We start from the raw sequence: 288,358 nt of genomic DNA, 5'->3' as shown, positions 1-288,358 counted from the left end.
CTGTGGACTCTTGCTGTAGCAGTCTGTTACAGCACGTCACAGTCTGTAACACGCTGTGGACTCTCCCTGTCTCAGTCTGTTACGACACAGTCTGTAACACCCTGTGAACTCTCCCTGTCTCAGTCTGTTACGACACAGTCTGTAACACCCTGTGGACTCTCCCAGTTTCAGTCTGTCACAACACAGTCTATAACACCCTGTGGACTCTCCCTGTCTCAGTCAGTTACAAGACAGTCTGTAACACCATGTGGACTCTCCCTGTCTCAGTCTGTTACGACATAGTCTATAACACACTGTGGACTCTCCCTGTCTCAGTCTACACCCTGTGGACTCTCCCTGTCTCAGTCTGTTACAACATAGTCTATAACACGCTGTGGACTCTCCCTGTCTCAGTCTGATACAACACAGTCTGTAACACCCTGTGGACTCTCCCTGTCTGAGTCTGTTACGACGTAGTCTATAACACTCTGTGGACCCTCCCTGTCTCCGTCTGTTACGTCATAGTCTGTAACACGCAGTGGACTCTCCCTGTCTCAGTCTGTTACGACACAGTCTATAACACACTGTGGACTCTCCCTGTCTCAGTCTTTTACGACACAGTCTATAACACCCTGTGGACTCTCCCTGTCTCAGTCTGTTACAACACAGTCTATAACACCCTGTGGACTCTCCCTGTCTCAGTCTGTTACGACACGGCACAGTCTATAACACCCTGTGGACTCTCCCAGTTTCAGTCTGTTAGGACACAGTCTATAACACCATGTGGACTCTCCCTGTCTCAGTCTGTTACAACACAGTCTGTAACACCCTGTGGACTCTCCCTGTCTCAGTCTGTTACAAGACAGTCTGTAACACCATGTGGACTCTCCCTGTCTCAGTCTGTTACGACATAGTCTATAACACGCTGTGGACTCTCCCTGTCTCAGTCTGTTAAGTCACAGTCTGCAACACGCAGTGGACTCTCTCTGTCTGAGTCTGTTACGACATAGTCTATAACACGCTGTGGACTCTCCCTGTCTCAGTCTGTTACGACATAGTCTATAACACGCTGTGGACTCTCCCTGTCTCAGTCTGTTAAGTCACATTCTGTAACACGCAGTGGACTCTCCCTATCTCAGTCTGCTACGACACAGTCTATAACACGCTGTGGACCATCCCTGTCTCAGTCTGTAACGACACAGTCTATAACACGCTGTGGACTCTCCCTGTCTCAGTCTGTTACGTCACAGTCTATAACACGCAGTGGACTCTCCCTGTCTCAGTCTGTTACGTCACAGTCTATAACTCTCTGTGGACCTTCCCTGTCTCCGTCTGTTACGTCATAGTCTGTAACACCCTGTGGACTCTCCCTGTCTCAGTCTGTTCACGACACAGTCTATAACACACTGTGGACTCTCCCTGTCTCAGTCTGTTCACGACACAGTCTATAACACGCTGTGGACTCTCCCTGTCTCAGTCTGATACAACACAGTCTGTAACACCCTGTGGACTCTCCCTGTCTGAGTCTGTTACGACGTAGTCTATAACACTCTGTGGACCCTCCCTGTCTCCGTCTGTTACGTCATAGTCTGTAACACGCTGTGGACTCTCCCTGTCTCAGTCTGTTACAAGACAGTCTGTAACACCATGTGGACTCTCCCTGTCTGAGTCTGTTACAACACAGTCTGTTACACGCTGTGGACTCTCCCTGTCTCAGTCTGTTACAAGACAGTCTGTAACACCATGTGGACTCTTCCTGTCTGAGTCTGTTACAACACAGTATGTTACATGCTGTGGTCTCTCCCTGTCTCAGTCTGTTACAAGACAGTCTGTAACACCATGTGGACTCTCCCTGTCTCAGTCTGTTACGACATAGTCTATAACACGCTGTGGACTCTCCCTGTCTCAGTCTGTTAAGTCACAGTCTGCAACACGTAGTGGACTCTCTCTTTCTCAGTCTGTTACGACACAGTCTATAACACGCTGTGGACTCTCCCTGTCTAAGTCTACACCCTGTGGACTCTCCCTGTCTCAGTCTGTTACGACACAGTCTATAACATACTGTGGACTCTCCCTGTCTCAGTCTTTTACGACACAGTCTATAACACCCTGTGGACTCTCCCTGTCTCAGTCTGTTACAACACAGTCTATAACACCCTGTGGACTCTCCCTGTCTCAGTCTGTTACGACACGGCACAGTCTATAACACCCTGTGGACTCTCCCAGTTTCAGTCTGTTAGGACACAGTCTATAACACACTGTGGACTCTCCCTGTCTCAGTCTGTTACAAGACAGTCTGTAACACCATGTGGACTCTCCCTGTCTGAGTCTGTTACAACACAGTATGTTACATGCTGTGGTCTCTCCCTGTCTCAGTCTGTTACAAGACAGTCTGTAACACCATGTGGACTCTCCCTGTCTCAGTCTGTTACGACATAGTCTATAACACTCTGTGGACTCTCCCTGTCTCAGTCTGTTAAGTCACAGTCTGTAACACGCAGTGGACTCTCTCTGTCTGAGTCTGTTACGACATAGTCTATAACACGCTGTGGACTCTCCCTGTCTCAGTCTGTTACGACATAGTCTATAACACGCTGTGGACTCTCCAAGTCTCAGTCTACACCCTGTGGACTCTCCCTGTCTCAGTCTGTTACAACACAGTCTATAACATATTGTGGACTCTCCGTGTCTCAGTCTGTTACAACACAGTCTATAACATACTGTGGACTCTCCCTGTCTCAGTCTGTTACGACACGGCACAGTCTATAACACCCTGTGGACTCTCCCAGTTTCAGTCTGTTAGGACACAGTCTATAACACGCTGTGGACTCTCCCTGTCTCAGTCTGTTACAAGACAGTCTGTAACACCATGTGGACTCTCCCTGTCTGAGTCTGTTACAACACAGTATGTTACATGCTGTGGTCTCTCCCTGTCTCAGTCTGTTACAAGACAGTCTGTAACACCATGTGGACTCTCCCTGTCTCAGTCTGTTACGACATAGTCTATAACACGCTGTGGACTCTCCCTGTCTCAGTCTGTTAAGTCACAGTCTGCAACACGCAGTGGACTCTCTCTGTCTGAGTCTGTTACGACATAGTCTATAACACGCTGTGGACTCTCCCTGTCTCAGTCTGTTACGACATAGTCTATAACACGCTGTGGACTCTCCCTGTCTCAGTCTGTTACGACATAGTCTATAACACGCTGTGGACTCTCCCTGTCTCAGTCTGTTAAGTCACATTCTGTAACACGCAGTGGACTCTCCCTATCTCAGTCTGCTACGACACAGTCTATAACACGCTGTGGACCATCCCTGTCTCAGTCTGTAACGACACAGTCTATAACACGCAGTGGACTCTCCCTGTCTCAGTCTGTTACGTCACAGTCTATAACTCTCTGTGGACCTTCCCTGTCTCCGTCTGTTACGTCATAGTCTGTAACACCCTGTGGACTCTCCCTGTCTCAGTCTGTTCACGACACAGTCTATAACACACTGTGGACTCTCCCTGTCTGAGTCTGTTACAACACAGTCTGTAACACGCTGTAGACTCTCCCTGTCTCAGTCTGTTCACGACACAGTCTATAACACGCTGTGGACTCTCCCTGTCTCAGTCTGATACAACACAGTCTGTAACACCCTGTGGACTCTCCCTGTCTGAGTCTGTTACGACGTAGTCTATAATACTCTGTGGACCCTCCCTGTCTCCGTCTGTTACGTCATAGTCTGTAACACGCTGTGGACTCTCCCTGTCTCAGTCTGTTACAAGACAGTCTGTAACACCATGTGGACTCTCCCTGTCTGAGTCTGTTACAACACAGTCTGTTACACGCTGTGGACTCTCCCTGTCTCAGTCTGTTACAAGACAGTCTGTAACACCATGTGGATTCTTCCTGTCTGAGTCTGTTACAACACAGTATGTTACATGCTGTGGTCTCTCCCTGTCTCAGTCTGTTACAAGACAGTCTGTAACACCATGTGGACTCTCCCTGTCTCAGTCTGTTACGACATAGTCTATAACACGCTGTGGACTCTCCCTGTCTCAGTCTGTTAAGTCACAGTCTGCAACACGTAGTGGACTCTCTCTTTCTCAGTCTGTTACGACACAGTCTATAACACGCTGTGGACTCTCCCTGTCTCAGTCTACAACCTGTGGACTCTCCCTGTCTCCGTCTGTTACGACACAGTCTATAACATACTGTGGACTCTCCCTGTCTCAGTCTTTTACGACACAGTCTATAACACCCTGTGGACTCTCCCTGTCTCAGTCTGTTACAACACAGTCTATAACACCCTGTGGACTCTCCCTGTCTCAGTCTGTTATGACACGGCACAGTCTATAACACCCTGCGGACTCTCCCTGTCTCAGTCTGTTACAACACAGTCTATAACACCCTGTGGACTCTCCCTGTTACAGCACGTCACAGTCTGTAACACGCAGTGGACTCTCCCTTTCTCAGTCTGTTACGACATAGTCTGTAACACGCTGTGGACTCTCCCTGTCTCAGTCTGTTACAGCACGTCACAGTCTGTAACACGCTGTGGACTCTCCCTGTCTCAGTCTGTTACAGCACGTCACAGTCTGTAACACGCTGTAGACTCTCCCTGTCTCAGTCTGTAACAACACAGTCTATAACACCCTGTGGACTCTCCCTGTCTCAGTCTGTTACAGCACGTCACAGTCTGTAACACGCTGTGGACTCTCCCTGTCTCAGTCTGTTACCAAATAGTCTGTAACACCGTATGGACACTCCCTGTCTCAGTCTGTTACAGCACGTCACAGTCTGTAACACGCTGTGGACTCTCCCTGTCTCAGTCTGTTACGACACAGTCTGTAACACACTGTGAACTCTCCCTGTCTCAGTCTGTTACGACACAGTCTGTAACACCCTGTGGACTCTCCCAGTTTCAGTCTGTCACAACACAGTCTATAACACCCTGTGGACTCTCCCTGTCTCAGGACAGTGGACCCTGTAACACCCTGTGGACTCTCCCTGTCTGAGTCTGTTACGACGTAGTCTATAACACTCTGTGGACCCTCCCTGTCTCCGTCTGTTACGTCATAGTCTGTAACACGCAGTGGACTCTCCCTGTCTCAGTCTGTTACGACACAGTCTATAACACACTGTGGACTCTCCCTGTCTCAGTCTTTTACGACACAGTCTATAACACCCTGTGGACTCTCCCTGTCTCAGTCTGTTACAACACAGTCTATAACACCCTGTGGACTCTCCCTGTCTCAGTCTGTTACGACACGGCACAGTCTATAACACCCTGTGGACTCTCCCAGTTTCAGTCTGTTAGGACACAGTCTATAACACCATGTGGACTCTCCCTGTCTCAGTCTGTTACAACACAGTCTGTAACACCATGTGGACTCTCCCTGTCTCAGTCTGTTACGACATAGTCTATAACACGCTGTGGACTCTCCCTGTCTGAGTCTGTTACGACATAGTCTATAACACGCTGTGGACTCTCCCTGTCTCAGTCTGTTACGACATAGTCTATAACACGCTGTGGACTCTCCCTGTCTCAGTCTGTTAAGTCACATTCTGTAACACGCAGTGGACTCTCCCTATCTCAGTCTGCTACGACACAGTCTATAACACCATGTGGACTCTCCCTGTCTCAGTCTGTTACAACACAGTCTGTAACACCATGTGGACTCTCCCTGTCTCAGTCTGTTACGACATAGTCTATAACACGCTGTGGACTCTCTCTGTCTGAGTCTGTTACGACATAGTCTATAACACGCTGTGGACTCTCCCTGTCTCAGTCTGTTACGACATAGTCTATAACACGCTGTGGACTCTCCCTGTCTCAGTCTGTTAAGTCACATTCTGTAACACGCAGTGGACTCTCCCTATCTCAGTCTGCTACGACACAGTCTATAACACGCTGTGGACCATCCCTGTCTCAGTCTGTAACAACACAGTCTATAACACGCTGTGGACTCTCCCTGTCTCAGTCTGTTACGTCACAGTCTATAACACGCAGTGGACTCTCCCTGTCTCAGTCTGTTACGTCACAGTCTATAACTCTCTGTTGACCTTCCCTGTCTCCGTATGTTACGTCATAGTCTGTAACACCCTGTGGACTCTCCCTGTCTCAGTCTGTTCACGACACAGTCTATAACACACTGTGGACTCTCCCTGTCTCAGTCTGTTCACGACACAGTCTATAACACACTGTGGACTCTCCCTGTCTCAGTCTGATACAACACAGTCTGTAACACCCTGTGGACTCTCCCTGTCTGAGTCTGTTACAACGTAGTCTATAACACTCTGTGGACCCTCCCTGTCTCCGTCTGTTACGTCATAGTCTGTAACACGCTGTGGACTCTCCCTGTCTCAGTCTGTTACAAGACAGTCTGTAACACCATGTGGACTCTCCCTGTCTGAGTCTGTTACAACACAGTCTGTTACACGCTGTGGACTCTCCCTGTCTCAGTCTGTTACAAGACAGTCTGTAACACCATGTGGACTCTTCCTGTCTGAGTCTGTTACAACACAGTATGTTACATGCTGTGGTCTCTCCCTGTCTCAGTCTGTTACAAGACAGTCTGTAACACCATGTGGACTCTCCCTGTCTCAGTCTGTTACGACATAGTCTATAACACGCTGTGGACTCTCCCTGTCTCAGTCTGTTAAGTCACAGTCTGCAACACGTAGTGGACTCTCTCTTTCTCAGTCTGTTACGACACAGTCTATAACACGCTGTGGACTCTCCCTGTCTCAGTCTACACCCTGTGGACTCTCCCTGTCTCAGTCTGTTACGACACAGTCTATAACATACTGTGGACTCTCCCTGTCTCAGTCTTTTACGACACAGTCTATAACACCCTGTGGACTCTCCCTGTCTCAGTCTGTTACAACACAGTCTATAACACCCTGTGGACTCTCCCTGTCTCAGTCTGTTACGACACGGCACAGTCTATAACACCCTGTGGACTCTCCCAGTTTCAGTCTGTTAGGACACAGTCTATAACACACTGTGGACTCTCCCTGTCTCAGTCTGTTACAAGACAGTCTGTAACACCATGTGGACTCTCCCTGTCTGAGTCTGTTACAACACAGTATGTTACATGCTGTGGTCTCTCCCTGTCTCAGTCTGTTACAAGACAGTCTGTAACACCATGTGGACTCTCCCTGTCTCAGTCTGTTACGACATAGTCTATAACACTCTGTGGACTCTCCCTGTCTCAGTCTGTTAAGTCACAGTCTGTAACACGCAGTGGACTCTCTCTGTCTGAGTCTGTTACGACATAGTCTATAACACGCTGTGGACTCTCCCTGTCTCAGTCTGTTACGACATAGTCTATAACACGCTGTGGACTCTCCCTGTCTCAGTCTACACCCTGTGGACTCTCCCTGTCTCAGTCTGTTACGACACAGTCTATAACATATTGTGGACTCTCCCTGTCTCAGTCTTTTACGACACAGTCTATAACACCCTGTGGACTCTCCCTGTCTCAGTCTGTTACAACACAGTCTATAACATACTGTGGACTCTCCCTGTCTCAGTCTGTTACGACACGGCACAGTCTATAACACCCTGTGGACTCTCCCAGTTTCAGTCTGTTAGGACACAGTCTATAACACGCTGTGGACTCTCCCTGTCTCAGTCTGTTACAAGACCGTCTGTAACACCATGTGGACTCTCCCTGTCTGAGTCTGTTACAACACAGTATGTTACATGCTGTGGTCTCTCCCTGTCTCAGTCTGTTACAAGACAGTCTGTAACACCATGTGGACTCTCCCTGTCTCAGTCTGTTACGACATAGTCTATAACACGCTGTGGACTCTCCCTGTCTCAGTCTGTTAAGTCACAGTCTGCAACACGTAGTGGACTCTCTCTTTCTCAGTCTGTTACGACACAGTCTATAACACGCTGTGGACTCTCCCTGTCTCAGTCTACACCCTGTGGACTCTCCCTGTCTCAGTCTGTTACGACACAGTCTATAACATACTGTGGACTCTCCCTGTCTCAGTCTTTTACGACACAGTCTATAACACCCTGTGGACTCTCCCTGTCTCAGTCTGTTACAACACAGTCTATAACACCCTGTGGACTCTCCCTGTCTCAGTCTGTTACGACACGGCACAGTCTATAACACCCTGTGGACTCTCCCAGTTTCAGTCTGTTAGGACACAGTCTATAACACACTGTGGACTCTCCCTGTCTCAGTCTGTTACAAGACAGTCTGTAACACCATGTGGACTCTCCCTGTCTGAGTCTGTTACAACACAGTATGTTACATGCTGTGGTCTCTCCCTGTCTCAGTCTGTTACAAGACAGTCTGTAACACCATGTGGACTCTCCCTGTCTCAGTCTGTTACGACATAGTCTATAACACTCTGTGGACTCTCCCTGTCTCAGTCTGTTAAGTCACAGTCTGCAACACGTAGTGGACTCTCTCTTTCTCAGTCTGTTACGACACAGTCTATAACACGCTGTGGACTCTCCCTGTCTCAGTCTACAACCTGTGGACTCTCCCTGTCTCCGTCTGTTACGACACAGTCTATAACATACTGTGGACTCTCCCTGTCTCAGTCTTTTACGACACAGTCTATAACACCCTGTGGACTCTCCCTGTCTCAGTCTGTTACAACACAGTCTATAACACCCTGTGGACTCTCCCTGTCTCAGTCTGTTACGACACGGCACAGTCTATAACACCCTGCGGACTCTCCCTGTCTCAGTCTGTTACAACACAGTCTATAACACCCTGTGGACTCTCCCTGTTACAGCACGTCACAGTCTGTAACACGCAGTGGACTCTCCCTTTCTCAGTCTGTTACGACATAGTCTGTAACACGCTGTGGACTCTCCCTGTCTCAGTCTGTTACAGCACGTCACAGTCTGTAACACGCTGTGGACTCTCCCTGTCTCAGTCTGTTACAGCACGTCACAGTCTGTAACACGCTGTAGACTCTCCCTGTCTCAGTCTGTAACAACACAGTCTATAACACCCTGTGGACTCTCCCTGTCTCAGTCTGTTACAGCACGTCACAGTCTGTAACACGCTGTGGACTCTCCCTGTCTCAGTCTGTTACCAAATAGTCTGTAACACCGTATGGACACTCCCTGTCTCAGTCTGTTACAGCACGTCACAGTCTGTAACACGCTGTGGACTCTCCCTGTCTCAGTCTGTTACGACACAGTCTGTAACACACTGTGGACTCTTGCTGTAGCAGTCTGTTACAGCACGTCACAGTCTGTAACACGCTGTGGACTCTCCCTGTCTCAGTCTGTTACGACACAGTCTGTAACACCCTGTGAACTCTCCCTGTCTCAGTCTGTTACGACACAGTCTGTAACACCCTGTGGACTCTCCCAGTTTCAGTCTGTCACAACACAGTCTATAACACCCTGTGGACTCTCCCTGTCTCAGTCAGTTACAAGACAGTCTGTAACACCATGTGGACTCTCCCTGTCTCAGTCTGTTACGACATAGTCTATAACACACTGTGGACTCTCCCTGTCTCAGTCTACACCCTGTGGACTCTCCCTGTCTCAGTCTGTTACAACATAGTCTATAACACGCTGTGGACTCTCCCTGTCTCAGTCTGATACAACACAGTCTGTAACACCCTGTGGACTCTCCCTGTCTGAGTCTGTTACGACGTAGTCTATAACACTCTGTGGACCCTCCCTGTCTCCGTCTGTTACGTCATAGTCTGTAACACGCAGTGGACTCTCCCTGTCTCAGTCTGTTACGACACAGTCTATAACACACTGTGGACTCTCCCTGTCTCAGTCTTTTACGACACAGTCTATAACACCCTGTGGACTCTCCCTGTCTCAGTCTGTTACAACACAGTCTATAACACCCTGTGGACTCTCCCTGTCTCAGTCTGTTACGACACGGCACAGTCTATAACACCCTGTGGACTCTCCCAGTTTCAGTCTGTTAGGACACAGTCTATAACACCATGTGGACTCTCCCTGTCTCAGTCTGTTACAACACAGTCTGTAACACCATGTGGACTCTCCCTGTCTCAGTCTGTTACGACATAGTCTATAACACGCTGTGGACTCTCCCTGTCTGAGTCTGTTACGACATAGTCTATAACACGCTGTGGACTCTCCCTGTCTCAGTCTGTTACGACATAGTCTATAACACGCTGTGGACTCTCCCTGTCTCAGTCTGTTAAGTCACATTCTGTAACACGCAGTGGACTCTCCCTATCTCAGTCTGCTACGACACAGTCTATAACACCATGTGGACTCTCCCTGTCTCAGTCTGTTACAACACAGTCTGTAACACCATGTGGACTCTCCCTGTCTCAGTCTGTTACGACATAGTCTATAACACGCTGTGGACTCTCTCTGTCTGAGTCTGTTACGACATAGTCTATAACACGCTGTGGACTCTCCCTGTCTCAGTCTGTTACGACATAGTCTATAACACGCTGTGGACTCTCCCTGTCTCAGTCTGTTAAGTCACATTCTGTAACACGCAGTGGACTCTCCCTATCTCAGTCTGCTACGACACAGTCTATAACACGCTGTGGACCATCCCTGTCTCAGTCTGTAACAACACAGTCTATAACACGCTGTGGACTCTCCCTGTCTCAGTCTGTTACGTCACAGTCTATAACACGCAGTGGACTCTCCCTGTCTCAGTCTGTTACGTCACAGTCTATAACTCTCTGTTGACCTTCCCTGTCTCCGTCTGTTACGTCATAGTCTGTAACACCCTGTGGACTCTCCCTGTCTCAGTCTGTTCACGACACAGTCTATAACACACTGTGGACTCTCCCTGTCTCAGTCTGTTCACGACACAGTCTATAACACGCTGTGGACTCTCCCTGTCTCAGTCTGATACAACACAGTCTGTAACACCCTGTGGACTCTCCCTGTCTGAGTCTGTTACAACGTAGTCTATAACACTCTGTGGACCCTCCCTGTCTCCGTCTGTTACGTCATAGTCTGTAACACGCTGTGGACTCTCCCTGTCTCAGTCTGTTACAAGACAGTCTGTAACACCATGTGGACTCTCCCTGTCTGAGTCTGTTACAACACAGTCTGTTACACGCTGTGGACTCTCCCTGTCTCAGTCTGTTACAAGACAGTCTGTAACACCATGTGGACTCTTCCTGTCTGAGTCTGTTACAACACAGTATGTTACATGCTGTGGTCTCTCCCTGTCTCAGTCTGTTACAAGACAGTCTGTAACACCATGTGGACTCTCCCTGTCTCAGTCTGTTACGACATAGTCTATAACACGCTGTGGACTCTCCCTGTCTCAGTCTGTTAAGTCACAGTCTGCAACACGTAGTGGACTCTCTCTTTCTCAGTCTGTTACGACACAGTCTATAACACGCTGTGGACTCTCCCTGTCTCAGTCTACACCCTGTGGACTCTCCCTGTCTCAGTCTGTTACGACACAGTCTATAACATACTGTGGACTCTCCCTGTCTCAGTCTTTTACGACACAGTCTATAACACCCTGTGGACTCTCCCTGTCTCAGTCTGTTACAACACAGTCTATAACACCCTGTGGACTCTCCCTGTCTCAGTCTGTTACGACACGGCACAGTCTATAACACCCTGTGGACTCTCCCAGTTTCAGTCTGTTAGGACACAGTCTATAACACACTGTGGACTCTCCCTGTCTCAGTCTGTTACAAGACAGTCTGTAACACCATGTGGACTCTCCCTGTCTGAGTCTGTTACAACACAGTATGTTACATGCTGTGGTCTCTCCCTGTCTCAGTCTGTTACAAGACAGTCTGTAACACCATGTGGACTCTCCCTGTCTCAGTCTGTTACGACATAGTCTATAACACTCTGTGGACTCTCCCTGTCTCAGTCTGTTAAGTCACAGTCTGTAACACGCAGTGGACTCTCTCTGTCTGAGTCTGTTACGACATAGTCTATAACACGCTGTGGACTCTCCCTGTCTCAGTCTGTTACGACATAGTCTATAACACGCTGTGGACTCTCCCTGTCTCAGTCTACACCCTGTGGACTCTCCCTGTCTCAGTCTGTTACGACACAGTCTATAACATATTGTGGACTCTCCCTGTCTCAGTCTTTTACGACACAGTCTATAACACCCTGTGGACTCTCCCTGTCTCAGTCTGTTACAACACAGTCTATAACATACTGTGGACTCTCCCTGTCTCAGTCTGTTACGACACGGCACAGTCTATAACACCCTGTGGACTCTCCCAGTTTCAGTCTGTTAGGACACAGTCTATAACACGCTGTGGACTCTCCCTGTCTCAGTCTGTTACAAGACCGTCTGTAACACCATGTGGACTCTCCCTGTCTGAGTCTGTTACAACACAGTATGTTACATGCTGTGGTCTCTCCCTGTCTCAGTCTGTTACAAGACAGTCTGTAACACCATGTGGACTCTCCCTGTCTCAGTCTGTTACGACATAGTCTATAACACGCTGTGGACTCTCCCTGTCTCAGTCTGTTAAGTCACATTCTGTAACACGCAGTGGACTCTCCCTATCTCAGTCTGCTACGACACAGTCTATAACACGCTGTGGACCATCCCTGTCTCAGTCTGTAACGACACAGTCTATAACACGCTGTGGACTCTCCCTGTCTCAGTCTGTTACGTCACAGTCTATAACACGCAGTGGACTCTCCCTGTCTCAGTCTGTTACGTCACAGTCTATAACTCTCTGTGGACCTTCCCTGTCTCCGTCTGTTACGTCATAGTCTGTAACACCCTGTGGACTCTCCCTGTCTCAGTCTGTTCACGACACAGTCTATAACACACTGTGGACTCTCCCTGTCTGAGTCTGTTACAACACAGTCTGTAACACGCTGTAGTCTCTCCCTGTCTCAGTCTGTTCACGACACAGTCTATAACACACTGTGGACTCTCCCTGTCTGAGTCTGTTACATAACACTCTGTAACACGCTGTAGACTCTCCCTGTCTCAGTCTGTTACAACACAGTCTATAACACCATGTGGACTCTCCCTGTCTGAGTCTGTTACAACACAGTATGTTAGACGCTGTAGACTCTCCCTGTCTCAGTCTGTTACGACACAGTCTATAACACGCTGTGGACTCTCCCTGTCTCAGTCTACACCCTGTGGACTCTCCCTGTCTCAGTCTGTTACGACACAGTCTATAACATACTGTGGACTCTCCCTGTCTCAGTCTTTTACGACACAGTCTATAACACCCTGTGGACTCTCCCTGTCTCAGTCTGTTACAACACAGTCTATAACACCCTGTGGACTCTCCCTGTCTCAGTCTGTTACGACACGGCACAGTCTATAACACCCTGTGGACTCTCCCAGTTTCAGTCTGTTAGGACACAGTCTATAACACACTGTGGACTCTCCCTGTCTCAGTCTGTTACAAGACAGTCTGTAACACCATGTGGACTCTCCCTGTCTGAGTCTGTTACAACACAGTATGTTACATGCTGTGGTCTCTCCCTGTCTCAGTCTGTTACAAGACAGTCTGTAACACCATGTGGACTCTCCCTGTCTCAGTCTGTTACGACATAGTCTATAACACTCTGTGGACTCTCCCTGTCTCAGTCTGTTAAGTCACAGTCTGTAACACGCAGTGGACTCTCTCTGTCTGAGTCTGTTACGACATAGTCTATAACACGCTGTGGACTCTCCCTGTCTCAGTCTGTTACGACATAGTCTATAACACGCTGTGGACTCTCCCTGTCTCAGTCTACACCCTGTGGACTCTCCCTGTCTCAGTCTGTTACGACACAGTCTATAACATACTGTGGACTCTCCCTGTCTCAGTCTTTTACGACACAGTCTATAACACCCTGTGGACTCTCCCTGTCTCAGTCTGTTACAACACAGTCTATAACATACTGTGGACTCTCCCTGTCTCAGTCTGTTACGACACGGCACAGTCTATAACACCCTGTGGACTCTCCCAGTTTCAGTCTGTTAGGACACAGTCTATAACACGCTGTGGACTCTCCCTGTCTCAGTCTGTTACAAGACAGTCTGTAACACCATGTGGACTCTCCCTGTCTGAGTCTGTTACAACACAGTATGTTACATGCTGTGGTCTCTCCCTGTCTCAGTCTGTTACAAGACAGTCTGTAACACCATGTGGACTCTCCCTGTCTCAGTCTGTTACGACATAGTCTATAACACACTGTGGACTCTCCCTGTCTCAGTCTGTTAAGTCACAGTCTGCAACACGCAGTGGACTCTCTCTGTCTGAGTCTGTTACGACATAGTCTATAACACGCTGTGGACTCTCCCTGTCTCAGTCTACACCCTGTGGACTCTCCCTGTCTCAGTCTGTTACGACACAGTCTATAACACCCTGTGGACTCTCCCTGTCTCAGTCTGTTACAACACAGTCTATAACACCCTGTGGACTCTCCCTGTCTCAGTCTGTTACGACACGGCACAGTCTATAACACCCTATGGACTCTCCCAGTTTCAGTCTGTTAGGACACAGTCTATAACACGCTGTGGACTCTCCCTGTCTCAGTCTGTTACAAGACAGTCTGTAACACCATGTGGACTCTCCCTGTCTGAGTCTGTTACAACACAGTATGTTACATGCTGTGGTCTCTCCCTGTCTCAGTCTGTTACAAGACAGTCTGTAACACCATGTGGACTCTCCCTGTCTCAGTCTGTTACGACATAGTCTATAACACGCTGTGGACTCTCCCTGTCTCAGTCTGTTAAGTCACATTCTGTAACACGCAGTGGACTCTCCCTATCTCAGTCTGCTATGACACAGTCTATAACACGCTGTGGACCATCCCTGTCTCAGTCTGTAACGACACAGTCTATAACACGCTGTGGACTCTCCCTGTCTCAGTCTGTTACGTCACAGTCTATAACACGCAGTGGACTCTCCCTGTCTCAGTCTGTTACGTCACAGTCTATAACTCTCTGTGGACCTTCCCTGTCTCCGTCTGTTACGTCATAGTCTGTAACACCCTGTGGACTCTCCCTGTCTCAGTCTGTTCACGACACAGTCTATAACACACTGTGGACTCTCCCTGTCTGAGTCTGTTACAACACAGTCTGTAACACGCTGTAGTCTCTCCCTGTCTCAGTCTGTTCACTACACAGTCTATAACACACTGTGGACTCTCCCTGTCTGAGTCTGTTACATAACACTCTGTTACACGCTGTAGACTCTCCCTGTCTCAGTCTGTTACAACACAGTCTATAACACCATGTGGACTCTCCCTGTCTGAGTCTGTTACAACACAGTATGTTACACGCTGTAGACTCTCCCTGTCTCAGTCTGTTACAACACAGTCTATAACACGCAGTGGACTCTCCCTGTCTCAGTCTGTTACGACACAGTCTATAACACTCTGTGGACTCTCCCAGTTTCAGTCTGTTACAACACAGTCTATAACACCCTGTGGACTATCCCAGTTTCAGTCTGTTACAACACAGTCTATAACACCCTGTGGACTCTCCCAGTTTCAGTCTGTTACAACACAGTCTATAACACGCTGTGGACTCTCCCTGTCTCAGTCTGTTACAACACAGTCTGTAACACCCTGTGGACTCTCCCTGTCTCAGTCTGTTACAAGACAGTCTGTAACACCATGTGGACTCTCCCTGTCTGAGTCTGTTACAACACAGTATGTTACATGCTGTGGTCTCTCCCTGTCTCAGTCTACACCCTGTGGACTCTCCCTGTCTCAGTCTGTTACAACATAGTCTATAACACGCTGTGGACTCTCCCTGTCTCAGTCTGATACAACACAGTCTGTAACACCCTGTGGACTCTCCCTGTCTGAGTCTGTTACGACGTAGTCTATAACACTCTGTGGACCCTCCCTGTCTCCGTCTGTTACGTCATAGTCTGTAACACGCTGTGGACTCTCCCTGTCTCAGTCTTTTACGACACAGTCTATAACACCCTGTGGACTCTCCCTGTCTCAGTCTGTTACAACACAGTCTATAACACCCTGTGGACTCTCCCTGTCTCAGTCTGTTACGACACGGCACAGTCTATAACACCCTGTGGACTCTCCCAGTTTCAGTCTGTTAGGACACAGTCTATAACACGCTGTGGACTCTCCCTGTCTCAGTCTGTTACAACACAGTCTGTAACACCCTGTGGACTCTCCCTGTCTCAGTCTGTTACAAGACAGTCTGTAACACCATGTGGACTCTCCCTGTCTGAGTCTGTTACAACACAGTACGTTACATGCTGTGGTCTCTCCCTGTCTCAGTCTGTTACAAGACAGTCTGTAACACCATGTGGACTCTCCCTGTCTCAGTCTGTTACGACATAGTCTATAACACGCTGTGGACTCTCCCTGTCTCAGTCTGTTAAGTCACAGTCTGCAACACGCAGTGGACTCTCTCTGTCTGAGTCTGTTACGACATAGTCTATAACACGCTGTGGACTCTCCCTGTCTCAGTCTGTTACGACATAGTCTATAACACGCTGTGGACTCTCCCTGTCTCAGTCTGTTAAGTCACATTCTGTAACACGCAGTGGACTCTCCCTATCTCAGTCTGCTACGACACAGTCTATAACACGCTGTGGACCATCACTGTCTCAGTCTGTAACGACACAGTCTATAACACGCTGTGGACTCTCCCTGTCTCAGTCTGTTACGTCACAGTCTATAACACGCAGTGGACTCTCCCTGTCTCAGTCTGTTACGTCACAGTCTATAACTCTCTGTGGACCTTCCCTGTCTCCGTCTGTTACGTCATAGTCTGTAACACCCTGTGGACTCTCCCTGTCTCAGTCTGTTCACGACACAGTCTATAACACACTGTGGACTCTCCCTGTCTGAGTCTGTTACAACAGTCTGTAACACGCTGTAGACTCTCCCTGTCTCAGTCTGTTCACGACACAGTCTATAACACACTGTGGACTCTCCCTGTCTGAGTCTGTTACATAACACTCTGTAACACGCTGTAGACTCTCCCTGTCTCAGTCTGTTACAACACAGTCTATAACACCATGTGGACTCTCCCTGTCTGAGTCTGTTACAACACAGTATGTTACACGCTGTAGACTCTCCCTGTCTCAGTCTGTTACAACACAGTCTATAACACGCAGTGGACTCTCCCTGTCTCAGTCTGTTACGACACAGTCTATAACACTCTGTGGACTCTCCCAGTTTCAGTCTGTTACAACACAGTCTATAACACCCTGTGGACTCTCCCAGTTTCAGTCTGTTACAACACAGTCTATAACACCCTGTGGACTCTCCCAGTTTCAGTCTGTTACAACACAGTCTATAACACGCTGTGGACTCTCCCTGTCTCAGTCTGTTACAACACAGTCTGTAACACCCTGTGGACTCTCCCTGTCTCAGTCTGTTACAAGACAGTCTGTAACACCATGTGGACTCTCCCTGTCTGAGTCTGTTACAACACAGTATGTTACATGCTGTGGTCTCTCCCTGTCTCAGTCTACACCCTGTGGACTCTCCCTGTCTCAGTCTGTTACAACATAGTCTATAACACGCTGTGGACTCTCCCTGTCTCAGTCTGATACAACACAGTCTGTAACACCCTGTGGACTCTCCCTGTCTGAGTCTGTTACGACGTAGTCTATAACACTCTGTGGACCCTCCCTGTCTCCGTCTGTTACGTCATAGTCTGTAACACGCTGTGGACTCTCCCTGTCTCAGTCTGTTACGACACAGTCTATAACACACTGTGGACTCTCCCTGTCTCAGTCTTTTACGACACAGTCTATAACACCCTGTGGACTCTCCCTGTCTCAGTCTGTTACAACACAGTCTATAACACCCTGTGGACTCTCCCTGTCTCAGTCTGTTACGACACGGCACAGTCTATAACACCCTGTGGACTCTCCCAGTTTCAGTCTGTTAGGACACAGTCTATAACACGCTGTGGACTCTCCCTGTCTCAGTCTGTTACAACACAGTCTGTAACACCCTGTGGACTCTCCCTGTCTGAGTCTGTTACAAGACAGTCTGTAACACCATGTGGACTCTCCCTGTCTGAGTGTGTTACAACACAGTATGTTACATGCTGTGGTCTCTCCCTGTCTCAGTCTGTTACAAGACAGTCTGTAACACCATGTGGACTCTCCCTGTCTCAGTCTGTTACGACATAGTCTATAACACGCTGTGGACTCTCCCTGTCTCAGTCTGTTAAGTCACAGTCTGCAACACGCAGTGGACTCTCTCTGTCTGAGTCTGTTACGACATAGTCTATAACACGCTGTGGACTCTCCCTGTCTCAGTCTGTTACGACATAGTCTATAACACGCTGTGGACTCTCCCTGTCTCAGTCTGTTAAGTCACATTCTGTAACACGCAGTGGACTCTCCCTATCTCAGTCTGCTACGACACAGTCTATAACACGCTGTGGACCATCCCTGTCTCAGTCTGTAACGACACAGTCTATAACACGCTGTGGACTCTCCCTGTCTCAGTCTGTTAAGTCACATTCTGTAACACGCAGTGGACTCTCCCTATCTCAGTCTGCTACGACACAGTCTATAACACGCTGTGGACCATCCCTGTCTCAGTCTGTAACGACACAGTCTATAACACGCTGTGGACTCTCCCTGTCTCAGTCTGATACAACACAGTCTGTAACACCATGTGGACTCTCCCTGTCTGAGTATGTTACAACACAGTCTGTTACACGCTGTGGACTCTCCCTGTCTCAGTCTGTTACAAGACAGTCTGTAACACCATGTGGACTCTTCCTGTCTCAGTCTGTTACAAGACAGTCTGTAACACCATGTGGACTCTCCCTGTCTCAGTCTGTTACGACATAGTCTATAATACGCTGTGGACTCTCCCTGTCTCAGTCTGTTAAGTCACAGTCTGCCAGACGTAGTGGACTCTCTCTTTCTCAGTCTGTTACGACACAGTCTATAACACGCTGTGGACTCTCCCTGTCTCAGTCTACACCCTGTGGACTCTCCCTGTCTCAGTCTGTTACGACACAGTCTATAACACACTGTGGACTCTCCCTGTCTCAGTCTTTTACGACACAGTCTATAACACCCTGTGGACTCTCCCTGTCTCAGTCTGTTACAACACAGTCTATAACACCCTGTGGACTCTCCCTGTCTCAGTCTGTTACGACACGGCACAGTCTATAACACCCTGTGGACTCTCCCTGTCTCAGTCTGTTAGGACACAGTCTATAACACGCTGTGGACTCTCCCTGTCTCAGTCTGTTACAAGACAGTCTGTAACACCATGTGGACTCTCCCTGTCTGAGTCTGTTACAACACAGTATGTTACATGCTGTGGTCTCTCCCTGTCTCAGTCTGTTACAAGACAGTCTGTAACACCATGTGGACTCTCCCTGTCTCAGTCTGTTACGACATAGTCTATAACACGCTGTGGACTCTCCCTGTCTCAGTCTGTTAAATCACAGTCTGCAACACGCAGTGGACTCTCTCTGTCTGAGTCTGTTACGACATAGTCTATAACACGCTGTGGACTCTCCCTGTCTCAGTCTGTTACGACATAGTCTATAACACGCTGTGGACTCTCCCTGTCTCAGTCTGTTACGTCACAGTCTATAACACGCAGTGGACTCTCCCTGTCTCAGTCTGTTACGTCACAGTCTATAACTCTCTGTGGACCTTCCCTGTCTCCGTCTGTTACGTCATAGTCTGTAACACCCTGTGGACTCTCCCTGTCTCAGTCTGTTCACGACACAGTCTATAACACACTGTGGACTCTCCCTGTCTGAGTCTGTTACAACACAGTCTGTAACACGCTGTAGACTCTCCCTGTCTCAGTCTGTTCACGACACAGTCTATAACACGCTGTGGACTCTCCCTGTCTCAGTCTGATACAACACAGTCTGTAACACCCTGTGGACTCTCCCTGTCTGAGTCTGTTACGACGTAGTCTATAACACTCTGTGGACCCTCCCTGTCTCCGTCTGTTACGTCATAGTCTGTAACACGCTGTGGACTCTCCCTGTCTCAGTCTGTTACAAGACAGTCTGTAACACCATGTGGACTCTCCCTGTCTGAGTATGTTACAACACAGTCTGTTACACGCTGTGGACTCTCCCTGTCTCAGTCTGTTACAAGACAGTCTGTAACACCATGTGGACTCTTCCTGTCTGAGTCTGTTTCAAGACAGTATGTTACATGCTGTGGTCTCTCCCTGTCTCAGTCTGTTACAAGACAGTCTGTAACACCATGTGGACTCTCCCTGTCTCAGTCTGTTACGACATAGTCTATAATACGCTGTGGACTCTCCCTGTCTCAGTCTGTTAAGTCACAGTCTGCCAGACGTAGTGGACTCTCTCTTTCTCAGTCTGTTACGACACAGTCTATAACACGCTGTGGACTCTCCCTGTCTCAGTCTACACCCTGTGGACTCTCCCTGTCTCAGTCTGTTACGACACAGTCTATAACACACTGTGGACTCTCCCTGTCTCAGTCTTTTACGACACAGTCTATAACACCCTGTGGACTCTCCCTGTCTCAGTCTGTTACAACACAGTCTATAACACGCTGTGGACTCTCCCTGTCTCAGTCTGTTACAAGACAGTCTGTAACACCATGTGGACTCTCCCTGTCTGAGTCTGTTACAACACAGTATGTTACATGCTGTGGTCTCTCCCTGTCTCAGTCTGTTACAAGACAGTCTGTAACACCATGTGGACTCTCCCTGTCTCAGTCTGTTACGACATAGTCTATAACACGCTGTGGACTCTCCCTGTCTCAGTCTGTTAAGTCACAGTCTGCAACACGCAGTGGACTCTCTCTGTCTGAGTCTGTTACGACATAGTCTATAACACGCTGTGGACTCTCCCTGTCTCAGTCTGTTAAGTCACATTCTGTAACACGCAGTGGACTCTCCCTATCTCAGTCTGCTACGACACAGTCTATAACACGCTGTGGACCATCCCTGTCTCAGTCTGTAACGACACAGTCTATAACACGCTGTGGACTCTCCCTGTCTCAGTCTGTTACGTCACAGTCTATAACACGCAGTGGACTCTCCCTGTCTCAGTCTGTTACGTCACAGTCTATAACTCGCTGTGGACCTTCCCTGTCTCCGTCTGTTACGTCATAGTCTGTAACACTCTGTGGACTCTCCCTGTCTCAGTCTGTTCACGACACAGTCTATAACACACTGTGGACTCTCCCTGTCTGAGTCTGTTACAACACAGTCTGTAACACGCTGTAGACTCTCCCTGTCTCAGTCTGTTCACGACACAGTCTATAACACACTGTGGACTCTCCCTGTCTGAGTCTGTTACAACACAGTCTGTAACACGCTGTAGACTCTCCCTGTCTCAGTCTGTTACAACACAGTCTATAACACCATGTGGACTCTCCCTGTCTGAGTCTGTTACAACACAGTATGTTACACGCTGTAGACTCTCCGTGTCTCAGTCTGTTACAACACAGTCTATAACACGCAGTGGACTCTCCCTGTCTCAGTCTGTTACGACACAGTCTATAACACTCTGTGGACTCTCCCAGTTTCAGTCTGTTACAACACAGTCTATAACACCCTGTGGACTCTCCCAGTTTCAGTCTGTTACAACACAGTCTATAACACCCTGTGGACTCTCCCAGTTTCAGTCTGTTACAACACAGTCTATAACACGCTGTGGACTCTCCCTGTCTCAGTCTGTTACAACATAGTCTGTAACACCCTGTGGACTCTCCCTGTCTCAGTCTGTTACAAGACAGTCTGTAACACCATGTGGACTCTCCCTGTCTGAGTCTGTTACAACACAGTATGTTACATGCTGTGGTCTCTCCCTGTCTCAGTCTACACCCTGTGGACTCTCCCTGTCTCAGTCTGTTACAACATAGTATATAACACGCTGTGGACTCTCCCTGTCTCAGTCTGATACAACACAGTCTGTAACACCCTGTGGACTCTCCCTGTCTGAGTCTGTTACGACGTAGTCTATAAAACTCTGTGGACCCTCCCTGTCTCCGTCTGTTACGTCATAGTCTGTAACACGCTGTGGACTCTCCCTGTCTCAGTCTGTTACGACACAGTCTATAACACACTGTTGACTCTCCATGTCTCAGTCTTTTACGACACAGTCTATAACACCCTGTGGACTCTCCCTGTCTCAGTCTGTTACAACACAGTCTATAACACCCTGTGGACTCTCCCTGTCTCAGTCTGTTACGACAAGGCACAGTCTATAACACCCTGTGGACTCTCCCAGTTTCAGTCTGTTAGGACACAGTCTATAACACGCTGTGGACTCTCCCTGTCTCAGTCTGTTACAACACAGTCTGTAACACCCTGTGGACTCTCCCTGTCTCAGTCTGTTACAAGACAGTCTGTAACACCATGTGGACTCTCCCTGTCTGAGTCTGTTACAACACAGTATGTTACATGCTGTGGTCTCTCCCTGTCTCAGTCTGTTACAAGACAGTCTGTAACACCATGTGGACTCTCCCTGTCTCAGTCTGTTACGACATAGTCTATAACACGCTGTGGACTCTCCCTGTCTCAGTCTGTTAAGTCACAGTCTGCAACACGCAGTGGACTCTCTCTGTCTGAGTCTGTTACGACATAGTCTATAACACGCTGTGGACTCTCCCTGTCTCAGTCTGTTACGACATAGTCTATAACACGCTGTGGACTCTCCCTGTCTCAGTCTGTTAAGTCACATTCTGTAACACGCAGTGGACTCTCCCTATCTCAGTCTGCTACGACACAGTCTATAACACACTGTGGACCATCCCTGTCTCAATCTGTAACGACACAGTCTATAACACGCTGTGGACTCTCCCTGTCTCAGTCTGTTACGTCACAGTCTATAACACCCTGTGGACTCTCCCAGTTTCAGTCTGTTACAACACAGTCTATAACACGCTGTGGACTCTCCCTGTCTCAGTCTGTTACAACATAGTCTGTAACACCCTGTGGACTCTCCCTGTCTCAGTCTGTTACAAGACAGTCTGTAACACCATGTGGACTCTCCCTGTCTGAGTCTGTTACAACACAGTATGTTACATGCTGTGGTCTCTCCCTGTCTCAGTCTACACCCTGTGGACTCTCCCTGTCTCAGTCTGTTACAACATAGTATATAACACGCTGTGGACTCTCCCTGTCTCAGTCTGATACAACACAGTCTGTAACACCCTGTGGACTCTCCCTGTCTGAGTCTGTTACGACGTAGTCTATAAAACTCTGTGGACCCTCCCTGTCTCCGTCTGTTACGTCATAGTCTGTAACACGCTGTGGACTCTCCCTGTCTCAGTCTGTTACGACACAGTCTATAACACACTGTTGACTCTCCATGTCTCAGTCTTTTACGACACAGTCTATAACACCCTGTGGACTCTCCCTGTCTCAGTCTGTTACAACACAGTCTATAACACCCTGTGGACTCTCCCTGTCTCAGTCTGTTACGACAAGGCACAGTCTATAACACCCTGTGGACTCTCCCAGTTTCAGTCTGTTAGGACACAGTCTATAACACGCTGTGGACTCTCCCTGTCTCAGTCTGTTACAACACAGTCTGTAACACCCTGTGGACTCTCCCTGTCTCAGTCTGTTACAAGACAGTCTGTAACACCATGTGGACTCTCCCTGTCTGAGTCTGTTACAACACAGTATGTTACATGCTGTGGTCTCTCCCTGTCTCAGTCTGTTACAAGACAGTCTGTAACACCATGTGGACTCTCCCTGTCTCAGTCTGTTACGACATAGTCTATAACACGCTGTGGACTCTCCCTGTCTCAGTCTGTTAAGTCACAGTCTGCAACACGCAGTGGACTCTCTCTGTCTGAGTCTGTTACGACATAGTCTATAACACGCTGTGGACTCTCCCTGTCTCAGTCTGTTACGACATAGTCTATAACACGCTGTGGACTCTCCCTGTCTCAGTCTGTTAAGTCACATTCTGTAACACGCAGTGGACTCTCCCTATCTCAGTCTGCTACGACACAGTCTATAACACACTGTGGACCATCCCTGTCTCAATCTGTAACGACACAGTCTATAACACGCTGTGGACTCTCCCTGTCTCAGTCTGTTACGTCACAGTCTATAACACGCAGTGGACTCTCCCTGTCTCAGTCTGTTACGTCACAGTCTATAACTCTCTGTGGACCTTCCCTGTCTCCGTCTGTTACGTCATAGTCTGTAACACCCTGTGGACTCTCCCTGTCTCAGTCTGTTCACGACACAGTCTATAACACACTGTGGACTCTCCCTGTCTGAGTCTGTTACAACACAGTATGTTACACGCTGTAGACTCTCCCTGTCTCAGTCTGTTACAACACAGTCTATAACACTCTGTGGACTCTCCCAGTTTCAGTCTGTTACAACACAGTCTATAACACCCTGTGGACTCTCCCAGTTTCAGTCTGTTACAACACAGTCTATAACACCCTGTGGACTCTCCCAGTTTCACTGTTACAACACAGTCTATAACACGCTGTGGACTCTCCCTGTCTCAGTCTGTTACAACACAGTCTGTAACACCCTGTGAACTCTCCCTGTCTGAGTCTGTTACGACATAGTCTATAACACGCTGTGGACTCTCCCTATCTCAGTCTGTTAAGTCACATTCTGTAACACGCAGTGGACTCTCCCTATCTCAGTCTGCTACGACAGAGTCTATAACACGCTGTGGACCATCCCTGTCTCAGTCTGTTACGACACAGTCTATAACACGCTGTGGACTCTCCCTGTCTCAGTCTGTTACGTCACAGTCTATAACACGCAGTGGACTCTCCCTGTCTCAGTCTGTTACGTCACAGTCTATAACTCTCTGTGGACCTTCCCTGTCTCCGTCTGTTACTTCATAGTCTGTAACACGCTGTGGACTCTCCCTGTCTCAGTCTGTTCACGACACAGTCTATAACACACTGTGGACTCTCCCTGTCTGAGTCTGTTACAACACAGTCTGTAACACGCTGTAGACTCTCCCTGTCTCAGTCTGTTCACGACACAGTCTATAACACACTGTGGACTCTCCCTGTCTGAGTCTGTTACAACACAGTCTGTAACACGCTGTAGACTCTCCCTGTCTCAGTCTGTTACAACACATTCTATAACACGCAGTGGACTCTCCCTGTCTCAGTCTGTTACGACACAGTCTATAACACCCTGTAGACTCTCCCAGTTTCAGTCTGTTACAACACAGTCTATAACACCCTGTGGACTCTCCCAGTTTCAGTCTGTTACAACACAGTCTATAACACCCTGTGGACTCTCCCAGTTTCAGTCTATTACAACACAGTCTATAACACCCTGTGGATTCTCCCAGTTTCAGTCTGTTACAACACAGTCTATAACACCCTGTGGACTCTCCCAGTTTCAGTCTGTTACGACACAGTCTATAACACCCTGTGGACTCTCCCAGTTTCAGTCTGTTACAACACAGTACTGTAACACCCTGTGGACTCTCCCAGTTTCAGTCTGTTACATTACAGTACTGTAACACCCTGTTGGATGCCTTCTCTCCCCAGAGCCAAGTGCCAGGATTGATCTAGCTGTAAAATGGAACAGCACTTCTTTATGAGACTCTGTTGTTTTAGTGTTGGCTGAGGTTGGGGACTATAGTAAATCAGCTGCTTTGAGATGCTACTGTGTTTGCAAAGCAGTACTACTGGCACCTGTCACACCCTATTTCCCATATAATGACCCCCCACCTCCTACTAGATTGTCATACTTGCACTGACTTTGCTGAAAACCACTTTACTGAGAAAAAGATGTGGTTGTCTCACCCAGCTATCTTAAGATGAATGTGCTAAATGTAAGTCACACTTAAAATAAGAGCATTTGCTAAATGACTGTAATGTAATGTAATTTTTTTATATATATGTTTGACCAGGCACATAGGGTATTATACTTAAGAAATAAGGCACGATGTGGTGTGGTATATGGCCAGTATACCACGGCTAAAGGCTGTTCTTAGGCAAGACACAACGCGGAGTGCCTGGATACAGCCCTTACCCGTGGTATATTGCCGACAACCATAAATCCCCGAGGTGCCTTTTTGCTATTATAAACTGGTTACCGACGTAATTAGAGCAGTAAAAATAAATGTTTTGTCATATTATATTATTATGGTATATGGTCTGATATACCACAGCTGTCAGCCAATCAGCATTCAGGGCTCAAACCACCCAGTTTATAATACAGATCATGTCACATCTGTGGAACATCAACCAGAAAATGTAGTGATTGGATATTTTCTCACACAGTGATCAATGTGATAATCAATAGATTTGCTTCCATTCAGCCACAAGACCATTAGTGAGGTCAGTCCAGATGGTGTCCATATAACCATTTACATCCCCATGCATCACCGTACAGCCAGCCCTGCTGACAGAATATTTCCCCCCAACTTCCACCACAGCAAATTGATTCTACACATCACAGATTATGCCAACATTGTACAGGGACACAGGGTGGAAGTGTAATGGAGTGAATCAGGAGGAAATTATATACTTCTCTCTCTCTTTCTGTAATTAAGCAACATAAATCTGATTAGTGGATGTTATTTTAGTATCAGAAGAGTTTAGAGAGAGTGAGAAGGAGAGAGAGAGAGAGAGAGAGAGAGAGAGAAAGAGAGAGAGAGAGAGAGAGAGAGAGAGAGAGAGAAAGAGAGAGACTGGCATGTTTATTGCAGCCATGATGCTGCTGGCTGACTGAGTATTCTGAACACAGGGGTCAGACTTTAAGATGCTGCTGGCCCTGACTGAGTACTATTAACACAGGGGTCAGACTTTAAGATGCTGCTGGCCCTGACTGCATAATCTGAACACAGGGAACAGCCTTTAAGATGCTACTGGCCCTGACTGCATAATCTGAACACAGGGAACAGCCTTTAAGATGCTACTGGCCCTGACTGCATAATCTGAACACAGGGGTCAGACTTTAAGATGCTACTGGCCCTGACTGCATAATCTGAACACAGGGAACAGCCTTTAAGATGCTATTGGCCCTGACTGCATAATCTGAACACAGGGGTCAGACTTTAAGATGCTACTGGCCCTGACTGCATAATCTGAACACAGGGAACAGCCTTTAAAATGCTGCTGGCCCTGACTACATAATCTGAACACAGGGAACAGCCTTTAAGATGCTGCTGGCCCTGACTGCATAATCTGAACACAGGGAACAGCCTTTAAGATGCTGCTGGCCCTGACTGCATAATCTGAACACAGGGAACAGCCTTTAAGATGCTACTGGCCCTGACTGCATAATCTGAACACAGGGAACAGCCTTTAAGATGCTACTGGCCCTGACTGCATAATCTGAACACAGGGAACAGCCTTTAAGATGCTACTGGCCCTGACTGCATAATCTGAACACAGGGGACAGCCTTCAAGATGCTACTGGCCCTGACTGCATAATCTGAACACAGGGGTGAGCCTTTAAAATGCTACTGGCCCTGACTGCATAATCTGAACACAGGGAACAGCCTTTAAGATGCTACTGGCCCTGACTGCATAATCTGAACACAGGGAACAGCCTTTAAGATGCTGCTGGCCCTGACTGCATAATCTGAACACAGGGGTCAGACTTTAAGATGCTACTGGCCCTGACTGCATAATCTGAACACAGGGAACAGCCTTTAAGATGCTGCTGGCCCTGACTGCATAATCTGAACACAGGGAACAGCCTTTAAGATGCTACTGGCCCTGACTGCATAATCTGAACACAGGGAACAGCCTTTAAGATGCTACTGGCCCTGACTGCATAATCTGAACACAGGGAACAGCCTTTAAGATGCTACTGGCCCTGACTGCATAATCTGAACACAAGGAACAGCCTTTAAGATGCTACTGGCCCTGACTGCATAATCTGAACACAGGGAACAGCCTTTAAGATGCAGAGATACAGTATTTTGCCCTTTGCCCCTGTAACACGTGAATATTCATGGACATTGCCGTTTAGTCAGTGAGTATAATAAACAAAAACAAAGTTAAATCCAAAACATCTCGTCCCATACATCATTCTATTCCATTAAGATCATTTTTTGCACTGTTTTTTTCGATGAACATTTTCTGGATATGAGAACAGTCAACTGAGAAGTAAACTCACATGGCAGCGCCATTGTTACATGTGTCAGCGCCACGGTTACATGTGTCAGCACCATGGTTACACGTGTCAGGGCCATGCATCATAACTGTGTGGCCTTCCTTTGATTCGAGACTGTCATGGTGGCCGCATAGTGGTTGATCGACAGTACATTACAATAATGACTCTTGGATGGATTCGGGTTGTGCTTGTCAGTCCTCACAAGATACTTAGACCCATCAGAGGTCCAATCTGTCATTGGAAATTCAGGATTAAGGGACATAAATTCAAATCCTCTAATACACAACACAATTTGTGTATTAACTAGTACTTGACAGTGTGCAATAACTCTTGGGTTTGAACATGTTACCTTGGTGCAGAGACACACCATGCATTGTAAAGGCGGAACAAATAACTTTACAGTAACCTTCTGGCAGCTAGTGGCAAGTAATTTACCGTGAATTTACAGTACGGTACTGTATTCTGTGTTGTGGATTACAGTACCATCAGAAATATAGAAACTATTTCACCACCCACAAATTTTTTCCATAATGCACCACAATTTACAGTATGCTGCAATATAACACATGCAATATTTGACTTGATAATACATTCTGTGTAAATTACTGTGTAAATTACAGACGTCCGTTACAGTGTGGGAAGACAATCATGGCATGGACACTAGCCTGCAACATTGGAAGTTAGTTGTCAAAATATCTGGTTAGGACCTAAGGGATGCATTTTACAGTAGCTTGTACATGAGCTCTTACTCATCAGTTTCTGGCAAAATCACAGAGCTTAGCCAGTAGTATAACACAGTCCGTTGTTAGTTACATAACCGTACTTTAATACTAGTTTTACATGGCTCCTTACAAATGCTGTTTCCCTTATCTCAAACTACAAGCCCCATGTTATTTTAAGCCTGGGTGTTAATTGAATCCATAAAAGTATTACTCTTTGAAATGTAGAATACATTCCGCCTCGCTTTTCCCCCCAAGCCAAATTATTAACGAGATTGAGTTTTTCTTTTCAGAACTATAATGAATGAGCTGTGCAGAGTAGCTCATACTACTGTACACCTGTCATCTATGAAAATATATTTATGGTGTATCTACTGTATGTGTCAGTCTGTCCGTCCGCCCGCCCGTGTGTCTTGTCCTTGTCCCTTGTCTGTCTGTCTTGTCCATCTGTTAGTCTTTCATTTCCAAAACGTGTTATCAACTTCAGCTGGTGGAATGCATTATCATGATTAACATTGCATAGCTTTCTGCTGCTGAGGATTTCTACTCATAGAGGACACTGTTCCTGTCCTCTGCTGAACTCTGTGTCGTAATCATAATGGTTTGCATATCAATGTTATAGTTAATCATTGTGTCACTCACTCATCTGATAATGAACACTTTGAAGTTGGTTGTGAACAAGTTCCAAATGAATTTGCTCACAACATTCTGCTGTGGTCTTATTAGCATGCCGTGTTGTTTATTGCCAAGGAAATGTGTCCAATAAAAAAAGAAGTCTGCATCTGGCATGAAAACACTGTAAAAATCCCTTTCAGATTCAAATACAGTGTGTTTAGTTCTAATAACTGGCTGATGGTATGTGAATGCAGTTGATTGGCATTTTAGTCATTCAGCAGATGCTCTGATCCGGAGCGACTTAGAGTGAGCTACACGGAACTCAGTTGAGTTTGACGAGGAACAGCCGCATATGTTTCCCACAGTTTTCATGCTTTATGTGATCCTGTAAGTGTAATCTTAAATGTTTACTCATTTACAGAAAATCAGTTCTTACAATATTGCAGAATATGAAACAAAAAAAATATGTACATTATTATTGCACAATCTGAGGTAGCCTCAAAGACCGTTTCAAAATATGTTTTTATGTTTGTTTCTACTGAACGTGGAATAACTAATTCCCATGTCTTTACACTCGATCAATCTCACCTATAGAACCCAGTGTGTTTGATTTATCAGCCTAATCTTCTGGATGACTGTAGCCAATGCTTTTTACAGTTTCAACAGCGTTTATTTATCTATAAATGCAGACATAAATCAAGTGTGAGTGATGCTGTTAAGTTGATGTATGGCTGCTGATATTCAATAGATCTCCTCTGCTTTTATTCAAATTGATATTATAATCACCGGAGAGTAGTTAAGCAGAGAGTTAAGCTGTGTGTTTGTAGAAGCATGCCAGTGAGGCAGAACAGTTGTTCTCCCAAAGGACGGTGAAGCTCAGTGAAGTAAGTCCAATCAGCCGGTCCTCTTGTCTTAGTTTCCACAATGGATATTTGAACGCCTGGTTGTAGAGTGCTCAGCTATCGAGTGCATTCTGCTTTTCAAGGTATAATCAGAAATATTATGTCATAATATACAGTGGGTCAACATCCTCCTACAAAAATCCACAATTACAAAATATAAATCTACTAAGACTATCACATTATACCTTAAAGGAGGACAGAAATTAGGAAGAGTCAATAGTGGCAGTCTTGGCAGATTTAATTTATCTTGCTTTTAGTAAACAGGAAGTTGCCCTGGTATGTATGATGATGTCACATTTCTGTGTCTACCTTTAAGAATCAACCCCTTCTTGTGGTCAAAAACCATTGGTAAGCCGTTCAGAGTTGCTTCAATACCACTGGCCCTATCCCTACTTCCTTACTTTCTTTCCAAACTCTGTCCTTAAAAATCCAGGATTTTATGTGGAGGATTGATGTATTAAAAACATCACAACAGTGAACAACACTATCCTAAAACACACAATGTATCCATAAACTCCTCCAAGGACAATCTCAAATCCATCATACCATACTAAATGTCAGTGAAAATGATTGGGTTATTTTTGCAGTGCATGCAGCATCTCTGTAGTGGAGAGACGGCAGTTTGGGGAGAGAGCGGCTCCACTGATGCCAGGCGGCAGATGCTGTGTTGAGGTCAGATACATCCCATTAACCTGGCCGTCCCACCTAACTACAGTGCTTATTTACGCTGTCTGTCTGCCAGCCAGGGCTCTGTGTTTGGGAAACAAACCTATTGTCATGTTCAGCACTGTGGACAGGCAGGCCCATGTATTATTCAGAGCCTCTCTCTGTCTCTCTAGCGCCATCTTGTACTCTCTTTGATCCTCTTTCTCTCTCTTTTCCCTCTCTCACTATCTATTTCTCTCTCTCCATCTCTTCCTATCTATTTGTCTCTCTCTCCCCCAGGGAAGTGTTCCACTGAATAGGAATGAACCCTAATACACCTCCTGGGCTGCCAGGTAGTGAGACCAACTCCAACATACAGGGGATGTGTCCCAATTGACAAGGATGTTGCCTTTTGAGGCAGAATTTCTAGGCTGGATGTCAGAATTAGCATATCCCTATCACAAAGTACCTTAAAATGCTGCCTTCTAAGGTGCCTTCATTAAGGATATTTTGAAGGCAGCATCCCATGTATCCTTCGCCAGGGAGGCTAACCCAGAACACCTTGCTCCACAGCAAAAAAAACAACAATCAGAATTAATGGTGGATAGAAGTCCCTGCTTGGTAGCCAGCAGACACCCGACCCGCTTGCTTACAGCTGCACTAGGGTCAGACAGTATTCCTGTGTAAATAAAACCGAGTGAAGCCAGCGCGAGACATGGCTCAATCTGTGGTTGAGAAATGTGTTGTATTCTGTGTGTGTTGTATTGTCCCATTGTCCCAACTGTTACACCACGAAGATTGAAAGACTGCTAGTTTTTCCGGAGAACTGTCCTTTTCGTCCTCATGCTTAGGTAGCAGAAGCCACAGCAGCCATTTTGGTGTCAGCCAGTCAGCTCCTTCGTTGTTAAACACAACGTGCCATTCTATAATGGCTGCTGCTGCTACTGCTAGCTAGCATGAGGACAAAAATGGCAGCTTACTTAAAAACTAGCAGCCGTTCAAACATCTAGATAGCTAGCTTAATGCAGTGTATGTTTACTTAATGTTAGCAAACTTTTTTTGGTCACTTACCCTTCCCATATTGTGTTGCACAATTGGGTTTGGTGTTAGTAATAAAAATGAGAGACTAAGTTATTCTAGTCTTACTGTAAACAACTGACCAAGCCAAAAACAAAACGAATGCACATTAATAAACGTAGTTGTGGCTACTGCGACATGAACCATCTGCTTATTCCAGGTTGAAGGACATCCCACCCTGACACCCTGCAGATGTAAAGAACTTGTTGGGAACCTCCCAGTCACCAGGACAATCACCATATACCAAGATTTTATGAAGGAGTGTGCAACATCACAATGTAATATAGAAATAGATTCACCTATGTTATTGTTTATCGTGCAGATTTGTCGGGACATTGCAATTAATGAAGCTCATTCTAAAACACACACTTGATTTTCTGTCCCAGGGGATTGCACTGTGCCCAAGTCTTCAATTTATACCACAATTAGTTGAATGAGGTGTTAGTAAAGGACTGGGGGAAAAAACTGTAAACTCATGTCCTCTGTAAAAAGAAAACTGAGACTGTCATGACAACATTTTCCCTCGTACTGAACAAGTTTATGAATGGTGGAGCATAATCTCCTTGAGTTGCCCCTCACTTTTGGAATGTGTTATTTTGTACAATGGACTGTGTTTTAAGGACTCATGCACAGATACAGGAAAACCAACACAAATGTTAAGATTGATTTAAATGATAAGTGTTGATGTCTCCACGTGTTTCGGGTTTTGTGGCTTTGGGCCTCTGGTGATGCAGTTCATCTGTCTAATCCCCTGAGAAAAAGGCATCGATAATATTACAATGTTGTATTCATTGAATTGAATATATATTCCTGTTTGATATACATTTCTATAATTATATTGGACATGTTATCCTTTATCACATGCCAGTATTTGTTTTGTATCCAATGTATTTATCTTAGCTACATTAGGATGAAGTAGCCAATGCCTTCTAATCTAGTCAGATTGCATCATATCACCTTTGAATACCATGTTACCCTGACAATATGTGTAATTTAATAATATGCACGGGTGTGATAGTTGTTTGAATTAATCGCAATGTAGTCTTACTCATTAGATAAAACATTAGCAGCTCAATTGCAATACTAGCTTCACAGTGAAACATCACTATTCTGGCTATTAATCATTCTTAAACAGTAGCTTATTTACCTATCTCAAAGAAAAATGGTGTCCTGTATCAGGCATACAAGTTGACCAGTTCACAACGATGGAGCAGCAGACCAAACAATATGCAAGAGGGAGACCCTATACAGTAGGATAGTTATTCTGGTCTGTGTCAACTTAATTCATTAACAGGTACAGAGGAGATGGATTCTGTTACTTGATTACTTGTTATTCGTGTCAGATATTTCCATTTCAGGAAAGTTATTCACTGAATTGCTAGCACTAGTTGCTCACGCTGCTACAGTGGCTACAATGTAAACAAACGTCTCGCGTTCAGTGGAATCTGAATGAGTTGTCATGTGCAGTGGTGTAGAGTACTTCAGTAAAAATACTTTAAAGTACTACTTAAGTAGTTTTGGGGTGTTTCTGTACTTTACTATATATATTTTTGACAGCTTTACTTTTACTTCACTACATTCCTAAAGAAAATAATGTACAGTACTTTTTACTCCATACATTTTCCCTGACCCCCATTTTGAATGCATAGTAGGATAGGAAAATGGTCCAATTCCCGCTCTTATCAAGAGAACATCAATGGCCATCCCTACTGCCTCTGATCTGGTGGAATCACTAAACATATGCTTAATTTGTACAGTAAATAATGTTTGCGTGTTGTAGTGTGCCCCTGGTTATTCATAATAAATAAAAACAAGAAAATTGTGCCATCTGATTTTATTAATATAAGCAATTTGAAATTATTTGTACTTTAACTTTAACTTTAACTGATACTTAAGTATGTTTTTGCAATACATTTACTTTTGATACTTAAGTGTATTTGAAACCAAATACTTTTAGACTTTTACTCAAGTAGTATTTTACAGGGTGACTTTCACTTTTACTTGAGTCCTTTTCTATTAAGGTATCTTTACTTTTACTCAACTATGACAATTGGGTACTTTTTCCACCATGGGTGGATGCAGTTACCTACTGCTGCCTACTAATTGTTAGGTGCCTTTGGAGGCAGGTAGGCAGCAGGCGAGAGAGTCAGGTGCAGGACAGCAGATACGAGTAAAAAAAAACGTGCTTTACTCAAAAAAGACAAATATACAATGTAACACCTTGAGCACACACAGACGGACCGAAAATTACAACAAACAATCACTCACAAAAACCATGTGGAGACAGAGGGTTAAATAACGAACGAGTGATTGTGGGATTGACAACAGGTGTGTGAAACAAAGACAAAACAAATGGAAAATGAAAAGTGGATCGGCAGTAGCTAGAAAGCCGGTGACATCGACTGCCAAATGCCGCCCGAACAAGGAGAGGGACCGACTTTGGCGGAAGTTGTGACACTCTGGATGGGGACACATCCAGGTTGTCCCTGTCAATACACTGTCTGTCTTTTTCAAATCAAATGAAAATCTAATCAAATTGTATTGGTCACATACACATTGTTAGCAGATGTTAATGCGAGGGTAGCAAAACGCTTGTGCTTCTAGTTCCAACAGTGTCACGCACGTTGTTGTAAGAATCGGACAAAAATGCATCGTGGTTTGGGTTCATCATCTTTATTACGTGAACCGGCATAAAACAATAAAGAACAAAACGAACGTGCAGCTATACAGTGCTCAAGGCAACTATACACAAACAAGATCCCACAACCAACAGGTGGGAAAACGCTAGTATGATCCCCAATCAGAGACAACGATAGACAGCTGCCTCTGATTGGGAACCATACCAGGCCAACCTAGAAATAAAGAAACTAGAATGCCCACCCTTGTCACACCCCGACCTAACCCAAAATAGAGAATACAGAATCTCTAAAGTCAGGGCGTGACAAACAGTGCAACAATATCTAAGAATTCCACAACAATGACCTATTACGCACAAATCTAAGTAAAGGGATGGAATAAGAATATGTATACATGAATACAGTATACGAATGAGAAATGACTGAGCGGCAAAGGCAAGATGCAATCGATGGTATAAAATACAGTATATACACATGGGATGAGTAATGCAAGATATGTAAACATTATTATTAAAGTGGCATTAATAAAGTGACTGGTGATCCATTTGTTAGAGTGGCCAATGATTTCAAGTCTGTATGTAGCATTTATCACTCCCCAATCGTTTTCCTGGGCCTGTCAAAGACCACCACCACACAAATCCCACCACCACCCAAACCCACAACCATGCTTATTTTGCATTTGAATCTTGCAACATTATCAGAAGTCCGTGGTAAAAAACTGCTGTGGTAGACAATACTTCTTCTTCTTCTTTTTCTTCTTCTTCTCTCCTAACTCCTCCAAGAGATGGTTCGATGCTTCCTACAAGAGCAAGGGTACCTCGAAATGTGAGCCGAAATCAATAAGCGTTTTTCGCACTGCATTCATCTTGATGTATGCATTTGCCTCATAGGCAATAGAAAAATCACTGGCTCTCCGTTCAACCTCCATAGTGATGCTTCTGTGAAAGGGAGAGTGTGTTAATGCTAATCTGGTATTTTTTATAAGCTCTGGCATTTCTGCCCTGTTCAACATCTTAATTGGCCCGGCCTAGCTAATGCGTCCTCATTATCTAGAGCCTGGGTTTGCTGCAATGTTATGCTGCTGTGGCAGTAGTAACACTGTTGATATTTAAACTAGGTAGCTAGCTACACACACTCGACCGCTGACCGCATCTCAAGCCATGTATGTTTGGATACCTGGAGTGCACAGTCTCCGTAACAGGGCAGACTGGGAAAAAGGCACAACCTGGTGCATGCAAGCTCTGTACAGGGCAGACCAACGGACAGGGTAGGGATGGGGGGCGTTGCGACGACTTCAGGGCAGTGGGTTAAAATGAGGATTACACCACCACCCAAAAGGGAGAGTGGAAGGGCAAAGGAGCAGGTGCAATGCCTGCCCCTCGTCATTCTCTTTCTCTCTGCCTGTATGTCTGTGTTTCTGCTTTCATTCTCTCTCTCTCTCTGTCTGTATGTCTGTGTTTCTGCTTTCATTCTCTCTCTCTGTCTGTATGTCTGTGTTTCTGCTTTCATTCTCTCTCTCTGTCTGTATGTCTTTTTTTCTGCTTTCATTCTCACTCTCTCTCTGTCTGTATGTCTGTGTTTCTGCTTTCATTCTCTTTCTCTCTGCCTGTATGTCTGTGTTTCTGCTTTCATTCTCTCTCTCTGCCTGTATGTCTGTGTTTCTGCTTTCATTCTCTCTCTCTGTCTGTATGTCTGTGTTTCTGCTTTCATTCTCTCTCTCTGTCTGTATGTCTGTGTTTCTGCTTTCATTCTCTCTCTCTGTCTGTATGTCTGTGTTTCTGCTTTCATTCTCTCTCTCTGTCTGTATGTCTGTCTTTCTGCTTTCATTCTCTCTCTCTCGCATGCACTAATGCATGCACACACAGACACACACATTATGTAGAGTGCGATTGGAGATGCTTTAGGAATCTACCCAGTTGCTGCATGCTTTAACCTTACTCTCTAGTTCCAATATATACAGTGCCTTGCGAAAGTATTCGGCCCCCTTGAACTTTGCGACCTTTTGCCACATTTCAGGCTTCAAACATAAAGATATAAAACTGTATTTTTTTGTGAAGAATCAACAACAACACAATCATGAAGTGGAACGACATTTATTGGATATTTCAAACTTTTTTAACAAATCAAAAACTGAAAAATTGGGCGTGCAAAATTATTCAGCCCCTTTACTTCCAGTGCAGCAAACTCTCTCCAGAAGTTCAGTGAGGATCTCTGAATGATCCAACGTTGACCTAAATGACTAATGATGATAAATACAATCCACCTGTGTGTAATCAAGTCTCCGTATAAATGCACCTGCACTGTGATAGTCTCAGAGGTCCGTTAAAAGCGCAGAGAGCATCATGAAGAACAAGGAACACACCAGGCAAGTTTAAAGCCGGATTTGGATACAAAAAGATTTCCCAAGCTTTAAACATCCCAAGGAGCACTGTGCAAACGATAATATTGAAATGGAAGGAGTATCAGACCACTGCAAATCTACCAAAACCTGGCCGTCCCTCTAAACTTTCAGCTCATACAAGGAGAAGACTGATCAGAGATGCAGCCAAGAGGCCCATGATCACTCTGGATGAACTGCAGAGATCTACAGCTGAGGTGGGAGACTCTGTCCATAGGACAACAATCAGTCGTATATTGCACAAATCTGGCCTTTATGGAAGAGTGGCAAGAAGAAAGCCATTTCTTAAAGATATCCATAAAAAGTGTCGTTTAAAGTTTGCCACAAGCCACCCGGGAGACACACCAAACATGTGGAAGAAGGTGCTCTTGTCAGATGAAAAGCAAAATTGAACTTTTTGGCAACAATGCAAAACGTTATGTTTGGCGTAAAAGCAACACAGCTCATCACCCTGAACACACCATCCCCACTGTCAAATATGGTGGTGGCAGCATCATGGTTTGGGCCTGCTTTTCTTCAGCAGGGACAGGGAAGATGGTTAAAATTGATGGGAAGATGGATGGAGCCAAATACAGGACCATTCTGGAAGAAAACCTGATGGAGTCTGCAAAAGACCTGAGACTGGGACGGAGATTTGTCTTCCAATAAGACAATGATCCAAAACATAAAGCAAAATCTACAATGGAATGGTTCAAAAATAAACATATCCAGGTGTTAGAATGGCCAAGTCAAAGTCCAGACCTGAATCCAATCGAGAATCTGTGGAAAGAACTGAAAACTGCTGTTCACAAATGCTCTCCATCCAACCTCACTGAGCTCGAGCTGTTTTGCAAGGAGGAATGGGAAAAAAGTTCAGTCTCTCGATGTGCAAAACTGATAGAGACATACCCCAAGCGACTTACAGCTGTAATCGCAGCAAAACGTGGCGCTACAAAGTATTAACTTAAGGGGGCTGAATAATTTTGCACGCCCAATTTTTCAGTTTTTGATTTGTTAAAAAAGTTTGAAATATCCAATAAATGTCGTTCCACGGCATGATTGTGTCCCACTTGTTGTTGATTCTTCACAAAAAAATACAGTTTTATATCTTTATGTTTGAAGCCTGAAATGTGGCAAAAGGTCACAAAGTTCAAGGGGGCCGAATACTTTTGCAAGGCATTGTATATGGCACTTGTATGTGTGTTGCTGCCTGGTTCTATGCTGTGGTTGTTTTCAGGTTGGTTGACCCCCTGTGTCTCTCCACAGGGGCCCAGGCGTGTTGTGGTAATTGCTTTGCTGCAACTGTGATATCTGGTTTCAGGAAGCGCATCATTGCCAGGAGTTTGATTGGAAACAGACACGCCATTGTTTCAATCCCGAGAAGAACAACACCTTTAATGTATCTGCCTTGATGCTTTTGCTTCCAATGAAATTAGAAAATGAATGTGGTATTGACAAAGCACACATGGAAGCAAAATTAATTTTTAAAAAAACAAGCAAGCAGGCCTGGTGTTAATTTCTCCTCCTGGGTTTGTGTCTTCTGAAAAATTGTCGGCAGATTATATTTTAAAGAGAAGTGTCAGGACAAAGCTGGCTCTCTGAGGTTCCCTGACAACCTGGGAAATTGAACAGAGACAGGAACATGATTGGATGCATCAGTGCTGAGACAGATAAAGAAGGTAAAAAACGGTCACTGATGATAATAGTACAGAAGGGTTTTGTCATATATACAAAGGATAGAAAACATGTACAAGGGAACCATCTGACCATACCGAGCTTTATTGCAATTGACAATTAGAAAACCCACATTCATTCCAGAGAGACATTAATCCTAACCTTTATGATACACTATTTCTCAACGTCACTTGGAAGATCTTCTCTGTGCTACCGAGTTTGTAGCTCAAGCTGGCTAATGTTAGCCACACATCATGCTCTACACAGACTTTGGGTGGGAACCCATTAGCACTGCAGGCTCTGGAAACTTTTTTACATTTCACCTTCATTTAACTAGCCAAGTCAGATATGGAAAAATTATTATTTACAATGACGGCCTACCCCGGCCAAACCTGGACGACACTGGGCCAATTGTGCGTCGCCCTATGGGACTCCCAATCACGACCGAATGTGATACAGTCTTCTTCTAACTGTGGAACGGTAGTACCTCATCTGTTCTCCTTTTTGTTTTGTCAACTTTTCAGCACGTTCTCTGTGAAGTAGGTTATGTTGGTTTACTTTAATGAAGCTGTACGCTAGGTGTTGATAGCAACATTCAGTGCTAATGAAACGTTAGCAAGTTAGTTGACTAGCAACCTTGCAAGTTGATTTGTAACAATCAATTAATGAAGAATTTGCTTGTACTGTAAGTTGTGCCATACTTCAGTTTTCAATCAGCTCCTCTCTGGTCTAAGTTACCCAAGGACAACACATCTGTCTCTTTTTTACACTGGAGACTGTGCCTGGTCACACAGACACACATGATCGATGCCCCCGACGCTCCACGCAATAAAGAGTGAACATGTTTAATGACGCGATACCCCGTCCTCACAAAGACATTTTCTACTCCTTTTATTTTTTGATCCCTACTTCTCTGAGACCTCAGAAGCACCCTACTGTCTCTCTGCCAATCACTTCTGTGACTCAGCTGTCAACAACGTGTGTGACATCCGCTCTGAGCATTTGAGAGGCCGGCATCTGCCTAAAGGCTTATCCAAGCTGTTCAACTGTGCAGGGCTGCTTACTGCTTGGCTGGCCCTCTCAAAACACTATTTTTCTTCAAATGTTTTTAACCTTCCCCCTCTCCTACTCTTCTCCCGGTGGTCCCCATTATCTGCTTAGTCTTCACTGCTGTTAATTGCTATTTTGGAAAGAAATTATTGAAATAATTTCTAATTATGTCAACTGCTATGATGATTTAACCTTAATGTCAAAGATACTACAGTGCCACTCTAAATGAACAATGGCTCAGCACTGCTGACTGCTGGCTGGGAGGGAGGGAGGGAGGGAGGGAGAGAGGGAGGGAGGGAGGGAGGGAGGGAGGGAGGGAGGGAGGGAGGGAGGGAGGGAGGGAGGGAGGGAGGGAGGGAGGGAAGGGAGGGAGGGAGGGAGGGAGAAATTAAATGCATCGAGACTGACTCCCAAGTAATCTCAAATGATCTTAAAGCTGAAAAACAGTCATAATCTTTATTAATACTGTAATAACCTCAATGTGTGTGTCTTTTGAGATTGTTTGAAGATGTGCAGAAATGTCATTGTTTTGCATAAGGATTCACTGCTGTTAATTGCTATTTTGGAAAATAAATGATTGAAACATTTTCAAATTATGTCAACTGCAATCAAATGGATGATTTAACCCTAATGTAACCCTAATGTCAAAGATACTCCAGTGCCGTTCTAAATGAACAATGGCTCAGCACTGCTGATTGCTGGCTAACGGAGGGAGGGAGGGAGGGAGGGAGGGAGGGAGGGAGGGAGGGAGGGAGGGAGGGAGGGAGGGAGGGAGGGAGGGGCTGGCTCCCAAGTAATCTCAAATAATCTTAAAGGGAGAAAAACAGTCATAATCTTTATTAATACTACAATAACCTCAATGTGTATGTCTTTTGAGATTGTATGAAGATATGCAGAAAGTTCATTGTTTTGTTCTTGTGTGTCACGACACCTGCCAACCACAATAGATTGCAGAAGTCAGTGAACCTATATATAAAATCAGGCTTTTAAACAGTATTCTGTCACACCCTGATCTGTTTTCTCCTGTCTTTGTGATTGTCTCCATCCCCCTCCAGGTGTCGCCCATCTTCCCCATTATCCCCTGTGTATTTATACCTGTGTTCTCTGTTTGTCTGTTACCAGTTCGTCTTATTTGTCAAGCCAACCAGTGTTTTTGTGTCAGCTCCTACTTTCGCCCAGTCTCTCTTTTCTCATCCTCCTAGTTTTTGACACTTGCCTGTCCTGACCCTGTACCACCCGCCTGACCACTCTACCTGCCCCTGACCCTGAGCCTGCCTGCCGTCCGTTACCTTTGCCCCACCTCTGGATTACCAACCTCTGCCTGTACCCACCCGCCTCTGCCTGACCTGACACTGAGACTGCCTGCCGTCCTGTATCTTTGCCCATGTTGCTGTAATAAACATTGTTACTTCGACACGGTCTGCATCTGGGTCTTACCTTGATATCTGATATATTCAGATACTTTCTAACATCCTGCGTCAACAGACAAATACTTCAAGAATGCTCTGGAAAGTGGAAACACCTCAAAAACTACCAATGGAGATGACTTTATGCGTGACATTACTCTCTCTGCACATTTCAAATCTTGTCTGCAATAACAATGTCTGGCAATAACTGGAAGACTTGATGTGGTGATTCAGAAGCTGTTGAATGATAATGCCCTCAGTGGGTAGTCTATGTCTGGATTGATATTTGATACTCCTTTTTGATTTATTGCGCTAATAGGATATGAGAAAATAAGATGTTGCCAGCAATATCATGTCTTTGTTCCTGGTCTTTTTTGCCATATGGCAATATTCATTCATTGCGTTTGGCTTTCAATTTCTTTAACTTCCTTTATGGGAATGTTTATTTTTGAATGCATTAGAGATGCTCGTAATGTTCTTAACAGAATATACAAAGTCAATTGCTCCAAGACCTAAAATAGCTTATTTCTCCGATCGTCAGAATGTCAATGTTGATTTGAACTCTTGCCAGCTCGTCCTCTCATAAGCATGGATGGAGGGCGAAGCACCTGTATTTTGCAGACATAAGTACTATTGATTAAGCACTAACCTTTAAAGCAGGGATGCCTATTTCTTACCAAATGTCTTCATCTCAAGTTTAGAGGCCATTTTGAGACAGTCCCAGTGCATTTCTCCTCAACATTTTAACTATTTGTCAGTCTGGTACATTTACGTGTCATTCTCATGAATGCAACTGTCAATCTGTTTGGTGTGTTTTGAATTATAATGGGTGTACAAAACATTAAGAACACCTTCCTAATATTGAGTTGCAGCCCCTTTTGTCCTCAGAACAGCCTCAATTATTCGGCTGTTATTACCTCTACAAGGTGTTGAAAGCGTTCCACTGGGATGCTGGACCATGTTGACTCCAATGCTTCCCACAGTTGTGTCAAGTTGACTGGATGTCCTTTGGGTGGTGGACCATTCTTGATACGCACGGGAAACTGTTAAGTGAGAAAAACCCAGTGGTGTTGCAGTTCTTGACACACTCAAACCGGTGTGCCTGGCACCTACTACCATATCCTGTTCAAAGCGCTTAAATATTTTGTCTTGCCCATTCACCCTCTGGATGGCACACAAACACAATACATGTCTCAATTGTCTCAAGGATTTTCCCTGTTTCCTCCCCTTCATCTACACTGCTTGACGTGGATTTAACAAGTGACATCAATAAGGGATCAAAGCTTTCACCTGGATTCACCTGGTCAGTCTATACCATGGAAAGCGCAGGTGTTCCTAATATACTGTGTATATCTCTGTTGTGTGTCTTGCATGTTTATGTTGCATTGCCATTGTTCTCCTATAGTATACTGTGCCTATGTCATGAATGGCCTAATCTTCACCAGGGGAAGAAATCATGGAGAAAATGGTGCCTGTCTTCTCAGTATCCTTCCTGCCTCTCTGCAGCTCAGTGCTCTAGCTTTCTCACATGCAGGTTGTCCAGACTAATATCCACAGAAGCAGCAAGCCTTTCATCCCATTGTGAAGCCAGCAGAGTGGTAAATGTCACAGCTTCGCCGTGGCTCAAATGAGATATTGAAATATTAAACTGTCTGAAAAACATTAAAAGTCCCCCCAGTACGAGAGAGTAATGTTTAATGCTGTGGATCTGGGCTGAAATGGCTCGGGCTTTGCATGTTTTAATATTTTCCAATTATGCATAATGCATTCTATCTGCTAATTATGAGGGGTCATAAGGAATACACACCACTGAGAAGGCTAGGAGACATGGACAGGGCTGTGGTGTGTGTGTGCATGCCTACGTGTGTGTGATGGAAGGGTGGATTGGTATGCAACACAGTGTGGCGGCCATTCAAACAGACCTCTGGAGAGTAATGAGGCAAACTGGAAATCTGCTCTAACAAGGAAATGTCCTGTTACACTGTTGAATAACAAATATGGGCTCTTTTAATATTGTCCACTTACAGCAAAGCCAGACATCGAAATGAACAAACAAAAGTATTTGGTTTGTGCATAGTTCTTTGACAGGGGAATCACAATGTTATTGCCCAGAATGAGTCTTCTGAATGAGTATTATCATGAAAGTATTATCATTTAGTGCTGGCACCTGGCTGCCAATGCTAAAATATGGAGCGCAAAGGTAGCCATCAGCTCATTTTCAGGGATAAGATAGGCCCAAGTGGATTGAGCCAAACAACAATTTTCAGAAGCCAAGTGCTATCTCTTCACATTACCCACTGCAATGAGGTTCGGATAGTTTTTTTTTTCTTTCTTCCAAAGGCAGCTTCTCTATCTTTCGCTGAAAACAACACCTGCAGCGAAAGTGCTTAAAAATAATGTCAATCTCACTCCAAAGCCTTGACTTAAACCTGAGGGGTGAGAGAGCTCTCTCTTTTCCAATTTTAAAACATTCCACCGCCGTTGTTAGAGTTCGACCTTGGGAAGTGAACAGTTGGAACCAAAACAAGTCACAGAGTAAACACAAACTGCTCAGTGGTGTTGTGTCGTCTGGACTGACATGATAGTTTAGCAAACAGTCCTGCTGACAGCTGGGAATGCGGATGTTTCTCAATCAATCTTTGTCATAAATGTACTGTAAAAAAAAACGTGGATATTGATGATTTTCCTTGTGTTAGGTGCTTAAGAAGTGCAGACCTACAGAGTATTTACTGTATACAGTACAGGTAGCAGAAGTCACAGGTCCACTTGAAGTCTACCAAATGTGTAATACAGTATATTGGTTATATACAGTCATTCAACATTATATTCAAAATGGGTGTTTTTCAGTGATAGCTATGGTACTTCTGTGTTGAGGTAGTTTCTCTCTTGCACTATATATACACACTGAATAAAAATATAAACGCATGTTGGTCCCATGTTTTATGAGCTGAAATAAAAGTTCCCAGAAATGTTCCAGATGCACAAAAAGCTTATGTCTCTCAAATTTTGTGCACATATTTGTTTACATCCCTGTTAGTGAGCATTTCTCCTTTGCCTCGATAATTGTCCACCTGACAGGTGTAGCATATCAAAAGCTGATTAAACAAAATGGTAATTACACAGGTGCACCTTGTGCTGGGGGACAATAAAAGGCCACTCTAAAATGTGCAGTTTTGTCACACAATGCCACAGATGTCTCAAGTTTGGCAATTGGCATGCTGACTGCAGGAATGTCTACCAGAGCTGTTGCCAGAGAATTGAATGTTCATTGCTCTACCATAAGCCCCCTCCAATGTCATTTTAGAAAATGTGCCGGTACATCCAACCGGCATCGTGTGGGCGAGAGGTTTGCTGATGTCAACGTTGTGAACAGAGTGCCCCATGGTGGTGGTGGGGTTATAGTATGGGCAGGCGTAAGCTACGGACCACCAACATAATTGTATCTTATCAATGGCAATTTGAATGCAAAGAGATACCGTTAAGAGATCCTGAGGCCCATTATCGTGTCACATACCTGCCCCCATCACCTCATGTTTCAGCATGATAATGCACGGTCCCATGTCGCAAGAATCTGTACACAATTCCTGGAAGCAGAAAATTTCTCAGTTCTTCCATGGCCTGCATACTCACCAGACAAGTCACCCATTGAGCATGTTTTGGATACTCTGGATCAACGTGTACAGCAGCACCAATATCCAGCAACTTCGCACAGCCATTGAAGAGTGACGCAACTTTCCACAGGCCACAATCAACAGCCGGATCAACTCTATGCGAAGGAGAAGTGTCACGCTGCATGAGGCAAATGGTGTTCACACCAGAAACTGACTGGTTTTCTGATCCACGCCTCTACCTTTTGTTTAAAGTGTCTGTGACCAACAGATGCATATCTGTATTCCCAGTCATGTGAACTCCATACATTAGGGCCTAATGAATTGATTTATATTAACTGATTTCCTCTAAGTAAAAATCTTTGAAATTGTTGCAAGTTGCGTTTATATTTTTGTTCAGTGTATATATTTTTCTGTCTCTCTCCATACGTTATAATGTTCTATATAACTATAAACTTTAAAGGCCCAGTGCAGTCAAAAACGAGATTTTCCTGTGTTTTATATATATTTCCAAACTATGAGGTTGGAATAATACTGTGAGATTGTGAAAACGATGATAATTGTAACGTGCACGCTGGGAGTCGGGAATCAAGTACAAAAAGTATAAATCAATGAACATGGAAAAAAACAAGAAGCACTGTAGCATACGGACATGAAACAGGAACAGAAACAATAACGCCTGAAGAAAGAACCAAGGGGAGTGACAGATAAAGGGAAGGTAATCAGGATGGTGATGGAGTCCAGGTGAGTGTCATGAGGCGCAGATGGGCGTAACGATGGTGACAGGTGTGCGTAATAATAAGACAACTGGCGACATTGAGTGCCGGAGATGGGTAGCGTGACTGAACGTGACAGTAATGCCTTTTTAGTGTAAGAGCTGTTTGAAAAGACCGCCTGATATGTGAGCCTGTTTTGGTGGGATGGACTTTTGACCTGCCTGGTAACATGACCAACATTGTATTAGTTAATAGACCAATATTAAAGACAGTTCCAAAGGTAGTTTTCACCCTTCCGATTCAGACCGCTCACAGACAGTCCGAGCAAAACTGCTTTTTGTTAAGAAGCTATTTTTGTTTCTTTTTTACCACTTTAATTGAAAACAATCACAGTCAGACATAATTGTTACCCAGAAATGATTTGATATTGACATAAAAACAGCTGCATTGGACCTTTACATATCTTCACACTGCCAGGCTAGTAGAGAGAGGGGAGAAAGAGAGAGAGAGACGTGTGATAAGGAGTTTGTCAGCTATTCCCTATGCTCAGCCATCCTATGCCTTTTTATGAGGGCTACTGACACCTTCTCTGAGTGCTGGTATCTATCATTTGCCTTTACCCACACTCCCTGTAATAATACTGTATGGCAGTCGTGCCGACGCTGCTGTCTATATTTAGTCCAGTCAATGTCAGGTAAGGACAAGGGAGAGGAGAGGCTGCAATATCCACTGTGTAAGCATATATGTGAAAACAGATACTGAACTACGGCCAAGGCCTTTCATGTAGCCCTTGAGCGCTCTCCACTCTCTATGTTCACAATTAGACAGAGTATTAAACAGCTGACTGTCAAACGTGGTTCCTGCTCATATGAGGGCACTTAGTGTGGTTCACACAGGTATGAGTTTAAGTTTTAAATGAACTTTCCAGTGTTTCCAGATTTCTATGAAATATGACCTGTAATTAATTACAATATGAGTGTAATAGTTTTCCTTCCAATTTAAAAACAAAATGAAGTCTGATGTTAAAAAGCAACTTTTCTGTGTTGGAATCGTGTGGGCGTACCCAAACAACAGAATGCTGTGGGCGTATACCAGTCATTAAAAATATTCATGTGAGTAGACCGCTGATTGGCCAGCTCATCATCCTCGGGAGGATGACATCGTCCTCTATATGGAAATAGCAAGGATTTTTGAAACAGTATGTTTGAGATACAAGTTTGAGGTTGTTTTTTTTTAAGTGTCTTTCTTCAGGTTATGTTTTAGCCATAAATACCAGTATAGCATGAGTCAACAACATTAACTTTTAAGAACTTTTAAGAAGTGAGATTTTACTTTAACACTGGCCGTTTCAAAATTGGAGTCAATTATGTGGAATGGAGTCTCAAGCCGATTGTCCAACCACTCGTAGTAAAGTAGACAGCTGTCTCTCCTGGAGAACGATCCTCTAGAGCAGTCCCCATAGAAACCTGTTGTGGTCGATACGCTCTCTGATAGAGAGAGCATGATACCTCTCTCTCGTCCCTCTCTCTCTCTCACCTCTCTCTTTCCCGCCCTCTCTCTCTCCCTCCCCCTCTCTCTGATCTCTCTCCTTTGGTAGCTTACATGCAATTATCTGAACACGGTTTTACAGTATAGTGAGTTTTCTAAACACTACTTACTATTGCTCTGATGCATCAAATTGCTCTTATTCATCCCTGAATATGACTATTTAAGATTTGCAAACACCAATTTCATAGGCAAACCATTGTCTCACCCTTTCATTGGAATGGGAGCTAAATTATGCCATACTATTTGAGGAAAAACAATGACTGTATTTTTCCAACTCTTTCCTTTCTGCCGTCCGTGGTCTTTGTGTAGATTCCTGGCAGACATAACAGGTGGATGACAAGTGGAGCAATTTCAGGTCAGTGGATTCAATTACACTCTTCAGAAAATGATACCTTCTCCACCACGTCGGTGCTGTTTCTTAAGTGATACATTCATAGAGTAACACTGAGTCTATTTTCAGAGGTAGAGTGCTCCCGAGGGTCGGCTTGTGTAAATACTTTATGGAGCCTGACGGCCTGTTGTTGTGGTGTGTTTTATGCTAGTGTGTGATTGGACCAGAGTCGCCAACAAAGACTTACTGTATCGCTGAACTGGGATCAACTTCATTCAGTATTAGGTGAGAACAATATACTGGTATTGACACTGTGAATGAGTAGTGTTGCAACGGTTTCTATAATCACATTCCTTAAATGTAAATATTGTAGATCCATACACTGACAACAACAACATTTCCTTTTGTTAGACTCTAGATTTCTGGTGTGGACACCAAGAAAGCTCCAACTAGTTCTATTACACCAAACTGGATGCTTCAGCTGAGAGCATGAAGATACAGAGTCACACAGTCTTTTAACTACAATACTTTACATTTGGTGACATCACAGTAGGATGACCCAGGCTGGGCTAGGTGGCGGTCTGGCCCTGTCTTCCTTTCTTGAGATACGATTCAGCTACCTGCATCTCGTTATCCTCACTCCACTCCCCAGCTATGACGTTGAAAGCCATCTCCTTGCTTCCTACAGAAACTAAACAGATGGACAGTAACTCAACCTCGACCTTATCATAACCAGAACAAGTGGATTCTATTCATTTCTGCAAAACATGTTCTAACACCTGACAAAAGGCTCATATACAACCCTTATGGAATCATTCTTACACTCAGAGACAGGCCCCTTCGATACCTTCAATATGCCTAATTACAATAGACATAGATTATTCAGCCTAACCCATAACAGGATCATTATTACTGATACGCTAATTATACCAGAAAAGGTGCTCAGGTCATAATGGTCTCCAACACTTCAAAAACGAAACCGCACAACAAAGAAGAAGACTGGCATAATAGATCAATCAATCAATCCGTCTGTCTGTGCTGCAATATGGTATGTTGAACAGAAATTGACTTATGAGTGGTGTCCAAAAGCAGAGTGATTGATATTCGTGTTGTGGTGATGTGATGGCAGGCAGGCCCATTCATCAGACATCACACAGAGATAGAGATGATGAGTCTGGTTGAGAGGGTTTGTGATTCCAGGAGGGGATATAACATGGTGAGCACTGTGATATTTAGCTCTGTTCAGGCTACACCTCTAAGCTCAAGGTTGTACCTGTTCTACATAATATGTCAAATCAAATCACCTTATTTGTCACATGCTTCGTAAACAACAGATGTAGACTAACAGTGAAATGCATGCTTACGTGTCCTTTCCCAACAATGCAGAGTTAAAGATCTAAACATATATAAATACTCAGTGAATAAAGAATGAACAATAAAGAGTAAATTAACATGCCTATACAGGGGTATTAGTACCGAGTTGATTTGCAGGGGTAAGAGGTAATTGAGGTAGCTATGTACGTATAAGTAGGGATGAAGTAACAAGGCAACAGGATCGATAATAGATAGTAGCAGCAGTTAATGTGGTGAGTGTGAAAGTGTGGCGTCAGTTTGAATGTGTGCGCGCGTGTTATATTTGTCTGGGCGTATGAAGTGTGTGTATGTGAGTGTTGGGGTGTCAGTGTAAGTATGTGAGAGTATGTGGGTAGAGTCCAGTATGTGTGCATACACTCAGTGCAGGAGAGTTAGTGCAAAAAAGTATATGTGTGTGTTGGAGTGTGTATGTGTGTGCTGGGGTGCCAGTGTAAGTATGTGTGAGTGTGTGTGTAGAGTCCAGTATGTATGCAAAAAAGGGTCAATGCAGATAGTCCTGATCGCCATTTGATTTGCTATTAAGCAGTCTTGTGGCTTGAGGATAGAAGCTTTTCAGGGTCCTGTTGGTTCCAGACTTGGTGCATTGGTACTGTGGCAGAGAAAACTGTCTACTGGAAGCTGGAATATATGACACATTTTGAGGCCTTCCTCTGACATTCTGACATCCTGGTGCCGTTCACCAATCAAAATGACATGGAAATCAGGCGCTCCAAGAAAAACATAACTAACACTTTCATTCCGTTTTGCCTTTTCATTATATTGTTATTTCCCCCCAATTGGCAGTCTTATTTCATCACTGCAACTCCCATACGTATTCGTGAGAGGTGAAGGTCAAGAGCTGTGCATCCTCCGAAACATCCTCCGAAACCACACTCCCCACTTAACCCAGAAGCCAGGCAACGTGTCGGAAGAAACACCTTACACCTGGCAACCGTGTATTGCGCCTGTCCCGCCACAGGAGTCATCGGTGCACAATGGGACAAGGACATCCCTGCCGGCCAAACATAACCCCTAACCAAGACAACGCTGGACCAATTGTGTACCGCCCCATGGGTCTCCCGGCCACGGCCGGCTGCGACAGAGCCTGGACTCGAACTCAGAATCTCTAGTGGCACAGCGATGCTGTGACTCAAACCACTGCACCACTTGGGAAACCCTATTTGTTACTAGTATTCAACGATCGTAAATGGAAAACCATCTCAGTATCTTCCAACCCTTTCAGTTAGCAATGTATTATATAGAGGTTCAGTACCAAACCTCTCCACTCAGACACTTTTTAATGACTTATTCTATTAGAGCCTCAATTGTTAATTAATACTCACATCCTTTCTAGCGGACAGACAGCAGCAGTGTAGTAGAAGGTGGAGACAACTGTCTTGTTAGCAATGCAGTACTCTGACTGTTGACATTCTGATGAACCTATATAAAATACATGATAAATAGGGAATCTTTGGTCTGACTTTGGTAAATTGTTGTTGTGTGGTTCCACATCTTAGGTAAAGCAGTATCTTGATTTAAAAATGAGAAAGTAGTTGAGGTCTGAAGGTTGTTTTACTGATGACATAGACATTCTACCATTGAGGGTTAGAGAGAAACTCTTTCAGAACGTCAAACCTTCAACTGCTGAATGTCTGAAGGTCAGTTACATTTCAGCTTACAACTCTGATGAAATAAACTCAATTTGACTCACCTTTTCCCCGTTCAATTACCCAGATTACCCAGACTGTGTTTTCTGAAATATTCTGAATGGAAAGAAAATGTACAGTAATTGCCCCTGATTGGGATTGTTGGCATCTTTGAAACCTCTTCGCCATCTTCCTTTCCATCCAATCCTCCGTTAATGACTATTCCTCTTTTCTCTCCTGATTGACTTCCTATGGTATTTCCATCCCCCATTCTTAGGCACAGTCTGTCATTAAGCAAATTACTTCCTGGCCCAGTGGCCCTTATCATCTAATACGTTCACACACTAGGTTAATGACAGTGTCATACTGTACAGCAGGGATGGGAGTGAGAGGCGACCCCACCGAGCATGACGCTCTGGTACGTACATACAACCTTTGACCTCTGCCCTCTAGAGAGGTCAGTCCATGTGGTGTGGTGCCTGGCTGAGGCTGGCTGGATCCCATGGGATGGGTGATAGTATTGAGGAAAACAGAAGGCACCAGATGCTCCAGTGTTGCCCAGAAACATCATCATTAATCAGGCTGGGAGGGAGGTACTGTAGAGGTACTAGATAAACACTTCTTGGGTGAACAACCTTACAGTTTATTATGTAGGTGTAGCAATAAGGGCAGCAGATGTACAGCAAATTACCTTGTACAGTAGTTGGGTATGGTGTGTCTGAGAGATGGCTGTAATACATGTCGTGCTACTGGTGTTCTTCAGTTGCTTTATTGTTATGTAGATTTAGCAGTAAAGTCAGCAGATGCAAACTAATTAGCTTGTACATCAATCTATTAGTACTGTGTTTGCTCTGTAGATACATTAAAATTACTTGTTCTGTACATTCCAGTCGGTTGCTGTATAGCAGAGAATGGATTCTCAGTTACTAAGGAAGTAGCACCAATCTCTCAGCAGTAAGTTGAAGGCCTACAGTTACAGAATGACAGTAGCTACTATGCTAATGCTACTATAAAACTTTAAGCCACTTGTGCTGCTGCAGCTGCTGCTGGCACGGGGCAGAGCAGACAGCTGATTGATGTAATGCAGTGGCTCAACACTCAATCACAATACTCAGCGTCCTTACAGAGGGAGATCAAGGGGGGAAATTAATTACATTTCACATTTGATTTCATTTTTATTTGTACAACTTTCCCCCTTTGTAGATTAAAACTGAGTCATTCAACATACAGTTGACGTAAATCCTCACTGAGGTTAAATACCCACTTCTCTACCCCCTTCTAGTCCCCTTCACTCCCCTCTTCTCTGTAGTTTTGTTTGCAGCTTGTTTTTCTCGGTCAAACAGTACCAATGAGTGACTGAGGACTTTTCACTTCTTGTTTTCTTTAGACTGATCCAAATATCCCAAATCGGAAATCTTTGACTGTAGGTTAATTGCTGTGTTGGAAGGCGTCGACCTCCATCTGCCGAGCCTTGAATGAATCCTTTCTGTGTCTCCTGCAAGCCGAACATTAGAAGAACAAAAATAAATAGCTTGAATCCTCCGGGTTGGCAGTGCCAACAGACACAGTCTCTGGCTCAGCGCCTGGTTTCAGGAGAATACTCTTTCATTTGCTGGAGGCTTTGCTCCATCGACAAGATGATATAGGTAGATGATGTGTGGTGGGGATTTTGTTACATTGCATGAAACATTTTCTCTTTTAATTTGAAAGCAGGGTGTTTATTTTTATACATCAACATTGATTACAAGTGAACAGATTTATCAAGGCTGTGATAGGCTTTAGCCCCTCTATGAATGTGACGTAATGTTTTGATTTGGGTTTTTAGCTTTTGTTATCAATTATCAAGGAGCATAGTAGCTATACAGTGGCGGTTGGTGACGTTTAAGATGAGGTACAATTAATTTTTTTATGAACATGGCCTTATTTATTTTATAACATATTGGATGACTGTCATTCATATTCCATTCATCCAGTTCAATGTAATATCGATAGGTTTAGAGTACTACATGATACTAGAATTTTCCCTATACCCATCATGAGGTTGCTACAACCTAGCCTAAAGTTTACAGCATAGATGCACAGGTCGAGAGAGAAATTTGAATAATCAATTTTCATTCTGGCTATCTACTCTGATTTCAGAGGACTCTCGTCTGTGTGCCAGAGCCCAGAATACCACGCAATACCCGTTGAATATGACCAGTGTCAGTAAATGTTGGCAAAAAAACATAATTAAATTAAATTGTTGCCAGCAGTACAGTTACAGTCACTAACACTCTAAATAACATGAAGTAGTCTGGAAGTAGCTAGACAACTTTAGCCAGTTAGCTTCGGTGCTTGACTGCCGTTGTGAGGTCAGAACGCTCGGATCAATCCTACTAAATGCTTTGAGAACGATGCCCTGAATTTACAAATGGACAATCTGACAACACTCTGAATTTTAGAACGCCCAAAGTGCACTCTGGCACTCCAGATTGAATTTACGAACCTACCCAAGGTGACAGAGTGATACATTCAATACAGCCTTGCACACTCTTGTATGTATCTAGCTGATCTATGGTGTAATCATTAGTCCAACAGCTGCAAACAAGTTTCTATTGGACAAATTCTGGTATGTTATCCCTGTTTTGTTCTGTTTGCTTCCATTTAAGAAATGTTTTTCAACAGAATCGGCGGAATGAATACACCCCTGATAACATGCAACCACAGGTCACTTTCATAGCAGCCACATACAAATAGCTCGTTGTATATATAATTTCTTCTCGAAACTATCTACGCGCTCTCCTCCTCTTACCTTTTTCCTTAGCTTGTGGACTTCAGTGCACAACACATCAGCTGTTTGTGCCCAGGCAAAAAAAACTTTACAAGCCAAACCTTCATATTATGAGTGCAAACAGCTACACACAGTCTACATTGTTGTCACATCATAGTCAATCACCATTGCTACTAGAACTAAAGCATTAGTAAACCTGCTACAATCATGCAGTACAGTGTCCAGTCAGCAGCATATACACCGGTGGGCCACGGTGGCAATAAATTAATAAAACCAAAAGCTTACCTTGACTTGGAAGAGTTCCAGTGTTGGATAGCCATAGACAGCTAACTAACAGCATCCCTCTCTGTTTGAGCCAGGTGTTTGAGTAGGCTAAACTAGTTAGCTGCATTTGATGCTAGCTAAGTAAGTGCAGGTGAAAACAAATATACTACGAAATATAGCTATCTCTCTCTCGCTCTCTCTCCCTCTCCCTTTTGCTTCTCCTTAATTTTGGAAGAAATTAATTTGTTAACCTATTAAGGATCTGCCCCATTTTTTCAATTTTTGCCTAAAAATGACATACCCAAATCGAACTGCCTGTAACTCAGGCCCTGAAGCAAGGATATGCATATTCTTGGTACCATTTGAAAGGAAACACTTTTATTTTTGTGGAAAAGTGAAAGGAATGTAAGACAATATAACAAAATAGATCTGGTAAAAGATAATACAAAGAAATAAACAACCGTTCTTTTGTATTTTTTTTTGTACCATCTTTGAAATGCAAGAGAAAAGCTATAATGTATTATTCCAGCCCAGCTGAAAATTAGATTGTGGCCACTAGATGGCAGCAGTGTATGTGCAAAGTTTTCCACTGTGATCCAATGAACCATTGCATTTATGTTTAAAATGTTGTATCAAGACTGCCCAAATGTGCCTAATTTGTTTATTAATAACTTTCATGTTCAAAACTGTGCACTATCCTCAAACAATAGCATGGTATTATTTTACTGTAATAGCTACTGGTAATTGGACAGTGCAGTTAGATTAACAAGAATTTAAGCTTTCTGACAAAATCAGATATGTCTACAGTGGCAAGAAAAAGTATGTGAACCCTTTGGAATTTCCTGGATTTCTGCATAAATTGGTTATAAAATGTGATCTGCTCTTCATCTAAGTCGCAAAAATAGATAAACACACTGTTCTTAAACTAATAACACACAAATTATTGTATTTTTCTTGTCTATATTGAATGCATCATTTAAACATTCACAGTGTAGGTTGGAAAAAGTATGTGAACCACTAGCCTAATGACTTCTCCAAAAGCTAATTGGAGTCAGGAGTCAGCTAACCTCGAGTCCAATCAATGAGACGAGATAGGAGATGCTGGGTAGAGCTGCCCTGCTCTATAAAAAGCATTCACAAAATGTGAGTTTGCTATTCACAAGAAGCATTGCCTGATTTGAACCATGCCTTGAAGAAATTAGGGTCTCAAAATGGTTACAAAAGTATCTCTAAATCCTTGATGTTGATCAGTCCACGGTAAGGCAAATTGTCTATAAATGGAGAAAGTTCAGCACTGTTGCTACTCTCCCTAGGAGGGGCTGTCTTATGAAGATGACTGCAAGAACACAGCGCAGAATGCACAATGAGGTTAAGAAGAATCCTAGTGTCAGCTCATAGACTTACAAAAATCTCTGGGACATGCTAACATCTCTGTTGACGAGTCTACGATACGAAAAACACAAAACAAGAATGGTGTTCATGGGAGGACGCCACGGAAGAAGCCACTGCTGTCCAAAAAAAACATTGCTGCACGTCTGAGATTCGCAAAAGAGCACCTGGATGTTCCACAGTGCTACTGGAAAAATATTCTGTGGACAGAATATTTTAAAATAAAGTTAAGTTGTTTGGAAGGAACATACAACACTATGTGTGGAGAAAAAAGGCACAGCACACCAACATCAAAACCTCATCCCCACTGTAAAGTATGGTGGAGGGAGCATCGTGGTTTGGGGCTGCTTTGCTGTCGCAGGGCCTGGACAGCTTGCAATCATCGACGGAAAACTGAATTCCCAAGTTTATCAATACATTTTTCAGGAGAATTTAAGGCTATCTGTAAGGCTAAACTACTCACCACATGCACTGCTGTGCTAGCTAATTGTAGCTTATGCTTTCAATACTAGATTCATTCTCTGATGCTTTGTTCGGGTGGACAACATGTCAGTTAATGCTGCAAGAGCTCTGATAGGTTGGTGGACGTCCTCTGGAAGTTGTCATAATTGCAGTGTAAGTCTATAGAAGGGGGTGAGAACCACGAGCCTCCTAAGTTTTGTGTTGAAGTCAATGTACCCAGAGTAGGACAGAGGCTAGCTGTCCTCTATCTACACCACGGTGCTACCCTACAGAGTGCTGCTGAGGCTACTGTAGACCTTCATTGCAAAACAGTGTGTTTTAATCAATTATTTGGTGACGTGAATCTATTTAGTATAATTTTATCTATAAAGGATAACTTTTTGAAATGTTTCACTATTTTATTTTTGAGAAATTCACTGAGGAGGATGGTCCTGTCCTCCCTTTCCTCCTCTGAGGAGCTTCCACTGTAGCTATAATCATTGCAATGAATTCCTATAAATCCATACAGACATTTCAGGGGACACTGCTGATCACAATAATATGTTGAAGTAGATAGAAATAGATTGGTACAAGAGCAAACCAAGTCAAAACGGAAAATACACTCTAAACAATTTTTATATTCCTGTCTTGGTATTTATTGTTGTGGCTCATGCCCATGGCTATTTGCTAGTCATGCAGTTGTAAAAAATCTCAAGGGGAATAAGACAAAAAACATGTTTGACGTTTCCTATGTGAAGATTAGCTTTTATATGATCTCTTTTATATGAACACGCTACTCAGTGGCTCCACACATCAGATGTTATCCTACAGCACAGTATAAGCTCTGCCTCAGGTATGCAAACAACATTACCACAAAGCACTGAGTGAGCGGAAAACACTCCTATCTCTCTCTCTCTCTCTCTCTCTCTCTCTCTCTCTCTCTCTCTCTCTCTCTCTCTCTCTCTCTCTCTCTCTCTCTCTCTCTCTCTCTCTCTCTCTCTCTCTCTCTCTCTCTCTCTCTCTCTCTCTCTCTCTCTCTCTCTCTCTCTCTCTCTCTCTCTCTCTCTCTCTCTCTCTCTCTCTCTCTCTCTCTCTCTCTCTCTCTCTCTCTCTCTCTCTCTCTCTCTCTCTCTAAAGGGAATGATGGAGATAAGTAGCCAGGATATATGAGACAACGTGAGTTAGGAGCACCAGTGTTATGAGTAAGCCTATGGTATTAGCTACTTCCAAAACCTATTCAAATCAAAATCAAGTCAAATTGGATTGTCATAGGCCGAATAGAACAGGTGAAATGCTTACTTACAAGCACTTAACCAACAATGCAGTTTTAAAAAATTAAAATACGAATTAAAAGTAACAAATAATTAAAGAGCAGCAGTAAAATAACAATAGCGAGGCTATTAGTTGAGGTAATTGAGGTAACATGTACATGTAGGTAGAGTTATTAAAGTGACTATGAATAGATAATAACAGAGAGTTGCAGCAGCGTAAAAGGGGGGAGCAATGCAAATAGTCTGGGTAGCCATCTGATTAGACATTCAGGAGTCTTATGGCTTGAGGGTAGAAGCTGTTTAGAAGCATCGTGGACCTAGACTTGGCACTCAAGTATCGCTTACCATGCGGTAGCAGAGAGAACAGTCTATGCTAGGGTGGCTGGAGTCTTTGACAATTTTTAGGGCCTTCCTCTGACACCGCCTGGTACAGAGGACCTGGATGGCAGGAAGCTTGGCCCCAGTGATGTACTGGGCCGTACTCACTACCCTCTGTATGCCTTGCAGTCAGAGGCCGAACAGTTGCCATACCAGGCAGTGATGCAACCAGTAAGGATGTTCTTGATGGTGCAGCTGTAGAACCTTTTGAGGATCTGAGGACCCATGACAAATCTCAGTCTCCTGAGGGGATATAGGTTTTGTCGTGTCCTCTTCACGATTGTCTTGGTGTGCTTGGACCATTCTAGTTTGTTGGTGATGTGTTCACCAAGGAACTTGAAGCTCTCAACCTGCTCCAAGTGGAGCCCCATCAATGAGAGGAGTCGACAATCATCTCCTTTGTCCTGATCACATTGAGGGAGAGGTTGTTGTCCTGGCACCACACGGCCAGGTCTCTGATCTCCTCCCTATAGGCTGTCTCGTCATTGTTGGTGATCAAGCCTACCACTGTTGGGTCATCTGCAAACTTAATGATGGTGTTGGAGTCGTGCCTGGCTGTGCAGTCATGAGTGAATAGGGAGTACAGGAGGGGACTGAGCATGCACCCCTGAGGGGCCCCTGTGTTGATGATCAGCGTGGCGGATGTGTTGTTACCTACCCTTACCACCTGGGGGCAGCCCATCAGGAAGTCCAGGATCCTGTTGTAGAGGGAGGTGTTTAGTCCCAGGGTCCTTAGCTTAGTGATGAGCTTTGAGGGCACTATGGTGTTGAATGCTGAGCTGCAGTCAATGAATAGCATTTTCACATAGTTGTTCCTTTTGTCCAGGTGGGAAAGGGCAGTGTGGAGTGCATTAGAGATTGCATCATCTGTGGATCTGTTGAGGAGGTATGCAAATTGGAGTGGTTCTAGGGTTTCTGGGATAATCGTGTTGATGTGAGCCATGATCAGCCTTTCAAAGCATTTCATGGCTGCAGACGTGATTACACAGTCATCCGGAACAGCTGGTGGATATAATTATGGTCAAATTTGCCAAATGGAGGGCGAGGGAGATCTTTGTACGTGTCTCTGTTTGGAGTAAAGGTGATCTAGAGTTTTTTTCCCTCTGGTTGCACATTTAACATGCTGGTAGAAATTTGTTCAAACGGATTTATGTTTCCCTGCATTAAAGACCCCGGCCACTTGGAGCACCGCCTCAGGATGAGCGTTTTCCTGTTTGCTTATGGCAGTATACAGCTCATTGAGTGCGGTCTTAGTGCCAGCATCAGACTGTGGTGGTATGTAGACAACTACGAAAAATACAAATGAAAACTTTCTAGGTAGATAGTGTGGTCTACAGCGTATCATGAGATACTCTGCCTTAGACTAGCAAAACATTGAGACTTCCTTAGATATCGTGCACCAGCTGTTGTTTACAAATATACATAGGCCGCCACCCCTTCTCTTAGCAGATGCTGCTGTTCTATCCTGCTGATACAGTGTATAACCCGCCAGCTGTATGTTATTAATGTCTTCGTTCAGCCACGAATCGGTGAAACATAAGATATTATAGTTTTTAATGTCCCGTTGGTAGTTGAATCTTGCTCGTAGGTCACCGATTTTATTTTCCAATGATTGCACGTTGGCCAATTAAACTGATGTCAGTGGGTGTTTACTCGCCCGCCTACAAATTCTCAGAAGGCAGCCCTACCTACGCCCCCTTTTTCTCCATCTTCTCTATATGCAAATGACGGGGATTTGAGCCTGTTACCGGAAAAGCAGTATATCCACGCCGGCCTCGTTAAAGGAAAAAGCTTCTTCCAGTTGGTGGTGAATAATCACTGTTCTGAAGTCCAGAAGTTATTTTTGGTCTTAAGAGACCGTAGCAGCAACATTATGTACAAAATACGTAAAAAAAATTAGTTACAAACAACGCAAAAAAAAATAAAAAAATAACACAGTTGGTTCGCAGCATGTAAAACGTCAGCCATCCTCTCCGGTGCCATTCTACCATTCTATTCTGTCAGTTCCTAATCTTTAGTTTAGTATTGTCTATATGAAGATGGTGTTAATTTAGCCCTCTATACATGATGCACAGTTGCATCGCAAACTCGTTTTGAACACTAGTGTGTTCATATTATTTTTTATAAATGTATGGTCAAAGGTTGGGAGGTTTTGTGATTCCAAGAGGAGATATAACATGGTGAGCACTGTGGCATTTAGCCCTGTCCAGGCTTTACCTCTGAACTCAAGGTTGTACCCATTGTACATAATATGTCATTTGCCAGGTGCCATTCACCTATCAGGGCTGTGTGAAAATCACGACAGGAGCTCCAAGAAAAGCGTGACCTAATACCTTTTCATTATAGTGTTACGAGTATTTAACGATCGTGAAGGGAAAGTCATCTCAGTATCCTTCCAACCCTTTCAGTTAGCGATGTATTATTTAGAGGTTCAGTACCAAACCTCTCCATTCAGACCCCTTTCATTACTTATTCGATTAGAGCCTCATCTGTTCATTGACTTGATGGAGTTTAATAGAAAGATTCCAAGGACAGCAGGCTTGGTGAATCAGGGCCGGACTCGAGAAGTGGAAGGCCCAAGGGCAGTGATTATGTCACAAGTTCTTTCCTCTCATCATCCCTCAACCCCTTTTTCTTTCCTTTGCTTTTTTCACCAGAGGAGTTGGGTTGGTCTTAACAACATCAGTGCTTATTTGTCTCACAACTTCAAACATCTCACCCCCCCCCCCCCCCCCCCCCCAGTGAATGCAGGGACAGAGCAATTAAACCCATAAACAAAAGTGAAACCAGAAATCCAGAGGGGAAGCATGGGGAATCTAGACGGTCCATTCTGTTATTCCACTGGGTTCAGACCAAGGTCAAGTGTTAAACACCACAATGTCTCCTCTGTGCTCTCTCTGACACTGGGATGCTAACAATGTACAACCGGTGTGATGGGGGTATACTGTACTCACAAGCACACACACATGCACACATACACACACTGCTTGCTTGTGTTTGTTGTGTTGTAACTTCCATTGTCCTCCAGAGAGTGTCTGAAAACCTTCCAAAAGCCTATTCAACTCATGCATCGATGTAGCAACAGCATGCCTTCCTCTCCAACACACATGCAGAAAACATGTTCCAGTACTGTAGGCCTACATGCGCCAAGTCTTCCTTAATGATTTATTAATGTATTCCCATGAAGGCATGTTTCTTCACTGTTGTGCTCTGACCTATTTAGCGATGCTCACTATGGGTAATAAACGATGTCAGTCTTATATAATTTACTAGTCTCCAAAGGACAATTGTCACCTGTTGTAGCACACCATGGAGTCTGTTTACTAATGCATAATTTATGCTGTGCAATTAAACGGAATCAAGCACACTATCATAGCTATAATAGCCCAAATGAAAGCATGTTCCGAATGCCTTTGATATTTGGGTTTCACACTGTCAAGGGGGAAAATAATTTGGACTTGCTGATAAAGCATGTTCACATATAATGTGTGACCATAAACACTCACAAAATCATACTGGTCCCTCCTCCATAATAAACAGGTATCCAGTTTCTAGCCAAACAGAAGGGGACATCATCTCAGGCTTCTTCTACGGTAAGCTCAGAAGACAGTTTTGCCTTCATGTTCTATAAGATGTTTCAGATTCAAAGTGATCAGTTATTCATTGATATGAAATCAGAAACACAAGCATTTGTTTCTGTCTGACTGCAAGTCTCATTTAGGCAGCCTCAGCATGCATCCACAATTATGGGCTGCTATTTAGATGGTTCCTTCTATTAAGGAATGTTGTCCAGGTCCTGAGGCAGCAAAGCACCACGAAACCATCACACTATCACCATGCTTTACCGCTGGTATGAGGTTCTTACTGTGGAATGCAGTGTTTGGATTTCGCCAGACATAAAGGGACCCATCTCGTTCAAAAAGCTGACTCAAGTTTACCAAAACACACCTGGAAGCACCTGGATGATCATCAAGACTCTTGGAAGAATGTTCTATGGAGAGATGAGTCAAAAGAATAACATTTTGGATGACATGGGTCCCATTATGCCTGGCGAAAATTTACACTGCATTCCACAGTAAGAACCAAAGGTGCTTTGGGTATGCTTTGCTGCCCCAGGACATGGATGACTTGCCTTAATAGAATGAACCATGAAATCGGCTCTGTATCAGAGAATTCTACAGGAGAATGTCAGGGCATCTGTCTGTGAGCTGAAGCTGAAGTGTAGCTGGGTCATGGAGCAAGACAATGATCCAAAACACACAAGTCTACATGAAAATGCCTAAAAAGCAACACATTTGAAGATTTGGAATGGCCTAGTCAAAGTCCAGACCTAATCTCAATTGAGATGTGACAGGCCTTGAAACGAGCAGTTCATGCTTGAAACCCCACAAAGGTATCAGAGTTAAAGCAGTTCTGCATACAAGAGTGGGCCAAAATTCCTCCACAGCGACGCGAGAGACTGATCAACAACTACAGGAAGCATTTGGTTGCAGTCATTGCAGCTAAAGGTGGCACAAGCCGTTATTGAGTGCATGTGGGAAATTACTTTCCACACATAGTAATTGTGTGTTGCATAACTTTGTAAATTAAATAAATAAATATTCTTTTTTTTTGTTATTTGTAAACTCAGGTTCCCTTTAGCAAATATTATGTTTTGGTTGAAGATCTGATAACATTTACTATAAAGAAATTGGCCAAAATAGGGAAAATCAGGAAGGGAACAAATACTTTTTCACTGCATTGTACTAGGTAGTTATATACGGAGGAGTGGCTAATATGGAGGAACATTCAGAACGTCTGAATGTTTGCTCAAAGCCCTGGACTAGAGCTAGCTAACAAGCTTGTGTGCAGCGGCACCAGAATTCAATACAAGTTGTTGTGACATGACTTATATTAATCTGATGACTGTTATGTATCGAATCAACTAACTATGTTATTTTTACTCACCTAAATTAATCATGTAACATTTAACTCATTAGGATTTTGGGGAACCTCGGAAGAAGTTATTTAATGAGCTACCATCTCCCGAATTAAACTCTAGATGATATATAAAATATCTATCGATAACAGTCATTTATTAATCATCACCTCATATCAGCCTCATAATTCTGAACGTCGCATACTCTTTGCATCTGCACAAACCCCAGCCTTACTTATAATACCGTACCACACAAATAAATTTTGTTATTTATTTACTAACTAAATGATAACACAGGATACACACACACACGGTATAGGTTATTGATTAGAAACTTAATATGATGAAAACAGGTCCCTAGTGGACTAACAACAACATGACTGCTTGTTTATCAAAAGAGGGAAGAGGGCAGAAAGGGAGAATGAAAGAAAGAAAGAGAGACGACACTTATACACTTGTAACTATGCTCACAGTAATCCTAATACTTTGCCCCGAACCACCGCTCGTTTGGGTAATAAATAATGAATGTATTTACTTAAATGACTTCCTTCATCGTGTATCTCTGTTGGACAAAGGCCTTCGTGAAAAAGGTCAGTTGGGCCTTCTCCCGAGCTCTCAAGGGTAAGGCTGTGATTGTTCACAAGAGGTCACAATGTCCTTCTTCTTAGTTGTCCGTGGTTTCACTTCCACTCGTTCTGGAAGAGTCGTCCTCTGAAGACAGCTAATCAGCCGTATCAATGATCCCCAGTGGGGTGATGAGAACAGTGTAGTCGACGATGATTTGAAGAGAGTAACATGATTGTGCTACTTAAATTCACTTTCTTAGATACAGTACTTCGAACAGCTCCTCAGCCGTAACATCGGTTGTAATTGAGGCTACTTTGTCGTCTTCACCTCATGTTGATTTTCAGGGTTGTATCCAATGGAGACCTAAGCTGCAGCTTGAGTCCTTCTGGTCTGGTATGTTAATTCTCAAATCATTCTTTATACACTCTAATAAAAAGGGGGTTTCTGTCATGCTGACATGCTCTCTGAGCTCCCTCGGGCAGGTGTACTTACTGGGCAAAGTATCATCAAAACTATGAATCTTGTTAGAAAACTAAAATCAAATTCCTATCTTAACGAAAATATTATCTTCATCCTTGATATTTCCTACACAACGTAAAGGATATAAATCTGACATACACAGTGTAAAAACTCTTCAAGTTACAATATTTTCGTTATATAATTTTTATGCCATTTGTAATGACATCACAAAATAGACATTAATTTCCCATATTCCATCTCTCATCATTCCCAACATCTGGATAATAGACATATTGTCCCAGTGTTCACATTTGGACGTTAGAGTTTTTGGGCGGTAAAATGTCTCTGTAACAAAGAGATTCCAATAACCACTACTGACGACCAAAAAGAGTCCTACGCTACATACAATTTATGACCGGGTGTGTGGTGTCATAAAACACCCACATCAATCCCTTATCCCCTCTGCAGGAGAGAGGGGTCTGGTGGAAGGCAGATCCAATGTAAACCTGATCTTTGGATCCTCACAGGAGAGTCATGACAATGTCTTACCTAAATCTAATGTGAAACGTGATAACTAACCGTATCCTTAACTAGCCTAGAACAATCTGGCAGGCAGACAATGGAAGGAGAAGTTTCTGAGTGACAGAGTGAGTGATTTGCATAAGCACTTTGATGGCAAAAAAATGCTTGGAAGTTAAAAAAAAACTTTATTAACCGATTCTCAGGAATTTAAAATAACGGTTCTGTTCTGGAACACTAGAGATCACTTTTGTTCTTGGTTCTGTTTCCGTCCCTCAAAATGTTTAGTTATTTTCCAGTTTTCAGTTCTGTTCCCTGAACTGGCTCCAACCCCTGGTGCTGAGGTAAGGTGACAATGGATGAATTGATTGACAGAGAAAGAGTGTTCTGTCTGTGCTCCAATCGATGGCAGGAGGAGGCTTTGCAGAAGACAATTACCCTCCATTATAACAGCTTTAAAGATGTCCCTAGCACCCAGAGAATGTGTATGTAAAACAGGTTGTCCTAATCCATCTATTGATTCTGCAAGTCTATAAGTGCATCTAATCATGTTTATACAGTGGGGAGAACAAGTATTTGATACACTGCCGATTTTGCAGGTTTTCCTACTTACAAAGCATGTAGAGGTCTGTAGTTGTTATCATAGGTACACTTCAACTGTGAGAGACGGAATCTAAAACAAAAATCCTGAAAATCACATTGTATGATTTTTAAGTAATTAATTAGCATTTTATTGCATGACATAAGTACTTGATCACCTACCAACCAGTAAGAATTCCGACTCTCACAGACCTGTTAGTTTTTCTTTAAGAAGCCCTCCTGTTCTCCACTCATTACCTGTATTAACTGCACCTGTTTGAACATTACCTGTGTAAAAGACACCTGTCCACACAATCTATCAAACAGACTCCAACCTCTCAACAATGGCCAAGACCAGAGAGCTGTGTAAGGACATCAGGGATATCAGGGACATCAGGGATAAGGCTGGGATGGGCTACAGGACAATAGGCAAGCAGCTTGGTGAGAAGGCAACAACTGTTGGCGCAATTATTAGAAAATGGAAGAAGTTCAAGATGACGGTCAATCACCCTCGGTCTGGGGCTCCCATGCAAGATCTCACTTCGTGGGGCATCAATGCTCATGAGGAAGGTGAGGGATCAGCCCAGAACTACATGGCAGGACCTGGTCAATGACCTGAAGAGAGCTGGGACCACAGTCTCAAAGAAAACCATTAGTAACATACTACGCCGTCATGAATTAAAATCCTGCAGCGCAAGCAAGGTCCCCCTGCTCAAGCCAGCGCATGTCCAGGCCCATCTGAAGTTTGCCAATGACCATCTGGATGATCCAGAGGAGGAATGGGAGAAGGTCATGTGGTCTGATGAGACAAAAATAGAGCTTTTTGGTCTAAACTCCACTCGCCGTGTTTGGAGGAAGAAGTAGGATGAGTACAACCCCAAGAACACCATCCCAACCGTGAAGCATGGAGGTGGAATCATCCTTGTTTGGGGATGCTTTTCTGCAAAGGGGACAGGACGACTGCACCGTATTGAGGGGAGGATGGATGGGGCCATGTATCGCAAGATCTTGGCCGACCTCCTTCCCTCAGTAAGAGCATTGAAGATGTGTCGTGGCTGGGTCTTCCAGCATGACAACGACCCGAAACACACAGCCAGGGCAACTAAGGAGCGGCTCCATAAGAAGCATCTCAAGGTCCTGGAGTGGCCTAGCCAGTCTCCAGACCTGACCCCAATAGAAAATCTTTGGAGGGAGCTGAAAGTCCGTATTGCCCAGCGACAGCCCCGAAATCTGAAGGATCTGGAGAAGGCCTGTATGGAGGAGTGGGCCAAAATCCCTGCTGCAGTGTGTGCAAACCTGGTCAAGAACTACAGGTAACGTATGATCTCTGTAATTGCAAACAAAGGTTTCTGTACCAAATATTAAGTTCTGCTTTTCTGATGTATCAAATACGTATGTCATGCAATAAAATGCTAATGAATTAGTTCAAAATCATACAATGTGATTTTCTGGATTTTTGTTTTAGATTCCGTCTCTCACAGTTGAAGTGTACCTATGATAAAAATTACAGACCTCTACAAGCTTTGTAAGTAGGAAAACCTGCAAAATCGGCAGTGTTTCAAATACTTGTTCTCCCAATGTATATTATATTGTGTTGGTCTTTGGCTTCACAAAATGTACCCTCGAAAATGTTTTCCTGAAAATGTTTTGTGATGTTGTGGATAGGGATATCATATAACCTGGAACTATATGGCACAGATAAGCGGAGTTAATAGTCTAATAAATAGAATAGCTGGAGCACACCCAGAGAAAATTATTTTGTGTGGAGGTGCTGACTAATGGCGAATGAACTGTAAGCTATAAAAGTTAATAAAGAGAGTCGCACACTATATATTTACACCCAGTAATTTATTGGGTAAAACACCAACATTTCGGCATCACTGTGCCTTCTTCAGGGTGCCTTCTTCCCTGTTCAAGGTTGGTGTTTTATCCAATAAATTACTGTGAGTTTATATATAGAGAGCGTGCGACTCTTTTTATTTATTTTTTTATAGCTTATAGATAAGCGAAGTGTAGCCAGAGGTGTTGCCCAGTCTCCCCACTGTAGCCCCTCGGATGTGTGTGTGAGAGGTGCAGGGTGCAAACAGGTGGGTGAATGAATGACAGCTGTCTGAGGAGAGAAGTATCTAACAGAAAATGCCCAGATTTGCAGCAGAGGAGCTGATGAGTAAACACTTGGCGACTAGAATAACAGCCAGTGATAGGGCCAGGGAGTTTCCAGCTGAACTGTACGAGGATGGAGCAGTACTTTCCTAAGTCTGTCAGCATTCAATCGACGACATACTGTGTCATACTGCGGTGGAGCACCTGAGGTCACTCCGACACAAAATAGGAGGGCTAGTGGACCAGGTAAACATTCTGATGCTTTAGCTAGCTACAGATATATTACAGTTTTTTTCGATTGCTAAACGACAGTGGGCACAACTGGAGTCACATGTGCAAAACTCTAACTACAGTCTGCACTACCAACAGTCACCTGAGCTAAACAGTTCACATCACCTGCAAAACTCATTCCAAGCAACACAACTCTTAAAACATGGCTCAAAACACGCTCAGTGCAGCCAAACACTAAGCACAACCCTCACTGAGATAACACACACTGTCACTCAGAACACACTGAGAGTAAAAACACTAGCATCAAACACCAATACAGAAAATACAAACTTTTCATCTTTACAGTTTGAACAATTTCAGTGACTTCATACAAAGTAATATTTTCTTCAAAGAAAAGAGTGACATTCTTTCACATGATTTATTAAAATTTTTAGAACATAACAATTCTTTAAGGTAAATGAAAATTAGCAGTTTGCTTCAATAGTCTGTAGTAATTTACGGAATTACAGTAATGAGAAAAAAAAGGTAGATATTCTATAATTGCAATACAAAATAGATTCCTGTAATGTTTTCATTTACTGTAAGGATGTAACTCTCACCTGTTTGCATGATGTAAAATTTGCATTACAGATGCCACTGTGGATCATTGGGTTGCACCCTCAACCCTGCCTCTCTCAATGAGAGACCATGGTTCACGACATGGTCTATAAGTGTAGCCCTTATTTCATCTGAAATAACAGCTCTTTGTCTTCTTTGTCTTCCTCCACGCATCTGCCCTCTCCCTGCCACCCTTCTCCCTCCACGAACCCATCTTCCTTGTTCCATTTCCAAAATGAGTCTTTCTGAGCTCTACCTATATATACTGTAATATGTGTGTGTGTTCACTAACAAGTCTAAAACAAGACACCTGCTTAGCCTTTCAGCTGAAATTGCAATCAGCAGTGTTTGAAAGGCACAAGGCTGAAATCTATTCCGTTTTGAATGTGTGGTTCACAGTTTTGACAGCAGTGTGTTAGCATTTGATCAAAGTGCTGTAAATCCACAGTGTTGTGCAGGTTGTGGTTAAAGTCATGGGATAAGTGTGTAGAGTTTTGAAAACTGTGTTCAAGCAATGAAAAACGAACTAGAGTTTGGTCCACATGAACTGCTGCTGTGCAGACTGTAGTTCGAGTTTTGCACATGTGACTCCAGTTGTGTCCACTGTCGTTTAGCAATCGAAAAAAACTGTAACTAGCTTGAAGGTTTGTTCTAGTTAGCTAATATCTGTTCATGACAATTACATTTTTGTCTGTATCTATCTAGAGGCAAGTGAACTAGCTATCTAATGTTAGCCTGGCAGGCTTCCCATGTTTTCACTCCAGCTCCTTCAAGTCATTTAGGCTAGCTAGCTAACTTAGTTGAGGTAATGTTAGCCAAAGTGACGCGGTAGAGCTACCACAACAAGTGACAAGTCAGGAATTTCAAAAGCAGCAACTATCATTGTTTGAAAATGTATTTGTGTGTGAGACATACTGTCAGGTTAATGGGCTGTGTGTGTGTGTGTGTGTGTGTGTGTGTGTGTGTGTGTGTGTGTGTGTGTGTGTGTGTGTGTGTGTGTGTGTGTGTGTGTGTGTGTGTGTGTGTGTGTGTGTGTGTGTGTGTGTGACGTGCCGTTATGTCCCTTTGGGTTTAGGGTGGTGTCAATACTGTGAAGTCTGAGTATTAAGAGTTGTTAACAATGATGTGTGTGTCGCTTCAGGAGAGAGTGTGCTTATCTTCAAAGCTTGACATCCACTATAGGCCTGCTATTGAACTCCACCTGAGACATCTGAATTTACCAAATGTAACCTTTGTTCTTTATTTTTTTAAATGTTTCAGTCCAAACAAGAACACAGACCCTGGCCTCCTGTCTGGCAAAGACCCCCTCCACAGCTGAGAGAAATGAGTTCATCTTGGACTTCACAAGAATACTAATCAAAGTAGATATACCTCTTGAGAAGGGGCTCAAATTCTTCACATTTCTTAAGAAACATTGCAAGCAGGGAGCGTTTGTCCCAGCACCATCCCATCTGCGTACAGAGTACCTGCCAGAGCTCTATCCACAATATGAGCAGGACATCAAAGATGATGTAGAGGGAAAGGACATTTATGTCATCCTTGATGAGATCAATACCTTTGGAAGATGTGCACTCGCTATCCTACTCCAGCCAGTGGGTGAACGACCTGTTGTAGCAGACTGGGCTTTCACGGATAAAGTCCTCTTTACCACCGTGTCCCAAGCTGTCATTTCCTGCCTCAACAACACTGGGGTTGACTTAAACAATGTGTGGGCTTTTGTAAGCGACTCAGCTAGCTACATGAAAAAGGCTTTCACCCGCATCTTGAAGGGCCTCTTCCCCAACTACGGACACATCACCTGCTTTGCCCATCTCCTGAGCCTGGTGCTGGAGGTTTTTCCAGAGGTGTTTGAGGACGGGAACAGGCTGTGTGCTCTGGTGAATAAGGTGTTCTGTCAGGCGCCCCAGCGTCGTCTGGAGCTGTGATCATTCATGCTGGAAATTGGCCATTCTCCTGTGATGCCTGGGCATGCTGTGCAGACCAGGTGGGGCTCCTGGATACGTGCTGTGGAGTACCTGGCAGAGTACATGGATGTGCTCACCGACTTCACTACGACCTTACCAGAAACGGCAAAGTGTGTCCAGGACCTTTGTGAGCTGCTGAGGGAACACAAGGCCCAGCTGAAGGCCCAGACAGTGCTCATTGTGGAGCATAGTGTGGAGATAGTGGCTAACCTGACAAAGCTGGAGGAGACTTCTGTGCCAACAGCCCACAACATCGCCAGCAAGCTGGAGGACCTGCAAATGCAGTCTGAGTATAGCAGAACAGCTGGGGCTGAGGACTGGCTCCCTCATACAACAGAGCTGCTGGGGCAGCTTCCAGAGTTGTTCCAGTCTCCCATGGCATCATGCTCAATCAAGCTGCAGACTGTGCTGGAGAAACACACCTGCCTTCAACTGTTCACGTCACTAACTGTTCTAGATTCAGCCCAGTTGGTAGGCGCAAGAAAGGACATTAAGGACTGTGTCCATGCCATCCCTGCTCTGAGCCAGGTGTCTGCAGAGGAGTGGCACAGATACGTGGGCATCAACAAGGCAGACGCTATGGAACTGAGTGCCGTGAGCTGGTGGGACGCTAGGCAGGACAGGATGCCAGTCTTAGCTCACATTGTGGTGATACATCTGTTCCTCCCAACTACCTCTGTGGATGTTGAGAGACTTTTCTCACGTTATCAGATGCTACTTAGTCAGCATAGAAAGAGCCTCACAGAGAACATTTTTTAAATGCAAAGTATAATAGCATTAAGCACTAAAAAGTCAGTCACACACACACCCACACCCACCAACTCTACCACTCGTTCAGTGTTTTGGTTTGAAGTCATTTCACAATAGTTCATTAATAGTTATATGGGGAATGGAATGAAGAGACGGAATTGTCAATCCAATCTATTTGGTGTATATGTATTTATAGATAGATTCATCAATGTATTATTTGTATTCGTATGCCTTTGCACTTTGTTGATGACGCTCAACCTTTTTATCTGTCATGTTTTTCAATAAGGAAACACTTACGATAACAGGATCATATAAAGGTTGAGTCTGTGTAGAGGTTATATTTGACTGAGATTTAGTAGAACAATAACCATAGGTTCATTGTCATCTAATACACAGAATTAAGCATTTATTTACATAAAACCATGTTCCGAATGTTATTAAATAATGTTACTACACTAGAGGCAAAAAAAAAGGCTTTCCGCAGATTTTCAGCAGAAATCGCCGCAGAAAATATAAAAAATGATTCCAGATTCCATTTGGGTCATTGGTTCAAGCCCTGCTCCTGCTTTCTAACATATAAGAGGAATGAGCTTGGTTGTGAAAGAGTTTGAGTCTGTGGGTTCATTAGTCAAATAAGCATCCATCTCATTTTTACTCTCCAAATGTGTCTGTTCCGTTTGGTTAACATTCAGTTCAACCCTTGCGAACAGTAAAGATCCTCTCTGGTGATTCTCCCATAAGTAGCAATTTCAAGGCTTTTGTATTTTCGTCATGAGGCTGAAATAATTAAAAAGCATTTAAGTGTGAACAATTTTAATAGCTGATAGTCTAAGATGGGCCTGGAATATAATACTTTGCTGTGAACCAAGGTTGAGGCGAAACCATTATCACAAGAAGAAAAATCCCGACATTTGCATTGATGTTACAGCGTGGTATCTTTACCTCTGTGGAAATGCATCCACAGTGGCCAACCGCACGCCGTTCTACTAGAATGGCTGGTTCCTTTGACTGATCACTTCTATTACTTGGCCAATTACAGGACCATTCAAATGAATGGCATAGGAATGGGGTATTATCGTTCATCAATTAGAGCCTACTGCTACTCTGTGGGTAACACTGAAAGTAACCATTCATCATCTCCTCGGAGAGAGACGTGCCGTTATGTCCCTTTGGGTTTACTGTGGTGTCAATACTGTGAAGTCTGAGTATTAAGAGTTGTTAACAATGATAATTGTACTGCATTGGCAATGGAAGTGACGATTGACGCTGTGCTTTTGTGCTGCAGGGTTACAGGTTATTCAGGCCTATGATGAGGGAATATATATGCTGTATGGATAAAGAGGTGTAACAAGATCCTACAACATCAGTGAATAGCACCATATCTGTTCATCTTTTTAGCTATCTGTCGATCTCTCTGTTCCCCCATCTATTTCTTCATCCTTTTGTCAGTCTGTCTGTGTATCCGTCTACCCCTCAATCTATCAGACTTGCTTATGGTTAGTACTCCCTGTTACACACTGTGGGTGTGGACATTATCTCTCTTTCTTTCTCGCCCCCTCTTTCTCTCTGAATCTACCAACTGTGTCTCCTCTCTCTCTCTCTCTCTCTCTCTCTCTCTCTCTCTCTCTCTCTCTCTCTCTCTCTCTCTCTCTCTCTCTCTCTCTCTCTCTCTCTCTCTCTCTCTCTCTCTCTCTCTCTCTCTCTCTCTCACACACTTTCTCCCCTCTGTCCCCCCTCTCTCTCTCTCTCTCTCTCTCTCTCTCTCTATCTCTCTCTCTCTCTCTCTCTCTCTCTCTCTCTCTCTCTCTCTCTCTCTCTCTCTCTCTCTCTCTCACACACTTTCTCCCCTCTGTCCCCCCTCTCTCTCTCTCTCTCTCCCCCCTCTCTCTCTCTCTCTCTCTCTCTCTCACACACACACTTTCTCCCCTCTCTCCCCCCTCTCTCCCCCCTCTCTCTCTCCCTCCATCTCTCTGATCTCAGACAGTCTGATGTTCTTTGGGGGATTTCTGGGTTCCTAATGAGATCCTGGGTCCAAATGAGGTGATGACTCAACCAAACAAAACAAAACCTCACATCCATGCTGTGACTCAGACCTGACTGTTCTGTCTCTGCTGCTCTCTTCTTTTCCAGGCCAGCATCAGTGGTGTGTGTGTGTGTGTGTGTGTGTGTGTGTGTGTGTGTGTGTGTGTGTGTGTGTGACAACCTGACTAACATCAGTGATATGAAGCTTGGATGTAGCCAGCCACACATATCTCCTCTGAGACTACCTCTGTACTAACACACAGCACAACTCAACCGAAGGCTATGACTCAGTTTGTATAACAATAGTAATCAGACATGGACATAAAAAGGCCCCCGGGCAGAATAAGGTTTAGTTCAGCATCTAGAGGTTCCTCAAACACAAGCGTCACTGGATGGTCCACAGACATTTGTCTGTTTATTTGTTAAGGACATAAGAAGAAGTAGACTGTTGACGGTCTTTGTTCCAGACCAAACAAGGTGCCTGAAATATAGAACTAACTGGTTTGAGAAAATTATGAAGATAGTCACTGGAAGATAGTGGAAGTTCAACACAAGATGGTTTTGTTAGGGACATGAGAAAATACACTGACTGTCAGATCCAGAGCATTACACCATGGCATCAACATGCTATGTGTCATCCACAGCATCTAGCATTAAGCATTATTTATTTAAACATTTTACAGTCCCATTGGGCAGTTAACATGTTTAATAATACATATGACACACACATACACACACATTGTGAAATCTCCTTATGATCCCTTAGGTTAAATGAAATGCCTGGTTGCTAGGGGTTACATGTATACATCAAACATTCCATCACACTCACTGTCTCTCCATCTCTCTCTCTCTGTGTCTCTCTGTGTCTCTCTCTGTCTCTGTCTCTCACTGTCTCTCCATCTCTCTCTCTCTGTGTCTCTCTCTGTCTATCCATCTCTGTGTCTCTCTATGTCTCTGTCTCTCTCTGTCTCTCCATCTCTGTCTCTGTCTCTGTCTCGCTCTGTCTCTCCATCTCTCTCTCTGTGTCTCTCTCTGTCTCTGTCTCTCTCTGTCTCTCCATCTCTGTCTCTGTCTCTCTCTGTCTCTCCATCTCTGTCTCTGTCTCTCTCTGTCTCTCCATCTCTCTCTCTCTGTCTCTGTATCTGTCTCTCTCTGTCTCTCCATCTCTGTCTCTCTCTGTCTCTCCATCTCCCTCTCTCTGTCTCTGTCTCTGTCTCTCTCTGTCTCTCCATCTCTCTCTCTGTCTCTGTCTCTCTCTCTGGGGATTACAAAAATCCATGTGCTGTATCCCTACTGAATAGAAGTGGAATTTCAAATGTTCCGTGGCATACATTGGAAGTCTACTTAAACCGTGGTGTAAGGGCATTGCAACAAAGGACAATGTCAAATGTAAAGTGCTGCTTGTCAAAGGGTTATGTTATGACATGGTAAAGATGAAGGAGGAAGGGAAAACCAAGATTTCAGGGGATATCTGAATGGTTGCATGCAGAGAGCGAATCAATGCACAGAAAAGCAGATGTAGTATTCTTTAAAGTATGGTACTGTATACTATAGCTGCGTCCTAAATACTCTCAAAAGCAGGATAGGTTGAGAATTGATTGTTTCTCTCAACCGTTTTAGACTTCTTAGGCCTCTGCTGACTTTCAAAGCAGCTCACTTTAGCTCAGAGAGGGAGAGAGAGAGAGAGAGAGGTGTGTATGTGTGTGTGTGTGTGTGGTGTACTGTACTGTATGCAGTATCCTGGGACAGATTACTTGTGCTCCTACTCGAGTGCCTCTGGCCTCTTAGAATTTGCCTTCGATTGTTTGGCATAGAGGTCTTATAAAAACAATGGGTAAATGTGGCCAAAAGAATCAAAAGACACACACACACACGCACACGCCGCACGCACACACTACTGTATGTTCTGACTGCCCATCATGATGTCCATTTCACCTCTAGCTTTCCACAGTGAGTACCTTCTACCTCTAAAAGCCCTCCTTTGATATTAGGCATCAAATGAGCTTTCACCTTGTCTTTTTCTTCTTTCCTTTCTTTCTTTCCTTTCCTCTACTTGCCAATTGGAACACCCCTAACATCAAAGCAACCCAAAACTAGCTAATATAAAAAGAGAAAAAATACACTCCAAAATTCTCTGAAAGCCCCTATACTCACTAAACACTGTGTTTTGCTTCTAATCTCCTCCCAAGCACTGTGGGTAATATGCTTAATCTAGCTGGCCTTGCTGGGGTCTGATAGGCTGAGGGAGACAGTGCTGGCAGGCATATTGTGTTCCAAGGCTATGGTTTGGGTTCTGTCGTTCTGGGGCTTTAGACGGGATGCTGGTTAATATGCATGGACTGACTAGTTAGAGCCCTGTTAGTGTAACAAGGTGGTCTTGAGACTGCAGTACTGTAGTCTACGTTTCAGGCTAAGACAGCACACTAGTGGACTACAGAAGGCTATGTTCAAGGCTATGACAGGCAGTGTAGCAAGGGTAAGCTATAAGCCTGGCTCAGTCTCCATGCTTCAAGGTATTATGTAAGGCTGTTTAGATACAGTGGGTTTAGCAGGTGCACTGTATGCACATTCTGATGCAGTCTCAGTCTGAAAATTCAATTTCCGCTCACAGATCTCAAGTTAGTGAAGTCAGCTCATGGTGAACACTAAGTCCTATCCTCAAAGGAACCTGCCAAGGCCCGTAGGCAGTACACATAAAGTTTGGCACACTGACACCTCTGTCAGAGTAATCTGCACCCCCCCCCCCCCCCATATCTCCTCTTCCCTCCACCCTCTCCTCACTCCCTCCCTAATCAACCATATATTACAGCTGTGGCCAGACAGGACTCTCCAGGAACAGACTGCACAGCCCTGAGGTATGACACACACTCTCTCAGCACAACATTGTTTCTATCTTCATTTCCCTCCTCTCTCCATCTTTCTCTCTCTGTCGTCCCCTCCCTCTCTCCCCCACTTGACCTGAGACTTGTATCAACATGTACAGCGCTGTCTTGTTTATATGAAATGAAATAAAGAACAAGATTGATTTAATAAATATAGTTTATTGGTGCACTCTTGAAGGAAAGTGGAAGTTGAATTAAATGTGTCCCTTTGTTATCAAAGACGCACAAGTTAAAAGCAAAACATTTTAACAACAAATAAACCACTTTCAATTTCACTTTCAAAAAGGCTGAATACATTTGGTAAACACAACGTTTGCATGGCGGGAATACTAAAACAACGCCAGCGTAATTTATCTACAGAAAGTGCACACAGCTGCACCCTACCTTGAAGAGAGAAGAAGGGCCTTGAAATTGTCTAGAGAAGCTACAGTTACATTACCATTAGGATTCCATGGCCCTACGAGGTACTGTGTCTACATAGCAGGGGGAAAATACACATGTATTTCTGAATCCATATCTTATTCCAGCTCTGCATGGGGGGTTTACAGCGGCAAATCAATCAATTATTCAGTCACTGAAATACTCCATTCTTTCACAATTAGCTTGCGGATAGAGAGAGAGAGAGAGAGAGAGAGAGAGAGAGAGAGAGAGAGAGAGAGAGAGAGAGAGAGAGAGAGAGAGAGAGAGAGAGAGAGAGAGAGAGAGAGAGAGAGAGAGAGAGAGAGAGAGAGAGAGAGAGAGAGAGAGAAACTATATCTACAATACATACTTCATGTTAGTAAATCACTAGGTGAACCAGAACCACTGTACGGAGAGCCATTTCTTCTGTAAATGTTGTGGTTTGAGGCAAATTCTTAAGCTTAATACATCGTCCAAAACTACTTTATCAGTTACCAACAATTTATATTTAGTTAGAGTGTTGCATACTGTTTGGGTTTTATTGAGCCGCTGATGGAGATTAGAGAAACACTGATGTTTGCCCAGAGTGAGTGTCTCTCTGCGTGTCTGTATGACTACACCAATTAGGTCAGGATGCTGGTGACCGTACTGATGTCGGATCTTAATTTGATCCCTCTTCTGTTGCTTTGTAATTTACATTTTACATAAATTCACTGAAATTCACTGAAAACCCACACTAACACACAGTTATATTAACAGTATTGCACTTTTCATGTAGCCTGCTTTTGTCCAGCTAATAGCCGAACCACCTATCAAGCATCATTATGGACTAAACGTTCAAATCCTGTTATCGAGGGTGCAGCGAAATGCTTATGTTGCTAGCTCCTAACAATGCAGTAAAATGTCAAACAGGTACACAAAATCCCAATAAAAACAACAGAAAAACCCCCCAGAAAAAAACTACAAGAAATCAAGAAATGTCAGAACGAATCCAAAGAACAAACAAAATATCACAGTAACAGTATTCCAAATACAGTCAATAAGTATCTACACCAGATGAATTTACACAAGATCAACTAAGAATGATGTGTACAGCAGTAGATATATGAGTGAGCTATGTCAAGAATCAAGTATGTGCATAAATATGTGGTGTGTATAAACAGTGTAACTAATATACAGGGTACAAAACCCCATAGCAAAATGTATAGAATTGCAGGAAATTAGCTTCCCGACCTGAGTCCAGAATATAAATAATACGTATATAGGTACAGTTGAAGTCAGAAGTCTACATAGACTTAGGTTGGAGTCATTAAAACTCATTTTTCAACCACTCCATACATTTCTTGTTAACAAACTATAGTTTTGGCAAGTCGGTTAGGACATCTACTTTGTGCATGACACAAAGTAGACACAGATTAATTAACTTATAATTCACTTATAATTCACTGTATCACAATTCCAGTGGGTCAGAAGTGTACATACAGTAAGTTGACTGTACCTTTAAACAGCTTGGAAAATTCCAGAAAATGATGTTATGGCTTTAGAAGCTTCTGATAGGCTAATTGACATCATTTGAATCAATTGTAGGTGTACCTGTGGATGTATTTCAAGGCCTACCTTCAAACTCAGTCCCTCTTTGCTTGACATCATGGAAAAATCTAAAGAAATCAGCCAAGACCTCAGAAAAATAATTGTAGACCTCCAGAAGTCTGGTTCATCCTTGGGAGCAATTTCCAAATGCCTGAAGGTACCACGTTCATCTGTATAAACAATAGTATGCAAGTATAAACACCATGGGACCACGGGTAGGAGATGCATTCTGTCTCCTAGAGATGAATGTACTTCGGTACATTCATAAAAAAGCCAGGCTACGGTTTGCAAGTGTATGTAAACTACCGACTTCACCTGTAGATAATCCTTTAACAACACCAAAATGGGCACACAAAAACATAATGATGTTGGAGATGCTAGAGGAAACAGGTACAAAAGTATCTATATCCACAGTAAAACAAGTCCTATATCGACATAAACTGAAAGGCCACTCAGCAAGGAAGAAGCCACTGTTCTAAAGCTGCCATAAAAAAGCCAGACTATGGTTTGCAACTGCACATGGGGACAAAGATCGTACTTTTTGGAGAAATGTCCTCTGGTCTGATGAAACAAAAATACAACTGTTTGGTCATAATGACCATCGTTATGTTTGGAGGAAAAAGGGGGAGGCTTGCAAGCTGAAGATCACCATCCCAACAGTGAAGCATGGGGGTAGCAGCGTCATGTTGTGGGGGTGCATTGCGGCAGGAGGGACTGGTGCACTTCACAAAATAGATGGCATTTTGAGGGAGGAAAAGTATGTGGATATATTGAAGCAACATCTCAAGACATCAGTCAGGAAGTTAAACCTTGGTCGCAAATGGGTATTCCAAATGGACAATGACCCCAAGCATAATTCCAAAGTTGTGGCAAAATGGCTTGAGGACAACAAAGTCAAGGTACTGGAGTGACCATCACAAAGCCCTGACCTTAATCCTATAGAAAATTTGTGGGCAGAACTGAAAAGGCGTGTGTGAGTCAAGGTATTGGACTCAGTTACACCAGCTCTGTCAGGAGGAACGGGCCAAAATTCACCCAATTTATTGTGGGAAGCTTGTGGAAGGCCACCCGAAACATTTGACCCAAGTTAAACAATTTAAAGGCAATGCTACCAAATACTAATTGCGTGTAGGTAAACTTCTGACCCACTGGGAATGTGATGAAAGAAATCATTCTCTCTACTATTATTCTGACATTTCACATTCTTAAAATATAGTGGTAATCCTAACTGACCAAAGACTGGAATTTTTACTAGGATTAAATGTCAGGAATTGTGAAAAACTTATTTTAAAAGTATTTGGCTAAGTTGTATGTACATTTCCGACTTCACCTGTGTGTGAATGGTGTGTATAGACAGTATGGACAGTATATCAATAGAAAATGTGTGTATAGCAGTAGTTATATAAGAGGAGCCATGACTAAAATACAGTATATACATATGAAATGGGTAAAAATGTATGTAAACATTATTAAAGTGACCTGTGTTCAATGACTCTATGTACATAGGGCAGCAGTCTCTAAGGTGCAGAGTAGAGTACCGGGTGGTAGCCGGCTAGTGACAGTGTCTGAGATTCAGGGCAGGGTACTGGGAGGAGGCCGGCTAGTTGGATGGGCTGGAGATAGAAGCTGTTCATCAGTCTCTCAGTCCCAGCTTTCATGCACCACTACTCTCTCCGCCTTCTAGATGGTAGTGGGGTGAACAGGCAGTGGCTCGGGTGACTGGGGTCCTTGATGTTGTACGTCAATACAGGTCAAATTAAGATCCTACATCTGTACACACACATAAACACAGTCCACACACAAATCAAAATGCACACACACAGGCAGGCAGGCAGGCACAGCTTTGTGTGTGAGAGAGTGTTTGCGTGTGTGTCCAGTCACCATCATTCTGACCTAATTGGTGTAGTCATATTCCTAACAAAGTGACATGGTGCTTTGAATGCCCCCCCCCCCCCCCCCCCCTGTGGCTCTGTGCAATGAGTCTGACAGAGGAGCATCAGCCTGGTCAGTGTAGTTCTGTGCTGAGCAGCAGAGGACACTTTGGAAGAGACATTAATAGACGCAGGCCTAACAGCTCTCAGTGTGACTATATGGTCCTGTCTGCATGTTCATCTCTGAAATGTAGAATATGAAAATACACAAACGTTTTTGGAGATGCTTTTTACGGTCAACTCACAAACATATACATATCTATGCATATCCTATGCATGCAGAAATGCACACACACACACACATAAACACACACACTTCAAGTTCAGCTCCACCTTGATGCCAGGCAGGTAAAGCATATGCAGAGAAGGCTAGAGTCATCAATCCTCAACCGACCCCCCAGAGAAAGACGCTAAGCTCCCCAGGTGAGCACGAGTCCGTGTGTGTGTGTGTGTGTGTGTGTGTGTGTGTGTGTGTGTGTGTGTGTGTGTGTGTGTGTGTGTGTGTGTGTGTGTGTGTGTGCGTAAAATATCCTGGAGAGCCTCGGCCTACAGTCAAGGGCCAAGCTGGCTCAGCACTTGTGAAAGTCTGTAAACTCCTACAAACTAAGTTCATAGACATCTCATGGGACTATTATCCCTGATATATAATCAACTCTGTGGAAGAAAAGTGGCCAACTCTGCTCCTGGTTGTTTGTTGTGTGAGGATTATTTTGTTTTAGCTCAGCACTGAATAAATGAATAGGGGTTTAACTAGAAGACCATATGCTGATTAGTGGAATCAGGTGTGTTATACCTCGACTGAAACAAAAGCCTGCTGCCTACACCTTCAACCCTTTTGTCAAGCCCTGTTCAAGAACTATTCGAATATCGTAATATGAAATCAGAATAGATATTGACAAATAGAACATAGTATATTTAAGTAGTAAGGCCCGAGGGGGAGTGGTATATGGCCAATATACCATGGCTAAGGGCTGTTCTTATGCACAACGCAACGTTGAGTGCCTGGATACAGCCCTTAGCCATGGTATATTGGCCATATACCACAAACCCCTAAGGTGCCTTATTGCTATTATAAACTGGTTACCATCGTAAATGTTTTGTGGTTTATGGTCTGTCAGCCAATCAGCATTCAAGGCTTGAACCACCCAGTTTATAATATACTATGTAGCCTACTATATACTATGTAGACACATACTGTTTACTATGTTCTATTTGTCGAAAACTAATATTAGTTTCCAGACAAGGCTGTGCTTCCATAGACACATGTTCAGCCAGACAGCCCATGGCTCACCTGGGTGATTTTATGGGTCTAGCAGCAGACTAGCAGATGTCCCTCTGGCTATCATCAAAGAGCTATATGCAAACTCACTGTTACATTCCTGCAAAAACACTTTGGTCATCCAAATGAATGACATACACCTTGAATAAACATCTCCAGGCTTGAATTGAACTCAATGAAAATGTCTGTGAAGGGTTTTGGTTGAACGAAGATACACTGTCATACCAGATGCTTTAGGTAAAGTAAAACATGGATTTTCACCTGATTTTCACTTTCACCTAAAATTAGCTTCACTTAACTGACTACTTTGTAATGTCTTTGTAACATGTCTTACCATGAAAGCATGAAGTGAAAATGAAATGAAACGTTGTATAAAATAAAGATAAGATAAATTCAATGATGAATCTACCAAAAAGAACGTGTTGATGTACATGTACTTGCCAAGACTATGTACACTCACTGTGTTGCGATGATATTGCCTATTAAGCAATAGGCCTTTAAGGTATAGTATGGGTGTGGTTGGAGGCCTGTCCAACCCACAGGTAACATCTTGAATTAGACTTCAGGCCTAAAGTTTGAGGAGGGCCTAGCATTATTTGCGAAAAAATAGGGATTTCAGTGCTCTTTTCTCAAGATTCCACACTGCTTTAGTGGACAAACCAAACATTTAATAGTTTATAGGCATCACCTTCTATAGATTGGTATATTTTGAGGAATGTTCCAGGAACCAGATAAGAGTGATCTTGCCGTGTGTCCAATGATAAGTCTTAAAGGTGCTCCAGAGTGGCACAGCTGTCTAAGGCACAGCACCTCGGGCATCACTACAGACCCTGGTTCGATCCCGGCTGTATCACAACCGGCCGTGATCGGGAGTCCCATGGGGTGGCGCACAATTGGCCCAACATCGTTAGGGTAGGGTTTGGCCGGGCTTGGCAGTCATTGTAAAATACGAATTTGTTCTTAACTGACTTGCCTAGTTAAATAAAGGTTTTTGGTTCCAGGTAGAGCTCTTTTGGATTCCAGGTAGAACCCTCTGTGGAAAGGGTGTTACATGGAACCCAAAAGGGATCTACCTGGAAACAAAAGGAGTCTTCAAAGGGTTCTCCTATGGGGACAGCCCAAAAAACAATTTGGGTACTAGATAGCACATTTTTTTCTAAGAGTGTATGAGACATTTGTCTGGGAATGCTTTGTTGATCGATCTCTCCTCATCTCTCTCACCTACTCTCCTCTCTGTGGGTGTGTTTAAGGCACTGTGGTCATAGTTAATGTACATTGGTATAGCCTCAAACTGAGAGTCAGACACCAAGTAATAATCACTGATGCTTTGGGGAGATGAAAGGATTGGATCTGAAATTGAACTGCTCTGGAGGCCGCACAGCAGTGTGTGTGTGTGTGTGTGTGTGTGTGTGTGTGATGTAGTGTGTAGTGTACAGTATATTCAGTGTGTGTGTTTTTATTATGTGTCTTCTTTGTGCCTCAGCAGCCCAGGTTGGAGGCAGTGATTGTGAACAGCAAGGCCAAGCTGGGAGAGGAGAGGAGAAGCAGCTGACATATTATGTGCTTGCTCATCCTCCAGGGGACGAGCAATCCAGGGCCGTGAATTAGGAGGTAAACAGGTTGTGTGTCTATGGGTAAACATTTTAATTAGGAACCTCTTGACACCCCTCTGCAAATCATGTTGCTTATTCCCCTGTGAGTTGGGACTGCTGTGTGTGTGTGCGCTCGTGTGTGTGTGCATGTGTGGCTGTGTGTCTGTGTGTGTGCACGTGTGTGTGTGAGCTAGCAAGCAAGCACTGAACCTGTCCATCAGTATTCCCTGGTTGGAAACGACACCAATTCATTCTAGACAGGCACCACTAGGGAGTACTATGGCCACCGCTGGCTCCCACAAAGGGTCCTAATTGGAGCTGCCAATAGGAGGCCAGAGTGTGGCATTTAATCACCCCCTACCTAAAACTGTAAAAGTCTACAATAGGAATCCAGAATATTCTGCATAACAATGAAGAAAACATCCTCTAACTTTGTTAACACAACAATAACTCATCACATCACACTCATCACATCTGAGTTACAAGGCATGATAGTTAAATAAAATAATAGATCCTGCACGTCAGTCTAATCTCACGTATAACTCATAACTCAAAAGCTCCAACGCACACCTTTATTGTAGCATCGATCCACGACTTGACTGAGAACAGTTTGGATTGTAACCTTGTCTTGTTACAACATAAAGGTATGAGTTGTTAGAGCATTTAAGTGTACAGGCCATGCAGTATGTTACTCCACTGTACTTAAACAATTCCACATTAACTTGTTTTTGCATTACTCTCTGACAAAATCATTCAATGCACGACATAATAAATATAACCACCATTCAATAAGTAGGTTGAATACAATCCTTTGAACATTATACATACAGTATGTCCTTTCTCAAATTCCTTCCTTTTGAAATCATAATGACACACTGTGACCTTCTGCAGTAACCCTACTACCGCGGTCAGATCGCTATTGCTAAGATAGTGTGATAACAATCAGGTACCCCTGGATGATCACAGGATGAAGCGTTCTCATTTCAATAAAGGCCCTTCACTTGATACGTGCAAGGGGCAGAGAGCACCTTAGAGTCTGGCTCAGCGCAGGGGTGAAAGTTCAATTTACTTAAACTCCAAAGCACCGCAGCGCTTATCATTCCACCTGCATTGACAAACGATGTATTTCTGTCATTTGAATCTCGTGTAAGGCCTGACTCCCCCTCTACACAATCTCTAGGTTGATAAATACTGTAGCCCAGCCATACTAAGCCACTCAAAAGCCACTGCAGTACTTTATTCCCCTGATGTACTGCTACAGCCATTGTCTCAATTCCGGCAAAACAAGCTGAGTCGTTCAGAGATCAGAGTCACCTCCCAGCAGTTAGTTAATGTGTTCTATTAGGAAAATAAAAGCTTATCTTTTCACTGACGCAGCACTGTGGGTAGCTTCCCTGTGGCTGCTTTCATGAGCAGGGTTGGTTGTGAAATGATTGATTAAAACACCCGTATTATCTGAGCACAATATAAAACATAGATTTCTTTTGAAGGAAAGGCGGCCTAGAATGGATTGTTCTTTGAAATCGATTGTTTGTCAGTTCCAGTTTGTTGATTATTTTAATCTATTGGCCTGCTTTCGTCAACTGAGACGTATGGCTGTGGCAACATTTACATTAGGATTTGCCTGATCTATACCGTGTGAAATCTTTGACAGGGAGGAGGCACACTTCTCCCCCTACACACTCCAACAATGCAGGTTTTCAGTAGAGACACTACAGTACCGTCTGCCCTGCAGTCCTCTGCTGCCTATGCTTCTGTTAATTTCACTAATCACCTTGGCCATCTTCTCCACAGCCATCATCAATCAACTCTAGCTTCTCCTCTCTCCTCCACTGCTCCTGCTGCTACATATGTGTGCAAGCGTGCACGTGCGTGTGTGCGCACATGAGTGTGTGTCATTCAGGCAGGGACCACAAGGCTACAGTGAGGTGCATAACAAGCTGCATTGACGAGCTATTGTCGGTAATGGTATGGAACGGGACGTGGATGACTATACATTGTAGGTTAAATGGACCATTCACCTCAACTACTAAATACAAATTGAAATGTGTGCTGTGCATATATGTATATTTTATGTCTGAAAATGCTAGATTTGTCCTTCCTATAGCTTCCCAATGAACCACATCATGGCCCTAGAATTATCAATTGCAGGTCAATGGGGTCACTTCAATTTTTTATTTTAGTTTTTATTTCACCTTTATTTAGACTAGTTGAGAACAAGTTCTCATTTACAGCTGCGACCTGGCCAAGATAAAGCATAGCAGTGTGAACAGACAACAACACAGAGTTACACGTGGAGTAAACAATTAACAAGTCAATAACACAGTAGAAGAAAAAAAAAAGAGTCTATATACATTGTGTGCAAAAGGCATGAGGAGGTAGGCGAATAATTAAAATTTTGCAGATTAACACTGGAGTGATAAATGATCAGACGGTCATGTGCAGGTAGAGAAACTGGTGTGCAAAAGAGCAGAAAAGTAAATAAATAAAAACAGTATGGGGATGAGGTAGGTAAATTTATTGATGGACTATGTACAGCTGCAACGATCGGTTAGCTGCTCAGATAGCAATGTTTAAAGTTGGTGAGGGAGATAAAAGTCTCCAACTTCAGCGATTTTTGCAATTCGTTCCAGTCACAGGCAGCAGAGAACTGGAAGGAAAGGCGGCCAAATGAGGTGTTGGCTTTAGGGATGATCAGTGAGATACACCTGCTGGAGCGCGTGCTACGGGTGGGTGTTGCCATCGTGACCAGTGAACTGAGATAAGGCGGAGCTTTACCTAGCATGAACTTGTAGATGACCTGGAGCCAGTGGGTCTGACGGTGAATATGTAGCGAGGGCCAGCCGACTAGAGCATACAGGTCGCAGTGGTGGGTGGTATAAGGTGCTTTAGTAACAAAACGGATGGCACTGTGATAAACTGCATCCAGTTTGCTGAGTAGAGTATTGGAAGCTATTTTGTAGATGACATCGCCAAAGTCGAGGATCGGTAGGATAGTCAGTTTTACTAGGGTAAGTTTGGCGGCGTGAGTGAAGGAGGCTTTGTTGTATAAGAGAAAGCCGACTCTAGATTTGATTTTAGATTGGAGATGTTTGATATGAGTCTGGAAGGAGAGTTTACAGTCTAACCAGACACCTAGGTACTTATAGACGTCCACATATTCTAGGTCGGAACCATCCAGGGTGGTGATGCTAGTCGGGCGTACGGGTGCAGGCAGCGAACGGTTGAAAAGCATGCATTTGGTTTTACTAGCGTTTAAGAGCAATTGGAGGCCACGGAAGGAGTGTTGTATGGCATTGAAGCTCATTTGGAGGTTAGATAGCACAGTGTCCAAGGAAGGGCCAGAAGTATACAGAATGGTGTCGTCTGCGTAGAGGTGGATCAGGGAATCGCCCGCAGCAAGAGCAACATCATTGATATATACAGAGAAAAGAGTCGGCCCGAGAATTGAAACCTGTGGCACCCCCATAGAGACTGCCAGAGGACCGGACAACATGTCCTCTGATTTGACACACTGAACTCTGTCTGCAAAGTAGTTGGTGAACTAGGTAAGGCAGTCATTAGAAAAACCGAGGCTACTGAGTCTGCCGATAAGAATATGGTGATTGACAGAGTCGAAAGCCTTGGCCAGGTCGATGAAGACGGCTGCACAGTACTGTCTTTTATCGATGGCGGTTATGATATCGTTTAGTACCTTGAGCGTGGTTGAGGTGCACCTGTGACCGACTTGGAAACCAGATTGCACAGCAGAGAAGGTACGGTGGGATTCGAGATGGTCAGTGATCTGTTTGTTGACTTGGCTTTCGAAGACCTTAGATAGGCAGGGCAGGATTGATATAGGTCTGTAACAGTTTGGGTCCAGGGTGTCTCCCCCTTTGTAGAGGGGGATGACTGCGGCAGCTTTCCAATCCTTGGGGATCTCAGACGATATGAGAGAGAGGTTGAACAGGCTGGTAATAGGGGTTGCGACAATGGCGGCGGATAGTTTCAGAAATAGAGGGTCCAGATTGTCAAGCCCAGCTGATTTGTACGGGTCCAGGTTTCTTAATCAAACCATTCCCAAAATATACATCCTCAATGTATCCTAACCTGAATCACTATTAAACATCTTTGAGATGAATTCAATTAATCTGTTTCTTTCTTAAAGTGAATTGACATTTGAAGAAGAGTGTCTGCTGGAAGGGAGGGAGAAGCATTACAAAGGAAAAGGGATAGAAGCATTACAAAGGAAAATGGATAGAAGCATCACAAAGGAAAAGGGATAGAAGCATTACAAAGGAAAAGGGATAGAAGCATCACAAAGGAAAAGGGATAGAAGCATCACAAAGGAAAAGGGATAGAAGCATTACAAAGGAAAAGGGATATAAGCATTACAAAGGAAAAGGGATAGAAGCATCACAAAGGAAAAGGGATAGAAGCATTACAAAGGAAAAGGGATATAAGCATTACAAAGGAAAAGGGATAGAAGCATTAAAGGAAAGGGATAGAATGATTGGAAAAAGAGCAGGAATATGGAAGAGAGATAATGCTTATTGCAGTCTGAAGGATGTGTATTTAAAAGTTATTGATATTTTGGCAGAACGACAAGGCCCTTCTCTCCCGCTGAATTATTTAGTTGCCATATTGCATGCTTTGGATTGAGCTTGGTCCCATATGTTTCCTTGCCCTTGCATGTTTAATTAAAGGGATATTTCACCCAAATTACATATTAGTTTCCTTACCCTGTAAGTAGTCTACAGGCAAGGTATGACAGCAAGCCATGATTTGGTTTACCTGGCCACTGTTTAAAATGGTAACATTTTAGCACTTGTCGTACAAATCCAATGCAAGTGACGAACCAGGTTTCTATCCAACCTTTTTATGAAAGTAAATGTTGGATAAAACATGTAATGACAGGCCTGATGGAAACAGAACATTTTTCTGTAATCTTTCCAAATGTCAACAGAAGGTGTCGGTAAAATTAATCAGAGAAATGTCGGTGGAACCGCTTATATGCACAAATATTGATATAATAACCATCATATGGAAGTAAACTTGGAGTCATGCGATGACTCGTTTTGTGGTCCTCCCACTACGACTCAGGAAACCATGCAGTTTATTAGGCTACATATGAAATAAGTTATGAACTTCATAGGGTGGTGAATGAGAAAGGTTATGAGCTTGATTCTCCTTTATATCGAGGGTCTTATTCTGGTGACATGATCATTGATGCTTGGTTGCCGTTGACAAAATAATCTTCCTCTTTTGTCCACGCACAGCTTTTTATCTGCAAGAAGTCAAATTGATGGAAATGCATCCCTGGTGAGAAATTGCACATGTTTTTATGCAGATTTTAGAATATACACATGAGAATCTGTCACCAATTGGATGAAAACCTTGCTAATGGTATCTATGTTACCATTTTCACGCTTCATGTCCAAATAATTCAAAGGTATCTAAAAACGTATGGTATAACTCAATGAAGTAACTTATAGATTTGTTCTTTCAATGCGTCTTTTGTTCATGAATTATTTGAAATAACACAAATCAAAATAACTTGACAATTTAAAACAAAAGAAGAAGTAGGATTTGGTCTGAAGCCAAATAAGGAAATCCACATCAGCACCACAATGCATAAATCACCCATGCTCTACCAAGGTTTTCAGGAGCACAGCTTTGACCTACTACAGTAGCTATGTTGGTCTATTGTACTTCCATTAATGTATAGGCAGGTTGCTTAGGATTCAGACCTTCTGAAACAGCCTAATTCATCCTCTTAGAGGTCTACCCACAATGTGATTTGTACCAGATACAAGGTAATGTATTGCATTCTTCTTACCCCACACTAAGACATTACCCCATTCCACTACCTTCTCAAGCTTTGTTTGATTATTATTTGAAAGTAAACTTTGCTTTCATACTTACAACACCATCAGGCTTCATTGAGTGAGCTGTTTTGTCTTACCTGTGTAATAGTGATATAAGTTCAGAACCACTTATTTTTCAAACATGGTCCCGTTTTATCAATTGCTGTGCTGAACAATGGACAATTCATTACCGCTGTCAAATGACTATGTAGCTTAAAGTTGAGTGTTTGTTTCTGTTTGCAATAAAGATGCTACAATACACATTTACAATAGGCCTATATCTACAAAGAAAAATACATAGAGCATAATGCTTTCCTTAGTTTTTCTTCATACCGATGTCTACTTCTCACTTAAAACATTTTAGTTTTTACACCACAGAGCTAATGTAGTAATTAGTATTTATTTAATATTAACAGCTGATTTTTCAGAGAGAAGCGAAACCCCATTTTAAGCCAATATGGAGTAAACTGGAAACATTTTCCCTTATATCTTTTAACATTACAGACGATCAAGAAAGCTCCTGGAAAATATATACATTTAAAAAAATACACATTAATGACCTATTTACATGAAAATGTACTTTAAAGATTACTGAAGAAAGGCCTAGTACTAAATTATCTGTAAACAATAATAAGGTAATACAAAATATAAAATGTTCAATCAAAGGTACGTTCATCAGATATAGTAAATTTTGTACATTACATTCAGGGATGGCCACAATTGCTCTTGAAAACCTACAGGGTTATGCAGGCTTTCTTTTTCAAGCCCAGTTCTACCACACCTGATTCTACTATTCAATGTCTTAATTAGCAGCCGAGGACTTGATGAACAGCTGAGTAGTTGAATCAGGTGTGGTAGCACTGGGCTTGGACAAAAAAAGCCAGCATAACCCTGTGGCTTGTCAATAGCAATATTGGTAACTCCTGAAACAAACACTGTGACAAACAGCAAACTGCTGAGAAACCCCTGTAAAATAGAAAGTCATTAGAACTGACATGTTGTTCACCCAATCAAAGGATCAGAGAATTAATCTAGTACTGAGAGCATAAGCTACAGCTAGCTGGCACTGCAGTGCATACGATGTGGTGAGTAGTTCACTCAAAGAGACAGAAAGACAGTTGAACAGTTAACTTTCACTTACTCAGCTAGCTAGTTTACCCTACTCAAACACCCAGCTTAAACCAAGAGTGATACTATCTTAGCTAGCTCGCAATGTCTATCCAACACTGGAACTCTTCCAAGGTACTCTTTTGGTATTATACATTTATTGCCACCGGGGCCAGCTTGTGTAACTGCTTGCTGCTGACTGTACTGCATGATTGTAGTGGGCTTACTAACACATTAGTTCTAGTAGCCACACTACATGGCCAAAAGTATGTGGACAAATCCCCTTCAAAATTTGTGGATTCTGCTATTTCAGCCACACCCGTTGCTGACAGGTGTATACAAATCAAGCACACCGCCATACAATCTCCATAGACAAACATTGGCTGTTGAATGGCACGTACTGAAGAGCTCTGTGACTTTCAACCTGGCTCCATCATAGGATTCCACCTTTCCAACAAGTCAGTTCATTACATTTCTGCCCTCCTAGCGCTGCCCCAGTCAACTGTAAGTGCTGTTATTGTGAAGTGGAAACATATAAGAGCAACAACAGCTCAGCCTTGAAGTGGTAGGCCACATAAGCTCACAGAACGGGACCACCAAGTTCTAAGGCGCGTAGTGAGTTAAAATCTGTCCTCGGTTGCAACACTTACTACGTGGTAAAGAGACCAGACGAGGAATCAGTGGTTAAGGATAAACATAATACTTTACTGAGAAACCATAGCCGCAGGATCACAGAACACTTTAAAAAAAAAAAAACCCTGCTAAGGCCCAAAAACCTGACTTTACACGGTAAACAATCCAAGCTTCTGCAAAGGACAACAGAAAACACACCTCTTTTCACAGGGAAATCATGATGAGTAAATTGGACACACCTGAGTGTCGTTAATGTCTCTAGGATGGTCTCTACCGCCCTCTGGTGACAGCTGGAACCATGACACTACTGAGTTACAAGCTGCCTCTGGAAGCAATGTCAGCACAAGAACTGTTCATCGGGAGCTTCATGAAATGGGTTTCCATGGCCGAGCACAATGCCACGTGTTGGCTGCAGTGGTGTAAAGCTCACTGCCATTGGACTCCGGAGCAGTGGAAACGCGTTCTCTGTAGTGAGGAAAAGCGCTTCACATTCTGGCTGTCCGAAGGACAAATCTGGTTTTGGCGGATGACAGAAGAACGCTGCCCCAATGCATAGTACCAACTGTTAAGTTTAGTGGAGGAGAAATAATGGTCTGGAGCTGTTTTTCATGGTTGGGACTAGGCCCCTTAGTTCTAGTGAAGGGAAATCTTAACGCTATAGCATACAATTACATTCTAGACGATTCTATACTTCCAACTTTGTAGTAACAGTTTGGGGAAGGCCCTTTCCTGTTTCAGCATGACAATGCATGCATACTGTGCACAAAGTGGTGTGGAAGAACTTGACTGGCCTGCACAGAGCTCTGACCTCAACCCCACCAAACACCTTTGGGATGAATTGGAACACCAACTGCGAGCCAGGCTTAAACGCCCAACATCAGTGCACAACCTCACTAATGCTCTTGTGGCTGAATGGAAGCAAATCCCCACAGCAATGTTCCAACATCTAGTGGAAAGCTTCAAAGCGGGGACCAACTCCATATTAATGACCATGATTTTGGAATGAGATGTTCGACTAGTAGGTGTCCACATACCTTTGGCCATGCATTGTATGCTGACTATTACCTTAATAAGTGACAACGATGTAGGGTTTGTGTAGCAGTTAGTGATTGTGATATAAAGGTTTGGCCTGGAATGGCATTTTCGCCTGTTCACAGACAGCACTGAAGTCCACAAGCGAAGGGAATAGGTGAGATGAGGTGAGTGTGTCGCTGCGAGAAGGAATTATACAACAGTCAAAGGGATCATGCTGTTTGTACATGGCTGCTATGAAAATGAACTGTGTTTGATCTGTGGTGTATTCATTCTGACGATTCTGTTGAAAAATGTTTCTTAAACATAAGCAAACAGAATGAAACCCTGGGCAAACATACCTGAATTTGTCCAATAGAAAATCTTGGTTGCAACTGTTGGACTAAATATCACAGCCTAGCTCAGCTAAATGTAGGCAAGAGTGTACAAGGCGGTATTGATTGTGTCAATGTCTGTCACCTTGATTATGCAAATTTCTCTTGACCTATACACCTATAAACTTTCATTCATAGGCTAGGTTGTAGCAGCCTCATGATGGGTATAGGGAACATTGGAGTATCACGTAGTAGCCTAAACCTATCGATGTTACATTGAGCTGGGTTAATGGAATTTGAAAGACATTTATCCAATATGCTGTAATAGAATAAAGACCATGCTCATAAAAGCAAATATCGTCCTTCCTCATATTAAACGGCACCGATTGCCACTGGTGTACATGTGCATTTGTGTGTGCATACATGCCTACATGTGTCTGTGTGCTTGTGTGTTAAGTGGCCAAGTCCGAATACCTGAAAAATACATAGTTAAACTGCATACAACGTACTCATCATTGCATACTATTTAGCATGTACCATTTACTAAAAATTATGCCGCAACGCAGTAGGTCGCTCCTGACTGGCTGGCCAGACGGAAGCCACTCCTCAATAAAAGGCACATGACAGCCGGCTTGGAGTTTGCCAAAAGGCACCTAAAGTTTCTCAGACCATGATGAAACCAAGATTGAACTATTTGGCCTGAATGCCAAGAGTAATGTCTGAAGGAAACCTGGCACCATCCCTACGGTGAAGCATGGTGGTGGCAGCATCATGCTGTGGGGATGTTTTTCAGCGGCAGGGAGACTTGTCAGGATCGAGAGAAAGATGAACGGAGCAAAGTACAGAAAGGTCCTTGATGAAAACCTGCTTCAGAGTGCTCAGGACCTAAGACCGGGCTGAAGGTTCACCTTCCAACAGGACACCGACCCTAAGCCCACAGTCAAGACAATGCAAGGGTGGCTTCAGGACAAGACTCTGAATGTCCTTTAGGTGCGCAGCCAGAGCCCGGACTTGAATCCGATCAAACATCTCTGGAGAGACCTGAAAATATCTGTGCAGCCGTTTTTGCTTTGTCATTATGGGGTATTGTGTGTAGATTGATTAGGGGGGGAAAAAACAATTTAATCCATTGTCGAATAAGGCTGTAACGTAACAAAATGTAGAGTCAAGTCAAGGGGTCTGAGTTCTTTCTGAAGGCACTGTATATATACATTGAATCCAATAGTCTAGTACACACACCAAAACTTTTCAAATGTTCAAATAAAAAGGCTAATGCACAGAAAAACGTGTACAGTCAGGTGCAGCGCAAATTCAGAACAGTAATGTAAAAAACGAAAGCACTGATCATTAAGTCCAAAAATGGAATAATAAAATAGGTAGCGTCGCCTTCAAAACGAAAACAATCCACACTTTCAAATCAAAAGGCCTGATTAACATGACATCAACAACACAGCCACATCCTGAGTCCCTGGTGCCAACACATTCACAAATCAACACATGGTTTAGCTTTTAGTTTAAAAGCTCAGACGAAGGCCAAGAGAACAATAAATACTTTTCACTGAGAAAACAGAAATGTTTTCAAAGATGTGGCCTACGATGCAATACTCATGATCATTTTAAGGAGAACAAAACTACTTAGCCTACATTTGAACACCAGTGCAGGAGCTTCGCTATTCGGCATCTTCCTAATCAAGGAACCTAGATGTGTTTGGCTACTTGCAGAGAACTAGGGCCTATCACTCGCAGCCCACCTCTGCCAATGCATTGTGGAACATTGTGCATCGAATTCTACTCGATGAAGAGTCAAAATGAGTATAACATCCTGCCATTTAAACCATACTAGAATTTATAAAATGCACATACTGTAAAACATTACATTTTTGTGTATTGAGAAAGCGTCGTACGCGAATGCGTTGTTTCCCACTATTCGTTGATTTCAGTAGTATATCTCCATATCTAATTGATCAGCTGTTGTCAAAGCCAAAATTATTATGACATCCGAGCATTTAAAGTATACTACAATTTATAAATGTCACATAATATTTAACTTTTTCTCATACTCAAATGGCCTACTATTAAGGATGCAAGTGTGGGTATTCGGACACAGCTAGCCAGTGTTTAAGTGTGTGAGCAGATCTCAGAGGCCTGGTTCTGTCCCCAAACACAGAGGTCGTGAGTAAAAGGTCATCTGAAAAACACCCGATCAGCACAACACACACAAGCTCAGCAGTCCACCTGGCATTTCTGCTGAAATGGACTCCTTCTCCTCAGTGCTGTGGAGTTCATAGAGGAGTGGAGGACGGGGAGGGTGGGGGTAAATCAAATATGGTTTCTGTTGATAAGAGCGTCAGCAAAACATACAGGCCCAGTTATATCTACACTCATTCTCAACTAAGCTCCAAAAATTTGAATGGTCTAAAATGTTTTTGTTGTTTTTAATCCTCTTTTTTTTTAAACACTGACATATGTTTGAACAGTGCGAGTGTGTAAACAAACTGAACCATGTGTTAGGCTAAACTCTGGCTGTGCTCCTGTCACTGCTGTCTCGTTCCAACAACTCCCTGTGGTTTCAGGGGGGAGGAAGTGACTGTTCCCCCTTAAACCTCCCCAGACCCCCTACCCCCCGTCGGGGATGTGGCGGCATACCGGGTGACACTCTGAGGCCTCCATGGTGCTCCCCTACAGAGTTGCTAATGAGGTCAAATGAGAAATTACACAGTTGATTTAGCAGGGCCACAGGGCTGGGACTACAGGGTTGGCCTGGTACTGTACCCTACCGTACTGTAGGAGTCTGGGTGAGTATACCAGAACAGATTGGAGAAGGGTACAACATTAGCCAGGAGCCAGGACAACAAAGAACCAGGCCACTGTTTTTGAGAGAGGGCCAAAACAGAGAGAGAAATGAGACAATGGGTGGTGGGTGGGGGTTTGGGGGTGATGGGTTTAAAATGTTTAGTAAAATCCTAAATATGTCAAAGACAAATAGGTGAGTTCAAAAGGTAAAATGCAGGATCAAATTAAAAACTATGCAGATGTGGCATTTCCTTGTGAGTATTATGTACAAGTCATGCCCATGTCATGTAGTGGGGAGGTTTAAATGTTCGGTGTGTCTGCTCTGTATAAATGCCAGTGATACAGCAGGTATGCCAGCACTTTGTAGCTAGAGGAGGTTTAACAGCACAAAGGACAGTAGTGCTGCAGCACTGGTTCACAGACAGTACAGAGGCCCCTCAGGTACTACATAATAACCTGAATGGCCAAGGCCATTTTGACACACAAAGGGAACGCTGCATTCCAATCGATGAGACAGAGAAGGATCCTGTCACACCCTGACCATGTTTTGCTTTGTATGTTTCTATGTTTTGGTTGGTCAGGGTGTGAGCTGAGTGGGCATTCTATGTTACATGTCTAGTTTGTCTAGTTCTATGTTTGGCCTGATATGGTTCTCAATCAGAGGCAGGTGTTCGTCATTGTCTCTGATTGGGAACCATATTTAGGTAGCCTGTTTGGTGTTGGGTTTTGTGGGTGATTGTTCCTGTCCTTAGTGTCCTTGTTCTGTCGCTGTGTTACTTTGCACCAGTACTAGGCTGTTTCGGTTTTCGTGTTACGTTTATTTGTTTTTGTATTTGATCGTGTTTACTTTGTCCTATTAAACATGGATCGCAATAGCCACGCTGCATTTTGGTCTGACTCTCTTTCACATAAAGACAACCGTGACAGAATCACCCACCACAACAGGACCAAGCGGCGTGGTAACGGGCAACAGCAACAGCGGCGCAAAGAGGAATGGACTTGGGACGATGTATTGGACGGCAAGGGTTGCTACACATGGGAGGAGATCCTGGCGGGAAAGGATCGCCTTCCATGGGAACAGGTGGAGGCAGCTAGGAGAGCAGAGGCAGCTGGAGAGAGGAGCCGGCGATATGAGGGAACACGGCTGGCAAGGAAGCCCGAGAGTCAGACCCAAAAATGTATTGGGGGTGGCACACAGGAAGTGTGGCGAAGCCAGGTAGGAGACCTGCGCCAACTTCCTGTGCTTACCGGGGGGCGAGAGAGACCGGGCAGGCACCGTGTTATGCGGTGGAGCGCACGGTGTCCCCAGGCCGGTGCGGTACATTCCAGCTCCGCGTATCGGCCGGGCTAGAGTGGGCATCGAGCCAAGTGCCATGAAGCCGGCTCTACGCATCTGGTCTCCAGTGCGTCTCCTTGGGCCGGCTTACATGGCACCAGCCTTGCGCACGGTGTCCCCGGTTCGCCTGCATAGCCCAGTGCGGGCTATTCCACCTCGCCGCACTGGCAGGGCGACCGGGACCATTCAACCGGGTAAGGTTGGGCAGGCTCGGTGCTCAAGAGCTCCAGTGCGCCTGCACGGCCCGGTCTATCCGTCACCACCCCCATGCACCAGCCCTCCGGTGGCAGCTCCCCGCACCAGGCTGTCTCTCCGGCCTATCCTTACAGGGGCTCCCTCCTCTCCAGCGCTGCCAGAGCCTTCCTCTCCAGCGCCGCCCGAGCCGCCCGTCTGCCCAGCGCCGCCTGAGCCGCCCGTCTGCCCAGCGCCGCCCGAGCCGCCCGTCTGCCCAGCGCCGCCCGAGCCGCCCGTCTGCCCAGCGCCGCCCGAGCCGCCCGTCTGCCCAGCGCCGCCCGAGCCGCCCGTCTGCCCAGCGCCGCCCGAGCCGCCCGTCTGCCCAGCGCCGCCCGAGCCGCCCGTCTGCCCAGCGCCGCCCGAGCCGCCCGTCTGCCCAGCGCCGCCCGAGTCGCCCGTCTGCAAGGAGCCGCAAGCGCCGCCCGTCTGCAAGGAGCCGCCAGTGCCGCCAGTCGGCCAGGGGCCGCCAGTGCCGCCAGTCGGCCAGGGGCCGCCAGTCAGCCAGGGGCCGCCAGTGCCGCCAGTCAGCCAGGCGCCGCCAGTGCCGCCAGTCAGCCAGGGGCCGCCAGTCAGCCAGGGGCCGCCAGTCAGCCAGGGGCCGCCAGTCAGCCAGGGGCCGCCAGTGCCCCTCTGCCCAGAGCTGCCGCCCCTCTGCCCAGAGCTGCCGCCCCTCTGCCCAGAGCTGCCGCCCCTCTGCCCCGAGCTGCCGCCCCTCTGCCCCGAGCTGCCGCCCCTCTGCCCCGAGCTGCCGCCCCTCTGTCCCGAGCTGCCCCTCTGTCCATTGAGAAGGGTCGCCGTGGTTAGGAGGCCACGGAAGCAGACAATAAAGCGGACTAAGACTATGGTGAAGTGGGGGTCACGTCCAGCACCAGAGCCGCCACCGCGGACAGATGCCCACCCAGACCCTCCCCAATAGGTTCAGGTTTTGCGGCCGGAGTCCGCACCTTGGGGGGGGGGGGGTACTGTCACACCCTGACCATGTTTTGCTTTGTATGTTTCTATGTTTTGGTTGGTCAGGGTGTGAGCTGAGTGGGCATTCTATGTTACATATCTAGTTTGTCTAGTTCTATGTTTGGCCTGATATGGTTCTCAATCAGAGGCAGGTGTTCGTCATTGTCTCTGATTGGGAACCATATTTAGGTAGCCTGTTTGGTGTTGGGTTTTGTGGGTGATTGTTCCTGTCCTTAGTGTCCTTGTTCTGTCGCTGTGTTACTTTGCACCAGTATTAGGCTCTTTCGGTTTTCGTGTTACGTTTATTTGTTTTTGTATTTGATCGTGTTTACTTTGTCCTATTAAACATGGATCGCAATAGCCCCGCCGCATTTTGGTCTGACTCTCTTTCACATAAAGAAAACCGTGACAGATCCTGAATGGAAAGCTATTCCATTGTGACATCACATCCATTAAACTGTTCTGTTTACCATGAATGAAAGTCCCAATGGCATTAGTGCGTGTCACAATGGATGCCACATCTGTTCCATTGTGATGCCAATGTAGCAATGTTTTATTTTTATTTCACCTTCATTTAACCAGGTAGGCTAGTTGAGAACAAGTTCTCATTTGCAACTGCGACCTGGCCAAGATAAAGCGTAGCAATTCGACACGTACAACAACACAGAGTTACACATGGAATAAACAAAACATACAGTCAATAATACAGTAGAACAAAATAAAACAAAGTCTATATACAGTGAGTGCCAATGATGTAAGTTAAGGAAATAAATAGGCCATGGTGGCGAAGTAGTTACAATATAGCAATTAAACAATGGAATGGTAGATCGGCAGAAGATGAATGTGCAGGTAGAGATACTGGGGTGCAAAGGAGCAAAATAAATAAATAACAGTATGGGGATGAGGTAGGTAGATAGATGGGCTGTTTACAGAGGCTAAGTACAGGTGCAGTGATCAGTAAACTGCTCTGACAGCTGGTGCTTAAAGCTAGTGAGGGAGATGTGAGTCTCTAGCTTCAGAGATTTTTGCAATTCGTTCCAGTCATGGGCAACAGAGAACTGGAAGGAAAGACGACCAAAGGAGGAATTGGCTTTGGGGGTGACCAGTGAGATATACCTGCTGGAGCGCGTGCTACGAGTGGGTGCTGCTATGGTGACCAGTGAGCTGAGATAAGGCAGGGCTTTACCTAGCAGAGACTTGTAGATAACCTGTAGCCAGTGGGTTTGGCGACGAGTATGAAGCGAGGGCCAACCAACGAGAGTGTACAAGTCGCAATGGTGGGTAGTGTATGGGGCTTTGGTGACAAAACGGATGGCACTGTGATAAACTGCATCCAGTTTGTTGAGTGTTGGAGGCTATTTTATAGATGACATCACCGAAGTCGAGGATCGGTAGGATGGTCAGTTTTACGAGGGTATGTTTGGCAGCATGAGTGAAGGATGCTTTGTTGCGAAATAGGAAGCCGATTCTAGATTGAATTTTGAATTGGAGATGCTTAATGTGAGTCTGGAAGGAGAGTTTACAGTCTAACCAGACACCCAGGTATTTGTAGTTGTCCACGTATTCTAAGTCAGAGCCGTCCAGAGTAGAGATGTTGGACAGGCGGGCAGGTGCAGGTAGCGATCGGTTGAAGAGCATGCATTTAGTTTTACTTGTATTTAAGAGCAATTGGAGGCCACGGAAGGAGAGTTGTATGGCATTGAAGCTTGCCTGGAGGGTTGTTAACACAGTGTCCAAAGAAGGGCCAGAAGTATACAGAATGGTGTCGTCTGCGTAGAGGTGGATCAGAGACTCACCAGCAGCAAGAGCGACCTCATTGATGTATACAGAGAAGAGAGTCGGTCCAAGAATTGAACCCTGTGGCACCCCCATAGAGACTGCCAGAGGTCCGGACAGCAGACCCTCCGATTTGACACACTGAACTCTATCAGAGAAGTAGTTGGTGAACCAGGCGAGGCAATCATTTGAGAAACCAAGGCTGTCGAGTCTGCCGATAAGGATGTGGTGATTGACAGAGTCAAAAGCCTTGGCCAGATCAATGAATACGGCTGCACAGTAATGTTTCTTATCGATGGCGGTTAAGATATCATTTAGGACCTTGAGTGTGGCTGAGGTGCACCCATGACCAGCTCTGAAACCAGATTGCATAGCAGAGAAGGTATGGTGAGATTCGAAATGGTCGGTAATCTGTTTGTTGACTTGGCTTTCGAAGACCTTAGAAAAGCATGGTAGGATAGATATAGGTCTGTAGCAGTTTGGGTCAAGAGTGTCCCCCCCCTTTGAAGAGGGGGATGACCGCAGCTGCTTTCCAATCTTTGGGAATCTCAGATGACACGAAAGAGAGGTTGAACAGGCTAGTAATAGGGGTGGCAACAATTTCGGCAGATAATTTTAGAAAGAAAGGGTCCAGATTGTCTAGCCCGGCTGATTTGTAGGGGTCCAGATTTTGCAGCTCTTTCAGAACATCAGCTGAACGGATTTGGGAGAAGGAGAAATGGGGAAGGCTAGCAGACCGGGCAGGCAAGCTAGCAGTTAGCAGACCTGGTTAGCAAGCAAGCAGTTAGCAAGGGCTAGCAGTTAGCAGACCGAGCAGGCAAGCTAGCAGTTAGCAGACCAGGGCCCGGCAGTTTAGCAGTTAGCAGACCGGGTTAGCAAGCAAGTAGATAGCAGGGGCTAGAAAGTTAGCCTTTGGGGGGGGTTGCGATGGGGGTAAGTCTGTTTTTGCCTCTTTGTGTGGTGACGTCGATAGACCAGTCGTGGAATTAGTAGGGTTCCAAGTAGCTCTAGGTAGCCGATATTGTAGCCCAGGAGTATGCTTCGTTGGTAGCACAGGAGCCCTGGCCAGGCTAGCTTCAAGCTAAATTGGTGCTTGCTCTGGGATGGAAACGCTAGCCAGGAGTAGTCATCTGGGATTGCGGTTAGCTAGTTGGGAAGATCCAGATGAAAATGTTCAGTTTGCGGTAGGAATCCGGGGATAAAAATAACAGGTCCGTTATGCTCTGGTTAGAGTCACGTTGTTCGAACTGGCGAGAGCTTTCCGAGCTGAAGGTTAGCTGATGACCGCTGGCAATGGTTTGCTGACTGATATCTGGTAGTTAGCTGGCTAGCTTCAGTTGAGGGATTCCAGATCCGAAGTAAATATAAATACTTTAGGAAAAAAAAGCAGATCCACGTCACATTGGGTGAGGCGGTTTGCAGGAGAGTATTTAGATGATGAGGTTTAGCAAAATATTTTAAAGGATATGCGATGAAAAATATGTAAAACGATATATACAAGGGATACGACAGGACATGGACGTCTGACTGCTACGCCATCTTGGATGGCGCCATCTCCACTGTAGCATCACAGATGGGATTCCATAGCCATTCCAATGTGATGTCACAACCATTCCATCGTGATCTCACAACCATTCCATCGTGATCTCACAACCATTCCATCGTGATGTCACAACCATACCATTGCGATGTCACAACCATTCCACTGTGATGCAACTTCCATTCACTCATGATTCCATTGTAATATCGCAACATTTCCACCACAAAACTAATTTCCCTTAGCTTCTCAGAAACATATTCAGAATAACATAGCTTTACAAATAATTGAGTAGGCTACAGGTAAACCATTACAGACCAGCATCTGAGAAATTGTACTCTGTGTTGGCCCCAGGTGTGAGAGGAGGATAAAGCCAGTCCGTCATGGAGCCCCAGACACCGCCTAATGTAGCATAAAGTGCAGCTCCAATATTTGCTCATGGTCAGAGTGTCTCCATTCTCCTGGTCGTACGGCTCCTGTTTAATGAAGTAGCAGTGTGTTAAATGATAAACAGACGGGTCTGTATTAGAGCAGACAGACTGCTCCGAGCATCACTAATAAGGTTAATATGAGTCCCACTGGGCACCAGGCATTAGCCTCTGTGTTTATCTGCATTAGCTGCGTCCCCTGTTAGCCAGTTAGCACATCGAGAAGGATAACTGTGGCCTTTCAGTGCTATGATGACGGAGTACGGACGATGAATGCTGATTTGTTCACTGTGTTTATTCATTATGTTTAAGAGGAAGCATTCAAGTGCAAATTTACATGTGGACTTGGGGAGATAAGTGTTTTTTCAGTGACATTGTTATTACTAAGGTGTTGTTATACATTTATTACACAAACTTACAAACGATCCAACACAAGGTCAATATCCCTTATCCATGTGACCCATCCCCATCTCTAAATATCCAAATGCACTTCAAAGGATACGACCAATATCAATGTATCAATTTATTAACAATCTCATAATGGCATACCACAGCACCAGTCACCTTGTATTGATCTATTTATGTCTGTATGCACTGTCTGTATGTATTTATGTATGTATTTTATGTGTTTTTTTATCTGTAATAAATGCATTTTTGTCAAATGCACAGGGTCGTAGAAATTGCAGGATACAGTGAAATTCTTAAGCTCCAAGCTCCAACAGTGCAGGTCCACCCAATTGATAAACTCCCTTAATTAAAACAACGGAAGTCTTCAAGAAGAGCTCTAGAATTAATTATTTTCTTTGGAGATGTTCTCTCTCCTTCTCTCCCTCTCTCTCCCCCTCTCTCTCTGCTGCCTGTCTTTCTGCTATTCACTCTCACACAGTCCGTTTATACATGCTGGAGCGGTGCTAAGCTATAGCCTGCTGCTGTTCAATTCTCCACTCCAGCTAGTGTTGCATACAGTGAGGCCAGATAAGCCCTCATTTGAATAATTCCCATGTTGCCATTCTGTATCTCTGAGATTAACAATCAGGAAATGTGGCTGAGTGACTGAGTGAGTGTGTGAGTGTGTTGTTTAGGTTACAAAGTTGTTTGACTTTATGTTGCTAATGCTAATCGATCAACAGCTAGCTTTGGGGCACTATGTTATGTTGTTTAGATGCTATTGACTGTCATCGCCTCAGACTATAGAAGATCTTTAATAGGCTTTCGACTGTGCACAGAAATTGACATTTGGGTTCTTTTCAACCGTGTCTTTGTGGGTTGTCAGAGTGGGGATTTGCTAGAGGCAGAGAGTACACTATGTTACTACAGTATGTATGATGCCAGTTTATTCAGATTCAGGCCTGTAGCGAGACTAAGTTTTGCTGCACTACTATGCTATATGCTGTGCTCTGTGGTTCCAAATCAACCCTCTAGTGACTTGTATTAATCTGCCGCAGAGAAGCCTATAGAACCCTGCCATTAATGTCAGTGTTTTCATGTTTTATCTTTTAAAACCATGGCTCAAAGGAACCGCGTGTAAACAAACAGGTTAACTATTTTGTTCAAAGTATTTACCATCATTTAAATGGATTATGTCCTCAGGTCTACAGGATGTCTGGGTGCTTTTCTCAAAGTGTTACATTATACTATAGTGTAAAGACATAGTTATTTATTTGAGGCATTTATTAGAAAGGATGGGAAAAGAGGATGGATGACCTGAGCTTTCAGAGTCAATAGTGTTTTCTGTGTCATCTGCAACAGTAACACTATCACACAGTGATCTGTTTCACCTGTCCTTGTTATTGTCTCCACCCCCTCCAGGTGTCACTTGTTTTCCCCAGTGTATTTATACCTGTGTTTCCTGTCTCTCTGTGCCAGGTCGTCTTGTATCTTCCAAGTCAACCAGCGGTTTTCCCTTACTCCTGCCGTTGCTATTCGCTTTTTTCTAGTCCTCCCGGTTTTGACCCTTGCATGTTCTGGACTCTGTACCCGCCTGCCTGACCATTCTGCCTGCCTTAACCGAGCCTTTCTGCTACTCTGTACCTCCTGAACTCTGTTCTGGTTTTGACCTTTTGCCTGTCCACGACCATTCTCTTGCCTACTTCTTTTGGATTATTAAACATTTTAAGACTCCAACCATCTGCCTCCTGTGTCGGCATCTGGGTCTCGCCTTGTGCCATGATAAACACCAACAGATAGTGAGAGAGAGAAAGAGGGAGAGAAAGTGAGGGAGGGAGAAAGACAATGAGGGAAAGGTGGAACAGTATGTATGGCAGGTCCCCACATGTTTTGAGCCCCACATATTGAGTAAGGATGCTCCAAAACGCAGGTGTTTCAACCTAGCTCAGTGTTTCAGCCTAGCTCAGTGTGTTCTGTCACTCATGGGGACACTACGTCACCGCCTACTTGGAACTCTGGAAGAATTAGCTACGACTGGGAAAATACGTTTTGAACTTTCATTCAACTCGGAATTGTACATTTGGAACTCGGACCACTTTATAGAGCTACGAGCTGAAGATCACTGACGTCATCATGATTCTGTCTTTTTTTTCTCAATTACGGCCTAGGAACAGTGGGTTAACTGCCTGTTCAGGGGCAGAACGACAGATTTGTACCTTGTCAGCTCCGGTTACTAGTCCAGCGCTCTAACCACTAGGCTACCCTGCCGCCCCAATGACGGCCTGTTCCTAGGCCGTCATTGACAATAAGAATTTGTTCTTAACTGACTTGCCTAGTTAAATAACGGTAAAATAAAAAAATAAACACCAGCTACCGAGAGCGTTATCACACATTTATTCAGAACAGCTTGGCTCTTGTGCATGCTTCAGTGTTGCTTGCCTCAAAGTGAGCATAAAAGGCATTTAGCTCGTCTGGTAGGCTCGCGTCACTGGGCAGCTCGCGTCTGGGTTTCCCTCTGTAGTCCGTAATAGTTTTCAAACCCTGCCACATCCGAGGAGCGTCAGAGCCGGTGTAGTACGATTCAATCTTAAATCCTGTATTGATGCTTTGCTTGTTTGATGGTTTGTCGGAGGTCATAGAGGGATTTATTAGAAGCGTCTGAATTAGTGTCCCACTCTTTGAAAGCGGCAGCTCTATCCTTTCGCTTGATGCGGATGTTGCCTGTAATCCATGGCTTCTGGTTGGGATATGCACGGTTACTATGGGTCATCGATGCATTTATTTATGAAGCCAATGACTGAGGTGGTATACTCTGCCATTAGATGAATCCCGGAACATATTCCAATCTGTGCTAGTAAAACAGTCCTGTTGCGTAGCATCCGCGTCATCTAACCACTTCCATATTGAGCGAGTCACTGGTACTTCCTGCTTTAGTTTTGGCTTGTAAGCAGCAACCAGGCGGATAGAATAATGGTCAGATTTGCCAAATGGAGGGCGGGGGAGAGCTTTGTATGCATCTCTGTGTGTGGAGTAAAGGTGGTCTAGAGTCTTTTTTCCTCTGGTTGCACATGTGACATGCTAGTAAAAATTTGGTAAAACGGATTTAAGTTTGCCTGCATGAAAGTCGCCGGCCACTAGGGGCGCTGCTTATGGATGAGCATTTTCTTGTTTGCTTATGGCCTTATAGAGTTGGATGAGTGTAATATTAGACATCCTGCACCAGTTGTTATTGACAAATAGACACACCTTAACAGACGTAGATTCTCTGTTCTACCGGTGCATGCAAAATCTCCTCAGATCTATATTATCCGTGTCATTGTTCAGCCACGACTCGTTGAAACATAAGATATTACAGTGTTTAATGTCCCGTTGGCAGGATAATCTTGATCGTAGGTCATCAATTTTATTTTCCAATGTTTGCACATTGGCCAATAGAATGGATGTCAGTGGGGGTTTACTCACTTGCCTACGAATTCTCAGAAGGCAGCCCTACCTCCACCCCATTTTTTTCCGTCTTTTCTTCACGCAAATTATGGGGATTTGGGCCTGTTCCCAGGAAAGCAGTATATCCTTCTCGTCGGACTCGTTAAAGGAAGAAAATTCTTCCAGTTCATGGTGAGTAATCGCTGTTCTGATGTCCAGAAGTTATTTTCCGTCAAAAAAGATGGAAGCAGCAACATTACGTACAAAATAAGTTACAAACATCGCAAAAAAGATTTTAAAAATTGCCCAGTTGGTTAGGAGCCTGTAAAACGTCAGCCATCTTCTTTGGCGCCATCTTTCGTTTTTCACTGTTATAGTGCAATTAATGTATAGTTTAGTGTTGTGTTGTGTAATGATTTTGCTGGCATGCATCCCACAATAATATATTTTTTTGCCCCACCAAGATTTACATGCTAAAATCGCCATTGATGTACGGTATGTAAATATACAGTAGCTTACTCTACATACCAGTGATCAGGACTAGCCGTGATCTCAACATTACAGAAAACCCCTCTCTCTCTCTGCACCACCACCAGCCGTTTCATACAGTGTAACTCATGCTAATCCAATCCGCCCAGCAGAATGCTAACGAAGGCATTAGCATGCACACAGGGGGGCTACGTCTGGGTCTGATGGTTGAACGGAGATGTGGAGCTGGCCTCTTCCCTGCAATGTGATGAAAATCTGAAGATGGATATTGTCCGCCGGTTGCCAAGATTATTTTGCAAGAGAGCTGGCTGAGTGGCTGGCTAATGTCCCCTAACCGACCCGACAGACGGACAGACAGACGCTCTCTGACCAGCAATGTGACAATGACTAAACACTTCCTGGATCACATGAAGACTTGACGGAGGTGATTTGCTGAACCATGTATGTTTGATGAGTCATCTTGCCTCATCGGAAGAATTGTGTTAGCTCCCCGAGGTAATGCCTAGTCTATAGCTCAGCGGGTCTTATCGCATACAGAGGACCCAAGTTCAGGAAACTACAATTGCACAGTGCAAAAAATCACTCTCTCCCTCCCTCGAAGAGCGGAGTAATGAAGATCCAAAATGCTAAATTAAAGCACACCTCTCTTTATTGTACTCTCAGAGCACATTTAAACAGCAGGCTTTCTCATACCCCTTCAGTTAATTTGTAGTTCAATCATCTCTAATTAGAAATAAACCCATTAGCACTCCCTCAGTGCATCCACACTTCCCTGAGCTGTGACTAAATTAATGGAGCTAGCTTACTCTCCTCTGTAACAGCTGATTCAAGATCAGGTGTCCTTACAATTCTGACTGTGAATGACTATCACCTCAACAACAAAACAGTCCCTAGTTCAGTTTGTTGTGTAATGACTGAGGGGGAAGAGGTTGAACTTGTGATGCTGTGGTTACAGGGAAAGTACACTGTGCCATATAAGTTCAGACCACTTGGCAGTGGACATAGGCCTAATACAGGGATGTAGTGATGTAACCTATCAGCACAACATGTGTCAAACTGATTTCTGCGCTATTCCTACACTTTGGACTTCAAACTAAATCTCAGCTTTGTTAAAAATACTCTCAAGAAAAACGATTATATTTATCCTAGTGATTCAGGAATAACATTAATAAAAAAATAATGACTCACCATGTCATTGAATTTAGGTTAAAAGTTACATTGATGACTGTTTGCAAATCCAAATACTCCGATTTTTTGGGTTGAAATTACATGGAAACAACATTGATTCAGTTTTTTCCCAGTGGCATATTATACATAATGAATGTGTAGAGGAATGCTATAGACTTTGCAGCACAGCAAAACTAATCAGTGTATCCTTAATCCTGAGGTTGTGAGTTCAAATCCCAGGTGGGATCATATTGAAAAGTTAGTACTAAGTGATCATGTGACATGTAATCATAATGTCATTGATTAAAGATTTTTACACAATTTTAGTTGAACAGCATACCACTTACTTTAAAAACCCCATATAATTTAATTCCCTTACAAAATAATGTGTGAAATGTGCAGTTTCACATTGTCAAATAAATGTTTTCAAATCTTGAGCTGAAATGTTTGAAACCATTCCAGTTAAATGTTTGGACACACCTACTCATTCAAGGGTTTTCCTTTATTCATACTATTTTCTACATTGTAGAATAATAGTGAAGACATCAAAACTATGAAATAATACATATGGAATCATGTAGTAACCAAAAAAGCGTTAAACAAATCTAAAATATATTTGATATTTTTCAAAGTAGCCACCGTTTACCTTGACAGCTTTTCACACTCTTGGCATTCTCTCAACAAGCTTCATTAGGTAGCCACCTGGAATGCATTTCAATGAACAGGTGTACCTTGTTAAAAGTTCATTTGTAGAATTTCTTTCCTTCTTAATGCGTTTGAGCCAATCAGTTGTGTTGTGACAAAGTAGGAGTGGTATACAGAAGTCAGCCCTATTTGGAAAAAAACAAGTCCATATTATGGTAGGAACAGAGGAACTCTCTGACAGATAGCTCTGTCAGATAGACCATCGGGTTCTTGGTCACCTCCCTGACCAAGGCCCTTCTCCCCCGATTGCTCAGTTTGGCCGGGCGGCCAACTATAGCAAGAGTCTTGGTGGTTACAGAAACTGTCCGGTGCTGAAAATGATTCCAGAATACAGGCTAAAGAGCTCGCTGTAGCTCTTAAATGATTTATGGCTATTCAAAGTTTTTTCATTGCCTTTTAATACACAATACAGTTTTCCCATCAAGAGAAGAAATGTTCTGTACCCTATTATGTATTTAAGAGTTTGTATTATGTTTGCCATGTGTTATGAACTCTAAGTGCTTTCTCGTGGTATTTTGTGTGCAATGTTTGATTATGTATATTCTGCATTTCAGTTTGTGTAAACTGTGAGCAAGAATAAATAAAGTCAAAGTTGCTCGTTCCCTCATTTGCTGTAGAAAATATCTATGCGACTTAAAAATGATATGATGACAATGGTTTTTGTAATTGCTCACCACATCATTGTAGCTTGATTGGTTTCAAGTAGGCCTACATATATTCAATAATTAAATAATAAACAATCCAAATAATTAAACATTACGTAGCAAGTTAAGCGACGTTGCCATAGACCTAATATGTTGACCTTTAGGTTATTGGTGTCATGACCGTCTGAATGAATGGACCAAGGCACAGCATACTTAGAGTTCCACATGTTTAATAAATATGAAACTCACCAAAAACAATACAGAAGAACGTTCTGGGCTGCTCACAGGCAGCTACACAAAAACAAGATCCCACAAAAACCTTGTGGGAAAAAGGCTGCCTAAATATGATCCCCAATCAGAGACAACAATAGACAGCTGCCTCTGATTGGGAACCATACCAGGCCAACATAGAAATGAAAAAACTAGACTACCAACCTAGTCACACCCTGACCTAACCAAAATAGAGAATAAAAAGGATCTCTAAGGTCAGGGTGTGACAATTGGTTAGGCTACAGTAAAATGCATGAGCTTTTAGATAATAGTAGCCTATAGCCTTTTGGCCTTGTAGCTACGAATATTGAAGCAGCTTAGATGGCTTAATACTAGGTGGGTCTATCAATTGTACATACATGAAAGTGATGTATCATCAACAAAAAATGTATCCTTGATTTGCTTGTTTATGACATTGCAAACCTTTTAGGCTATTTATATTCAACCATGACATCTTCAACGGTCACAGAGAGACAGATAAACACTCATTCTATGTTCAGAGTAGATTTTACATTTACATTTTAGTAATTTAGCAGACGCTCTTATCCAGAGCGACTTACAGTTAGCTAGGTGGGCCAGCCACATGTCTAAGTTAAAGTAAGTACATTTTTCCTCATAAATTAGCTATACTACACAGCCAAAAGCATGGGTCTGCTCGTCGAACATTTCATTCTAAAATCATGGGCATTAATTTGGAGTTGGTCCCCCCTTTTCTGCTACAACAGCCTCCACTCTTCTGGGAAGGCTTTCCACTAGATGTTGGAACATTGCTGCGGGGACTTGATGTTGGGCGATTAGGCCTGGCTCGTAGTCGGCATTCCAATTCATCCCAAAGGCATTCGATGGAGTTGAGGTCAGGGCTCTGTTCAGGCAAGTCAAGTTCTTCCACAACAATCTGGACAAACCATTTCTGTATGGACCTCGCTTTGTGCACGGTATGTGTGCATTGTCATGCTGAAACAGGAAAGGGCCTTCCCCAAACTGTTGCCACAAAGTTGGAAGCACACAATTGTCTAGAATGTCATTGTATGCTGTAGCGTTAAGATTTCTCTTCATAGAACTAAGTGGCATAGCCCAAACCATGAAAAACAGACCCAGACCATTATTCCTCCTCCGCTGAACTTTACAGTCAGCACTATGCATTGGGGCAGGTAGAGTTCTCCTGGCCTCCGCCAGTCCCAGATTCATCCGTCGGACTGCCCGATGGTGAAGCATGATTCATCCCTCCAGAGAACATTTTTCCAAAGTTCTAGTGTCCAATGGCCATGTAGTGTATCTGTCTGTGAGTGTGTAATTTTCTTTGTGTAAAGTGACGCTGGAGGGAAAACGTGACCTAACGACGCACTTAGCTGTTCTACGGGTGATGTTAGACTACGAGTGATTTCAAGTGCAACATAAATAAAGACTGTTTTTCTTACAAAGGTTCTAACAATTAACTTAGCCTTGAAAAGCCACTGAACACGCAGATTGGCATGTGTTTTTCTGTTGCTCATTATACAAATTGGATTTCAGTCTTGGAGGTATGTTCCCAGGCCGATTCTGCATTTGGTTAATTATTGTCCCCCATGAGGCACTGTAGACGCAGAAGCCAAATCAAAATAAAATAAAATAAAATTGTATTGGTCACATTCACATGGTTAGCAGATGTTATTGTGAGTGTAGCGAAATGCTTATCCTTATAGATCCGACAGGGCAGCAGTATCTAACAGGTAATATCTATCAAATTCCACAACAAAAATGAATACACACAATCTAGTAAAGGAATGGGATGAGAATAAATAAGTATAAAATATATGGATGAGCAGTGACAGAGCAGCTAAGATGCAATAGATAGTAAAGAATAAATTGTGAAGGATACAGTATACAGTATATACATATGAGATGAGTAATGCGTGATATGTAAACATTCTTAAAGTGGCATTATTAAAGTGACTAGTGTTCCATTTATTAAAGTGGCCAATGATATCAAGTCTGTAGGTAGGCAGCCACCTCTGTGCTAGTGATGGCTGTTTAACAGTCTGATGGCCTTGATATAGAAGCTTTTTCAGTCTCTCTGTCCCAGCTTTGATGCACCTGTACTGACCTCGCCTTCTGGATGGAAGTGGGGTGAACAGGTAGTGGCTCGGGTGGTTGTTGTCCATGATGATATTTTTTGCCTTCCTGTGACATCGTGTGTTGTAGGTGTCCTGGAGGGCAGGTAGTTTGCCCCCGGTGATGCATTGTGGAGACCACATCACCCTCTGGAGAGCCCTGCGGTTGTGGGCAGTGCAGTTGCCGTACCAGGCGGTGATACAGCCCGACATGATTCTCTCAATTGTGCACCTGTAAAAGTTAGTGAGGGTTTTCGGTGACAAGCCCAATTTTTTCAGCCTCCTGAGGTTGAAGAGGTGCTGTTGCGCCTTCTTCACCACACTGTCTATGTGCGTGGACCATTTCAGTTTGTCGGTGATATGTACCCCGAGAAACGTAAAACTTTTCACCTACTCCACTGCTGTCCCGTTGATGTGGATAGGGGGGTGCTCCCTTTGCTGTTTCCTGAAGTCCACGATCATCTCTTTTGTTTTGCTGACATTGAGTGAGAGGTTATTTTCCTGACACTACACTCCTACATCTCCTCCCTCTCGTCGTTGTTGGTAATCAAGTCTACCACTATAGTGTCGTCTGCAAACTTGATGATTGAGTTGGAGGTGTGCATGGCCACAGTCGTGGGTGAACAGCGAGTACAGGAGAGGGCTGAGAACGCACCCTTGTGGGGCCCCAGGGTTGAGGATCATCAGAGTGGAGATGTTGTTTCCTACCTTCACCACCTGGGGGCGGCCTGTCAGGAAGTCCAGGACCCAGTTGCAAAGGACGGGGACGAGACACAGGGTCTCAAGCTGAATGATGCGTTTGAAGGGTACTATGGTGTTGAATGCTGAGCTGTAGTCAATGAGCAGCATTCTTACATAGGTATTCCTCTTGTCCAGATGGGATAGGGCAGTGTGCAGTGTGATGGCGATTGCATCATCTGTGGACCTATTGGGGTGGTAAGCAAATTGGAGTGGTTATAGGCGGGCAGCCACGGAGAAGGGGAGCCCACAGTTTTTGGTAGGTGGCTGTGTCGGTGGCACTGTATTGTCCTCAAAGTGCGCAAAGAAGTTGTTTAATTTTTCTGGGACCAAGACACCGATGTCCGCGACGGGGCTGGTTTTCTTTTTGTAATCCGTGATTGTCTGTAGACCCTGCCACATACATCTCATGTTTGAGCCGTTGAATTGCGACTCGACTTTGTCTCTATACTGACACTTGCTTGTTTGATTGCCTTACAGAGGGAATAACTACACTGTTTGTATTCAGTCATGTTTCCAGTCGCCTTGACATGATTAAATGTGGTGGTACATGCTTTCAGTTTTGCACGAATGCTGCCATCAATCCACGGTTTCTGGTTAGGGAAGGTTTTAATAGTCACAGTGGGTACAACATCTCCTATACACTACCTTATAAACTTGCTCACAGAGTCAGCGTATACGTAAATGTTATTGTCTGAGGCTACCCGGAACATATCCCAGTCCACGTGATCAAAGCAATCTTGAAGCGTGGAATCCGATTGGTCAGACCAGTATTGGATAGACCTAAGCACGGGCACATCCTGTTTTAGTTTCTGCCTATAGGAGAAGAGCAACAAGATGGAGTCATGGTCAGATTTGACAAAAGGAGGGTGGGGGAGGGCCTTGTATGTATTGCAGAAGTTAGAGTAGCAATGGTCAATTGTGTTACTCGCTCGTGTATTGCAATCGATATGCTGATAGAATTTAGGTAGCCTTGTTCTCATTTTAGCTTTGTTAAAATCCCCAGCTACAATAAATGCAGCCTCAGTATGTATGGTTTCCAGTTTGCATAAAGTCCAGTGAAGTTCCTTGATGGCCGTCTTGGTATCTGCTTGCGGGGGGATATACACTGGGGTTCTCTTGGGAGATAATACGTCAGCATTTGATTGTGAGGAATTCTAGGTCAGGTCAACAAAAGGAATCAAGTTCTTGGATGTTGTTACAATTACACCATGAGTCGTTAATCATGAAACATACACCCCCGCCCTTCTTCTTACCAGAGAGATGTTTGTTCCTGTCGGCGCGATGCACTGAAAATCCCATTGGCTGTACGGACTCTGACTGCATGTCCCCAGCTAGCTATGTCTCCGTGAAACAGAGTTTGTTACAATCCCGGATATCTCTTTGGAAAGCAACTCTTGCCCTAATTTTGTCTACTTTGTTAACTAGGGACTGGACATTGGCGAGTAATATACTCAGAAGCGGTGGGTGGTGTGCGCGCATTCCAAAGCCTCACTAGAAGACCGCTCCAACACCCTCGCCTCCGACCGCGTTGTTTTGGGTCGGCCTCTGGAATCAGTTCAAATGCCCAGGAAGGTACGGACAAAGGATCCACTTTGGGAAAGTCGTATTCCTGGTCGTAGTGCTGGTTGTGCTGGTTAGTTGACATCTCTCTTATATCCAATAGTTCTTCCCGGCTGTATGTAATAACACTTAATTAAGGTTTTCTGGGCTAACAATGTAAGAAATCATTTAAAAAACTAAATACTGCACAGTTTCTTAAGGACTTGAAGCGAAGCTGCCATCTCTATCGGCGCCATTTTGTCAAATTTTACTTAATGTGGAATACAGTTCCATGTAGTCATGGCTCTATGTAGTACTGTATGCCTCCCATAGTCTGTTCTGGACTTGGGGACCGTGAAGAGACCTCTGGTGGCATGTCTTGTGGGGTTTGCATGGGTGTCGGAGCTGTGTGCCAGTAGTTCAAACAGACAGCTCGGTGCATTCAACATACAAACCTCTCACAAATACAAGTAGTGATGAAGTCAATTTCTCCTCCACTTTGAGCCAGGAGAGATTGACATGCATATTATTAATGTTCGCTCCCTGTGTGCATCCAAGGGCCAGTTGTGCTGCCCTGTTCTGAGCCAATTGCAATTTTCCTAAGTCCCTCTGTGTGGCATCTGACCACACGACTGAACAGTAGTCCAGGTGTGACACAACTAAGGCCCGTAGGACCTGCCTTGTTAATAGTGCTGTTAAGAATGCATAGCAACACTTTATTAAGGACAGACTTCTCCCCATCCTAGCTACTGTTGTACCAACATGTTTTGACCATGACAGTTTACAATCCAGGGTTACTCCAAGCAGTTTAGTCTCAATTTCCACATGATTCATTATAATATTAAGTTGAGGTTTGGGGTTTAGTGAATGATTTGTCCCAAATACAATGCTTTAAGTTTTATACATATTTAGGACTAACTTATTCCTTGCCACCCATTCTGAAATTAACTGCAGCTCTTTGTTAAGTGTTGCAGTAATTCCCGTCGCTGTGGTCCTTTACTCAAAGCCAGGGGCAGGTCATTAGTAAAGATGTCGGGCTGATGGGCGGGTCTGTCTCACTATCTATGCAATCACTGCAGCTGTTCACCCCATGTTAGTGGGCAAATGTACATTGTCAAATCAAAACCCAACCTTCATTTACCCGTTGTGATGCACGGATGTTCCAAACTCTGTTTTAGACAAGACAGAATTCATGACCAAAATTATACTATTTACACATTGTAGTAAATTCTGAAACGAGAATAACTGTTTCTGACTCATTCTGTGTCAGTGCTACATAGGCCGTTTTCAAATGGATTTGTTGCTTTTTAAAGGCAGTCGCTTTTTAAGATGCTTTTGGGAAACCAGGCCCTGGGCAACTTTATTGACCTCTGTTGATCTGTTGTTGTCATGCCATGCAGAGATGAGAGGGGGAGGAGGCATTCATGCAGTTCATTGAAAAGGCTGGGAAGAGGTGGGTATTGCTAATAGAAAACAGGTTTAATCAACAGCAAAATTGTGTGTGGAAAATGATCTTGTTTTTAGCTCTATCAGCATTAGCAATGATTTCTTTCTTTCTAGGCTATCCAAAACACAGCAAGAAGATAAACATAAGAGTTGCCTAGCCAAGGCTTTACTCACTACAGACATTGGAAAACGTATGGAATATTTGGCATTTTCGTGGGGAAGATATTTCTGTACATACATTTTTCATGTGAGCTATTTGATTTATGATAGAGACACTGGAAATAAACTGGGATGTTGATTAACTGCACAATCAGAGTCAGGTTTGAACTATGAATGGAACATGTGGGAAAAAATACACACATTTGTTTTACAAAAAACTCACTAGTTGTTGTAGCCTAGCCTTGTGTCTGCATGCATCGCTACTTTCTATTCCACCCAACCTCGACCTCGCCATGTTCGGCAGGAGGCAGAAAGAAACTCTATCTATTCCATGCTGCAGGTGTTGCTGCCTGGAGTTGTTAATATAGTCTACAATATCCTGGCATCTATCTGCTCTGCTTGTTTCTTCCATTTCCTCTTGCAATGTGCGTTTTTCTGCTTACCTTTTACATTTTCGCTCAGTGCCCTTCCGACTGAGGTGTTGGATTCTGCAGTCTGCTTGCAGAGAGAGAGAGCATTTTAAAGAAACACCCCACCACCTTCTCCCGGTACTTTTTTCTACTCCTGATTGGCGTTTATATCGGGGAAGTTGGATTATATTCGTGAAACAAAGTCGTTTTCGTATATTTGTATGAGTGTGGTCCAATTATAATTAGGTTGGTTTATAGGTTAGTCCAGTAGTTGTAGGAATGAATGGATGATCAACGTTTGGAGGAGGGCGACAATATCCATTAACTCTTCTTGGTGGGTGCAAAGAGAGAGAGAGAGAGAGAGAGAGAGAGAGACCAGCCAGTCGCTAGAGAAGAATGGAGAATGCTCCACGAACACTATCCATCGCTTGAGGGAATCGATGAAGAAAGGATGAGATAAACACAATTCTTCTTCACGTTACGACTTTTGCTGTCGAACTTGATAGCCGGGGTTTTACGCATCTCAGTGAAAACAATTCGGAGAATGCGTTTAGGAGGATGGATACCCACGCGTCATTAGGATTTTTGTTTCCAGATAAAGGGATTGAAGAAAAATAACCAAAACTGCTTTTTCTCCCTATATCTGTTTCATCGTTAGATTGTAAAGGTGGAGCGATCAGAGAAGGCCGATGACGGACCTATTAATCTGGTCAGTGCATCAGAACCACCAAAAGGTTCTGGAAACGTTTGGATGGAAATCGGGCGAATGTTTAGACTTGCTTTTGGTTTTATATGAAACTGGTGACTAGTAGTTGCGATTTTTCTCTCTCTGGAATTTTCATCTTCTCATTCAAGAATTTTAAGTCTAACTGAGGTGAAGATATTTGTCGGCTTATCAATTGTATTTTTATTTTATTTTTGGTATTTCGGTACGCTGTCCATTTCGCAATTCCCTTAAATCTCAATCGTTTCCTCTTGAAGTATTCCTTAATCTAAATGGAATTAGTTGAGCGTGAAGCCCCTTGTGAAAGGTACAGACATGGTACATGGGCACAGCCTCCTTCACGGTAAGTCACCACTTATATTGAACAGACTTTACTGTCTTGCGCCTATACCACAAAACCTTCATTGAGTTGTAGCACAATATTCTTGAGTTTATGAATTGACGTACCATTGTGGTTGCTTGTAGTTGTCAGTCCAGTTGTGTAACGAATTTGATATCCATGCACTCATACCCCTTCACAATTTCTATAGTATAGCCTACCTTTTCAAACCGCATGTGTAGGCTACTTTTACATAGCATTGCATGCGGATGTATACATTATGGTATTCAGCCTGAAGATTGCATGTATAACCTACACTTTTTCCATCAGTATGATGAATTGTGCGTAGAAGCCCAGTTATGTGTTGCCTGAGGTCTGCTGTATCAAACAGTGTAATAGGTAGATTATGCGTGCCTCTTGATTGCGCATCCAATTCCATAAAAACAAGTTCAGAAACTTTAGGAATTTAATTAAATGGTTTAAAATGAATCTAATTTGAGGTTGGATTTCTTTAATGGTAAACTCGATTTTTTTTAAAGGCCCATATCCTTGTATTTTGATATCTTCAGAGTAGGCCTATTTTACGCTAGACCGGATATACTACCAAAATGTATTTGTCTCTTGTTGCAGTTGTTGCAAGTCTACTCATACTTGGGTTGTCTGGGGCAACGAAGAAGGAAGCAGGTATAATGCACTCTATAACTGCATATAGTCAAGTCCAGAATTATTGTCACCCCCGAAAAAGATGAGCAAAAAAGACAGTATAAAATAAATAATACAAATACTGAGCTATATTGTATTCTCAGCTAAATAAGAAAATTATATCATATTATACTAACACAATTGCTCAGAGAAAGAGATTTTGATTATCAAGTAATATTTTTCCTCTCAAAAAGATAGGTGTCAAAATTATTGGCACCCGTTTTCAACACCTCACCTTCCGAGGATAACTGCACTGAGCCCTTTTCTAAAATGTTTTATGAGATTAGAGAACACATTGGGAAAGATAGCAGTCAAAATTATTGGCAGCCCTGTTTTCAACACCTTTCAATACGTCACCTTGCTAGGATAACCGCACTAAGCCTTTTCTAAAATGTTTTATGAGATTAGAGAACACATTGGGAAAGATCCTTCCCAATGTGTTCTCTAATCTCATAAAACATTTTAGAAAAGGCTCAGTGCGGTTATCCTAGCAAGGTGACGTATTGAAAGGTGTTGAAAACAGGGCTGCCAATAATTTTGACTGCTATCTTTTTGTGAGAAAAAAATATGAATTGTTAAACAAATCTTTCTCTGAGCAATTGCATCAGTATAAAATAATAAAATGTTCTGATTTCTTGGAGCATACAATAAATCTCAGTGTTTGCATGATTTATTTTATACGGTCTTTTTGTTCATCTTCATCAAAGGTGCCAATCATTTTGGGTCTGTCTGTCTGTCTGTCTGTCTGTCTGTCTGTCTGTCTGTCTGTCTGTCTGTCTGTCTGTCTGTCTGTCTAATCCACTTCACTCTGCTACTGTTTTTTCAGTGAAAAACAATTCAGGAGTGAAGCCTGCAGGACAATGTGGCACCTGGGTGAAAGAAGGAGACGGGGGATTGTTCACTTCTCCCAACTACCCCAGCAAATACCCCCCAGAAGTGGAGTGTGTTTACATTATTGAAGGTGAATAACTTTCACAGTAACTAACATCATTATAAAGCCATCTAAGTTTTCTGTTCAGATCATGGGTTGACATTCTTCAAGCAAATAAGGAATGTTTCAATAGACCACCCTGAATAAGGAATACAGACTCTTAAATAGTGTTTCAAGAACCTTGATCTTACAGCATGTAACATATAATAGTGTCCTCACATCTTTATAATCTTAGATCCAGGTGAGAAATTAAAACCATCTGTCTGTTTAACTCCTCGCTGTCTACTTGAGTTCAGGCTTCCGTGAATATGGATGAGCTCAAGTTGCTCTGTGAGTGGATGTATCTCTTCATGTTTCAGAGTGAAATCTGGACCAGATATTGAGATATGTGTTCACAGTAATTACTGATGGGATTGGCCAGTTTAGTTGCTGTGCTGCTGATGTTTGTCTGATGATGGTAATGAAATCAGACAACAAGTTGCAATCTCAGTCATTTTAATTTACGTTCTGGGAGGTTGATATTTGATTAATCAGTGGAGGAGATTAGGTTAAGGCCCTAATGATATTAACTAAATGAATACATGAAAGATCATCTCTACAGAGAGACTCTATTACTGGACTGGAGGAACCATACTAGCTGCAACAGTATCATCTGAGTTATGGTTTGAACTGGATTTATTGGGTGAAATGTGTATGATGGGCCAGACTTTTAGCCCGATCCACCATCCAGACCTGACCGAGTGTAAGCTTGTGAGATCATTGTCGATCGAGGCCACTGGACATTACCAATAGCCTACTGATAATTAAGATAGAAATATAAGGTTCCCTATCAGTCGGTCACACAGTATAACATACTATGGGGAGTCAACGACCAATCATATTCACCTGAAGAAAACTGAAATCACGCCCAACTGGCCAATAGATGCCTAGCCTACCCTCAGATGCCCCATCTTAATGGCTATAACCGGGCTTGCATTAATTTCCTAAATTCTTCGCTCTTCGGCTCGCCTGAAGGAAGAACGTGTTATGCAATTTACAAACTATGAGATTTGACTCCACCTGAGGTGTCTGTTAGTGGGGAGAGAGTACTCGTCCCCCTAGATGTTGTGAGTTTTGGGTCTTGTTACCGGTTTTTGAGTTTGCTAAAAGCTAACCCCTTATGCTCTACTTGTGTAGTTAATGCTTCCTTGCTTGGGTAGGATTTGTGTTTGCTTAAAACACAGTACTTTCTGCCCTGCTTGTATAGCCAGTGCTTCCTTGCATGAGTAAGATGGCCAGTGGTAAGAGTAAGTAAAAAAAATGCTAACCATCCAAGTTTGAACATCTGACCGTGCCCTAGGGAAAATTAAAGATACTCACGGTTGCTGTCCTGTTTGCCTTGGGTGGAAACACACTCAGGAGGCTTTGAGTCAGACCAGTTTGTGTGACCTGTGTCTCCGGGTGTTGTTAAAGGGTCTTCCGGTGAAGCGACCTCTGGAATGGGGTTGTCTGAGAGCAGCAGCGGTGGTCGGAGTTGATAGGGGTGTCATCCCAGAGTGAGGCTCATTCCTGCTTCTCTGGCAGCGTTCAGAGTCCGGATTCCTGGGATGATACACTATCCCTAGATTGCTCTGGAAGGTTTTCAGACTGTGAATGGGACGATATTAGTCTAGAGCAGCCTAAAGCCCTGGCTTTGGACTCAGCGGGGGAGAGTGAACCATTGGTGGTTAATGCGCCTTTGATGGAGCTGTGTCGTAGGGCTGCAGATCAACTGGGGGTGGATTGGCCGTCTTCTACCCCACATCGGTGTTCCTCCAGGTTTGGGGGAAGGTATTTACCTTCTATCCCTGCAGCTGGGAAGCATCGCTTACCCCTGTTTAAAGATTTTGCCAGTGAGCTAAAGGCGACCTGTGATTCCCCTCATTCAGCCAGGAAAGCTAGGTTATGGCGAGTTCATGAATTTAGAGGGTATGGAGGTATAGAGGGTATGGAGGCTTGTTTACACACCGCTGATGCATGGAAAGCTGGTGAGTTACTTAGCTCCAGAGGTTAACAAGGGTGCTAATCCTAGCATTGCTTCCAAATAAACATTGCCGGTTCTCGTGGATGGACAAAGTGTACCAGCCTAAGGTTGTGGCATCCCGATCATTGAATGTGGTCACAATGCTGCAGATGTATCATATCGATTTGCTGCAGGAGCTGAATAAGACCGTGGAGGCAGGGAAACCAGCTTCAGAGCTTCTTGACGAAATCCGTGCTAAGGCTGATTTTGTCCTGCTGTACTATTGTGGCTGTGGGGAAAAGTATAGTGGGCGACAGTTGTGGTTCAGCGCCACCTCTGGTTTACGTTGTCCCGGATTGCTGAGAAGGACATGCGGATATATTTGGATGAGACAGTTTTGCCAACAAGGTCGTTTGGCTTGGCTATGGAGCCTTGACAGGCCCATTTAAAGAGGAAACAAAAGCAGGACGCAGCTCTACAGGTCCTTTTCCAACTAAAATCATTCGCACGAGCGGTTTGGCAGTTCCTGAGGCGTGAAAGAAAAGGTCCAGGCCCTTTCTGGACATGCTGAGTTGAAGAAGAGCGGGGTAAAACCAGATTCTTCTGTGGCGTGGAAGAAGCAGACCTGGCGTCCCTAGCTGGAGGCCAGGGCAGGGGGCGTGTTCTCAGGGCCCTCCATCTCAAGCATCTACTGTGGCAATAATGCTCCCAAGTGGCTCGGTCAATAGGGGCAAGTTGCTGGTTGCCTAAGTCCACGAACCTGGTGGGAGCCGGGTATCAGAACAGCGGTATCACAATAATACATTGTTTCTACCCAAGGTTCCTCATGTTCAGGGGTATCAAGTAGAGGTTGAGCGATTAATCGGAAGGGCCAATTTAATTAGGGCCGATTTCAAGTTTTCATAACAATCGGTAATCTGCATTTTTGGACACCGATTATGGCCGATTACGTTGCACTCCACGAGGAGACTGTGTGGCAGGCTGACTACCTGTTATGCGAGTGCAGCAAGGAATCAATCATTAAACGTATCTTATAAAAAACAATCAATCTTCACATAATCACTAGTTAACTACACATGGTTGATGATATTACTAGTTCATCTAGCTTGTCCTGCGTTGCATATTATCGATGCGGTGACTGTTAATTTATCATTTATCATACTTCGCCAAACAGGTGATTTATCACCCGCGAAAAAAGCACTGTCGTTGCACCAATGTATACCTAACCATAAACGTCAATGCTTTTCTTAAATCAATAGTATATATTTTTAAACCTGCATATTTAGTTAATATTGCTTGCTAACATGAATTTCTTTTAACTAGGGAAATTGTGTCACCTCTCTTGCATTCTGTGCAAGCAGAGTCAGGGTATATGCAGCAGTTTGGGCCACCTGACTCGTTGCGAACTGTGTGAAGACCATTTCTTCCTGACAAAGACCATAATTAATTTGCCAGAATTGTACATAATTATGACATAACATTGAAGGTTGTGCAATGTAACAGCAATATTTAGACTTAGGGATGCCACCCGTTAGATAAAATACGGAACGGTTCCGTATTTCACTGAAAGAAAAAACGTTTTGTTTTCAAAATGATAGTTTCCGGATTTTACCATATTAATGACCTAAGGCTAGTATTTCTGTGTGTTATTATATTATAATTAAGTCTATGATTTGATAGAGCAGTCTGACTGAGCGGTGATAGGCAGCAGCAGGCTCGTAAGCATTCATTCAAACGGCACTTTCCTGCATTTGCCAGCAGCTCTTCTCTGTGCTTCAAGCATTGCGCTGTTTATGACTTCAAGCCTATCGACTCCCGAGATTAGGCTGGCAATACTAAAGTACCTATTAGAACATCCAATAGTCAAAGGTATATGAAATACAAATGGTATAGAGAGAAATAGTCCCATAATAACTACAACCTAAAACTTACCTGGGAATATCGAAGACTCATGTTAAAAGGAACCACCAGCTTTCATATGTTCTGAGCAAGGAACTTAAATGTTAGCTTTTTTACATGGGACATATTGCACTTTTACTTTCTTCGCCAACACTTTGTTTTTGCATTATTTAAACCAAATTGAACATGTTTCATTATTTATTTGAGACTAAATAGATTTTATTGATGTATTATATTAAGTTAAAATAAGTGTTCACTCAGTATTGTTTTAATTGTCATTATTACAAATATATATATAAAATCGACTGATTAATCGGTATCGCCTTTTTTTGGGTCCTCCAATAATCGGTATCGGCGTTGAACAAACATAATCGGTCGACCTCTAGTATCAAGAGTGCAGTGTCATCCAGGTGTGGACATAATAAAAACAGTTCTTCTGTTGATGTGTCTGTTTCAGCGCTGGGTGATTGCTACACGTCTGAATGTATCCTGCCACTGCCATCGGTTGCTCAAGGTATCTCGTCGTGCTATAGGGCGTTGACTTCTTGGAGCGACACGCAACTGCTGTTGCAGGGGGTTCTCATGGGCCAGGTAGTGTCCCGCAGGGTGATCACGACAGATGCGTTCTCTCTCTCTCCTAAACCTGTGGGTGCGGATCTACTTTCCAGGGGGGGGGGGGGTCCTATCGCTACAGAATGGAGACAGCACCTCTCGGGGGTTGCCAAAAATATGGGACCGGTTCAGAAGGGCTGACACGCATTTTCGTCTGTTGGGGAGTGTCCGTCAGGAGAGTCTGTTGTTGATTCTGGTGGCTCCCTGTTAGCCCAGACAACCCTGGTTCCCGGAGATCTGTTGGGCAGGGACCCATGGATGGTTCTGTGTCATTGGGATCTATTGTCGCAGACGCTTGGGAGAGTTTGGCACGCATTACCGCAGATAAAGTGTCTGTTTGTTTGGCCTCTAAAATGTTGAATTTGACGGCTAGGAGTTTACCCTCAAACAGGAATACGACTATACAGTTTATATACTTTTAAGTGGCACGCGGTTGGAGTTAGGTTAAAGGAGTTTCCTCTTTTCATAGCTCTTTGGTGGACATTTTGATGCCTCTGCATTGAAGGTTTATATGGCAGCCATCTCGACGTGTCATGTAGGGATTGATGGCTCTACATTGAGGTCTCATCCTTTGGTGGTGCGGATCCTGTAAACCGTGCGTTGGCTCAGACCAGTGTCTAAGCCTATGGCCTGGGACCTGGCTTTGGTCCTGGATGCTCTGTCTGAGCCTCTGTTTGAACCATTGGTGTACACCTGAAGGTCCTTTCCTACAAGACCGCCATACTCATGGCCTTGGCGTTGGCCAAGCACGTTGGAGATCTCCGCGTGCTATCAGTACACCCTCCATGTTCTGTTATGTCCTAATGCAGCTTTTGCTCCCAAGGTTATGCCTATGTCTTACAGGTCCCTGGCTTTCGAGCTGTTCCCTTTCTCACCTCCTTTGTTTGCTTCCGGTGAACAACGTAGGCTGCATGGCTTGTGTCCGGTTCGCACTTTCCGCAGGTATATGGATAGGACGAAGGATATCCATGTTTGTGACCAGCTTTTTGTCTATTTCGCTAATCCAGCTCATGGTAGGGCACTTTCGAAGCAACGTCTTTCTCATTGGATTGTGGAGGCTGTCTCCCCGGCATATGACAGCAAAGGACAAGAGTTGCCTACCGGTGTGTGTGTTCACTTCACTAGCGGTGTGTGTGCTGACTTCACTAGCGGTGTGTGTGCTCACTTCACTAGCGGTGTGTTTGCTGACTTCACTAGCGGTGTGTGTGCTCACTTCACTAGCGGTGTGTGTGCTCACTTCACTAGCGGTGTGTGTGCTCACTTCACTAGCGTTGTGTGTGCTCACTTCACTAGCGGTGTGTGTGCTCACTTCACTAGCGGTGTGTGTGCTCACTTCACTAGCGGTGTGTGTGCTCACTTCACTAGCGGTGTGTGTGCTGACTTCACTAGCGGTGTGTGTGCTGACTTCACTAGCGGTGTGTGTGCTCACTTCACTAGCGGTGTGTGTGCTCACTTCACTAGCGGTGTGTGTGCTCACTTCACTAGCGGTGTGTGTGCTCACTTCACTAGCGGTGTGATGGCTTCTTGGGTATTATTCAGGGGCATGACAATTGGTGATATCTGTGCTGCAACCAGTTGGCGTTCCCACATACCTTTGTGAGGTTTTATCGCTTGGATGTAACTGCTCCCTGTGTGGTTACCACAGTTCCCTGTGGGGTTGAGTCTTGGGCTGCGGTGGCAGTACGCAAGTACACAGTTAGCAGGTTACTGTAGGTTTCCTGGTTCATCGACTCTGGTCGGTGCTTTGCAGAGTGCGTGTGCGTTTTAACAAGTCACCACAGGTGTTCTGTTGTGGTTCAAAACAACAGAACAGTTCTGACGTTTCAAGCTCACAAGGTAAGTATTTTTCTTGGAACCGTGGGGTCAATGGACTTGGGCTGCTGTGGCAGCGTGTCAGTGCGCATAGCTAAGTTGCAGCAGCTTCTGGTTCCCTATATAGGGCTCTGGCAGTTGAGTCCTCATGAGGCTCTGACAGTTCAGGCTTCGCTGCTAAGTATTAGGGGAAAAGGTGTCTTCTGTAACCCCTTTTTGGAGCCGGTGGAACCTGTGTGTGCTTGGGTTAGCGTGGGCATCCTGGTTTGGTACTCTCTGAGCCATCTTGGAGTGTGATGTATGTTACCCAGTTATACCCAGATGTATGTTCTACCCAGTGTGAAAGGGAATGAAAGGGAACGTACAGTTATAAATATAACTACTGTTCCCTGAAAGAGGGAACGAGGTATAACATATTTTGGCCCTGCGCCGTCAAGGGGTTTGGGCTTGTTGAAGATTGGTACTGAATTGAGGAAATTCATGTGAGTCCTGGTGTTATAGCCAGGAAGGCGGGACTTCCGAGGTTGGGCTCAGCATCCATTGGCCCCTTGGGTGTGATTTCAGTTTTCTTCAGGTGAGTATAATTGGTAGTTGACTCCCCATAGTATGTTATGCCTCGTTCCCTCCTCCAGGGATCAGTTATATTCATTACTGTATGATTTATTTGCTTGGAATACTTGGAAAGCCCTTCACCAATAAATTAATAAAATACAGGGATTCTAAGATTCAGATTTTCTTAGTAGTTCAGTCATCTAAGCCACATAGTAGTTCATTAATTTAAGACAACTTACAGTGAGTATCTATTTCAATTGCATTGCAAAATGACTCAAAATGAGTAAACCCCCAATGGGCATTTACCATAAGAAAGCTTCATCTTAATTGCACGCTGTTTAATTGCACTTCATTTGTTCTCCATGTTTTGCATTATATGCCTTATAGATGTACTGTGTTGTGTAATATGCTACACAGTTTGAGCATTATATTTATCTGTACTATCTACTCTCTTTGTCTCCTCCAGCTCCTCCGAGGCTGTGTATCGATCTTTTCTTTGATGAGAGGTATTCTATAGAGCCTTCATGGGAATGTAAATTTGACAACATTGAGGTGCGAGACGGCCCCTTTGGCTTCTCCCCAATAATCGGGCGCTACTGTGGCCAGACCATCCCTCCCTTCATCAGGAGCAGTGGACGGTACCTCTGGATAAAATTTGTTTCTGATGCCGAACTGGAGGCAATTGGATTTTCAGCCAACTACAACTTCACTGCAGGTAACAACCGCTACAAAGTATCCACACTACCTTCAGCTAGGCAATCGCAACATGCCCAATCGCAACATGCCCAACATGCCCAATCGCAACAGCAGGATGGTGTTGACACTGCAAAGAGGCTAGTTCAGTATATACAAAGCGGGTAGGAGTGATTTTAGTTCATAATAAATAAGATTATATGGACACATCCTAGATAAGCACTCTTACTCTGAGAAGCTTTGTGGATATGGGCCCAACGCAAACATTGGCTCTCAGAAACCTCATCAACAGTCTGTTCACACCCTCTCTGCTAAGCAACACCATATATTTCCTTAGCACGGTTAAAAAGAAAAATGTTAATGCAACTTCTTTACTATAAGTAATTGAGACCAAAAGCTCACGAGAAGTTTCAAGTGTTTAATACCAAGGATACAGTCAGCTGAGTGCATACATTTAGAAAGCTCACAACACATTTTATACTCTTCCCTTATAGGCGTCACCTCCCCAGCTATACATTTTATGACCCCAATGAGTTTCCCTCTTTTCCCCTGTGGAATGTCCATGGTTCTCTCTTTGTTTAGCCAGATAGTCAGAATCACACCCCGTCCATCTTCTGTTCTGGGCCTGACCCTGCTCTCTGATCCTAGACAATTTCCTCTTATCTGATTAGGTAAACTTTTCTAAATTAGTATACACACAGTTTCATGGCCTAAACTCCATTTATACTCACAGTAATCATTCACTAAACAGGATACAAACAAACTACAGTTTAACTTGAAACATGTTACATTTTGATAGAATCCATAATCCCCCCCCCCCCCCCAATTAAAGCATAAATCCTTCTTATTGTTTAATACCGTTAAACAATCATTCAACTGCCTGCTGTAGACTTTCTTCTTCTTTGGTTTTCTCTAGATCTGAGAGTGTGATAGAAAAAGACTTGATAGATAGAGAAGAAAAAAAATACTAGAAAAATAAAATAAATAAATAAACATTAAGTTAAAGCAATCCTAATTTCTACTGATTATCATAAGCATCTATGTAGATACATTTATAAACTAAATCTCCGACCACAGCTTAAGGAACCCGACCGACACAATCTCCTGCAACCCCTGAACACTATGCCCACTGATATGCTTTTATGCTAAGTAGGGCTCTAAATATCCCCCTAATGCTTTTTCTCAGTCTTCCATCAAGGGCTACAGGATCACAAGAGATGTTTTTCAGCCAAGTCCTCCTCACTGCGTTCACCTCCTAAAGCTACCCTAAAGACGTGAGCCGTAGCCTGAATCCATTTCACCTCCTCTTGTGGCAAATCTGCACTATATGTGCGTTTTAGCTACAAAGCTTTTACTATATGGAATCCAAACAATGCCATCAGAGCTACTACCCCCGTAACTGCCAACACTGCCCATGCTGCATATTCCAACATCCACCTTATTTGATCAATTGTCCAATACCACAACCTTAAGTCTCTTTTGTTATTACTCCCAATGTAACAGCAGTAAGTATTGTTACCGCTTTAACTCTGTCACTGTCAGTAACTTTCACCACCGGCTTTACCCGTTAGATCTATGATTGAGTTTATGAGATATTCTCTGCCTTTTCCCCAGTCCACTCCCAATGTTTTCCTGATCAGCTTATCTATTGCCTCCTTATGTTGTGCTACAGTAGGGACTGGCGGGCAATAATTACCATTACTCAGATCTGGATCACATCTATCATCCCACGGCATACCCATCCCCACCCCATGTGAAAACCCTATGTGTGACATAGGTTTTAGGGCCTAAAGGTTGTGTTTCCGCAATCCCTCTACAAATTCCTCTTACCGTGTGTTGGTCCTAGTTCTCTGGGAGGTATGTCAATGGATTATCTGCCCTTTGATATGGAGGAGAGAGCAGTGGGGTTGAGAGAGTGTCCAGTTCTACATATCTCTGGATCACATGCTTCCTGATCGTCCCCTGCAACAGATGGGCTGCCGCCACTACTGCAAGGTTTTTCTCTGAGAATACAGCTTCTTGTATACATGGATCTGTGGCAACCCTCTCAATTGTTGTACCCTCACTTTCCTCAAGCAAATAAGGACTATCTGGTCATTATACTCTCTTCGCATAATATCGTCTAGGGTCTGATTGCCCCAACAAGCTATTTCTTCCCAGGTCCTCGGTCTCTCACTATCTAAAATCTTCCTCGACCATTTCATTCCTGTTGGTGTTGGGTAATACAGAGTGAAAGGTATGTAAAACCTCTTGCTCCAATATAATTCCCTCTCTGTCGTTTCTGTAGCTTCGCCTGGCTTGACGTCCTGTGTCGTAGAACTCTCAGAAGTTTTGTCCTTTGCCCACACTAACTTGAAGGTTATTAACTACTATTCTTTCAACTGGAGTCTATCGCACCCAATGCCATGTTGAGGGAGGGACAAGAATCTGGTTTCATTCCTCAAACTATCTGTTCCATTGCATTCTTTCCAAATTCCTGTTTGTAAGAGAACCATCCCCTTATCAGAACATCCTACATCTAGGACACTAGATCTATTTTCAAATGGAACCACCCATATCACCATGCCTTTATGATTAGTTACCCTCACGGCTTCCGCAACTTTTGATGTTACCCTCTCCCAATGAACTCGAGTATCTTCGTATCGAGCTATCCACTCTATATAAAGTGTTATTTGATCTTCTCCCCTTAGAGCGCCACAAACACTACCCCAACTAAAAATGTCCAGAGGCCCCACGTTACTGCCCTTCTTACATTGTGATCTACACTCCTTCTTTTCCATCATCACCTCCTCTATCAAAACCTGCTCTAGCCTCTCCATCCTGCTCTAGCCTCTCCATCCTGCTCTAGCCTCTCCATCCTGCTCTAGCCTCTCCATCCTGCTCTAGCCTATCCATCCTGCTCTAGCCTCTCCATCCTGCTCTAGCCTCTCCATCCTGCTCTAGCCTATCCATCCTGCTCTAGCCTCTCCATCCTGCTCTAGCCTCTCCATCCTGCTCTAGCCTCTCCATCCTGCTCTAGCCTATCCATCCTGCTCTAGCCTCTCCATCCTGCTCTAGCCTCTCCATCCTGCTCTAGCCTCTCCATCCTGCTCTAGCCTCTCCATCCTGCTCTAGCCTATCCATCCTGCTCTAGCCTCTCCATCCTGCGCTAGCCTCTCCATCCTGCTCTAGCCTCTCCATCCTGCTCTAGCCTCTCCATCCTGCTCTAGCCTCTCCATCCTGCTCTAGCCTCTCCATCCTGCTCTAGCCTATCCATCCTGCTCTAGCCTCTCCATCCTGCTCTAGCCTCTCCATCCTGCTCTAGCCTCTCCATCCTGCTCTAGCCTCTCCATCTTGCTCGGCTTCTCCCAAGTCAGTAGGTGTTGGTGCAGCTTTCACCTGGGACACATGGATCCAGGCCTTCCTTCCCGACACCTTCACTGCTGTGTCAGTCACTAGTAGGACAGTGTGGGGTCTGGTCCACCTGGGCTGAAAGGTATCCCGTTGATGGACCTTCAAGCACACCTTGTCTTCCAGCTCTAGTAGGTGTGCTTTCCAATCCTGAGGGAGTCTACGGTGGGCCTCTTTCACCTGGGAAGATACACACTGCAACGCATGGGTAATTTCCTGACAATAGAACAACATAGACTCTCCCAGTATGGCCAAATCACTCATTTGTGACGTGAATAACAGCACCTGGTACTCCCATCGGTCTCCCAGTTACCTCTTTATGTGGCATGAGTCCTGTGGTGGCATTGGAATAGTATCTGAGTCATATGTTCCTTAATCACACTCTTCAGGAGATTTGATGATATTATTACAGCAAACTTCCTTTCCGTTTATGTGGCCTCCTGTATACAGGAATTTGTGGATTTCCTTTTAAGCATTATACCTTCTTTGACAAACCCCTCATTGAAAGTTGACAATAGTGTCTGAAATGACAGTACTATCTCTGCTACTACCACCATGATCTGGGTCTGTGTGACACTCAATTTACTTCATACTGGTCTCTATAATCTATATTGTGCAGTTAGCTATCCTCTCCTACGAGCTATCTCCTGTAACAATATACATAGAGTGGTACCTTTTCCAAGAGACTCTATTACCAACTTCCTGAATTTATGAGCCATCCCCCAGTCACATTCTATTCCGCTCTCCCAATGTTAATGCCAAAGAGCGTAAACACACACTGTTGAAAACATTTTCCAAATTGTCCTATACCCCCTTATCATGCTGTCTACCTCACAGCAGATACCGGATCAGGGAGTTATGTCGCTAACCTCTCGGGAGAAATCCCAACAATACAACATCCCCAATCTGGTGAAATTTGAATGAAAACAAATACAGTGTAACAGGTTTTCCTCCTCTTCTGAGGAGGAGTAAGAAGGATCGGACCAAAATGCAGCGTGGTACGTGTCCATGATAACTTTAATAACTCAGAACACGAGAAAATACCAAAAGAACAAAGTGAAGGAAAGAAATGAAAATCGAAACAGTCCCGTATGGTGCAAACACAGAAACGGAAAACAACTACCCACAAATCATAGTGGGAAAACAGGCTGCCTAAGTATGGTTCTCAATCAGAGACAACGATAAACAGCTGCCTCTGATTGGGAACCATACCAGGCCATACACAGAAATACAAAAACATAGAACAACACATAGAATGCCCACCCCAACTCACGCCCTGACCAAACTATAGAAAAAATAGAGGCGTAAAAAAATAGAGACGTAAAAAAGGAACTAAGGTCAGGACGTGACATACAAACACACTAACCCACATAATCACACTGCCTGTTAAATCAAAGATGAACAACTCAGGCTATTATCAGCCAATTAGAATTACAACTCTTGATAACTCTATAAGGAAGTAATTGTATCCTTAAAGAAATAATTGTATCCAGTAACGTAATGGTAAAATAGACTATACTTCAAAATCCTATTGTCCATTATTTCTAGTAAGATTGATCAGGCCTCAACACCATTAAGTATTTCCTTTCCCTTTCTTTCTCTGTCCTTCAGAAACCATTTCAAACATTTAAAACAGTAACCCATATTCATAATCAGTAAATTGTGTTTGCGTGCTGGTGTGTGTGTGATAAACCATATGGTGAAAACACACACATGGCCAGGCCTTACTTATCTGGGAGCTCATTTTACAGCCTAATCCTTCCAAAGAGAAAGAAAATGACACCCCCTCCTCTGCTTGAAGAGAAAGTGTACATTTCGTTAGCTTTCACTATACTTCATCTTAATCAGAAACTTGTACGTTTTAATTACAAACCAAGCTCGATACTGATAAATCCACTGTCCTCCCTCCAATCATTAATCGTTAGTTTTAATCCACCTCATTGTTTATATGCCCTTCATTTAGCATGTACTACCCTTAGACACGACAACATTTATCTCTCCACCGAGTCCAACGATTCACTCGCGTAATGACTGGTCTCTCTTCTTCTCCATGATTTTCCCAAACCACGGCACTACAACATTTTAAAAAGGTAATTTTAGGTTTGGTAACCCCAACTCTAATCAACTCTAATTTCTTGTGACCTTCTCCCAATATTAACTCTCATCTAATTCCCAGTGACCAATCCACCCTTTAGTTAATTCTATAAATCTATTTCAGAATAAGACCAAATGAAATGTCTCACGAGATTAGAAACTCCCCAAGGTTTTCTGAGTTTACAAGGAGTATTTTTCTGTTACGATTCTAACTTGTTACCTTTTAGACTCCATTGTCTTTGATTCTCGCAAGGATTTTCCAACCCCAAAATCGTCTCCACTTCCATCCATGTAATATGATCTGTGTATTGTTACTGGACCTACAGTATGTTTAAAGACATGGTTATGTTCAAAGACATGGTCAAAGACATGGTTAATCCCAGGCATCTATTAAAAAGCAGTGAGTGGAGTTTGATTCCACTCTCAAAGCATCCTGCTCTATTTCATCCACCTCCCCCGCATTTGCTGTTTTCATAACAGGTTTCAAACCTGCCGTAAAAGCAGACGTACAAATTCTATTAATGTACTCACAAACCCAGTCTTTTTGCAGCTGAGTACTAATCTGCTAATTTTGGGGTTTAAACCTCTCCCGACAGCACACAAAGTATGCTATCAGCTCCTAGCCTCCAGCAATGGTGGCAGGCAGACAGGCTAACGATATTTGTTGCTGTAGTAATATATAACCAGCGGCGTGGAGATTTAGTTTGATAGCTTTCAATCTGAGTTCTCTGTGTTGTTTACAGGGGTACAGGAAGGGGGGTAGCAGAGGAAAGGTGAAGTAGCGTGACAGGCTAATCTGTACTGTCGAACACAATCATCTCAATTACCTCCCTCCGCGTGCCGTGAGAAGCCTTGACTCTCTTAATTTGCATCACCTTCGGGCTGGTTTCCCATTAACTGAGCAGTGGGTGGATTTACTTCAACCTTTCGAAACCGAACCATGATTTGAAATCCCCTCTGGTCTCCTATAGGCTGTATGATGTATACCCTTGGCTGGGTCAGGGTTTAATAACACTGTCAACTTATTTTGTGCGTTGTCGAGGGTTGAAGGGAATACTGCCTGAAGCAGCGTGATATGTAGGAGAATTTTAACACCAACATCACAGCTCTGAAAGACTGACCTGCAGAATCATGTTCCATGTGGGAAAAATTCTTATGAGCATCCCACATTCTGTTTATATCCTTCTTTACCTCCACAAAATACATTGCCATAAGCCTCTTGACGTTTTTCATTACCATTGACCCACAACATTGTCCTTGGATACTGTTTTACTTAAGCAATAAGGCATGAGAACCCGGGAATTATCGTGTGAATAACTCCCTGCTAGGGCTGTTCTTAGGCCCGAAGTGAAGCCAAGGGCCGGGGAAACAGACCTTAGGAGGGTGTTATTCTCAATAATTCCCAGGCTCGAGGGCCTTATTACTTTTATAAAACGGTTGCCAACATATTAAAAAAGATTAACGACATGTTTTCATTAAAAACTTTATTATATTGTGTAAATTTGTTTTATTTCATCCTTCCGTCATACTAAATAGTCCCCACAAAAGCCAGTCGTTAGTTCTGAGTTTCTGAAATTGCTATCCATTCTATTTCCAATGGTTGCTATACTAAACAAATCATTGGCATGTAGCTATGTAGGCTAGCTACTTCTACTTTGGTAGCTAACACACAATTGCATCAAGCAGCTGAAATGTGCCTTTGTTTCTATTGCCATATATCCATTATAATAATCCTGATAAATGAATTGTCCTTGCTCAGAGAAGCGGTCAGTCTCATCACATTCATGTGCATGGCACGGTGAAGATCGAAAAAAAAAAACTGCAACATTGTTCCACAGGTCAGAGAGGCAAACAGGAAGGTTTAGACAAACCCAAACTGTTGCAAACCAAATGCTAGCATGTGGAAATATTGTCTAGACACTTTTTCCCAGGGAAGATTAAGTTGGTAAATTGGCTGGGCTGTGGGACAGTGGATGCGCATTGATAAATCTAATGGAACTGTTAACAGGCATTACCTGAATAGGGGGATTGTGGTGCTATAACTTCTCTCTATCAACCAATCAGCATCCAGGATCCAAACAACCCGTTTTATAAATTTGAACAAAGCATCATTTCCGTCCCTTACCCTCATGAACTGTATATACATTTTTCTCCACACATATCTATCACATATCTATCACATATCTATCACATATCTATCACATATCTATCACATCACATATCTATCACATATCTATCACATATCTATCACACATCTATCACACATCTATCACACAAGGATTTCCCATACACCCAAATACATTGATATTTTATCCTAGATGGATAGACTAGATTTAATGGGGTGAAGAAGGAATGGGATTGCTATTGACAATTGAACCTATACAGTAAGTTAAGTAAGATAGAGTGAGTGAGGTCATGTGAAAAGGTGGGTGTAGATAGGGGGGAAAGTGGTATTGTCCATTTATAGTCAGGTTGATGAAGTGTGTATGTTTTCTCAATAGAATATTGTGGTGTTTGAAAAACTCCTGTGTACTGGTGAAGCCTCTTCTCATATGGCTGAAAGAGATACAAATACATAAATAACATGGCTCCCCTCTGTCTTGACAAGAAATATCTGTGGCATATGATTTACATAATTAAAGAAGATAAAAGTCTTGAATTCACTCAATTTGATGCTCCAAAATCTGGCTGTGTGGAGAGAGGTTCACATCTGCCTCTGCCTAGCTAATGCTGCTAGCACATGCTAATTCACACTAGGCTACTCAAGATGAATGAAAAGCAAGGGGAGCGAAGGAGGAGGAGGAGGAGAGAGAGAACTGTTCTGCCCATTTTCCTCGCCTTGTCTTCTCCCTCACTTCATCTGAAGTGCCCTGAGGAGAGTGGAGATGGGGATAAGTAGAGGAGAGGAGAAGACAAGAGAAGAGTGAACATAGATCAGATGTGATGAATCACAGGTTTTCCCGCTCCGTTTTGTCAATCAGCTGGAGATGAAAGATATAACAGCCTTTATGAGATCCGCCACTCCCCAAGGTTCAGATTAGTCCCCCTCCCAGCCTGCATACTGTACAGCAGATGACTAGGACTGGATGTACTGTATACTGCACAGTATAATACTGTATCACTATTGTAATCAATGTAACAGCAATTATTCACAGTATGTTGTGGATTTTGGCGTAGATTTTAACTCATTCTACTTTTGATCCTTTATTTATACTGGTTATCCCATAAAACATAAACCTAGACGGTAGCAGTCAAACATGAATACAAATCGACAAAAGCATAGGAAATACTTCAAAGCATGTTTTGGGAGCTTACAGAAATTCTACAGTGATGACTAACACTGATACAGCAGCCGATGAGGTGGAAGTGATGAGACTAAGGTAGAGGTGGAAGTATCTGGAATCTAGTCATGCTAGGTTCTGACGTACGCAAGGTGCTAAACTTCATCTGCAGGTTGCAGCAGCACACTCACTGTCATTCCATTCCAGTCACACTATCAAGTGCATCATCAGCCAGAGATGCTGTCTGAATTATAACTGTAGAAGGGATTAGGGAATAGTTTGTCAGCCAAATGGAAGAGTAACCGTGCACGTATTGAAAATAAAGTGTAGCAATGATAGTGCTGTATTTACTTCTTATAGGCTACCGTTTGACAATCGTTTCTGATACAAGTCAGCAAATATCTCTACAAATATCTCCATATTTAAATCTGCTCTGGAGCCAGTGAACTCCTGTCTGTTCCTTCCTCCCTTCTCCCTTCTTCCATCTCCCAAGGACGACTTGTGGTTGCCCGGCCTGCCCATTTGAAATACAGCCACAGCTACCCAAACCACAAACCCTCATAAATTCCCTTCCTATTCTGTTCTGGCAGTGCTGCGGTCACCCCCGCCTGCACTGTACACTCTTCGCTCTGAAAGATGACAGTCACGATCTGGCAGTGCTCCCTAACCTTAGACATAACTCTAGTTCTATATCGAATAGGAGTGTGCAGAATAGGTTGTATCTCTGTGGCACTGCAGTAAGGAACACTGTTGTTACCCTCCACTCTAACCTTACGATAACTGCTGATGAGTAATATGAAAGAGCACTTGACACAGGCAGTAAAACAAACTGCAATCCAAAAGAGGTTATCCTGAAATCGAAGGAGTGGCATCCCCAGGGTGTGTGTGTGTGAGTGCATGTGTGTGTGTGTCTGTGTGCGCGCGCGTGTGTGTGTGCATGTGTATGAGTTGTGTGTCAGCATATGTCTGTGTCTACCTCACACTCCACTCAGGCCACTATGACCTCAGCCCCCCCCCTGCTACCACAGATTAAGTGCTGTTCCTTGACAGCAAGCCCTTGCTGGGGAAAATAAAACCACTACCTCTCTTCTTCACACACTTCCCCCCTCACACTCTCATCTGACTGTGATCAGTGTGTGTTTGAAGATGGGGGCCATTGATAAAGCAGAGACCGAGGCAGCCCTGATTCCCCCAGACTGCTGCTAGTCTGAATACTGTTTCACACAGAGAAGAAAAACATCTCATGTGGTCTTTTTAGCGTTTTAACTGCTTTGCTGGATGCCAAGTGAAATCTCTTTTGTAGCTCCGTGGCCGAGTTTGGGAATTAAATATAGATATAGCTGTAGTGTGGAGTCTTTTGGACAATTCGGAGGAGGGGGATTTGTGGGTAGTGTAGTGTTGTTTTTGCAGTACTAAATAACACTGTGAAATATGTCATTTTATTTCAGTTTATCTATCCAACTGTTTGTCTATGTATGCTTCATTAAGTGGCAATGGTTTCCTAGCAACTGTCACAAAGTTACAGTAGCTGCATAGCTGTGGTATTAATACAAGTGTTGTTCCACAAAAAAAGAGTCCTTTTCCTTCCCTTTTATATTTTAAATAGAAATTGGTCACCAATATTGCATTTTAAAAGCCTTATATTAAATGAAGTACCCTTTAATTTAGACCACATGGAGAATTCAATAAATATATTTTTTTTACATGAATAAAGAGCCAAAATTCAGCATTTTCACATGTCCCTCTGTGCACTCTCTGACTTCTAGGAACATTTTAAACCTTTGAACCCCAACATTTCTCCCAAGTTTTCACCGTCATTGTAAAGCCCAAGTTATTTTGTTGCTTGTCAATAACATTTCTGAAGATTATTATCTAGTTCATGTGATTTAGTGATTGATTTCGACAGGGCTGTAGTGGAGCGGGTCGAGAGCTTCAAGTTCCCTGATGTCCACATCAACAACAAACTATCATGGTCCGAACACACCAAGACAGTCGTGAAGAAGGCACGACAACACCTATTCCCCCTCAGGATTTGGCATGGGTCCTCAGATCCTCAACAAGTTCTACAGCTGCACCATCAAGAGCATCCTGATCAGTTGCATCACTGTTTGGTATGGAAACTGCTCGGCATCCGATCGCAAGGCACTACAGAGGGAAGTGCGTACAGCCCAGTACATCACTGGGGCCAAGCTGCCTGCCATCCAGGACCTCTATACCAGGCGGTTTCAGAAGATGGCCCTAAACATTGTCAAAGACTCCAGCCACCAAGTGTTCTCTCTGCTACCGCATGGCAAGCGTTACCGGAGCGCCAAGTCTAGGTCCAAAAGGCTCATTAACAGCTTTTACCCCCAAGCCATAAGACTGCTAAACAGTTAATCAAATGGCTACCCGGGAATATTTGCGTTGAGCGCCTTTTTTACACTGCTGCTACTCGCTCTTTACCTCAATTACCTCAACTAACCTGTACCACTGCACATTGACTCTTACTTACTTTAAAAAAAACTTTGCATTGTTTGTTAAGGGCTTGTAAGTAAGCATTTCACGGTAAGGTCTACTACACCTGTTGTATTCGGCGCATGTGACAAATAAAATGGGATTTGATTTGTCTTTGCCTCATTTTAAGTCAACCCTATTACATGAACTGAACTCATGTTTTAATATGGTGAACCGATTCCTTTTAAAATGTTTTTTTTTCTTCAAAAGAAACATTAAACATCGAATTGTCAAATCTTTTTGGACAATTTCTGGTGTTTTGTGGTGGAAAACGTCAACCCTGTTACCCATAGAGGGTCAGGTTAGAAATGTTTTAACAATAAAAAAAAATTGTGAAGCTTGCTTTCAACTGCCACTTCCTGTTGCACACAACACGCTTCCATTCCAACATGAAATCATCCCCCTTGTTACAGTCAACTCTGTTACTTTATTTAGCACTAGCTAAATTAGCGCATTTTCTTATTTAACCTCTTGAGATAGAAACTTTTTTTTTTATGAAGTTGAACATGTGCTCTTTATGACAGAATGTTGAAATTAGGTGAAATCAAACAGTGTTTTTTTGACCGTGTTACACCGAATTGAATTGGTGGAACGACCCACAAGGTGAAATGTATCATGGTCAACATGCTCCTGAACCCTCACACTATCATGACTTCCAACCTCATCTCCAGCTCTCTGCTGGGAATGTATTGTTTCCTGATGCTAGGGGGTCAGGCCATTACTAATGAATCCATCTCAATGGGATTTACAACCCCCACCACCTTTATATGTGGACTGGGAGTCGTATTGGATTGAAATCAGTCCAATGACGTTGGAGATTAGAGCTGGAATAGGATGTATGGACCCCATCGTCCAGGAAGCAATTCCATGAGATTGGACTTAGATGGATTCAAACTGGAAACTGTTAAATTGACCCGGAGCAATTGACCCTCATCACTCCTTGGTTTCATTGAAAGAAGTGGAGAGGATGAATCTGAGTTAACATTCCCCCCTCAGTTTCATGAGTTTCTATAAAGTCACTGAATGAAGACGAAACACTTCCTTGACATTTAGGTTGTTGGAACTTAACTTTTCTTTTCTTTTTGTCTTTCTACTTCTTTCTCTAATAAAGTTACTAAAAGCGTGAACAGTAGCAATCGTAAGCTTGGCTGAGGGAGAAGGGATAATCATTCATGATTATTTAGAGACGGCTGAAGTGAGCAAGCGAGTGCACTTTCACCCCCCTTAATTTGAGAGATGAATGGCACTTGGGAATCTAGTTAAACAAATGTCAGGGGAGGGGAGGCAAGGCGTGAGGCGAGGCGTGAGGCAGTGTGAAAGGTATGAAGAGAGAAACAGGACAAGACTGGAGCTCTAGTCTGGAGAGTCAGCAGCTTCCTATCAGCAGAGAGGATATGAGAAGAGAGTGGTAGAGGAGACAAGATGATGAGGGAGGCAGAGTTGAAAAGATGAGAGAAGGGAAGGAGAGCAGAGAAAGAGTAGGGCATAGGAAGGAGAAGGATTGTTTTATCTCCATTTTGTTGGATAACGGACAAGGTAGAGAGTAAAAACAGTGCTAAATCTAGCGTTATGACTCTTTTGGCTTTAGTAATGATGTGGATCTTGTTCCTGAGAGCTTCACAAAAATTCAATAAGAATGTAGCCTACATTTGTCCCTCCCCGTGAGGCAGGCCGGCAAGCAGGCACTGGGACTTTCATTTCATTTGCAGGGCCCAGGACTCTGCACGGGCCGGGGCCTGACTTACAAAGGAACACAAGACAATGTGGACGAAAAGAACGAGTGGAGCAAGAGGGAGAGAAAGAGAGGGAGTGAGGGAGAGAGAGACAGACAGAGCAAGAGGGAGAGAAGGGGGGAGAGGGTGGGAGGGAGAGAAAGACAGACAGAGGGTCCTGTTCCTGTGAACTGAGTTGGTCTGCATGAAGGGCACACAACTCCTAATGAGCATTCATAGCATCTCTTCATTTATTACAAACACTGAGAATCGTCATCCTAATGTTGCACTCTAATGCTTCTTCTCATTACCGTTTCACTGCAGTTATGAATGCAGTATCTCTCTCCCCTGAAATTTCTCGCTCCCCTTCCCAGGAATATATTCCCTCTAGTCAAGATAGTCCCCATAAGAGTGTCATTGTAATGCCAGAGTTGTCAGTTTGGTTCCTGCAGAGGTACCAGGAATAATCTCTGGTAAGGTCACCTAAAAAATCTGGGGGCCACATAGTCACTACATGATGTGCGTTTACTGTGTGTGCGCAAACTGTATTTGAGCTTTATGTTTGTAGCTAGGTTGCTTTGAGTGAAAGCATGTGTTAAATAACAGTACTATTATATTATACTGTATGTTTGTCTCTCTGTAGCATTTGTGCCTTCCCGTGAAGGTAAATGTGTAGATGTGTCATCCACAGTGGAGTTATGCATAGCTATGCAGCTCTATGCAGCTCTAATGTCATTTCCCAAAGTAATGCAATCGGACTGAGGTGTTTGGCAAAGGAAAGCCCCTGGCTAAGGTGGAACACAACTCAACACCCCTCAGTCATCTATTATTGTGGTGTGTTTTAGAGACGAGCCTATTTTTGCCTTGGACTCATTTCAATAAAAGGGATATTTCGGTAATAACTGTCTAGACAGGGAAATCGACTTTAGTGACAGTTAAAAACAAACCTCTTATTCAATTTGATTATTTTTAGAAAGCCCTCTCGTCTTCCTCTGATTCACACCGTGTGTGGATGTGTGCGCCTGTGTGTATGTGTGTGCGTTGGTGTGTGTATGTGTATGTGTGTGTGTGTGTGTGTGTGTGTGTGTGCATGCGTGACAGTTTCATTTGGTGTGTCTTGTGTTGGTATCTTGTGGTGGTATCTGGAGGGAGTGACAGTAATACATTGGGCCTCTGTGAGAAGCCTCTCTTCTCCCTATGTGTTTTAGTGAGGCGAGATGGATGGAGAGAGTTAGCATTGCAGGCACATCACCTCTTGCAGCTGTGAGAGAGGTCGGTCACCCTCTCTTTCACTCTCGCTCTCCCTCTATCTCTCCACCCTCTATCTATCTTCCTTCTCTCCAATTTTACTCTCTTTCTTTCTCCCCCCCAACCCCACACCCCCCTGCTGTAGTGAGAGGAGACCCTGTCTGTGTGCAGTACAGAATGAGACACTGTCTGTGTGCAGTACAGAATGAGACACTGTCTGTGTGCAGTACAGAAGGAGACACTGTCTGTGTGCAGTACAGAAGGAGACACTGTCTGTGTGCAGTACAGAAGGAGACACTGGTCTTTATCTGTTCCAACCCCTCACTAAGGGGAGGCCCAATCAGGGTTTATCACCTAGAAGAACTTAACTCACTATCCACCGTGCAGCACACCATCCTTTTTATTTACCTCTGCTGCTGCTGCCTCCCCAAGCCAATTACCCCACTAATCAGTCAGAGAGCTGGCTAACCTGCCTGCCTGCTAGCCTGCTAGCGCTTCCAAGCCTCCCGGCCCCTGCGGTTAGCTGGCAGCTAGCTGGCAGCCTTTGCCTTATCCTACTATGGGGCTATGGGGGTTAAGGGCCTGTGGTTGTTTTGGCTGGTTCTCTGCAGTACAGTAAACCAGGTAGAAACCATAATGTGTTTGTGTAGTGCTGCATCATACTGAAATACCTCCGCTACATTAGCTGGCTGGTCTCCCATTCCATCTGTCATTCTTTTCTCTTTGTTCTGGCTTCCTTCATTTATGGGGCCATAGTTTTTCCCAGCCATGTCATTGAGCCAGGAAAAACTCCTAATCGTAGGTATAGTTCTAGGGCCTAAAATGTTGTAAAGAAAATGCTTCCACTCAGGCCCTTTCTCTTACTGCATAACGAGGAGAGTGTACGCAGTGCAGTACTCAACATGATGCCGATGCTCATTCTAAGTGAATGCTGCATTGACATTTTCAGCATTGTCATTGTTGCTGTCCTTTTTTCTCTCCTTTCCTTCTCATAACAGCTAGTGTAGCCTGTGGCTCTTAGTTTTATTAGCCTGTCTCAGTGGTGGATGCTGCTCCGTCATGCTGTTAGCCTGGCTCCCTCCATTAGCCTGTCTCAGTGGTGGATGCTGCTCCGTCATGCTGTTTGCCTGGCTCCCTCCATTAGCCTGTCTCAGTGGTGGATGCTGCTCCTTCATACTGTTAGCCTGGCTCCCTCCATTAGCCTGTCTCAGTGGTGGATGCTGCTCCGTCATGCTGTCAGCCTGGCTCCCTCCATTAGCCTGTCTCAGTGGTGGATGTTGCTCCGTCATGCTGTCAGCCTGGCTCCCTCCATTAGCCTGTCTCAGTGGTGGATGCTGCTCCGGCATGCTGTTAGCCTGGCTCCCTCCATTAGCCTGTCTCAGTGGTGGATGCTGCTCCGTCATGCTGTTAGCCTGGCTCCCTCCATTAGCCTGTCTCAGTGGTGGATGTTGCTCCGTCATGCTGTCAGCCTGGCTCCCTCCATTAGCCTGTCTCAGTGGTGGATGTTGCTCCGTCATGCTGTCAGCCTGGCTCCCTCCATTAGCCTGTCTCAGTGGTGGATGCTGCTCCGGCATGCTGTTAGCCTGGCTCCCTCCATTAGCCTGTCTCAGTGGTGGATGCTGCTCCGTCATGCTGTTAGCCTGGCTCCCCTCCATTAGCCTGTCTCAGTGGTGGATGTTGCTCCGTCATGCTGTTAGCCTGGCTCCCTCCATTAGCCTGTCTCAGTGGTGGATGCTGCTCCGTCATGCTGTCAGCCTGGCTCCCTCCATTAGCCTGTCTCAGTGGTGGATGTTGCTCCGTCATGCTGTCAGCCTGGCTCCCTCCATTAGCCTGTCTCAGTGGTGGATGCTGCTCCGGCATGCTGTTAGCCTGGCTCCCTCCATTAGCCTGTCTCAGTGGTGGATGCTGCTCCGTCATGCTGTTAGCCTGGCTCCCTCCATTAGCCTGTCTCAGTGGTGGATGTTGCTCCGTCATGCTGTCAGCCTGGCTCCCTCCATTAGCCTGTCTCAGTGGTGGATGTTGCTCCGTCATGCTGTCAGCCTGGCTCCCTCCATTAGCCTGTCTCAGTGGTGGATGCTGCTCCGGCATGCTGTTAGCCTGGCTCCCTCCATTAGCCTGTCTCAGTGGTGGATGCTGCTCCGTCATGCTGTTAGCCTGGCTCCCTCCATTAGCCTGTCTCAGTGGTGGATGTTGCTCCGTCATGCTGTCAGCCTGGCTCCCTATATTAGCCTGTCTCAGTGGTGGATGTTGCTCCGTCATGCTGTCAGCCTGGCTCCCTCCATTAGCCTGTCTCAGTGGTGGATGCTGCTCCGGCATGCTGTTAGCCTGGCTCCCTCCATTAGCCTGTCTCAGTGGTGGATGCTGCTCCGTCATGCTGTCAGCCTGGCTCCCGCCATTGGCCTGTCTCAGTGGTGGATGCTGCTCCGTCATGCTGTTAGCCTGGCTCCCTCCATTAGCCTGTCTCAGTGGTGGATGTTGCTCCGTCATGCTGTCAGCCTGGCTCCCTCCATTAGCCTGTCTCAGTGGTGGATGTTGCTCCGTCATGCTGTCAGCCTGGCTCCCTCCATTAGCCTGTCTCAGTGGTGGATGCTGCTCCGGCATGCTGTCAGCCTGGCTCCCTCCATTAGCCTGTCTCAGTGGTGGATGCTGCTCCGTCATGCTGTCAGCCTGGCTCCCTCCATTAGCCTGTCTCAGTGGTGGATGCTGCTCCGTCATGCTGTCAGCCTGGCTCCCTCCATTAGCCTGTCTCAGTGGTGGATGCTGCTCCGTCATGCTGTCAGCCTGGCTCCCTCCATTAGCCTGTCTCAGTGGTGGATGCTGTTCCGTCATGCTGTATGCCTGGCTCCCTCCATTAGCCTGTCTCAGTGGTGGATGCTGCTCCTTCATGCTGTTAGCCTGGCTCCCTCCATTAGCCTGTCTCAGTGGTGGATGCTGCTCCGGCATGCTGTTAGCCTGGCTCCCTCCATTAGCCTGTCTCAGTGGTGGATGCTGCTCCGTCATGCTGTCAGCCTGGCTCCCGCCATTGGCCTGTCTCAGTGGTGGATGCTGCTCCGTCATGCTGTTAGCCTGGCTCCCTCCATTAGCCTGTCTCAGTGGTGGATGTTGCTCCGTCATGCTGTCAGCCTGGCTCCCTCCATTAGCCTGTCTCAGTGGTGGATGTTGCTCCGTCATGCTGTCAGCCTGGCTCCCTCCATTAGCCTGTCTCAGTGGTGGATGCTGCTCCGGCATGCTGTTAGCCTGGCTCCCTCCATTAGCCTGTCTCAGTGGTGGATGCTGCTCCGTCATGCTGTTAGCCTGGCTCCCTCCATTAGCCTGTCTCAGTGGTGGATGTTGCTCCGTCATGCTGTCAGCCTGGCTCCCTATATTAGCCTGTCTCAGTGGTGGATGTTGCTCCGTCATGCAGTCAGCCTGGCTCCCTCCATTAGCCTGTCTCAGTGGTGGATGCTGCTCCGGCATGCTGTTAGCCTGGCTCCCTCCATTAGCCTGTCTCAGTGGTGGATGCTGCTCCGTCATGCTGTCAGCCTGGCTCCCACCATTAGCCTGTCTCAGTGGTGGATGCTGCTCCTTCATGCTGTTAGCCTGGCTCCCTCCATTAGCCTGTCTCAGTGGTGGATGTTGCTCCGTCATGCTGTCAGCCTGGCTCCCTCCATTAACCTGTCTCAGTGGTGGATGCTGCTCCGTCATGCTGTCAGCCTGGCTCCCTCCATTAGCCTGTCTCAGTGGTGGATGCTGCTCCGTCATGCTGTCAGCCTGGCTCCCTCCATTAGCCTGTCTCAGTGGTGGATGCTGCTCCGTCATGCTGTCAGCCTGGCTCCCTCCATTAGCCTGTCTCAGTGGTGGATGCTGTTCCGTCATGCTGTATGCCTGGCTCCCTCCATTAGCCTGTCTCAGTGGTGGATGCTGCTCCTTCATGCTGTTAGCCTGGCTCCCTCCATTAGCCTGTCTCAGTGGTGGATGGTGCTCCGTCATGCTGTCAGCCTGGCTCCCTCCATTAGCCTGTCTCAGTGGTGGATGCTGCTCCGTCATGCTGTCAGCCTGGCTCCCTCCATTAGCCTGTCTCAGTGGTGGATGCTGCTCCGGCATGCTGTTAGCCTGGCTCCCTCCATTAGCCTGTCTCAGTGCTGGATGCTGCTCCGTCATGCTGTCAGCCTGACTCCCGCCATTAGCCTGTCTCAGTGGTGCATGCTGCTCCTTCATGCTGTTAGCCTGGCTCCCTCCATTAGCCTGTCTCAGTGGTGGATGCTGCTCCGTCATGCTGTCAGCCTGGCGCCCTCCATTAGCCTGTCTCAGTGGTGGATGCTGCTCCGTCATGCTGTCAGCCTGGCTCCCTCCATTAGCCTGTCTCAGTGGTGGATGCTGTTCCGTCATGCTGTCAGCCTGGCTCCCTCCATTAGCCTGTCTCAGTGGTGGATGCTGCTCCGTCATGCTGTTTGCCTGGCTCCCTCCATTAGCCTGTCTCAGTGGTGGATGCTGCTCCGTCATGCTGTCAGCCTGGCTCCCTCCATTAGCCTGTCTCAGTGGTGGATGCTGCTCCGTCATGCTGTTTGCCTGGCTCCCTCCATTAGCCTGTCTCAGTGGTGGATGCTGCTCCGTCATGCTGTTTGCCTGGCTCCCTCCATTAACCTGTCTCAGTGGTGGATGCTGCTCCGTCATGCTGTCAGCCTGGCTCCCTCCATTAGCCTGTCTCAGTGGTGGATGCTGCTCCATCATGCTGTCAGCCTGGCTCCCTCCATTAGCCTGTCTCAGTGGTGGATGCTGCTCCGTCATGCTGTCAGCCTGGCTCCCTCCATTAGCCTGTCTCAGTGGTGGATGCTGCTCTGTCATGCTGTTTGCCTGGCTCCCTCCATTAGCCTGTCTCAGTGGTGGATGCTGCTCCGTCATGCTGTCAGCCTGGCTCCCTCCATTAGCCTGTGTTGTGCTGCAATGACATTTACCTGTGTCTTATCTCCACAAACATTATATTAAGGCCCTTAGCAGATTGAAAAGTGCCAGCTGACATATTCTGTTATTCTATTAAAACTAGAGTGACCAAAAAGGTCTGCAAAAAGAGTTTGGGATTCACATTGTAGAGAACTTTTCTTTTTGATTGGATTGTAGGCTGTTCTTCAGTTTTTGGAGCGACAGTGTCATGTAACAGATTGCTTTCCACACTCTGGGTAGTTTTTCCCCTTTGTTTTCAAGTGTAATATTTCCTTGGAGGGTTGAGATATTAACGTAGTTCAGAGGTATGTGTATAAGCAATGGGTTGGACATTGTATGAATGTACAGCTTTCGCCGTGCACTGTAAGTGCAAGGTTGCATTGGGCTTGCTCATCACTATACATCAACTCTAACTAGAGCTCAATTCAATTAAACCGGCATTCCGTTTTGGATGCAGTATTTTTCAGTGATCAAATCACAGAGTGCTTTTGGGTTCTGTAATAGAATCCTATCTCTACAGTACTACTTGGTAGATTCCCCTCACAGGTAGATTCTTCTAGATTTCAGGATAAGACGTTTGTGTGCACAGGCAGTAGTTTGTAAACAAAGACACTGTATAAACATTGTCTAGGAAGGTTCTGTTAAACGTCTTGGTTTTCTCTACAGTCTTCGAAAAAAGGGTTCCAAAAGGGTTCTTCGGCTGTCCGCATAGGATCACCCTTTTTGGTTCCAAGTAGAACCCTTTTGGGTTCCTTATTGAACCACCTGTGGAAAAAGTTCTGTTCTATATGTAACCCCAAAAAGTTCAACATGGAACCAAAAGGGTTCTCCCTGGAACCAAAAAGGGTACTTCAAAGAGTTCTCCTATGTGGACAGCCGAAGAACCTTTTTAGGTTGTTTTCTAAAAGTCTACAGTATATCCTTCTTTATGTTATGTCTACCACTGCACTCTCCTTCTTTCAACGTAGCGTCCCACTCTACAGTCCCAACGCATCCACCCAGGGTGGATTTCTGATGTAAAAGTAGACTAAATTGCGTTTCACTACAGGGTCATCTAATATGTAAGTGCAGGGTTTCGTTGTGACCATCAGGAGGGAGAATGATACCATCCCACTGGGCAAAAAATGTTGAATCAACAATGTTTCCACATCATTTCAACCCAAAAATGTAATGTGATGACGTAGAAAAATAGTATTTTTCTTTGAACTTAAATCCAATGACATGGTGCCATTGTTTGTAGATTTCACATTAAATTCACGTTAAATTCACGTTAATTGACAACTCAACCAAATGTAAATCAAAAATAGACGTTAACTGACGTCTGTGCCCAGTGGGATGGTTTTCCCCCAGTACCAGGAGCAGGTTAAACCCGTGATAGGATTATAGGGAGAGGAAATGACATAACCTCTCTGATGTAAATCTTTAATAATAACAGTAATCATGGATTACAGCTTTAGATCAACAAGGATGTGCAATTTCCTCTCAAATAATATGATACAGTGATACCTCATTGAGTTTGATAGAGATTATAGGTTGTGTATAGATGCTAGACATTCAAATTTCGAGTTGGACGCTTTCATCATGTAATCATGATATTGAAGTAAATGCTAGGCTTGATGTATCTTAATGGTAAATGGAATAGATGGCGTTACATCAGACATGACTACGATTCTTCTGGATACAATTTTTGTATCAGAAGATGAGAGATTCTATAGAAAACTGGACGTACATTTTACCTTTAAAAAGAGTATTGCAATCATATCAATGTTGACTTGTTAAGTTACTAATCTAACCCATTAGTGGAGTGACATTTATAGTCTTGCTAATGGACCAGACTCATAATGCTTATGAAAGCTCCATGGCTCTCCCAAGTTGGATATTTAGTTAGTGATGAGCTCTTAATAAAACGTAGGAAATAGATCGCTAGCTTTAGAGAAGCCCGGTTTTGGTGAACTGAAATGGGAAACATCAGCTGGTTATCATCAATAGTTCCAGTATAAAGAATTATAGAATAATATAATATGAATCAGTAGAATGGACAATCACCATATTGGATAAACCATGAAAAACCATGGATTGTTGTACTCTGCCCATTCCATTAGTTATGTTTCAGAACCAATTCCACACCTATTAAAGGGAGAATGAGTGGGCTTTGGTCTGGGGAAAGGAGAAGGTGAGAAAGAGGCTCATACATCTGGGTCTATGCTCAGCTCATTCATAAAAATGGTGGCAAAGAGCCAAGGCAGGGAGGCAGGCTAGAGGCCTGCTAAATATCACCCAATACTCACTGCCTGTATTCAGTTGGCCTGCTCCCCTCCCTGGCTGCCGGAGCCTGTCTCCCCCGGCCCTGTTGAGGGATATCTACGGTACCCAAAGGAACCATTAGAATAGCAGGGAGGCTTAACTGCTCTTTCAGGAGCGAGTAAAGGGAGGTTAAGCTGAGTCTCTTTGTTTTGAGGTTTTGTTTCCTGAAGGTGTGTTGGTGTAGTATGTCTACTCTGTCATCTGTTCAGGGGGCTTTTCTGGACTGTAGTCTGTATGACTTGGATTAAAATAGTTAACACTCCACTTATAGACAAGGTCTGTATAAATCCTCTTGAACGTCATGGCAAAATGTAGATTTAATGAGTTTGACATAAATAATAACTAGTACCGTTGCAAAGTTCTAGAAAGTTCTGGAACACACCTTTCTATTAAAATAACTATAAGTTGCTGAGGTTTACTAACTTTTGAGGACACTAGCTCAAGTGCATACACTGAATTAGGAACATTAGGAACACCAAACATTAGGAACACCTTCCTAATTTTGAGTTGCACACAGAACGCTTTTTACACCAACATGTCAGTCCCCTAAGTAGGGGACTTAACATCTAAGAGATAACCTTGCCTTCACTGCAATTACAGGCTTCAGCTAATGTGTTATTGAATATTCTCCATCAGCATACATTCAATTAAGCATCTTTATCTGCTGGTAATGCTCAATGCCTGTCATCTTTTTGTATCTGAGTGCCAGCCCATCAGTGATAATGGGAAGTGTGTAGGAGTGCGCACTAGCAACCAGCATTTCCACCATTAGTGCCTGTTCCTTCTCTCCTTAGCCTGTTGACCGCTGTAGTAAACATGTCTGGAAAGTCAATTGTAAACACAACCTCTATCCTAGCGGGAATTTCCAACCCCCTTCCAGGGGGGCCAGAGCACTGGGGGTGGGAGCCAGGCACTCAGAAAAGTCGGAAGTTGATAATCTCCGCAGAGCAGACAAAAACGTTAAACAGCTGCCGCCAAACAATATGTCTCACAGGATTTCATTTTCGATTTGGCAAGCTCGATTAATCACGACACTCCTATAAAACGCTCTTCTCTCCTCTCTCTCACACTGGCTGCCTGCTCAGACTGCTTCAGATGCCTTTGATTTTACCCCTCCCTAGAAATGTACAGCCAAGGAGAAAACAGACAGAAGGGAGAGAAAGGATGGGGAGAGAGAAAGAGATATGATGGGGAACAAGAAAGAGAGGAGAGAGAGAAAGGGAAATCTGTGTAAAGGAGTGTATGAGGGTCACTGAGACGGAAAGCAAAAAGTGCATGGTACAATGTATATGTGTTTCTGTGTGTGCAAAAGAGGGAGATTTGTGTGGGAATGTGAGTGTGACAGAAATGAAAAGAGCTAAAGAAAAAGCAAGGAAGAGAGAGGGGGCTAGTGTGTGTGTGTGTGCATGTGTGCGTGTGTGTGTGTGTGTGTGTGTGCGTGCGTGCGTGCGTGCGTGCGCGTGTGTGAGTCAAGCAGATAACAGTTCAGTGCTGTGGTATGTCTCCCCAAGGCTGTGGCTTCTATCTGAATATTCATTGAGCTGAGACTGGCTTTCCTGCCTCCGTTTGTTAAAGGATAACTATCAGTTCTTACCATGTGGCCGCGAATGGGCCTGTTTGTCTCCACGCACACACGCACACACACACACAATGAGAAAAAGCATCAATGCCTGACAAAGTTTCCCTGAAAATATGAAAATCCAGTGATTGTTTGCAAATCTTTGCTTTTTTTCCCACAATTGATCCTTTGAAAGCTGTTCTGGTGTTAGCGTTTAGACTATGTAGATTTCACTTTCAGAAATGCAAGGCTTCACATCATTTTGCTGAATGGTGTTAGTCAGGCCTTTCATTTTTTAATCTTGCCAAGGTCTGTGTTCTGGCAGACACTGACAGTCAGATTTGGGTTTCATGCCAGTAAATGGGTTTGTGTTGAGAAAACATCCAATTGGTCAAGAAATATGTCATTTAATGTATGATGATGATTTACTGACAAAATGAACTAGTCGATTTGAAATCGATTTGAATATTTGACACAGCAGAGATATGTAGAAAAATAAAAAGGGGTAAAAAAAAAGCCAAGACCAACAACACAAACAAACGGACTATTGGCTACAGCTACAAGTAGTGAGTGGAGTTACAAACAGACTATACTAAACAAGTTAAATGTCTTACATGTGATAAAAAAATTACACACACAAAGCTACAGTGCATTCAAAGAGTATTCAGACCCCTTCCCTTTTTCCACATTATGTTATGTTACAGTTTTATTCTAAAATCGATTAAATAAATGTTTTTCCTCATCAATCTACACACAATACCTCATAATGGCAAAGCGAAAACAGGTTTTTAGAAATGTTTGCAAATTAAACATTTTTTAAAACAGAACTATCTTAGTTACATAAGTATTCAGACCCTTTGCTGTGAGACTCGAAATTGAGCTCAGGCGTATCCTGTTTCCATTGATCGTCCTTGAGATGTTTCTACAACTTGATTAGAGTCCACCTGTGGTGGATTACATTGATTGGACATGATCTGGAAAGGCACTCACCTGTCTTTATAAGGTCCCACAGTTGACCATGCATGTCAGAGCAAAAACCAAACCATGAGGTCGAAGGAATTGTCCGTAGAATGTGTCGAGGCACAGATCTGGGAAAGGGTACCAAAACATTTCTGCTACATTGAAGGTCTCCAAGAACACAGTGGCCTCCATCATTCTTAAATGGAAGAAGTTTGGAACCACTAAGGCTCTTCTTAGAGCTGGCTGCCCGTCAAAACTGAGCAATCGGGGGAGAAGAGCCTTGGTCAGGGAGGTGACCAAGGACACGATGGAGATGGAGGAGCCTTCCAGAAGGACAACCATCTCTGCAGCACTCCACCAATCAGGCTTTCAAGCTAGAGTGGCCAGACGGAAGCCAGTCCTCAGTAAAAGGCACATGACAGCCCGCTTGGAGTTTGACAAAAGGCACCTAAGGACTCTCAGACCATGAGAAACAAGATTATCTGGTCTGATGGAACATAGATTGAACTCAATGGCCTTAAAGTCAAGCATCACATCTGGATGAAACCAGGCACTGCTCCTCACCTGGCCAATACCATCCCTATGGTGAAGCATGTTGGTGGCAGCATCATGCTGTGGGGATGTTTTTCAGCGGCAGGGACTGGGAGACTAGTCAGGATCAAGGGAAAGATGAACGGAGCAAAGTACAGAGAGACCCTTGATGAAAACTTGCTCCAGAGTGCGAAGGACCTCAGACTGGGATGCAGGTACACCTTCCAACGGGCCAAGTCTCTGAATATCCTTGTGTGGCCAAGCCAAAGCCTGGACTTGAACCCAATCAAACATCTCTGGAGAGACCTGAAAATAGATGTGCAGCAACGCTCCCCATCCAACCTGACAGAGCTTGAGAGGATCTGCAGAGAAGAATGGAAGAAACTCCCCAAATACAGGTGTGCCAAGCTTGTAGCATCATACCCAAGAAGACTATGTTGTAATCGCTGCCAAATTTGGTTCAACAAAGTGCTGAGTAAAGGGTCTGAATTCTTAAGTAAATGTGACATTTCAGGATTTTATTTTTTAATCCATTTGCAAAAATGTCTAGAAACCTGTTTTTGCTTTGTCAATATCGGGTATTGTGTGTAGATTGATAAGACAAAAAAACGATTGAATCCATTTTATAATAAGGCTGTAATGTAACAAAATGTGGAATAAGTCAAGGGGTCTGAATATTTTCCGAATGCAATGTACGCGCAGCCTACTTGGACACCGGGTCACCACATTTCCCACTCTCCCATGGCGAATAGCCTGATGCTACAGGGCTCTTCTCGCAGACTCTATTTCCCCACTAGGGTAACCATGTTTAAAATTCCCAAGTGTGGGACAACAGCATGCTTTTGCAGGACATTCTAGGCGACATGAACAATGTTTTTGGTAGCAGATTGAATCTCGTTATATAAAATGCATGAAATCCATCCTCCAATTGCAACGTCTGCCTATGTCCACACATATTGTCTCGAGAACATTTTCTATATATAGTATATATATATATATTTTTTTCCTTTAACCTTTATTTAACTAGGGAAGTCAGTTAAGAACAAATTCTTCTTTACAATGACGGCCTACACCGGCCAAACCCGGACGACGCTGGGCCAATTGTGCACTGCCCTATGGGAATCCCAATCACGGCCAGATGGGATACAGCCTGGATTTGAAGCAGGTACTGTAGTGACACTTTTTGCAGTGCCTTAGACTGCTGCGCCATGAGATGTTTTTGGGGGACTATTCAGCTAACCAACCTAAAATCTCCTAAGAAATTAGGTGATGTTTTTGCATTAACAGTAACGTGCTATTACATTTGAATCTGTATGTAGAATACTAATGAATCATTATGTGATCTTCCAAGACATTGATTCAGCTTTAATGTATTTTTACTAAACACGCACCGCTGTGAGAAGTGAGAGAGAAACACTACACCCCTGCTACCTCTGCACTGAATAAAATGCACTAAGTAGGCTATAGCATACCTCACGCAGAATGTGGTGATGCAGAAACGAGAGACCACGTGTGACCACGCGTGTTTTATGAAAATCTGGGGATGTTTGGCCAAGGAAACATTTATGGTCTAAGAAAATGTAACAGTTTGGAAGGGATACTTTTAAAACTGATTTGACTGAAGTAGCAGCAAATATGTTGAATGAGCATAGAGAGCCTCACAAGTTTGTATCTTTCAGTCTAAAAACAGCTATTTACTTACTTTTGTAGCTCTTCGTCCGAAGCACACTTTTTGTAAGTGGTTAGTCCTAAATGTCCTCTCCAAGTTTAGCTGGAATTTAGCCTGAAAGGATTTAAGAAATGTGATTGGTTGATGATAGTTCTATGACATTGGCCTATGTTTTGTCTTGCTCTCTGCACAATATCAGATCTCAACAACAAACGATTTGTTTAACATCCCATCACCACGACCTTATGATTGCTATCTTTTCATAAGCATAATATGACCACAAGAGAGGTTGGAATGTCTGACTGAAATACAGACAAATTAACCTTTTTCCTAAATGAGTAGTGTTTGGATTTGTTGATAAAATGCGGGCCATTATTGTTTGGTTGCGGGACAAAGGACTAAAATGCAGGACTGGTCCACCAATCCGGGACTTGTGGTCATCCTATTCCATGTGTGGGAGGATTGCGAATGTTAGGTTGGGATTTTTGACCTGGTTACATGTACTGTACATTGAACAACACAGCAGCTTTTCGACATGTTTTGTTATTTCTAAAAATCGATGATGAAGTTGCCTCTTTTATAATGGGGCTCAATAGGAAAGAATGTTTGTTTTCCCAAATTTGTGGGCGTAGTCGAGAGGAATTCCTTCTTATGATGTGAATATTGACTCAGAGTATTGCACTGCTGCGATCTTCAATATTCATATTGTTATTTGTACAAGTTTTTATGACTCCTTGCTGTGTTCTCCAACTAGTGTACAGTAGTGTACAAAATCTTAGGTGTTTATGAGCAAATGTGAATTCTAGATTGCACAGATCCGCAAAGTCTGTAATACCACAGTCAATATCCAGTTCACAGAAGCTATATGGTACAGAGGATGTTTAATATCCTGTCAAAGTCTCACTGGCGATGCACAACAGATTCCCAAATTACCAAGGTTACCGAGAAATGAGTTGAATCAGGGATCAGGGTTGCAGAAAGTGCAGATACACAGACTCACAAAAACACACACAGATGTGGAGAGAAATGCAGAGAAAGAGAGAGGGAGATTGAGAGAGTGAAAGGGTCGGAGGTGAAATAGAATGTGAGATTGGGTCTGTTACGTTCGGTGCAGAGAGCCGATTCTTCATCCTGGACACACCTGGTTCTGCCACTGATTAGTTAGATCTGTTATCAGAGCTTGATTATGATGCCTGTTACAGTATCAGTGCTTGATGAAATGCCTGTGGATCAATGTTCCCTCTAAGCTGCTCACAAGTGCAGGCGCGCAGCTTCCCGCAATTGCCGCGCAGAAGAAATATCAGGCCGTGCAGAGAATCATGAGATTGAATCAACTTTTAGATTTCCCCTTTAGTTAACACTATCAACATTTCCCTCTACTGTGTGAATTATGATCAATTCAACCCAATATTAGCCACTTTGAAACATTCTGAAACAAAACAAACTATGCAAGAGATTTTCTTGTCGGCAGAATGCATTGGAGTAGGATTCTATCGCATTGACAAGCACAACTCAGGCCAATACTCTACACAGACCGGTGCGCCATAACCAATCAGAGCTGCAGTATCCCTATATGCAAATAGACCATTGCCAAATATGAATATGTGTCATTCACTTTGAACTGGACTGTGTTTACAGCATGAGTGGTCGCAAGTAGATGCTCTTATTTTGAGATCCAAGCAAGTGCTGCATGTAACTGCGTGTGTACATTTGTTCATATTCTTTGCTAGTAAGTGAGTTATTTGCCCAGTTATAGTTAATTTATAGTCAGCAATGGGGGAGCGCTTGCTATCTACAAGAGCACAAAATGTGTGCATTTCTAGCCATCTTTGATAAGCAAGTCAGGTAAAAAGCTTTTTTTCTGTCTTATAGGGGCAGTGTTGTATTTTGAGGCAGGCTTGAATAAGCTAAGTAGCCAATATGCAAAGGGTAGCATAATTTGTCTGATTCTCTGTAATACTGGTATGGGAATAATAATGAATTTTATCAATTCCCATTTTCAAAAGTCTCATTGAATGTAGGCCTACATTGAACACCACACATTGACTGCTACTGTAGGCTGAATGATAGAACAGCTATTTCCATGTTAAAATGTTATTAGATGCATTTTCTTCATAGTTTAAAAAAAATATTAGACCACTCTGAAAGGCCTACATTATGATCAAATATCCACAGTAGCCTACTTAGTCACTGTTATAACTGTAACTTAAAGCGTGTACAGCCTCAGTGTTCACAGAATTTTCACAAAGTTCAGACCTGAAATGTTCTCAGTGCCAAAAACAAATAGAGGGAACATTGCTGTGGATTAATGATGCCATTCATGTGCCTGTGGCCCCTTGAGCTAGTCATTAGTTAGCAGTGTGACCTAGACCAACCCGGGTGCATTTCAATAGTCTAAACGCATCTTCCTCTCATCCTTTCTCTCCTTTCCTTCCTTTCCTCCTTCATCTGCACTGAGTCATGCTGATCACACACACACACAGACAGACAAACACTGGTATTCTCTAAATCACTGGTTCCTCTCCAAGACTGTGAGTGTGTTGTGATTTGAACTCTTCCTTAACTAATATTCACAGCTCTTTCCAAACATTATCACTGAGAGAACACTTGTAAATGACATAAATTTACTGGGCACAGACGTCAGTTCAACATCTAGTTTTGATTTACATTTGGTTGAGTTGTCAACTAATGTGAATTTAACGTGCAAAATCAAAAATATGGCACAATGTCATTAGATTTAGGTTCAAAGTTGGGTGAAAAAAATACTAAAATACCTTACTTGAATGACACATAGAGAGCGAGAGAGCAAGAGAAGATAGGGGGAAGAGAGAGAAATAGATGGATAAATACAGAAAGAAAGAAAGACATTTAAGTGCCAGTTTCCTGAAGACAGATTAAGATTTAGCCCTGGACCAAATAATGCTCACTGGAAAATCCCCATTGAAAGTGTTTTAAGTCCAGGACTAGGGTTTGTGTCTGGGAAACCATCCCTAACTTAAAGTAAGATCTTAACCAGTTGCTGTGAATGTCTAAAGTTACTATAGTTCTAAAATACACTACAAGGAAAGTAAGTGCCAAGAAGTGTGTCAAGTAGCAAATTCAAATGCAAACATTTTCATTTTCATTTGATCCAACTGCTTTCACATTGCCAAATGTCAAACAAACTAAAATCCCTTAACAAAACCACTTGTTCATGCTAGTAATTTGTTTATTGGTACAAAATGCTGACGTTAAAATCAATTTATCATAATGAAGCATCACTTGTGTGTCCCAAGCTTCATATTACTTTTGCTTATTTGTTCTTCCTACAACATGCGGGAACAAACAGCGCAATAGCCACTCTAACTGGGAGGTGAATAGGCTGTTCAGTAGCCTTTATCCCCAGAATAGCCCCTGCCTCCAATCTGGATTGGATGCGCTCATAAATGCACTGCTACTCACAGTATATTTCAGAGATATCAAGTTATGATACTGTGTGTGTTTCATCAAATGGTCGCATTCAAACAGCCAATAATATTGCTCGCCTCTGGTTCTTTTTCTGTGTTTGGTCCGGACTGTGTTCTCACCTGCAGCGAACCGCACCACGGTACGAATGGAATCGGACCTAGATCACCCTTTTTGAGAGAACCATGGTGCATTGTTTAGTGTGCTCCGGAGTGCAGATAGAGTGTTCACATCAGTCCAAATCAATCAAACTACACCACTGATGTGAAAGTCCCCTTATTAATAAATGAATGTCCCAGGACTACAATAAGTTACCGATAACAGAGGGAAAACCATGCTGTCCATAGTGGCCCTAGAAACTGAAGTTGCCTTTCTTTGAAGGTGAACTTCCGTCAGTTACAGTACTGCAGTGTTCTTCAACCCCCGGTCTATGGACATTGATTTGGTAATTAAGAGCTTTTCTTAGGAGATCCATAGCTTGTCCCTGGTAGAAATGAGATTGAGAATTAGATGATGTTCTGTAGCCATTTGATGTCCATGTGGAATATACTGTAAATTCTTATTGTTAACAATCTGAAGAAAATGAACTAATCTCTTAGCATATTTCATATTTGCTAAATAGCCAGACCGCAGCAAAGTCATACTGCAGCGTTATCAAGGGAAGTATATTTTTAATCACTTTACAGTCTCTCTCCTCTGATCACTCTGCGCTCAAAGCGCTCGTAGCCCAAACTGGTCAAACATTATTAGCCCATGGAGTCCATCGTTTCATTAGAGCGTTGGGAAGTTAGATCCCGTTCCTTCAGCACATTTCTCTGTTAATACCCCTTCTGATCTCTGATTAAACTGCCATTGTAATGTGCTCCGTCCCCCTCCCTCCTCCACCTCCCTCCACAAAAAGACAATTGGAGAAAATTAAACATAATTTAAAGGGGATGTAGTTATCTCTTATTTCAGTTGCAAAGTTTTTATGTAACTCAATTGATGCATGACTGCTTCCATTAACTCTTGAACCCTGGCCTGGTATAAATACTATTTTCAATTTAGATAGATGGTAAGTGGTGAATGGGTTCTGTTCTGCTCTGTTTGTGTAGCGGTGACCTCCCAGCGACTTCCTGACGAATTGCTTCTTTCCAGTTATGATTAAACAGATGTTCACCTGATATTGCTATTCAACCTCGCTCTGATAGGACAATCAAAGAGCCAGCTGGATTGAGTGACAGCCAAAGGTGTTAAAAAATTCTGCTTGCTTTTTTTTCTCTATGGCAACAAAGTGAGATTTAGATAGCGGGTAAAAAGGAGAAACTTTTTTGTTATGGCTGTTGTTGAAGTTTGGTATCAGAACATGTCAGCCCAGCATCCATGCTATCTATCTCACTCACTTTCTCTTGCAACCTTTTTCTCTTCTCTGCCCTGTTTCTCTGTCTCACTCTCTCTCTCTCTCTCTCTCTCTCTCTCTCTCTCTCTCGTTCTACCTCACATTCTACCTGTCTCGTTCTACCTGTCTCGTTCTACCTCACATTCTACCTGTCTCGTTCTACCTCACATTCTACCTGTCTCGTTCTACCTCACATTCTACCTGTCTCGTTCTACCTGTCTCGTTCTACCTCACAAAACATTCCTTTTCTTTTTCTTTATCTCCCTCCTTCCCTCTCTCTCACTGTTCCTCCTTCCTCCATTTCTCGTCTTCTCATGGTCCCTCTCTTTTCTAATTGTGGCTTCTACCTCTTCCCCTATTTCTCTGTCACCCCTTGATTCCCTTGCTGCCTCTCTCCCTTTCTCTGACCCAGGTGTTTCCCCTTAGACTGTTATTTCTGTGTGAAGAGAGAGAGAGCAATGAAGAGAATGAAAGGAAGAGGAAGAGATAATGAGAGACATAAGCAAGTAATAGGGAGAGTGAGAGGGGGAGAGAGCGAGAGAGAGGGAGAGAGAGAGGAATAATGAGAGAGAGCGAGAGAGAGGGGGGAATAACGAGAGAGAGAGAGAGAGAGAGAGAGAAGGAAGGAGAGAGAGAACTCTAATGGGTTTTTATCAAAGTCAACCTGGCTGCCTTGAGGCGCCACTACAGATCCGGGTTCAATCCCAGGCTGTGTCTCAGCCGACCGCAACCGGGAGACCCATGAGGCGTCGCACAATTGGCCCGTCGTCCGGGTTAGGGGAGGGTTTGGCCGGCCGGGATGTCCTTGTCCCATTGCGCTCTAGCGACTCCTGTGGCAGGCCGAGCGTGCAGTCGCCAGTTGTACAGTGTTTCCTCCGACACATTGGTGTCGCTGGCTTCCGGGTTAAGCAAACAACAGTGTGTCAGGAAGCAGTGCGGCTTGGCAGGGTCGTGTTTCGCAGGAGTCCGTACGGGAGTTGCAGCGATGGGACAAGACTGTAACTACCAATTGGATATAATCATTTCTTTTTTTTTAAGTCAACCTGGTTGCGGTAGCAAGCCTAGTGTTCTCAAAGCCTAATGTTCTCTATGCTGCACACTACCAAGGTTGTCTGTCCATCACACTCCTATAGGAGTAAGACCTAGTACATAATTGGACCATGGAAGTGTTTTTATTGTCGTGGGCAACTAAATGTATGGAAAGTATGAATAAAAAGGAATTGTATGTTTGAAAGGCATGGCTTTGATTACTCAACAGCTCTACACACACACACACACACACACACACTCACTCACATGTGTGAATACACGCTCATGCACACACACACTCCCACATTCCTCCACTGATAGAACACTGTATCTGCTTTGTGTAGACTCACACATGCCTGTTTTATGACATACTGATTTAGGGGAGAAGATGAAAGCCATGATGTGATTCGTGTTGCAGTTAACTTCATGCCTACTGACAAGGCTTCAACCCCCCCTTTGATTTCTGATTCCAGTGATGCTGTCCGCCCAGACTGGATTCTCCGCCCACTTTTATTACACATCAAAGGTTACATCCAGCATAAATGCAGTATATTCCTCTTTTTGATAAGCACTGAATATATTTTAATACTTTGTGAATCCTTTATGGGAGTGTGCCGCTTATCTTCTGTGAGGGTGTGTGTGGAGCGAGAGATTGTGTGTGTATATGCGTGCGTGTATGTTTTCCGTATGTGTGTGTTTACGAGTGTGTTGCGAGTCTGTGTGTGTATGTTTTCCCAGAAGTGATAAATGCAAGTCTATTTTTATAATAAAAACATGGAGGCCTTGGTGCTTTAAACCCGTGTAAATGATGAAAATGCATTATGAGAATTGCTCTCCGCATTCTCCACAAGTCACAGAACACAGACATTTGCATAAGATTGATCACGCTTCACTTTGAATTGCAAAAAGACGGATCATCTTCAGAGAAGCAAGATTTTCCCTTCTCTTAAATGAAGATTGCTTTTTCAATGGCCAGTGCATGGGCACAAAATAAGAATGGATTTTGCTATCATGCTGCTGGATCCTGAGTGGTAGAAAAAAGTGGTGAATTACAGTGAGTTCATTGTTGAGTTTATGGGTGTATCTACTATTGTCAGATGAAAGGTAGGGGACATACAGAAAGAAGTAGGATTTGAGCCAGTTTGCTACAGCAGGAAAATAATCCTGCAGCAACAGGAAATGTGAATTATTACGTGAATTATAATTCATATATGTTATTTGTAGGTGTTAATACATTTTGTGAAATTACTAACTTTAGAAGCTTTTTTAAACCTTGAATACACTACAAATGTGCATTTCCTGCTGCGCTTTTGTTAGCAACAAAAGTGATCAAATTAAGATCCTACATCTGTTGGGAGAGAAGTGATTATACATTGACAAATGCATAATGTGTTTAATTTAATTGTAGTGATTTGTGGGCTGAGTAGCTGTGTCCACTTAATGGAACCTAATCAAATATATTTTCATTAACTTTTCATGGAGATTGCCAGGGACTAAGCTATCAGCAAGTCAACATATTTAAAAGGTAGGGTAAGCATGGCAACATTTATTACCCTACCGGACGCACATGCTTAGATGCAAGAAAGAGCACACACACACACACACACACACACACGCTCACACGCACACACACACATACATAGGCAGGTGGACACACATATTAGGTGCGCAGTTATCAATCTCTCCTCTCTACCATATGCTGCAACAGCATCTCTAGGATTCTCTGTAGCAACTTCCACGTATACACATGCCACAAATGCAGGCTTGCACCAACACACACGCAAAAACACACACATACACACTCCGCTCCCTCCCTTTGGCTCATCACCACCTGTATCACCTGTTTCTCCTCTCCTCTTTTTCCTGAATGTAGACAGCTCAAACCACTAAGACCCTCTCTCTCTATCCTCCTCCTCTTTCTCTCTCCTTTCAGTGTAGACAGCACACATTAATTGTAACTCCCTCTCTCTCCTTTTCTCCTCTGTTTACAGCACACAGTCTGTCACTTCCCTCCTACCCTCTCTCCCTGCTTTCTGCCTCTGTTTCTGTCTCCTTTCACAGTCCTCTGCATGTCACTTTTCTCCCTCCATCTCCTCAACCTCAGTCCCTGTCTTTATCTCTCTCTCCTTCTCCCTGTGCCTCCCTCTCTGTCTATTTCTCTCTCTCTATTTCTCTTCTTGTTGACAGCACACACTTGTCTCTCTGTCTCAGTCAGTCTCAGGGGACAAGTTGTGCGCACCCTGGCCCTGTCAGTTAGCACCATGCTAGGCCACCGCTGGGTTACTCCAGGTTACGGTGTCCCTATTTGTATCACACAGACCTTATGCTAACATCCCTTTTTATTAGGCTGTGTGGATGCTAACACGTACAGTATAGTAGACTCTGAACCACTCAGGGACAGGTCTAGCTAAAGCTAGTGGTTAGCTAATTGATAGCTAGCCTGCAGGATGTGTAGGATCAGGAGAGTCATGGGTGGTGGGATTTCCTCCTGTTTTCTCTAGAGTAGTATCTGCCCTTCTGCTATAAGTATCAACAGTATAGCATGTGTTGGAAATGTCCTGGTTTTAACCCTGATAGCTGAGTGAAGAATATAGCAGATCTTGTTTTTATTTATTCATCATCTCAATTTGGACACATAGTGAGACATTTTGAAGCTTTTCTTATGTGAAGGCGCTTAGAGCTAGCACTGGGAGCTAGCTCTTGGCTAACTTCCTGTTGTCGTGTTGTCCTTATGGCAGGCTGCTCTCATCTCTGCCAAGGAGGCATAATACTCTCTGTCTTATAAAATCCAGGAAAAATACACTGCTTAAAATGGGATCGTGACTAAGCACTGACGGCCTCATAACTGATTAACTGAGATTGTCATGCATACACATGCAGTCAGGCAGACAAGCAGAAAGGCAGGCACACAGACTATTATAAAAAAATATTATTTGGATTCTACACAGAACCTTTTGCTTCTTTGGACAAGATTAAAGAACCCTTTACTACAAAAGGTTATATACAGTGGATTCGGAAAGTATTCAGAACCCTTTTCCCACATTTTGTTACATTACAGTCTTATTCTAAAATGTATGAAATACTTTTTTTTTTTCATTAATCTACACACAACACCCTATAATGACAAAGCAAAAACAGGTGTTTATAAATTTGAGCAAATAATAAACAGAAATACTCTATTTACGTATTCAGACCCTTTGCTATGAGAGTCAACATTGAGCTCAGGTGCATCCTGTTTCCATTGATCCTCCTTGAGATGTTTCTACAGCTTGATTGGAGTCCAGCTGTGGTAAATTCAATTGATTGGACATGATTTGGAGGAATTGTCCGTAGAGCTCCAAGGCAGGATTGTGGTGAGGCACAGATCTGGGGAAGGGTACTAACAACTTTCTGCAGTATTGAATGTCCCCAAGAACACAGTGGCCTCCATCATTCCTAAATAGAAGAAGTTTGGAACCACCAAGACTCTTCCCAGAACTGAGCAATCGAGAGAGAAGAGCCTTGATCAGGGAAGTGACCAAGAACACGATGGTCACTCTGACAGAGCTCTAGAGTAGGCAGCGCCATAATACCGTGACTACATAATACCCTGACTTGCAAAATAAATTTAGAAATCTATGTTATTCAATTATTGCACCCACACTGCTTGCACGCATCAACGAGCGTCTGCGTTGCCAAGGGCTAAAATAGAAGTCATTTCTATTTCTGACACAGATCGCGCTGCAAGTCCTGCCTCTCCCATCTCCTCATTGGTTTATAGAAGAAGGTAACCACATGCTATCTCCTCATTGGTTATACTCTGGTTCAGAGTTCATTTTGATATTTTAACCTGTGTGTCGTGATCGCGCTTGGTGTAGGGAGACAAAATAAATGTATGCCCAATGGCGCATGATGGAGCACGCGTGCAGCCGGTTTGGGTTCTGTGTAAGTAAGTGAGTAAACAGATAGGACTAAGGAGTTAATCAGATAATTTTTTTCATAAATAGACCAGTATTTACCTCTCCATGGTTGCAGGATCTTATCTATTTTTATAAGTTTTCTATTGAAATTCATTGTGAAGAGCTCATTTATATAATTTGTGATATGAATACCAAGTATGTCTACTTTTCCGTCAGCCCATTTTACAGCTAAACTGCAGGGTAAGGTAAAAGTTGTATTTTTTTTATATCAATACGTAATACTGTACACATATCATAATTAGGTTTTAGTCCAGAGAGACATTGCGGGGATCTAGCTTGCAGACTTAATATCAAACTTGAGTCATCGGCATACATAGACACTTTTAAGCCTTGGATTTCTAATCCTCTAATGTTGTTATTTGGGGCGGCAGCGTAGCCTAGTGGTTAGAGTGTTGGACTAGTAACTGAAAGGTTGCACGATCAAATCCCCGAGCTGACAAGGTACAAAATCTGTTGTTCTGCCCCTGAACAAGGCAGTTAACCCAGTGTTCCTAGGCCGTCAGTAAAAATAAGAATTTGTTCTAAACTGACTAAAAATGTTATATGATTTTAATAGCTAGCATTTCGATGGCAATGCAGGGATAGCTTCGGTACAAGTCGGTACAAGTCTGTGAATAACCAGAGCCCAGACTTGAACGCAATTGAACATCTCTGGAGAGACCTGAAAATAGCTGTGCTTCGACGCTCCCCATCCAAACTGACAAAGCTTGAGAAGATCTGCAGAGAAGAATGGGTGAAACTCCCCAAATACAGGTGTGCCAAGCTTGCAGCATCATACCCAAGAAGACTCAATGCTGTAATCACAGCCAAAGGTGTTTCAACAAAGTACTGAGTAAAGGGTCTGAATACTTATGTAAATGTATTATTTCAGTTTTTATTTTTACATTTGCAAAATGTTCCATCAATCTGGTTTTGCTTTGTCATTATTGGGTATTGTGTGTAGATTGATGAGGGGGGAAAAAATTATACATTTTAGAATAAGGCTGTAACATAATAAAATGTGGAAAAAGCCAAAGAACCTTGAGTTTTCTATCCTTAAACCAGAGTGTAATGTGGATTTTAGCGAACAACAACTAACAAAAGCTAACACAGTCACATCAAACTCTGAAATGACAAGTAACTAGCTCCCTTTTCATTTGTTTTAGTTACTTTTTTAGTTAATAATGCTGCTGCATGATTTCACTAGCTAGCTAGAAGATAGACAAAATGGCACATTTAATAAAATCATACATTCTTAGGCTTCATAAATTTAATCTGGCTACCTACTCCGATTCCAGGGCACTCTCGTCTGAGTGTGCGAGAGTGCAGAATAACTGATGAATTTACGAACGCACAACACCTGTTGATTATGACCGGTGTCAGTAAATGTCAGCAAAATAAGTTATTAAATTGTTGCCAGAAGCACAGTTGTAGTCACTAATGCTCTAGAAAACATGACAACTGCCTAACCAGCTCTGCTAAGGCAAGTAAAATGGTCATAGTGAGGTATTCTCTAAATTTGTGTCTGGAAGAAGCTAACAAGCTAGGCAACTTTAGCCAGTTAGCTTTGGTGCTTGACTGCCATTGTGAGGTCAGAACACTCAAATCAACCCTATTCGTCATCCAGAGCACCCAGTGTGTACATTTGTCAATGTATTAAGGTAAGCAAACTTGATTATTTAATTCAAATATATGAACCCAAAGTCATATGATAAACTATAGCTAGGCTAGATAGATACATTTGTATTAGAATTTGAGCACCATTTGTAAGCTAGCTAGCTATACAATTTTGTTTGCTACAGTGCCGTCAGGAAGTATTCATACCACTTGACTTATTCCACATTTTGTTGTGTTACAGCCTGAATTCAAAATTGATTTAAATATAACAATTATCACCCATCTATACACAATACCCAACAATGACAATAGATTTTTAAATAGATTTAAATCAAAACTGTAACTCGGCCACTCAGGAACATTCAATGTTTTCTTGGTGAGCAACTCCAGTGTAGATTTGGCCTTGTGTTTTAGGTTCTTGTCCTGCTGATAGGTGAATTCATCTACCAGTGTCTGGTGGAAAGCAGCCTAATCGTGAAAAACTCCCTAGTCCTTATTAAAACCAGTTGAGTCTATGGGGGCGCTATTTCATTATTGGATAAAAAACGTTCCCGTTTTAAGCGCAATATTTTGTCACGAAAAGATGCTCGACTATGCATATTATTGACAGTTTTGGAAAGAAAACACTCTGAAGTTTCAGAATCTGCAAAGATATTGTCTGTGAGTGCCCCAGAACTCATTCTACAGGCGAAACCAAGATGAAACGTCAAACAGGAAATGAGCAGAATTTCTGAAGCTCTGTTTTCTAATGTCTCCTTATATGGCTGTGAATGCGACATGAATAAGCTTAGACCTTCTGTCGTTCCCCCAAGATGTCGGCAGCATTGTGACGTATTTGTAGGCATATCATTGTAAGATTGACCATAAGAGACTACATTTTCCAAGTGTCCGCCTGGTGTCCTGCGTCGAAATTGGTGCGCAACGCCAGGTGCAAGTATTTTTCCATTTGATAGAGAGGAGAAACCAGGCTTCCACGAACGATATATCATCGAAGAGGAATGTGAAAAACACCTTGAGGATTGATTCTAAACAACGTTTGCCATGTTTTCAGTCGATATTATGGAGTTAATTTGGAAAAAAGTTCGCGTTTTGAGGACTGAATTTTCGGGTTTTTTTGGTAGCCAAATGTGATGTACAAAACGGAGCTATTTCTAATACACAAAGAATCTTTTTGGAAAAACTGAGCATTTGCTATCTAACTGAGTCTCCTCATTGAAAACATCCGAAGTTCTTCAAAGGTAAATTATTTTATTTGAAGGCTTTTCTTGTTTTTTGTTGAAATGTTGCCTGCTGGATGCTAACGCTAATGCTAACGCTAAATGCTACGCTAGCTAGCTACTGTTACACAAATTATTGTTTTCCTATGGTTGAGAAGCATATTTTGAAAATCTGAGATGACAGTGTTGTTTACAAAAGGCTAAGCTTGAGAGATGGCATATTTATTTAATTTCATTTGCGATTTTCATGAATAGTTAACGTTGCGTTATGGTAATGAGCTTGAGTCTGTATTCACGATCCCGGATCCGGGATGGCTAAGTGCTAGAGGTTAACGATTACAAACACACCCATAACATGATGCAGCCACTTATTATTATTATGAAATATGCCAAATAGAGCTACAGGCCCAGCCTGACATTGGCAATTAGCTAATTGTTACTTTTACTTCAAGCCATTAGAAGACTGTTACTGACCTCTGTTGAATATAGGTGATGGGCAGTGGGCTGACGGAGAGGAGGTATGTATCAAAATGATTTATAATAAAGTATGTATTATTAGTGTTGGTGATTCAATTCCATAGTTAATCATTAGATTACTTTTAATACAGTATGTTTGCTCAGTCTGGCAGTAACCCAATAATCAGAGGCAGAGGATCTCTCTTTTGCTGCTGCTGATAACAACTGCATGTACTGTTAAGTTGTTATTCTAATCTACATCATAATAATTATGTCTGCATAGCATTTTGTCTTCATTTTGGCAGATTATCTCATGTTTATCTCTGAAGATTAACTCGTGTTTTTGATCTTTTTTTCAGGAACCAGCCAGGCAACAACCCATACTATGCTGTTCCATAAATTTGTATGCCAGAGTTGGTACCAAGATTGACGTTGGCCATCATTCAAACAAAGAGATGCCTCCATGGACCCTAGTGCGTATTTCCAAACTATGTTTAAAAATAATGACAATAAAATCTCAAAACTATGCTGGTATTCTTTTATCCATTATTTAGTTGTGTATTATATTAGTTCACAACACACAAATACACACACACACATCACAAACACAGACACACACGCACACCCTGTTAGTGTCAGGTGGTGTATTCCTGCAGAGTGTGTATTAAAAATTATACTGTGGTGTTCCTGTCTGTGTGTTTAAGTTCAAAAGCGGAAGGGATTTCCCCTGGATCACACTAACAGGAGGGGAACTCACAACTACAGTGCCTTCAGAAGTATTCATACCCCTTGACTCATTCCACATTTTGTTGTGTTACAGCCTGAATTCAAAATTGATTAAATATATTTTTGTTCTCATCCATCTATAATGACAAAATGAAAACAATTTTTTAGCAATTTTTGCATTTGTATTGAAAAGTAAATGCAGAAATATATAATTTACATCCCTGAGTCAATACATGTTAGAATCACCTTTGGCAGCGATTACAGCTGTGAGTCATTTTTTGCAGTATTACTTTAGTGCCTTGTTGCAAAGGGGATGCGTGTTTTGGAATATTTATTTTATTTACAGGCTTCCTTCTTTTCCCTCTGTCAGTTAGGTTATTATTGTGAAGTGACTGCAATGTTGTTGATCCATCCTCAGTTTTCTCCTATCACATTAAACTCTGTAACTGTTTTAAAGTCACCATTGGCCTCATGGTGAAATCCCTGAGCGGTATCCTTCCTCTCAGGAAACTGTGTTAGGAAGGATGCCTGTATCCTTGTAGTGACTGGGTGTATTGATTTTTTTGAACCTTTACTTAACCAGGAAAAGCCCATTGAGACCCGGAGTCTTTTTTTCAACGGAGAACTGGCCAAGAAGGCAGTAACAATCAATACATTACAGAATTAAAACATACAACAATACAATACAAGAACATGATCCAGCCTAAAAAAAAGCATTTTACACTCCTCTGTAACAGAGTCTCCCATCAATATGTTAAATTCATTCAGTGGCACTAACATATCTAGATGAAGCAGGGATTGTAGACTATTCCATTCAGGGTCACTAACATATCTAGATGAAGCAGGGATTGTAGACTATTCCATTCAGGGTCACTAACATATCTAGATGAAACATGGACTGTAGATTATTCCAAGAGAAGGCAGTCTTGCCTAATACTATGAATGTCCTGGGGACTTTAAGTAGCAAGCTCCTAGCAGACCAGGTATGGTAACTGCTGGTGGTGAAGGAGACCAGACTAAATAGGTAACACCATCCAAAGAGTAATGAATAGCTTCACCATGCTCAAAGGTTTTTTTTGTTTTTTTACCCATCTACCAATCTACTTATTAAGCACATTTTTACTCCTGAACTTATTTAGGCTTGCCAAAACAAAGGGGTTGAATACTTACTCATTTTTTATTAATTTGTAACTCTCTAAAAACATAATTCCACTTTTACATTATGAGGTATTGTGGGTAGGCCAGTTTAAAATCTCAGTTAAATCCATTTTAAATTCAGGGTGTAACACAACAAAATGTGGAAAAAGTCAAGGGGTGTGAATACTTTCTGAAGGCAGGTTTCTAAGCAGCTCAGAGAGGACAGCTCACATGCATTCCTGCTTAGATACACTACACACTTACACGTCCGCAGTACAGATGTGTATGGAGAGCTATAAAAAAAAAATGTCACACAAACCCTTTCACGCATAGGCTGTGTGTCTGTGTGGGAGGAGGATCAGTGGATTTTTAAAAACAGACTTGTGTCATTGACACCTCTTGTGTTTAGAGTGGCTATAACATTACACTCAGTATTCCGTAGACTGATGAGTGTCACAGCCCATTGAAAGGAGTACAGTGGTAAGAGATTGGTAGGATAGCTCTTTGCTTCAAGACTGCAGTCTCATCCTAAGTCAACAGTTCTCAGGAAAGAGGCCAAGTCACACAGAGATTACGAAGCAGAGGGGGGGGGGGGGGGGGGGGGGGGGGGTACTGTACTGTACTACCACTACATTTGCTTCCAGTGCACTAATGAACTCTCATTTTTCTGGGATCAGTAGGGATCAAATATGTAAGATAATGAACTGACCTAGCTGGCGGCAGAAGCTGAGTGTAGCCATGGTTTGAAGCTGTCACAACCACAGCTCTCCCTCTCTAGATGTAGCTGCTTGGTTGTGTGTTTGAACATGCAGGCCTGGGTTATCTGGGTTATGCTAATCAAAGCATAGGGACAGTGATGAAAGAGTCTTGATGAGGAATCGGTTTCTCGCTGTTGAGTGTGTGCATGTGTGTGTGCGTGTGTGTGCGAGTGCATGTGCGTGTGTGTGTGTGTGTTAGAAACCAAGTTTTCATCCCTTTAGTATGAAAAGTGTTATGAATAAAATGGAGTTGTTGATCTAATGTAGCATGGAATTGTTTTTAAGTGGGAAAGCTTTGCTGTTTTCAGCTCCGGGAATCCGCTGTTTGTTTAATGACTACATTAGGTCCACCAAAGTGAGAACACTGCATTTGCTCTTTTTTAATTTACAGTAAAATTACCCATTTTACAATAGAGGCCAGACTCACGATTCCACACCATAAAACATTCATGAGTTAGAACGCTGTCTGAGATGCGGGTGGTTAGTAGACAGCAGAGTAATAATCACACAGTACAAGACCCCATAATGGGTTTTGTGTAGTCTACGCACTGAAATGTGTTTAAATCATTTCAGTGCACCTTAACTAGCATCTTATAATTAGATTCAAGTTAAGACAGGCATTCCATATTGAAATGTCGTGTGCAATTTACAATTTTGTGTTTGTTGAAATCAGTAAACTTAATGGTGTACTCTACAGTATTACACAGTTTGATATGAGAAAGCTGAACACTCTAACTCTCTCACAACATGGTGTGTGTTGCTCTAATCAGGAAGCTGGTGATGCTATTGTAATATTATCAGGAAGATAATTAGGAGATTAGGAGAGTTCTGGCATGATATTAATCCGGCAGTAATCTGGACAGCCTCTGCCTTCTAATCAGGCATTAGGAGGGACGTCACAGGGATTGCGTGTGTGTCGGTGTGTGTCATGGCATGTTGGCATGTTGTATTTCTGCATCTGTTTTCAATGCCATCTGAGCACTGCAACATGTGATGGAACTACCTCTCTCCCATACCCCCATCCCTCTCCCTCCCCTATACATGCATCTATTTTCAACCTCTACTATCTTTCTCCTCTCTGTCAAACTTTTCCCTCTCCATCTCTCCCCCTCCATCTCTCACCGTTTCTCCTTTGTCTTTCTCTGATTCATCTATTCTGCACTCTGTCAACCTCCTGCCCCGCTCTCCCGCTCTTTCTCCCCATTCTCTCTCTCTTTCCCCTGTCTCTTTCAACCTATCTCTCTCCCTCCCTCTATTATCCTCTCTCTCTCTCTCTCTCTCTCTCTCTCTCTCTCTCTCTCTCTCTCTCTCTCTCTCTCTGTATCCTCCTCTGGATCCTTGTGGTGAGCTTGGCTAACCCGTAGACCTCTGTGTTCTGCTCCATGGGGCAGGGGTGGAGGAGAAGAGAGAGGGATGAAAAGGGTGGAGAAGAGATAGGGATGACAGCACAGGAGGAAGGAAATACCCTCACCATGACAGCTGGGATCACACGCATGCACGCACACACGCGGACACATGCACGCAGACACACACTCAGAAACACATGCAGAAATACATGCAGACACACACATATGAAAGGAGTTAACGCCACTTTACACAGATGAGACATAGTCATCTTATCAAATCAAATTGTATTGGTCACATACATGTGTTTAACAGATGTTATTGCGGGTGTAGTGAAATGCTTGTGTTTCTACAGTTGAAGTCCAAAGTTTATATACACTTAGGTTGGAGTCATTAAAACTCTTTTTTTTCAACTCCTCCACAAATGTATTATTAACAAACTATAGATTTGGCAAGTTGATTAGGTCATCTACTCTAAGGAATTTTCCAACAATTGTTTACAGACAGATTATTTAACTTATAATTAATTCACTGTATCACAATTCCAGTGGTTCAGTAGTTTACATAAACTTAGTTGACTGCGCCTTTAAACAGCTTGGAAAATTCCAGAAAATGATGTCACGGCTTTAGAAGCTTCTGATAAACTAATTGACATCATTTGAGTTAATTGGAGGTGTACCTGTGGATGTATTTCAAGGCCTACCTTCAAACTCAGTGCCTCTTTACTTAACATCATGGGAAAATCTAAAGAAATCAACCAAGACCTCATAAAGAAATTTGTAGACCTCCACAAGTCTGGTTCATCCTTGGGAGCAATTTCCAAATGCCTGAAGCTACAATGTTCATTTGTACAAACAATAGTATGCAAGTATAAACACCATGGGACCATGCAGCCGTCATACCGCTCAGGAAGGAGACGCGTTCTGTTTCCTAGAGATTAATGTACTTTGGTGCGAAAGTGCAAATCAATCCCAGAACAACAGCAAAGGACCTTGTGAAGATTCTGGAGGAAGCAGGTACAAAAGTATCAATATCCACAGTAAAACAAGTCCTATATCGACATAACCTGAAAGGTGTATCGGCAAGGAAGAAGCCACTGCTCCAAAACCGCCATAAAAAAGCCAGACTATGGTTTGCAACTGCACATGGGGACAAAGATCATACTTTTTGGAGAAATGTTCTCTGGTCTGATGGAACAAAAATAGAACTGTTTGACCATAATGACCATCGTTATGTTTGGAGGAAAAAGGGGGAAGCTTGCAAGCCGAAGAACACCATCCCAACCGTGAAGCACGGGGTGGCAGCATCATGTTGTGGGGCTGCTTTTCTGCAGGAGGGGCTGGTGCACTTCACAAAATAGATGGCATCATGAGCAGGAAAATAATGTTGATACAGTGAAGCAACATCTCAAGACATCAGTCAGGAAGTTAAAGCTTGGTCGCAAATGGGTCTTCCAAATGGACAATGACCCCAAGTATACTTCCAAAGTTGTGACAAAATGGCTTAAGGACAACAAAGTCAAGGTATTGGAGTGGCCATCACAAAGCCCTGACCTCAATCCTATAGAACATTTGTGGGCAGAACTGAAAAGGTGTGTGTGAGCAAGTTTAACAGTATAGCTTCCGCCCCTCTCCTCGCCTCGAACCAGGGACCCTCTGCACACATCGGCAACAGCCACCCTCGAAGCATAATTGCACATCGCTCCATAGAAGCCGCGGCCCTTGCAGAGCAAGGGGAACAACTACTTCAAGGTCTCAGAGTGAGTGATGTCACTGATTGAAACGCTATTAGCGCGCACCCTGCTAACTAGCTAGCCATTTCACATCGGTTACACAAGGAGGCCTACAAACCTGACTCAGTTACATCAGCTCTGTCAGGAGGAATGGGCCAAAATTCACCGAACTTATTTGTTCTTAACTGACTTGCCTAGTTAAATAAAGGTGGGAAGCTTGTGGAAGGCTTACCAAAACATTTTACCCAAGTTAAACAATTTAAAGGCAATGCTACCAAATACTAATTGAGTGTATGTAAACTTCTGACCCACTGGGAATGTGATGAAAGAAATATAAGTTGAAATAAATAATTATGTCTAACATTATTCTGACATTTCACATTCTTAAAATATAGTGGTGACCCTAACTGATCTAAAACAGGGAATCATTACTAGGATTAAATGTCAGGAATTGTGAAAATCTGAGTTTAAATGTATTTGGCTAAGGTGTATGTAAACTTCTGACTTCAACTGTAGCTCCAACAGTGCAGTAATATCCAACAACAATACACACAAGGCACACAAATCTAAGTAAAGGAATGGAATTAAGAATATATAAATATTTGGACGAGTAACAAGGATTAGCTTCATCTACCAACTCTCACAGTCTCACATCAAAATTAGACTTTCATCCATGTTTCTCAAAAGTCAAATTTCTAAGTGTTTAAGGTTAAGTTTAGGCATTAACTACAAATTCGTAAGGTTATGTATTAACTCTGAATGGTTAAGGTAAGGGTTAAGGTTATGCATTATCTCTGAATGGTTAAGGTAAGGGCTAAGGTTATGTATTAACTCTAAATGGTTAAGGTAAGGGTTAAGGTTATGTATTAACTATGCATGGTTAAGGTAAGGGTTAAGGTTATGTATTAACTCTGAATGGTTAAGGTAAGGGTTAAGGTTATGTATTAACTCTGAATGGTTAAGGTAAGGGTTAAGGTTATGCATTAACTCTGAATGGTTAAGGTAAGGGTTAAGGTTATGTATTAACTCAGCATGGTTAAGGAAAGGGTTAAGATTTGGGATGACGTACATTTTTTTTCCTCAAAAACACACTTCTATCATTTGATTTGAATTTGCAACCTTTGGAATGAGAGGCAGATGTTTACACTATTCCGCCATCCTCTAATGCCTTAGTAAAAGTGAAATCTACTTGAACCTAACAACACCCACTGTTGCCCCTAGTACACTGTTTCCACGGCATCTCCCGATGTCCCTCAGACATGGATGGACGTCGAATACAGACTTGTATCACGGGTGACTTGGCTGAGCTTCACAGCCATATAATTTTTCTCTCTCCATATTCTGATAAAGATTTAAAGCTGCTGTCAGGCAAATCAACTTCATCTGACAAGATAAGACACGATAAGGTTGTTAAAAGCCAATCATAAAACATAGTTTTCGAAAGTGTGATTTGTGCCAGAATAGCTACCTAAAGACCATTGATTTAAACACATCCCAGAAACTGAGATGGTAATGATTTAGAGGAAAAGACAGAGAGGGTAAATCATAAAATATAACATTTTAGTATGGAGCTCTGAAAGGATTGACCAAGGATTATTGAATTGATTCTAGATTAAAACCTTCCAAAGTAAAGTGAAGGCCACCCCAAGACAGATATGATGCAACATTTACAAAACTATGTCGTTTTTTGGGTTTATATTAAAGGGATAGTTCAGGATGTTGGCAATATACTTCCCCAGAGACAGATGAACTTGTGGATACTATTTTTATGCCTCTGCGTCCAGTATGAAGGAAGTTAGATGCCAATGCTAACTAGAGTTAGTAGCTAGCGCTCTAGCTGTTCACATTGACTCCCAGCTCAAACGCTAGTTGGCAACTTCCTTCAAACTGAACACAGAGACACAAAAATTATATCCACAAGTTCATCTCTTTTTGGGGAAGAAAATAAAGGGCTTTATTCCCAAAATCCTGAACTGTCCCTTTCTTTTCTGCAAACAATGTAAGCAAATATCAAAAGAACACACAGAGATTGTCACATAAGAATCGAGTTTCTATTGTCTGAGCAATGTAATCTGCATTAACCCATTCACTTCCTTCTACTATATTCAGTATAATATAAAAATATGCCACTGAACAAATTATGTTTGGTGTAAATGCATGACATTTGGGGTCAACATAGTTGTTACAAGTGTCTACAGAATGGACCATCACCCCAAGGACATCTAGCCAACTTGACACTGTGGGACTCATTGGAGTCAACATGGGCCAGTATCGAAAGTGTTCCACAACCTTCTCCCTCAACGTCAACAAAATGAAAGAGCAGATTGTGGAAACAGCAGAGAGCGCACGCCCTATCCATATCAACGGGACCGCAGTGGAGAAGCTGAAAATTTCCTGGGCGTGCACATCACAGACGATCTGAAATGGGCCACCCACACAGACAGTGTGGTGAAGAAGGCGCAACAGTGTCTCTTCAACCTCAGGAGGCTGAGGAAATTTGGCTTGGCCCCTAAGACCCTCACAAACTTTTACAGATGCACAATTGAGAGCATCCTGTCGGGCTGTATCACCACCTGGAACGGCAACTGCATTGCCCACAACCGCAGGGCTCTCCAGAGGGTGGTGCGGTCTGCGCAACGCATCACCGGGGGCACACTGCCTGCCTTCCAGGACACCTAAAGCACCCGATGTCACAGGAAGGCCAAAAGGATCATCAAGGACATCAACCACCCGAGCCACAGCCTGTTCACCCCGCTACCATCCAGAAGGTGAGGTCAGTACAGGTGCATCAAAGCTGGGGCCAAGAGACTAAAAAACAGCTTTTATCTCAAGGTCATAAGACTGTTAAATAGCCATCACTAGCCGGCTACCACCCGGTTACTCAACCCTGCACCTTAGAGGCTGCTGCCCTATATACATAGACATGGAATCACTGTTTATTTTTTACACTCAGTCTATATTATTGTTATTTGACCTGTTCTTAGCCTACATATGCCAAATGTATTATTCAACTCATTGTCGTTTGTGAACTACAGACGTTTTTGTATCGTACTATATTTAGTGGTTGGACACATGAGGTTACTGTTTTTAAAGCATTTCACAAATCAAGTCATGTGTTCAGTTTCAGGGTCCCAAGCTTGGCGATGAGCTTGGAGGGGACTATGGTGTTGAACGATGAGCTGTAATCAATGAAGGCGAAGGAGACATGTTGATTGAAATTGGGCATTATGTGTCTTAATGATGCGGAATGAAAATCACTGACAACAAGGAAAGCAGCCTCCAGTTCGTTAAGTGCCAGCTTGTTGTTTTTCTTGTCCTGAGGTGGAATATATACAGCAGTCACGATGAAAGCTGGAAACTCTTGGAAGGTAGAAGGGTTGGCATTTGGCCATGACGTATTCCAAGATGGGTGAACTGTGGATGAAGACTTCCACTGCACTAGAGTCAGCACACCATTGTCTGTTGATGAAGAGGCATACCCCTCCATTGATTTTCCTGAATCCAATGGCCGCTCGGTGAATGGAGAATCCATCGAGTTGGATAACCATGGGGGGTAGCTTATCCGAAAGCCATGTTTCAGAAAGGCAGAGAATATTGCAGTTACCAGAGTCCTGTTGATAGCAAATCGGATGTCATCCATCTTATTATCAAGTGGCCAATTGAATGGAGGGAAGAGGTGGCCAGTTTTCCCTTAATCTTGCCAGGACTTTCCTGTCTCTTTTTTGTCAGCATTTCCTCTTGGGTAACCCCAAAAAATTGGATCAGAATTACACAATAAGCCCAGGGCAGATGAGTTGAAGTCGAAGTTGAAGCCGGAATTGAGCTTAGTAACTGCTGATCTGGTGTTCAAAAAGGATCGTCGATCATAAGAAATAATAGTGGATAGAAGAAACCTAGAGAGGAACCAGGCTATGTGGGGTGGCCAGTCCTCTCCGTTATCTCTACCATGTACTGTATAAGATGTTAAAAACAATATAGCAAAGTTGGGTTGGAGCTCGCAAGACGGCAGTCCTACAATACGGCACCATCTGGGGTATTCAAAGGAGTATTTATCCATGTAATATCAACATTATGATGTGTTTGGACATTATTTTCTGTTTTGTTTTGGTCCGCTACGCACAAGCAGTTATTTAATAAGTGCAGGGGTCAGGGTTTTTCTTGCAGTGGGGAAGGAAATTGAGTTTGCACAAAGTCAAATGGGGGCTCAGTTCCAATTGGATCATTAGGCCTGTCCCCTTACCCGCTATAGCCCTCAGTCAAGCCTGACTACGCCACATGCAAAGATATCCCCAACTGCAAGGGACACATATTGATTATTTAGGGCTTTTGGATCTTAGAGAATGTACTCACAGTTACGTACAGTATAATGCTTTTGCCACTAAAAATCAAGGTGAAGCGGAAATATGCCACAGGTTTTTGTTAGTAAATTGATTTTTTTTTCTTCTTCATGTATCGGTTTCACATAGTCAAAGTAGTCAAAGTTGAATTGTCCATTTTTGTTTCAGAAAACATCATGGCAGATAAACAATTAAGGCTAAACCTGGGTGGACATAACTCATCTAACAGACATATTATGTTTGCTTGCTCTCGGTTCACGTGGAAGATGCAGTTTCAAACCTGCAATGATAAAGTAGGAAAGTAGGCTATGATGTATGAAATGAATCCTCCCATAGCTCATGTACTGTATGTGAATCATTCTGCTAGAAGGGTTTTGAATATGACTGTTCTCCCAGCGCTTTGCGATGTGTCAGTGTGATGTTATTTATGTGTAATGGATATAGACCTTCTCTGTAGGATGGAGTATGTTCTATGTTCTGTATGGATCCAGTCCAGTCTTATTAGATGGGGCCGGGGGGCCATATGGCCTTCGGCCTTGGAGTGATGTTGGGGAGGCACTCTAGTGTCCATGTGAGAGCACGGCAGCAATGCAATGACTAGGGCACACACTTGACAAATGGCTGCATGCATGCACACACTCTTACATACTTCATGCTACGTATGCACACAGACACACACACCCACACACATACACAACACCTTACCTTCCCTCAATGTACACACACAGATGGACTCGCTCTCCCTCACGCAAACACTCTCTTTTAGACTCTCACGTATGATAGACTGCCAGCCCGTAGCCATCTATCTCACCTGGACTAATGAAGTCTGTCGTTGCTGACAACCATCAGTCATGCCCTGTGAGGAGGGCAGTAATGAAATGTGTTGGGCACCACGTAAATGTATCTACGCCTGCATCAGCTGGGCCAGAGAGAGGGAGGGAGAAGGAGAGGGGGGATGAGAAGTGGAGGGATGAGAGAGGTGAGAGACAGAGGAGGTATAAGGACAGATAGAGTGGAAGAAATAGGGGAGGAAAGAGAGGAGGTACAGTAGATGGAGAAGGAAAGAGAGATGGCGAGATGGAGGGGGAGAGAGCAAGGGAGAGATGGAGAGGGACTAAGATCAATTGGGAGTCTATCAACAGCAACAGCGGTGATGTCTGCTGGAGTTATTTGTTACTGTGCCAACAGGGAGTCCACTAATTGACAGCGGGAGTTGAGTTGAGGGTGACGTGAGGGGATAATGATGGAGAGCTTGCTTGTGTGCTAGTTTACTTTACTGTAAGGTCAAACGTGAAGAGCATGCTAACGTATTTGTTAGTGTCAGTGAGTGGAAGTGTATGATTTAAGGGGGTTAACTTTGGAGTGTGAGGGTGTTCAAATGCTTTCTGGTATACTTTACAATAAGGAGACAGGCAGTACATATCCATTAAAACATGGAAACTAAATAAACTACTCTGTGTTATGGGCTCACAGTACAATCCTATAGAGCCTTCCCCTTTTAACCCTGATGACCACACACATAAACCCTGACCTCTTGACACTCAATAAACCAGGCCAAAACAAACTGCACCTGTATTATTGATATCTAGCTCAGAATACAGACGGTACAGACTAGGACAGATCAATATTTACTGAGACAGGGATCTCTCTCTCCTTCTCTCTCTCTCTTTCTTCTCTCTCTCCCTCTCCCTCTCTCTCTCTCTTTCTTCTCTCTCTCTCTCCTCTCTCTCTCTGTTGACTTGCAGCCAACTGAGGTATGGACAGAGAGGTGAGTTGTAGAGTATTTATGTATGAGGCCGGTGTTGACGTCAATGGAACCAGCTCTAGTCGATATGTCAGTCTGCTCTGAGACAGGAGGGACTATAGGTCTACTACTAAAGATGAGTTTTGAATGTCAGAGAGAGCAACAAGACTTTTGAATGGTTCTTGAATCAAGAATTACAATATAGACCGCCTTTGAAGAAAAGTACAGTACACCTTTCCACAACACAAAGGTTGGTGTTGATTTTCATTAAGACATGTTATCTCTACCATGTATATGTTGTCATGTATGGCGTGTATGTAATGTACATGTGTCATGCAGGATAACACTGAGGAGTTGGCTAAATGGGAACAGACTAGCTGACTATCATTTTAGCAGACTAGCGGGCTAACAGCAGGTTGAGTGACAGCCAAAGATCCTGTGGGAGATACGGTATCTCTGTCATTTAAATCTCCCATGATACAACAGTCATTTTCCCCTCAGGGTACCGACCGTTTTCTAAATGATGTCATAATATCTGTCAGAAACCAGACGAGCAGAAAGCTGTGGCCACCAGCGAGCGAGTGAACATTGAACGCACAATGAGTGAACACCAATTGAGCGTTGTCTAAACATTGAATGCACATTAAATGTCACATTGCACATTGCAGCTTCTCTGTAAGGTTGCTGCCCAGCCTTTAAAAAGTGAAAAGAGAGACATCAAGCTGCCACAGTAGCTAGATTTCCATCCAAATGGCGACAGATGTTCTTTTTTTTGAAAACTCTGTTTATTCAGTTTTACACACAAGACAAAACAAAACAATATAAATAATATACTCAACTAGAAAAAATACAAACCCCCCCCCAAAAAAATGTGCTTTAAAGATACCGTACTTTAGACAAGTTAAACACTCCGGGTAGTAAATGGCGACAGATTTTCATGCGAAAATTCAAAAATCCGCCTAAAAACAATCCGCGCATTTTCTCATCAGACATGCGTTTCCATCATATTGACTCGTTGAGGATAAAAGACTGTGCGTGATGACGTTGTGCACATAAAAATACCTTTCAATTCCCATGTTTCCCGAGTAAAAAATAGAAGTTAAATGCGTTTCCATTGCATTTTCAAATCTACTGATGTTAAAAAAATGTTTAAAATGTTTTTATATAGAGTGTGCCCACTCTGGTATTGACACGTGCGCTCTAGCCAACAGCTAGCAGATACAGTGCGGGTATAGCCTATATGATGAGATAATTATGGACAAAAGAGCAAGATTATTTTTGTCAAACTGCAGCCAAGCATAGATGATCATGTCACCAGAATAAGACCCTCAATATTTATTGGAAAAGAGCATCAAGCACAACTTGTAGCTTAATAAAATGCATGCTTTCTCAACGAGTCCTAGTGGTAGGACCACACAACATTCCATCGTGTGACTCCAAGTTTAGTTCGATATGATGTTTATTCTATCAATATTTGCGCATAATAGCGTTCTACATGATTCATTTTACACATGCAGAAACATCCCACCTAGTCTAGCGTGTTTCGTTTTGTCGACATTTAGAACATTTACCGACAAATGTTCTGTTTCCATCAGGCCTGTCATGACATTTCTTTATCCGACATGTACTTTACTCGGATGAAAATGTTGGATGGAAACCTGGTTATTGAGATTATAGACACAAACACACAGGGTTATCTTATCCCCAATCCTGTTGTCAGATGTTTTCGCTGTCAAACTATTTCCACAGAGGTAACACAGGTTAGGATTATACATTGGATTAGAAAGCCCATCATATTAATGTCCTGCATGTCTGACTGTACTACAGATTCCTTTTTGACCAGGTAAACTGAGGTTAACACAGGTAAGAAAGATTAGGGAGAGATTCAATAAATGAAACAAAAGAAGAATGACTTCCCCTTTCAAATAGTTGTTCAATCTTTTCAGATGGTTCATTTTTCCGTCAAGCCCTTGAAATGCACTAAAGTGCTTCCCTTGGAAATGTTTGTGAGTTGCAGGTAATTGTGTTTTTGAGGTGGATCACGATTGTGATTTGGACTGATGTTTGTAGCACTCCCTAACGCATTCACTAAAGCACTGTACCCACACCTGTATATTTACTTTAATTATCTTACAGTATAATCAGTGTAATGGCTCACCTAAGTTGACTCTAGCAGTACCAAAGTGATAGGTTCTTTCATTGATTTTCAAGCCATGAAAAAGCAGCTGTGGAGAAAAGGACAATTAATTGACAGCTTGCTGCCAGATACCATGTTAGATAATATCATCAGGAATGATCTGCTGAGCCAGGTAAATATGTTTTACTCAAAATGGCCTTAATGCATCATCAGAATTGGCCGGCTAAATATAGTGGGCTTAGCTAAGTGTTTTATCAGAGGGGGGGGGGGGGGGGGGGCAGGGAGAGTGAGAGACAGCAAGAGACGATAGGGGGAAGAGAGAGAGAGAGAAATGCATCCTCTAGTTGGTTTAGTGACTAATCAGCAGATTCCCATTCCCTGTGTTCCCTGTGATTCCCATTCCCTGTGCAAAGACATGTTAAAATACAACACTATCCTGTCTGATTTAATAACCTTACGGAATCAGCCCACGCATAAATAAAATCACCTCAGGCCTGTTTGAACCCTCACTCTTAGAAAAAAGTGTCCAAAGGGGTTCTTCAGCTGTCCCATAGTAGAACCCTTTTTAGTTCCAGGTAAAACCCTTTTTGGTTCCAGGTAGAACCATTTTTGAAGAGTGAGAGAGAACCCAAAACAGTTATACTTTGAACCAAAAGGGATCTATTATGGGGACAGCCGAAATAAGCCTTTTAAGTTCTAGACAGCACACCTGTGTGGGTTCATCCCTGATAACTCACATCTCTGTCTGTGTTATCCTCTACTACTAATGGACAGAGAGGAGATGAGATAGGCCAAACAGAGATGGACTGCTAGGGGGAATATTTGTTTTCGGATTTAGCCAATTTAACACCTGATGTGTTTCAAGCTTCAGGGGTGAGAGTAAAGGAGACGTTAGATCGAATAAGTATAGAGAGAGGGAGAGTGAGAGAAAGAGAGAGAGGGGGGAGGGAGGGAGAGGGGGATAGAGAGAGGGGGGATTGTGTGTGTGTATCAGGAGCCACAGCTCGATAGGTTATGCCACAGGAGTGCAATCCTGTCCTAGTTAATGATTGGTCTGTCCGTAAGGGGAAACGGACAATATTGTGGTGAAATAAGGTGCCGATATCTCCACTGTTGACGGGTGGAACTAGAAGTCATTAGTCCAGAGATGTCATAGGAAATGCTGAGACTTGAGTCCCCATGGGCCCTGCTTTGAACCTCCTGTAGCTAATACACACACAGGGGCGGACTGGCCGCCTGGCATTTCGGGTAAATGCCAGATGGGCTGGTCCATTTTTAGCCCAGTCCGGCTAATAATGGGGACCTCAAGAAATAGGCTCGTGTTGGGGGCTCAAGGAAAAGAATGGTCTGGTTTGGGGGGGAAAAAAATTCTGTTGTGTTAGAAATGCCAGGGCTAATTTCTGCTCCCAGTACACAACTGCATACACACACACACACACACACACACACACACACACACACTTTTAAGGTTCCTCCTTTAAAGGTTGCGAGCTTGTACTTAGAGGTACCCAGCATCACGACTTCATTGCCCCAGACCACCACAAGGGGGAGTTAGAGCACTCATTATGCAATTGGGTCCCAAGGTTTTTATATGACCAATCATATCGAGTGGTTCCAATGACGAAATTGACGCGAGCGACCCGTCTCTGGTGGCTTTCTTCAACAATGATGGCTGACAAAACATTACGGGGGAAGCAGATGTAAGTAGTTATAACATCATAACGAGTCAAGATAAAATTGTACAATTGAGAGGAATATGTTAGTTAATGTAGAAACAAACGATTGTGCTTTTTTTTGTCATAAAGTTCATTTACGAAAATCGCGATTTAGAAAGTTAACTGACAAGCTAACATTAGCCAGCTAGCTAGCTGGTGTTATGACATGAGTACAGTATGACATTGTAATTCGTGTTGTTTAATGTTTTAGGGACTCCTGAGAAAACCAGCCAATCAGGCTATCATCTTGGGAAACAGTGGATGTAAAGAATCTAGCTAGCTAAAGCATTTACTGCAAATTGAATATACAATTGTGTAAGCTTGCCTTGCCGTGCAATGTAGTTGAAGTAACATAGCTAACGTTAGCTAACTATTTACTTGCTTATTGTGTAGTGGAGGATAAAAATAACTGTATGCCTATGGATATGTAGCAAGCTACGGTATGTAGCCGATCTGTGTATGGGATCCAAAACGTTAAGTTCTGAACTAATATTCATACCAATCTATGAACCTCAGCTATCATAGTTGTTGACTCAACTTCATGTCTGAATGGCATTAATGAAGCCTATGGATTGAATAGAATATAATAACTTTATTGTGCCAAGGATGCAAGTCCTATATACTGTACATGTACTGTAGTTATTACCACACATGAGATCCCCACATTGTAGCCTGTACATTGAATATATTCACTGATCATGTACTCTTCCATGGCAAATAAAGTATGGTTCAGGTATGAATCTGTGAGACATTCTTTTTCAGTCATATCCAAAACCAGGTGTATCAAACTACATTCTTTGAATGATGCCGTGTCTGCATGTATGTATTACAATGATACACTTCAACAGTGTTTACCACTCCTGCTCCTGGGACATCAATGATTACACACTGTAACTATGCTATGCAATAGACTAGAAACATGATTTAAGTAAAGGCTGATTTGTAATTCATATATACAGAAAGAAAAAAAAGTATGCACATCTAAGTCCCTTCATCTGCATTAATCTGAGGACACGGGATAGTATTTCAATGAGATACTTCATTTCAACCAATGGAGAATGTGAAACGCTTTATTGAAAGAAGTTCATTATCCAGGTGTCATAAATACATAATGCATGCATTTCAATTATAATAATTGTAATATTATATTATAAATGCAAGTTCAATCTGTACTTCAATGCACATATGGTGTATATTATAAAACGAGGAAGAAAGACGAGGTGGGAGAGGTGTAGAAGACAAAGGGAAAGAGGTAAGAACAGAGGCAGACAACATATAATTAATGAATTACAGTGCTACCCTAATATTCTCTCAGTTCATCACAATTACAGTGTCTCTAGCGGTGTCTCCTAACCAGCCTTGGGCCCCCAGTTGGCCTGAAGGTTATCTTAAGAGCGGGTGAGGTGGCGATGACGGGACTGGCTTCCTCTCGCACATCAAAACACACCTGAAGACGAGAGACAGATGTATAGAGAGAGAGCATGATTAAGCATGTTTTTATTTTTTATTTTAACACAGTCAGTCATCATAATCATTAGGAGGTGAAATGTAAAACTGACCTTGGATCATTAACTCTGGGACTACTACATCTCTATCTGTATTTCAATGTAAAGCATCTCTATTGTAATCATTCCTGTTGAGCTGACCTCTCACCTATGATCATGCAGTTCCCTCTGTGTCAGCCAGTTCAAATGCGGGAGGGGTTCACCGACACAGCTGTTATAACCTAGAGGATTTAGGGAGAAGGGGGAGAGGGATGAAGTGAAGGAGAGAGACTGTTATTGTGTGTGTGTGGTGTCACCTGGTGTCCACACTAAGTGGCCAAACAGTACTTTATGCTGAAAAACAGACACATGAGGACAAACAAAAGAAGACGTCATTATTAGACATAAATACCACTTGAAGCTTGATGACGACTTGATCATCTGAATCAGCTGTGTAGTGCTAATGCAAAAACCAAAATGTGCACAGGTATTTGGAACATTCCGATATGCCATAGCTGGTGAGGTGTCAGTAAACGTTGGCAAAAAAGCGTAATTACATTGTTTCCCGCAGCACAGTTACAGTCAACAACGCTCTGGTTAACACGAAAACTGCCTAACCAGCTCTGCTAGGGCGAGTAAAATGGTCAGAGTGGTCTCATTTGTGTCTGGAAGTAGCTAGCAAGCTAGACTACGTTTGCTTGGGTGCTTGACTGCCTAAGCCCGAACGTCCAGTGTGCGCTCCTTGAGCGAAATGGTCTGAATTTACCCAGAGGGTTTTTCATTTTTCATAGAATAGAAACACCATAATATTCAACAAATTAATTAATCAAGTACCAGTCAAACGTTTGGACACACCTACTCATTCCAGGATGTTTCTATATTTTCATTATTGTCTACATTGTAGAATAATTGTGAAGACCTCACAACTATGAAATAACACATATGGAATCAGTTAAGAACTCATTCTTATTTACAATGACAGTCTACTCCTTCCTCCCCATTGGGGGATTGAACCCCGGTCTCCCACGGGTCTGCAATATGGAAGACTATCAAATGCTTCTCAAAGACGCCCTCTGGTGGTCAAACTAGCAATAACTTGCAGTAACAGAAAAAATGGCTGAGAATGAAATGACATGCCACAGAATGCTGAGGCAGCACGCAAGGTGTGCAGCAGTATGACCTAACTTTTAAAGGAGGAACCACTGATTTAAATTAGAATGATCAAATCAAAGCTTATTTGTCACGTGCGCCGAATACAACAGTGAAATGCTATTTACAGGCTCTAACCAGTGGTGCAAAAAAAAGGTATGTGTGTGTGTGTGTAGGTAAGTAAAGAAATAAAACAACAGTAAAAAGACACATTTGAAAAAAGAGTAGCAAGGCTATATACAGACACCTGTTAGTCAGGCTTATTGAGGTAGTATGTACATGTAGGTATCGTTAAAGTGACAATGCATATAAGATAAACAGAGAGTAGCAGCAGCGTAAAAGAAGTGTTGGGTTGGGGGTGGCACACAATGAAAATAGTCCGTTCAGGAGTCTTATGGCTTGGGAGTAAAAACTGTTGAGAAGCCTTTTTGTCCTAGACTTGGCACTCTGGTACCGCTTGCCATGCAGTAGTAGAGAGAACAGTCTATGCCTGGGGTGGTTGGGGTCTTTGTCAATTTTTAGGGCCTTCCTCTGACACCGCCTGGTGTAGAGGTCCTGGATGGCAGGCAGCTTTGCCCCAGTGATGTACTGGGCCGTACACACTACCCTCTGAAGTGCCTTGCGGTCGGAGGCCGAGCAATTGCCGTACCAGGCAGTGATGCAACTGGTCAGGATGCTCTCGATGTTGCAGCTGTAGAACAGTTTGAGGATCTTAGGACCCATGCCAAATCTTTTTCGTTTCCTGAGGGGGAATAGGCTTTGTCGTGCCCTCTTCACGACTGTCTTGGTGTGTTTGGACCAATCTAGTTTGTTGTTGATGTGGACACCAAGGAATTTGAAGCTCTCAACCTGCTCCACTACAGCCCCGTCGATGAAAATGGGGACGTGCTCGGTGCTCCTTTTCCTGTAGTCCACAATCATCTCCTTAGTCTTGGTTACGTTGAGGGATAGGATGTTATTCTGGCACCACCCTGCCAGGTCTCTGACCTCCCCCCTATAGGCTGTCTCGTCGTTGTCAGTGATCAGGCCTACCGCTGTTGTGTCGTCAGCAAACTTAATGATGGTGTTGGAGTCGTGCCTGGCCATGCAGTCGTGGGTGAACAGGGAGTACAGGAGGGGACTGAGCACGCACAATAGGAAATAATTGCCTTGGTCGTTATTGCTAATTTTGAGTTTTCTAACTTTCGTCATCCAGATTCTTCAAATCAAGTTTAGTGTTTATTTGTTACACGAGACCTGGTCTGAAATAGAAGTGCCTGCAACATTAAACACAAGTGGCTATGCAATAGAGTAAAAGTCAATAAACAATTGCACACCTTAATTTAACTCCCCTAATCAAATCAGTCTATTCTTTAAGATATGAATAATTTATTATGCCTGTGTCTAAGTCTCTGTTACATTCAGTGGCGTGTCCAGAACATTTTGAATCGGGTGGCCAAGGTGAGGCACAGACCCAGTTTAGGGGGGCCATAACATTTTGAATCGGGTGGCCAAGGTGAGGCACAGACCCAGTTTAGGGGGGCCATAACATTTTGAATCGGGTGGCCAAGGTGAGGCACAGACCCAGTTTAGGGGGGCCATAACATTTTGAATCGGGTGGCCAAGGTGAGGCACAGACCCAGTTTAGGGGGGCCATAACATTTCAAACCTTAATCGATGCTTTTTCAACATAAGTATGATGGTTTAATGCCTGAAATGCTTCAGCTTAGGTTTGATACATTTCTTTGTTCAAATAAATCATACATTGATTCCAAAAGTTTTGTTACAGTGTTTGCATTCAAGGTCAGAATTTTATAAAAGGGTATTAGCATATAGCAGTAAATTAAATTGAAAGTCCCATCCAGAGTGCCAATTATACATTCGGGGGTCTCTATTTTTTTTAAGGGACCTCCTATGTGTGAATTTGTTATAGTAAAGACATGTAATTCAAAAAAATGTATTACCTTTGAATGTGTCGTGAACACAACCAGTCATGATGTTTTCATCTGATTGTCAAATGATTCAGTTCAAAAAGTACATTAAGTAGGTTACCTGTATCCAAACATTTTACTGTTCCATAACTATCCATGTTTCCTCATTTTCCTTCAATTAGCAAGAGGTTTAATCTATTTCACCAGAGAAAGCATCCAGTGTGTTCCCCATTAAAACTGTCACAGATACAGTAAACACGTTTCCACCTTTAGATACTTGCTAGGCTTCCTTGAGTTACAATATCAGAAGCCTGTTCTAGAATGTAATAAGCCATTCTATAGTGTAAGAAGACTTAAGTAAGCCTTATAATTGTCCTAATCAAACAGTGATAAATGAGTGTGTGCCCAGATGAACTTCTGACAGTTTCTTTCAAAAAACCTATTTGGTACGTATAGAGGTTTTGCTGTTCATATTTAAATTCAGTGTTGTGTCTACTACTGTATGTGTATATCCCAGAGTCAAATTGATTCCTATTGTTGACGTGCTAATGTATTTGACTTTGTTATTCCCCTCACTGATCCCCACAGAGGCGTAACCATGGTGAAAATTGAAAGATGTGACTGATATCTGACTTTTATAATTCTGTGACGGTAAACTGACACAATCTCAAGAATGCAATCAGCCTCTCAAATTACCTTTTGGCTTGCGTTTGTTAGGAGAGCAGTAAAATCATCCTTCGTCTCTCTCTCTCTCTCTCTCTCTCTCTCTCTCTCTCTCTCGCTCTCTCAAACATGCGCACACACATACACACATAGAGTACACACATAGAGTACACACACAGCGCTTCTTGAGCGAGGTGATAGATAGAGAGAGCGAGGAAGGAGCCTTAAGGGTGAGGAAATAAAAAAGGGAGAGGTAGGGAGGTTGAAGGAGGGGGAAGGGTAAATGAGGACATAGTGGGGGGTTGAAGGAGGGGGAAATGTAAATGAGGACATAGTGGGTGTTGAAGGAGGGGAATGTAAATGAGGACATAGTGGGTGGTTGAAGGAGGGGGAAATGTAAATGAGGACATAGTGGGGAGATTGAAGGAGGGGGAATGTAAATGAGGACATAGTGGGTGGTTGAAGGAGGGGGAAATGTAAATGAGGACATAGTGGGGAGATTGAAGGAGGGGGAAATGTAAATGATGACATAGTGGGGGGTTGAAGGAGGGGGAAATGTAAATGAGGACATAGTGGGAGGTTGAAGGAGGGGGAATGTAAATGAGGACATAGTGGGGGGTTGAAGGAGGGGGAAATGTAAATGAGGACATAGTGGGAGGTTGAAGGAGGGGGAAATGTAAATGAGGACATAGTGGGGGGGTTGAAGGAGAGGGAAAAGTAAATGAGGACATAGTGGGGGGGTTGAAGGAGGGGGACTTGTAAATGAGGACATAGTGCGGGGGTTGAAGAAAGGGCAAGGGTAAATGAGGACATAGTGCGGGGGTTGAAGAAGGGGGAAGGGTAAATGAGGACATAGTGGGGGGTTGAAGAAGGTGGAAGGGTAAATGAGGACATAGTGGGGGGTTGAAGAAGGGGGAAGGATAAATGAGGACATAGTGGGGGGTTGAAGAAGGGGGAAGGGTAAATGAGGACGTAGTGGGGGGGTTGAAGAAGGGGCAAGGGTAAATGAGGACATAGTGGGGGGTTGAAGAAGGGGGAAGGGTAAATGAGGACATAGTGGGGAGTTTGAAGAAGGGGGAAGGGTAAATGAGGACATAGTGGGGAGGTTGAAGCAGGGGGAAGGGTAAATGAGGACATAGTGGGGAGGTTGAAGAAGGGGGAAGGGTGAATGAGGACATAGTGGGGAGGTTGAAGGAGAGGAAGGGTGAATGAGGACATAGTGGGGAGGTTGAAGCAGGGGGAAGGGTGAATGAGGACATAGTGGAGAGATTGCAGGAGGGGGAAGGGGGAATGAGGACATAGTGGGAAGTTTGAAGGAGAGGAAGGGTGAATGAGGACATAGTGGAGAGGTTGAAGAGGGGGAAGGGTGAATGAGGATATACAGTGGGGCAAAAAAGTCAGCCACTAATTTGTGCAAGTTCTCCCACTTAAAAAGCTGAGAGAGGCCTGTAATTTTCATCATAGGTACACTTCAACTATGACAGACAAAATTAGAAAAAAAATCCAGAAAATCACATTGTGAGGGACTGGGAGACTAGTCAGGATCAAGGGAAAGATTAACAGAGCAAAGTACAGAGAGATCCTTGATGAAAACCTGCTCCAGAGTGCTCAGGACCTCAGACTGGGGTGAAGGGTCACCTTCCAACAGGACAATGACCCTAAGCCCACAGCCAAGACAACACAGGAGTGGCTTTCGGCCAAGTCTCTGAATGTCCTTGAGTGGCCCAGCCAAATCTCTGGGGAGACCTGAAAATAGCTGTGTTGCAATGCTCCCCATCCAACCTGACAGAGCTTGAGAGGATATCTTGAGAATAATGGGAGAATCTCCCCAAATACAGCTGTGCCAAGCTTGTAGCGTTATACCCAAGAAGACCCAAGGTTGTAATTGCTGCCAAAGGTGAAATTTCAGTTTTAAATGTTTAATTGGCTCAGCATCGTCCGGGTTTGGCCGTCATTGTGAATAAGGTTTTAACTGACTTCCCTACTGTAGTTAAATAAATAAATATTTTAAAAAGATTGATGAGTGGAAAAAACAATTGAATCCATTTTAGAATAAGGCTTTAACTTCTTATGGGCAGGTAGCGTCCCACCTGGCCAACATCCGGTGAAATTGCAGAGCGCGAAAATCAAACTACAGTATTATAAATATTTAACTTTCATAAAATCACAAGTGTAATACATGAAAATAAAGCTTAACTTCTTGTTAATCCAGCCACTGTGTCAGATTTCAAAAAGGCTTTACAGGGAAAGCAAACCATGCGATTATCTGAGGACAGTGCCCCGCATACAAACACATGAAAAACATATTTCAACCAGGCAGGTGCGACACAAAAGTCAGAAATAGCGATATAAAAAATGCCTAACCTTTGGTGATCTTCTTCTGTTGGCACTTCAAAAGGTCCCAGTTACATCACAAATGGTCCTTTTGTTCGATAATGTCTTTCTTTATATCCCTTAAAACTCAGTTTAGCTGGCGCTCTTCAGTCAATAATCCACCCAGTTTCCCTCCATCAAAATGTATGCAAAATTAATCCCAAACGTTACTAATAAACTTTTCCAAATAAGTCAAACAACATTTATAATCAAACCTTAGGTACCCTAATACGTAAATAAATTATAAAATTTAAGACGGAGAATCGTTATTGTGTTTACCGAAGAAAAATACCAAAGAACGCGCTCTTTTCCACGCACTTGGAAACACTACAGCCAAAATGGGAGCCACCTAGAAAAACTACAATTTCTGGCTCATTTTTCCCAAAACCAGCCTGAAACTCTTTCTAAAGACTGTTGACATCTAGTGGAAGCCCTAGGAACTGCCATCTGGGAGGACTTGGCCTTAAAATAAAAGTGATAGCCATTGAAAAAAGTGGTAGGCTGAATTTATTTTTTGGGGGGATGGTTTGTCCTCGGGGTTTCACCTGCCATATCAGTTATGTTATACTCACAGACATCATTTGAACAGTTTTAGAAACTTTAGAGTGCTTTAGAGTGTTTTCTATCCAAATCTATATGCATATCCTATTATATACTGCCCCCTACCCAAGAGAGGGTAAAGTAACAATATGTGTAAAAATTCAAGGGGTCTGAATACTTTCCGAATGCACTGTTACTGGGTATACCAAACATTAGGAACACCTTCCTAATATTGAGATGCACCCCCCTTTGACTTTAGACCAGCCTCAATTCGTCGGGGATGGACTCTACAAGGTGTCGAAAGCATTCCACAGGGATGCTGAACCATGTTGACTCCAATGTTTCCCACAGTTGTGTCAAGTTGGCTGGATGTCCTTTGGGTGGTGGACCATGAAACACGCAGGAAACTGTTGAACATGAAAAACCCAGCAGCATTGCAGTTCTTGACACACTCAAACCAGTGCAACTTGCACCTTCTACCACTACTCAAGTCTCCTCCCCTTCATCTACACTGATTGAATGGATTTAACAGGTGACATCAGTAAGGGATCATATCTTTCACCAGGATTTTCCTGGCCAGTGTATGTCATGGAAAGAGCATAATGTTTTGTACACTCAGTGTACACGCACGCACACACACACACACACACACACACACACACACACACACACACACACACACACACACACACACAGACAAACATATTGAAGGATAGAGGGAGGGCCTCTAGAACTCCTAATCAAATCAAATTTGATTTGTGACATGCGCCGAATACAACAGGGAAATGCTTACTTACAAGCCCAACAGTTCTAGATATATAGTCTGACTGAAGTGTAGGGTAGTTTTCTCCTTCACAGTCGATTGGATTGATGGTGACAGAGACAAGAACTTCATGTCTGTCAGTATCATGCACAAAACATTTTGATTAGAAAACATGCATGCAATCACACACTAACACACAATCCCACCGCAGCACACACACTGGCACTATATCATAAGACATATTGCACAAAGACACACAATCATCCCTAACTAACACAAGCACACACTATCACACTCGTGCAAAAATAGACACAATTTCATGCATGTATGAACGCACGCTACCGTAAGCACACACACACACACACACACACACACACACACACACACACACACACACACACACACACACAGACAATTCACTACTGCTCTTGGTCAAAGTGTGCACAAGTGCTTAGTAGGCTTTGGAGTCTGGTGTCTGTGTTTATGTGTGGGTATGCATGTTCACTAATCACAGTTCAGGGCACAGACCCAGCTCACTGACCATGACACACAGGGTGTGATGAATATTATCGCTCCCCACCAGATCCTGCGTCCACTGTCACTCCTTTCACTGTAATGTCACCCGCTGCCACCCTCTGTTCAGTTTTCTGGGTAAAAAAATGCACTGGGTTGTGGGTATATTTACTCTGAAGGGATCACAGTATAGCCTTTATTTTATTTAGGCACAGGGTGCTGTAGCATATGTTTGATATAAGGCCTAACATTCACTCTTAGATCACTAAACTGAAACGGAGATTTAAAGTCCTTAAGTTGATGTTTGAGCTTATACCAGCCAATCAACCGTTCAACAGGATATGAACAAATCAACTGAAGTGTTAAACATTCTGTAAAGTAGATTATATATGCTTATGATTATATAAATTCCCCTTATATATATCTCTCTCTCTCCCTTGCTCTCTCTTTCTCTCCCTTGCTCTTTCTCCCTTGCTCTCTCTTGCGCTCTCTCTATCTCTCTCGCTCTCTTTCTCTGTCCCTCTCTATCTCTCCATCTCTCTCTCCAGCTGTGGTGTGTGTATTGATTAATGACAGTCATTCATTAGGCCATTGCCAGCCAGCTGACAACAGATGAAGCCTCTGGGAAATGGAGTCTTCTCTGGTGTGTGTGTTCTTGTGCATGCAATAGGTCCTTTAGGGGTGTGTTGCCTAATCTGATGTTCTATTCTGTATGAAACATATTGTTTGTGACTTCTCAATAAACATATAGTTTGTGCCTGTGTAACATATGGCAAGACTGATGCAATAACCATTAATACCTGGGAGGCTGTGAAGTTATTAGAGGGGGGGTTGAGTAGTTTTACCTGCCTGCATGATTAGTAGTGCAGTAAGGAAACACAATTTCCAGGGATGGGCCATTATATATATTTTTCTCTCTGTTGTTGGTGGTAAATACTGTAAGCTTGTGAAGATTACGTTCTAAGCCTGGGGTTACAAAGGGAGAAAGGACCAAGGCCATATTGTATGTGGATGACTGTATCTGCTTTGTAGTCTGCTCACTCACACAGGAAGCCCATATATGGCTCGCAGGACATCGGGAAGAATGGCAACAGAATACTAACTCGAGTATTCTCCTCCTTTCCTTCCCCAGGTTGTTGTTATAAATTATATTGTGTTCTCAGTCATATAACCTGGTAGAGTGAAGGTAAATAAATGAATAAATAAATCAGGGGTGATGGAGGAAAGGTGAAGAGGAAGGGAAGTGATTGATTACTGTTGGGACGGAGCGCATGTGTCTGGAATTCAGGGGATGGAACCTTCAGCAGGCCAGGGATCACGGTGGATGAGGGGTTTGTGGGGGAAATGAGGGGAGGAGGGGTGAATGGGTTTACAGGCTTGTTGACAATGTCACACCTTGGTAACAGTGACACCCACCATAGTAACATCATAGTAACCATGGTTTTTGAGCAGTAGTGTATCTGGAAATGGTGTGTAACACAATAAAAAGTGTTGGAGCTGCTACCACTAGAAATGGAATCGTCAATGGTAATTTACTGTTAGCAAACTAGCATTTTATAATCAAAATGAATACTATTATTTATATGGGAATGAAAAGGATGGAATGAGGGATTGAGTGGAGGAGGGATGGGGTAGATGGGAGGATTACTGTCTCCACTCTAGTCTTCTTTGAAATGTATTGAGAAGTGAAAAGCTCTGAGGAATAATCGGTGCTGCCCCCGGCTGGGTCCTTTATATTACATGTAGTCAGCTGTGTCTAGCATCTCAATCACCTCCTCTTCTCCTCCTTCTGCGCGTGTGTGTGTCCGGAAATACCTCTCATCTGTTGTGACAACTGATGCGTCTTTCAGTGTCGTCCTTCAGTGTCGAACTGTGTAGACAGTCATTGATCTACAAGTCGTTTTGCATGCCGAACAACCCCAGGCAAAATCAGGAGCTTCGCACGCTGACCAACAGGGCACCTTCAGCATTTAAATGCTAAAATGGCTTGCGTGATATTAGCATTTATTAGTTGAGTGACAACCTATGAAATAAGCTAGGTTATTGTTATCGATGCGCTGTTGAAAATGTTGTTTTACCGGAATAAAAGGAGTAAATTGAAAATAAATAACCTGAGACACAACTATACCTGCTGAATAGATTTGATTTTGATTGTTCAGGTTCACCATCAGCTATAGTTTTGGTAGTTTTGCTTTAAACAATCAGTGTATATGGTCATGTTTTAGATATACACGGTTGCACACTGCATGGCCGAAGCGAGAGGAGAAGAGGTCAAAACCATTTGATTTGAGATGGAGGTGAAATCCAAAATTGTGCTATATATTCATTCATTGGCTATGTTATAGCTAATTTGTAAATAATAAATATTGATACATTACTATCTCAAACACTTAATCTGCAAAAATGACAAGATAATTAGTGGGTGATGGTGATTTCAGCACCAAAGTGGGGGGTGGGGGAAACATAGGCTACATTGACCCCCCTAATCTGATAGTGGTATAGGGGTGGTAGATGCCTAGTCTTCCTTATGACTCAGATCAGGTGCCTACATAGTACATATACCATAGACATACAGTATATCATTTATACACACACACCACACAAACACACACACACACACACAGAGAAGTCAGCTCAGACAGATCCAGTTCAGAGACCCAGCTCATGAGCTCCATCAGCAGCAGATTTTAATTTACAATGGAAAATGAATGTGTTTATGGAACAAATGTTAGTGCATGGAATCATATCGCATCGAACCGAATCACATCGATTTGTCCTCTAATCAAAGTAAATCTCACCGAATCATTTTAAACTAAAATGAATCGTTCCTGTGTTGTATCTAGTTACGTATAGAATCGTCTTGAAACAGAAAGATGCAAATCCCTAGTGAGCGTGCATTCCAGCCTTTGCATGCATGTGTTTATCCCTTGAGGCTGCTTGGCCTTGTGTCCGTGCTGGGTTAAGGCATGCCAGCACCCAGTAATAAATCTGTTCTGTAACCAGCTGATTTGACCTGAAGGTTGCTGTTTCATTAACTGTCTGCCACTGGCATTTTCTCATCCCCCCTCTCCATGCCCAAATACACACACAGCATGGAACTCATCTGTTTGAAGAGGGGAATAAGCGATAGAACGCCTCGTCTCCACACGCCTACATAAGCACGAGTGTGTGCACACCCACACATACTTATGCACACACTCACACACACAAATGACTCATCCGCCACACTTCTCTTATTGATTCCGTTTTGTGATTGACCTATTGGAATACTAAATCAAAGCCGTCACTCCAGAGCTGTCTCATCTCCTCACTCTGCTACTTTGATTGACAGACTGAATTACACTGTGTGGAGTCTCATTATAAAACATTGTAGCTCATGTGTTGTTGCATACAAACCACGTAAGATGTTCCCTGACGGGCAAAATTAAGTGCTTAGATCACATACCCAGTTCCATTAATTCACACAGTGTGGTTTAGTCCCTGTGTGATAGCCTTACTGCATCAAAAAGAAAGAAGAAAACAGACAACAAGATGTACTAACACAGACAGAAAGAGAGAGAGAAAGATAGAGCGATGGAGGAAGCTGCTTTGATGGAAGCAGGAGGACTGACAAAGTCGGAGAGTGTTCTGATAAGATGGACTTCTATCTGTGTCCATGTTCTACTTTACTCTATCACAGTAGGGACATTTTGGAGGAGAAAGAGGCCTGTTCTTTTATCTGAGTTTTTGTCCGACCTTGTTAGCCTGTGTGTGTGTGTGTGTGTGTGTGTGTGTGTGTGTGTGTGTGTGTGTGTGTGTGTGTGTGTGTGTGTGTGTGTGTGTGTGTGTGTGTGTGTGTGTGTGTGTGTGTGTGTGTGTGTGTCTTGACAAGTGATTTTACTCTCCTCTTTGACCGTCAGTGGAAGCTCACCTATTTTGGGCTGCATTTCAAAACAGGACAAAGGGCTGAACTATGTCTGAGCTTTTGAAGTGTGCATATGTGTGTTAGTGTGAGTGTGGTGAATGTAAATGGACAAGTCCCATTTCCTCTCTATCTCTGCTTTGATTGTGGATCTTACCCTCCCTTTGCTAGCTACCATTATTTTATGTAGTGAGTGAGTGTTCCTCTCGCTCTCTTTACCCTCTCATCTCTCACTCTTAGTCTCCCTATCTCCCTCGCTCTCTCTCTCTCTTCTCTTTCTCATCTCTCTCTCTTCATTTCCCTCTCTCTCTCGCCTCTCCTCATTCTTTCCTCCCTCTTCTCTTTCTCCTCTCTCTCTCCCCCCTTTCACTCCCCTCTCGCACACTCTCTCTTGCGCTCTCGTTCTAATTCTCTCTATCTTTTTCTCTCTCCCTAGACTCTGACTGGATCACAGTTTGAAATGAGAACAATGAAATGGACAAAGAGAAGTGTTACACTAGACAAGATGCTCACGCTGTGCAATCAGTGAGCAGCAGCCACTGTCTATGTAACTGGTTGTAGTTTGAGCCAATCGGGGCTAATGCAAGGTGTTTAGAGGGTGCTGTCCTTAGCTGAACATGGCTTGCGGCATATCTTTGAAAATATCTGCTCTGTGTCATCTGCAAAATGAAACTGAACTGGTGGTTCCACTGTAATGTATTTTACGTATGTGTGTGTGTGTGTGTGTTATGCTGTTCGTGGATAAAAACAACAAAACCCAACCACCCCCCCCCCTCTCCCCCACACACACACACACACACACACACACACACACACACAGACACACACACACACAGCTGTGATATTTCAGTCATGCGAGTAATGTTTGAAGATGGTTCAGTAAAGACAAAGCAACACAGATGTTGGGGATTTCGGAAATGTTTTCTTTCACAGATTTGCTACTTCCTATGATTAACAACATCTCCTTCTGTGATTGCACTTACTCAGTGATTGAAGGTGTGTGTGTGTGCCTGAGCATGTGTCTGTTTGTGTGTGTGTGTGTGTGTGTGTGTGTGTGTGTGTGTGTGTGTGTGTGTGTAAGGTGACAGCTAGCAGCGACTACCTACGTGTACATATTACCTCAATTACCTCGACTAGCAGGGTGCCCCCGCACATTGACTCTGTACCGGTACCCCCTGTGTATAGCATTGCTACTGTTGTTTTACTGCTGCTTTTTAGTTATTTGTTTCTTTGATTTTCTATTTTCTACTTATCTAATTATTACTTAACACTTTTTTCTTAACTTCTTAAAGCATGTTGGTTAAGGGCTTGTAAGTAAGCATTTCACTGTAAGGTGGGATTGGATTGAAATCAAATCTGTCTCTGATAATGCCTATCCTTTCTATAATCGCGCAGCTGTATTTGTCATTCCAGTGTCTCGAAGGTCAGAGGAGCCGTTTTACTGTTTACCTGTTGTATTCGGCGCGTGTGACAAATACAATGTGATATTATAAATGAGTTTCCATCACCATGGTGTTGTAGTCTAGGAGACGTGTTGCGCCTAGAAGGTCATTCTATGACTCAGACGATTTAATTAACCTTTTTTTTTTCTCCCCAATTTCGTGGTATCCAATTGGTAGTTACAGTCTTGTCTCATCACTGTAACTCCCATACAGACGACTCGGGAGAGGCGAAGGTCAAGAGCCATGCGTCCTCCGAAACACAACCCAACCAAGCCCCACTGCTTCTTGACACAATGCACACTTAGCCTGGAAGCCAGGGGTCTCCCAGTCGCAGCCTGCTGCGACAGAGCCTGGACTTGAACCCAGAATCTCTAGTGGCATCTCTGCGATGCATCTCTGCGATGCAGTGCCTTAGACCACTACACCACTTCGGGAGGCCTTGATTTAATTAACCTTTATTAAAGTTTTTTATCCAGTGTTCAAAACTTTGTGGCCATCAGATCAGATCCAAAAGGTCAGCTGAACCTCTATAAAACATTGTAGCTCCCTACCAGCAGGTAACTACGGGAGGTATTAAAGGGAGGATTAGGAACGGGAAAACTGTTCTGTCCTGGTAAATTGCTATTTTAATTACACAGTCATGCACCTACATTTGTTTTTGTGGGGAAATTACTATGACACTAAAGCATGCACACTAGGGATGTGCATCTTTCCCTTTCAAGATGATTCAATACGTATCTAGATACATGGGCTCCGATACCATACAGGAACGATACGTTTTAGTTGGGAATGATTTGGTGTGATTCAGTTTGATTAGTGGAACGAATTGATGCGATTTCGTTCGATGTGATATGATCCAATCTGATGTATTAACATTTCTTGCATAAACACATTCATTTTCCATTGTAAATTAAAATCTGCTGCTGATGGAGCTCATGAGCTGGGTCTCTGAACTGGATCTGTCTGAGCTGTGTGTGTGTGTGTGTGTGTGTGTGTGTGTGTGTGTGTGTGTGTGTGTGTGTGTGTTGTGTGTGTGTGTGTGTGTGTGTGTGTGTGTGTGTGTGTGTGTGTGTGTGTGTGTGTGTGCGCGCCCGTAAGTAAGTAAGTCAATTATGTATATGTCTATGGTGTATGTAAGCACCTGGGCTTAGCCATAAGGGATACTGGGCATCTACCACCCCACAATCAGAGGGGGAGCACTGTATTGGCTACTTTTTGTCCCCCCCCCCCACTTTTGATATCAAACCACCATCACCCACTAATTAACTTGTCATTTTTGCAGATTAAGTGTTTGAGATAGTAATGTATCAATATTTATCTTTAAAAAAATGTGCTATGACATTGCCAATAATTATGTAGCACAGTGTTTGATTACACCCCTTCTTAAAATAAATGTATTTCGGTAAAACACAATTTTCAACAACTCATTTGTGTTTTTGTGGAAATTACTATGACTATTACTAAAGCATGCACACACATTTGTTTATGTGTTGTAGTAGTGATACACCATCATACCTGAATATTTAGCTTACTGCCTCTGTGGTAGTAATGATACACCATCATACCTGAATATTTAGCTTACTGCCTCTGTGGTAGTAGTGATACACCATCATACCTGAATATTTAGCTTACTGCCTCTGTGGTAGTAGTGATACACCACCATACCTGAATATTTAGCTTACTGCCTCTGTGGTAGTAATGATACACCACCATACCTGAATATTTAGCTTACTGCCTCTGTGGTAGTAGTGATACACCACCATACCTGAATATTTAGCTTACTGCCTCTGTGGTAGTAGTGATACACCATCATACCTGAATATTTAGCTTACTGCCTCTGTGGTAGTAGTGATACACCATCATACCTGAATATTTAGCTTACTGCCTCTGTGGTAGTAGTGATACACCACCATACCTGAATATTTAGCTTACTGCCTCTGTGGTAATAGTGATACACCATCATACCTGAATATTTAGCTTACTGCCTCTGTGGTAATAGTGATACACCATCATACCTGAATATTTAGCTTACTGCCTCTGTGAGGATACAGTGTACAGAGACGGCAGAAGTAGGTGGTTTGCACACCTTTTGAAGTTGAGATGGGTTAAATAGCATTCTAACTGAAATCTGGACACTCACTGTAGGCCTGCAACTCTCACATGTACACTAATATAATATTAACTACTACAGAATGAAATATTTCTTGCAGTATAATGAAACATCAAATGTTCATTTTTTTCTCTGAGGAGTAGAGAAATATAATGTATTGCTTTCACAATGTTAAGAGAATGCAGTGTGGGGTTTGGGACTGTGCAAACTTGTTGTCTTTGTCAGAGATGTAAAAGCTGACAATAGGCTATTTCAAACACATGCATTCAAGACAAACTGAAATCTTATAATCCTATTTTTTCACAGATTATAATTTCCTTAAAACCGGTCAAACTGATGTCATTTGCAGATTTTACTGGTAAAATATTAAGCTGTTTTAAAGTTAGAATATTGCATTTTCTCCCCGGTCCGTACACGTCCAGAAGTAATCAATCTGGTAATCTCGAGGCTAACACATCCTCGCTCTGCAAGCAGAAAAGGAAAATTATTTGCAGAAAAATATCTAACATAGGGGTGAAAGTAGCCTGAGCCGGTATGAAGTTTCCGTAGGCCTACTGGTAAAACAAGTGCCTATCACAATAAAACATGGCAAGACAACTGTAGGCTATAACACCATCATTTATAATTACCGCCTGTCAGCCGCATGAGAAATTAGCGCATGGACTTGAAAACAGGTGGTATAGGCCTATGCTCCAAAATCTGGTGTGGTTCGATGTGAACACTTTATATTTGCCAAGACAGTGATGACTGGCTGGGACCGTGACATGTACGAACAGCAGTGGACATGTAAAGGACATCACACTGCTTGCTTAGTGAGTACCGCTTCTTCCTGATTCGGCTAACACTGAAGCTCAAACCCTGGATCTCTACTTTGCTGGCACACGTGACCGCCCTCCCAAAGTGTCTTGCCAGCTGTGCCAAGTGAAAAACTAGCTATTCAGCCGCGCAAGTGGGGACACTTCAGGCTGAGGAGTAAGTTTCATACCCCTCTAACTTACTCAACAGCAACCCCAGCATTGAGATCCGAGTCACTACTGTAAAGAACATCACAGTGCTTTCTTAGCGAGTAGCACTTCCCCTTGATTCGTCTCACACTGATGCTCAAAAACAGGACATCTGCCTTGCTAGCACACGTGACCGCCCTCCCAAGGCGTCTTTCCAGACCGTGCCACGCCGGAGGCTAGCTATTCGGCAGCTCAAATGGGGACACTACAGGCTGAGGAGTAGGTTTTCACACATCCCGTGTGCTACAGACACATCAATCAATTCAGGCAACATGTTTGCCTAATGACAATCATTGAATGTCATTACACGTTTGATGTTTAAATAGACATCTCTTTCCATTCAGCAAATGGCGGGTGCACAGTGCACTGTTTTAGATGCTCGAATTATTATAGAGTGGATTGAATATGCGCAGGTAGCCTACTTTTTGAAGTGATTTGTTTTATCAGATGACAGCATTACGCCTGGTTGTGTTCATGCCACATTTAAAGTGAATAAATAAATGTGTGTATGTGCTACTGCGCACATACAGGTGGTCCCGCACCCCCTGTCAAAAAAGATTTGGCTGTCCCTGACAGTATGTTTCCTTATTAAAAATTGCTCTCTTGCCCCTCTCCCTCTCTTTTACCCAATTCTTCAGATCCGGACTTTGGAGACTTGGGAGTGCCCCAGCCTCTGCCCTGTAGGTATCCTCTGTCTCTCTCTCGCTCTCTCTCTCTGTCAATTCAATTTCCTTCAAAGGGCTTTATTGGCATGGGAAACTTATATTTACATTGCCAAAGCAAGTGAACTAGATAATAAACAAACGGGAAATAAATAATAAAAAATGAACAGTAAACATTACAGTCACAAGTTTCAAAGGAATAGACACATTTCAAATGTCATATTATGGCTATGTATAGTGTTATAATGATGTGCAAAAAAAATTATCTTTCAATCTCAATTCACTTCAAAAGGCTTTATTGGCATGGGAAACATGTTTACATATCCAAAGCAAGTGAAATAAAAGTGTCTCGCTCTCTCTCGCTCTCTCTCTCTGTCTCTCTCGCTCTTTCTCTCGCTCTTTCTCTCTGACTTTTTGTTGTTTGCTGATGTACCTTGTTACATTATGTTGTGTTATGTTGCTTTGTGTTATGTCGTGTTGTGTTATGTTGTTGTGTTATGTTGCGTTGTGTTGAGTTATGTTGCGTTGTGTTGAGTTATGTTGCGTTGTGTTATGTTGCGTTATGTTGCATTGTGTTATGTTGTGTTATGTTGTGTTATGTTGCGTTGTGTTGAGTTATGTTGCGTTGTGTTATGTTATGTTGCGTTGTGTTATGTTGCGTTATGTTGCATTGTGTTATGTTGTGTTATGTTGTGTTATGTTGCGTTGTGTTATGTTGTGTTATGTTGCGTTGTGTTATGTTGTTGTTTGGTGTTGTGTTATGTTGTGTTATGTTGTTGTTTTGCGTTGTGTTATGTTGTGCTATGTTGCGTTATGTTATGTTGTTGTTTTGCGTTGTGTTATGTTGTTGTGTTATGTTGTGTTATTTTGTGTTATGTTGTATTTTGTTGTTGTTTTGCGTTGTGTTATGTTGTGTTATGTTGTGTTGTGTTATGTTGTGTTATGTTGTGTTATGTTGTATTTTGTTGTTGTTTTGCGTTGTGTTATGTTGTGTTATGTTGCGTTGTGTTATGTTGAATTATGTTGCTTTGTGTTATGTTGTGTTATTTCGCTTTGTGTTATGTTGTGTCATGTTGCTTTGTGTTATGTTGTTGTTTTGCGTTGTATTATGTTGTGTTGCGTTATGTTGTGTTATGTTGTATTGCATTGCAATGTGTGTTGTTGTGTCGTGTTATGTTGGTGTGTTACATTGCGTTGCGTTGTGTGGTGTATTTTGTGTCTTTGTTCCATTCCCATCCGTTGCCTCTATTCACTGGTGTGTGTGTGTGTCTCCAGTCTGTGAGTTTGACATGGGAGGACCAGAGGGGATAGTGGAGTCTCATCAGATCACCAGAGATGGAAAGGCTTTAGCTACAGAGGCTGTGGACTGCAAATGGTTCATCCGCGCTCCGCCACGCTCCAAGGTCAGTGACGCGCACACACACACACACACACACACACTAACACACATACAGACAAACTGTCAAACAGGCTGCACAGGCCTACAGTATGTACACATAACCCTACTCACTTACACGTTTTTATAAATATGTATACACATACGTCACGTCAAATCACTCTGTAATAACAATGCTGTGTGTTTCTGAATGAGTCTTGTCCTTCCTAGAGTCAGTATGTGAGAGTTATGGCTAATGTTAAGACCCGTGAGCTGTAACACTGATTCCTCTAGAGCACAGCCAGTTGTTTGTATGTGCTCGTCCATGCACCTTGTGCGTAATATGGTGCGTATTATTCCATAAAACCGTAGAAAGATGGATGTGGGCACAATGCTGTTATTACAGGTGGCCGTGGGCACAAAAACAGGTGGCCGTGGGCACAATGATGTTATAACAGGTGGCCATGGGCACAATGCTGTTATTACAGGTGGCCGTGAGCACAATGATGTTATTACAGATGGCCATGGGCACAATGCTGTTATTACAGATGGCCGTGGGCACAATGATGTTATAACAGGTGGCCGTGGGCACAATGATGTTATTACAGGTGGCCGTGGGCACAATGCTGTTATTACAGGTGGTCGTGGGCACAATGCTGTTATTACAGGTGGCCGTGGGCACAATGCTGTTATTACATATGGCCGTGGGCACAATGCTGTTATTACAGGTGGCCGTGGGCACAATGCTGTTATTACAGGTGGCCGTGGGCACAATGCTGTTATTACATATGGCCGTGGGCACAATGCTGTTATTACAGGTGGCCGTGGGCACAATGCTATTATTACAGGTGGCCGTGGGCACAATGCTGTTATTACAGGTGGCCGTGGGCACAATGCTGTTATTACAGGTGGCCGTGGGCACAATGCTGTTATTACAGGTGGCCGTGGGCACAATGCTGTTATTACAGGTGGCCGTGGGCACAATGCTGTTATTACAGGTGGCCGTGGGCACAATGCTGTTATTACAGGTGGCCGTGGGCACAATGCTGTTATTACAGGTGACCGTGGGCACAATGCTGTTATTACAGGTGGCCGTGGGCACAATGCTGTTATTACAGGTGGCCGTGGGCACAATACTGTTATTACAGGTGGCCGTGGGCACAATGCTGTTATTACAGATGGCCATGGGCACAATGATGTTATAACTGGTGGCCGTGGGCACAATGCTGTTATTACAGGTGGCTGTGGGCACAATGATGTTATAACAGGTGGCCTTGGGCACAATGATGTTATAACAGGTGTCATACAATACTTTCTGAAGTGGAGAGTATAGCTGATATAATATACTGAACAAAAATATAAACGCAACATGCAACAATTTTACTGAGTTACAGGTCATAGAAGGAAATCAGTCAATTGAAATAAATGTATTAGTCCCTAATCTATGGATTTCACATGGCTAGGCAGGGGCACAGCCATGGATGGGCCTGGGAGGGCATAGAGCCCACAAAAGGGCTTTATTATAGACAGAAATACTCCTCAGTTTCATCAGCTGTCCAGGTGGCTGGTCGGATGTGGAGGTCCTGGGCTGTTGTGTTACACTTGGTCTGCGGTTGTGAGGCTGGTTGGACGTACTGACAAATTCTCTAAAACAAAGTTGGAGGCTTATAGTAGAAACATTTACATAAAATTCTCTGGCAACAGTTCTGGTGGACATCCCTGCAGTCAGCAATGCAATTGCACTTTCCCTCAAAACTGTGTTCTGTGACAAAACTGCACATTTTACAGTTGCCTTTTATTGTCCCCAGCACAAGGTGCACCTGTGTAATGCTGTTTAATCAGCTTCTTGATATGCCACACCTGTCAGGTGGATGGATTATCTTGGCAAAGGAGAAATGCCCACTAAGAGGGATGTAAACACATTTCTGCACATCATTTGAGAGAAATAAGCTTTTTGTGCGTATGGAACATTTCTGGGATCTTTACTTCAGCTCATGAAACATGGGACCAACACTTTACATGTTGCATTTATATTTTTGTTCAGTATAGCTAGTAGGGGATTTAAGTCAGAGTGTGTGTCTGTGTGTGTTCTGCAGCTTTGTGCAGAGTGTGCTGGCAGAGAAAACAAATGCGGTCTGTAGCAAGCCCCAGGGTCAAACTACACAGCAACGCTATTTCATCAGCACTAAAGCTCTCTCCCTCTCTCCCTCCCTCTTGCCTCCCTGTCTCTCTCTATCTCGCTATCTCTCTCTCCTTTTTCTGCCTTCCCCTTTCTAGCCATCTCTCTCTTTCTCTTCCTCCTTCCTTCCTTCACTCTCTTCCTCCTCTCTCTCACTCTCCTGGCTACAGCTCGCTGGTTAAAAAACACTCCTGGCCCCAAATAAACCTCTCTGGTCTCCGTCTTACCTTAGGCGTACACGCACGCACACACACACGCACTCACACATGTACACACATTTCTATTATACACTCATTCAAGCAGATATATGCACATGCACATACAAACACTAACACCCTCATATCGACAGTATACTCACACTCTCCTATATGTTTCCTGTTCCAGAATGCCACTGGAGAGAGATAGACAGGGATGAATGGGTCTCTGTGGTTGGAATCATTCATTGCAGGTCCTGACTCCATTGTCTCTGTTAGAGGGAGAGATAAATCTGCTGTGATACTGGCTTAATGATGTTACAATTTATTATAGTTAATTGGCCTCTAATACTACCCACCTTTTATGCACCAGTGAGGCCATCGTACATACAGATAATCCCTCAGTTGAATTTGATGAAAGGATAATTGTTGAGCATATTGTTGAGCTCACACACACACACACACACACAAACACACACACAATCTTTTTAGTTTTGTGTTTGTTCTCTCTGCCCCCCAGCGATGATGTCATGGCTGGCTTGATAATATTTGTGTTAAATGTGATTTATTGCCACTGCGATTGATTTGGGTGTTATCTGATAGCCTTCCAGGACTGCAAATCAAAACCATATTCCCTTGTCTACCTTCCAACGTCCTTCTGATTCAGCCATTACAAACAATTAAACCCGGCTCCCAACAATACCATAGAGCTGCCTTATTGAACTGTGGTTGAAAGGGGGAGGCCTATCTGCACTTGATGCATTAATGAAATTGTTCTTCCAGTTATTGATAAGCCTGCACCTATTAAGAAACTGAACATTAGAACTATTAAGGCCCTGTGGATTAATGAGGAATTGAAAAACTGTACCATTGAAAGAGATGGGGCAAAAGGAGGGGCTAATAAGTCTGGCTGCACATCAGATTGGCAAACTTACTATAAATTGAGAAATGGTGTGACTAAACTGAACAAAAAGAATAAGACATTGTATTATGAAGCCAAGATAAATTACATAAAGTATGGTGGAAAAAAGCTTTGGAATAATTTAAACTAAATTATTGGCATTCAGGCTAATTCAACTCCATATTTCATTGAATCAGATGGTTCATTTATTACAAAACATTTTGATGTTACCAATTACTTTCATTACTATTTCATTGGCAAAGTATACAAACTTAAGCATGAAATTAATTTATTAAAGTTGGTGTGGGTGAGGTGCAAAAATATTGTTGGCCATCAATAATGACAGACCACCTGATATTGACATCTGAGATGGAAAGCTACTGAGGATTGTAGCGGACTATATTGCCACTCCTATTTGTCATATCTTAAATCTGAGTCTGGATATTTTTTAAATTGGTGTCAGACCTGGAGGGAAGCCAAAGTTATCCCGCTAGCCAAGAATTGTAAAGCTTGATGCCGACTCTTTGCAAACTTGTAAAAATTGGTTAAACATGTAACGTACAGTGTACCGCAGAGCAGTTCTCTTGGGCCTTTAGGCTTTTCAATTTTGACCAATTACCAGATTGTAAAAACGGTTGGCTGGTATGCCCTCAACTGTCTGAGTGGTAGAACCTATGGCTGCAAACTTATCAAAGTTACTAAGTCATTTGTGGTTATTACCCATTATTACACAACATATAAAAAAGATAACTATAAACCCCCCTGCAACTTACATTTTGAAGCACGCCCAACATGCAGGTATTCTTATTTCTGTCCACAATAAAAAATAGTCCTCAGAAAATGTGCATCTTTCTTCGGACGACTATAACACTCTGACCTAAGTGGGTGGGTGCAGTGTCCAGACGCACCTTTCCAAGCTCTTTGATTGGTTGCGAATGGTAGTGCCGTGATGCGTGAGGGATATCTAAGCTAGGATGAACAACCAAATAAATGGGACTCAAGAGAAACTGAAGGGACTGTGAGGGAAAGTTGGGTAGAGAAGAGGGGAGGCCTTTTTTTTAGAGCCGCTCCAATATTTTTTATGGAAATATTCATATCCAGTAAAAGGCCTCTAACCTAAAGGGCACAGTCTCTGCAGCCAAAGGCCTTACTTGGCCACAGTCTCTAAAGAGCTAGTTCTAATCTGGCAGGGCAGGGAGTTGGATGATCCGAGCAACTGGGCGCTTGCAGGTTCTGTCATCTACACGCAACTCTGCAGTCCTGATCCTGACGTCGGGTCCAGGCATCACCTGTGAGACCTGTCCCTCAGGCCGCAGTGTTCTGGGTAACTGTGGGTTGACAATCATGACTGTAGTTCCAAGATCTGGTGTCTCTGCTTTCCACTTCTGACATCCAGACAGGTAGTGGCTGATGAAGTGCTTCCAGAACTGAATTGCTAGCAGCTGGCTGTGTCTCCATCAGTGTCAGCTGAGCAGCTCCGATTCAGGGTATACAACTTGAGGAAGTGAGGCGTCTGGTCGTCCCATCAGGAGAGCATTTGGGGTTACCGGGTCTGGGTTTGCAGTGTCGGAGGTGATGTAGCCTAGGGGCTTGTAGTTGAGGATCCTGTCTATCTCAATGAGGACCGTCCTCAGGACCTCTTCCAGTATTGCTTGAAGGCCTTGCTTGAGGGAGCGGATCTCTCTCTCCCAGCACTTGGTGGATTGAAAGCAAACTGGATCTGCTGGCTTGCTGGGCTTGCAGGACTGGCTGGAGCGCCGCAAATGCTTCTTTCAGCTCCCGTTCTCCCGTCCTATGAAGTTGGTGTCTTGGCCAGACAGCAATTTGAAAGGCATCCCTCGGCGGGCCACGAAGCATCTGAGTGCCATCATGAAGGAGTCTGAGTCAATACTGGAGAGAAGGTCAAGGATCACTGCCTGGGTGGTCATACACTTGAATGCGATGACCCATCTTTTCTCATTGTGGGAGCCTATCTTGACCATGTAGGGGCTAAAACTGTCCACGCCAGTGGAGTAGAAGGTGGGTTTGTGTATACGGAGCCTAGCGGGGGGAAGGTCAGAAATCTTGGGAATCTCCCTAACCACTTCCAACATTAACCCTAACCACTTCCGACCTTCCTTACACTCACACTGGTGTCGCCGGATAACCGCTCTGCCACTGATGATCCAAGACTTCAACAAACTTGTTCAGGCCCTGGGTGGAGCAATCTCTCGTCGAAGTCTCCGATGATCAGCTTAGTGATTGGATGTTGGTGGTTGAGCATGATGGGGTGCATGGCCTCTTGATCCAGAACTGTGCTGCAGCGGACGCGACCCCCCACTCAAATCAGCTGAGTGGTGCGATCCAACTCCAAGGCGAGAGTGAGTAGGCGGCTACTGGTGGGTACAGGCTTGACCCCTGTTCGGTGGAGAAGCAGTCCTGCTGCACTTGACGAAGGAGGGATAGCTCTGCTTCCTTGTAATCGCTGGCTGAAGGGCTGCCACCTGCCGCCTGGTTGAGGAAGTGGGAGGTTGCCTCCAGAAGTTAACTGAAAGACTTGAACTGGTTAGCTTCTGGGAGGAAAGGGCTGGCGCTTGGCCACAGAATGCAGGCTTTCTCAACTCCTCCTCGTCCGTAGTGTCTGGAAGTGGCTTCTTCAGCCACTGGTCTGGGGTTCCTTGCAGGAATGATGGGCCTGGTTCCAGCAACTTCTGGAACCCAGTTCTGCTACGGTCGTCCCACGTGTGATGTCATCCGCTGGATTATTTGCTGACTCTGAATAGTGCCATAACTCTCGGTCAGTGAGATCCTGTATCTCCGCCACTCGGGTGCCAACGATGATCTTGAATCGTCAGAGAATCCGATTGGAGCCATGTGAGGACCGTCATGGAATCCGTCCACATAATAAGTTGGCAGATAGGGTGAGTGGGGATCTTGGCCAGCTGCGCTCCAGTAAGTGCTGCACACAATTTCAGACAAGGGATCGATTGTTGCTTCTTCGGGGCCATCTCGATGTTGCCGTTGGGGTGTTCTGTTCTGAGGTACAGAGCCATAGGCCTGCTCCGAGGTGTCGCAGAACACATGGATGTCCCTCAGGAAAGTCGGGGGGTCCATGTCTGGGCTGGTGTATCAACTTGGCAGGGCTATTTGCTGCAGATCTGGAAGTTCTCTCTTCCACTCTTTCCAGGGGAAGACTAGATTTCTGGGCAAATGGGTGTCGTCCCAGTCCTTCTTCTTGTTCAATAGACGCTAAAGCAGTATTTTGGCCCTGATGGTAAAGGGGGCAATGTACCCCAGGGGGTCGTATTGGCTAGCTAGTACCTTGTAGATGGTGTGCATTGTAATTTTTGGGCAATCTAGCCGGCAGGACTTGTACGACAGGGTGTTGGACTGACAGTGCCAGCGTAGCCCGAGGGCTGATTCTTGAGCATCTGCTTGCCCCTGTCTAATCCAGAGTTTGGTGCTGCTCGACCTGACTTCAGAAGGGAGAAGGCTGATTACCGAAGGGACGTTGCTTGCCCGTTGTAGTGGCTAGTAGCTTCCAAAGCTTGTCCACAAGGGCCTTGGCATCTTCCAGTTGTCCCCTTAGAAGGACTTCTCTATTGACCCTCTTACGTCTTCTGCAGGCTGTCTGTGGTTCAGGATGTGTTTCTGGAGAGCGAAAGTAGCACAGTAGGGACTTGACGTGGTGGCAAAGGGGAACACGCATCACTCGTAAATGCTGGGCGGATTTTCCCAGTTTAGGTCTCTCCAGAGGAACCTCATCAGTGGCTGGTCTTCAGGGAGTAGTCTGACTTGGTGGAACATCCCACAAATCCTCTCTGAATCTGAGGAGCACTACAAGCAGGGAGGGGCCAAGCGTGGTGCCTGGGAGCAGGACCTTGTTAATGTTGTCCCCTTTGTACTGGAATAAGCAGTTGAATACCACACGATTCTTGCTGTTATGCTGTGTCATGTGGTGTGGGATGTACCAGCTCGTGGCAGTGTTCTCTTTAGGGTTTGGCACTAGATTTACTGTGTAGCTGGCTGCTCCTTCTGAATCGCTGCTTTGAATGCTGCTGCTTGCTCTGGTGACTTTGCCAGCCTCTTCTCTGTGGCCCTGAGCAGCGGGAGCACAGCTTCCTTAGGGGCTCGCAGCTAGGGCATGTTCTTGATGCGAAGGAGGAGAGTTGCGTAACATTGGACTCCATCCACTTCAACTCTCATTGTTCTGGCCTCCAACAGGTCTGTTGTCTCCTGGTCTTGGTGAGTTCTGGTGCTGATCTTCTTGCTGCGCCATGGCAGTACATCCATCTGCCACAACTTCTCAACCTGACTAAACAGGTCAGCATTCGAGCACAGCATAGAGGTGACATAGCCCTGGTGGTCAGAGATGCTGTACTTCAGTCCAACCCAGGATGGTCTTGATGGCAGCTGGGCTTCCTGATGGCCCAAGCCGGACTGGTTCCACCTGCATGATCAGGTGGGCGTAGTCTGATCCAATAAGCAGAACTGTCTGGACCTTGAATATGTGCTGCAGAGGCGGTCCCTTCAGGTGGCGATACTTCTGTTGCAGGGCACAGACCGAATGGGTCTGCTTGAACAGGCCTAGCTGTTGCGAAGTGAAGGCGCCTTGGATCCAAAATGTATTGTGGGTCTGTGAGACAGGGGAGACAGTGAAGGAATGGGATGCCCAAAGGAGAACCTAAAACTCTTGTCTTACTGTTCGAAGGGTCAAGTCTTCGGGCTCACCTTCGAATCCCAGCTGCTGTGCTGTTGCATGGAGGAGGATGATACATTTTATTCATCATCCAAAATCGAGTATGTCTCCCTACTCCGGTTTCCGTGCCTCAGCAGGACCTTGCTGACTTTCAACAGTACTTTCAGACCCTCCCTGGTCTATGAACAGGACCTCAATGACAGTGTTCCGCAGACAGGAGGTCGTGGATGCAGCATTAATCATAGTATTCTCAGATTTCTCTGGAACTGTAACTCTTTCGTTGACCTCGTGGAGCACCAGCAGGTGTCACTGATTGCAAGTCTTGCAGCGGAATTGGAGGTTGCACTCCGCTGAATGATGCTCTTGGCCGCAAAGCCAACACACGTTCCTCTCCTTTGATCCAGCTCGCCTGGAGGATCAAAGGAGAAATGGAGCAATTGGAAAATGCTGGAAAATGGAGCAATTGTTGAGGGAGTGGCTGATGCGTTCACAGTAGGGGCAATATACTTTCTCCTTGGTGGTGGTGGCGGTGGCCTCGGACGTATTTTTGAGGGCCGTCTTCTCCATGCCAAGTAGGATGGTTGTTGTCATGCTGGAGGCCTTAGGCTCCTTATGGCGATATCTGCTTCTAGCTAATGTCTCTATTTGTGAACTGCTGGTGAACCTGCAGTTATCCTCCTGCATTTGGACCTCATACTCCATGCAGTCTGCCAAGTCTAGCAGAGTGGGGATTTGGATCTTGCATGGATGGATGAACCTCCAGAAGCTGGATATCAGGTCATGTGGAAGTTCCCCAGCACCCTGGAGACATGGGATCCACAATCAAGCTCCACGTCTCCCTTCCTGCCCAGCTGCTCCAACATGCCAATTAAGGAACGTACTCAGAGGAGGAACAGACATATGGCCTTGATGTTCCCACTGGCAACATTTGGGCCATCCATGAGCTTGGCGATATGCTGGAGCTAACTGGTGCTGCAGTCCGAACTGCTGGTTGAGGGCATACATGGTATCTGTGAAGGGGTACCTTCAAGTTGCTATAAAAGTCAGAGATGAGCAGGACCTTTTTCAGCTTAAGGTGGTCACCGAGGATCTGGACCTTAAACCGCTCTGTGGCATCCGCTGGGAGGATGTTATCCAGGGCGATCTTCAGCTGTGAGAACTCTCTGGGGTTCGGATGAACAAAGTCCAGGATCATTGGAGTGGGCCCTCTGTACGTCCACTCCTGACCTGGGGGATGTGGCATACTCTGTGTCCTGAGTCTAGAGGGATGCCTATCAGCAGAGTAGTTGTGTCACCTCGGGGGATAGTAGCGCTCCCTGGGCTCTGTGTGGGGACCGATGGTTCGCTGAAACGACATCTGTCTGTGGAGTTGCTCAGCTGTCTTGGTGGTATCGTGGAAGTGTTGTGGGCTCTGGTCGGGAGACTCTAGAGCAGCGTTCGACAGGGGAGTTGCTGCACTTACTAGAGACATAGTAGCCCTCCTGGCGCTCCATCAGGGGTGTTAAATTCTCTAAATAGGTGGCCCTGGAGTAACACTGATCAGGGGAATAGGCTGATCGGTGGAGGCATGGAATACTCCGAACATGAGGCGGGGTAGTCTTCCCTAAAAGGGCGAGGGTCTCGCTGTCCTATTGGATGTGGGACTTGCTCTCTAGAAACCTCCTGGGTGGTGGTACGTGGCAGGGAAGCGGGGTCATGTAGGCAATATGAAGGAACATTCTGGTTTCTCCACTCTTCGGGTGCTGCTGTGCTGTAAGGCAGAAGCTGGGATGGCCAGCTCTGGGCTGGCTGACGCTGGGCTTGCCCCTCTCTCCTTGGTCGGCAGGGTGTGGGGCTGGTGCTGGCCCAATCCTCTCCCCCCAGTCCTCATCCTCGTTCTCTTCGTCCCCACTCTCTTATTGAGCTTGTTGGAGAGAAGATGGCTTTGAGGGTGCAGGTGGCCGTTCTTGGCGTCAACTTGGATCTTGACTGGGAATGAATCTTGGTGGAATAGTACTTGTGTTAATCCGGATTAATTGTGGTTCTATAAGGCAAATCCATACACAACATAACAGTATCGATAAAGTGGCATAATTATGCAATATAAATAGGCTATATAAACATGACTGAATAAACACAACAATACACTACTATAACACAGATATAAACAGGGCTATAAAAATATCAGCATAAATATTAACCTAAACGATAAACATCTTGTCAGAGAGAGAGAAACCAATTACTGAGACTGACAAGATAAAAATGTATGCCACCCTCTCTCTCCAGCCCGGTGCGAGAATCTTCCTTGCTGATATCTAATCTGATCTGCCCCAGTGCCACAGTGTCATAAATTACTCTGCACATTCACAAGCTCCAAGACCCATCTGGGAGGGTTCGAGAAGCCCATGGCAGCGCAACAACCACTTTAACAAAGTCCACTATGGAAAACGCCATGGTAGCATGTGCACATGAAAAACTATGTTTATCAATACAACAGTGACATAATGCTAGATTCTATAAACAATACGCCAAGCAGTTTTGGCAACTCCAACATTAAAGAATAGTAATAGCTGTACAATATATACTATGGCCGCAAACTTAACATAGCTACTAAGCCATTTGTGGTTATTACACATTATTACACAACATGTAAAAAAAATAAAAAATAAACCCCCCTGCAACTTACATTTTGAAGCACGCACAACATTCAGGTATTCTAGTTACTCTCCACATTAAAAATAGTCCTCAGAAAAATGTGGGTCTTCTTTCTTCGGACGACTATAATACTCTGACCTGAGTGGGTGGGTGCAGTGTCCAGATGTGCCTTTCCAAGCTCTTTGATTGGTTGGGAATGGCAAGGCCATGATGGGTGAGGGATAACTCATTTAGGCAGAACAGCCAAACAAACGGGACTCAAAGGAAACTGAAGGGACTGTGAGGGAAAGTTAGATAGAGAGAAGGGGAGCAGGGCGGCCTTTTTTACACTGATGATTCAACCCTATACATGTCAGCTAGTGAACCACAGCTAGTGAAATCACTCCAACCCTAAAAAAATCGTTGCAGTCTGTTTTAGAATGGGTGGCCAGTAATAAAGTGGTCCTGAACATGTCTAAAACTAAGAGCATTGTATTTGGTACAAATCATTCCCTAAATTCTAGACCTCAGCAGAATGTAATAATGAATGCTGTGGCTGTTGAGGAGACTAAATTACTTGGTGTTACTTTAGATTGTAAACTGTTTTGGTCAAAACATAATTCATTGGTTGTAAGGTTGCCTTTTTTATCCACCACACTCCACAAAGCAAGTCTTGCAAGCTCTAGTTTGATCTAATCTGGATTATTGTCCAGTCATATGGTCAGGTGCTGCAAAGAAGGACCTCGTTAAGCTGCAGCTGGCCCAGAACAGAGTGGCAGGTTTTGCCCTTCACTGCAATCAGAGGGATAATATCAATACTATGCATGCCGGTCTCTCTTGGCTAAAAGTTGAGGAGAGACTGACTGCATTGCTTCTTGTTTTTATAAGAAAAATTATGTGTTGAACATTTTAAATTGTTTGCATCTGTAACCAACTTCATATAGCCACCTAGAACAAGATGGCGCCGAAGAATATGCCTGACGTTTCAAAGTCTCCCAACCAGTTGTCATATTTTGTTAGTTTCTTTGCGTTGTTTGTAACTTATTGTGTACATAATGATGCTGCTACGATCTCTTATGACCAAAAATAACTTCTGGACATCAGAACAGCGATTACTCACCATGGACTGGAAGAAACTTTTTTCTTTAACGAGTCCGACGAGAAGGATATCCTGCTTTCACTGGAACAGGCCCAGATCCCCGCCTTTTACGTGAAGAAAAGACTCAGGAAAAGAGGCCGCAGATCGGGCTGCCGTCAGAGAATCCATAAACTAGTCTGAAAATCCATAAGCTAGCGAGTAAACTCCCACTGCCATCCGTTCTTCTTGTTAACGTGCAATCATTGGAAAATAAAATTGATGACCAACGATTAAGATTATCCTGCCAACGGGACATTAAAAACTGTAATATCTTTTGTTTCAACATGTTGTGGCTGAACGACTGTCACGTTCTGACCTTAGTTCCTTTGTTTTGTCTTTTGTTTTAGTATGGTCAGGGGGTGAGTTGGGTGGGTTGTTTATGTTAGTTTGTCTATGATTTTCTATTTCTGTGTTTGGCCTGGTATGGTTCTCAATTAGAGGCAGCTGTCAATCGTTGTCCCTGATTGAGAATCATATTTAGGTAGCCTGTTTTCCATTGTGTTTTGTGGGTGGTTATTTTTGGTCTTAGTGTGTCTGCACCAGACAGAACTGTTTCCGTTGTTTCTTTGTTGTTTGTTATTCAGTGTTCAGTTTTTTGATTAAATAAGATGAAGACTTACCACACTGCGCTTTGGTCCTCAACTTCTTCCCACGACAGCCGTTACAGAACCACCCACCAAGAAAGGAGCAAGCAGTGTGGTAACAGGCAGCAGCAGTAGCGGCCGGAATCGCAGGACTCCTGGACATGGGAGGAGATTCTGGACGGCAAGGCACCATGGGCACAGGCTGGAGAATATCACCGCCCCAAGGCTGAGCTGGAGGCAGCGAAAGCTGAGAGGCGGTGGTATGAGGAGACAGCACGGCGGCGCGGTTGGAACCCCGAGAGGCAGCCCCAAACATTTCTTGGGGGGGCACACGGGGAGTGTGGCTAAGTCAGGTAGGAGACCTGAGCCAACTCCCCGTGCTTACCGGAGAGCGAGAGGGAACGGGCAGGCACCGTGTTATGCCGTGAGGCGCACGTTGTCCCCGGTGCGTGTGCATAGCCCGGTGCGGTACATTGCAGCGCCTCGTATCGGCCGGGCTAGAGTGGGCATCGAGCCAGGTGCCATGAAGCCGGCTCAGCGCATCTGGTCTCTAGTGCGTCTCCTCGGGCCGGTGTACATGGCACCAGCCTTACGCATGGTGTCCCCGGTTCGCCAGCACAGCCCAGTGCGGGCTATTCCACCTCGCCGCACTGGCGTGGCAACGGGGAGCATTCAACCAGGTAAGGTTGGGCAGGCTCGGTGCTCAAGAGCTCCAGTGCGCTTTCACGGTCCGGTCTATCCAGTGCCACCTCTACGCACCAGCCCCCCGCACCAGGCTGTCTCTCCATCTTCTCCCTACAGGTGCTCCCGCCTGTCCAGCGCTGCCAGAGCCTTCCTCCTGTCCAGCGCTGCCAGAGTCTCCCGTCTGTCCTGAGCTGCCAGGTGCTTCCACCTGTCCAGCGCTGCCAGAGCTTTCCTCCTGCCCAGCGCTGCCAGAGTCACCCGTCTGTCCTCAGCTGCCAGAGTCTCCCGTCTGTCCTCAGCTGCCAGAGTCTCCCGTCTGTCCTGAGCTGCCAGAGTCTCCCGGTCTGTCCTGAGCTGCCAGCGTCTCCCGTCTGTCCTGAGCTGCCAGAGTCTCCTGTCTGTACTGAGCTGCCTGAGCCGCCAGTCTGTCCTGAGCTGCCAGAGCCGCCAGTCTGTCCTGAGCTGCCAGAGCCGTCAGTCAGCCAGGAGCTGCCAGAGCCGTCTGTCACGCCGGAGATGCCAGAATCGCCCTTCACTCCGGAGCTCCCGGAGTCTCCCGCCTGTCCGGCGCTGCCGGAGCCGTCCTTCACCTGTCCATTCGGGACCCGTGGCTAGGGTCCCCAGTCCGAGGTCTGCGGTGAGTGTCGCCGCTCTTAAGAGGCCACGGAGGTGGTTAAGGAGGCGGAGAAAGACTATGGTGGAGTGGGGTCCACGTCAGAGCCGCCACCGCGGACAGACACCCACCCAGACCCTCCCCTATAGGTTCAGGTTTTGCGGCCGGAGTCCGCATCTTTGGGGGGGATACTGTCACGTTCTGACCTTAGTTCCTTTGTTTTGTCTTTTGTTTTAGTATGGTCAGAGCGTGAGTTGGGTGGGTTGTCTATGTTAGTTTGTCTATGATTTTCTATTTCTGTGTTTGGCCTGGTATGGTTCTCAATCAGAGGCAGCTGTCAATCGTTGTCCCTGATTGAGAACCATATTTAGGTAGCTTGTTTTCCATTGTGTTTTGTGGGTGGTTATTTTCAGTCTTAGTGTGTCTGCACCAGACAGAACTGTTTCGGTTGTTCCTTTGTTGTTTGTTATTCAGTGTTCAGTTTTTTCATTAAATAAGATGAACACTTACCACGCTGCGCTTTGGTCCTCACCTTTTTCCCACGACAGCCGTTACAACGACGATACGGACAATATAGAGCAAGCGGGATTTTCCATGCACCGGCAGAACAGAGATGCTACCTCTGGTAAGACGAAAGGTGGGGGGGGGGTGTCTATTTGTCAATAACAGCTGGTGCGTGATATCTAATATTAAAGAAGTCTCGAGTTATTGTGCGCCTGAGGTATAGTTCCTTATGATAAGCTGTAGACCACACTATTTACCAAGAGAGTTTTCATCTATTTACTACCACAGAACGAAGCTGGCACTAAGACCGCTCTCAACCAACTCTATAAGGCCATAAGCAAAGAAGAAAATGCTCACCCAAAAGCGGCGCTCTTAGTGGCCGGGACTTTAATGCAGGCTAACTTAAATCAGTTTTTATCAAATTTTTACCAGCATGTCACATGTGCAACCAGAGAAAAAAAATCATAGAACACCTTTACTCCACACACAGAAATGCATACAAAGCTCTCCCCTGCACTCCATTTGGTAAATCTGACCATAATTATATCCTCCTGATTTCGGCTTACAAGCAATAATGAAAGCAGGAAGTACCGGTGACTCGCTCAATACGGAAGTGGTCAGATGACGCAGATGCTACACTACAGGACTGTTTTGCTAGCACAGACTGGAATATGTTCCAGGATTCATCCAATGGCATTGAGGAGTACACCACCTCAGTCATCGGCTTCATCAATAAGTTCATCGACGACGTCGTCCCCACAGTGACTGTACGTACATATCCCAACGAGAAACCATGGATTACAGGCAACATCCGCATCGAGCTAAAGGCTAGGCCTGCTGCTTTCAAGGAGCGAGAGAGTAATCCGGACGCTTATAAGAAATCCCGCTATGCCCTCAGACGAACCATCAAACAAGCAAAGCATCAATACAGGATTAAGATTGAATCCTACTAGACCGGTTCTTACACTTGTCGGATGTGGCAGGGCTTGAAAACTATTACGGACTACAAAGGGAAACCCAGGCGCGAGCTGCCCAGTGACGCGAGCCTACCAGACAAGCTAAATGCCTTTTATGCTCGCTTCGAGGCAAGCAATACTGAAGCATGCACAAGAGCACCATGCCTATGTGATAACGCGCTCGGTAGCCGATATGAACAAAACCTATAAACAGGTCAACATTCACAAAGCCACTAGGTCAGACAGATTACCAGGACGTGTACTCAAAGCATGCGGACCAACTGTCAAGTGTCTTCACTGACATTTTCAACCTCTCCCTGACCGAGTCTGTAATACCTACATGTTTCAAGAAGACCACCATAGTCCCTGTGCCCAAGGAAGTGAAGGTAACCTGTCTAAATGATTACTGCCCCGTGTCACTCACGTCGGTAGCCATGAAGTGCTTTGAAAGGCTGATCATGGCTCACATCAACAGCATCCTCCCAGACACCCTAGACCCATTCCAATTCACATATCGCCCCAACAGATCAACAGATGACGCAATCTCAATCGCACTCCACACTGCCCTTTCTCACCTGGAATATCACCTGGACAAAAGGAACACCTATGTGAGAATGCTGTTCATTGACTACAGCTCAGTGTTCAACACCATAGTGCCCACGAAGCTCATCACTAAGCTATGGACTCTGGGACTAAACACCTCCCTCTGCAACTGGATCCAGGAATTCCTGATGGGCCGTCCCCAGGAGGCAACAACACGTCTGCCATGCTGATCATTAACACTGGGGCCCCTCAGGGGTGTGTACTTAGACCCCTCCTGTATTCCCTGTTCACCCACGACTGCGTGGCCAAACACGACTCCAACACCATCATTAAGTTTGCTGACGACACAACAGTGGTTGTTCTGATCACAGACAACAATGAGACAGCCTATAGGGAGGAGGTCAGAGAACTGGCAGTGTGGTGCCAGGACAACAACCTATCCTTCAATGTGAGCAAGACAAAGGAGCTGATCGTGGACTACAGGAAAAGGCGGGCCGAACAGGCCCCCATTAACATCGACGGGGATGTAGTGGAGCGGGTCGAGAGTTTCAAGTTCCTTGGTGTCCACATCACCAACAAACTATCATGGTCCAAACATACCAAGACAGTCGTGAAGAGGGCACAACAAAACCTTTTCCCCCTCAGGAAAAGCATTTCACGGTAAAGTCTACACTTGTTGTATTTGGCGCATGTGACAAATAAAGTTTGATTTGATTTGAGAAGAAAGGCACATGGATACCCATACTTCAGGTTGACTTGGTTTTTATCTGCAGTAAAAGATAACAAACAGTGATGACAGGCATTGACAGGACGGTCACAGCCACACGTTCACTGCTCTCAGAATCTCTCTCAGACTGAATACACAAAGTGATTGTATAGTATACATGCGCTGTGTTTAGAAAATAACAAAAATACAGTAAAGCATACCTGCAGTAAATGATATCAAACAGTGATGACAGGCATTGGCGGGATGGTCACAGCCACATGTTCACTGGTTAGGCAGGACAAAATATATATTTTAGATAGGTACACTGACTTATGGCGCTAGTTAGCATGGCTAGCTAAGCCAGCAAACACTTGAATAACTTGCTGAAATAGGTTTTAAATACATTAACAACAACATAAATATGTACATAGTCACATTCGCTATTGACTTTGGGATATATGATCCACTTTTCCAAAGACACTATTATGTTAAACAGTTTTTATGTACAGAAGAAGGAGACATGAATCTGCTCTCAGAATATCTCCTTCAGACTGACGAGCAGGCAGAACAACCTTCCAAATTAAGGGAGAAGCACTCAAAACCCACTAGTTGTTCTTTCAAGTCAAATAATACAAAAATACTATGTCTGAAGACCTCTCGTATTGCCAACCTTAGTACAATGGCAGCAAATATTTTTGCTAGCCTGCTAGCCCTGGCCCGCTAGCTGTCTGAATCGCCGTGTTTCGAGCCCGCCTAGCTACTCACTAGACCCCATGGTCACTCGACTATGCATTCCTCTCCCTAATGTCAATATGCCTTGTCCATTGCTGTTGTGGTTAGTGATGATTGTCTTATTTCACTGTAGAACCTCCAGCCCTGCTCAATATGCATTAGCTAACCCTTTTGTTCCACCTCCCACACACGTGGTGACCTCACCAGGTTTAAATGTTGTCTCAAGAGACAATAACTCTCTCATCGTCACTCAATGCCTAGGTTTACCTCCACTGTATTCACATCCACCATACCTTTGTGTGTACATTATGCCTTGAATCTATTCTTCCGCGCCAAGAAACCTGCTCCTTTTACTCTCTGTTCCAAACGTACTAGACGACCAGTTCTTATAGCCTTTAGCCGTACCCTTATCCTACTCCTCCTCTGTTCCTCAGGTGATGTAGAGGTTAATCCAGGCCCTGCAGCGCCTAGCTCCACTCCCATTCCCCAGGCGCTCTCATTTATTGACTTCTGTAACCGTAAAAGCCTTTGTTTCATGCATGTTAACATTAGAAGCCTCTTCCCTAAAACGGAACCCAAACCGGCTGCACGCATGCGCCATAGTGCGCTATCGTGCATAAATGTATTTTGTCCCCCTACACCAAACGCGATCACGACACGCAGGTTAACATATCAAAACAAACTCTGAACCAATGACATTAATTTGGGGACAGGTCGAAAAGCATTAAACATGTATGGCAATTTAGCTAGTTAGCTTGCGTTTGCTAGCTAATTTGTCCTGGGATATAAACATTGAGTTGTTATTTTACCTGAATTGCACAAGGTCCTCTACTCCGACAATTAATCCACACATTAAATGGCCAACAGAATCGTTTCTAGTCATCTCTCCTCCTTCCAGGCTTTTTCATATTTGAATTTATATGGTGATTGGCATCTACACTTTAACAGTATTACCACGACAAGCTGCAAAACATTTCGTCTTTCAATCACCCATGTGGGTATAACCAATGAGGCGATGGTACCTGCTTCTATAAACCAATGAGGAGATGGAAGAGACAGGACTTGCAGCGCGATCTGCGTCAGAAATAGAAAGGAGTTATATTTTAGCCCTTGGCATCGAGGACACACGTTGGCGCGCGGGTGCAGTGTGGGTGCAATAATTGAATAACATGGATTTCTAATTTTATTTTGTGACGCTCGCGCACGCGACATGTCCGGTCTGGTCAGCATGTAAGTTTGTTTTATTCACTGCTTTAGCACACTCTGCCAACCCGGATGTCCTAGCTGTGTCTGAATCCTGGCTTAGGAAGGCCACCAAAAAAAATGAAATTTCCATCCCTAACTATAACATTTTCCGACAAGATAGAACTGCCAAAGGGGGTGGAGTTGTAATCTACTAAAGAGAGAGCCTGCAGAGTTCTGTCTTATTATCCAGGTCTGTGCCCAAACAATTTGAACATCTACTTTTAAGAATCCACCTTTCCAGAAACAAGTCTCTCACCGTTGCCGTTTGCTATAGACCACCTTCTGCCCCCAGCTGTGCCCCCGACACCATATGTGAATTGATTGCCCCCCATCTATCTTCAGAGCTCTTACTGTTAGGTCACCTAAACTGGGACATGCTTAACACCCCGGCCGTCCTACAATCTAAACTAGTTGCTCTGAATCTCACACAAATGATCAATGAACCTACCAGGTACAAGCCCAAATCCGTAAACACGGGCACCCTCATAGATATCATCCTAACCAATCTGCCCTCCAAATACACCTCTGCTATATTCAACCAGGATCTCAGCGATCACTCCCTCATTGCCTGCGTCCGTAATGGGTCTGCGGTCAAACGACCACCCCTCATCACTGTCAAATAATCCCTAAAACACTTTGGCGAGCAAGCCTTTCTAATCGACCTAGCCCGGGTATCCTGGAAGGATAATGACCTCATTCCGTCGGTAGAGGATGCTTGGTTATTCTTTAAACGTGTTTTCCTCACCATCTTAAATAAGCATACCCCATTCAAAAAATGTAGAACCAGGAACAGATATAGCCCTTGATTAACTCCAGACCTGACTGCCCTTGACCAGCACAAAACATCCTGTGGCGTACTGCTTTAGCATCAAATAGCCCCCGCGATATGCAACTTTTCAGGGAAGTTAGGAACCAATATACACAGGCAGTTAGGAAAGCAAAGGCTAGCTTTTTCAAACAGAAATTTGCATCCTGTAGCACAAACTCCAAAAAGTTCTGGGACCCCTGTAAAGTCCATGGAGAATAAGAGCACCTCCTCCCAGCTAACCACTACACTGAGGCTAGGAAACACTGTCACCGCTGATAAATCAACGATAATTGACAAGCATTTTTCTATGGCTGACAATGCTTTCCACCTGGCTACCCCTACCCCTACCCCTACCCCAGTCAACAGCCCTGCGCCCCCCAAGGCAACTTGCCCAAGCCTCCCCCATTTCTCCTTCACCCAAATCCAGATAGCTGATGTTCTGAAAGAGCTGCAAACCCTACAAATCAGCCAGGCTAGACAATCTGGACCCTCTCTTTCTAAAATTATTATTATTGTTGCAACCCCTATTACTAGCCTGTTCAACCTCTCTTTTGTATCGTCTGAGATCCCCAAAGATTGGAAAGCTGCCGCGGTCATCCCCCTCTTCAAAGCGGGAGACACTCTAGACCCAAACTGTTACAAACCTATATCTATCCTACCCTGCCTTTCTATAAGGTCTTCGAAAGACAAGTTAACAAACAGATCACCGACCATTTCGAATCCCACCGTACCTTCTCCGCTATGCAGTCTGCTTTCCAAGCTGGTCATGGGTGCACCTCAGCCACGCTCAAGGTCCTAAACGATATCATAACCGCCATCGATAAGAGACAATACTGTGCAGCTGTATACATGGACCTGGCCAAGGCTTTCGACTCTGTCAATCACCACATTCTTATCGGCAGACTCAACAGCCTTGGTTTCTCAATTGACTGCCTCGCCTGGTTCACCAACTACTTCTCAGACAGAGTTCAGTGTGTCAAATCAGAGGGCCTGTTGTCCGGACCTCTGGCAGTCTCTATGGGGGTGCCACAGGGTTAAATTCTCGGGTCGTCTCTTTTCTCTGTTTACATCAATGATGTCGCTCTTGCTGCTGGTGATTCTCTGATCCACACCTCTACGCAGACGACACCATTCTGACACTGTGTTAACCTCTCTAGGATATGTGGGACGCTAGTGTCCCACCTGGCCAACATCCAGTGAGATTGCAGTGCGCCAAATTCAACTACAGAAATAGTCATTATAATAATTTTAAAAAGATACAACTATTTTACATAGGTTTAAAGATGAACTTCTTGTGAATCCAGCCACGGTGTCAGATTTCAAAAATGCTTTACGGCGAAAGCATACCTTACGATTATTTGAGAACATAGCCCAGCAGACAAATCATTACAAACAGTAACCAGCCAAGTAGAAGAGTTACACAAGTCAGAAATAGAGATAAAATGTATCAATTACCTTTGATGCTCTTCATATGGTTGCACTCAGAAGACATTCATTTATTCAATAAATGTTCCTTTTGTTCGATAACGTCTCTCTATATCCAAAAACCTCCGTTTTGTTTGCGCATTTTCTTCAGTAATCCACAGGCTCAAACGCAATCACAACAGGCCGACAAAAAAATCCAAATAGTATCCGTAAAGTTTGCAGAAACATTTCAAACGATGTTCATAATCAATCCTCGGGTTGTTTTTAGCCTAAATAATCAATAATATTTCAACCAGACAATAACGTTGTCAATATAAAAGGTAAACAAGAAAGGCTCTCTCTCGGTCGCGCTCATGAAAAAGCTCTGTGACACGGCAGGGTCCACTCATTCAGATTTCTCTTACTCCCTCATTTTTCAGAATACAAGCCTGAAACAATTTCTAAAGACTGTTGACATCTAGTGGAAGGCATAGGAACTGCAATTTTAGTCCTAAATCAATGGATACTGTAATGGCATTGATTAGAAAACTTTAACAACAACAAAATCCTACTTCCTGAATGGATTTTTCTCAGGTTTTCGGCTGCCAAATCAGTTCTGTTATACTCACATACACTATTTTAACAGTGTTGGAAGAGTGTTTTCTATCCAAATCTACCAATTATATGCACATACTATCTTCTGGGCCTGAGTAGAAGGCAGTTTAATTTGGGCACGCTTTTCATCCAAAATTCCAAATGCTGCCCCCTACCCTAGAGAAATTAACTAACCTCCAGACGAGCTTCAATGCCATACAACTCTCCTTCCGTGGCCTCCAACTGCTCTTAAATGCTAGTAAAACTAAATGTATGCTCTTCAACAGATCGCTGCCCGCACGTGCCCACCCGTCCAGCATCACTACTCTGGACGGTTCTGACTTAGAATATGTGGACAACTACAAATACCTAGGTGTCTGGTTAGACGGTAAACTCTCCTTCCAGACTCACATTAAGCATGTCCAATCCAAAATTAAATCTAGAATTGGATTCCTATTTCGCAACAAAGCATCCTTCACTAATGCTGCCAAACATACCCTCGTAAAACTGACTATCCTACCGATCCTTGACTTCGGCGATGTCATTTACAAAATAGCCTCCAACACTCTACTCAGCAAATTGCTCCTTTGCACCCCAGTATCTCTACTTGCACTTTCATCCTCTGCACATCTATCACTCCAGTGTTAAATTGCTAAATTGTAATTATTTCGCCACCATGGCCTATTTATTGCCTTACTTCCCTTATCTTTCCTCATTTGCAATTACTTTTCTATTGTGTTATTGACTGTATGTTGGTTTATTCCATGTGTAACTCTGTGTTGTTGTTTGAGTCGCACTGCTTTGCTTTATCTTGGCCAGGTCGCAGTTGTAAATGAGAACTTGTTCTCAACTGACCTACCTGGTTAAATAAAGGTGAAATATATATTTTGTTATGTATTACCATACAATTGGTGTTACAGAGAAAGTTGCCCCCCTCTTAATGTTGTGGTCTATGCGATAAGGCAACCTTGAGTCCCTCTATACCAGTTAGTGGAGTAGTCCAGCCTTTCTGCCAGGACTACTAGAGAGGGGCCAAAGTCATAGAAAGGATTGGAAACAGAGAGAGAGAGAGAAGACAAGTGATATATCATATTAATGTCATATTTTCCCCAGTCATCAGCTGGTAGTCAGGCAGTGACAGACAGTCTAGCCACCAAATACCAGTTTTCTTTGATAAAAATCTGTCCCCTGATATCTTTATGCCACGCACACTCTCTCATACACACGCACCAATAGCACCAGCCAACCAACCGACATCCTTTCCAAAGGTTGTTGCATCATTGCTGGATGTCCTGGCAGTTTGCTGTGGTGCCAGAGGTTGCTGGTTACTCTGCTGATAGGTTTAGGAGGGGAAGGGGAGAGGCGGAAGGGAGATAGAGGAGACTGGAGAAGGGAAGATTGATGAGGGGAGAAAGGTAGATAGGAGAGATGGAGGAGAATATCGAGGAGAGAGAGGGAGAAAAGTGAGAGGTATAACGGTGAAGGGTGAAGAGGTGAGGGGAGACGAAGGATCTAAGGTGGTTTAGAAATGTAAAATAGCAGGGGTCCCTGGGAGATTGCTTGTCTTCTTGTGCTCCTCATACTGTAACTATTGGGCAGACCTGGATTAAAATACCATTTCAAATATCTCAATTACTTTACATACATTTGAAGTACATTTTCAGATATATTTTATTTGAAAAAATAAGTAGTTGGATATTTTAATATACACTGACTCAATTACACTCCCATTCATTTCAAAATAGTAATTGAAAATTACTATTTGTTTTTTACAAATAGCCATTAAAATACTCAAATATAAGTACATGTTTTGGGTTGTGTATGTGAAAATACTCATGTACACAGAAAAAAAGTATTTTAAAAGGCCATTGCAGTCAAAAATCTAATCAAATCAATTATTTGTCACATGCACCGAATACAACCTTACAGTGAAATGCTTACTTACCAACAATGCAGTTAAGAAAAAAAAAAAAAAGAGATAAAAGTAACAAATAAAGAATGAGTAGCAGTAAAATAACAATAGCGAGGCTATATACAGGGACAATTTCTTAATGTCCCGTTGGTAGGATATACGTGCTTTTAGTTCGTCCACTTTATTATCCAGCTATTGTACGTTGGCCAATAATACCGATGGCAAAGGCAAATTAGCCACTCGTCGCCGGATCCTTACAGGCACCCTGTTCTCCTTCCACGAAACTTCTGTCTCTTTCTCCTGCAAATGACTGGGATGAGGGCCTGTTCGGGTGTCTGGAGTAAATCCCTCTCGTTCGACTCGTTAAAGATAAATTATTGGTCCAATTCAAGGTGAGTAATTGCTGTTCTGATGTCCAGAAGCTCTTTTCGGGCATAAGAAACGGTAGCAGCAACATTATCTACAAAATAAGTTACAAACAATTTGAAGAAAAAAAAAATTGCACGGTTGGTTAAGAGCCCATAAAACAACAGCCATCCCCTCCGGCACCATCTGATATCTCACAGGGGTTTATATATCCACACTATGAGGTTGGAATAATACTGTGAAATTCTGGAAATTCTGATAATGCCCTTTTAGTGTAAGAGCTGTTTGAAAAGACCACCTGAAATCTCTGCTTGTTTTGGTGGGGGGGAGTTTTGGAGCCTTTTTTTCTCCACACATAGTGTTGTGTGTTCCTTCCAAACAACTCAACCTTAGTTTCATCTGTCCACAGAATATTTTTCCAGTAGCACTGTGGACATCCAAGTGCTCTTTTGCAATCTTCAGATGTGCAGCAAGGTTTTTTTGGACAGCAGTGGCTTCTTCCTTGATGTCCTCCCATGAACACTATTCTTCTTTAGTGTTTTACGTATCATAGACTCGTTAACAGAGATGTTAGCATGTTCCAAAGATTTCTGTAAGTCTTTAGTTGACACGCTCGGATTCTTCTTAACCTCATTGATTATTCTGCACTGTGTTCTTGCAGTCATCGTTGCAGGATGGCCACTCCTAGGGAGAGTAGCAACAGTGCTGAACTTTCTCCATTTATAGTATAGACAATTTGTCTTACTGTGGACTGATGAACATCAAGGCTTTTAGAGATACTTTTGTAACCATTTCCAGCTTTATGCAAGTCAACCATTCTTAATCTTAGGTCTTCTGAGATCTCTTTTGTATGAGGCATGGTTCACATCAGGCAATGCTTCATGTGAATAGCAAACTCACATTTTGTGAGTGTTTTTTATACTGCAGGGCAGCTCTAACCAACATCTCCAATCTCGTCTCATTGATTGGATTCCAGGTTAGCGGACTCCTGACTCCAATTATCTTTTGGAGAAGTCATTAGCCTAGGTGTTTACATACTTTTTCAAACCTACACTGTGAATGTTTAAATTATGTATTCATTATAGACAAGAAAAATACAATAATTCGTGTGTTATTAGTTTAAGCCATTGTGTTTGTCTATTGTTGTGACTTAGAGGAAGATCAGATCACATTTTTTGACCAATTTATGCAGAAATCCAGGTAATTCCAAAGGGTTCACATACTTTTTCTTGCCACTGTATTTCACAATCCCTTGAAAACGGCACATAGTTGTCAATCGTTTTAGCGTAGCAAATCGAACGTATTGTGACGTTTTATTGAAACCGACCTATAAGATAGAGTTCCAAAAACAGCTTGTTTTCAGTTTTCCCCTCCCCACTCAGACCACTCCAAGACAGTCCTAGCTAAATTCTTGCTTAAGAAATTACTCTTTGCTAAGAAGCTATTTTCTTTTATTTTTGACCATTTAAATTTTTTAAAATCACCAGAGGTTTGGATTCAAGTCATATGACTTGGACTCAAGTCTGACTTGAGTCACACATTTGATGACTTGAGACTCGACTTGAAAGAAAATTACATTTCTTGAGACTTGACTTGGAGCCTCAAGACTCCGGACTCAACTTTGACTTGAGACTGATGACTTGATGACTGATGACTTGAGACTGATGACTTGAAATGATCTGGCCAGGTTTTGTAACGTTTTGTCATTTTCTGGCACAGTGTCTCCCTGGATTACTCTCTACACAGCCAGAGACCGTAGACACAAGCAACCTAAGCACTTGCAAAAAACAAAAAAGTGCAACAGATTTGCCTAGTGATGCGCACTCTCTGCTCTCTGATTGGACCAGCAAACTGTCAATCAAGACAGGTCATGTAAGCTAGAGCAGTGGTTCTCAAAGTGGAGAAGGTTCTAGGGGTCGAGAGTATGAAACTGAATGGGAAAAATACATCTTTTTCATACTTTTATTGTCTACATATACTATTTGTATTTTATATTTATACCTTTTCCTATTTGATCTGGTTTCTAACATAGGCCTACGGTATTGCACCAAATGATTGTCTAAAAAACATCTAATCTGTGCTTTAGAACCAAAAAGTTGTGGGTCTTGATTGTTGACCAGTCATCAGCATTAGCGTGCAAAAGCGGGCACATATCCAGATAGCACTTGTTTAATTTTCTCCAGTTTTGCCTGGTAAAAACAGATTAAGCCTATGTTTATATTATCTATACAAAAGTTATCCATATACTGTATACAGTTTAGCAATCTACTATGAACGCATCTTTGCCAGAACAATAACATTAGGCGGCCTGGCGATTTCATTGATCATCTTCATATTTCAGATAGTTCTAGTGTTGGTGGCTACTGGCTATATATCTGATAGCTGTGCTAATTAGCTATCTAGCTTGCTCCGCATTCCTGTGTAGCGGAAGTGTAGTTTCATCGGATGGAAGCACCCATAGCTGTATGGATCTGTGCCCGTAGCTGTATGGATCTGTGCCCATAGCTGTGTGGATCTGTGTCCATAGCTGTATGGATCTGTGCCCATAGCTGTATGGATCTGTGCCCATAGCTGTATGGATCTGTGCCCATAGCTGTATGGATCTGTGCCCATAGCTGTGTGGATCTGTGTCCATAGCTGTATGGATCTGTGCCCATAGCTGTATGGATCTGTGCCCATAGCTGTATGGATCTGTGCCCATAGCTGTATAGATCTGTGCCCATAGCTGTATGGATCTGTGCCCATAGCTGTATGGATCTGTGCCCATAGCTGTGTGGATCTGTGCCCATAGCTGTATGGATCTGTGCCCATAGCTGTATGGATCTGTGCCCATAGCTTTGTGGATCTGTGTCCATAGCTGTGTGGATCTGTGTCCATAGCTGTGTGGATCTGTGCCCATAGCTGTATGGATCTGTGCCCATAGCTGTATGGATCTGTACCCATAGCTGTATGGATCTTTCAGGACAAGTCATTTTATTTGAAGGTTTTTTTCCTGTTGTTGGAAGATAAGGGCCATATGTTTTGAAAGCCATATCGCAAGTGATGACTATTAAAACACACGGTCAGGATTGTAGTTCACATGGGGCAGTAGTGGGCAAAGCTAATGTCTGAGAACTGTAGGGTGAAGACAGAATGCTGTCTAGAGTTTATGAAAACTAAGACAGACCATGCTTTCCATCCGTCTCCTGCAACCTCCCAATATCCCTAGTTGATATTGGCTGACAACACCTCCACCATCTCTCTCTACTATTCGACATTTGCGCTGCACCCAATCCAATAGCTGTACAGAAAAAAACTGCACAGCGGTTCTCAAACATTTTGTAAAACTGCGTTTTTGCATTTTCCACAAAATGCAGGTGTAAAACGCTGTTTTACAAACATTTTGAGAACCACTGAGCTTGTGAATACATTGCTGTGAATACATTGCTGATGTCCAATTGTAGGGAGAGACGATTGCCATATGCAACTCCAAAAAATGTTGGTGATCAAGAATATGAAATGTTTACTTTGCAAGCTCACCAGCAGTGTGGCACCAAGCAACAACTACTAGCATAGGCCTGCTGGTCTTTTGGTATGAAATTGCTTGAAATGTATAATTTACTTAATTTACTTGCATTGGGAATTTGTTGTTAAAATATATTCAAAATATGTTTAGGATAAGATAATGAAAAGGGCTTTCTGGTAGCCTCAATAAATAGACAAAGATATACAGTATACTGTATATATTTTCTTTCTTGACTTGAGACTTGACTTGACAAAAAGCTTGTGACTCTACTTGACTTGTTCTTAGAATGCACGACTTGGACTTGACTCGAGACTCGACCTGTTCTACTTGGGATTCGACTTGACTTGGACTTGACTCGAGACTCGACCTGTTCTACTTGGGACTCGACTTGAGACCTTGACCTTGTGACTTGAGACTTGCTTGTGACTCGAACAACAGTGATTTTCTCCCACCACTGATAATCATAGTAAGGTACTTAATTGTTACCCAGAAATTATTTGATATTGAGATAAAAACTGCATTGGACCTTTTAATACCAGATACTCAAATACACATTTCTGCTATTGGGGTTAGTTCTCACCTACTGAGTTCACTATAAGTCCGTTTCACAATGGTGGCGCTACAAAGTATTAAAAAAAGGTGGCGCTACAAAGTATTAACTTAAAGGGGCTGAATAATTTTGCACGCCCAATTTTTCAGTTTTTGATTTGTTAAAAAAGTTTGAAATATCCAATAAATGTCGTTCCACTTCATGATTGTGTCCCACTTGTTGTTGATTCTTCACAAAAAAATACAGTTTTATATCTTTATGTTTGAAGCCTGAAATGTGGCAAAAGGTCGCAAAGTTCAAGGGGGCCGAATACTTTCGCAAGGCACTGTACAAGCAGGTTAGCAGGTCTGATAAAAGTAATACAAATATTATGTATGTGTCCTAAAAGGTTATGGGTTACTTTAAATTACCATTTGAATCAGTATTACAAATGCCCCCATTTTAGCACTGTCACAATGTCACCCTCAGGGTGTCTGGTTAACAGGGGTGATGATCATTGGTGCTGAATTTGAGCCATCATAATCATCAAAGGGGTTCAAGTATGGATAGAGCTTCTCTGTGAAGGTGCAGCCAGTGAAAGAGAAGATATGAGACCTGGTGTCCACGTCATAGAAGGAGACTTGACCCTCCTCATAATCCACAAACACCCCCAACTTCTCCGGCTTGCTCTTCAGTGAGAGGGGGGTATGGGGGTCTGTGCAGGCCTCATAGTCAACCTGAAAAGACAACCACACGGTCCAGAATCCTTGCTCTGGGTATAATCCACCTATCTTTCTATTAATCGACTCTTTGGCCACTCCTACATTCCACCCAGTCTTCCCCTTCACCTGCACCTCATAGTAGAATCTCCCAGAGGAGAAGCCCTCCTTTGCCAAAACAGCTACACGACTTCTAAACCTCTTTAGGTTGTAGAAGTGGTTCTGTTCAAAGTGACCTGTTCTCACTAGTTTCCCATTGCCAGATACAATGATAAGGGGATGTGCTGTATTAGGGTCCATAGTGACATCCACTGCATACTGCTGCATCCTCTTCAGGTCATCACCCTTTGACTTCTCCAATACATTACTAAATTTCTCCTCAAGTTCAGAAAGTGCTCTCCTCACCTTTTTATCCAGCTGGGATATGTCTTTCTGCACATTCCACTTGTTCTGGTTCTGGGTTATACTGACATCAGACCAGTCCTTGGTAGATGTAGGGGGGCACAGGGATGGCGAGCTTTGGAGGAAGTGAAGATGATCCTTAGAGTGTGAGAGCTGATCCAGCTCTGAGCGTCTCCTCTGTAGCTCGGTGATTTCCTGCTCCAGCTCTTTAATGAGGCTCTCAGCCTGCCGCATGGTTGCTTTCTGCTTCTCTCCAATCATCTTAGACACCTCAGCCTGGCTTCTCTGCATGGAGCGGACTAGAGTGGTGAAGACCTGTTCGCTTTCTTCTCTCTCTCTCTCTGCATCTCTGTTGCTGAGCTCCGCTGAGTGTTTGATCTCTTTAACCTTCTGTAGGCACTTCTGGATCATCTGCTGCATTTGATTCTTTGTCCTTCCCAACTCAGCTTTCTTCTCTCCGAACTCCTTCTTCAGAGGGACGGTGTGATGACCCTTGTGGTCTGTCACAGTGCAGAACTGACACACACACATTTGTTCAGTCCTACAGAACAGCTCCAGGGGTTTCTTGTGCTTCTTGCACATCCTGTCTTCCAGGTTCTCCACAGGGTTGATCAGCTTGTGTCTCTTCAGGGCTGGGGCTATCTGATGAGGCTGCAGATGAGTCTCACAGAAAGAGGTCAGACACTCCATGCAGGACTTAAGGGCCTTGAGCTTTGTCACAGTGCAGACATCACAGGCCACTTCTCCAGGCGCAGCAGGGGACTCATCTCTGTCTCTGACTTGTATCCCCTTAAAATGATCCACAACCTCTCGGAGTGTTGTGTTGATTTTGAGCTTAGGCTTTTCGTCAAAGGTCTCCTTACACATTGGACACTGGCACTGTTCAGTGCTTTTCCAGTATCCGCTGATACAGGCCTGGCAGAAGTTGTGTCCACATGGAGTGGTGATCGGATCAGTGAGAACCTCCAGACAGATAGAGCACTGGAACTGCTCCTCTGGCAGCAAAATGTTCGAGGACGCCATATCTGGAACACAAAATAAATATTAAAGGACTTCCTGGACTTATTCATCTTTTATAGCTGTGTTTACTAAGAACAGTCCTTACTTGATACCTGTCCACGCCACAATCTTTCACTAATGCTGCCATTCACTTGACTACATGATTGAAATAAACACAAGACAGGATTTATCCCTTGCTATTCAAAGTAGTCACTACAATACATTTACTTAGATTGTATGGTTTCTTACAATTAATGTCTTCTTGTACAAATTCTCTCTCTCTCTCTCTCTCTCTCTCTCTCTCTCTCTCTCCTTACCTGATTATATATGTACTTTTCTTCTTTTACGACAAAATGGTGTCTCTGTGCAGCTGTGTAGAATGTTTTGTGAAGAGCAAGAGAATGTTTGTGCAGTCCTCTGCTTCTCTCATTTACTTTCACTTCAGCAAAGTGATGTCACACAGCTCCTCCTTAACTCTTTCCCTACTTCCATTCCATTTCCCTCTCTCTCTCTTTCCCTACATGCTCTCTGTGTTTCCTGCTCTTAAAGGGGCAGGAAATGCAACAACTAGACCCTGCTACCCTCAAGGATTGGAGTTTCGCAGCCCGGCCCTAAGCCAGCACTTGCTCTTTGATCTTTAACAGCTCTATATTTTTCGAACACCTTTGTCATAGTTATTTTACGCTGTTGCTATGCAACATCCCATCAAAATAATGGCAGAAAGATTCTCTTTCATTTGTTGGATGTCCTGGCAGTGGGTGTGTGTCCCCTGCCCCCCCCCCCCCCCCCCCCCCCCGCCCATTATGAATTATTATTATTAGAGAGAGGTAGAAGGAGAAGACAAGGGATATATCTTGTTTGGTTTAAATCAATGTCATATTTTCCCCAGCTGATCTGTCTTTCAGGGCAAGTCATCAGTTGACAGGCAGGCAATGACAGTGACAGACGAGCCAACAGATATCAGTTTTCTTTGTTCAAATCTGTCCCCTGACATCTTTATGCCACGCACGCACCCACACTCACAAACACTCTCTCACTTTCTCTCTCTCTCTCTCTCTCTCTCTCTCTCACATCCCTTCCGAAAGGTTGCTGTGTATCAATAAACTGAACAGTTAATTCAGTTAAATGAAAAGAGTAAAGTAATGACAAAATAAGATTAAATAAAAACGTGAATGAAATATAAGCAGACTGATAAAGGTAATAAAGTTATGTATAATTTGACAATTTACATGAGAAGGCATTGATTGTTTATAGTGTACATTTAAGCAATAAGGCCTGGGGAGGTGTGGTATATGGCTAATATACCACGGCTAATGGCAGTTCTTTGCACGACACAACGCGGAGTACCTGGACACAGCCCTTAGCCGTGGTATATTGGCCATATATCACAAACCCCCGAATTGTTTGTTTGATCTTACATGGCTTAGCGCTGTCAGGATGTCTCCCTCAGGGTGTCTGGTTAACAGGGGTGATGACCAATGGGACTGGGTTCGTGCCATCATAATCATCAAAGGGGTTCAATTATGGATAGAGTTGATCGTTGAAGTTGCAGCCAGTAAAATAGTAGACTGTGTCAAATCAAATCAAATCAAACTGTATTTATCACATGCGCTAAATGCAACCTTACCGTGAAATGCTTACTTACAAGCCCTTAACCAACAATGCAGTTCAAGAAATAGAGTTAAGAGTTAAGAAAATATCTAAGAAATAAACTAAAGTTAAAAATAAGTTAAAAAATAACAATAACGAGGCTATAAACAGGGGGTCAATGTCCGGGGTTACAGGTAAGTTGAGGTAATTTGTACTTGTAGGTAGGGGTAAAGTGACAATGCATAAATAATAAACAGCGAGTAGTAGCAGTGTAAAAAGAAAGGGGAGGGAAGGGGGGATGTAAATGTAAATAGGCCAGGGGGCCATTTGATTAATTGTTCAGCAGTCTTATGGCATGCAGGTAGAAGCTGTTGAGGAGCCTTTTGGACCTAGACTTGGCACTCCGGTTCCGCTTGCCATGCGGTCGCAGAGAAAACAGTCTATGACAATTTTTTGGACCTTCCTCTGACACCGCCTAATATATAGGTCCTGGATGGCAGGAAGCTTGGCCCCAGTGATGTACTGGGCTGTACGCATTACCCTCTGTAGCGCCTTACGGTCAGATGCTGATAGTTGCCATACCAGGCGGTGATGCAGCCGATCAGGATGCTTTCGATGGTGCAGCTGTAGAACTTTTTGAGGATCTGCGGACCCATGCCAAGTCTTTTTAGTCTCATGAGGGGGAAAATGTGTTGTTGTGACCTCTTCACGACTTTCTTGGTGTGTTTGGACTATGATAGTTTGTTGGTGATGTGGACACCAAGGCACTTGAAACTCTCGACCCACTCCACTACAGCCCCGTCAATGTGAATGGGGGCGTGTTCGGCCCTCCTTTTCCTGTAGTCCACGACCATCTCCTTTGTCTTGCTCACATTGAGGGAGAGGTTGTTATCCTGGCAGCACACTGCCAGGACTCTGACCTCCTCCCTATAGGCTGTCTCATCGCCAACCACCTTTGTGTCATCAGCAAACTTAATGATGGTGTTGGAGTCATGTTTAGCTACGCAGTTGTGGGTGAACAGGGAGTACAGGAGGGGACTAAGCACGCACCCTTGAGGAGCCCCCGTGTTGAGGATCAGTGTGGCAGATGTGTTGTTGCCTACCCTTACCGCCTGGGGCCGGCCCATCAGGAAGTCCAGAATCCAGTTGCAGAGGGAGGTGTTGAATGCTGAGCTGTAGTCAATGAACAGAATTCTCACATAGGTGTTCCTTTTGTCCAGGTGGAAAAGGGCAGTGTGCAGTGCTATTGAGATTGAGTCATCTGTGGATCTGTTGGGGCGGTATGCAAACTGGAGTGGGTCTAGGGTTTCCGTGATGATGGTGTTGATGTGAGCCATGACAAGCCTTTCAAAGCACTTCATGGATACTGACGTGAGTGCTACGGGGCGGTAGTCATTTAGGCAGGTTACATTTGTTTTCTTGGGCACAGGGACTATGGTGGTCTGCTTCAAACATGTAGGTATTACAGAATCCTTCTGGCCCGCTGCCTAATGAACCTGTTTAAAGGTCTTGCTCACATCGGCTATGGAGAGCGTGATATCACAGTCGTCTGGAAAAGCTGGTGCTCTCATGCATGCTTCAGTGTTGCTCAAATGAAGCATAAAAGGTATTTAGTTCTTCTGGTAGGCTTGCGTTGCTGGCCAGCTCGCGGCTGGGTTTCCCTTTGTAGTCCGTAATAGTTTACAATTCCTGCCACATCCGACAAGTGTCAGAGCCGGTGTAGTAGGATTCAATCTTAGTCCTGTATTGACGCTTTGCCTGTTTGATGGTTCGTCTGAAGGCGTAGGGGAATTTCTTATAAGCGACTGGATTAGTGGCCCGCTCCTTGAAAGCGGCAGCTCTAGCCTTTAGCTCGTAGCGGATGTTGCCTGTAATCCATGGCTTCTCGTTGGGATATGTACGGTCACTGTGGGGATGATGTCATCGATGCGCTTATTGATGAAGCCGGTGACTGAGGTGGTATACTCCTCAGTGCCATTGGATGAATTTCGGGACATATTCCAGACAGGGCTAGCAAAACAGTCCTGTAACATAACATCGTATTGAGCGAGTCACTGGCACTTCCTACTTTAGCTTTGGCTTGTAAGCAGGAATCTGGAGGATATAATCTTGGTCATAAATACCAAATGGGGCGAGGAAGAGCTTTGTATGCATCTCTGTGTGTGGAGTAAAGGTGGTCTAGAGTTTTTTTTTTCTCTGGTTGAACGCAACATTAGCTGGTAGATATTAGGCAAAACGGATTTAAGTTTGCCTGCATTAAAGTCCCCGGCCCACTAGGGGCACCGCTTCTGGATGAGCATTTTCTTGTTTGCTTATGGCCTTATACAGCTCATTGAATGCGGTCTTAGTGACAGCATTGGTTTGTGGTGGTAAATAGACGGCTACGAAAAATATAGATGAAAACTCTCTTGGCTATAGAGTGGGCTACAGCTTATCATGAGGTGCTCTAACTAAGGCGAGCAATACATCGAGATTTCCTTAATATTAGACATTGCGCACCAGCTGTTATTGACAGACACACACCACCACCCCTCGTCTTACCGGACGTAGCAGTTCTGTCCTGCTGATGAACTGAAAACACAGCCAACTGTATATTATCCATGTCGTTGTTCAACCACGACTTGATGAAACATACGATATTACAGTTTTTAATGTCCCATTGGTGGGATAGTCTCGGATGGAGCTAATCTAGTTTATTCTCCAGTGACCAATAGAACGGATGGTAGTGGCGGGTTACCCACTCGCCGACGAATCCGCACCCCGATCTCCGCCCCCCTGTACCTCTGTCTTTTCGTCACGTGAATGACAGGGATTTGGGTCTCTGAGAAACAGTATATCCTTCTCGTCAGACTCATTAAAGAAAAATCTTTGTCCAGTTTGAGGTGAGTAATCGATGTTCTGGTATCCAGAAGCTATTAGCAGCAACATTATGTACAAAATAAGTTAAACAATGTGAAACAACACACAAAATAGCACAATTGGTTAGGAGCCCGTAAAACTGCAGCCCTCCCCTTCGGCACCATTGTTATCACATCATAGAAGGAGACCTTCATCGTAATCCACAAAAACCCTCAAATTCTCTGGCTTGCTCTTCAGTGAGAGTGTGCAATCTGTCTTAAAAGACAACCATACAGTCCAGAATCCTTCGTCAGAGTTCAGTCTACCATGGGCCCTATCGATGGACTCTTTTGCCATGCCTACATTCCACCCATTCTAACTGTCCAAATACACCTCGCAGTAGAATCTGCCTGAGAATCCCTCCTTTGCCCTGACAGAAATACGACCTTGACACTTCTGGAGGTTGTAAGGGTGGTTCTGCGCATTTTTTACATATTGCACTCTTTTCCCATCGCCAGACAAAATGAGCTTTGGATGTGCTGTAACAGGATCCAGAACTACATCCACAGCATGCGGCTGCATCCTCTTCAGCTCATCAGACAGGAGACTGCTGGATAACCCCATATGTGACTGACCGCCTTGATTCGGTCTTATGCAGCAAAATTAGAAATTTTTGTTTTTACATTGGATAAAAGTAGAGACTCGGCCTCCCGGGTAGCGCAGTGGTTAAGGGTGCTGCACTGCACCTACGGAGGGTTTGGGAGGGTTTGGCCGGTAGGGATATCCTTGTTTCAATGCACACCAGCGACTCCTGTAGCAATGCACGCTAACCAAGGTGGCCAGGTGCACAGTGTTTCCTCCGACACATTGGTGCGGCTGGCTTCCGGGTTGGATACGCGCTGTGTTAAGAAGCAGTGCCGCTTGGTTGGGTTGTGTATCGGAGGAAGCATTACTTTCGACCTTCGTCTCTCCCGAGCCCGTACGGGAGTTGTAGCGATGAGACAAGACAGTAGCTACTAACAATTGGATACCACGAAATTGGGGAGAAAAAGGGGGTAAAATTCAACAAAAAAATCAAAACAAAAAAGTAGAGACTTGGAGCTACAAAATGGTATTTCATACACTGCATTTGAGGAACAATGGGAAAGTAATTCTGCTTTGAAAGTTGATAAACTTGTAAACCCTCTTTTTTAGAAAATGGCCCTTGAATGTTTTGGTACACCTACTGGAGAGCTCTTTTGTCTACACCCTTTTAGCATTGTTCACACCCTCTTCAGCCTTAGCCCCCACCCATCTCTTTAAGGATTCAGATGTGAGGTCGTGCTAAATGTCATGTAGTGTGGTAAATATTTATACTAAAGGTGGTAAAAGTAGTAGTCGAAAATAAGGAAAAATTCAAGGTAAACAGTGTCCAGATAAAAATATTTTATAAATATAAATAAATATTAGATGACGCTTACCCAGACACACTTGTCTAACTGAATGGGTCATGTGGAAGAAATACTATAACCACAGCTACATCTTGCTAAGTGGATGGGTCTCCACAGAAGGTGTAAACAGTACAGCAAAATGTTTACTTGCATAAGAGCAATATCAAAAATAGATATTGTCAATATAAAGAAAAAAAGAACATGTGTCAATGCCAGTAGAGAAAGAACAAAATAATATGCCGTATGTACAATAACAATATCAATAAAAATATCAGTTATACTGGTGATTGATGAGGTAATGAGATATGTAAACAATCAGGGGTAAAGTGGCTGAGCAGCAGGATAAAAAAATGATCAGTAGCAGCAATGTATGGCGTGTGTGTTAGGAGAGAGTCATGTGAATGTCCATGGAGGCACTGGAGATAGTACTGATGACTGGGAACTCGCCCCCAGTGATGAACTGGTCTGTCCAAACCACACATGAACAAGGGAATCTATATTGGGAGAGCCAATATTCTGTTCTGCCCTTGAATTTGCTGCAGGGCATGTGATGTCCATAGCCTCTTCGTCACAAAAGTTGATCTAGCTGTCACCAGTCCAGGTGGTGCTTGTACATGCAGACCATCTATAGGAGGAAGGATGTCACTGTTGTGCAACAGCTGAAACCTGGTCCCGACTGAGTCCAAACGCTCCTTGATGACAACAACACCAGGCTCCAGAACATCGAAGCTGTAAAAAAGTAAATAACAAAAAAATTGAGAAGACATTTTTTTTATTTAACTTCTTATGGCTGCAGGGGCAGTATTGAGTAGCTTGGATAAAAGGTGCCCAGAGGTGCCCAGAGTAGACGGCCTGCTCCTCAGTCCCAGTTGCTAATATATGCATATTATTATTAGTATTGGATAGAAAACACTGAAGTTTCTAAAACTGTTTGAATGATGTCTGTGAGTATAACATAACCTGAGAAGAAATCCAAACAGGAAGTGGGAAATCTGAGGTTGGTCGATTTTCAACCCAGCACCTATTGAATACGCAGTGGGATTTTGGTTATGTTGCACTCCCTAAGGCTTCCACTAGATGTCAACCGTCTTTAGAAACTTGAATGAGGCTGTGATGTGGGGCCGGATGGGAGCTGTTTGAGTCAGTGGTCTGGCAGAGAGCCAGGTCCTGGTCATGCGCATTTCACATGATAGCGACCTGCGTTCCATGGCTTTTCTACAGACAATGGAATTCTCCGGTTGGAACGTTATTGAAGATTTATGATAACAACATTCTAAAGATTGATTCTATACTTAGTTTGACAAGTTTCTTCGACCTGTAATATAACTTTTTGAAGTTTTCGTCCGACGTTCAGCTGGACCTGACGCCCTAACAAAAGTAGCTACTTGGACATAAATAATGGACATTATCAAACAAATCAAATCAAGATTCCTGGCAGTACATTCTGATGAAGATCATCAAAGGTAAGGGAATATTTATAATGTTATTTCTGATTTCTGTTGACTCCAACATGGTGGATAATTTTTTTTTTTCTGAGCGCGGTTTCAGATTATTGCATGGTTTGCTTTTTCCGTAAAGTTTTTTTTAAATCTGACACAGCGGTTGCGTTAAGGAGAGGTATATCTATATTTCCATGTCTAACAATTGTATTTTCATCAACATTTATAATGAGTATTTCTGTAAAATGATGTGGCTCTCTGCAATATCACCAGATGTTTTTGGAACTAGCGCCAATGTATACTGAGATTGTTTTATATAAATATGAACTTTATCAAACAAAACATACATGTATTGTGTAACATGAAGTCCTATGAGTGTCATCTGATGACAATCATCAAAGGTTAGTAATTCATTTTCTCTCTATTTGTGCTTTATGTGACTCCTCTCTTTGGCTGGAAAAATGGCAGGGTTTTTCTGTGAGTTGGTGGTGACCTAACATAATCGTTTGTGATGCTTTTGCTGTAAAGCCTATTTGAAATCAGACACTGTGGTGGGATTAACAACAAGATTACCTTTAAAACGGTATAAGATACATGTATGTTTGAGGAATTTTAATTATGAGATTTCTGTTGTTTTGAATTTGGCGCCCTGCACTTTCACTGGCTGTTGTCATATCGATCCCGTTAACGGGATTGCAGCCCAAAGAAGTTTGACCTCTATTTAACTAGGCAAGTCAGTTAAGAACAAATTCTTATTTACAATGACGGCCTACACCGGCCAAACCCGGATGATGCTGGGCCAATTGTGCACTGCCCTATGGGACTCCTAATCACGGCCGGTTGTGATAGAGCCCAGATTCGAACCAGGGTGTCTGTAGTGATGCCTCAAGCACTGAGATGCAGTGCCTTAGACCGCTGTGCCACTCAGGAGCATCTTTGCATAACGGCAATTCACCTCCCAACTTAAGATAAGAAGAATAACCTCATACAATGCAACAGAAATGGTATTCACCTTAAGTAATGCTTGATCTGTGCCAGCGGCCTGAAGTGAAATGATATTCACCTGAAGTACTGCTTGATCTGTGTTATGGACCGGAAGTACGGAGTCAGTTGGGGATCGTAAGTAAGCATTTCACTATAAGGTGATAAGGCTGTTGTATTCAGCGCATGTGACTAATAAAATGTGATTTGATTTGAGTTGAGTTGTTGTTTCCAGCCATAGCTTTCCACCAGCACCGTGTCATCCTCCAGTCCAACTAGCTGTGGGATATTGAACCCTGTCACAGTGCTGACCTTCACAACACCAGCAATCTCTGACAAAGTGTTCACTCTGGTCTTTCTGAAGCTCTGCTTGATGAGGCTGAAGCACCAGTTGGGGGAAAACTTGGAGTGGCCTGTGATCAGGAAGTGAATGTTCAGACTGTGGTGGTGCTTGTGCATGGTCCAACAGGTACAATACCTGCAAACAAAATTTAAATTTATTTTCTAACTCCTATCAGTTTGTCTTTAAAAAAAGGCATTTGCCTGATACACACATATATGTACACATACACTGCTCAAAAAAATAAAGGGAACACTAAAATAACACATCCTAGATCTGAATGAATGAATGGTCTCCTGAGTGATCTCCTCCCAGACCTGGACTAAAGCATCCGCCAACTGCTGGACAGTCTGTGGTGGATGGAGCGAGACATGATGTCCCAGATGTGCTCAATTGGATTTAGGTCTGGGGAACGGGCAGGCCAGTCCATAGCATCAATTTCTTCCTCTTGCTGGAACTGCTGACACACTCCAGCCACATGAGGTCTAGCATTGTCTTGCATTAGGAGGAACCCAGGGCCAACCGCACCAGCATATGGTCTCACAAGGGGTCTGAGGATCTCATCTCGGTAGCTAATGGCAGTCAGGCTACCTCTGGCAAGCACATGGAGGGCTGTGCGGCCCCCCAAAGAAATGCCACCCCACACCACGACTGACCCACCGCCAACCGGTCATGCTGGAGGATGTTGCAGGCAGCAGAACGTTCTCCACGGCGTCTCCAGACTCTGTCACGTCTGTCACGTGCTTAGTGTGAACCTGCTTTCATCTGTGAAGAGCACAGGGCACCAGTGGCGAATTTGCCAATCTTGGTGTTCTCTGGCAAATGCCAAACGTCCTGCATGGTGTTGGGCTGTAAGCACAACCCCCACCTGTGGACGTCGGGCCCTCATACCACCCTCATGGAGTCTGTTTCTGACCGTTTGAGCAGACACATGCACATTTGTGGCCTGCTGGAGGTAATTTTGCAGGGCTCTGGCAGTGCTCCTCCTGCTCCTCCTTGCACAAAGGTGGAGGTAGCGGTCCTGCTGCTCGGTTGTTGCCCTCCTACGGCCTCCTCCACGTCTCCTGATGTAGTGGCCTGTCTCCTGGTAGCGCCTCCATGCTCTGGACACTACGCTGACAGACACAGCAAACCTTCTTGCCACAGCTCGCATTGATGTGCCATACTGGATGAGCTGCACTACCGGAGCCACTTGTGTGGGTTGTAGACTCCGTCTCATGCTACCACTAGAGTGAAAGCACCACCAGCATTCAAAAGTGACCAAAACATCAGCCAGGAAGCATAGGAACTGAGAAGTGGTCTCTGGTTACCACCTGCAGAACCACTCCTTTATTGGGGATGTCTTGCTAATTGCCTATAATTTCCACCTGTTGTCTATTCCATTTGCACAACAGCATGTGAAATTTATTGTCAATCAGTGTTGCTTCCTAAATGGACAGTTTGATTTCACAGAAGTGTGATTGACTTGGAGTTAGATTGTGTTGTTTAAGTGTTCCCTTTATTTTTTTGAGCAGTGTATATACATATATGTATACAGTATATATATTTTTTGTATACTATCTATCTATCTATCTATCTTCACACTGACCGTGTGCAATGCCATAAGAATCATCAGATATTTCTCCCTCTCTGTCACGGATGCCATGTTTGCCCTTAGTTTGAAGATGTAATCCGGAGACAGGTGTTTTATACAACAGCCATCTGTGTTCTCTTTTCGACTCCCTCTGCATTTGCAATCAAACGGCAGAATTGTATTCATATGCTTATCATACTCTGCTTCTACTAGACATTCCACTGATTTCAAAACTCTGTTGATCACCGTTTCTTCTCCCTCACTGTCATCAGAAGACTCTACAATGTCTTCTTCAATGAATATGCTTTTACTTAAATCAGGGATTTCCTCATCGTCTGATTCATTTTCAGAAATTTTCAGAGAGAATCAGCATGTTACGATCGTCCTCCTGAAAGTAGTCCGACACAACTTTTTCCCACTGTCCTTTGTCGATATTGCCTGATAAATTCATGGCAGCAATGTTATTTAGAGCATTAGCAACACATTTTCAGTTCTCCGTGGCTAACGTTATGTCTTTCGAAAGAACTGCAGTAGAAAGGATTATCTACACATAACGAGCAGGTCATTTTATAGACAGAAGATGCTACATGGCAGACCAATCCGAAACTCATCTGTCGGCATCTCTAGCCCATTCATTATCTCAGCCAATTATGGCTAGCGGGATAATGTCTTGTCTGTCTATTTTCCTGTCTTTTTCTGTGGTTAAACCCACTAGGCTCGTAGTTTAACAACTTTATTTGTATTTACAGATGGCGTACACGTTTGTTATTAAGGCAAATGGAATTTCAAATGTTCCAGAAGGCATTTCTGCCAATAAACGCATTTTGATAGAAAATAGAAATAAACGTTCAAATGCCTCTCCTGTAAAGTCGTGACTTGCGACATACGCCTAGTTTGCTGAAACGAGTCACATATCTGCAACACAATAACAGACAAACTATAGAAGGACTTCGTGGTCATAACTTGATACCCATGCACATCACCCTTTCAGTAATTATACGGTTCACTTGGCTACATGATTGAAAATAACCTGGTTATTTCAAGCTAGGATTTAGCCTTTGCTATATTTAAAGTAGTCACTATGATACATTTACTCAGATTGTATGCTTTCTTCCTCTCGCTCTCTCTCTCTCTTTCTCTGCTCTGTCTCTATCTATCTTTCCCTCTTTCTCTCTCTCAATTCAATTAAATTTCAATTCAAGGGGCTTTATTGGCATGGGAAACATATGTTAACATTGCCAAAACAAGTGAAGTAGATAATATACAAAAGTGAAATAAACAATACAAATGAACAGTAAAGATTAAACTCACAGAAGTTCCAAAAGAATGAAGACATTACAAATGTTGTATTATGTATAAATACAGTGTTGTAACGATGTGCAAATTATTAAAGTACAAAAGGCAGAATAAATAAACAATCTCTTTCCCTCGCCTTACCTGAGTTAGCAGTCCGGCTTCTCTTGTTTGCCTTCACTTCATCAAAGTGACGTCTCTCAGCTCCTCCCTTCCTGTTGGGGAAGGAAATATTAAAAAAAAAAAAAACATGTTTACACTGCAGCCCTCAAGGATGAGTGTTTTGCACCAAGACAGCACTTCTCTTTGCTTCATCTGTGGGTATTTCTGTAATACCTTGGTGTTTGTTTTCTTACCCGATTGCTTTGCATCATCCCATCGAAATAATGGCAGAAAGATAAATATTGTCATTCTATAAAACAGTTGGTTTTCAGACTCATTTTGGCTCGGTCAAATCTTCTTTTGATCTTTTGCTGTTCTAGTCCGTGATAGATGCTGTGTCATTATTGGATGCTTTGGTTCCTCTGGCCTGTTTTCACTAGGAAGTCAATTCCCGCATGACACAGCACTGTGATTGTATCTGCCTGATCCATGGCCTTCATTAGGCTTCATGGTGTAATGCAGCGACTAATAATTCACAATCATTGACTAGTTCGGAGAGCTTGGCTTGGACGGCACAATGCAAAAAACTGATTTTTATTAATCTGTATTAGAGAGTGAGAAAAAGGGAAAAGGAGAGAGAGAGTGATGCAGAGAGGGAAAGAGATTGGGCCGGCCACATCCATCAATACCCACTAAATCTCTCCTTGTTGAAGGCACAAGTGGAAGAAAACACCAGGCATATTCATTGTCCTATACCTTCCTACCCAGATGCTAGGCAATGCCAGGCTCCTGATAAGGCCTATGCGTTAGGTCTCCGTATCTCAGCCCTGCAGAGTGGGATGGATTGTAGCTTTCGTAGCTCATGTATGATCATATGTCCTGTTCTTTAATGGCAGGTAAACGCCCAGCCCATTTAGGAGTACCAGATGAATGGTTTATATCTGGAGAGCTGCACAAAAGGATTCTCAGTGGACTGTCTTTAGTTTTGAAGGTCTGAAGGACAAACCCCAAGCTGTGGTGCTTAGTAGAAATATGATATTGAATGGAATTTATTTTGGGTAACAGACATATACAACAAAATGTACAATGTGGACCCAGAGGATATCACTTGAAAGTATTAATTAAAACACTTGTTTCCAAAGTGGTGCTCGGTGTAAAAACAATAACACATTTAATGATTAAAAGGCAAGACAAAATTACAAACAAACAACCATAAATACATTCATTTATATTGACATCCTAAAAAGTGACACTATTCACTGCACTTCTCCCTAACCTTAAAAATCAGCCATATTAACAATCTATTAATTGCCCATCATACCTATCCTTCAAATAATACACATGACCAGCAGTAGGGGGCATAAGGGGCAGTGGAGAGGTTTCTTTTACTTAGACAACATTGTCCAAATGAAAACCTTTGCCTGCTTTTTAAAGCAATTTCAACTTTTTACTCCAAGGGTTGGCTATTCCATAGACAAATGCCTGTATGTATGTTGTTTACTCTTGGGATTTTACAAGACAAGGACCATATCACCTCCACCCTACCTGACACCCTAGAACCACTCCAATTTGCTTACCGCCCAAATAGGTCCACAGACGATGCAATCTCAACCACACTGCACACTGCCCTAACCCATCTGGACAAGAGGAATACCTATGTGAGAATGCTGTTCATCGACTACAGCTCGGCATTCAACACCATAGTACCCTCCAAGCTCGTCATCAAGCTCGAGACCCTGGGTCTCGACCCCGCCCTGTGCAACTGGGTACTGGACTTCCTGACGGGCCGCCCCCAGGTGGTGAGGGTAGGCAACAACATCTCCTCCCCGCTGATCCTCAACACTGGGGCCCCACAAGGGTGCGTTCTGAGCCCTCTCCTGTACTCCCTGTTCACCCACGACTGCGTGGCCACGCACGCCTCCAACTCAATCATCAAGTTTGCGGACGACACTACAGTGGTAGGCTTGATTACCAACAACGACGAGACGGCCTACAGGGAGGAGGTGAGGGCCCTCGGAGTGTGGTGTCAGGAAAATAACCTCACACTCAACGTCAACAAAACTAAGGAGATGATTGTGGACTTCAGGAAACAGCAGAGGGAACACCCCCCTATCCACATCGATGGAACAGTAGTGGAGAGGGTAGTAAGTTTTAAGTTCCTCGGCATACACATCACAGACAAACTGAATTGGTCCACTCACACAGACAGCATCGTGAAGAAGGCGCAGCAGCGCCTCTTCAACCTCAGGAGGCTGAAGAAATTTGGCTTGTCACCAAAAGCACTCACAAACTTCTACAGATGCACAATCGAGAGCATCCTGGCGGGCTGTATCACCGCCTGGTATGGCAACTGCACCGCCCTCAACCGTAAGGCTCTCCAGAGGGTAGTGAGGTCTGCACAACGCATCACCGGGGGCAAACTACCTGCCCTCCAGGACACCTACACCACCCGATGTCACAGGAAGGCCATAAAGATCATCAAGGACATCAACCACCCGAGCCACTGCCTGTTCACCCCGCTATCATCCAGAAGGCGAGGTCAGTACAGGTGCATCAAAGCTGGGACCGAGAGACTGAAAAACAGCTTCAATCTCAAGGCCATCAGACTGTTAAACAGCCACCACTAACACTGAGTGGCTGCTGCCAACACACTGACATTGACTCAACTCCAGCCACTTTAATAATGGGAATTGATGGGAAATGATGTAAATATATCACTAGCCACTTTAAACAATGCTACCTTATATAATGTTACTTACCCTACATTATTCATCTCATATGCATACATATATACTGTACTCTATATCATCGACTGTATCCTTATGTAATACATGTATCACTAGCCACTTTAAACTATGCCACTTTGTTTACATACTCATCTCATTTGTACATACTGTACTCGATACCATCTACTGTATCTTGCCTATGCTGCTCTGTACCATCACTCATTCATATATCCTTATGTACATATTATTTATCCCCTTACACTGTGTACAAGACAGTAGTTTTGTAATTGTTAGTTAGATTACTTGTTATTACTGCATTGTCGGAACTAGAAGCACAAGCATTTCGCTACACTCGCATTAACATCTGCTAACCATGTGTATGTGACAAATAAAATTTGATTTGATTTGATTTGATTTGACATAGCACTAGCTCTGGTATTGTGACTGTATTGGTTATAGACCATATCAATATGTTTTTTTATTGTAACCTTTGAGATGTCAAACACATGATTAAGTTTAAGTTGGTCCACTCTGGAATCCAAAGGCAACAAGCCCACCTCCTGGAACTCCTGTACCCCTATGTGCATCCTAGGGCAGACATTCAGCATATACCTGATAACATTATTTTGCATGACCTGCATTCTCTTTTTCAGCTTTTTTGATAGCCCACTATACCAAGCAGAGCAGGCATATTCAACATGACACTGAATCAAGGTTGAGACAAGCAATTTGTTAACTTTAATGTTAAAATATTTAGTGTTACGATATCAACATGTCTATTTGTTCGCCATTTTAGAAAGTATTTTAGCAGCAATAAGGTCTCCAGAAAGGGATTGATCTAGGGACACACCACGAAAAGATACACTTGTTTTAGATTCAATCTTCTTGCCTGCACAGTTTACCTTTATCTTGTCAGCCCTAAGCAATCTACATTTTGTTCCAAACAAAATCGATTCAGTTTTTCCCAGATGTAGTGACAATTTGTTGTCAAACAACCAACCTCCATCAAAATGTGATTCCTTACTCAGGGTCTCCACTATGTAAACTGTGGACTCCTTCCCTCATACCAGTATACCAGTATAGCTGAATCATCAGCATAAAGCAGGAGTTTACACTTTACTGTATCTGGCATATCATTAACGTATATAAGAAATAAGAGGCCCTAAAATGGATCCCTGCGGTACTCCACTGGACATTTCTTTGGCCTCTGACAGAACATCACCAACATTACATACTTGTGTTCTGTTGGTCAGATAAGACCTAAACCAATTCACTGCTACATAATTTAGACCCATGCATTTCAGTTTCATCAGGAGAACATCATGGTCCACAGTGTCAAAAACTTTTTGCAAGTCTAACATGACCATACCTGTATAGTTCTCCTTCTCACTTTCCTGCTTAATGTGATCAAAAAGGTGGATAAGGCTAGTATCAGTGGAATGAGCTGTTCTAAATCCAGATTGTAGTTCATTCTGCTCTACTTGTGGAGTGGAACCACCTGGGCTGTTTTGAGATCCTTGGGAAATGTACCACTACTAATAGAAAGGTTTACAATATCATTTTAGCAGTGACACAAGCACTATCCTTTATGAATATTGCAAGAAGGTTATCCATCAAATCAAATCAAATGTATTTATCTAGCCCTTATTACATCAGCTGATATCTCAAAGTGCTGTACAGAAACCCAGCCTAAAACCCCAAACAGCAAACAATGCAGGTGTAGAGGCACGGTGGCTAGGAAAAACTCCCTAGAAAGGCCAAAACCTAGAAAGAAACCTAGAGAGGAACCAGGCTATGGTTAGTCCTCTTCTGGCTGTGCCGGGTAGAGATTATAACAGAACATGGCCAAAATATTCAAATGTTCATAAATGACCAGCATGGTCAAATAATAGTAATCACAGTGGTTGTTGAGGGTGCAACAGGTCAGCACGGCCAGGTGGACTGGGGACAGCAAGGAGTCATCGTGCCAGGTAGTCCTGAGGCATGATCCTAGGGCTCAGGTCCTCCAAGAGAGAGAAAGAAAAAAAGAGAGAAATAGAGAATTAGTGTGAGCATGCTTAAATTCACACAGGATACTGGATAAGACTGGATAAATACTCCAAATATAACAGACTAACCCTAGCCCCCGACACATAAACTACTGCAGCATAAATACTGGAGGCTGAGACAGGAGGGGTCAGGAGACACTGTGGCCCCATCCGATGATACCCCCGGACAGGGCCAAACAGGCAGGATATAACCCCACCCACTTTGCCAAAGCACAGCCTCCACACCACTAGAGGGATATCTTCAACCACCAACCTACCATCCTGGGACAAGGCCGAGTATAGCCCACAAAGATCTCCGACACGGCACAACCCAAGGGGGGGTGCCAACCCAGACAGGAAGACAACGTCAGTGACTCAACCCACTCAAGTGACGCACCCCTCCTAGTGACGGCATGGAAGAGCACCAGTAGGCCAGGGACTCAGCCCCTGTAATAGGGTTAGAGGCAGAGAATCCCAGTGGAGAGAGGGGAACCGGCCAGGCAGAGACAGCAAGGGTCGTTTGTTGCTCCAGTGCCTTTCCATTCACCTTCACACTCCTGGGCCAGACTACACTCAATCATAGGAACTACTGAAGAGATGATTCTTCAATAAAGACTTACAGGTTGAGACCGAGTCTGCGTCTCTCACATGGGTAGGCAGACCATTCCATAAAAATGGAGCTCTATAGGAGAAAGCTCTGCCTCCAGCTGTTTGCTTAGAAATTCTAGGGACAATTAGGAGGCCTGCGTCTTGTGATCGTAGCGTACGTGTAGGTATGTACGGCAGGACCAAATCAGAAAGATAGGTAGGAGCAAGCCCATGTAATGCTTTGTCAGTTAGCAGTAAAACCTTGAAATCAGCCCTTGCCTTAACTGGAAGCCATTGTAGAGAGGCTAGCACTGTAGTAATATGATACATTTTTGGGGTTCTAGTCAGGATTCTAGCAGACGTATTTAGCACTAACTGAAGTTTATTTAGTGCTTTATCCGGGTAGCCGGAAAGTAGAGCATTGCAGTAGTCTAACCTAGAAGTGACAAAAGCATGGATTCATTTTTCTGCATCATTTTTGGACAGAAAATGTCTGATTTTTGCAATGTTACGTAGATGGAAAAAAGCTGTCCTTGAAACAGTCTTGATATGTTCGTCAAAAGAGAGATCAGGGTCCAGAGTAACGCAGAGGTCCTTCACAGTTTTATTTGAGACGACCGTACAACCATCAAGATTAATTGTCAGATTCAACAGAAGATCTCTTTGTTTCTTGGGACCTAGAACAAGCATCTCTGTTTTGTCCAAGTTTAAAAGTAGAAAGTTTGCAGCCATCCACTTCCTTATGTCTGAAACACAGGCTTCCAGTGAGGGCAATTTTGGGGCTTCACCATGTTTCATTGAAATGTACAGCTGTGTGTCATCCGCATAGCAGTGAAAGTTAACATTATGTTTCCGAATGACATCCCCAAGATGTAAAATATATATTGAAAACAATAGTGGTCCTAAAATGGAACCTTGAGGAACACCGAAATTTACAGTTGATTTGTCAGAGGACAAACCATCCACAGAGACAAACTGATATCTTTCCGGCAGATAAGATCTAAAACAGGCCAGAACTTGTCCGTGTAGACCAATTTGGGTTTCCAATCAACCCCAAAAGAATGTGGTGATCGATGGTATCAAAAGCAGCACTAAGGTCCAGGAGCACGACGACAGATGCAGAGCACCGGTCTGACGCCATTAAAAGGCAATTTACCACCTTCACAAGTGCAGTCTCAGTGCTATGATGGGGTCTAAAACCAGACTGAAGTATTGCGTATACATTGTTTGTCTTCAGGAAGGCAGTGAATTGCTGTGCAACAGATTTTTCTAAACATTTTGAGAGGAATGGGAGATTTGATAGAGGCCGAGAGTTTTTAAAATATTTTCTGGGTCAAGGTTTGTCTTTTTCAAGAGAGGCTTTATTACTGCCACTTTTAGTGAGTTTGGTACAGATCCGGTGGATAGAGAGCCGTTTATTATGTTCAACATAGGAGGGCCAAGCACAGGGAGCAGCTCTTTCAGTAGTTTAGTTGGAATAGGGTCCAGTATGCAGCTTGAAGGTTTAGAGGCCATGATTATTTTCATCATTGTGTCAAGAGATATAGTACTAAAACACTTGAGTGTCTCGCTTGATCCTAGGTCCTGGCAGAGTTGTGCAGACTCCGTACAACTGAGCTTTGGAGGAATACTCAGATTTAAAGAGGAGTCCGTAATTTGCTTTCTAATGATCATGATCTTTTCCTCAAAGAAGTTTACGAATTTATTACTGCTGAAGTGAAAGCCATCCTCTCTTGGGGAATGCTGCTTTTTAGTTAGCTTTGCGACAGTATCAAAAATACCTTTTGGATTGTTCTTATTTTCCTCAATTAAGTTTGAAAAACAGGATGATCGAGCAGCAGTGAGGGCTGTTCGATACTGCACGGTACTGTCTTTCCAAACTAGTCCAGTTTGGAGTGGCGCCATTTCTGTTCCAATTTTCTGGAAGCTTCAGAGCTCGGGTATTTTCTGTATACCAGGGAACTCAGTGAGGAATGCTGTATATGGCCTAGGAGGCCTGTAAACAGTAGCTATATAAAGTGATTGAGTAGGCTGCATAGATTTCATGACTAGAAGTTCAAAAGACGAAAACGTTGTTTTGTTTTTTTATTCAAATTTGCTATCTTAAATGTTAGCAACACCTCTGCCTTTGCGGGATGCGTGGGGGATATGGTCACTAGTATAACCAGGAGGTGAGGCCTCATTCAACACAGTAATCGGGCTTAAGCCATGTTTCAGTCAGGCCAATCACATCAAGATTATGATCAGTGATTAGTCATTGACTATAACTGCCTTGGAAGTGAGGCATCTAACATCAAGTAGCCCTATTTTGAGATGTGAGGTATCACAATCTCTTTCAATAATGGCAGGAATGGAGGAGGTCTTTATTCCAGTGAGATTGCTATGGCGAACACCGCCATGTTTAATTTTGCCAAACCTAGGTCGAGGCACAGACACTGTCTCAATGGGGATAGCTGAGCTGACTACTCTGACTGTGCTAGCGGCAGACTCCACTAAGCTGGCAGGCTGGATAACAGCCTGCTGCCTGGCCTGCACCCTATTTCATTGTGGAGCTAGGGGAGTTAGAGCCCTGTCTATGTTCGTAGATAAGATGAGAACCCCTCCAGCTAGGATGTAGTCCGTCACTCCTCAACAGGCCAGGCTTGGTCCTGTTTGTGGGTGAGTCCCAGAAAGAGGGCCAATTGTCTACAAATTCTATCATTTGGGAGGGGCAGAAAACAGTTTTCAACCAGCGATTGAGTTGTGAGACTCTGCTGTAGAGCTCATCACTCCCCCTAACTGGGAGGGGGCCAGAGACAATTACTCGATGCCGACACATCTTTCTAACTGATTTACACGCTGAAGCTATGTTGCGCTTGGTGACCTCAGACGGTTTCATCCTAACACCGTTGGTGCCGACGTGGATAACAATATCCCTATACTCTCGCCAGTTTTAGCTTTAGCCAGCAACATCTTCAGATTAGATTTAACGGCGGTAGCCCTACCCCCCTGGTAAACAATGTATAATCGCTGGATGATTAATTTTAAGTCTAATAAATCAAATCAAATGTTATTTGTCACACACACGGTTAGCAGATGTTAATGCTAGTGTAGCGAAATGCTTGTGCTTCTAGTTCCAGTTAAGAACAAATTCTTATTTTCATTGACAGCCTAGGAACAGTGGGTTAACTGCCTGTTCAGGGGCAGAACGACAGATTTGTACCTTGTCAGCTCGGGGGTTTGAACTTGCAACCTTCCGGTTACTAGTCCAACTCTCTAACAACTAGGCTACCCTGCCGCCTCTGTTTGGTGTGGCGCCAATGCAGTAATAACCAACGAGTAATCTAATCTAACAATTCCACAACTACTACCTTATACACACAAGATTAAAGGGATAAAGAATATGTACATAAAGATATATGAATGAGTGATGGTACAGAACGGTATAGGCGTGCATGGATGCAGTAGATGGTATAGAGTACAGTATATACATATGAGATGAGTAATGTATGGTATATAAACGTAAAGTGGCATAGTTTAAAGTGGCTAGTGATACATGTATTACATAAAGATGGCAAGATGCAGCAGTTTAAATGAGTACAGTATATACATATACATATGAGATGAGTAATGTAGGGTATGTAAACATTATATTAAGTGGCATTGTTTAAAGTGGCTAGTGATACATTTTTACATCAATTTCCATTATTAAAGTGGCTGGAGTTGAGTCAGTATGTTGGCAGCAGCCACTCAATGTTATTGGTGGCTGTTTAACAGTCTGATGGCCTTGAGATAGAAGCTGTTTTTCAGTCTTTCGGTCCCTGCTTTGATGCACCTGTACTGACCTCGCCTTCTGGATGATAGCGGGGTGAACAGGCAGAGGCTCGGGTGGTTGTTGTCCTTGATGATCTTTATGGCCTTCCTGTGACATCGGGTGGTGTAGGTGTCCTGGAGGGCAGGTAGTTTTCCCCCGGTGATTTGTTGTGCAGACCTCACTACCCTCTGGAGACCTCTTGCGGTCGTGTGCGGAACAGTTGCCGTACCAGGCGGTGATACAGCCCGACAGGATGCTCTCGATTGTGCTTCTGTCGAAGTTTGTGTGTGCTTTTGGTGACAAGCCGAATTTCTTCAGCCTCCTGCGGTTGAAGAGGTGCTGCTGTGCCTTCTTCACAACGCTGTCTGTGTGGGTGGACCAATTCAGTTTGTCCATGATGTGTACGCCGAGGAACTTAAAACTTACTACCCTCTCCACTACTGTCCCGTCGATGTGGATAGGGGGGGTGCTCCCTCTGCTGTTTCCTGAAGTCCACAATCATCTCCTTTGTTTTGTTGACGTTGAGTGTGAGGTTATTTTCCTGAAACCACACTCCGAGGGCTTTCACCTCCTCCCTGTAGGCCGTCTCGTTGTTGTTGGTAATCAATCCTACTACTGTAGTGTCGTCCGCAAACTTGATGATTGAGTTGGAGGCGTGCATGGCTACGCAGTCGTGGGTGAACAGGGAGTACAGGAGAGGGCTCAGAACGCACCCTTGTGGGGCCCCAGTGTTGAGGATCAGCGGGGTGGAGATGTTGTTACCTACCCTCACCACCTGGGGGCGGCCTGTCAGGAAGTCCAGTACCCAGTTGCCCAGGGCGGGGTCGAGACCCAGGGTCTCGAGCTTGATGAAGAGTTTGTAGGGTACTATGGTGTTAAATGCTGAGTTGTAGTCGATGAACAGCATTCCTCTTGTCCAGATGGGTTAGGGCAGTGTGCAGTTTGGTTGTGATTGCGTTGTCTGTGGACCTATTGGGGCGGTAAGCAAATTGGAGTGGGTCTAGGGTGTCAGGTAGGGTGGAGGTGATATGGTCCTTGACTAGTCTCTCAAAGCACTTCATGATGACGGAAGTGAGTGCTACGGGCGGGGTGGTAGTCGTTTAGCTCAGTTACCTTAGCTTTCTTGGGAACAGGAACAATGGTGGACCTCTTGAAGCATGTGGGAACAGCCGACTGGGATAAGGGTTGATTGAATATGTCCGTAAACACACCAGCCAAAAAAGAACCTTTGCCTGGTCATCATAAAACATAATCAATATCCAGGCCAATACTACAGGATTTTACCTTATGGAGAGATTTTGAGCCAGTGTCCTTTAAAATTGTCCACAGTTTACGAGGCTGGTGTAAGTTGTCATAGACAGTGTCTATATAATGTTGGGATTTGGCCTTATCCATTTTGTATCTTGCCTGGTTTCTACAGTTAAAAATCATCATCTTGTTGTAGATTTGTCCTTCTGAATCTGGCCAGGGAGCGATCCCTTTTCATTAAGATCTCGGAAGTGGTCCATTTCCCTGACTGCTGTTTGATTCTAATTTGTTTAATCGGAGCCAGAGAGTCGAGTGCAGACAGAAACAGATCTTTAAAAATATAACAAGAGTGATCAACATCATCACGGTTTAATACATGAGACCGATCCAAAATTCCAAGTACTTCTACAAAACGTTCTTTTGAATATTGTTTCATAGACTGTACCTTCATGTATTTATTACCTGGCTCTAGTAGCATTTTGGATTTCTTACGGGTTCAGTAGGTTACCATATGATCGCGTAAACCAATATTTAAGACTGACAGACGTTCTCTTGATCTGATACAATAATCAAATCCAAAGTTGATTTACTGTCAATACACCCGGGTTGGCTCAACAATCAGTTGTTTTAGACCAAATAACTGATTAAAGATATACAGGGCATTTACTAGTGTACTTCTCTGGGGTGATAGCTGCACATTTCTATTAAAATCGCCAAGCAGAATTAATTCTCTATCAGCCAATACATTGTGATCACAGCAATTCGATTCAAGTAAATCATAGAAATGATTCTGCTTAGGAGACCGATAGCTCACACCAACAAGTATAGGACGACATTTAGGAAGAAGTATATCTACCCATGCAACCTCAAGACCATCCATTTTCAGACCTGAACGAGGGTTAAAATGCACATCATTCCTTGTAAAAACACACACGCCGCCACCGTTTCGGTTTCGGGTCAATTCTATGAATGCTATGACCCGGTAGCTCAACCTCATCGTCCTCAATTGACCCATCACAGTCACAGCAACTACTGCAGCCCCTGTGTTAGAAGCAAGGAGTTTTAATTCCTCTCATTTCGGCAGCAGGCTCCGTGTGTTCACATAGATAAAATGAAGTCCTCTCCGATTGAAACAGTCAAACATGTCATTTTCTGTGCCCACTGCTGATACATCGACAATCTCATCTAGATTGCACTCATCATCCCTGCTTGTGTTCAGCATCCCAATGTTTGGCATTACATTTAAACAGCATACCTTTAAACAGCATACATTTAAACAGCATACATTTAAACAGCATACCTTTAAACAGCATACCTTTAAACAGCATACATTTAAACAGCATACATTTAAACAGCATACCTTTAAACAGCATACATTTAAACAGCATACATTTAAACAGCATACATTTAAACAGCATACCTTTAAACAGCATACATTTAAACAGCATACCTTTAAACAGCATACATTTAAACAGCATGCATTTAAACAACATATATTTAAACAGCATACATTTAAACAGCATACATTTAAACAGCATACATTTAAACAGCATGCATTTAAACAACATATATTTAAACAGCATGCATTTAAACAGCATGCATTTAAACAACATATATTTAAACAGCATGCATTTAAACAGCATACATTTAAACAGCATACATTTAAACAGCATACATTTAAACAGCATACCTTTAAACAGCATACATTTAAACAGCATACATTTAAACAGCATACATTGTAAACAAGCGAAATGTTACTTTGAGACTATAGCTTCATCATATGACAAGGGGTTGATAGCTCCACACATTATGTGAACGAACAAATCACAAATGTCACAAGCCCCCGCTTTTGAATTCTTCCTTACGGTCTTACCACAGTTTGGGCATGGATTTTAAGCTTGCTTTGTGGTGTTTGGGCCAGGACAGGGGCACAGAGTAGCAGGCTGAAGGTAACAAGCAGATTGTTGGAATTAACACCGGTCTCAGGGGCGCTGCAGCGTTTCCTGTGTACCTTTACCGAGCGGCTCAGCTGTTCCCGTAGGAAAGGTGATATCAGGTGCTGGTAAAGTTGTTCATGGCCGAAGTTCACAATATGAAAGTGAAGATTTCCATCCACGTCTTTCGGTGTAGGTGGAACGGGAGTTTGGGATCATCTCCATGTTTGAATTGTAGAATGAATCAGAAACTCAAGAAGAGCAAAACTTCTGGCTAGAGCCATAATAGTGTTAAAATGTGATATAGAAACAAACAATACTGATATACAAACAAATCATTTACCCACTGAAGTCGGTTACGACATCGATCTCATTACTAGCTCAAAGTAACATGTGGACAGGGAGGCGCTTTGGGATTAGCTAACTAATGTTGTGTGAGAGAGAGAGAGAGAGAGAGAGAGAGACAGACAGAGAGAGACAGACAGACAGACAGAGAGAGAGATAGACAGACAGACAGACAGACAGACAGACAGACAGACAGACAGACAGACAGACAGACAGACAGACAGACAGACAGACAGACAGACAGACAGAGAGAGAGAGAGAGAGAGAGAGAGAGAGAGACAGACAGACAGAGAGAGCGACAGACAGACAGAGAGACAGACAGACAGACAGAGAGACAGACAGACAGACAGACAGACAGAGAGACAGACAGACAGACAGACAGACAGACAGACAGACAGACAGACAGACAGACAGCGAGAGAGACAGACAGACAGACAGACAGACAGAGAGAGAGAGAGAGACAGAGAGACAGAGAGAGAGAGAGACAGAGAGAGAGAGAGAGAGAGAGACAGAGAGTGAGAGATTTTCCCTCTCCCTATCTATTCCACTTATCTGTTTGTTGAAGCCGAGCTGACACTGCAGGCTCCATTAGTTTTGTGCTTCTGTGCCGTTTGTCAGTTAAAGCGTTACCTTTCCCTACCACGCGTCCCAAGTCGGCAGCTCATTAACGCTAATGATGGTAGGCCCAGCGGGCCAGAACGGCAGCTGTGATTGGCCAATCTCAGTCTGATGAACGAATGGCAGGCTCTGATGCTGGAGGTGTCAGGAAGTGTTAACCTCACAGTGAAGAGCTGCTATGGGAAAGGGTCATTATGAAATATGTGGTTCATATTTATAGACAGGGATTCAGACTAACTGAGATTGGTCAGGCTGTTATGTGGAAGTGGAAGTTGCGGTTATAACTAGGGGCCTGAGTTTTTACTGATCACAAGACCTAACCAGGAACAACTCTGGGGCCTTAGTGAGAGTCCATAACTAGTGCCTGGAGTTTTTCCTGGTTAGGTCATACGCGTAGGGAAAACTCTATGCCCTATGATCCTTCTGTGAGACAGGATCCTCATTATCACAATATGGTTAATATTTCAACGGTCTGGCTGGCAGTGATGTGAGAAGGTAACAAGTGTATTTCTTGCTTTCTTCCGTTGTTATTTGTGTGATTAGGGTCATCACAAATGTCTGTAGACAATCCGGCAAAGAGAGACAGGAAGACTGTGATGTGTTGACATGCCTTACAATCGTACTGTATGTAGCCTAGTGAGTGAACCGTTGAATGGTTCATCTTCAACTTCTCTGATCTCTCAGTAGTGCTGAGTGTGATGACTGCGGTGGTGGAAAAAGTACCCAATTGTCATACTTTTTATAAAGTATAAAGATACCTTAATACAAAATGATTCAATAAAGGTGAAAGTCACCCAGTAAAATACTACTTGAGTAAAAGTATTTGGTTTTAAATATACTTAAGTATCAAAAGTAAAAGTATAAATTAGTTCACATTCCTTATATTAAGCAAACCAGACGGAACCATTTCCTTGCATTTTTTTATCAATTACAGATAGCCAGGGGCACACTCAGACATCATTTACGAAAGAAGCATGTGTGTTTAGTGAGTCCGCCAGATCAGAGACAGTAGGGATGATCAGGGATGTTCACTTGATAAGTGTGTGAATTTGACCATTTTCCTGTCATGCTAAGCATATGAAATGTAAAGAGTACTTTTGTGTGTTAGGGATAAAGTATATTCTTTTCTTTATGAATGTAGTGAAGTAAAAGTAAAAGTTGTCAAAAATATAAATAGTAAAGTAAAGTACAGACAACCCAAAAAACTACTCAAGTAGTACTTTAAAGTATTTTTACTTAAATACTTTACACCACTGGATGACTGTAGGTTTTGTAAAGACACATGTTTGATCTACGAGAGCCACAGACATGGATGAGAAAACCTAAGAGCTCCTCTCAGTGGGTTTGAGGAAGTTTATCATGGTTTGATTGAAGTAAATGCAATGACTGTGACCTTATTCAGGCAGTTCCATTACAAGGCTTACTGCTATATCAGTGACTGAATGATGATGTGACGACTGACAGTGACACACATACAGCCTGGAGGAATGACTAAACACTTCTTTCTCCCCCTTCCTCATTTCTCCTTCTCCCTTTCTCATGACATCTCTATCCCTCATCCTCTGTCTATCTTTGTCAAACTCCTTTGCTATTTTTCCTTCTCCATTTGTCCTATATTCTATTTTTATTCCACCTCTCCTTGCCAAATCCCTCCCGTTTCCCTTGTCTCTCTCTCCTCACTCTCCTCCACGTCCTCTCCACCCCAGATCTACCTGCGTTTCCTGGACTATGAGATGCAGAACAGTAATGAGTGTAAGCGTAACTTTGTGGCGGTGTACGACGGCAGTGCATCCGTAGAGGACCTGAAGAACAAGTTCTGCTCTACGGTGGCCAACGACGTGATGCTGGTGTCCACCACGGGGGTGATCAGGATGTGGGCCGACCAGGGAAGCCGCCGGAGTCGCTTCAGGATACTCTTCACCACCTTCCAAGAACGTAAGGGACTGTTGATAGTATATGCATATGCGTTCACACACACAAATGTGCTTGTGCACACACACACACACACACACACACACACACTAATATCCTCTTCAAGAAGCCATACAGTAAAGACATTTACTGGAACATTGGGATGGGGGAGGGTACAGATCGGGTACATTAATGTCCCCCACCCACACCTCTTATACTGGACCCCCTAACCCTATGTCTGCAGCGTTAAACAGAAAATAAAAACAACCCAGCCGTAGTCTACCTTTAGTGGCGGCTATTAAAGAAACACGGGCGTGGTCGATTCATCAGCGCGTTTATGGCCGTGTCCATTGAGAGAGAGAGAGAGAGAGAATGGGCTTGGGCTAAACCGCTGTGGGCAGAGGTGCAGTCTAAGGATCTCATTTACTTTTATGAGCGTTTAAACAGCTCCTCGTGACTGGAGAGGGAACGTTCCATTAGGGAGTGTATCGCCACAGGGCTGTTACACTGCAGTGTTAAAAGGGGATGAACGAAGTATCAGAGGTAGGATCTTCATTATCTGGCCATTCTTGAATGAAAAGATGTACAAGGATTAATCTTATTTTAACAATCGATCCTAACCTGTACCCTTAGGACAATACCAAATGGGCACACCACATCATTTCAACATGGATAATTGGGTAATATTTGGTTGAAACAATGAGATTACAATCTGTATTCATTCACTAAAAAAAGCAGCCAAAAGTTAGTTGAATTTCTAGTGTGTTATCACTACACTTTAAACCATCTAAAAGCACAACCAAATTCCAATGGAAATACAATGTCAGATAATTGTTTTTTTATATTACAGATGAATGAATATGTTATCACTGTGCTTGATGAAATAAAATAGAATCTCCCCTGCAACAACCTATGCATGCTATCTTGAACATGCACATGTTGTAGGATTACATAATAAGAAATGTACCGTATAGTTACAGTAACCTCAAAGTGTTATTCATTTTAAGGGTGAATGTTACATTAGTTTGTAAGATGTACTGTATTTACTGTATTACAAATGTCATATTGAATTGTGTTTGGTTGACAATGCAACCATATATCAACATTTAAAGGAGATGTACTGCTTTGATCTGAGCCAATTATCTGATCATCTGAGCCACTGGCTGAATCCCATTCCTTAACTTAGATTTTTGGTTGAGTTGGAAACGTGAATCCAACATATCATTTGTTAACGTGTTGACAAATTAATAGGCTATTTCTTGTATTTAAAAAGTTATATTTAATTGTCAATGCAACCAAATGTCAACATTTGAAGGAGATGAATCTTCTGCTTTGATAGTTCCATCTGTGAAAAGGACTTCCTCCGGCTTTAATTCCAGTTTGTCTACAAATTAATAATTGTTAATAATATGTTGGATTCATGTCTCCATCTCAGCCAAAAATCTAAGTTAAAGAATAACACTAAATCAAATCAAACTTTAAATACAGTTGGATCTGATTTAGTCCTATTCTTTAACTTTTTAATTTTAATTTAATTTGCAGACAAACTGGAATTAAAGCCAGAGTAAGTCAGTGGCACAGATGGAACTATCCAAGCAGAAGATAAATATCTTTCAAATGTTGATATTTGGTTGCGTTGACAACCAAACACAATTCAATATCACTAAATATCATTACATTTGAAATCAACCAGAGCTTGAAACCCTCAGCCTATTGTATTGTCTATTTTTAGTTGAATTCTGGGTTGAATTGAAACAAAAATCTGTTGATGACATTACAAATGCTATATACACTAGGTCTAAATAGCATCATTGAGGATGTATGAGTGATATAGTATGGTCACATTTCCACGTAGATTTTCAAATGATGTTGATACAACATTAATTCAACTTGTTTGTGCCCAGTGGGTAGCTTATGGGCTTACTGCTTGCTCACCAATGCTGTCCTTTGTAATGTGGACATCTAGTGAGTGACTAAGTCTTCTCACCCTGTTCATGTTCCATTCATAAGGGAAACGCTACAATACCTTAGATAGACTGTCTGACTCTGTCTATGTGAATGTGGTAGTGATGGCATGTCATTCACATGCAGCTGAGATTCTTCCTTGGAATGATGTATTACAGTAACTGAACTATCTTGGCGCGATAGAGAGGCAGTGTGAGGGGGAGAGAATGAGTGGGGGAGAGGGAGGAGAGCAAAAGAGAGAGAGAGAGACAAAGTGAGTACTCACTGAATCTCAAAATGTGCTTCTCCCCCAGAAACCATAGTATTCACATCCCCTCTCAATTCTGTTTGAGAGCTATCATAGCTCACACGCACGTACACAGACAGAACACAAACACAGAAAGGAGAGATAGATATATACAGGGGGTGAAAGTAAACCAATACGGTCCGGTAAGGCGTCCCGGCAAAAATAAATAGTGAGGGTACGCCGTACTGGTAAAACATGAGCCTATCTCAATAATTCAACCAAAATGTCAAGGAAACTGTAGGCTATTACCACATTATTTATCATGACTGCATGTCAGCAGCATTAAAAATGAGCGAATGGACTTGAAAACGGGTGGTATAGGCTACGCTCCAAAATGCATTGTGGTTCAAGAAGAACACTGACATATTTCCAAGGCAGAGATGACTAGCCGAGACTGACGCACACAGACAGCTGAAGACGCATCAATCCAGGCTAGTGCAGACATAATGACAGTCGCCGAATATCATTACATTTTTTGGTGTTTTAACAAATATTTATTTCCATTTATCAAATGGCGGCTGTACAGAGCACTGTTTTGCTGCTGGAATTAATTTATGAGTAATGGAACGTACCTGAGTAGCCTACATGAGCCTTTGATTGTTTGACAATCAGATTAAAACATCATGACTGGTTGTGTTTATGCCACATTAAAACGTAATACATTTTAGTTAAGTTAAATGACTTCTAGGCCCAAAGAGATCCTATTAAATGAATAGGGATTGTGTATGTCATTCTATGACTAGGCCCATTTTGTGCGTGCACACATAGGAGGTTCCCTGTACCATGAAGAAAGGACATCTACTTTCATCCCTGGATATACACACTAGAGAGAGAGAAACAGACACCCATCTCCCATTGATTGAGTAGTTTAAATTGACAGGGGAAAGAGGTTTTCACAGTGAGGCCATTGTACTCCTGCTGAGGATGATAGGGGGGATAGAATGGAGGATGACTCAGTGGCTCAGCTCAGTGTGAATGAAAGGCACTGAACTCTCCTTTTAAGGTACTCTCTCTCTTTCTCTCCCTCTCGCTCGCTCTCTCTCTCTCTCTCTCTCTCTTTCTCCATCTCTGTCTCTCTCTTTCGCTCTCTTTAAATACACATACAGATCTGCATCAGTTACAAAAGTGTTAGATTGGTTTGCATGTGTTTGTGAGTGTGTGTGTCCGTGTGTGTGTGTTTAATGAATAGGCAGTGCAGTTGTTTGTGTGCGAGTCCGTTTCCTCTTTGTGAGGCCTATCTACTGAATGAAGCCAGGATGTGCCGTTTCCCCGGCAACACTGCTGCCTAAGTCAATCAACCAATGCCTAGCAATACCCTGAGCCAGAGCTGCATTCAGAACCGCAGAGCAAAATCATCAATAATATTTAAACATGCAGGTACCACCAGGCAATATGCAGGTACACCAAATCCACTCAGCAGATACTCTCTTTGAGCTGCATTCCCAACCTCTGTGCAACTCTGTCTAAACAGGCTGGTACACCAACTGCCAACCAACTACGAAGGTCCATAGATACTATCTGGCTGAATAGTTAAAAACCTAAAACAGCACACTCATGACTGAACACTCCTTACACACTCTTTGCATATTCTGACATCCAGAAGAGGCAGAGAGACAGAATGATGAACAAGAGAGAGAGAGAGAGAGCGAGAGAGAGACATTCCTGTTATTACCCAGCATGCAATTATACCTAGGGTGGGAGATGTGTGTGAGCGACAGCAGAGCTGTCAGCCTCTTCATGCCTCGTCAATTCCTAGTCCCCTGGGACGTATAGATCTACATCCTCAGTGGCTTCTCTTCACATGCCAATCTCTGCATTCAAACAGACATTGAGATGTCTGAGATCTGGCGTTTATGAGACAGCATATGTATGTAGACATATGGGTCATCCACATACAGTGAATGTCTTATACATTGATTACTTTCCTTTTTTGCAAGGTATATAAACCTATAGACATACCGTATATCAATCTTTGGTTGATTTGTGACTGGGTACAGTTGAATCCATATGTTGTATGCTTAAAGCCACTATATAGATGATCTGGTGTTAAATGGAAAACATATGCATATACTGTAGGATCAAACGTAGTATATATATATATACTTCTCCTTGTTTGATTTCCCCAGACAACATCTGTTTAGTCACCCAGCATCTATAGACATGGTTTTTCTCCTTCTGCTTCTCAAGACATAGACACTAATGTGGTTTCCCAACAGTAAGGCTCAGATCAACATGGCAGTGTTGCCATTGTTTATAAAATGTCAAAATAAACATGTCTCCAACACTGATATCACACTCACAAACTGAAATCCTACTGTATGTGTGTACATTATACAACTAAGAGTGCCTAAAATATCACATTTATCTATTCATTGTAGGCTACACATGAATTGCAGCAAATTAGTTCCTGTTTCAGGCATGTCTTTGGTCAGGTTCACGTGGGTCAAACAAAAACATCCTAATGATTGGTTGACAATAGAGTCTCCCACAATGCATGTGATGGCTGCAGGATGAAGCTGGTGGAGAGCAACTGCAGAATCATGCAGTCAACTGCCTGATTTCTGTCAAGTTCATGCAGTCGACCTGTAGAAGCAAGTTTTATCCCCAGAATGCAACACACAATGGTCCCCCACTTGTCATCTGCTCGAATACATCCATTGTCTATTATATTGACAGGATAGTCAAGTGACCGCTCTAACAATGGAAATACAGTACAAGTCCTCAAAGATAGAAGGCAGGCAGGAGGAGGCAAGATCGTATGGGACCAGTCTAGCCAATGAGAGGGCAGATACGCATGTGAACAACCTGCCATAGAGATAGAGGACTTATCTTTGTATCTGTGCCATTATAGGTAGCCTGGCAGGTAGGTAGCCTGGCAGGTAGCTTGGTGGGTAGGAGCGTTGTGCCAGTAACAGAAATGTTGTTGGATCAAATCCCTGAGCTGACAAGGTATTATGCCCATTATGCCCCTGAGCAAGGCAGTTATCCCACTGTTCCCCGGGCGCCAAAGATGTAAATTAAGGCAGACCTACGCACCTCTCTGATTCAGAGGGGTTGGGTTAAATGAGGGAGATGCATTCAGTTGTACAACTAACTAGATATCTCCCTTTCCCTATAGCGTCTGTGACAGCATTGACATTCTAAAGTAGTACATTTTCTTATTTTTCATTGGCTGATTGCTCCCAACTTATAGGAATCCCCACCCAGTTGACTACTTTAAAATGGTGGAAGCCCTCAATGGCAATGTACATGCTAAAACGGGTTATAGCCATGATGAGTCCTCTGTCTATCTATCTCAACTCCAATATAAAGTCATTTCATTTTCGAAGTTGCCGAAATGCCACGTGCGTCCACTTATTTCAGTGCATTCGTAACAGCCTAATAATTACGAAACGTATATTTGATAAACTAAGCCTCACATACCAAATTAGCAAATTCGACATTGAACTCCATACAAAAACCCCTCACTTCGTGGGCTTATTTTTGTGGAAAGATTTTGGGCTGAGTAAAACCTCTCGATTCTCATCTTCCTCTCTGAACCAAGCTTCCATCAAAAATATGTTGTTTTATTGCAATTAGACCTATGGTTTTGAAGTTCGTATAAAGTGCTCCTCTGCAGCAGACTGAGCTAGAGGACTTCCGAGCTTTCAGTTGGATGTCTAGTGTATTTCATCAGGCCACTTTATTATTATTTAATTTATGCCTGGGGCAGTGGGGGGGGGGGGGGGGCTCCGGGGTGGGGAAAGGGGCACTTTTTTATTACAAAATGTCTGGGAATTAATTTGGCTGCAGATGAGTTTGGATCCACCTCTTCATAAAGTTAGCTGTGGCCTTGTGGAGCAGTGGGAGGCTACTGAGTGTCGTTGGGATGGTGAGGGACAGCACCTCCCCCTGGTGGGGAGAACTGGCACTGTGTTCAAGAAGAGAAGGCTGAATAAAGTAAGCCCCAGACACTGACCTACGGACAGTCCTGCATTAGGGCCCGAATGGTTAAGGTTAGGATTAGAGAGGCCCGGTGGGGACGCTTTAAGGGATGTACTGGTGGGAGTGTAGGGGAAAAGGAGAGAGAGGCCGCTGTAGGCAGACCTGGCACTCAAGAGAAGACAGGCTATGTGCACACTGCCCACAAAATTACGTGGAAACTGAGCTGCACTTCCTAACCTCCTGCCAAATGTATGACCATATTAGAGACACATATTTCCCTCAGATTACAAAGACTGACAAAGTATTCGAAAACAAATCCAATTTTGAGAAACTCCCATATCTACTGGGTGAAATACCACAGTGTGCCATCACAGTAGCAATATTTGTGACCTGTTTCCACAAGAAAAGGGCAACCAGTGAAGAACAAACACCATTGTAAATACAACCCATATTTATGTTTATTTATTTTCCCTTTTGTACTTTAACTATTTGCACATCATTATAGCATTGTACATAGCCATAACATGACATTTGAAATGTCTCTATTCCTTTGAAACATTTGTGAGTGTAATGTTTACTGTTCATTTTGATTGTTTATTTCACTTTAGTTTTTTTTTATCTATTTCACTTGCTTTGGCAATGTAAATATATGTTTCCAATGCCAATAAAGCCCTTTAAATTGAATTGAATTGAGAGAAAGAGAGAGATAGAGAGAGAGGAAGAGACGTAGAGGGAGAGGGAGACAGATAAAGAGAGAGAGTGAGAGGAGATAATTCATTCTAATTTGAGCTGTTATTATTCCCCTGGGATCAGTGCAGAGATGAAAACAGTCGTCCATCATTCAGGTAATTCTGCCCAACCTTGAGCCCCTCTGTATCAGACAGCAGCCTATTTTAATGCCCAACGCAATGCATTATTTTCTGTGTGTGTGCGTGTGCGTGTGTGTGTGTGTGTGTGCCTGACCACTTCCCCATCCACAGCCAGTAAATAATCAATGTTTAAACACAGCCATCCATTATGTTCACCCATCCCACATTCTAATGAGTTTCAACAGTAGACAGGGAGGATGTAGTGTGAAGTGCTGCTTCTACCAGTCTTCATGCTCCACTCCTGATGAATGGCATGACTTGGGGCTAGGACTGATATGAAATCATCATGCACTAAACCAGAACGTGCATGTCTAGAGTAATTGAACATAATGTATATGTGTTGGACTTTACTGCATTTTAATAGTTTGCTCTTATCCAATGTGCACTCAGGAGTCAGCTGTAACCCTTACATCACTACCCTCTGTTCTGAGTCAGTGCAGGGAATATTGAATGTTCAGTTTAAACTATACCACTAGATACTGATTACTGTTATGGTGCAATAAAGATGTATTAAATCCCATTGAATTACATCTGATTGAATGGAGGAAACTGTCTTGGCTTGGTGTAGCCGTTTGATTAGTCAGTAGGTCTGTTCATTACACTGTGGAGGCCACGGTAGGCCAGTGCATTAGTGTGATTAAGAGGGGAGGTGTCTCCTGTCTCTGAAAGTCACCTTGCTTGTTTAATTACCGGTGTGGTGATGAGGCTGCTAACACATTACCTGAGACTCTATAATTGGATAACTCACTTCCTTCTGCCTCGATGGCTCTGTCACTCTCCAAACATCTCTTTCGCTCTCTGTCGCTCTCTCTCTTCTCCTCACATCTCTCACTTTTATGATTTTTGTCACCGCCTGTTGTCACGGATACAGCTATGTGTCACACTTGCTCGTACACAAGCACTAATGGAAAGACATACACACACGCACACCGTTCATTCTCTGCCAGTATCAACACACAGTCATAAAACTTGCCTCTTTTAACTTTGTGCATCTCTCCGTATTGGCATCGATGCATACATAGTGTGAACATTCAAGTTAAGTTATGTATACATACAGTATCTCTGGCCCTTAAGGATTCAGGCCTGGATGATTACAACATGTGTTAGTCTGACATCTCCAGCATGTCAAGGTTTTCTCTCCAGGTGTTTCCTTTCCCGTGTAGTTAGATAGATAGCTTTAAAAGGAACACTCCCAGAGAGATTACTATGCACTGCCTTGTCTCATCACATTTCAGAAGAGGAGGAAAGATGAACATTTATGAAGAGCAGATGGGTTCAGGGCTGAGTAATGCGCCTCCAAATTCACCCAAATCTGTAGCATCATAATACTATACCAGGAGCGCAACTTTGATTTTAGAAGTGGGGGAGGGGGCATAAGTTGGCAGGAGGTCTGGGGATCCTGACATTTTTGGAGGCATCTAAAGTTCATTTCGTGCAATCTAATATGATCCAGGGCCCTTCTAGCCGTCTCTGTTTAGAACAACAAAAAGTAAGCAAGAATGCCCACAGTCATCAAGCTAGGTAAGATATCATTATTGAATATGTTTGAGTGATTGATAAGACTGATCAATAATACTAGATCAATGATAATTCAATAATCATTATTGTGTTGCACCTTTAACCAATAACCAAATGAACAACAAGTAAAGTAGAAAGACCTAACTTTTGTTTGTCTTTATTATGACATCCTCTATGTAACATTTCAGCCAGACCACCAGGCCAGCCCGAGCTGCCTGCAAGCCCGAGCCCCACCAGTCTAGTCAATAACTCAACCCTCTCCACAAAACAACTTTATTATGACATCCTCTATGTAACATTTCAGCCAGACCACCAGGCCAGCCCGAGCTGCCTGCAAGCCCGAGCCCCACCAGTCTAGTCAATAACTCAACCCTCTCCACAAAACAACTTTATTATGACATCCTCTATGTAACATTTCAGCCAGACCACCAGGCCAGCCCGAGCTGCCTGCAAGCCCGAGCCCCACCAGTCTAGTCAATAACTCATCCCTCTCCACAAAACAACTTCCTTCTCATCTTTTGGATAACAAAAAAGTTGAATAAAAACACACATACAACACACATTAGCACACAGAAATAGCACGTTCTCCATATCATTCACATCATAAGCCTAATAGTACTGTAGAGCTTTTTTTGCACACAACTTTACTGGGTCACCCCATCCTGCCCCTAGGGGTCCATGGCCCTGCAGAGCCCCAAACACAAAACACCCCACTCAGCTTTAGGATCTTAGTGAAAGATTCCTTATTGGTTTCAGGTGTGTTAGTCCAAGGCCAGAGTGACAATCAACAGTACAGCAGACCCCCAGGGCCAGGACTGAGCAGCCCAGCAGCTAGGGATTGCCTAAATAGGTATCCCCCCGAAGTTTTCAATACAGACTCCTTTGTTCGTACAGTATTCCATATAAGGCATCCAGGCCTTATGAAAGTTGCACAGTATACCCTTAATCTTGTAATAAATCAAGTCTAGTGAGACATAACTTGACATTTCTTCTATCCATTGTGGGAGGATAACCAACCTGCATTTCTTAGCTGCTATAAATGCTAGGTTACACAGATTATTCTGAGAACAGTCTCTAGTATCAACATTTCCAAACAAACAAAATTAGGGAGAAGGAAGAATCTGTAGACATGCTGAGATAAAATAACATACTCTTTTCCAGAATTCAGACAGCATTCACAAGACCATAACATATGCAAATATGTCCCCTTTTGTGTTTTACACCTCCAGCAGAATAATTTAATTTCTGGATGCATGATAATCAGTTTCACTGGCATATAGAATGTTCTATGGATGGTCTTAAACTGCAGTCATTTATGTCAGATTATATGAACATGACTGGGCATTTTAACAAATCTGTACCCATTCATCATCATCAATAGTGCCTCCCAGGTCTTCCTCACGTTTTCGTTTTACATGTTTTATGTCATTGGGAAAAGCCTCTATCAACCCTTGGTACAGTTTGGAAATCAACTTTAGATGTTTGTCAGACTGCCTTAAAGTAGTTTCAATCTTTGAAGCTTCTTCCTTATCCAGTGTTTGCTGCACAGAGAGAACAAAGTGTTGTTTGTATCTGCAAAAGTTCACCTCTGTGCTGTCACAGACTGGTCTTCCCTGGCTTCCTGACCCTGATGAGACCACTGTCATCATCTGACCCTGCTCAGATGAAGCATTACAAAGAATTACCTTGGTGTACATTTATAAATTATATTATCCAAGAATAGAATCAATGGTTCAATAATTGAAATTACCATTATTCCCAGAACCCAGACTGTAGCCTTCCCATCAACTCAAGATGGAACTTTGTATCATTGACTGATATTGTTAATATACTGCAAAATTCACCTGAGACTGGTCTTCCCTGGCTGTCTGACCCTGCAGGGAAATCTGTCACCATCTGATCCTGCTAAGACATGATGAGCACAGTGTTGTGTACTGACTGTGCACCATGACAGTGAAGCCTGTAGAGCTATTTATACAGAGTCAGTGTGAAAAAGTAGGGAATTAGCTAGGGAAACTGACAGATCAATAGGATTACATTGCTATACTGACTGACAAAATTCACATTGCGCAGAAAAAACATCAGTCTTCAATCATTTGGCCGCTGGTTCCATCATTTAATTCAGGTCTAGTGTAATTGAGGAAAAAAATAATAGCTCAAGTTAGTTAGCACGCTAGCTAGCTATTGCTATTGTTAGCCAACTTTTGGCTAGCTCTAGCTAATGGTACAGTGCATTGCGAAAGTATTCCGCCCCCTTGAACTTTGCAACCTTTTGCCACATTTCAGGCTTCAAACATAAAGATATAAAACTGTATTTTTTTGTGAAGAATCAACAACAAGTGGGACACAATCATGAAGAGGAACAACATTTATTGGATATTTCAAACTTTTTTAACAAATCAAAAACTGAAAAATTGGGTGTGCAAAATTATTCAGCCCCTTTACTTTCAGTGCAGCAAACTCTCTCCAGAAGTTCAGTGAGGATCTCTGAATGATCCAATGTTGACCTAAATGACTAATGATGATAAATACAATTCACCTGTGTGTAATCAAGTCTCCGTATAAATGCACCTGCACTGTGATAGTCTCAGAGGTCCGTTAAAAGCGCAGAGAGCATCATGAAGAACAAGGAACACACCAGGCAGGTCCGAGATACTGTTGTGAAGAAGTTTAAAGCCGAATTTGGATACAAAAAGATTTCCCAAGCTTTAAACATCCCAAGGAGCACTGTGCAAGCGATAATATTGAAATGGAAGGAGTATCAGACCACTGCAAATCTACCAAGACCTGGCCGTCCCTCTAAACTTTCAGCTCATACAAGGAGAAGACTGATCAGAGATGCAGCCAAGAGGCCCATGATCACTCTGGATGAACTGCAGAGATCTACAGCTGAGGTGGGAGACTCTGTCCATAGGACAACAATCAGTCGTATATTGCACAAATCTGGCCTTTATGGAAGAGTGGCAAGAAGAAAGCCATTTCTTAAAGATATCCATAAAAAGTGTAATTTAAAGTTTGCCACAAGCCACCTGGGAGACACACCAAACATGTGGAAGAAGCTGCTCTGGTCAGATGAAACCAAAATTGAACTTTTTGGCAACAATGCAAAACGTTATGTTTGGCGTAAAAGCAACACAGCTGAACACACCACCCCCACTGTCAAACATGGTGGTGGCAGCATCATGGTTTGGGCCTGCTTTTCTTCAGCAGGGACAGGGAAGATGGTTAAAATTGATGGGAAGATGGATGGAGCCAAATACAGGACCATTCTGGAAGAAAACCTGATGGAGTCTGCAAAAGACCTGAGACTGGGACGGAGATTTGTCTTCCAACAAGACAATGATCCAAAACATAAAGCAAAATCTACAATGGAATGGTTCAAAAATAAACATATCCAGGTGTTAGAATGGCCAAGTCAAAGTCCAGACCTGAATCCAATCGAGAATCTGTGGAAAGAACTGAAAACTGCTGTTCACAAATGCTCTCCATCCAACCTCACTGAGCTCGAGCTGTTTTGCAAGGAGGAATGGGAAAAAATGTCAGTCTCTCGATGTGCAAAACTGATAGAGACATACCCCAAGCGACTTACAGCTGTAATCGCAGCAAAAGGTGGCGCTACAAAGTATTAACTTAAGGGGGCTGAATAATTTTGCACGCCCAATTTTTCAGTTTTTGATTTGTTAAAAAAGTTTGAAATATCCAATAAATGTCGTTCCACCATGATTGTGTCCCACTTGTTGTTGATTCTTCACAAAAAAATACAGTTTTATATCTTTATGTTTGAAGCCTGAAATGTGGCAAAAGGTCGCAAAGTTCAAGGGGGCCGAATACTTTCGCAATGCACTGTACATCATCAAATGTACTTCTGTTGAAACGGGACAAAACAAAGGCTACAAAACATTTCCATACACACAGCAGCTGTTAGATACTGCTCCCTGACAGATAGCTAGCTATAGTCCAGCTAGCTGAACTGGCTGTGGTAGCTACTAGCTAGCTAACTAGCTATCAGTCAACTAAAGAGTTGCCATTTTCTGCTCTGCTTGCTTTTACAACATTTCAGAATGTGGGAGGGGGGCTCTGATATTGGTTGATGTTGTGGATCATTTTTGCTCTATTTCTGATGCCATTGATTTTGTGTAAGATCATACACGGTAAATGGCTGTTTGGTGTGCTATAGAGTACACTCCTTTCATTTAAAAATAACATTCATCCTTGACTATTTTAACAAAGCAGATACTGTAGATGGACCCCATCTAATACATAATGATCACAAAAATGGAGAGCCTCTGTCCCACAGTTGTTGAGCAATGTAATCAATTGATTCCTATAATCACAGGTACACCAAATACACCACTCTTTACTCAGCTGATACTCACTTAGCCGCATTCCCAACCTCTGTTTAACTCCATCTAAACAGGCTTGTACACCAACTGCCAACCAACTATGAACACTCATGACTGAACACTCCTTACACACACTTTGCATATTCTGACACCCAGAACAGGCAGAGAGACAGAATGATGAACAAGAGATAAGTGGGAGGGGAAGGGAGAGAGTGACAGGCCTATTATTACCCAGCATGCAATTATACATAGGTTGGGATATGTGTGTCCTTGTTAATTGTTGTTCTGTCTCCTGTCATTGCAGCTCCATGCGAGGGGGATGCCTTCTTCTGTCACAGTAACATGTGCATCAACAACACCCTGGTGTGTAACGGCATTCAGAACTGTGTCTACCCCTGGGATGAGAATCACTGTAAAGGTCAGAGGTCAAACCCAGGCTCGGTCCAGAATTATCCACTCTTGATTCCATGCATAACTACAAACTGCTGGCATACTCAATCCTTTGGTCCTCATCATTCAACTGCATTCAGAATATACAGTTGAAGTCGCAAGTTTACATACACCTTAGTCAAATATATTTAAACTCAGTTTTTCACAATTTAATCCTTGTATATATTCCCTGTCTTAGGTCAGTTAGGATAACCACTTTGTTTTGTGGAATGTCAGAATAATAGTAAAGTGAAATGTAATGTGAAATGTCAGAATAATAGTAGAGAGAATGATTTATTTCAGCTTTTATTTATTTCATCACATTCCCAGTGGGGCAGAAATTTACATACAATCAATTAGTATTTGGTAGCATTGCCTTTAAATTGTTTAACTTGGGTCAAACGTTTCGGGTAGCATTCCACAAGCTTCCCACAATAAGTTGGGGGAATTTTGGCCCTTTACTTCAGACAGAGCTGGTGTAACTGAGTCAGGTTTGTAGGCCTCCTTGCTCGCACACGCTTTTTCACAAATGTTCTATAAAATTGAGGTCAGAGCTTTGTGATGGCCACTCCAATACCTTGACTTTGTTGTCCTTAAGCCATTTTGCCACAACTTTGGAAGTATGCTTGGGGTCATTGTCCACTTGGAAGACCCATTTGCTACTAAGCTTTAACTTTCTGACTGATGTCTTGAGATGTTGCTTCAATATATCCACATAATTGTCCTCCCTCATGATGCCATCTATTTTGTGAAGTGCACCAGTCCCTCCTGCAGAAAAGCACAACATGATTCTGCCACCCCCATGCTTGACGGTTGGGATGGTGTTCTTCGGCTTGCAATCCTCCCCCTTTTTCCTCCAAACATAACGATGGTCATTATGGCCAAACAGTTCTATTTTTGTTTTATCAGACCAGAGGACATTTCTCCATGTGCAGTTGCAAACCGTAGTCTGGCTTTTTTTATGGCGGTTTTGGAGCAGTGGCTTCGTCCTTGCTGAGCGGCCTTTCAGGTTATGTCGATATAGGACTTGTTTTACTGTGGAAAAATATACTTTTGTACCCGTTTCCTCCAGCATCTTCACAGGGTCCTTTGCTGTTGTTCTGGGATTGATTTGCACTTTTCGCACCAAAGTACATTCATCTATAGGAGACAGAACGCATCTCCTTCCTGAGCGGTATGATGGCTGCGTGGTCCCATGGTGTTTATACTTGCGTACTATTGTTTGTACAGATGAACGGGGTACCTTCAGGCATTTGGAAATGGCTCCCAAGGATGAACCAGACTTGTGGAGGTCTACAATTTTTTTTCTGAGGTCTTGGCTGATTTCTTTTGATTTTCCATGATGTCAAGTAAAGAGGCACTGAGTTTGAAGGTAGGCCTTGAAATACATCCACAGGTACACCTCCAATTGACTCAAATGATGTCAATTAGCCTATCAGAAGCTTCTAAAGCCATGACATCATTTCCTGGAATTTTCCAAGCTGTTTAAAGGCACAGTCAACTTAGTGTATGTAAACTTCTGACCCATTGGAATTGTGATACAGTGAATTATAAGTGAAAAAAATCTGTCTGTAAACAATTTTTGGAAAAATGAATTGTGTCATGCACAAAGTAGATGTCCTAACCGACTTTCTAAAACTATAGTTTGTTAACAAGAGATTTGTGGAGCGGTTGAAAAATGAGTTTTAAACTTCCAACTTCAACTGTATGTATCGTTCAATCATCCTGTGTGTCTCTCTCCCACCTCTCTGGACTTCACTGTCTCCACCTCTCACAACTCTCTCCCTCTCCACATGATCCACATTAAATCCCACGTCAATCCGGTCCAATCCACTGTGTATTGCCTCCCTGTATCCAAGGTATGTCCCTCTCAATACATGCATATCCCATAGAGGTTCCTTCAAACTCAACTAATATAATTCCATCCTGCCTGATCCATACCAGAAGCCCAGGATTACCATGTATTTTCCATACACAAGCATTCAGCAGAATTCCCTTTGTATTCCTGTCGACCTCTCAATCCATACCTGATTCTGGTTCACACTTCCTCAATAATATATTCTGTTCTACTGATCCCATGTCATGATCCACTGCCAATACCGCTCTATCCTCAATAATGACAAAGTCCTTAGATAATCCAATGCTTCTGATTGTATTTCCTGAACTCTGTCCCTCTCAGCTCTTTCCTGATCTTTAGTGCTTCTCTGTTTTCTCAGTGTTCTCTATACACTCTCTGTTTCTCCTAGTAGATTCATACCACAAGAGGCTGGTGAGCGGGGGACGGCTCACAATAATGGCCAGAATGGAGTGAATGGAATACTATCATGTGTTTGATATCATTCCATTCCAGCCATTACTATGAGCCCATCTTCCCCAGTTAAGGTGTCACCAGCCACCTGTGATCCATACAACCCCTTCCTCTTTATGTTCTTGGTCCTCAGGGTCAACCACAGACATTGTACTGGTAATTCATTCCTTCCTACTTTATTACCAGAATTCTGTCCCTCTCAACCTTCTCCCCAACTCTCTCCTTATCTCTCATGCTTCCATCTGTTCTTGTAGCTGTCCAAATAGATCCATACTATGATCCTTAGGTCTACCTCCGTATCCTCCGAGCTGCTGGTCAATCAATACAGCCTGTGTTCCCACAGACTGACTGCTACTGGGAGGAGTCGAGTCTAGTGGTTCTAGTGGGTTGGTGCACATGCTATTTATACCATCATGACCCTGCTAATAAGGTTGTATGAATGGTTCCTTTCAGCTCCTTTAGTTTAGCAGGCTACTCCATTGGGAGCCTTGCTGGTGACCCGAGTTCGAACCCAGGCAGCCGCCAAACCTGTCCTCTCGATGCACTTTTGTCCCTCTGTGTAACCCTGGGCAGAGCCCAATGACAAACAACAGCAATTTACAGCCATTGTTAAGCCTGTGTGGGCTTATTTCTCACCTTCTAAGCCTCCGTCGTCCTTACAAGTTCCTAGTCTTGAAAATCTGTATCTGTCAGCATATTGTCCGGACATGTTTTTGTGCTGCTTAGCTAGTTTCCAGCTCTTCCCCCCTGTCCCTGGTAATATATAGCTCTTGCCTGCATCTATACCTTCATACACACACACACAGACACACTCACAAACACACACTGTAAAAATGATACACACACACACACACACCACACAAAATGTATATCCATCACAGTGTATACATTAAATGTCAGCCCTCTCCCTAATGGCAGCTTCTATCCACATTGTTGGTGTTCTGTGCTCTTTGTAAGCTCTCTGGCGGAACGGCCTTAACTCCTTGACTGCTAACCTTTTCACCCAGCTGCTGTTCATCAATAACATCTTGATCTTTATCTGTGTGTTGGGAATCATCTTTGCATGTTAATTGTGATGCATCCATCTGCTGGGGTGTGATCTTTTACAAAGGTCTCGCTGTGTGTGTGTGTGTGTGTGTGTGTGTGTGTGTGTGTGTGTGTGTGTGTGTGTGTGTGTGTGTGTGTGTGTGTGGTGGTGTGGTGTGGTGTATGGGGGGGCATAAACAAACAAGAAACCGCTCACCAAAAGGCAGCGTTTCTGGTGGGCGTAGACTTTAAGACTTAAAACTGTCCTACCTCACTTCTACCAACACGTCTCCTGCACTAGGGGCGCTTAAACTATAGACCACTTTTATTCTACCCACATAAATGCATACAAGCCCCTCCCTCGTCCTCAATTCGGCAAATCTGACCATGACTCCATTCTCCTGCTTCCTGGTTACAAATGAAAGCTCAAACAGGAAGTACCAGTGATGCACTCAATACAGAAGTGGTCGGACGAAACAGACACGAGGCTACAAGACTGTTTTGTTAGTAGAGACTGGGAAATGTTCCGGGATTCATCCAATAACATTGAGGTATTTACCACATCAATCATGGGCTTCATCAATAAGTGCATAGACTTGTATATAGTATAAACTGGAAGTAGACGCCTAAGTATTGATGTCCATTAGTTTACTCCAATTAGGGCAGGGATGGTAGAGTTAGGGTAAAATAAGGAAAAATACATTTAAAATGTAAAAAAAAATATATATACATTACATTGATGGAAGCCACAATCTATCTGCAATATTAAAGCTGATCTACCCCTTAAAAAAATGTATAATAATAATAATATGTGCATAGACGATGTCGTCCATACAGTGACTATAAGAATGTATACAAACAAACAAAAACATGGATTACGGGCAATATCCTCGCTGGGCTAAAGGCTAGAGCTACCACTTGCAAGGAACGGGACACGGACTTGGAAGCATACAAGAAAGCCCGCTACGAGCTCTGACGAGACATCAAACATGCAAAAGGACAATATAGGAGGAAGGTGGAATCCTATTACATTGACTCCGACACTTGTCGTATGTGGCAGGCCTTGCAGACGATAACGGATTGCAAAGGGAAGCCCAGACGTGAGAAACGCCCAGACGTGACGTTTCCCAGCGATGCAGAACTCCCAAACGAGCTAAATCCCTTTTATGCTCGCTTTGAGGAATATAACACTGTGTCTTGGGTGAAAGCAGCTATTTCACAAGGACGGAATACCAGGGTGCTTTCTCAAAGCATGCACAGACCAGCTGACAAGTGTCTTCAGGGACATTTTCAATCTCTCCTTGTCCCAGTCTGTAATCCCAATGTTTCAAGGTGACCACCATTGTCTGTTCCCAAGTGTTCCCAAGAGCTCCAAGGTAACCTGCCTAAATTACTATCACCCTGGAGCACTCGCATCTGTAATTCTGAAGTGCTTTGTCCATTAAAATAACATCAAATTGATCAGAAATACAGTGTAGACATTGTCAATGTTGTAAATGACTATTGTAGCTGGAAACGGCAGATTCTTTATGGAATATCCACATAGGTGTACAGAGACCCATTATCAGCAACTATCACTCCTGTGTTCCAATGGAACGTTCTGTTAGCTAATCCAAGCTTATCATTTTAAAAGGCTAATTGATTATTAGAAACCCTTTTGCAATTATGTTAGCACAGCTGAAAACTGTAGTTCTGATTAAAAAAGCAATAAAACTGTCATTCTTTAGACTAGTTGAGTCTAGTCTAGTTCAACATTTGTGGGTTCGATTACAAGCTCAAAATGGTCAGAAACAAAGAACTTTCTTCTGAAACTCGTCAGCCTATTCTTGTTCTGAGAAATGACGGCTATTCCATGCGAGAAATTTCCAAGAATCTCGTACAACTTTATGACCAACTCCCTTCACAGAACAGCGCAAACTGTCTCTAACCAGAATAGAAAGAGGAGTGGAAGGCCCCTGTGCACAACTGAACAAGAGGACAAGTACATTAGAGTGTCTAGTTTGAGAAACAGACACCTCACAAGTCCTCAACTGGCAGCTTCATTAAATAGTACCCGCAAAACACCAGTCTCAACGTCAACCGTGAAGAGGCAACTCTGGGATGCTGGCCTTCTAGGCAGAGTTCCTCTGTCCAGTGTCTGTGTTATTTTGCCCATCTTAATCTTTTCTTTTTATTGGCCAGTCTGAGATATGGCTTTTTCTTTGCAACTTGAAGGCCAGCGTCCCGGAGTCGCCTCTTCATTGTTGACGTTGAGACGGGTACTATTTAATGAAGCTGCCAGCTGATATGGATTTCACATGACTGGGAGACAGATATGCATCGGTTAGTTACAGATATCTTTTAAAAAAATGGGCCTCACAATGGGCTCAGGATCTCGTTACGGTATTTTTGTGCATTCAAATGGCCAATTGATAAAATACAATTGTGTTCTTTGACCGTAGCTTATGCCTGCCCATACCATAACGCCACCGCCAGCATGGGGCACTCTGTTCACAACGTTGACATCAGCAAACCGCTTGCCCCACACAACGCCATATACATGGTCTGCGGTTGTGAGGCCGGTTGGACGTCCTGCCAAATTCTCTAAAACAACGTTGGGAAGCAGCTTATGGTAGAGAAATTCACATTCAGTTCTCTGGTAACAGCTGTGGTGGAGATTCCTGCAATCAGCATGCCAATTGCACGCTCCCTCCAAACTTGAGACATCTTTACCAATGTGTTGTGTGACAAAACTGCACATTTTCGAGTGGCCTTTTATTGTACCCAGCACAAGGTGCACCTGAACAATGATCATGATATACCACAACTGTCAGGTGGATGGATTATCGTGGCAAAGGAGAAATGCTCACTAACAGGGATGTAAATACATTTGTGCACAACATTTTAGAGAAATAAGGTTTTTGTGTGTATAGAACATTTCTGGGATCTTTTATTTCAGCTCATGAAACATAGGATCAACACTTTACATGTTGCGTTTATATTTTTGTTCAGTGCACAATTTTAAATATACACTACAGGTCAAAAGTTTTTGAACACCTACTCATTCAAGGGTTTTTCTTAATAGTGAAGACATCAAAAATATTAAATAACACATATGGAATCATATAGTAACCAAAAAAGTGTTAAACAAATCAAAATATATTTTATATTTGAGATTCTTCACCCTTTGCCTTGATGACAGCTTTGCACGCTCTTGGCATTCTCTCAACCAGCTTCATGAGATAGTCACCTGGAATGCATTTCAATTAACAGGTGTGCCTTGTTGAAAGTTAATTTATGGAATTTATTTCCTTCTTAATGCGTTTGAGCCAATCAGTTGTGTTGTGACAAGGTAGGGGTGGTATACAGAAGATACCCTTTACCCTATTTGGTAAAATACCAAGTCCATGTTATGGCAAGAACAGCTCAAATAAGCAAAGAGAAATGACAGTCTATCATTACTTTAAGACATGAAGGTCAGTCAATATGGAAAATAACTTTGAAAGTGCAGTCGCAAAAACCATCAAGCGCTATGACGAAACTGACACTCATGAGGACCGCCACAGAAAAGGAAGACCCAGAGTTACCTCTGAGGATAAGTTCATTAGAGTTACCAGCCTCAGAAATTGCAGCCCAAATAAATGCTTCACAGAGTTCAAGTAACAGACACATCTCAACATCAACTGTTCACAGGAGCCTGTGTGAATCAGGCCTTCATGGTCGAATTGCTGCAAAGAAACCACTACTAAAGAACACCAGTAAGAAGAAGAGACTTGCTTGGGCCAAGAAACACGAGCAATGGACATTAGACCAGTGCAAATGTGTCCTTTGGTCTGGAGTCCAAATTGGAGAGACACGGTGTGGGTGAACGGATGATCTCCGCATGTGTATTTCTCACCGTAAAGCATGGAGGAGGAGGTGTTATGGTGTGGGGGTGCTTTGCTGGTGACATTGTCTGTGATTTATTTAGAATTCAAGGCACACTTAACCAGCATGGCTACCACAGCATTCTGCAGCGATACGCCATGATTCCATGTATGTTATTTCATAGTTTTGATGTCTTCACTATTATTCTACAATGTAGAAAATAGTAAAAATATAGAAAACCCCTTCAATGAGTAGGTGTTCTAAAACTTTTGACCGATAGTGTATATATATTTATTTAAACTTTTTCTCCCCAATTTTGTGATATTTAATTGGTAGTTACAGTCTTGTCCCATTGCTGCAACTCCAGTACGGACTTGGGAGAGGCGAAGGTTCAGAGCCATGCATCCTCCAAAGCACAACCCTGCCAAACCGCACTGCTCGCTTAACCCGGAACCCAGCCGCACCAATGTGTCGGAGGAAGCACAGTACAATTGGTGAGCTTACAATCGTCAGCTTGCAGGTGCCCGGCCTGCCACAAGGAGTCACTAGAGTGCTATGGGACAAGGACATCCCAACCGGCCAAGCCCTCCCCTAACCCGGATGACGCTGGGCCAATTGTGTGCTGGTTGTGAAACTGCCTGTGATTGAACCCTGGCATGTGGGGACTCCTCAAGCACTGCGATGCAGTGCCTTAGACCGCTGCGCCGCTCAATGATTTAAAATATTACATTACATTACATTTCATAACATTTTTCACAACAGCTTAAGTGTGTTCCCTCAGTCCAATACTCTACTACCACATATCTACAATACAAAACCCATGTGTACGTGTGTGTAGAGTGTGTGTGTGTCTTATAATGTGTATGTGTAAGAGAGAGTTGATAGATTGCGATGCATATTATTAATGTTAGCTCTCCGTGTACATTTAAGGGCCAGCCATGCTGCCCTGTTCTGAGCCAATTGTAATTTTCCTAAGTCCCTCTCTGTGGCACTGACCACATGACTGGACAGTAGTCCAGGTGCGACAAAACTAGGGCCTTGTTGATAGTGTTGTTAACTTGTTAGAGATAGCCCCCTTTTTTTAAATTTTCGCCTAAATGACAAACCCAAATCTAACTGCCTGTAGCTCAGGCCCTGAAGCAAGGATATGCATATTCTTGATACGATTGGAAAGTAAACACTTTGAAGTTTGTGGAAATGTGAATTGAATGTAGGAGAAAATAACATAATAGATCTGGTAGAAGAAAATACAAAGAAAATAACTACCACCATCTTTGAAGGGCAAGAGAAAAGTCCCAGTTCTAGCCGTCACTCTGGTTGTAATTCGGATAGTGTCAACAAGATGGCAGCAGTGTATGTGAAAAGTTTCAGACGGATAACTTGAAGAATGAGTGAACTACAAGACTTTTAGTGTGAAGTCCCCAAATACATTTAGGCAAATTGTGAAGGAGACATTCACATTCATATTAAATTTTTCTGCAAGAATATCATCAAATCTGTTTACTTGGACTTACTTTCGCTTTCCAAGTATTCGTAGCCATATTATAAGTTCAACATTTGCAAAACAACCCGTTTTCATTACTTCATAACTCTGAATATTTTCATTTCTGTCCAATATGAAAAGGCATGCTGTCGTACAAGGTTAGTAGCTACATTTTACGACATACATTGCTCATTGGCTATCTAGCTAGCTTTGTTTGACCCCGATTGATTGGTGCTTATTTGCCAAAGATAGTCGTTCAAATGATGACCTCCCGTATCATCGGCGTGCCATGAAGGCATCGCTCTCTGACCAAATATGGTGTCCTATAGGATATACTACATCCCTAATGATATAATGAAGTCTTCTTACGTTCCAGGATCTCTGAGGTATACATACGAACGTGATTTGACTCGTTGAAACAACGTTTAGGGTGAGATTTTCACAGATTCCTTTCTTTGCAAATTGAACGAGTGGAAATACAAAATTGATCGTGCGTGCTATATGGACCTTTTTGGGATATGAAAAAGGATGTTATCTAACAAAACGACACTTCATGTTATCTCTGGTACCCTTTGAATGATAAATCAGAGCAAGATTTCAGAATGTAAGTACACATTTCACCTTCAGAGGTGAATTTATCAAACCTATCACTGTGAAAAAAGTGTTGTTGTTAGGAGCTCTCTTCAAACAATAGCATGGCATTTTTTCGCAGTAATAGCTACTGTAAATAGGACACTGCAGTTAAATTAACAAGAATGGAAGCTTTCAGACGATATAAGACATTTATCTGTACCGACATTTGTTGTTTCTCTAAAATATACGATCTTGACATAAGGCGCTGCATGATTTACAACTGTCCCTTTGACGGTACGCAGATTTAAATAATTTTCCACACACAGTCTGTGCCTGTATTTAGTTCTCATGCTAGTGAGGGCCGAGAATCCACTCTCACATAGGCACATGGTTGCAAAGGACATCAGTGTCTTAACAGCGCGATTTGCCAAGACAGGATACTCTGAGCGCAGCCCAATCCAGAAATCTGGCAGTGGCTTCTGATTCAATTAAATTCTCACAGAACCCCTTGTTGCAATTTCGATGAGACTCTCTTGTTCAGATATCGGTAAGTGGACTGGAGGCAGGGCATGAAAGGGATAACGAATCCAGTTGTTTGTGTCATCCATTTAGGGAAAGTAATTGCGTACCCAGCTCAGGTGTTTCACTATATCACATTTGACATTGTCTGTAAGCTTAAGTGGAAAGACCTGTGAGGTCCTTGTTAATGCAAACAGAGAAGAAATCCAACTTCTTAATCATAGCCTCAATTTTGTCCCGCACATTGAATATAGTTGCGAAGAGTACTGTAATCCTAGATTCAGATCAAACATCACCCAGATAGGCCAGTCGTGTGAGAAACTCGTTCACATGCAAGCGGTCAGACAAGTGAAAATGATGGTCAGTAATCAAAACTTTAAGCTCGTCTCTCAAAGTCAATACTTTTGCCCCATGATAACCAGTGCCCTTCTGTGTGTTGTAAAAGCGTGACATGGTCGCTGCCCATATCATTGCATAGTGCAGAAAATACAAGAGAGTTCAAGGGCCTTGCTTTAACAAAGTTAACCATTTTCACTGTAGTGTCCAAAACGTCTTTCAAGCTGTCAGGCATTCCCTTGACAGCAAGAGCCTCTCGGTGGATGCTGCAGTGTGTGGATGCTGCAGTGTACCCAAGTGGCGTCGGGAGCAACAGCTCGCATGCGCGTTACCAGTCCGCTATGTCTCCTTGTCATGGCTTTTGCGCCATCAGTACAGATACCAACATGAGCAGCAGCTACGTTTGGCTACATACGGACCGTTAAGTGGAATTCCCGCAAGAAAGTAACGGTTAATGTGATTAGATGTTAATTATTTGACTAGGCTACCTGTATTTGACATTGTGTTGTTATTTTGCTGAACACTAGATGGTTTAATTTTATTTTTGGCAGTGAAAAGAGGCTACTCGAGAAAAAAACCTCACCCAAATGTATAGCCCCGTGGGAAAGTATAAATGGACTGTTTGAAATTGTGAAGAAGAAAAAAAGTACAAAATGTAATAAAAGAAAATATATATATTTTATGTGAATCACATTTTTATTTGGCGTACCCCCGACAGCATTGTGCATACCCCTGTTTGGGAACACCTGCTGTAGAGCATCTATTGTTTCCAGAAGATGACAAAGTTATCTATAACAATTATTCCAACAGAGCTACAGTAATCTTTTTGCCAGTTGTGTAATCACATATGCTCAAACATACATTACACACACTCACACACACTTTTACACTCATCATTTCCTGTTGCTACTCTGTTCTTTATTTTACTCTTATTATTATCTATCCTGATGCCTAGTCACTTTACCCTTTATCCTTCATGTACAGATCTACCTCGTACGACTACTTCTGATATAAACCTCCATTCTTGTGTATTTTATTTTATTCCTTTTGTGTTGCTATTTGGATTATTATTTTTAAATTCTGCCTCATTGGGAAGGGCTCGTAAGCAAGCATTTCACGGTAAAGTCTACATCACGTGACAAATAAGATTTCATTTAAATTGATTGTAAGTGTGTGGGTGTAAGTTGGCCTTTTCTTAAAGGGGCAGCCCCGAAAAGTGGAAAAACTATAGAAATGCAATGTGTTTCACCACTTGGCTGCATTTACAAAGATGGAAGCAGAAAACAACACACTCTCCAAAAGAGAAACATTCAAATGTCTCCTGATCACCACTATTTGCCTCTCTCTCACTGTCTCTCTCCCTCCCACCTATCTCTCTATTTCTCTCCTTCTCTCTCACCCCATCTGTCTCCCTCCTCCAACAGAGAAGAGGAAAGCCAATATCCTGGACAACCTGAACAACACCAACGGCACCATTATCGGCGTCACCTGTTGTATCGTCCTCATCCTCCTCATTGTGTCCGTCATCGTTCAGATCAAACAGCCCAGGAAGAAGTACATCCTCCGGCGCGAGGACTTTGACCCCACCATGTTCCAGGAGGTCTTCGAGCCGCCGCACTACGAGCTCTGCACGCTACGGAGCGCCACGCACGCCACTGCAGCCTCCGCAGACCTAGTCGACCTGGCGGAGGACTTCGAGAACTATCACGCCCTCCGCCGCTCATCCTCACGCTGCGTCCATGACCACCACTGTGGCTTCGCTTCCAACCCGGGCTCCGCTCACCTGTCCCAGCTGTCACTCAGTGGGCGGGGTAGCCGCGGCAACCTGAGCACGCGCGAGGCCCTCCTCACGGACCTTCCACCACAGCCGGTACGGCCGCTGCTGCCCAGCGTTGCCACAGGGAACCGGCGCAGCATACTGGTGATGAAGCACAGCTACTCACAGGAAGCGGCCGACAACGGGTGCGACCTCGATGACGACCTGGAAGAGGTTCCCACGACGAGCCACCGACTGTCGCGTCACGAGAAGGCAGTCCAGCGGTCAGTATCTATAGATTTCCAATGAATCATGGTCAATCAATCCATGTCAATGAAGACATCCTAATAGAAGATGTCATGGGGGAGGGTGACGTTGATTTTCTTCCTTTTTAAACATTTTTTAATCCCCCTCTGCTTTTGTTCTTTCTCTCATTCTTCTTATTTTTTTTTAGGTTGTAGCTTCCTTCTTTGCTTTGATCTTCTTACTTCTTGTCAACTCTGCTATCATTCATAAAGAGTTATGCTGTGGTAGGGAGACCTGCCCCCTCACTTTCTCTCTCACCCACTATCTTCCTCCCCTCCCTGTCTATTTATCACTCTCTATCTCACTCTTTCACACACATTCACTCTCTTTCTTTGTCTCTGTCTCTATATTGCTTTCTTTATCTATCTATGTAGCTCCAACCCATGCTCAGTACCAAGAAACATTGCCAGTGTCCTTGTTAGGTTTTCAGATATCCATCTTGAATTAAAATACTGATTTATGATGTGCAAATAGAGTGCACGACATTTGCAATGGATCAGACAAATACACACCTCTTTTCTATAGAGGACATATAGATCAATTCAGTCTGTAGTCGTATCAATCTGTTGTAACTCTCAACAGAAGGGCTTGTATTGGTGCCTGCCACTGTTAAAGAGATTATTGATTGATAAATTTTGAATGCAAAAAAAAATATTTTGTAAACTTAAAAGATATAAACACAAATAACTTTGTTAATAGTAAAAGTTAAATGTGTTTTTTTTATGTGGTAAAGTTCAAACCTTTGGCACAAATCTGTTTTCTTCAATTATATTTGAATGTACAGATATCTGCACCTTGATGACTTGATAAATGAAATGTTTACACTTCTTGGACTTCCAAAATAACTTCCAAGATAAAGTACCTTTGCTATGCATGCACTATGTGTGCTCTACTGTATTCAACCTGTATACCTGAAAAAGTCTTGTTTTAACTATAATGTCCAGCACAGCAATTTCTATGCATGCAAGACTTCCAGAGTTCAAAACTCTGTTGAAATGTTCTGCTTTTATGTAGCCAATATATGCATTTACAGTACATATGATAATCTCTATGCAAAAAAGAGTTTGATATTAAACGACAGAGCGGTGACATTTCAGGTTCTGCCTCATTGGCTCTTTGAGCAAACACGAATCAGAATACAACACGACTAGGGTGTAAGGCAATCTCAAGGTAAGCCCCCCCCCCCCCCCTTATACAACAATAAACATATTTTATGTTTCTGTGTAGGTCATCGTTTGACCATATAAGTCAATATCTCAGTAATGGTAGTTTTATGTAGTTTTGATGTTGACTTTTTTGTGAAGTTATTCTGGATTTAGTTTGTTTTGTTTGTTAGATTTTTTGATATGGTTCATTGTTGTCATCAAGATGGTTCCTCTGCTTGCGGTCATCTTGGTTTATGGTGAGTTTTTGTGTGAAATTTGGCTTCTATTTTTTTGCGTGGTTGATTTGAAGCTCAGTGTCCTCTTCTTACCGAGGTCATATCATGAGCAACCTTTTATTATTTATTAGCATGGACTTTTCCAGTCATCTTCTGTTGAACCTGTGGAAAATAAGGATGATTCTCACCTTTAACCTGTATTTCTTTTAGCCTCATAGCACAAACAGATCATAGCTGTATTATTTAACATACAGATATTTAATTAGCACACTTTTAATTAAGCACATTAATAGTACTACATACACCAATACTAAAGTCACAATCCTAATTCTAAACAAGTTAGTCACCTGGAATGTTTTCAGACATTACTAAGGTTTACTGAAGTCACACTTACACGGTATTCTCCTGTTGTCTTGACTTGTTGAATGAATGAAATACTGAACATGGCTTTTCGAGCCTACTAGTCCATGAGCCAGACCCCCAAATATGATCTGTACAGCTCACTTGGGATGATGTGTCTCATAGTGATTTTGTTGGAGTTCTCTGTCCCTAGTGTCGGAAAATGTGTGATAGAAGTGCATTAAAATCCTGAATCATGTTCAACTTTGTTTGAAAAGTGGTTCTGAAAGGTCATGAAGTTACCTTTTAAATTATATAAAATATACTGTAACCAACTTCGAATGCACCAGCTACAACTACTGTTAAGGAATTTCAAATATTGTACCATTGACATTATAATGTTTGAAGCTTAACCATAGAATTCCATGTAATGGGGCAGTTATGTTTTTGGACTATAACATTATGGAAGAGGCTTGTAGATACAGGGCCATCACAGAATCCATGTATTAAGCCCAGAAGCCTTTTACCAATATGGCCACCAAACAACACAATTGGGTTTATTTAATCATTTTGCATGACCATACCTGTATGAAATATAATTGTAGTATACCCCAAAATATCTTAAAATGTTCATAGTGATGTAGAATACACAACAACATTTGCCAGGTGTGCCAGATACAGTACCTGTATCTGTACCTGACTTTTTCCACATTTTGTTAAGTTACAGCCTTATTCTAAAATGTATTAAACAAAGAAAATCCTCAGCAATCTACACAAAATACCCCATAATGACAAAGTGAAAACTACTTTTTATAAATGTTTGCAAAGGTATAAAAAAATACAAAACAGAAATACCTTATTTAAATAAGTATTCAGATCATTTGCTATGAGACTTGAAATTGAGATCAGGTGCATCTTGTTTCCATTGATCATCCTGGAGATGTTTTTTACAACTTGATTGGAGTCCACCTGTGGTAAATTCTATTGATCGGACAGGATTTGGAAAAGCACACACCTGTCTATATAAGATCCCACAGTTGGCAGTGCATGTCAGAGCAAAAACTAAGCCATGAGGTCAAAGGATTGTGTTGAGGCACATATCTGGGGTTCTGGGGAAAAATGGCTGCATTATTGTAGGTCCCTAAGAACACAGTGACCTCCATCATTCTTAATTGCAATATGTTTGGAACCACCAAGACTAGAGCTTGCCGCCTGGGCCAAACTAGCAATCGGGGGAGAAAGGCCTTGGTCAGGGAAGTGACCAAGAACCTAATGGTCACTCTGACAGAGCTCTAGAGTTCCTCTGTGGAAATGGGAGAACCTTCTAGGACCACCATCTCTGCCGCACTCCACCAATCAGGCCTTCATGGTAGAGTGGACAGACGGAAGCCACTCCTCAGTAAAAGGCACATGACAGCCTGCTTGGAGTTTGCCAAAAAGACTCTCAGACCGTGATGAACAATATTGTCTGGACTGATGAAACCAAGATTGAACTTTTTGGCGTGAATGCCAAGTGTAACATCTGGAGTAAACCTTGCGCCATCCCTACAGTGAAGCATGGTGGTGGCAGCATCATGCTGTGAATATGTTTTTCAGCGGCAGGGACTGGGAGACTAGTCAGGATCGAGGCAAAGATAAACAGAGAGATCTGTGAGGAAAACCTGCTCCAGGGGACTCAGGACCTCAGACTGGGGGTGAAGGTTCACTTTCCAACAGGACAACGACCCTAAGCACACAGCCAAGACAATGCAAGAGTGGCTTCGGGACAAGTCTTTGAATGTCCTTGAGTGACCCAGCCAGATCCCGGACTTGAACCCAATCGAACATCTCTGGAGAGACCTGAAAATAGCTGTGCAGCAACACTCCCCATCCAACCTGACAGAGCTTGAGAGGATCTGCAGAGAAGAATGGGAGAAACTCCCCAAATAAAGGTGTGCCAAGCTTGTAGCGTCATACCCAAGAAGACTCTATGCTGTAATCGCTGCCAAAGGTGCTTCAACAAAGTACTGAGTAAAGGGTCTGAATACTTACGTAACTGTGATTTTCAGTTTTTTATCTGTAATAAATTAGCAAAAATGTCTAAAAACCTATATTTGCCATGTCATACTGGGATATTTTTTAAATTGATGAGGGAAAACAACTATTTGATCAATTTTACAGTAAGTACGTAACAAAATGTGAAAAAAGTGAAGCAGTCTTAATATTATCCGTAGGCACTGTATATAATTGTGATAAGAATGTGCACAAAAAAAGATTTACGAATCGCTGATTTCTGCAGATGTTATGACGAATAATTGCAATATTTAATCTTCAAACATGTCAAATGGATGTGTACATGTGATGTCATGGATGTGAGCAGATTAAAATGATATACAATGATATCACATTAATTGTTTTCATAAAACAGAGGACGAGAAATGTACTGTATACATTACAATGTCAAATTCCATAGAAATGTCAATCTGTTTTCACCTGATGTTGAGAGCAGCAAACCATTACACGTAGTTAGTCTAAATGAACATGCATTCTTACTCTGGGGCTGTAGCAGATTGGTCTTTTACTAGAATACTACAAGTAATATAATTGACCTCAACAGGCCCAACATTGGATTTTACTACATTGTAATGGAATGTACGGGGCAGGTTTATAGTCCTCATAATGAAAACAGCTACTAGGATAACATTGTACATCATTTTAATAAGCTCACATCCATGATTATTCACATGTACATTATTTCCGTGTTTAAGGATCAAATATTACAATTGTTGATGCTATTGTGTTCATAGGTCAGTGATTCTTTCTGACAGCTTTTTAGGCACATTCTTACCACAATTCTGTGAATAATCATTCCTTATCTGGCCCACCTTGCTCATTTGGTTGTGTATTCTAAAACACTATGAACATTTTAAGATATTTTAGGGCATATTACAATTATACTGAACATAAATATGAATGTAAAATGTAAAGTGTTGGTCCCATGTGTCATTAGCTGAAATAAAAGATCCCAGAAATGTTCCATACTGCACATTTTAGTGTGCAAAAAGCTTATTTCTCTCAAATGTTGTGCACAAATTTGTTTGCATCCCTGTTAGTGAGCATTTCTCCTTTGCCAAATTAATCCATTCAGCTGACAAGTGTGGCATATCAAGAAGCTGATTAAACAGCATGATCATTACACCGGTGCACCTTGTGCTCAGGACAATAAAAGCCCACACTAAAATGTGCAGTTTTGACACACAACAGAATTCCACAGATGTCTCAAGTTTTGAGGGAGTGTATTATTGGCATGCTGACTGCAGGAATGTCCACCAGAGCTGTTGCCAGAAAATTTATGTTTATTTCTCTACCATAAGCCACCTCCAACGTTGTTTTAGAGAATTTGGCAGTACGTCCAACCGGCCTCACAAATGCAAACCACGTGTCACCATGCCAGCCGAGGACCTCCACATCCGACTTCTTCACCTGCGGGATTGTTTGAGACCAGCCACTCGCATAGCTGATGAAACGGAGGAGTATTTCTGTCTGTAATAAAGCATGTTTTTTGGGGGAAACTATTTCTGATTAGTTGGGCCTGGCTCCCCAGTGGGTGGGCCTATGCCCTCCTAGACCCACCCATGACTGCGCCCCTGCCCAGTCATGTGAAATCCATAGATTAGGGCCTAATGAATTTATTTCAATTTACTGATTTCATTATATGACCTGTAACTCAGTAAATTAATTGAAATTGTTGCATGTTGTGTTTATATTTTTGCTCAGTATATATTTCATACAGGTATGGTCATGCAAAACTTTTCAGTAAGACCCCATTGTTTTGTTTGTCGGCCATATTGGACAAAGGATTCTGTGGGGTTAATGAGTGAATTCTGTGATGGCCCTGTACTGTGTCTACAAATCTTTTTTAAAACCTGCTCTAGCTGGTTGTGTGCAATTTGATTCCTCTATCACCAAAGTTAGAATCCCAAAACATAGCTTCCCCATTACATAGAATTCTAAGCTTGCAACATTCTAATGTCGATGGCACAATATTGGCGATTTTGTTTAACAATAGTTGTAACTGGTGCTTTCGAAGTTTGAATGGTAATTTTATGACCTTTCAGAACATCTTGTCAAACAAAGTTTCAAATATATCACGTTTCCTCTTTAAAGCAATTCATACAGGTAATTCTAATATGTACCCTAGAGGTCAAAGGTCGAAGTTCTGTTGACCGAAACATTCAGAAAATATGTCTGATGAATAGCTGTGAATCTAAGCGATCCAATGATATATGACTGAAGAGTATAAGTGAGCAATAACTGGTTGTATACTGACGTTCTTTGGGGTAAAATCCCTATGGGAAAAATGAATGGGACGGAGGGATGAAATAAAGAGTTTTATCACAGAGGAAGCTACCATTGATGCACTGCTATCACACATTTTCCAACTCTAGGGACATTGACCTTCAAAAAAATCGCTATGAGACCCCCCTGACTCATGGACTGTACTGTTGTCTTCAATTTTAAGTTGCATTAATGTAAAATCATTTTATTTTATGTCTTTATTGGGTAACACTTCATTTGGATGTTTCATCATAATGCCAACATAAGGTTGTCTAGATTATCATTGCACTTAATGAATGTCACCTTTAAGCCATGACTCCCTCATGTTAGTATTATGCTGGGACATTGAAATAAACTGTTACCCTAAGATGTGTCATTCAGTGTAAGAAATGCTTAGTCCGGTGAGTGTGTATGTGTGTTTGTGTGTTTGTTTACGCTCTACATTATGTTGCATTGTTTCCATCATATAGACTTCTTGAGAATAGTGCAATCCTGGATCAGTACGAACGGGCTTCAATGAAATATGAAAATACGGACCGGAGATTCACATCAGCATAATGGCGATGGTGATGGTGATGAAGGACTTATGGAAATAGAGAATATGAAATATGTAACAAACTGGAAGAAAGTAGCTACAGTGATAAAAACAATTGCCTGTGTATAGACTGGCTTAAAATAATTGAAACTTGAATTTAAGTAGGCTTCTAATCAGACCCACTATTGTCACTTCAGATTTTGTAATCTTATTGACTGGACTTATTAACAAGGTACATTATTATCAAACAAAACATTGGATGAATATCTACATTGTGAGATGCAAGTTTGTTGCTCAAAATCATCAATGGACTATTGTGATTAGAAAACCTTCCTCAGTTCAATGTTTAGAGCATGTGATTTTGTAGGATTTTTGCAGCATATTATAAATGGTATTTTGGGGTATCAATGCTTGCAATTTTTCAGTTTGAGGAAAGATGTAACATTTATCAGTAATAATTAGGCAATAAAGCCTACTCAGTAACTAACCTCAGTGTAATTACCCCTCTCTGAATAAGAAAAAAACAACTTTATATGATAATTGAAAATGCTATGGTATGACTTGTGCATGCTTTTTATATCCATTAAAACATGAACAAACTAACATCTAGATTGAAAGTCATCCACTAATGCACTACATGCATCTCAGTTATAAATAAGTTCACTATAACAAACAAAGGAAATCTATCCATAAAAGTATTATGAGTGGTATTAATTGATTGCATGCTAATTCAACTAAATTGAAAGTCAAATGTCAATACAAAACTAATCTTTAACATTTTCATTTTCAAATGTTGATTCCTCTCACAAATTTTAAAAAAAATTCAAAGTGTAGTTGTTTATTATTTGACATAAACAATGTAAATTCAGTTGATTTGTCACATCCTCTCTTTTCGTAGCCTGTAATCTTTGTACTCAGACTTTTCTACTGGGGGTATTTGAAAAGAGGAGACTTTTTAAAGACATAAATAATACTGTTCAGGACTGATTTTATGAATGCTTTGTAATAAAATAAACAATAAAGCTTAATAATTTTTATTTTAAGGTTTTATCTAATTATTTTGTTATGTGTTTCACCAGTCCTTATTGTTCAAATGAAATGAAATTAAATTAATTTGGTTGCAAGTAAATAAATATGAATACAAACATACACACATGCACACACACACACACACACACTCACAAACGCACCCCATTAAGGTACACCGTTTAGCCACACTAGGACTATACTAAATCAAAACATTTTGATCTCCACTCAAATGTAATGTGATTCCAGTCCACTTTCACTTGAACATAATCAGGGAGGTGTTACAGTGTCGACAATAGGATTTATGTTATTGCCTGCATGGTTTGTCTACACTACATCATTGCAACTATGCTGACGCCTTCAATATCCCAACAATAAATCAATCTTTAGTTTAATTTGATATGCTTGCTCAGTTTTCTCGTTTGCTGTTGTTTATGTCAATGTTGTTGTTAGTTTTTTTGTAATGCACTGCGTAAGTTTATGTGTTCAGTTAATGTTATTTGTTCACTTCATTTTGACACAGCTAGTGATACTGTTATTGTTACTGTAATGTGAACTTAAGAGACCATGTGAATCAATACTGACGCTGTGTAAACACACACAGAGAGAGACGGCAACAATACAGTAATGTCTTTGCACATGCACAATATGAGCAACATACTTCAAATAGGCTTACTGTATGTTGTAACGTGTTAATGCTTTAGGGTCACATTTGATTTACGCAGTAATCTGTTCTAATGAAACTTCAGGATGGAGAGACATAGAGGTAAAGTGATATATCAAACTGTAATAAACTGTTGTTGTAGTTATTGTGGCCTAGAGTACACTAAAAGTAATGGTGTTTCCATTTCTCTACAGATACTTCAGACCGATTCATCAGTCTTCTGCATCTTGCCAAGTTTGACATGGAACTAACATTAATCTCCCTCATGCATCTTGAGGGAACTGTTGCACTTGCGTTGAGCGGCAAGACCAACTTAGAGTGTTGTGATAAGGAAAAACAGAAGCTTTTTTTGTGTATGCGTTGGGTTTTTTGTTTGTTTGGATGACAGGTGAGATGCCCTGTTTGTGTTTCTCAAATGTCTGAGATTGTAAAGCCAACGGACACATATCCTGATACTCAGATATTGGACCGAAACTTTAAAAGAAAAATAAATACCTTTAATGTACATTGTTCATGGACTAAAAACTGAACCTGTTCTTTGAAACTTGATTAATGATTTTTTTATTTATCAAACATGTAAGGATGTCATTTTGGTGCTGAAATACCATCTGGAAATCCACAGTATGTATCGCTGTTATGTTTCCCTCCCTCCATTATGGCTCGAGTTCTTTCCCCGGATGGAGTGTCACACCCAGGAGAATGTTGTGATGTCATGAAGGGCATTAACCTTAGTGTTAATCCACTAGACATGA

At 43.3% G+C, this 288,358-nt stretch overlaps 2 protein-coding genes across 2 annotated transcripts; one reads left to right on the top strand and one right to left on the bottom strand.

Annotated features, from left to right (window-relative positions):
* The first annotated feature begins 113,543 nt into the window (after nt 1-113,543).
* Nucleotides 113,544-287,960, top strand: LOC139420674 (neuropilin (NRP) and tolloid (TLL)-like 1, like). Its single transcript, XM_071170894.1, has 10 exons — nt 113,544-113,657; nt 114,264-114,317; nt 115,162-115,296; nt 122,589-122,837; nt 196,175-196,216; nt 197,474-197,601; nt 253,653-253,881; nt 267,067-267,180; nt 278,707-279,322; nt 287,801-287,960. Exons 1-10 carry the CDS (start codon nt 113,630-113,632, stop codon nt 287,844-287,846), a joined length of 1,641 nt encoding a protein of 546 aa, XP_071026995.1. The 5' UTR covers nt 113,544-113,629; the 3' UTR covers nt 287,847-287,960.
* Nucleotides 224,949-227,524, bottom strand: LOC139420673 (E3 ubiquitin-protein ligase TRIM39-like). Its single transcript, XM_071170893.1, has 2 exons — nt 227,399-227,524; nt 224,949-227,107 (listed from the first exon to the last, which is right to left on the bottom strand). The coding sequence occupies exon 2, from the start codon at nt 227,103-227,105 to the stop codon at nt 225,447-225,449; it is 1,659 nt and encodes a 552-aa protein (XP_071026994.1). The 5' UTR covers nt 227,106-227,107; nt 227,399-227,524; the 3' UTR covers nt 224,949-225,446.
* Nucleotides 287,961-288,358: the final 398 nt, after the last annotated feature.

The sequence above is a fragment of the Oncorhynchus clarkii genome, chromosome 11, assembly GCF_045791955.1.
Source record: "Oncorhynchus clarkii lewisi isolate Uvic-CL-2024 chromosome 11, UVic_Ocla_1.0, whole genome shotgun sequence".
Lineage (NCBI taxonomy): Eukaryota > Metazoa > Chordata > Actinopteri > Salmoniformes > Salmonidae > Oncorhynchus > Oncorhynchus clarkii.
This window is presented reverse-complemented; position numbering and strand designations above follow the sequence as displayed.

Bases quoted from the DNA above. Each gene is read 5' to 3' on its own strand.
- LOC139420674 (XM_071170894.1), top strand. From the start codon at position 113,630: ATGGTACATGGGCACAGCCTCCTTCACG. The intron at 114,318-115,161 runs GTATAATGCACT...CTGTTTTTTCAG, and splicing joins GGCAACGAAGAAGGAAGCAG to TGAAAAACAATTCAGGAGTG. The intron at 279,323-287,800 runs GTCAGTATCTAT...ATTTCTCTACAG, and splicing joins CACGAGAAGGCAGTCCAGCG to ATACTTCAGACCGATTCATC.
- LOC139420673 (XM_071170893.1), bottom strand. From the start codon at position 227,105: ATGGCGTCCTCGAACATTTTGCTGCCAGAGGAGCAGTTCCAGTGCTCT.